Below are 243793 nucleotides of genomic sequence, written 5' to 3' on the forward strand. Positions count from 1 at the left end.
TCAGCTCTGGAAGGGTCTAGAGCCTCCATTTTTGCACTCAGGTGAAAGTCTCACAGCCCTCTATCATAATCCAGAGTTTTGAGAAGATTGGAGAAACTAAATTTTTCGCCCAAAAACGGAAAAAAACGAAAGGGGTAACACTGTCGTTTTTTTTTCGGGTCGAAATTTTGAATTCCGATATCTCAGCTCTGGAAGGGTCTAGAGCCTCCATTTTTGCACTCAGGTGAAAGTCTCACAGCCCTCTATCATAATCCAGAGTTTTGAGAAGATTGGAGAAACTAAATTTTTCGCCCAAAAACGGAAAAAAACGAAAGGGGTAACACTGTCGTTTTTTTTTCGGGTCGAAATTTTGAATTTCGATATCTCAGCTCTGGAAGGGTCTAGAGCCTCCATTTTTGCACTCAGGTGAAAGTCTCACAGCCCTCTATCATAATCCAGAGTTTTGAGAAGATTGGAGAAACTTAATTTTTCGCCCAAAAACGGAAAAAAACGAAAGGGGTAACACTGTCGTTTTTTTTTCGGGTCAAAATTTTGAATTTCGATATCTCAGCTCTGGAAGAGTCTAGAGCCTCCATTTTTGCACTCAGGTCAAAGTCTCGTGGCCCTCTATCATAATCCAGAGTTTTGAGAAGATTGGAGAAACTTAATTTTTCGCCCAAAAACTGAAAAAAACGAAAGGGGTAACACTGTCGTGTTTTTTTTCGGGTCGAAATTTTGAATTCCGATATCTCAGCTCTGGAAGGGTCTAGAGCCTCCATTTTTGCACTCAGGTCAAAGTCTCACAGCCCTCTATCATAATCCAGAGTTTTGAGAAGATTGGAGAAACTTAATTTTTCGCCCAAAAACTGAAAAAAACGAAAGGGGTAACACTGTCGTTTTTTTTTTCGGGTCGAAATTTTGAATTCCGATATCTCAGCTCTGGAAGGGTCTAGAGCCTCCATTTTTGCACTCAGGTGAAAGTCTCAAAGCCCTCTATCATAATCCAGAGTTTTGAGAAGATTGGAGAAACTTAATTTTTCGCCCAAAAACTGAAAAAAACGAAAGGGGTAACACTGTCGTTTTTTTTTCGGGTCGAAATTTTGAATTCCGATATCTCAGCTCTGGAAGGGTCTAGAGCCTCCATTTTTGCACTCAGGTCAAAGTCTCACAGCCCTCTATCATAATCCAGAGTTTTGAGAAGATTGGAGAAACTTAATTTTTCGCCCAAAAACTGAAAAAAACGAAAGGGGTAACACTGTCGTTTTTTTTTTCGGGTCGAAATTTTGAATTCCGATATCTCAGCTCTGGAAGGGTCTAGAGCCTCCATTTTTGCACTCAGGTGAAAGTCTCAAAGCCCTCTATCATAATCCAGAGTTTTGAGAAGATTGGAGAAACTTAATTTTTCGCCCAAAAACGGAAAAAAAACGAAAGGGGTAACACTGTCGTTTTTTTTTCGGGTCGAAATTTTGAATTTCGATATCTCAGCTCTGGAAGGGTCTAGAGCCTCCATTTTTGCACTCAGGTGAAAGTCTCACAGCCCTCTATCATAATCCAGAGTTTTGAGAAGATTGGAGAAACTTAATTTTTCGCCCAAAAACGGAAAAAAACGAAAGGGGTAACACTGTCGTTTTTTTTTCGGGTCGAAATTTTGAATTCCGATATCTCAGCTCTGGAAGGGTCTAGAGCCTCCATTTTTGCACTCAGGTCAAAGTCTCGTGGCCCTCTATCATAATCCAGAGTTTTGAGAAGATTGGAGAAACTTAATTTTTCGCCCAAAAACGGAAAAAAACGAAAGGGGTAACACTGTCGTTTTTTTTTCTGGTCGAAATTTTGAATTCCGATATCTCAGCTCTGGAAGGGTCTAGAGCCTCCATTTTTGCACTCAAGTGAAAGTCTCACAGCCCTCTATCATAATCCAGAGTTTTGAGAAGATTGGAGAAACTTAATTTTTCGCCCAAAAACTGAAAAAAACGAAAGGGGTAACACTGTCGTTTTTTTTTCGGGTCGAAATTTTGAATTCCGATATCTCAGCTCTGGAAGGGTCTAGAGCCTCCATTTTTGCACTCAGGTCAAAGTCTCACAGCCCTCTATCATAATCCAGAGTTTTGAGAAGATTGGAGAAACTTAATTTTTCGCCCAAAAACGAAAAAAAACGAAAGGGGTAACACTGTCGTTTTTTTTTCGGGTCAAAATTTTGAATTTCGATATCTCAGCTCTGGAAGGGTCTAGAGCCTCCATTTTTGCACTCAGGTGAAAGTCTCACAGCCCTCTATCATAATCCAGAGTTTTGAGAAGATTGGAGAAACTTAATTTTTCGCCCAAAAACGGAAAAAAACGAAAGGGGTAACACTGTCGTTTTTTTTTCGGGTCGAAATTTTGAATTCCGATATCTCAGCTCTGGAAGGGTCTAGAGCCTCCATTTTTGCACTCAGGTCAAAGTCTCGTGGCCCTCTATCATAATCCAGAGTTTTGAGAAGATTGGAGAAACTTAATTTTTCGCCCAAAAACGGAAAAAAACGAAAGGGGTAACACTGTCGTTTTTTTTCTGGTCGAAATTTTGAATTCCGATATCTCAGCTCTGGAAGGGTCTAGAGGCTCCATTTTTGCACTCAAGTGAAAGTCTCACAGCCCTCTATCATAATCCAGAGTTTTGAGAAGATTGGAGAAACTTAATTTTTCGCCCAAAAACTGAAAAAAACGAAAGGGGTAACACTGTCGTTTTTTTTTCGGGTCGAAATTTTGAATTCCGATATCTCAGCTCTGGAAGGGTCTAGAGCCTCCATTTTTGCACTCAGGTCAAAGTCTCACAGCCCTCTATCATAATCCAGAGTTTTGAGAAGATTGGAGAAACTTAATTTTTCGCCCAAAAACGAAAAAAAACGAAAGGGGTAACACTGTCGTTTTTTTTTCGGGTCAAAATTTTGAATTTCGATATCTCAGCTCTGGAAGGGTCTAGAGCCTCCATTTTTGCACTCAGGTGAAAGTCTCAAAGCCCTCTATCATAATCCAGAGTTTTGAGAAGATTGGAGAAACTTAATTTTTCGCCCAAAAACGGAAAAAAACGAAAGGGGTAACACTGTCGTTTTTTTTTCGGGTCGAAATTTTGAATTTCGATATCTCAGCTGTGGAAGGGTCTAGAGCCTCCATTTTTGCACTCAGGTGAAAGTCTCACAGCCCTCTATCATAATCCAGAGTTTTGAGAAGATTGGAGAAACTTAATTTTTCGCCCAAAAACGGAAAAAAACGAAAGGGGTAACACTGTCGTTTTTTTTTCGGGTCGAAATTTTGAATTCCGATATCTCAGCTCTGGAAGGGTCTAGAGCCTCCATTTTTGCACTCAGGTGAAAGTCTCACAGCCCTCTATCATAATCCAGAGTTTTGAGAAGATTGGAGAAACTAAATTTTTCGCCCAAAAACGGAAAAAAACGAAAGGGGTAACACTGTCGTTTTTTTTTCGGGTCGAAATTTTGAATTTCGATATCTCAGCTCTGGAAGGGTCTAGAGCCTCCATTTTTGCACTCAGGTGAAAGTCTCACAGCCCTCTATCATAATCCAGAGTTTTGAGAAGATTGGAGAAACTTAATTTTTCGCCCAAAAACGGAAAAAAACGAAAGGGGTAACACTGTCGTTTTTTTTTTCGGGTCAAAATTTTGAATTTCGATATCTCAGCTCTGGAAGGGTCTAGAGCCTCCATTTTTGCACTCAGGTCAAAGTCTCGTGGCCCTCTATCATAATCCAGAGTTTTGAGAAGATTGGAGAAACTTAATTTTTCGCCCAAAAACGGAAAAAAACGAAAGGGGTAACACTGTCGTTTTTTTTTCGGGTCGAAATTTTGAATTCCGATATCTCAGCTCTGGAAGGGTCTAGAGCCTCCATTTTTGCACTCAAGTGAAAGTCTCACAGCCCTCTATCATAATCCAGAGTTTTGAGAAGATTGGAGAAACTTAATTTTTCGCCCAAAAACGGAAAAAAACGAAAGGGGTAACACTGTCGTTTTTTTTTCGGGTCGAAATTTTGAATTCCGATATCTCAGCTCTGGAAGGGTCTAGAGCCTCCATTTTTGCACTCAGGTCAAAGTCTCGTGGCCCTCTATCATAATCCAGAGTTTTGAGAAGATTGGAGAAACTTAATTTTTCGCCCAAAAACTGAAAAAAACGAAAGGGGTAACACTGTCGTTTTTTTTTCGGGTCGAAATGTTGAATTCTGATATCTCAGCTCTGGAAGGGTCTAGAGCCTCCATTTTTGCACTCAGGTCAAAGTCTCGTGGCCCTCTATCATAATCCAGAGTTTTGAGAAGATTGGAGAAACGTAATTTTTCGCCCAAAAACGGAAAAAAACGAAAGGGGTAACACTGTCGTTTTTTTTTCGGGTCAAAATTTTGAATTTCGATATCTCAGCTCTGGAAGGGTCTTGAGCCTCCATTTTTGCACTCAGGTCAAAGTCTCGTGGCCCTCTATCATAATCCAGAGTTTTGAGAAGATTGGAGAAACTTAATTTTTCGCCCAAAAACTGAAAAAAACGAAAGGGGTAACACTGTCGTTTTTTTTTCGGGTCGAAATTTTGAATTCCGATATCTCAGCTCTGGAAGGGTCTAGAGCCTCCATTTTTGCACTCAGGTGAAAGTCTCACAGCCCTCTATCATAATCCAGAGTTTTGAGAAGATTGGAGAAACTAAATTTTTCGCCCAAAAACGGAAAAAAACGAAAGGGGTAACACTGTCGTTTTTTTTTCGGGTCGAAATTTTGAATTTCGATATCTCAGCTCTGGAAGGGTCTAGAGCCTCCATTTTTGCACTCAGGTGAAAGTCTCACAGCCCTCTATCATAATCCAGAGTTTTGAGAAGATTGGAGAAACTTAATTTTTCGCCCAAAAACGGAAAAAAACGAAAGGGGTAACACTGTCGTTTTTTTTTCGGGTCGAAATTTTGAATTCCGATATCTCAGCTCTGGAAGGGTCTAGAGCCTCCATTTTTGCACTCAGGTGAAAGTCTCACAGCCCTCTATCATAATCCAGAGTTTTGAGAAGATTGGAGAAACTTAATTTTTCGCCCAAAAACGGAAAAAAACGAAAGGGGTAACACTGTCGTTTTTTTTTCGGGTCGAAATTTTGAATTCCGATATCTCAGCTCTGGAAGGGTCTAGAGCCTCCATTTTTGCACTCAGGTCAAAGTCTCACAGCCCTCTATCATAATCCAGAGTTTTGAGAAGATTGGAGAAACTTAATTTTTCGCCCAAAAACGGAAAAAAACAAAAGGGGTAACACTGTCGTTTTTTTTTCGGGTCAAAATTTTGAATTTCGATATCTCAGCTCTGGAAGGGTCTAGAGCCTCCATTTTTGCACTCAGGTCAAAGTCTCGTGGCCCTCTATCATAATCCAGAGTTTTGAGAAGATTGGAGAAACTTAATTTTTCGCCCAAAAACGGAAAAAAACGAAAGGGGTAACACTGTCGTTTTTTTTTCTGGTCGAAATTTTGAATTCCGATATCTCAGCTCTGGAAGGGTCTAGAGCCTCCATTTTTGCACTCAAGTGAAAGTCTCACAGCCCTCTATCATAATCCAGAGTTTTGAGAAGATTGGAGAAACTTAATTTTTCGCCCAAAAACTGAAAAAAACGAAAGGGGTAACACTGTCGTTTTTTTTTCGGGTCGAAATTTTGAATTCCGATATCTCAGCTCTGGAAGGGTCTAGAGCCTCCATTTTTGCACTCAGGTCAAAGTCTCACAGCCCTCTATCATAATCCAGAGTTTTGAGAAGATTGGAGAAACTTAATTTTTCGCCCAAAAACGAAAAAAAACGAAAGGGGTAACACTGTCGTTTTTTTTTCGGGTCAAAATTTAGAATTTCGATATCTCAGCTCTGGAAGGGTCTAGAGCCTACATTTTTGCACTCAGGTGAAAGTCTCAAAGCCCTCTATCATAATCCAGAGTTTTGAGAAGATTGGAGAAACTTAATTTTTCGCCCAAAAACGGGAAAAAAACGAAAGGGGTAACACTGTCGTTTTTTTTTCGGGTCGAAATTTTGAATTTCGATATCTCAGCTCTGGAAGGGTCTAGAGCCTCCATTTTTGCAATCAGGTGAAAGTCTCACAGCCCTCTATCATAATCCAGAGTTTTGAGAAGATTGGAGAAACTTAATTTTTCGCCCAAAAACGGAAAAAAACGAAAGGGGTAACACTGTCGTTTTTTTTTCGGGTCGAAATTTTGAATTCCGATATCTCAGCTCTGGAAGGGTCTAGAGCCTCCATTTTTGCACTCAGGTGAAAGTCTCACAGCCCTCTATCATAATCCAGAGTTTTGAGAAGATTGGAGAAACTTAATTTTTCGCCCAAAAACGGAAAAAAACGAAAGGGGTAACACTGTCGTTTTTTTTTCGGGTCGAAATTTTGAATTCCGATATCTCAGCTCTGGAAGGGTCTAGAGCCTCCATTTTTGCACTCAGGTCAAAGTCTCGTGGCCCTCTATCATAATCCAGAGTTTTGAGAAGATTGGAGAAACTTAATTTTTCGCCCAAAAACGGAAAAAAACGAAAGGGGTAACACTGTCGTTTTTTTTTCTGGTCGAAATTTTGAATTCCGATATCTCAGCTCTGGAAGGGTCTAGAGCCTCCATTTTTGCACTCAAGTGAAAGTCTCACAGCCCTCTATCATAATCCAGAGTTTTGAGAAGATTGGAGAAACTTAATTTTTCGCCCAAAAACTGAAAAAAACGAAAGGGGTAACACTGTCGTTTTTTTTTCGGGTCGAAATTTTGAATTCCGATATCTCAGCTCTGGAAGGGTCTAGAGCCTCCATTTTTGCACTCAGGTCAAAGTCTCACAGCCCTCTATCATAATCCAGAGTTTTGAGAAGATTGGAGAAACTTAATTTTTCGCCCAAAAACGGAAAAAAACGAAAGGGGTAACACTGTCGTTTTTTTTTCGGGTCGAAATTTTGAATTCCGATATCTCAGCTCTGGAAGGGTCTAGAGCCTCCATTTTTGCACTCAGGTCAAAGTCTCACAGCCCTCTATCATAATCCAGAGTTTTGAGAAGATTGGAGAAACTTAATTTTTCGCCCAAAAACGGAAAAAAACAAAAGGGGTAACACTGTCGTTTTTTTTTTCGGGTCAAAATTTTGAATTTCGATATCTCAGCTCTGGAAGGGTCTAGAGCCTCCATTTTTGCACTCAGGTCAAAGTCTCGTGGCCCTCTATCATAATCCAGAGTTTTGAGAAGATTGGAGAAACTTAATTTTTCGCCCAAAAACGGAAAAAAACGAAAGGGGTAACACTGTCGTTTTTTTTTCTGGTCGAAATTTTGAATTCCGATATCTCAGCTCTGGAAGGGTCTAGAGCCTCCATTTTTGCACTCAAGTGAAAGTCTCACAGCCCTCTATCATAATCCAGAGTTTTGAGAAGATTGGAGAAACTTAATTTTTCGCCCAAAAACTGAAAAAAACGAAAGGGGTAACACTGTCGTTTTTTTTTCGGGTCGAAATTTTGAATTCCGATATCTCAGCTCTGGAAGGGTCTAGAGCCTCCATTTTTGCACTCAGGTCAAAGTCTCACAGCCCTCTATCATAATCCAGAGTTTTGAGAAGATTGGAGAAACTTAATTTTTCGCCCAAAAACGAAAAAAAACGAAAGGGGTAACACTGTCGTTTTTTTTTCGGGTCAAAATTTTGAATTTCGATATCTCAGCTCTGGAAGGGTCTAGAGCCTACATTTTTGCACTCAGGTGAAAGTCTCAAAGCCCTCTATCATAATCCAGAGTTTTGAGAAGATTGGAGAAACTTAATTTTTCGCCCAAAAACGGAAAAAAACGAAAGGGGTAACACTGTCGTTTTTTTTTCGGGTCGAAATTTTGAATTTCGATATCTCAGCTCTGGAAGGGTCTAGAGCCTCCATTTTTGCACTCAGGTGAAAGTCTCACAGCCCTCTATCATAATCCAGAGTTTTGAGAAGATTGGAGAAACTAAATTTTTCGCCCAAAAACGGAAAAAAATGAAAGGGGTAACACTGTCGTTTTTTTTTCGGGTCGAAATTTTGAATTTCGATATCTCAGCTCTGGAAGGGTCTAGAGCCTCCATTTTTGCACTCAGGTGAAAGTCTCACAGCCCTCTATCATAATCCAGAGTTTTGAGAAGATTGGAGAAACTTAATTTTTCGCCCAAAAACGGAAAAAAACGAAAGGGGTAACACTGTCGGTTTTTTTTCGGGTCGAAATTTTGAATTCCGATATCTCAGCTCTGGAAGGGTCTAGAGCCTCCATTTTTGCACTCAGGTGAAAGTCTCACAGCCCTCTATCATAATCCAGAGTTTTGAGAAGATTGGAGAAACTTAATTTTTCGCCCAAAAACGGAAAAAAACGAAAGGGGTAACACTGTCGTTTTTTTTTTCGGGTCGAAATTTTGAATTCCGATATCTCAGCTCTGGAAGGGTCTAGAGCCTCCATTTTTGCACTCAGGTGAAAGTCTCACAGCCCTCTATCATAATCCAGAGTTTTGAGAAGATTGGAGAAACTTAATTTTTCGCCCAAAAACGGAAAAAAACGAAAGGGGTAACACTGTCGTTTTTTTTTCGGGTCGAAATTTTGAATTCCGATATCTCAGCTCTGGAAGGGTCTAGAGCCTCCATTTTTGCACTCAGGTCAAAGTCTCACAGCCCTCTATCATAATCCAGAGTTTTGAGAAGATTGGAGAAACTTAATTTTTCGCCCAAAAACGGAAAAAAACAAAAGGGGTAACACTGTCGTTTTTTTTTCGGGTCAAAATTTTGAATTTCGATATCTCAGCTCTGGAAGGGTCTAGAGCCTCCATTTTTGCACTCAGGTCAAAGTCTCGTGGCCCTCTATCATAATCCAGAGTTTTGAGAAGATTGGAGAAACTTAATTTTTCGCCCAAAAACGGAAAAAAACGAAAGGGGTAACACTGTCGTTTTTTTTTCTGGTCGAAATTTTGAATTCCGATATCTCAGCTCTGGAAGGGTCTAGAGCCTCCATTTTTGCACTCAAGTGAAAGTCTCACAGCCCTCTATCATAATCCAGAGTTTTGAGAAGATTGGAGAAACTTAATTTTTCGCCCAAAAACTGAAAAAAACGAAAGGGGTAACACTGTCGTTTTTTTTTCGGGTCGAAATTTTGAATTCCGATATCTCAGCTCTGGAAGGGTCTAGAGCCTCCATTTTTGCACTCAGGTCAAAGTCTCACAGCCCTCTATCATAATCCAGAGTTTTGAGAAGATTGGAGAAACTTAATTTTTCGCCCAAAAACGAAAAAAAACGAAAGGGGTAACACTGTCGTTTTTTTTTCGGGTCAAAATTTAGAATTTCGATATCTCAGCTCTGGAAGGGTCTTGAGCCTCCATTTTTGCACTCAGGTCAAAGTCTCGTGGCCCTCTATCATAATCCAGAGTTTTGAGAAGATTGGAGAAACTTAATTTTTCGCCCAAAAACTGAAAAAAACGAAAGGGGTAACACTGTCGTTTTTTTTTCGGGTCGAAATTTTGAATTCCGATATCTCAGCTCTGGAAGGGTCTAGAGCCTCCATTTTTGCACTCAGGTGAAAGTCTCACAGCCCTCTATCATAATCCAGAGTTTTGAGAAGATTGGAGAAACTTAATTTTTCGCCCAAAAACGGAAAAAAACGAAAGGGGTAACACTGTCGTTTTTTTTTCGGGTCGAAATTTTGAATTCCGATATCTCAGCTCTGGAAGGGTCTAGAGCCTCCATTTTTGCACTCAGGTGAAAGTCTCACAGCCCTCTATCATAATCCAGAGTTTTGAGAAGATTGGAGAAACTTAATTTTTCGCCCAAAAACGGAAAAAAACGAAAGGGGTAACACTGTCGTTTTTTTTTCGGGTCGAAATTTTGAATTCCGATATCTCAGCTCTGGAAGGGTCTAGAGCCTCCATTTTTGCACTCAGGTCAAAGTCTCACAGCCCTCTATCATAATCCAGAGTTTTGAGAAGATTGGAGAAACTTAATTTTTCGCCCAAAAACGGAAAAAAACAAAAGGGGTAACACTGTCGTTTTTTTTTCGGGTCAAAATTTTGAATTTCGATATCTCAGCTCTGGAAGGGTCTAGAGCCTCCATTTTTGCACTCAGGTCAAAGTCTTGTGGCCCTCTATCATAATCCAGAGTTTTGAGAAGATTGGAGAAACTTAATTTTTCGCCCAAAAACGGAAAAAAACGAAAGGGGTAACACTGTCGTTTTTTTTTCTGGTCGAAATTTTGAATTCCGATATCTCAGCTCTGGAAGGGTCTAGAGCCTCCATTTTTGCACTCAAGTGAAAGTCTCACAGCCCTCTATCATAATCCAGAGTTTTGAGAAGATTGGAGAAACTTAATTTTTCGCCCAAAAACGAAAAAAAACGAAAGGGGTAACACTGTCGTTTTTTTTTCGGGTCAAAATTTAGAATTTCGATATCTCAGCTCTGGAAGGGTCTAGAGCCTACATTTTTGCACTCAGGTGAAAGTCTCAAAGCCCTCTATCATAATCCAGAGTTTTGAGAAGATTGGAGAAACTTAATTTTTCGCCCAAAAACGGGAAAAAAACGAAAGGGGTAACACTGTCGTTTTTTTTTCGGGTCGAAATTTTGAATTTCGATATCTCAGCTCTGGAAGGGTCTAGAGCCTCCATTTTTGCAATCAGGTGAAAGTCTCACAGCCCTCTATCATAATCCAGAGTTTTGAGAAGATTGGAGAAACTTAATTTTTCGCCCAAAAACGGAAAAAAACGAAAGGGGTAACACTGTCGTTTTTTTTTCGGGTCGAAATTTTGAATTCCGATATCTCAGCTCTGGAAGGGTCTAGAGCCTCCATTTTTGCACTCAGGTGAAAGTCTCACAGCCCTCTATCATAATCCAGAGTTTTGAGAAGATTGGAGAAACTTAATTTTTCGCCCAAAAACGGAAAAAAACGAAAGGGGTAACACTGTCGTTTTTTTTTCGGGTCGAAATTTTGAATTCCGATATCTCAGCTCTGGAAGGGTCTAGAGCCTCCATTTTTGCACTCAGGTCAAAGTCTCGTGGCCCTCTATCATAATCCAGAGTTTTGAGAAGATTGGAGAAACTTAATTTTTCGCCCAAAAACGGAAAAAAACGAAAGGGGTAACACTGTCGTTTTTTTTTCTGGTCGAAATTTTGAATTCCGATATCTCAGCTCTGGAAGGGTCTAGAGCCTCCATTTTTGCACTCAAGTGAAAGTCTCACAGCCCTCTATCATAATCCAGAGTTTTGAGAAGATTGGAGAAACTTAATTTTTCGCCAAAAACTGAAAAAAAACGAAAGGGGTAACACTGTCGTTTTTTTTTCGGGTCGAAATTTTGAATTCCGATATCTCAGCTCTGGAAGGGTCTAGAGCCTCCATTTTTGCACTCAGGTCAAAGTCTCACAGCCCTCTATCATAATCCAGAGTTTTGAGAAGATTGGAGAAACTTAATTTTTCGCCCAAAAACGGAAAAAAACGAAAGGGGTAACACTGTCGTTTTTTTTTCGGGTCGAAATTTTGAATTCCGATATCTCAGCTCTGGAAGGGTCTAGAGCCTCCATTTTTGCACTCAGGTCAAAGTCTCACAGCCCTCTATCATAATCCAGAGTTTTGAGAAGATTGGAGAAACTTAATTTTTCGCCCAAAAACGAAAAAAAACGAAAGGGGTAACACTGTCGTTTTTTTTTCGGGTCAAAATTTTGAATTTCGATATCTCAGCTCTGGAAGGGTCTAGAGCCTCCATTTTTGCACTCAGGTGAAAGTCTCAAAGCCCTCTATCATAATCCAGAGTTTTGAGAAGATTGGAGAAACTTAATTTTTCGCCCAAAAACGGAAAAAAACGAAAGGGGTAACACTGTCGTTTTTTTTTCGGGTCGAAATTTTGAATTTCGATATCTCAGCTGTGGAAGGGTCTAGAGCCTCCATTTTTGCACTCAGGTGAAAGTCTCACAGCCCTCTATCATAATCCAGAGTTTTGAGAAGATTGGAGAAACTTAATTTTTCGCCCAAAAACGGAAAAAAACGAAAGGGGTAACACTGTCGTTTTTTTTTCGGGTCGAAATTTTGAATTCCGATATCTCAGCTCTGGAAGGGTCTAGAGCCTCCATTTTTGCACTCAGGTGAAAGTCTCACAGCCCTCTATCATAATCCAGAGTTTTGAGAAGATTGGAGAAACTAAATTTTTCGCCCAAAAACGGAAAAAAACGAAAGGGGTAACACTGTCGTTTTTTTTTCGGGTCGAAATTTTGAATTTCGATATCTCAGCTCTGGAAGGGTCTAGAGCCTCCATTTTTGCACTCAGGTGAAAGTCTCACAGCCCTCTATCATAATCCAGAGTTTTGAGAAGATTGGAGAAACTTAATTTTTCGCCCAAAAACGGAAAAAAACGAAAGGGGTAACACTGTCGTTTTTTTTTTCGGGTCAAAATTTTGAATTTCGATATCTCAGCTCTGGAAGGGTCTAGAGCCTCCATTTTTGCACTCAGGTCAAAGTCTCGTGGCCCTCTATCATAATCCAGAGTTTTGAGAAGATTGGAGAAACTTAATTTTTCGCCCAAAAACGGAAAAAAACGAAAGGGGTAACACTGTCGTTTTTTTTTCTGGTCGAAATTTTGAATTCCGATATCTCAGCTCTGGAAGGGTCTAGAGCCTCCATTTTTGCACTCAAGTGAAAGTCTCACAGCCCTCTATCATAATCCAGAGTTTTGAGAAGATTGGAGAAACTTAATTTTTCGCCCAAAAACGGAAAAAAACGAAAGGGGTAACACTGTCGTTTTTTTTTCGGGTCGAAATTTTGAATTCCGATATCTCAGCTCTGGAAGGGTCTAGAGCCTCCATTTTTGCACTCAGGTCAAAGTCTCGTGGCCCTCTATCATAATCCAGAGTTTTGAGAAGATTGGAGAAACTTAATTTTTCGCCCAAAAACTGAAAAAAACGAAAGGGGTAACACTGTCGTTTTTTTTTCGGGTCGAAATGTTGAATTCTGATATCTCAGCTCTGGAAGGGTCTAGAGCCTCCATTTTTGCACTCAGGTCAAAGTCTCACAGCCCTCTATCATAATCCAGAGTTTTGAGAAGATTGGAGAAACTTAATTTTTCGCCCAAAAACTGAAAAAAACGAAAGGGGTAACACTGTCGTTTTTTTTTCGGGTCGAAATGTTGAATTCCGATATCTCAGCTCTGGAAGGGTCTAGAGCCTCCATTTTTGCACTCAGGTCAAAGTCTCACAGCCCTCTATCATAATCCAGAGTTTTGAGAAGATTGGAGAAACTTAATTTTTCGCCCAAAAACGGAAAAAAACGAAAGGGGTAACACTGTCGTTTTTTTTTCGGGTCGAAATTTTGAATTCCGATATCTCAGCTCTGGAAGGGTCTAGAGCCTCCATTTTTGCACTCAGGTGAAAGTCTCAAAGCCCTCTATCATAATCCAGAGTTTTGAGAAGATTGGAGAAACTTAATTTTTCGCCCAAAAACGGAAAAAAAACGAAAGGGGTAACACTGTCGTTTTTTTTTCGGGTCGAAATTTTGAATTTCGATATCTCAGCTCTGGAAGGGTCTAGAGCCTCCATTTTTGCACTCAGGTGAAAGTCTCACAGCCCTCTATCATAATCCAGAGTTTTGAGAAGATTGGAGAAACTTAATTTTTCGCCCAAAAACGGAAAAAAACGAAAGGGGTAACACTGTCGTTTTTTTTTCGGGTCGAAATTTTGAATTCCGATATCTCAGCTCTGGAAGGGTCTAGAGCCTCCATTTTTGCACTCAGGTGAAAGTCTCACAGCCCTCTATCATAATCCAGAGTTTTGAGAAGATTGGAGAAACTTAATTTTTCGCCCAAAAACGGAAAAAAACGAAAGGGGTAACACTGTCGTTTTTTTTTCGGGTCGAAATTTTGAATTCCGATATCTCAGCTCTGGAAGGGTCTAGAGCCTCCATTTTTGCACTCAGGTGAAAGTCTCACAGCCCTCTATCATAATCCAGAGTTTTGAGAAGATTGGAGAAACTAAATTTTTCGCCCAAAAACGGAAAAAAACGAAAGGGGTAACACTGTCGTTTTTTTTTTCGGGTCGAAATTTTGAATTTTGATATCTCAGCTCTGGAAGGGTCTAGAGCCTCCATTTTTGCACTCAGGTGAAAGTCTCACAGCCCTCTATCATAATCCAGAGTTTTGAGAAGATTGGAGAAACTTAATTTTTCGCCCAAAAACGGAAAAAAACGAAAGGGGTAACACTGTCGTTTTTTTTTCGGGTCGAAATTTTGAATTCCGATATCTCAGCTCTGGAAGGGTCTAGAGCCTCCATTTTTGCACTCAGGTGAAAGTCTCACAGCCCTCTATCATAATCCAGAGTTTTGAGAAGATTGGAGAAACTTAATTTTTCGCCCAAAAACGGAAAAAAACGAAAGGGGTAACACTGTCGTTTTTTTTTCGGGTCGAAATTTTGAATTCCGATATCTCAGCTCTGGAAGGGTCTAGAGCCTCCATTTTTGCACTCAGGTCAAAGTCTCACAGCCCTCTATCATAATCCAGAGTTTTGAGAAGATTGGAGAAACTTAATTTTTCGCCCAAAAACGGAAAAAAACAAAAGGGGTAACACTGTCGTTTTTTTTTCGGGTCAAAATTTTGAATTTCGATATCTCAGCTCTGGAAGGGTCTAGAGCCTCCATTTTTGCACTCAGGTCAAAGTCTCGTGGCCCTCTATCATAATCCAGAGTTTTGAGAAGATTGGAGAAACTTAATTTTTCGCCCAAAAACGGAAAAAAACGAAAGGGGTAACACTGTCGTTTTTTTTTCTGGTCGAAATTTTGAATTCCGATATCTCAGCTCTGGAAGGGTCTAGAGCCTCCATTTTTGCACTCAAGTGAAAGTCTCACAGCCCTCTATCATAATCCAGAGTTTTGAGAAGATTGGAGAAACTTAATTTTTCGCCCAAAAACGGAAAAAAACGAAAGGGGTAACACTGTCGTTTTTTTTTCGGGTCGAAATTTTGAATTCCGATATCTCAGCTCTGGAAGGGTCTAGAGCCTCCATTTTTGCACTCAGGTCAAAGTCTCACAGCCCTCTATCATAATCCAGAGTTTTGAGAAGATTGGAGAAACTTAATTTTTCGCCCAAAAACTGAAAAAAACGAAAGGGGTAACACTGTCGTTTTTTTTTCGGGTCGAAATTTTGAATTCCGATATCTCAGCTCTGGAAGGGTCTAGAGCCTCCATTTTTGCACTCAGGTGAAAGTCTCACAGCCCTCTATCATAATCCAGAGTTTTGAGAAGATTGGAGAAACTTAATTTTTCGCCCAAAAACGGAAAAAAACGAAAGGGGTAACACTGTCGTTTTTTTTTCGGGTCAAAATTTTGAATTTCGATATCTCAGCTCTGGAAGGGTCTAGAGCCTCCATTTTTGCACTCAGGTCAAAGTCTCGTGGCCCTCTATCATAATCCAGAGTTTTGAGAAGATTGGAGAAACTTAATTTTTCGCCCAAAAACTGAAAAAAACGAAAGGGGTAACACTGTCGTTTTTTTTTCGGGTCGAAATTTTGAATTCCGATATCTCAGCTCTGGAAGGGTCTAGAGCCTCCATTTTTGCACTCAGGTCAAAGTCTCGTGGCCCTCTATCATAATCCAGAGTTTTGAGAAGATTGGAGAAACTTAATTTTTCGCCCAAAAACTGAAAAAAACGAAAGGGGTAACACTGTCGTTTTTTTTTCGGGTCGAAATTTTGAATTCCGATATCTCAGCTCTGGAAGGGTCTAGAGCCTCCATTTTTGCACTCAGGTCAAAGTCTCACAGCCCTCTATCATAATCCAGAGTTTTGAGAAGATTGGAGAAACTTAATTTTTCGCCCAAAAACGGAAAAAAACGAAAGGGGTAACACTGTCGTTTTTTTTTTCGGGTCGAAATTTTGAATTCCGATATCTCAGCTCTGGAAGGGTCTAGAGCCTCCATTTTTGCACTCAGGTGAAAGTCTCAAAGCCCTCTATCATAATCCAGAGTTTTGAGAAGATTGGAGAAACTTAATTTTTCGCCCAAAAACGGAAAAAAAACGAAAGGGGTAACACTGTCGTTTTTTTTTCGGGTCGAAATTTTGAATTCCGATATCTCAGCTCTGGAAGGGTCTAGAGCCTCCATTTTTGCACTCAGGTGAAAGTCTCACAGCCCTCTATCATAATCCAGAGTTTTGAGAAGATTGGAGAAACTAAATTTTTCGCCCAAAAACGGAAAAAAACGAAAGGGGTAACACTGTCGTTTTTTTTTCGGGTCGAAATTTTGAATTTCGATATCTCAGCTCTGGAAGGGTCTAGAGCCTCCATTTTTGCACTCAGGTGAAAGTCTCACAGCCCTCTATCATAATCCAGAGTTTTGAGAAGATTGGAGAAACTTAATTTTTCGCCCAAAAACGGAAAAAAACGAAAGGGGTAACACTGTCGTTTTTTTTTCGGGTCGAAATTTTGAATTCCGATATCTCAGCTCTGGAAGGGTCTAGAGCCTCCATTTTTGCACTCAGGTGAAAGTCTCACAGCCCTCTATCATAATCCAGAGTTTTGAGAAGATTGGAGAAACTTAATTTTTCGCCCAAAAACGGAAAAAAACGAAAGGGGTAACACTGTCGTTTTTTTTTTCGGGTCGAAATTTTGAATTTCGATATCTCAGCTCTGGAAGGGTCTAGAGCCTCCATTTTTGCACTCAGGTGAAAGTCTCACAGCCCTCTATCATAATCCAGAGTTTTGAGAAGATTGGAGAAACTTAATTTTTCGCCCAAAAACGGAAAAAAACGAAAGGGGTAACACTGTCGTTTTTTTTTCGGGTCGAAATTTTGAATTCCGATATCTCAGCTCTGGAAGGGTCTAGAGCCTCCATTTTTGCACTCAGGTGAAAGTCTCACAGCCCTCTATCATAATCCAGAGTTTTGAGAAGATTGGAGAAACTTAATTTTTCGCCCAAAAACGGAAAAAAACGAAAGGGGTAACACTGTCGTTTTTTTTTCGGGTCGAAATTTTGAATTCCGATATCTCAGCTCTGGAAGGGTCTAGAGCCTCCATTTTTGCACTCAGGTCAAAGTCTCACAGCCCTCTATCATAATCCAGAGTTTTGAGAAGATTGGAGAAACTTAATTTTTCGCCCAAAAACTGAAAAAAACGAAAGGGGTAACACTGTCGTTTTTTTTTCGGGTCGAAATTTTGAATTCCGATATCTCAGCTCTGGAAGGGTCTAGAGCCTCCATTTTTGCACTCAGGTGAAAGTCTCACAGCCCTCTATCATAATCCAGAGTTTTGAGAAGATTGGAGAAACTTAATTTTTCGCCCAAAAACGGAAAAAAACGAAAGGGGTAACACTGTCGTTTTTTTTTCGGGTCAAAATTTTGAATTTCGATATCTCAGCTCTGGAAGGGTCTAGAGCCTCCATTTTTGCACTCAGGTCAAAGTCTCGTGGCCCTCTATCATAATCCAGAGTTTTGAGAAGATTGGAGAAACTTAATTTTTCGCCCAAAAACTGAAAAAAACGAAAGGGGTAACACTGTCGTTTTTTTTTCGGGTCGAAATTTTGAATTCCGATATCTCAGCTCTGGAAGGGTCTAGAGCCTCCATTTTTGCACTCAGGTGAAAGTCTCACAGCCCTCTATCATAATCCAGAGTTTTGAGAAGATTGGAGAAACTAAATTTTTCGCCCAAAAACGGAAAAAAACGAAAGGGGTAACACTGTCGTTTTTTTTTCGGGTCGAAATTTTGAATTCCGATATCTCAGCTCTGGAAGGGTCTAGAGCCTCCATTTTTGCACTCAGGTGAAAGTCTCACAGCCCTCTATCATAATCCAGAGTTTTGAGAAGATTGGAGAAACTTAATTTTTCGCCCAAAAACGGAAAAAAACGAAAGGGGTAACACTGTCGTTTTTTTTCGGGTCGAAATTTTGAATTCCGATATCTCAGCTCTGGAAGGGTCTAGAGCCTCCATTTTTGCACTCAGGTGAAAGTCTCACAGCCCTCTATCATAATCCAGAGTTTTGAGAAGATTGGAGAAACTTAATTTTTCGCCCAAAAACGGAAAAAAACGAAAGGGGTAACACTGTCGTTTTTTTTTCGGGTCGAAATTTTGAATTCCGATATCTCAGCTCTGGAAGGGTCTAGAGCCTCCATTTTTGCACTCAGGTCAAAGTCTCACAGCCCTCTATCATAATCCAGAGTTTTGAGAAGATTGGAGAAACTTAATTTTTCGCCCAAAAACGGAAAAAAACAAAAGGGGTAACACTGTCGTTTTTTTTTCGGGTCAAAATTTTGAATTTCGATATCTCAGCTCTGGAAGGGTCTAGAGCCTCCATTTTTGCACTCAGGTCAAAGTCTCGTGGCCCTCTATCATAATCCAGAGTTTTGAGAAGATTGGAGAAACTTAATTTTTCGCCCAAAAACGGAAAAAAACGAAAGGGGTAACACTGTCGTTTTTTTTTCTGGTCGAAATTTTGAATTCCGATATCTCAGCTCTGGAAGGGTCTAGAGCCTCCATTTTTGCACTCAAGTGAAAGTCTCACAGCCCTCTATCATAATCCAGAGTTTTGAGAAGATTGGAGAAACTTAATTTTTCGCCCAAAAACGGAAAAAAACGAAAGGGGTAACACTGTCGTTTTTTTTTCGGGTCGAAATTTTGAATTCCGATATCTCAGCTCTGGAAGGGTCTAGAGCCTCCATTTTTGCACTCAGGTCAAAGTCTCACAGCCCTCTATCATAATCCAGAGTTTTGAGAAGATTGGAGAAACTTAATTTTTCGCCCAAAAACTGAAAAAAACGAAAGGGGTAACACTGTCGTTTTTTTTTCGGGTCGAAATTTTGAATTCCGATATCTCAGCTCTGGAAGGGTCTAGAGCCTCCATTTTTGCACTCAGGTGAAAGTCTCACAGCCCTCTATCATAATCCAGAGTTTTGAGAAGATTGGAGAAACTTAATTTTTCGCCCAAAAACGGAAAAAAACGAAAGGGGTAACACTGTTGTTTTTTTTTCGGGTCAAAATTTTGAATTTCGATATCTCAGCTCTGGAAGGGTCTAGAGCCTCCATTTTTGCACTCAGGTCAAAGTCTCGTGGCCCTCTATCATAATCCAGAGTTTTGAGAAGATTGGAGAAACTTAATTTTTCGCCCAAAAACTGAAAAAAACGAAAGGGGTAACACTGTCGTTTTTTTTTCGGGTCGAAATTTTGAATTCCGATATCTCAGCTCTGGAAGGGTCTAGAGCCTCCATTTTTGCACTCAGGTGAAAGTCTCACAGCCCTCTATCATAATCCAGAGTTTTGAGAAGATTGGAGAAACTAAATTTTTCGCCCAAAAACGGAAAAAAACGAAAGGGGTAACACTGTCGTTTTTTTTTCGGGTCGAAATTTTGAATTCCGATATCTCAGCTCTGGAAGGGTCTAGAGCCTCCATTTTTGCACTCAGGTGAAAGTCTCACAGCCCTCTATCATAATCCAGAGTTTTGAGAAGATTGGAGAAACTAAATTTTTCGCCCAAAAACGGAAAAAAACGAAAGGGGTAACACTGTCGTTTTTTTTTCGGGTCGAAATTTTGAATTTCGATATCTCATCTCTGGAAGGGTCTAGAGCCTCCATTTTTGCACTCAGGTGAAAGTCTCACAGCCCTCTATCATAATCCAGAGTTTTGAGAAGATTGGAGAAACTTAATTTTTCGCCCAAAAACGGAAAAAAACGAAAGGGGTAACACTGTCGTTTTTTTTTCGGGTCAAAATTTTGAATTTCGATATCTCAGCTCTGGAAGAGTCTAGAGCCTCCATTTTTGCACTCAGGTCAAAGTCTCGTGGCCCTCTATCATAATCCAGAGTTTTGAGAAGATTGGAGAAACTTAATTTTTCGCCCAAAAACTGAAAAAAACGAAAGGGGTAACACTGTCGTTTTTTTTTCGGGTCGAAATTTTGAATTCCGATATCTCAGCTCTGGAAGGGTCTAGAGCCTCCATTTTTGCACTCAGGTCAAAGTCTCACAGCCCTCTATCATAATCCAGAGTTTTGAGAAGATTGGAGAAACTTAATTTTTCGCCCAAAAACTGAAAAAAACGAAAGGGGTAACACTGTCGTTTTTTTTTCGGGTCGAAATTTTGAATTCCGATATCTCAGCTCTGGAAGGGTCTAGAGCCTCCATTTTTGCACTCAGGTGAAAGTCTCAAAGCCCTCTATCATAATCCAGAGTTTTGAGAAGATTGGAGAAACTTAATTTTTCGCCCAAAAACTGAAAAAAACGAAAGGGGTAACACTGTCGTTTTTTTTTCGCGTCGAAATTTTGAATTCCGATATCTCAGCTCTGGAAGGGTCTAGAGCCTCCATTTTTGCACTCAGGTCAAAGTCTCACAGCCCTCTATCATAATCCAGAGTTTTGAGAAGATTGGAGAAACTTAATTTTTCGCCCAAAAACTGAAAAAAACGAAAGGGGTAACACTGTCGTTTTTTTTTTCGGGTCGAAATTTTGAATTCCGATATCTCAGCTCTGGAAGGGTCTAGAGCCTCCATTTTTGCACTCAGGTGAAAGTCTCAAAGCCCTCTATCATAATCCAGAGTTTTGAGAAGATTGGAGAAACTTAATTTTTCGCCCAAAAACTGAAAAAAACGAAAGGGGTAACACTGTCGTTTTTTTTTCGGGTCGAAATTTTGAATTCCGATATCTCAGCTCTGGAAGGGTCTAGAGCCTCCATTTTTGCACTCAGGTCAAAGTCTCACAGCCCTCTATCATAATCCAGAGTTTTGAGAAGATTGGAGAAACTTAATTTTTCGCCCAAAAACTGAAAAAAACGAAAGGGGTAACACTGTCGTTTTTTTTTCGGGTCGAAATTTTGAATTCCCATATCTCAGCTCTGGAAGGGTCTAGAGCCTCCATTTTTGCACTCAGGTGAAAGTCTCACAGCCCTCTATCATAATCCAGAGTTTTGAGAAGATTGGAGAAACTTAATTTTTCGCCCAAAAACGGAAAAAAACGAAAGGGGTAACACTGTCGTTTTTTTTTCGGGTCAAAATTTTGAATTTCGATATCTCAGCTCTGGAAGGGTCTAGAGCCTCCATTTTTGCACTCAGGTCAAAGTCTCGTGGCCCTCTATCATAATCCAGAGTTTTGAGAAGATTGGAGAAACTTAATTTTTCGCCCAAAAACTGAAAAAACGAAAGGGGTAACACTGTCGTTTTTTTTTCGGGTCGAAATTTTGAATTCCGATATCTCAGCTCTGGAAGGGTCTAGAGCCTCCATTTTTGCACTCAGGTGAAAGTCTCACAGCCCTCTATCATAATCCAGAGTTTTGAGAAGATTGGAGAAACTAAATTTTTCGCCCAAAAACGGAAAAAAACGAAAGGGGTAACACTGTCGTTTTTTTTTCGGGTCGAAATTTTGAATTCCGATATCTCAGCTCTGGAAGGGTCTAGAGCCTCCATTTTTGCACTCAGGTGAAAGTCTCACAGCCCTCTATCATAATCCAGAGTTTTGAGAAGATTGGAGAAACTAAATTTTTCGCCCAAAAACGGAAAAAAACGAAAGGGGTAACACTGTCGTTTTTTTTTCGGGTCGAAATTTTGAATTTCGATATCTCAGCTCTGGAAGGGTCTAGAGCCTCCATTTTTGCACTCAGGTGAAAGTCTCACAGCCCTCTATCATAATCCAGAGTTTTGAGAAGATTGGAGAAACTTAATTTTTCGCCCAAAAACGGAAAAAAACGAAAGGGGTAACACTGTCGTTTTTTTTTCGGGTCAAAATTTTGAATTTCGATATCTCAGCTCTGGAAGAGTCTAGAGCCTCCATTTTTGCACTCAGGTCAAAGTCTCGTGGCCCTCTATCATAATCCAGAGTTTTGAGAAGATTGGAGAAACTTAATTTTTCGCCCAAAAACTGAAAAAAACGAAAGGGGTAACACTGTCGTGTTTTTTTTCGGGTCGAAATTTTGAATTCCGATATCTCAGCTCTGGAAGGGTCTAGAGCCTCCATTTTTGCACTCAGGTCAAAGTCTCACAGCCCTCTATCATAATCCAGAGTTTTGAGAAGATTGGAGAAACTTAATTTTTCGCCCAAAAACTGAAAAAAACGAAAGGGGTAACACTGTCGTTTTTTTTTTCGGGTCGAAATTTTGAATTCCGATATCTCAGCTCTGGAAGGGTCTAGAGCCTCCATTTTTGCACTCAGGTGAAAGTCTCAAAGCCCTCTATCATAATCCAGAGTTTTGAGAAGATTGGAGAAACTTAATTTTTCGCCCAAAAACTGAAAAAAACGAAAGGGGTAACACTGTCGTTTTTTTTTCGGGTCGAAATTTTGAATTCCGATATCTCAGCTCTGGAAGGGTCTAGAGCCTCCATTTTTGCACTCAGGTCAAAGTCTCACAGCCCTCTATCATAATCCAGAGTTTTGAGAAGATTGGAGAAACTTAATTTTTCGCCCAAAAACTGAAAAAAACGAAAGGGGTAACACTGTCGTTTTTTTTTTCGGGTCGAAATTTTGAATTCCGATATCTCAGCTCTGGAAGGGTCTAGAGCCTCCATTTTTGCACTCAGGTGAAAGTCTCAAAGCCCTCTATCATAATCCAGAGTTTTGAGAAGATTGGAGAAACTTAATTTTTCGCCCAAAAACGGAAAAAAAACGAAAGGGGTAACACTGTCGTTTTTTTTTCGGGTCGAAATTTTGAATTTCGATATCTCAGCTCTGGAAGGGTCTAGAGCCTCCATTTTTGCACTCAGGTGAAAGTCTCACAGCCCTCTATCATAATCCAGAGTTTTGAGAAGATTGGAGAAACTTAATTTTTCGCCCAAAAACGGAAAAAAACGAAAGGGGTAACACTGTCGTTTTTTTTTCGGGTCGAAATTTTGAATTCCGATATCTCAGCTCTGGAAGGGTCTAGAGCCTCCATTTTTGCACTCAGGTCAAAGTCTCGTGGCCCTCTATCATAATCCAGAGTTTTGAGAAGATTGGAGAAACTTAATTTTTCGCCCAAAAACGGAAAAAAACGAAAGGGGTAACACTGTCGTTTTTTTTTCTGGTCGAAATTTTGAATTCCGATATCTCAGCTCTGGAAGGGTCTAGAGCCTCCATTTTTGCACTCAAGTGAAAGTCTCACAGCCCTCTATCATAATCCAGAGTTTTGAGAAGATTGGAGAAACTTAATTTTTCGCCCAAAAACTGAAAAAAACGAAAGGGGTAACACTGTCGTTTTTTTTTCGGGTCGAAATTTTGAATTCCGATATCTCAGCTCTGGAAGGGTCTAGAGCCTCCATTTTTGCACTCAGGTCAAAGTCTCACAGCCCTCTATCATAATCCAGAGTTTTGAGAAGATTGGAGAAACTTAATTTTTCGCCCAAAAACGAAAAAAAACGAAAGGGGTAACACTGTCGTTTTTTTTTCGGGTCAAAATTTTGAATTTCGATATCTCAGCTCTGGAAGGGTCTAGAGCCTCCATTTTTGCACTCAGGTGAAAGTCTCACAGCCCTCTATCATAATCCAGAGTTTTGAGAAGATTGGAGAAACTTAATTTTTCGCCCAAAAACGGAAAAAAACGAAAGGGGTAACACTGTCGTTTTTTTTTCGGGTCGAAATTTTGAATTCCGATATCTCAGCTCTGGAAGGGTCTAGAGCCTCCATTTTTGCACTCAGGTCAAAGTCTCGTGGCCCTCTATCATAATCCAGAGTTTTGAGAAGATTGGAGAAACTTAATTTTTCGCCCAAAAACGGAAAAAAACGAAAGGGGTAACACTGTCGTTTTTTTTCTGGTCGAAATTTTGAATTCCGATATCTCAGCTCTGGAAGGGTCTAGAGGCTCCATTTTTGCACTCAAGTGAAAGTCTCACAGCCCTCTATCATAATCCAGAGTTTTGAGAAGATTGGAGAAACTTAATTTTTCGCCCAAAAACTGAAAAAAACGAAAGGGGTAACACTGTCGTTTTTTTTTCGGGTCGAAATTTTGAATTCCGATATCTCAGCTCTGGAAGGGTCTAGAGCCTCCATTTTTGCACTCAGGTCAAAGTCTCACAGCCCTCTATCATAATCCAGAGTTTTGAGAAGATTGGAGAAACTTAATTTTTCGCCCAAAAACGAAAAAAAACGAAAGGGGTAACACTGTCGTTTTTTTTTCGGGTCAAAATTTTGAATTTCGATATCTCAGCTCTGGAAGGGTCTAGAGCCTCCATTTTTGCACTCAGGTGAAAGTCTCAAAGCCCTCTATCATAATCCAGAGTTTTGAGAAGATTGGAGAAACTTAATTTTTCGCCCAAAAACGGAAAAAAACGAAAGGGGTAACACTGTCGTTTTTTTTTCGGGTCGAAATTTTGAATTTCGATATCTCAGCTGTGGAAGGGTCTAGAGCCTCCATTTTTGCACTCAGGTGAAAGTCTCACAGCCCTCTATCATAATCCAGAGTTTTGAGAAGATTGGAGAAACTTAATTTTTCGCCCAAAAACGGAAAAAAACGAAAGGGGTAACACTGTCGTTTTTTTTTCGGGTCGAAATTTTGAATTCCGATATCTCAGCTCTGGAAGGGTCTAGAGCCTCCATTTTTGCACTCAGGTGAAAGTCTCACAGCCCTCTATCATAATCCAGAGTTTTGAGAAGATTGGAGAAACTAAATTTTTCGCCCAAAAACGGAAAAAAACGAAAGGGGTAACACTGTCGTTTTTTTTTCGGGTCGAAATTTTGAATTTCGATATCTCAGCTCTGGAAGGGTCTAGAGCCTCCATTTTTGCACTCAGGTGAAAGTCTCACAGCCCTCTATCATAATCCAGAGTTTTGAGAAGATTGGAGAAACTTAATTTTTCGCCCAAAAACGGAAAAAAACGAAAGGGGTAACACTGTCGTTTTTTTTTTCGGGTCAAAATTTTGAATTTCGATATCTCAGCTCTGGAAGGGTCTAGAGCCTCCATTTTTGCACTCAGGTCAAAGTCTCGTGGCCCTCTATCATAATCCAGAGTTTTGAGAAGATTGGAGAAACTTAATTTTTCGCCCAAAAACGGAAAAAAACGAAAGGGGTAACACTGTCGTTTTTTTTTCGGGTCGAAATTTTGAATTCCGATATCTCAGCTCTGGAAGGGTCTAGAGCCTCCATTTTTGCACTCAAGTGAAAGTCTCACAGCCCTCTATCATAATCCAGAGTTTTGAGAAGATTGGAGAAACTTAATTTTTCGCCCAAAAACGGAAAAAAACGAAAGGGGTAACACTGTCGTTTTTTTTTCGGGTCGAAATTTTGAATTCCGATATCTCAGCTCTGGAAGGGTCTAGAGCCTCCATTTTTGCACTCAGGTCAAAGTCTCGTGGCCCTCTATCATAATCCAGAGTTTTGAGAAGATTGGAGAAACTTAATTTTTCGCCCAAAAACTGAAAAAAACGAAAGGGGTAACACTGTCGTTTTTTTTTCGGGTCGAAATGTTGAATTCTGATATCTCAGCTCTGGAAGGGTCTAGAGCCTCCATTTTTGCACTCAGGTCAAAGTCTCGTGGCCCTCTATCATAATCCAGAGTTTTGAGAAGATTGGAGAAACGTAATTTTTCGCCCAAAAACGGAAAAAAACGAAAGGGGTAACACTGTCGTTTTTTTTTCGGGTCAAAATTTTGAATTTCGATATCTCAGCTCTGGAAGGGTCTTGAGCCTCCATTTTTGCACTCAGGTCAAAGTCTCGTGGCCCTCTATCATAATCCAGAGTTTTGAGAAGATTGGAGAAACTTAATTTTTCGCCCAAAAACTGAAAAAAACGAAAGGGGTAACACTGTCGTTTTTTTTTCGGGTCGAAATTTTGAATTCCGATATCTCAGCTCTGGAAGGGTCTAGAGCCTCCATTTTTGCACTCAAGTGAAAGTCTCACAGCCCTCTATCATAATCCAGAGTTTTGAGAAGATTGGAGAAACTAAATTTTTCGCCCAAAAACGGAAAAAAACGAAAGGGGTAACACTGTCGTTTTTTTTTCGGGTCGAAATTTTGAATTTCGATATCTCAGCTCTGGAAGGGTCTAGAGCCTCCATTTTTGCACTCAGGTGAAAGTCTCACAGCCCTCTATCATAATCCAGAGTTTTGAGAAGATTGGAGAAACTTAATTTTTCGCCCAAAAACGGAAAAAAACGAAAGGGGTAACACTGTCGTTTTTTTTTCGGGTCGAAATTTTGAATTCCGATATCTCAGCTCTGGAAGGGTCTAGAGCCTCCATTTTTGCACTCAGGTGAAAGTCTCACAGCCCTCTATCATAATCCAGAGTTTTGAGAAGATTGGAGAAACTTAATTTTTCGCCCAAAAACGGAAAAAAACGAAAGGGGTAACACTGTCGTTTTTTTTTCGGGTCGAAATTTTGAATTCCGATATCTCAGCTCTGGAAGGGTCTAGAGCCTCCATTTTTGCACTCAGGTCAAAGTCTCACAGCCCTCTATCATAATCCAGAGTTTTGAGAAGATTGGAGAAACTTAATTTTTCGCCCAAAAACGGAAAAAAACAAAAGGGGTAACACTGTCGTTTTTTTTTCGGGTCAAAATTTTGAATTTCGATATCTCAGCTCTGGAAGGGTCTAGAGCCTCCATTTTTGCACTCAGGTCAAAGTCTCGTGGCCCTCTATCATAATCCAGAGTTTTGAGAAGATTGGAGAAACTTAATTTTTCGCCCAAAAACGGAAAAAAACGAAAGGGGTAACACTGTCGTTTTTTTTTCTGGTCGAAATTTTGAATTCCGATATCTCAGCTCTGGAAGGGTCTAGAGCCTCCATTTTTGCACTCAAGTGAAAGTCTCACAGCCCTCTATCATAATCCAGAGTTTTGAGAAGATTGGAGAAACTTAATTTTTCGCCCAAAAACTGAAAAAAACGAAAGGGGTAACACTGTCGTTTTTTTTTCGGGTCGAAATTTTGAATTCCGATATCTCAGCTCTGGAAGGGTCTAGAGCCTCCATTTTTGCACTCAGGTCAAAGTCTCACAGCCCTCTATCATAATCCAGAGTTTTGAGAAGATTGGAGAAACTTAATTTTTCGCCCAAAAACGAAAAAAAACGAAAGGGGTAACACTGTCGTTTTTTTTTCGGGTCAAAATTTAGAATTTCGATATCTCAGCTCTGGAAGGGTCTAGAGCCTACATTTTTGCACTCAGGTGAAAGTCTCAAAGCCCTCTATCATAATCCAGAGTTTTGAGAAGATTGGAGAAACTTAATTTTTCGCCCAAAAACGGGAAAAAAACGAAAGGGGTAACACTGTCGTTTTTTTTTCGGGTCGAAATTTTGAATTTCGATATCTCAGCTCTGGAAGGGTCTAGAGCCTCCATTTTTGCAATCAGGTGAAAGTCTCACAGCCCTCTATCATAATCCAGAGTTTTGAGAAGATTGGAGAAACTTAATTTTTCGCCCAAAAACGGAAAAAAACGAAAGGGGTAACACTGTCGTTTTTTTTTCGGGTCGAAATTTTGAATTCCGATATCTCAGCTCTGGAAGGGTCTAGAGCCTCCATTTTTGCACTCAGGTGAAAGTCTCACAGCCCTCTATCATAATCCAGAGTTTTGAGAAGATTGGAGAAACTTAATTTTTCGCCCAAAAACGGAAAAAAACGAAAGGGGTAACACTGTCGTTTTTTTTTCGGGTCGAAATTTTGAATTCCGATATCTCAGCTCTGGAAGGGTCTAGAGCCTCCATTTTTGCACTCAGGTCAAAGTCTCGTGGCCCTCTATCATAATCCAGAGTTTTGAGAAGATTGGAGAAACTTAATTTTTCGCCCAAAAACGGAAAAAAACGAAAGGGGTAACACTGTCGTTTTTTTTTCTGGTCGAAATTTTGAATTCCGATATCTCAGCTCTGGAAGGGTCTAGAGCCTCCATTTTTGCACTCAAGTGAAAGTCTCACAGCCCTCTATCATAATCCAGAGTTTTGAGAAGATTGGAGAAACTTAATTTTTCGCCCAAAAACTGAAAAAAACGAAAGGGGTAACACTGTCGTTTTTTTTTCGGGTCGAAATTTTGAATTCCGATATCTCAGCTCTGGAAGGGTCTAGAGCCTCCATTTTTGCACTCAGGTCAAAGTCTCACAGCCCTCTATCATAATCCAGAGTTTTGAGAAGATTGGAGAAACTTAATTTTTCGCCCAAAAACGGAAAAAAACGAAAGGGGTAACACTGTCGTTTTTTTTTCGGGTCGAAATTTTGAATTCCGATATCTCAGCTCTGGAAGGGTCTAGAGCCTCCATTTTTGCACTCAGGTCAAAGTCTCACAGCCCTCTATCATAATCCAGAGTTTTGAGAAGATTGGAGAAACTTAATTTTTCGCCCAAAAACGGAAAAAAACAAAAGGGGTAACACTGTCGTTTTTTTTTTCGGGTCAAAATTTTGAATTTCGATATCTCAGCTCTGGAAGGGTCTAGAGCCTCCATTTTTGCACTCAGGTCAAAGTCTCGTGGCCCTCTATCATAATCCAGAGTTTTGAGAAGATTGGAGAAACTTAATTTTTCGCCCAAAAACGGAAAAAAACGAAAGGGGTAACACTGTCGTTTTTTTTTCTGGTCGAAATTTTGAATTCCGATATCTCAGCTCTGGAAGGGTCTAGAGCCTCCATTTTTGCACTCAAGTGAAAGTCTCACAGCCCTCTATCATAATCCAGAGTTTTGAGAAGATTGGAGAAACTTAATTTTTCGCCCAAAAACTGAAAAAAACGAAAGGGGTAACACTGTCGTTTTTTTTTCGGGTCGAAATTTTGAATTCCGATATCTCAGCTCTGGAAGGGTCTAGAGCCTCCATTTTTGCACTCAGGTCAAAGTCTCACAGCCCTCTATCATAATCCAGAGTTTTGAGAAGATTGGAGAAACTTAATTTTTCGCCCAAAAACGAAAAAAAACGAAAGGGGTAACACTGTCGTTTTTTTTTCGGGTCAAAATTTTGAATTTCGATATCTCAGCTCTGGAAGGGTCTAGAGCCTACATTTTTGCACTCAGGTGAAAGTCTCAAAGCCCTCTATCATAATCCAGAGTTTTGAGAAGATTGGAGAAACTTAATTTTTCGCCCAAAAACGGAAAAAAACGAAAGGGGTAACACTGTCGTTTTTTTTTCGGGTCGAAATTTTGAATTTCGATATCTCAGCTCTGGAAGGGTCTAGAGCCTCCATTTTTGCACTCAGGTGAAAGTCTCACAGCCCTCTATCATAATCCAGAGTTTTGAGAAGATTGGAGAAACTAAATTTTTCGCCCAAAAACGGAAAAAAATGAAAGGGGTAACACTGTCGTTTTTTTTTCGGGTCGAAATTTTGAATTTCGATATCTCAGCTCTGGAAGGGTCTAGAGCCTCCATTTTTGCACTCAGGTGAAAGTCTCACAGCCCTCTATCATAATCCAGAGTTTTGAGAAGATTGGAGAAACTTAATTTTTCGCCCAAAAACGGAAAAAAACGAAAGGGGTAACACTGTCGTTTTTTTTTCGGGTCGAAATTTTGAATTCCGATATCTCAGCTCTGGAAGGGTCTAGAGCCTCCATTTTTGCACTCAGGTGAAAGTCTCACAGCCCTCTATCATAATCCAGAGTTTTGAGAAGATTGGAGAAACTTAATTTTTCGCCCAAAAACGGAAAAAAACGAAAGGGGTAACACTGTCGTTTTTTTTTTCGGGTCGAAATTTTGAATTCCGATATCTCAGCTCTGGAAGGGTCTAGAGCCTCCATTTTTGCACTCAGGTGAAAGTCTCACAGCCCTCTATCATAATCCAGAGTTTTGAGAAGATTGGAGAAACTTAATTTTTCGCCCAAAAACGGAAAAAAACGAAAGGGGTAACACTGTCGTTTTTTTTTCGGGTCGAAATTTTGAATTCCGATATCTCAGCTCTGGAAGGGTCTAGAGCCTCCATTTTTGCACTCAGGTCAAAGTCTCACAGCCCTCTATCATAATCCAGAGTTTTGAGAAGATTGGAGAAACTTAATTTTTCGCCCAAAAACGGAAAAAAACAAAAGGGGTAACACTGTCGTTTTTTTTTCGGGTCAAAATTTTGAATTTCGATATCTCAGCTCTGGAAGGGTCTAGAGCCTCCATTTTTGCACTCAGGTCAAAGTCTCGTGGCCCTCTATCATAATCCAGAGTTTTGAGAAGATTGGAGAAACTTAATTTTTCGCCCAAAAACGGAAAAAAACGAAAGGGGTAACACTGTCGTTTTTTTTTCTGGTCGAAATTTTGAATTCCGATATCTCAGCTCTGGAAGGGTCTAGAGCCTCCATTTTTGCACTCAAGTGAAAGTCTCACAGCCCTCTATCATAATCCAGAGTTTTGAGAAGATTGGAGAAACTTAATTTTTCGCCCAAAAACTGAAAAAAACGAAAGGGGTAACACTGTCGTTTTTTTTTCGGGTCGAAATTTTGAATTCCGATATCTCAGCTCTGGAAGGGTCTAGAGCCTCCATTTTTGCACTCAGGTCAAAGTCTCACAGCCCTCTATCATAATCCAGAGTTTTGAGAAGATTGGAGAAACTTAATTTTTCGCCCAAAAACGAAAAAAAACGAAAGGGGTAACACTGTCGTTTTTTTTTCGGGTCAAAATTTAGAATTTCGATATCTCAGCTCTGGAAGGGTCTTGAGCCTCCATTTTTGCACTCAGGTCAAAGTCTCGTGGCCCTCTATCATAATCCAGAGTTTTGAGAAGATTGGAGAAACTTAATTTTTCGCCCAAAAACTGAAAAAAACGAAAGGGGTAACACTGTCGTTTTTTTTTCGGGTCGAAATTTTGAATTCCGATATCTCAGCTCTGGAAGGGTCTAGAGCCTCCATTTTTGCACTCAGGTGAAAGTCTCACAGCCCTCTATCATAATCCAGAGTTTTGAGAAGATTGGAGAAACTTAATTTTTCGCCCAAAAACGGAAAAAAACGAAAGGGGTAACACTGTCGTTTTTTTTTCGGGTCGAAATTTTGAATTCCGATATCTCAGCTCTGGAAGGGTCTAGAGCCTCCATTTTTGCACTCAGGTGAAAGTCTCACAGCCCTCTATCATAATCCAGAGTTTTGAGAAGATTGGAGAAACTTAATTTTTCGCCCAAAAACGGAAAAAAACGAAAGGGGTAACACTGTCGTTTTTTTTTCGGGTCGAAATTTTGAATTCCGATATCTCAGCTCTGGAAGGGTCTAGAGCCTCCATTTTTGCACTCAGGTCAAAGTCTCACAGCCCTCTATCATAATCCAGAGTTTTGAGAAGATTGGAGAAACTTAATTTTTCGCCCAAAAACGGAAAAAAACAAAAGGGGTAACACTGTCGTTTTTTTTTCGGGTCAAAATTTTGAATTTCGATATCTCAGCTCTGGAAGGGTCTAGAGCCTCCATTTTTGCACTCAGGTCAAAGTCTTGTGGCCCTCTATCATAATCCAGAGTTTTGAGAAGATTGGAGAAACTTAATTTTTCGCCCAAAAACGGAAAAAAACGAAAGGGGTAACACTGTCGTTTTTTTTTCTGGTCGAAATTTTGAATTCCGATATCTCAGCTCTGGAAGGGTCTAGAGCCTCCATTTTTGCACTCAAGTGAAAGTCTCACAGCCCTCTATCATAATCCAGAGTTTTGAGAAGATTGGAGAAACTTAATTTTTCGCCCAAAAACGAAAAAAAACGAAAGGGGTAACACTGTCGTTTTTTTTTCGGGTCAAAATTTAGAATTTCGATATCTCAGCTCTGGAAGGGTCTAGAGCCTACATTTTTGCACTCAGGTGAAAGTCTCAAAGCCCTCTATCATAATCCAGAGTTTTGAGAAGATTGGAGAAACTTAATTTTTCGCCCAAAAACGGGAAAAAAACGAAAGGGGTAACACTGTCGTTTTTTTTTCGGGTCGAAATTTTGAATTTCGATATCTCAGCTCTGGAAGGGTCTAGAGCCTCCATTTTTGCAATCAGGTGAAAGTCTCACAGCCCTCTATCATAATCCAGAGTTTTGAGAAGATTGGAGAAACTTAATTTTTCGCCCAAAAACGGAAAAAAACGAAAGGGGTAACACTGTCGTTTTTTTTTCGGGTCGAAATTTTGAATTCCGATATCTCAGCTCTGGAAGGGTCTAGAGCCTCCATTTTTGCACTCAGGTGAAAGTCTCACAGCCCTCTATCATAATCCAGAGTTTTGAGAAGATTGGAGAAACTTAATTTTTCGCCCAAAAACGGAAAAAAACGAAAGGGGTAACACTGTCGTTTTTTTTTCGGGTCGAAATTTTGAATTCCGATATCTCAGCTCTGGAAGGGTCTAGAGCCTCCATTTTTGCACTCAGGTCAAAGTCTCGTGGCCCTCTATCATAATCCAGAGTTTTGAGAAGATTGGAGAAACTTAATTTTTCGCCCAAAAACGGAAAAAAACGAAAGGGGTAACACTGTCGTTTTTTTTTCTGGTCGAAATTTTGAATTCCGATATCTCAGCTCTGGAAGGGTCTAGAGCCTCCATTTTTGCACTCAAGTGAAAGTCTCACAGCCCTCTATCATAATCCAGAGTTTTGAGAAGATTGGAGAAACTTAATTTTTCGCCAAAAACTGAAAAAAAACGAAAGGGGTAACACTGTCGTTTTTTTTTCGGGTCGAAATTTTGAATTCCGATATCTCAGCTCTGGAAGGGTCTAGAGCCTCCATTTTTGCACTCAGGTCAAAGTCTCACAGCCCTCTATCATAATCCAGAGTTTTGAGAAGATTGGAGAAACTTAATTTTTCGCCCAAAAACGGAAAAAAACGAAAGGGGTAACACTGTCGTTTTTTTTTCGGGTCGAAATTTTGAATTCCGATATCTCAGCTCTGGAAGGGTCTAGAGCCTCCATTTTTGCACTCAGGTCAAAGTCTCACAGCCCTCTATCATAATCCAGAGTTTTGAGAAGATTGGAGAAACTTAATTTTTCGCCCAAAAACGGAAAAAAACAAAAGGGGTAACACTGTCGTTTTTTTTTTCGGGTCAAAATTTTGAATTTCGATATCTCAGCTCTGGAAGGGTCTAGAGCCTCCATTTTTGCACTCAGGTCAAAGTCTCGTGGCCCTCTATCATAATCCAGAGTTTTGAGAAGATTGGAGAAACTTAATTTTTCGCCCAAAAACGGAAAAAAACGAAAGGGGTAACACTGTCGTTTTTTTTTCTGGTCGAAATTTTGAATTCCGATATCTCAGCTCTGGAAGGGTCTAGAGCCTCCATTTTTGCACTCAAGTGAAAGTCTCACAGCCCTCTATCATAATCCAGAGTTTTGAGAAGATTGGAGAAACTTAATTTTTCGCCCAAAAACTGAAAAAAACGAAAGGGGTAACACTGTCGTTTTTTTTTCGGGTCGAAATTTTGAATTCCGATATCTCAGCTCTGGAAGGGTCTAGAGCCTCCATTTTTGCACTCAGGTCAAAGTCTCACAGCCCTCTATCATAATCCAGAGTTTTGAGAAGATTGGAGAAACTTAATTTTTCGCCCAAAAACGAAAAAAAACGAAAGGGGTAACACTGTCGTTTTTTTTTCGGGTCAAAATTTTGAATTTCGATATCTCAGCTCTGGAAGGGTCTAGAGCCTACATTTTTGCACTCAGGTGAAAGTCTCAAAGCCCTCTATCATAATCCAGAGTTTTGAGAAGATTGGAGAAACTTAATTTTTCGCCCAAAAACGGAAAAAAACGAAAGGGGTAACACTGTCGTTTTTTTTTCGGGTCGAAATTTTGAATTTCGATATCTCAGCTCTGGAAGGGTCTAGAGCCTCCATTTTTGCACTCAGGTGAAAGTCTCACAGCCCTCTATCATAATCCAGAGTTTTGAGAAGATTGGAGAAACTAAATTTTTCGCCCAAAAACGGAAAAAAACGAAAGGGGTAACACTGTCGTTTTTTTTTCGGGTCGAAATTTTGAATTTCGATATCTCAGCTCTGGAAGGGTCTAGAGCCTCCATTTTTGCACTCAGGTGAAAGTCTCAAAGCCCTCTATCATAATCCAGAGTTTTGAGAAGATTGGAGAAACTTAATTTTTCGCCCAAAAACGGAAAAAAAACGAAAGGGGTAACACTGTCGTTTTTTTTTCGGGTCGAAATTTTGAATTTCGATATCTCAGCTCTGGAAGGGTCTAGAGCCTCCATTTTTGCACTCAGGTGAAAGTCTCACAGCCCTCTATCATAATCCAGAGTTTTGAGAAGATTGGAGAAACTTAATTTTTCGCCCAAAAACGGAAAAAAACGAAAGGGGTAACACTGTCGTTTTTTTTTCGGGTCAAAATTTTGAATTTCGATATCTCAGCTCTGGAAGGGTCTTGAGCCTCCATTTTTGCACTCAGGTCAAAGTCTCGTGGCCCTCTATCATAATCCAGAGTTTTGAGAAGATTGGAGAAACTTAATTTTTCGCCCAAAAACTGAAAAAAACGAAAGGGGTAACACTGTCGTTTTTTTTTCGGGTCGAAATTTTGAATTCCGATATCTCAGCTCTGGAAGGGTCTAGAGCCTCCATTTTTGCACTCAGGTGAAAGTCTCACAGCCCTCTATCATAATCCAGAGTTTTGAGAAGATTGGAGAAACTAAATTTTTCGCCCAAAAACGGAAAAAAACGAAAGGGGTAACACTGTCGTTTTTTTTTCGGGTCGAAATTTTGAATTTCGATATCTCAGCTCTGGAAGGGTCTAGAGCCTCCATTTTTGCACTCAGGTGAAAGTCTCACAGCCCTCTATCATAATCCAGAGTTTTGAGAAGATTGGAGAAACTTAATTTTTCGCCCAAAAACGGAAAAAAACGAAAGGGGTAACACTGTCGTTTTTTTTTCGGGTCGAAATTTTGAATTCCGATATCTCAGCTCTGGAAGGGTCTAGAGCCTCCATTTTTGCACTCAGGTGAAAGTCTCACAGCCCTCTATCATAATCCAGAGTTTTGAGAAGATTGGAGAAACTTAATTTTTCGCCCAAAAACGGAAAAAAACGAAAGGGGTAACACTGTCGTTTTTTTTTCGGGTCGAAATTTTGAATTCCGATATCTCAGCTCTGGAAGGGTCTAGAGCCTCCATTTTTGCACTCAGGTCAAAGTCTCACAGCCCTCTATCATAATCCAGAGTTTTGAGAAGATTGGAGAAACTTAATTTTTCGCCCAAAAACGGAAAAAAACAAAAGGGGTAACACTGTCGTTTTTTTTTCGGGTCAAAATTTTGAATTTCGATATCTCAGCTCTGGAAGGGTCTAGAGCCTCCATTTTTGCACTCAGGTCAAAGTCTCGTGGCCCTCTATCATAATCCAGAGTTTTGAGAAGATTGGAGAAACTTAATTTTTCGCCCAAAAACGGAAAAAAACGAAAGGGGTAACACTGTCGTTTTTTTTTCTGGTCGAAATTTTGAATTCCGATATCTCAGCTCTGGAAGGGTCTAGAGCCTCCATTTTTGCACTCAGGTCAAAGTCTCGTGGCCCTCTATCATAATCCAGAGTTTTGAGAAGATTGGAGAAACTTAATTTTTCGCCCAAAAACTGAAAAAAACGAAAGGGGTAACACTGTCGTTTTTTTTTTCGGGTCGAAATTTTGAATTCCGATATCTCAGCTCTGGAAGGGTCTAGAGCCTCCATTTTTGCACTCAGGTCAAAGTCTCACAGCCCTCTATCATAATCCAGAGTTTTGAGAAGATTGGAGAAACTTAATTTTTCGCCCAAAAATGGAAAAAAACGAAAGGGGTAACACTGTCGTTTTTTTTTTCTGGTCGAAATTTTGAATTTCGATATCTCAGCTCTGGAAGGGTCTAGAGCCTCCATTTTTGCACTCAGGTCAAAGTCTCACAGCCCTCTATCATAATCCAGAGTTTTGAGAAGATTGGAGAAACTTAATTTTTCGCCCAAAAACTGAAAAAAACGAAAGGGGTAACACTGTCGTTTTTTTTTTCGGGTCAAAATTTTGAATTTCGATATCTCAGCTCTGGAAGGGTCTAGAGCCTCCATTTTTGCACTCAGGTCAAAGTCTCGTGGCCCTCTATCATAATCCAGAGTTTTGAGAAGATTGGAGAAACTTAATTTTTCGCCCAAAAACTGAAAAAAACGAAAGGGGTAACACTGTCGTTTTTTTTTCGGGTCGAAATTTTGAATTCCGATATCTCAGCTCTGGAAGGGTCTAGAGCCTCCATTTTTGCACTCAGGTCAAAGTCTCACAGCCCTCTATCATAATCCAGCGTTTTGAGAAGATTGGAGAAACTTAATTTTTCGCCCAAAAACGGAAAAAAACGAAAGGGGTAACACTGTCGTTTTTTTTTTCGGGTCAAAATTTTGAATTTCGATATCTCAGCTCTGGAAGGGTCTAGAGCCTCCATTTTTGCACTCAGGTCAAAGTCTCGTGGCCCTCTATCATAATCCAGAGTTTTGAGAAGATTGGAGAAACTTAATTTTTCGCCCAAAAACTGAAAAAAACGAAAGGGGTAACACTGTCGTTTTTTTTTCTGGTCGAAATTTTGAATTCCGATATCTCAGCTCTGGAAGGGTCTAGAGCCTCCATTTTTGCACTCAAGTGAAAGTCTCACAGCCCTCTATCATAATCCAGAGTTTTGAGAAGATTGGAGAAACTTAATTTTTCGCCCAAAAACTGAAAAAAACGAAAGGGGTAACACTGTCGTTTTTTTTTCGGGTCGAAATTTTGAATTCCGATATCTCAGCTCTGGAAGGGTCTAGAGCCTCCATTTTTGCACTCAGGTCAAAGTCTCACAGCCCTCTATCATAATCCAGAGTTTTGAGAAGATTGGAGAAACTTAATTTTTCGCCCAAAAACGGAAAAAAACGAAAGGGGTAACACTGTCGTTTTTTTTTCGGGTCGAAATTTTGAATTCCGATATCTCAGCTCTGGAAGGGTCTAGAGCCTCCATTTTTGCACTCAGGTGAAAGTCTCACAGCCCTCTATCATAATCCAGAGTTTTGAGAAGATTGGAGAAACTTAATTTTTCGCCCAAAAACGGAAAAAAACGAAAGGGGTAACACTGTCGTTTTTTTTTCGGGTTGAAATTTTGAATTCCGATATCTCAGCTCTGGAAGGGTCTAGAGCCTCCATTTTTGCACTCAGGTCAAAGTCTCACAGCCCTCTATCATAATCCAGAGTTTTGAGAAGATTGGAGAAACTTAATTTTTCGCCCAAAAACGGAAAAAAACGAAAGGGGTAACACTGACGTTTTTTTTTCGGGTCAAAATTTTGAATTTCGATATCTCAGCTCTGGAAGGGTCTAGAGCCTCCATTTTTGCACTCAGGTGAAAGTCTCACAGCCCTCTATCATAATCCAGAGTTTTGAGAAGATTGGAGAAACTTAATTTTTCGCCCAAAAACGGAAAAAACGAAAGGGGTAACACTGTCGTTTTTTTTTCGGGTCGAAATTTTGAATTCCGATATCTCAGCTCTGGAAGGGTCTAGAGCCTCCATTTTTGCACTCAGGTCAAAGTCTTACAGCCCTCTATCATAATCCAGAGTTTTGAGAAGATTGGAGAAACTTAATTTTTCGCCCAAAAACGGAAAAAAACGAAAGGGGTAACACTGTCGTTTTTTTTTCGGGTCGAAATTTTGAATTCCGATATCTCAGCTCTGGAAGGGTCTAGAGCCTCCATTTTTGCACTCAGGTCAAAGTCTCACAGCCCTCTATCATAATCCAGAGTTTTGAGAAGATTGGAGAAACGTAATTTTTCGCCCAAAAACGGAAAAAAACGAAAGGGGTAACACTGTCGTTTTTTTTTCGGGTCGAAATTTTGAATTCCGATATCTCAGCTCTGGAAGGGTCTAGAGCCTCCATTTTTGCACTCAGGTCAAAGTCTCACAGCCCTCTATCATAATCCAGAGTTTTGAGAAGATTGGAGAAACTTAATTTTTCGCCCAAAAACGGAAAAAAACGAAAGGGGTAACACTGTCGTTTTTTTTTCGGGTCGAAATTTTGAATTCCGATATCTCAGCTCTGGAAGGGTCTAGAGCCTCCATTTTTGCACTCAGGTTTAAGTCTCATGGCCCTCTATCAGAATCCAGAGTTTTGAGAGGATTGGAGAAACTTCATTTTTCGCCCGAAAAAAAAAACGTAAGGGGTACCACTGTCGTTTTTTTTGGGGGTCGAAATTTTGAGTTTCGATATCTCAGGTCTGGAAGGGTCTAGACCCTCAATTTTTGCACTCAGGTTTAAGTCTCATGGCCCTCTATCAGAATCCAGAGTTTTGAGAAGATTGGAGAAACTTAATTTTTCGCCCGAAAAAAAAAAACGTAAGGGGTACCACTGTTTTTTTTGGGGGTCGAAATTTTGAGTTTTGATATCTCAGCTCTGGAAGGGTCTAGAGCCTCCATTTTTGCACTCAGGTTTAAGTCTCATGGCCCTCTATCAGAATCCAGAGTTTTGAGAAGATTGGAGAAACTTAATTTTTCGCCCAGAAAAAAAACGAAAGGGGTACCACTGTCGTTTTTTTTCGGGTTGAAATTTTGAGTTTCGATATCTCAGCTGTCGATATCTCAGCTGTTCGATATCTCAACAGTGGTTTTCGGTTTTTGTCTCTTTTTTGTGCGAAAAAATAAGTTTCTCCAATCTTCTTGAAACTCTGGATTCTGATAGAGGGCCATGGGACTTAGACCTGAGTGCCAAAATGTAAGCTCTAGACCCTTCCAGAGCTGAGATATTGAGATATTTATAATGGCATAAGTGCTACGTGGGATCTCAACCCACGTCCGGTTGCCTCCGGCCCAAGGACAGAATGAACCTTTTTAATGGCCTTGGACTAGCTAGAGGTCACAAGATACTCTCTTGAGGTCATAAGTTGCTATCTTGAAGCCACAAGATACTGTCTTGAGGCCACGAGTTACTATGTTAAGGCCACAAGATACTACCTTGAGGCCACGAGATACTGTCTTGAATCAAAATGCCATGACTCGATCTTTCAGTGAAATGACAGACTTCTCTCTGGTGATGTATTGAGGACTTCAATAATTTCGTCCACTGAATTCCTCCACAACTGACTGCAAGCTCGCATTCAGTTCTGGCTCCATCCATTCAACAAACGATGGATTGTTTCAAGTAACGTCCCAAAATAAAAAGGGTCGCTAATTCTGTGTAGTCTTGATCTATTTACTTCAAATGCTCACTGTCATTTCTATCAAAAGTTCATCAAACACATTCACATACATGCTGTCACTGGTTTAACATAGGGAAGGAATCCCAACAATTTATTAAAAGTTCATTTATCAACACCAATTACAAAAAGAATATGACAATTCAAATAAACACATGCCTGACATACCACTATGATTCATATCAATAATAATCCATTACAAAAAATTTCTATTTAAATAATATACATTTGGACCATACTGCAATATACATCTCGACACAACATCCATTAGAGCAGTATTTAAATTAAGATTTTTGTAATGTCCGTCACTGCTTCTCTGACCCTCGTTGCACTGGAGACAAGATAGTCTCATTTTTTTTTTATAAACAAAATGGCAGTTGCACAGCGGCGAGATGGTAAATTGCATTCAGGGGAACCTGCAAAGTGTCCGTGAACCTTTGTACAATGTGTGACAAATCGAAGAAATTTGAACACAGCATAAAAGAAACAATGGCCAGTTAAGACAACAAATAGCATAATATATCTGTGACATTTCAGTGACCCTTCCTTTTTAAATGGTGAGGCGGAGAGGCTTAAAAAGCTGTCTTATTAAACGTGCCTTTTTACAACACATTATGCAATTCAGTCTGTTTACCAGCCACTGAGTTAACCTTTTAAGTTTATTCTCCCTCAGTCTCTCTCGAAGTGACTCTGATTGCACTGTTTTGCTAAGGGAGAGCAATCAAAAGGGATTGTGGGAAAGTGACCTTAACTCCTGGAGACTGGGCAGTTATCCCCCTCTTCTCTGACAGTCCGAGCAGCTCCCCCTGAAAGTGCTAACTAATCGAAAAGGTGCCCTCATCAAGCGATATGATGTTTTAGACGCGAAGGGAATTGTATCTACAAAGAGATATTTGCTTTTTAACCATTTACTCAAAGCAATCATTTTTCGAAGCTGCTAGATGGTACGTTCAAGGGCTAGTTTTGAAGAAAACGGGCACCCGAAAGAAAGTCGAGGCTTTAGCGATGCCATCAGACAAGCGAGACCAGGTTTCCCTTCAGACGCGCTAGAACAAAAAGCCTCTGCCCAGCGCTGAATGCATTAGCAGACCTTCCGCTTTAGCCTTAAGTCAAAGCGTCTACACGGCCAACTCCAGACCGCACTTACAACCAAATGACTTCTGAGAACTGCTCTCATATCCTTCATGTAGCGAGACAACAGCAATAAACCTGTAGGTCATAAAAGAACTGATTTACATAGATGAGACTGGAAAATGAGAACATTAGATATCAAGATTAAAAATGGATCAGACTTTTGTATTTTGTGGTTAATTTGGCCCGGGAGCTTGTAGATCTGACTGTAGATCTCATCATTTAAAAAGTCTTCTAGCCGGAAGGTGTGTTCACCACAAATGCAACTTCCTTGTAGAGTTCTTCTCAGACTTTACAATCGCAAAGTTATGTCATGGTTCTTGTACAGTGGAAATATAGATCAACGAGTGCATTTTTCATGACTCGAGCCAAATAAAGAGTTAAAAAGTTCAACTCGAGGTCAGCTGAAAAGCCATCCTGTGGCTCGCTTGTGTTTGTAAAGCATCTTTTGGAGGAGTTTTGGGGTCGTTGATGAAATTACTCGAACATTTACGAAAATTTCAGTCCTCTTGGAGTCCGAAAAGTCGAAGCAGACTCTTCTTGCGAATAAAGCCTTCTATTTGTCTGCTAGCGGTTTTTTTTTGTTGTTTTTGTTTTTTGAAAGCAGACTGAGGTGTTCGTGGTCGGTGCAAGACCTGGCTAGTCCAGAGGCTCCTGTTTTATCCGGATGGGCGTGTGGCTGGTCTGACACCGTCTGTCCTCCCGACTCAGGATATACTCGCTGAACTGGGAGGAGTCCACGCCCCCGCCGCATGACGCCACCATGCTGAAGCCTTTCTGGAACAGTCTCTCCAGGACCTAGGAGAAACCAGGGACATATTTAAATGTACTGATATTTCAGTACAATATGAGAACATCAGTACTTCATATAGTTGAATCAAGACACCAAGAGTCTCACCAGGATCTAGAAGAAACCAGGGACTGAACACTCAGTATTCTTAGTAAAGATGTAAACTCCATTTATGCTAGTTTATCAGCACTTTTATTTGCGTCAAAGACAAACTCCATGCTAACATTTTCTGGAAATGTCGTTCTAGGATCCAGGAGAAACCATTTTGTTCAATTTGAGACTCACTATGGGTTTTTGGAATTAGAAATTTATGCTAATCTTAAAGGAGTACTTCATTTTTCAAAAAAACTTTTGCTGATAATTTACTCACCCCCATGTCATCCAAGATGTCCATGTCTTTCTTTCTTCAGTCGAAAACAAATTGAGGTTTTTGATGAAAACATTCCAGGATTTTCTCCATATAATGGACTTCAATGGGAACCAAACAGTTCAAGGTCCAAAAACCTTAATTTCTTTTCGACTGAAGAAAGAAAGACGTAGACATCTTGGATGACATGGGGGTGAGTAAATTACCAGCAAAAGTTTTTTTTAAAAGTGAACTATTCCTTTAAAACAACAGCATAAATCTGGAACCGTCTAAGAAAAAGTATTTTTAGTATTTTGAGATAAACTTTTAAATAAATGAAATGAACTCCTATTTACGCTACTCGTATCAGCGCTTAGTTTAAATGCATCAAAACAGCACCAGATTAAACCCTTTTGTCTCTACAGCAGGAAGTAAACGGAGACAATTATCTGTTTTTTATACAAATATTAGTTTTCAAAGTAAACTCTATCAGTGCTATATAATTGCATCAAGACGCAAACTTTCTGGAACAGTCACTCCAGGACCTAGCAGAAACCAGGGACATTTTTAGTGTCATGAGAAGTTCTTTGTTCAATTTGAGAAACTCACTAAGGGTATTTGGAGTAAGCAGATTATAATACTCTACATAATTGCATCAAGATGGCAACCCTTTTTTGGAACGGTCCAGTACCAAAGAGAAACCAGGGAAGTCTTAGTATTTCGTGATGAAGTTAGTTTTCCATAAAATAAGCTGCATTTCAAGCACTTCACCTAACTGCATCAAGATGGCACCAGACTGAACCATTTTTGCAACAGTCTCTCTAGGACCCAAGAGAAACCAGGGGAATTTTGTGTCTGTTATTTTGAGTTCAAGTCCTCTATAATGAGAATATGAAAAACTCGGTATGACTTTTTTTCAAAGTAAACTCCTATTTATGCCACTCTATCAGCACTTCACAAAGTTGCATCAAGACGTATTTAAAATGTGCAATCTCAGTAACAGCGCTATCAACAACTTCACGCTTGCATTAACCCTCAGACGTTTCTCTCTCCAGACCATGCACCCGGGATGAGAAGGAGCGAGCAGACATCCCCTGGGCTGTTTACAGGGGTTTGATGCCGAGTCAAATGAGAATAGGCTCCCCCACTGACAGCCCACACTGTAGCCGCCCGACTCTTTCATTACAAACCCAGTGCGCACAATCTCAGCTACTGTCAGAGATCCCTCACCGAGAGACGTCTCAGGGCGGCCGCTGTCACTGTCATTCCCACCACCGCAAAAAGCCAACCAAATGTTTTATCTGTTGGAGTGCTTGTAGATTTTTTTGAAATTCAATACATGCAGCCTTGAGTATTCACTTACTCCTGCACTTCTTTCAAGTGTGCTTCACATGAAAATGAAAGTTCTGGCTCGGGGCTACAGAGCCAGATAAAAGTCCCTCCGCAAAAAAAAAAAAAAAGATGATGAAGACGAAGGAATCAGCTGAACTGCACAGGGCCTGAGAAAAAATGTCCATCCTTATCCTCACTTTGGAAGTTGAGGCTGCGGAGAAACTTGTAGAGGAAATGAACGCTTCTTTTGACTTGCGCACAGATGAGAAATGAAAGACATCAGTAGATGATACAAGGGCCTACCGTGCTCAAAGAAAGATTGCGTTTTTGAAGCATTTTTCAAGAACATGTATCGCCATTAAGATCCATGTTAGGTTTTGGTTGCATCAGTGTTACAGGAGCGAGTTTTAAAACACAAATCGTTTGGCTTTGAAGTTTGTTCTTTTTGCATGATTTGAAACCTTTTGGCCACTTGTAGAAGATTAAAGGGATAGTTCACCTTAAAAAAATGTTCATTGTATCATCATTAGAAGAGAAGAATGAGTTGAAAGGTTTTTTTTTTTTCAACATTTTTTGTTTTGGACCCCATTGACTTGCATTGTATTGACAAAGACATTTTCAAAACAAATTGTGTTCCACCACAGGAAAAAAGGGTGAATTCTAGGTGAACTATTCCGTTAATAAAAAAACATCCATATCTAGAGCTGTTCGTGAATACAGAATGAACATATATAGTGTCACAAGCCTCTCAAATATTCACGCATTGATATGTGAAGGCTTATGATTTTGACATTACACTCACTGCGCTGATGGTTGCATCACTTACTAACTTTCTTACAGTAAAGGCTACAATTTCTTGGCAACAAACTCTCTCTCTTACTCTGTCTTTTCCCATATCTCTCGTCCTCTGTCATTCCTCTCTGATCTACTCATATTTCGTAGGTTGGTTTTTGTGAACACCCGAGATGTGACAAAGACGGGGCTTTAAAAAAAATCCACCCGCGCGATTCTGTTGGTTAAGTGCAACTTTTTTTTAGCAGAAAAATACATGTTATCAGAAACACTAATTAGTTATACAGTAAGTCAATTAGGCGTGTGTAAAAAAGTAGCGTAAACCAGTTTAGGTTGTTCAAAGAAACCAAAGTACAGTATTAAAAATGTAGCATGTGTGTTTAAATCGCTTCAGGCACAGAAATGTTGGAGCACTTTTTCAAACGGAGAGATTTGTCTTAAGGACGAGTTAAAAATAAATTATGCATATCATTTCCCTCTCTTCTCCTCTCGGTTTCATGACTACATATTCCCCGCATTAGCATCGCCTCCAGGATTCAGAAGCATGTATGTGGATGTATCCGTGTGTCTGTTTTAGCACCTTTTAAACAGCCAAATACTGGGGCACGACTGCACCTTTGCTGCTGTGGAGCCACACCTGCCTTCTACATCTCACACCCTCTCACATCTCTTCATGTTGGCAGGAAGCAGTCCAATATCCCAGCAATCCAACAAAACTTTTTCCAAGTCCAAGTCAAAACTTTAAAGTTCACCAAAGCCTTTATAATACCAGTAGTTATATTTCATTTAAATGCAATTACTGATTTTATTTTAGGGCTTTTTGAGCATTTTGCATTGACAGGTAGTATAAAGAGTCTGGAAGATGTGGGATCTCATTTTGTCTGGACTACACATTGATTAAAACTAAACAAAAATGGGTAAAACTCAAGAAAAAACATGACTAGTTCACAAAGTACCTCCAAAATGATAATGAAAAAATATTAAATATAACTTGACATAACTTTCTTGACATTTTTCCTCCAAATTCATTAACATTTCACTTTTACACTTTTTTGCTTTTATTTTTATTCAGCAAGGATGAATGCGTATAATATGGAAGCTTGTTTCCGCCACTGAATAAAAATAAATACATAAATAATTGCGACTTTTTATCTCAAAATTGTGAGATATAAAGTCAGAGTTGCGAGATATGAAGTCAGAATTGCGAGATATGAAGTCAGAATTGTGTGATATAAAGTCGCAAATTCTGAGAAAAATAGACAGAATTGCGAGTTTACATCTCACAATTCTGACTTTATAACACATAATTGCGAGTTTATATGTCGAAATTCTGACATCTTTTCTCAGAATTGTGAGATTTAAACTAGCAATTGCGAGTTATCAGGCTAATTCTAAGAGGAAAACAATACCAACTTTTTTCACCCTCAGGATAGTTTAAATTTCACAATTCTGAATTTATATCTCGCAATTGCGACTTTATATCACGCAATTCTGACTTTATATCTCGCAATTCTGACTTTATATCTAGCAATTCTGACTTTATATCTCGCAATTCTGACTTTATTTCTCGCAATTCTGACTTTACATCTCGCAATTCTGACTTTATATCTCGCAATTCTGACTTTACATCTCGCAAATTTGACTTTACATCTCTCAATTCTGAGAAATAATCAGAATTGTGAGATGTAAATTCGCAATTGTGAGAAAAATGTGAGAAAACAATTTCCTTTCTTATTTTTCATTCTGTGGCGGAAACAAGCTTCCATAGTATAATGTTACAAAAGACTGATAATTCAAAACTAAAGTTTCAATTCATCAAAGAACGCATCACGGTTTCCACAAAAATATTAAGCAGCTCAGTTGTCTTCAACACTGATAATAAGAAAAATGTTTCTTGAGCAGCAAATCAGCATGTCCGAATGATTTCTGAAGGATCATGTGACACAGAAGACTGCTGAAAATTCAGTTTCGCATCACACCAATAAATTACACTTTAAAATAGAATGTACTAGAAGGCAGTTCTTTTAAATTGTAACAATATGTTTTTCAAATGATTTTTCAACGGCATAAAAGAAAATCTTCTGATTGGTAGTGTATTAGTAATTGATGACCATCAAATACATGGTATTATTAATAACAGTGCTGTACCTGTACAGAATTGAGCCTGCAGTAGCCATTCAGTGGAAAGCGAATAACATGGGTTGGATCCTGGTTCCAGCCGGCGTTGACAGAATTGCACATGACATCCCCGGTCTCTGGGAAAATCTCTTCTATGAGGGCCTTGTCCCCACTGATGGCAATCCTCTCGCCCAGGTCAGGGGTCACCCGCACCACCAGGCACTCGCAGGGCTGAGCCGTCCGCCGCTGCTCCCGGTCCTGTTTCCAGCGCTCCAGCTCTTTCACCATGGGCGTCAGCTGGTAGAACCGAGCCTCCTCGTACAGCAGCTGGAACTCCTGCAGGGACAACACATGGAAGTCAATGTATGCACAGAAAGATAGACAGAAGGATGAGCGAACAAACAACCCATCCAGCAAAAGATTGAATGAGCAGAAAACAGACCAACCATTGAATGAATGAATGAATGAATGACTAAGCAGACAAAGAATGCATCGGCAAACAAACAAATCATTGTGAAAAAATAAACAACAAATTATTTTCTAGCCCTACTCTGTCATGATCAAATATCATTTCATGATGTTATGAATCCACTAGGTAAGACATGATTGACTTTTTTTTTTTTTACAAAAACAAAAGAAGAAATTCAAACCCATATAATGATTGAGTACTGTGGGTTCCAAAGCACATGTCGTTTAGCATTTAGCATGAACCCAGACCAACACATGGAGCAGTTTTGCCTATCTGACCCGTCTCTAACCGGGACCAGGGCGAGGGGGGGTGGGGGTAAAGCCCCTCCGGCTCTCCCCTCACACACAGACTCTCTGGTCGGACAGCACAGATTGCTGCCTCTGCCCGAGGGCTCCTTCACCCTCGAGCACATTTACCCCACTTACACTCGCCTTTCATTCACCACTAAACCAGATGGCAATGCGCCTCAGTCCAGCCATTATAAACACTACAGAAATGAAAGTATTTCCAATATAAACATGGTGGTATGCATGTGAATAATAAACCAAAGTTAGTGGTGTTACAAACACTGATTTTATGCAGCAATTCAAGTCTGTCTTATCTCTATTTTTATATATTTAACAATACTACAGGTATAATTTGGAGAAAAACATTGAAATATAAGCATCTAAATATTAACCCTCATGTTCTGTTGATGACCACGTTTCTAAAGGTGAAAATAATACTATATTATACATTATAAAGATACTATTTAATGCAATTCATATATATATATAGTTTAAAGTGCAATGTTTAAAGGAGTACTTCACTTCACTGATAATTTACTCACCCCCATGTCATCCAGGAGGATATCCATGTCATTCTTTCTTCAGTCGAAAAGAAATTAAGGCTTTTGATGGAAACATTCCGGGATTTTTCTCCATATAATGGACTTCAATGGGAACCAAACGGTTCAAGGTCCAAAAGACAGTTTCAGTGCAAACTGTTCAAAGGGCTTTAAACGACACCAAGCGATCGCTCATTTAATAAATAAACAACAAAGTTTAAGTTTTATAAGCTCAAATGGTCGCCTTGCTCTGTTCTGTGATGCGTGATCGTAACTCTCCTGTTCGAATTTGTTTATCAAAATGAACAAATCTTTTTTCGTGTCGTGGTTCATTCAATGAACAAATTGACATTTTGATGAACGAGTTTGAACAGGAGAGTCATGGACGCGCATCACAGAACAGAGCAAGGCGACCATTTGAGCTTATAAAACTTAAACTTTGTCATTTATTTATTAAATGAGTGATCGTTTGGTGTCGTTTAAAGCCCTTTGAACAGTTTGCAGTTTGCACTGAAACTGTCTTTTGGACCCGGAACCGTTTGGTTCCCAGTAAAATGCATTATATGGAGAAAAATCCTGGAATGTTTTCATTAAAAACCTTAATTTCTTTTCGACCAAAGAAAGAATGACATGGATATCCTGGATGACATGGGGGTGAGTAAATTATCAGCCAAGGTTTTTTTTTTTAAAGTGAACTACTCCTTTAATAATAGTATATTATATAGTTTTATTGACGCATACACTTTTCAGAAAAGAAAATGTTTTAATTTTCTCAAAAATGTTCAAATTATGTCAAATATACCTATGGACCCCAAACAGTAAGGTAAAATTGATTGTGCAGCATGTTTGATCGAGTTACAATTTTGCCAGTTCTCATTAAGTAAAGTCATGACGCATTAACCTGATAGTGTTTTTGGAGATATTAAAAGGGCCTTGGGGTCTCTCAGACCCCAAACATGAGGGCTAAAGGGCAGTTCTGCTTGAAACGCTGATAGCATTCTTTGGTTGTTGTGCGCCTGGTGGCCTATTCCCTCAGTGGCCGTGAGAGATAGCAGTGATCTCGACCCTGCTGGCTCTTCATCCCCACCCTGTAAGACTACTCATTCCACTGCAGGCTACGCCACGCACAACAATAGCACACACCATCTCAGACACAACGCTCTTTTACAATTACCACAAGAAAAGGAGTTGTTTTCTTACCCACACCCCTCCCTCACCCTCTCTTCTTTCTCTCCCTCTTTATTCCCTATGTTCCTTTCTTTAGCCCATACTGGTGCTGACAACATGGATACAGAGACTTTAGGCCTTCGGGCTCTTGCTAATTCAAAGAAAAACAAGCTCCGCTTCTTTCCCAGGTCTGCAGTGAAGGCTGGGTATGTTTTAACAGGGCTCTTTCTGTGACTCACTTTTGGGAAAGAGAATGTAAAAGCAACGGCCCACAGTAGAGTGAATTTAGTCTTTAGGCCATATCCATATAGACAAATGAAGCTGGATGCGCTACACGGTTTTCAAGAGCAAAATCTTCCAGAACAACAAAAATGCTGGCAATTAAGTCAATAAGTCGAGTCTTGTGAATACGCAAATGTAACAGACATCTGGGAGGAAGCCAAACGTATCCCATCACCTCTCACTGGAGGTTTGTGGATGAAAAAGACTGTTTAATAGGTTTGTAGGTTTCTAGGCCTTACAGACAGACCCAACAATGGCTGAACAGTGACTAGGTCATGTAGTCATTCTCACAGGTCAGGGCATGGTGAGTTTTGATGGCAGAAGTGTGAAAAGTTAAGGGTAATGGGATGTAATGATGTGCCTCTCAGAGCAGTTCCATATTTGATGTGTTGTTATCAAACGGTCTAACACAGTGGAGGAAAGCTAGCCACGGAGCCTGAGGCGGGAATGACTAGTCTCACCCTAATTAATCCCATTGACACAAATACCTTTACCCATCTGATTTTTGACTGAGGCAGGACCGACTTATCTGCCGTCATTGAAGAAAAGACTTACAGCTATGTGTGTTTGAAGTCAGAAATTGGCTTTTGAACCTTGTTTTGTTGTTGTTGTAAATGTCCTTAGTATTTTTTTGTTGTTGCTATAAATGTAGCCTACTTTGTATTTTCAAGTCAATACTGACAGTATATGGGCATATTTCAAAGGAATTGCCAACAAAAATGTTAAAGGCTGCATCCGAAATCGCATACTTCCCTACTTTGCTTTCTACAAAACAGTATGTGACAAAAGAAGTGTCCAAAATCACAGTACTCATTAAAGAGTAGGCAAAAAGTACCCGGATGACCTGCTACTTCAGGCGAAGTCTGCATTCGATGGATACTTTACTATCCCATGAGGCCACGGGAGAGGATTTATGAATGACAGCGAAGCGACGTAACTGACGCTGGTAGGTCACATGATAACGAAAACATGGCGAATGTGTTGTGTCCGGATTATATTCATACTACACACATTCATACTATGTAGAACGTAGTTTTTTTAGCGGTCAAGAAGTAATTACTTAAATAAAATAAGTACCAACTCAAGAGAGTATGCAATTTTGGACACGGCCAAGGTGTTTCTGAGGAACAATGTCATACAGTTGCTCAAATTTGTGATGCCTTATCTCAAGATGATCTGAGGAAATTTTAGTGAAGTCTGGAGGTTTTCGTAGTGATGCCATAGGAGAGCCATTTTTGGTTCGTTAAAGAACCTTTCAGTGAACAATGGAAAAAATAACCATTTTTTCAATTGAAGGGCTTCACAGATGTTAAAGGTTTTTCATGGAACCATCGATGCCAGTAACCAACCTTTATTTTGAAGAGTGTGCCTGATTAATCTTGTAAAATGTTAATCATAGTGTTCAGGAATTTTAGAGATATGAAGCTATGAAGAGATATGAAGGTGGTGAAGATAAGACACATGCCTTTGGTGTGAGAGATCCAGGTTCGAATCCACTGTGAGACACCAATGTGTCCCTGAGCAAGACACTTAACCCCTAGTTGCTCCAGAGGCGTGCGACCTCTGACATATATAGCAATTGCAAGTCGCTTTGGATGAAAGCGTCAGCTAAATGAATAAATGTAAATGTAAATATGAAGAGATAAGGTTGAATTATTCCAAACCCATGGTGTATTGAAACCATTATTTCTCTGTGGCTCTGTCTGGCCTTTGCTTTTCACCTCAAGGCTATTCACGTGATGCTAAGAGAGGAACTAAATGAAAGGTGACACTTTATTTTAAGGTCACATGGTCACAAGTAACTAAGCTTAACCATAACTCTATAGTCGGTAAAGGTAGTTCATTAATATTACTCAGTACTTATTTGAGTAAGTACAATATAACTATGACCTGCTGAAGAGACATTCGGTGTGTGTTCCTTACCCTGAAGTCATCAGGAAGAAGCAGTTTGCTGGTTCTCAGGTAGCTCAGGATGAAGCGGAATATCTCTCCGTCTCTGTCGATAAAATAATGCTGCTTCAGACTGTCCAAAACAATCGGTTCTGTGCCGTTGAACAGGCGGCTGATTCTGGGGGGAGAAAATGAAACTCAATGATACTTTAACTTCAAAAATTGTTATACTATCTGACATAAAGAATGATGAAAAGACATTCTCTAACAAAAACGCTCCTTTTTCTTCACATTCACATTTGAAATAAGTTTACGGGTGAACATACAAGTTGATTATTTTAACCTGATTTAATTGCCGGAATGGGGTCAAGCATTGGGAATTACGCTGTATGCTATATTTCTATTCTTTGGATAATTCGACTTTATCTTTGAAAAATGTTATTATTTCATTCTCTCATCCTATTTCATTCTTCCGTTCTTTCTTTCTTTCTCTCTCTCATTCTGGAAACCGATGCAAAACACTTAATAAGAAAACCAATTCCCTCTTTTGTGCCTCGGGTGGTCCTTTTCTCATATGGTCTTGCCGTTCCCCCAGTTAGAATTTCACCATATAGCTTTAGGCAATCTTAGTTTTTCATCTCAGACTCTTTCTTTTTTTTTTCTCCAAAAAGCAATTAAAATGCTGCCTGCTTTTCACCCTCCCCCCCATTTTCCTCTCCTCCCTCCTTCTCGTTGCTCTCTCTCGCTCCATATCCATTAATAAATCAGAGCGAGCCACGCTCTCTGTTAACCTGAACAGATGTGGCAAAGCTCTCACACTCTCTTCCCATCTTGCACACACACACATCTCTAACAGGTGGCGTCCCTTTACCTCCCTTTATCCGCAATCCTCTGTAGATTACAGTTGGGACGGCATGTAGGAATTGCATGACTCTACAAGTGGCAGTAGTAAAATCATATAATTTTGACACACAAATTAACTTAAAGTCATTTAAAAGAACAGCAACTAAATACATCTTTGACTTATCGCTCTATACACACATTGTAACGTCATTTTGCACTTAAACTTAAAAAAGAAAATTGGACCACAGAATGACAACATAAATGCTCCCAAGAGCTCTGTAAACATGACATAGTTTTACGTCAACATCAGTCTCATCTGTTCCAATAAAGTCAGCGTCAAATCACGACAGGTTGTCTTACCTGGAGTCTGGGTATTTGGTGAGGGTGGCCAGACTGCTGGTGTACATGTGCCCGCCTACGTCAATGTGGACTGGAGCGTTTGCTTTAGTCAGCTGAGCCGGCAGTGGGATTCCCTGAGAGGCCAGAGGAGACACTGGGGACCGGGTCAAAGACAGCCGAGACATGCTCCTTCCCTCCTGTATAAACAGCACAGTATCAAACCAACAGCTCCTGGTTCCCCTCTCCCCTTCAATCTCCGAGATCTAAGGTGCGTTTCTGGCCTGCAAGTACGCAGGAGATCACTTTTACAGCTTCCCTTAAATTGCGTTTTTTACCTTAAGAATTAGCACCACAAGTCTAATTAAGAAAATTTGCCTGCCGTTTTTTCCGCCTCCTTTTTTCATAGAACCGGAGGGGAGAAATGGAGTGATGCTTATTAGCGAGCACGAAAGGGAGAGAGGGAGAGAAGGAGAGAGCGAGAGAGAGAGGGATGGATCCTAGTACTGTAGGTGTCTACCTCCGGGGAAAGAGAGGGAAAAAGTGTAAACTCCTAATTAAAGATATTGGGCAAATGTGTGAGACTCAAAACACCTCATCACCAACAGCTTTCCAGTTCTTTAAAAGTTTCTCAGAGAAAAAAAAAAAAAACATTTTAAATTGAAGCCAAAAACGAGGCTAAATAAGACTCCACAAGGTCAAACATGATAATCGAAATGATGCTGCATCATAATAAAGATTCAGTTGGTGCTGAAGGTCTCATTGTCATCTCCTCTTACAGCTCTTTACATTAAAACCATAGGGACCAAGAGGCATGAATCCACCTATGTTTGGTGTAACAAACAATTCCGCCGAAACAGATGGTTAAAGTCCCATTTCCAAAGGCATAATGCCTGGAGCAATGTGTGCACATGGTTTAACGTCAGGGTCTTATACACTTCTATATAGGAAGATGTATCCCATGTAGTCTTTAGACATTACAATATGAAATGTAAAAAAATGAATTGGGTCCATGTTTTAGCTATAGTTAGCTTTCAAATTGTTTATCATAATTATTTTTAAAAGACAAACTACTTAATAGGAGGAGTATTCAAATATATATATGGATTTATGGCCTGGGAAGGACTGACAGGAGAACTGCCCCACTTTTCACGATATTAAAAAAATCAGCCATTGAATCGAGTGAATGTAGAGAGCCATGACTAAAGACATTTTAGGGCAATGTTACTTCTGAATTGAATTTAAGATTTAAATACAGAGTACCATGACATAATGACAAGAAACCATATTTTTAATAAAATAAAATAAAAAATCCGAAAAAACAAACGGGGCCATTGTCCCATAACAAACAAATGACTCTTATGAGCCGGTTCTTTTAATGAATCGCTCAATAAGACTCATAGCTTGGAATCAGTCTGAGGAATTCTACACTGAATGAACAGTGAATCCGAATCAACATCTCACTCAGTTACTGAACTGCAAATTATAATTAAATTATGTACTGTGTGTGTGTGTGTATAGCTAACGATGATGAGAGCCATCCTCAAAGTCAGAAATAATAGTTTGTGATGTTAAAACTGCGCCAGGTCCCTGGAGTGCGTAAAATAGCCCTACAACTCTCTGTACCGCACTTCCTGTACGCAGTGGGCATACAGTGACCTCTCATTGTACACTCAAATCATCCCTCCCTGATCTAAAACCGCACACCGACACACCGAAAACGAATGCAAAAGAAGCACTGGAGAAAACAAATCGAGAATTTGACAGAATCCACCGTACCGTTTCAAACATTTTAGGATGTCCGACGCAATCTGAGGAAGGATTCTAGCAGACTGTCTCTGATGAAGGTTGCTTGTCCTTTAGAAAGAACTTTTCGTAATATTTTTTCGGCACTCCAAGAGCTCCTCGGTGACAATTCCGTCCTGAATCCAGCGAAATCTAACGCGGCGCTATATAGGTCGCTGTGGCTTTAAAAACTCGTTTAAAACACAGACCACAGTCTCCGCTAAATGACACTTTCCACAAAAGCTACACAGGGGAGTCAGTCAAGGCTGCGTCCTTACCTTGGAAGACATAGCTGTAAATGTATCTTCAGCCCTCTTTAAAACATGAGATCGATCGTGGCGTGTCTTAGCCTCGCTTTTTTTTTTCCTTCTTGCTCCTTTTTTGTTGAAGCGCGAGAGAGCGTTGAAGGCACAGCGTTCCAGCCCGAATAACAGAGGACAGCTGAACAAGAATTCTTGCTTAAGGCTCTCCAAACGCCCCGGGGCAGGATTAGGCTACAATTAGCTCAACCCTGCCTGAGCTGGGGCGAGTTACAAGAACAACATTTGATCTTGCTATTCACATTTGGAAGACTGCGTATATATGTGTTTTAATCGCGTTTATCGTCATTTATTCGTCTGCTTGAACAAAGATATGTGCATGCGCGAGGATAACGGTTTACTAGGTTACCTGTGTGCATGTATTTGGCTTCATCTAGCAAAAGAGAAACAATCTTTTGTTCGAGCCTATTTAAATAGGCTATATACAGTATTACAATTTATGAATCATATTTTTTTCTACTGTCATCTTTTTTGTTTCTGTTCCGGCTATTCTTGCGGGCTTAGAAGAATGTCTTAATTTGGTTTCACAATGTTTCTCTCAGCGTCCTAATAATATTCTGCTGGCCATGAAAACTAAATGACGTATATCGATATGCATTGTGCCTCTGCAAAAGGCGCCCACACAAAAACGCCTCGAGTCAAACGCGCCATTTCAATTTTTGCGCGCGGCTAGATAGAGATGTCTCTGCCTCGATGGCATACAGCTTTCAGGTGGAAGACAGGCTCATTGTGCTGTTAAGAATAAAGATTTTACAAAAATGATATTTGACAGTTTTAGCCCTTTTGTAACAGTGTTCTACTTCTCTTGAAAATGGGGTGTATCTCTACCTTGACATCTGGCGCCAACCAGTGACCAAACTTGAACGCCAATTAAAAACGTTTTTAAAAAAATCCACAATGCTCAAGAAAACGGCAACTAAATCAATACTTAATTAATAAACTAAAACAACACGTTTTAGAAATTGTCTGAAAAATATTTAACGGTTATAAGATGTCACGATTCACGAACATACGTCAATAGGCTATGTTTATGACGAAAACAAAACATACCAAAAGTTTAAGAAAGCGTTTGTCTTAAAATGATTTTTGGGAACAAAGAAAGTGAAAAATACAATGTTGAAACCATGGGTTTACTCCAGGCCTCTAATATATTTAAACCATTAAAACCACAAATGAGCCATATGGTTTTGCTACACTAGAACTATTGTATTTGTAGCAAAACTGTGGTTACAAATAGTATCAATCCGCCAAAAAAAAAAAAAAAAAAAAAAAAAAAAATGGTTACAGTTTTACTATAATAAAACATGGTAAATTTGCGTAAGGAGTAGCATGACCTAAAAACGATTTTTCAAATAATTTAGGCTACAGGCTACTAACAGAGCAAAAAAAGAACAAATTACGAATTAAGATTTCCATAAATAAATAATTACAAATATTGGGCCTATAATTTATTTCAGTTCAGTTTTAGTTTTGCAAAATAACGTGAAAAAAAAATCTTTTCCAATTACCTTCAATAATCTTTTGGCACAGAGCTAATGTTATCACCTTCGACATAATAGCCCACATTCTCGAGTGAAAACATAGCAAAGCAAATCTGTTTGTATACAGGAATATGTTGCAAACTATTTGGACTTAACAGACGATTTTTTTTCTCGCCTTTGGCTGAAATTAGTTTCCCACATCAGACGAGCAGCAGGAAGACAAGATATTTTTGTTCAATTAAAGGAACAAGCCCGGAGTTAGTTCAATTACTTGACGCTGGAGGAAGATGTAAATTTAAAGATTTAAATAGCTTAGAATGTTGCCTCGAGCGCCTGCACTTCATTTCCTTAATTTACAGAGAGATGAGGGGAGTAATGGTTATCCTAATCATGTGCATCACGCCAACAAACTATATATCTGAGTTACATTACTGTCCCTGGTCTTACAGTTGAGCTTGAGACAAAAAACAGCCTGAAGAAAGAAAAACAAAAGCGCACTGAATCAATATAGCATCTAAAGCTAGGCCTAAATCTAAAACTTTCTCAATTCCCATGAACTAATTTAGTCTCAATGATCTGTACATTAATATTAACGTTGTTAATTTATAACCACTAATAGTATTTAAATTATAGAGTTACATTTAAATGAAATTATTTAAATTATGTATCCGCTTATTTTTGATGTATATGCTAATTTCTAATATGCTCAATTATTTGGAGACAACATTTTGCCAAGCGAGACAATTGTATTACCTGTGCAACAAAATCCATAAATGCATAATTTCTCTTGTAAGTCAGATGACGTCTGACAGTGTCCCTCATTGAGCCACAGCGCCATCTGCGGGACACGGCAGAACAACATCATTTGAACATCTCACCTGAAAACAACTTTTAACATTTTTTGATGCTGTTGCATTTTGTCTACTTCTTTTGGTAATTAGATTTTCCATGGTCTTTTTGTAATAACTTAATTTCTAAAAGTTAGTTCACAGCTTATTCGGTTGCCTCCAGCTCCTTCCATTCCAAAACCCAATCATACCGAGAGACTAATTTTTCTCTTTTCAACCCCCCCACACCCTCCTTTTTAAATATGATTTTGGTGCTGAAGAAAGAAAAATGAAGCTTTTCTTTGTTCTGTCTTCCATGTGACAAATGGTAGCTGATTTGATGTGCCCTTTGAGTCTGTAGATTGTGAGAGAACAGGATGTCAAAGCCCCAGGCCCTGGGAGATAAGGAGGGGGTAACGAGGGGGTGGAGCTAAAAAAGCCGCAGTTGCTCCAGGCGGCAGAGGACTTATTGGAGTGGGAGGACAAGATGTAAAGATCAACACCAGTTTTGACTGCTAGCTGCTTTTGTTTCCAGTGCTGGGGTAAAGTAGCAGAAAATATATAAGGCTTCTTATAAAAATATGAACGTCTTATCTATCTAGCAATTGCTAAACTGAAGCTCAGGATGCAGGGTAAAGTGTTCAGCAATGACTTAATAATAAATAACCTATTCATTTGATTTCAAATGATTTCATAACCTACCTGTATATTATTTTCCCCTTCTGCTAAGAAAAAAATAAATAAAAAAAAAATAAAAAAAATCAGCCTAGCAACTAGATGAACATTGCAATAATAGATAACATTATTATTAACAGCAAACATTTTTTTTGAGGTCATAACTTGAGGCACAAGATGACAATGTATAAAAATGCTCCATAACCTTGTAGCTTATGTTATGGCCCCGTAGAAGCAGTTTTTGTTAAAGTAGGCTAACGATTGCGTCATTACCAAGCGACTCTGTCGCACAGTAGAGAGATTACCGTATGGACAGGAGGAGAAGCTTGGGGGCAATCGGTGAAACGTCAAGGCAAAATTACAAAATAATTCATCAGAATACCTAGCAAAAGTTTCTCCTGCTCCTAGCTCATGGACAGCTCGTACACACACTCTCTGCCTCTGCGAGTTTCGGAAGGGAATGATTCATGCCACTCATGCCACAGCCACTAGAAGACAGACGGGTTGCTCACGTCACATCCACGTCGTCAAGCTCTGTTTGAGTTGGTTTGAGTCTGCGCGTCAGGAACGGAAGTGCTAAAATAAAAAATAAAAAACAATAAAAACTTCACTTGTCTCAATTGGCTTTATGCACAGCTGCACTACTTCCTGAACTTAAGCCAGCTTCTTGTTTCCTGTATGTTGCATTCTGGGACGTGGTGGCAATGTTGACACCTTCGCATATGTAGCAAGACGAACGAAGTGAAGCAGCTGAGTTGGGAGAAAGAAAATAAAAAAAGATGTTAAAATCCCTAAAAGGATGCTGAATTTACCAGGATACGTTTAATAGGGAAACCAGGAACCGGTATGTGGATAAAACGCCAATTTTACGGGTTGGATCCATTTGAAATTTCCATCAAAGGTAAACTGCGCTCCACCTAGCGGCTAATTTAGTGACAGTTATGGTGCTAACAACCATTCACACATTTAACGTAGGCTACTTTTAACTGTGTTTCAAAAGTGTAGTTAGTAAGTTAACGTTAGCTGTTTTAAGCAAAACTTAAGCAAAACGATGCTTAAAACAAGAGGGTAGCAACAGGACAACAGAGACTGACAGGTCCGATGGAAGGGCTAATGTTAATGTTAAGAAAATATTAAAATAGGGGATATTTTACAGGAAAATACTAAAACGGGAAGGCTCAAGTACGCGAGAAACCAGGAATAAGCGTGAGAGTTGACAGCTAACGTTACTAACTACACTTTTGAAACACATAGTTAAAAGTACATGAATGTGTGAATAAGTGTTACCACTAACAGTTACTAAACTAACAGCTGAGTGGAGCGCATCTTAACGTTACCTTTGTCCAGATTACTGTGTTCCTACTGTTTGCCGTCTCTTTGTTGGAAATTTCATATGCATCCAAACAGATAAAATAGCCGGTTTAAACCACATACCGGACACTGGCTTCCCTATTTAACATTTAAAAAAAAAAAAAAATTATTAGACTTTATTGTCCACCTTAGTGGAAATTTGTCTTCGACTTCTCCAAACAAAAATACATCAGTGACACCACATTTCAATTTGCATTACAATACACACAATTTAGAGTACAGTACTACCACCATCGACATGCAACAACAGAAAAATGGAAAGCAGTGCAGCAGATTATAAAAAAGGTAGTTTCCAACCTACTCTAACACCCCGGTATTTAATATCCCGGTAAATTCCACAACCTTTTAGGGATTTTAACATATTTTTTATTTTCTTTATCTCAACTCTGCTGCTGCTGCTTCTCCTCGTTCGACTTGCTGGTTTGTTTACATGCGCGAAGCTGCCTGCCAACATGGCCGACACGCCAGTAATGACGTCACGCTCTTCTTCTTCTTCTAGAGTTTAGCTAGCGGATGGCAAACCAACTTAAGGTGCATCTACCGCCACCTACCGGACTGGAGTGTGATCATCGAGAATAGTCAGAGGGATGTACTACATAGTATAAATATTCAAATATTAAATACGGCAAAACAACCCTGTGTTTTTGAGAAATCTCATAACTTGGTTTTTAATACTTTTAGATATATCTCCTAATAAATTAACCAAAGTGAGTGTTTTCCCTTCTTCATGGAGGATTGATGTTAAACAATTACGCTCTTTATGAGATGGCTCTGTCCACTGTCTATGGTTTGTATGGCCACGTCCGAAATAGCATAGGCCAGAGCCATAGGCCATAGAGATGGCTCTAGGCTACACTCTTGAGTAGGTAAGCTACTTATTTCGACTGCTAAAAAGTAGGCTACGTTCTATAAAGTATGTGAAGTATGAATGTTAGCTGGACGAAGCCTACTACTACACTCGCCATGTTGTTGTTGTCATGTGACCTACAAGCGTCAGTTACGCTTCACTGCCATTCACAAATCCTCTCCTGTGGCCTCATGGGATAGTAAAGTGTTGATCGCATGCACACTTCAGAATCTCAGAAGTAGGTCACCCGGGTCAACTTATCAACCTACTCTTTTATTAATACTATAAACTCAGACTGATGCAAGGAGGAGATCCTGTCAGATGATTAAGTCAAATTTTATTTCTTAACAGCAGACAATCAAATAAATAAATGAAGAGCAAAATGAATCCATCCATAATCAAAAAAACATGAACGAACAATTAAAACCACTTCTAATATTTCTAAGTAAAATATAATTTGAACACTCTTGAGTATAATATTCTTGCCTAAAGGCAAGTTGTTTGAAAGTGAAAAGACAGGTTTTCAAAGGAGTAGAGTCTCGTCCAAGTTGAGACGGACCATTACAGAAAATATTCTTCCTCTTATGAAGATGCAGGGCTAAGTTCCTATTTATTATCACACTGAGCAGACACTAACGACAAATACATATCGTTCTTTTGTGGATTCACATCATGGAGGGGGACCGTACACACATTGTCTGGTACCCCAAAGCTGTCAGAAATGTGTTAATATTAATACATTACAATACAGAACAATGTCCCTTCTGCAAGATGATCAGCTAAGATAACATTCGTTTATCACTTTATTCTGAGACATTCACGCATTTGTGGTTTGTCTATTGGAAACTTATAGACTCTTGACCTCATCTAAACACCAAGTTCAAAAGTTCAACTTAAGTCAATCAGCTACATTTGAGGCATAAAGATTTTAGGGATAGTTCACTTTGAAATACAGTTTTTGGTGTGTTTTAGCTTAGCTCAAGGGCATCCAAGATGTAGGTGTCTTTGTTTCCACAGTATTTTCAATTTTGATATTTTTAGACACAAACCGCTCGTTTCATGTCTTAGGCCATCAATGTGTACTTACATTTACGAGTCATTAAATCATGTTTAATTTGGACTTCTCTGTGCATGCTCTTTGAGGTGGTGACCATAGACCTCCATTATATGACTGACAGACAAGAACGGTTTGACCTAAAAATATAAAAATTGAAAATGCTGTGCAAACAAAGACACCTACATCTTGGATGCCCTTGAGGTAAGCTAAAACATCAAAAATTAATTGTTCAAAGTGAACTATCCCTTAATAAAAGAAAAGCATTAAACATACATTTCAAATTATAATAATGAGAAACATCAACATGATAATAATGATTTCCTAAAATGTGATGATTACATTAGATTAAACAATATTTAAGATCTAAATGATGAAATGATAAAATTAAGTAAAGGATAAAACATAAGTAAGATATATATATATATATATATATATATATATATATATACATTTTTATTTTTTTAGAGAGACGTCAGTTAAATGGATGAGCCCTCTCACATACAGCATTGCCATGGATAACAGCAAGCACCCTATTTTAACGATTTACGCACATGGTCTAAAGCGCAAGTGCACTTGGGGCGTGTCTCTTAATGAGTAATGGGTGTGTTTAGGGCGTAACATGCCAAATCAGAGACTCATCTCCCATTCCCTTCAAAAGCCAGTTGCGCTCGTGCCACACCTCAATTTCAGCCCAGCACGCCCATGGATGCAAATTTGCTATTTAAACAACGTGGTGCAGGACAGGAAAATGATAGTTGCGTCGGGCTGAAAGTAGCAAAAAACACTTGTCACGCCGCATTGCGCTGGGTGTATGATAGGGCCCCAAACATTAAGGAACATTAAACCACCAGATGGCGCTATTGACAATACCCCGTATAGTAATGGGCTACATTACTTCCATATCGGCATGATGAAAGTGAAGCTGCCATATTAATAGAGGAACTTAAATAATGGGTGTTCAGACTCTGCAAAGCTTCCAGTCACTAGCAGCACTATGAATCACTATTTTATATGACGTCGTTACAACAATAAAAAAGGCAATAATGCAGAGAGTCATCTAACGTACATTAAAAGATGGTGCTAGCATTTATTGATATAAAGAAAACGTCATTATATGAGAAATGTCAAAGTAAGGCAAATGTGTAGCAGTTCAAATACATGACACACTGTTCTTATACAAATTGCACAAATTGTTCTTATACATTCACAAAAAAAGTATCTTGACATATCAGATGTACCAGACCAAATCCAGCATCAATTTTCAAATGTAATGTTGAAAATGTTTCGGCATGTTGTATTGAGTAAAGTGATACTTAAATCTGGACTAGTGCTAAAACCACTTGCCTGCAACACTTTAATTAATAACATCATGATAAACTTTAGACACTCTTCGTACAGTATATTCTATTCTATACAGTCTGAGAAAACATGACACACTGAGCTAAATCACACACAATATTGTGTTAAAGGGATAGTTCACCCAAAAATTAAAATTTTACTCACTTTGTCATTCCAAATCCCTCTCTTTTTCTACTGGTGAAAAGTGAAGCCGCCAAACTCCTAATATGGCGCGGACATCTTGCGCAGATTTGATCATGTGACCCGGTCTGCGCAGTAGTGAACGCGGGACCGGGGCAGAAACGGTTAGTACAAAGTTTACAAGTTTACTATAAACAGTTATGGACATGTAGAAATTAAAGTTGAAGCTCAAATCTCCTCCCGACAATCCCCCAAAAGGTTTCTTGGTGCCTCGGTGACTACTTTGTTTAGAGAAGCTGTCAATCATAATGTTATCAAATAACAAACTAAGACCAAACTTATTTAAAAAAAAACTAACACTTAAACTTAAATCAACGTCATTAAAGCTACTTAAAATGACAGAAAACATCTTTGGAAAAAGATTATTTGCAGTGTAATTTAATTGTTTAGTTTCCGTCATGCCCCATTAGACTTCATGGGGAGGGCGGGGTTTATGACGTATACTGGGACCAACCACCTGCGGGCGATCGAGACACTTTGGCTTCATTTTTCAGCACTTGATCTATCCCGAGGATACCACAGTCAGCCGGATCTGGACCATATCCGTACTTGAGCTGAACAACTGCTGGAATGGATTATTTTCCTGTTATCACCTGCTTTGAAACAATCTGTATTTTATAAAGTGCCACATAAACAAATGTGACTTATCTTGACTTGAAAACAAAAGAAGATTCTGAAAATTGTCTTTTTTTTTTGGTCCAAACACTGAAAGTCAAAAGAGTCTTTTATTGTATTTACAAAAAAAAGCTGAAATATTCTTTAAAAAATATTTTTCATACGTTTTTGTTTACACAGTTTTGGAATGTCATAAGGCTGAACTATCCCTTTAAAGTGTTTCTTACTGAATAGAATTAAATAAATGCAAGGACCAGCCTGCAGATATAAATATAGAGTGCGATTAATATTTAACATTAAAATTTGTCAACAAATAAACAAGATTTTAAAGTAATAAAATACCCTCACTAAGACGAAATATGAACATCAGGCCAACAGAAATTTCATCAGGTAACTGTAAAAGGCCTCAGTATAAATCTTCAAAAGGTTTGGAGTAGTTGAACATCAGATAATCCATGTAGTAAAAGTCATACGTCCTTTGTCTCTCTGTCACATTTAGCTGTGCAAAATATCTCCTTGTGATTTCCGAAGATGTCCTTTCTGCATTAGGGTTCCTGTCTTTGAAACTAGGGAATGTTAAATTGCTAGGAGCACCAATACTTCTCAAAAGGAAATTGGCTTCTTCCTCCAGAGTCTCAAATTTCCCAATGAAGTCATAGTCCAGCAGGCAGGGGCTGCAGAGATGTCCAACGGGCTCCCAGTGGATGTCCATGCCAACCGGCCGATGCACGTCTAACAAATACTGGATGAACTCCTTGAAGGTCACACCCGCCCCTGTGCGTAAGGCATACTGCGTCGCATTGCTGCGGTATCTTGATATGATGGGCTTCCCAAACACTGGATGGTAGTACGAGTTTGGACTCTCGAACTTGTCCCGAAAAGCAGACACTAACCTTTCGAAAGGTTCCCTCAGGAACAGGACTTTGGTGTAGGTCTTCAGACGCCGGATGATGCCCTTTTGATTGAATGAGTCCAAACGTTTAAGGTGATTCCCATAATGCACCTCGTCATGTTTGATCTCTCCAGTGGATGAAGCGAGGCCTTGAAGCACCATGAGCACCCTCTTCGAGTTGGAGCAGCCCACCTTTGGCACCTCACAGTAGAGGAGTTTGTGCTTGTCTTCCACATAGATACGGGACACGTGCATGCGGGTTACGGTCTGTTTAGCCGTTCCGCTTGTGTATTTGGCACAGACCTCCCTCATAAGCCTCAGACGGGAGCTCTGCACCTGAGTCATTCGCTCGGGACTGTCCCTGATCTCGCCAGGAGGGTCAGCGTTGAGCTGCTGGGCAAGCGGGCCGCTCTTAAGGAGGAGTTTACGGTGGCTCTTTGTGACATGGGAAGCAGTGATGTCTCTGGGATTGATTACAGAAGAACGCTGGACCCCTGGGAAGACTGGAAGTTGGACTGGTTGCACAGGTCTAGGAAAGTTGTCTTCTGTTGGATCAGACTGTCTGTTACTGTCAAGACAATAATGACACTGTTCCTGAAAGTTAGAGAATAAGAGTACTGTCAGTACTCTATATATATATATATATATTAAAAGACTGTATATGGAGATAATATAATATTAATGAATTAAAGGGCCACTTAAATGCTGTTAAATGATTAGAAACTGTTTAATGTCACGACTGTTTCTTTAGACACTTAAGAACACTTTTAAATTGACACTGAAATTACAAGATTTACTCAAAGATGTTTTAAATAATTATGTTTCTTGTGTTTCAGAGAAGCACACTTATTTTGATGAGTTGATTAACAAACTAAAGCACATGTATTAATTATTACGTACATTATTAACTGTAGTGTGTTATTCAATATTACATTTAAAGTTAATATATTTAAATGTACCAAATTGCAACTTCCTCATTACAAATGTGTAAATACATGATACAAAAGTTTTAATTGAAATAACATTATAGTATTTATATGCCATTGATGCTTGTCAGTAAAATTCCATATAGAGATATACATCAGTCCTACTTAAGAGGCTCAAAAATAAACTCTTGAGGTCAGATAACTGCATTTAAAACACAATTTAAACTATAAAACATTTTCATATACTTGCAATTAACATACTATTCTAAGTATATTCTTTTAAAGTATTAAATACTTCCGTGATAATACTCTTTTTAAAAGTAGGCTATGCTAATTTTTATTTATTTGTTTGTTTTGGTTTTTCACAAGGGCATTTATCTGCATTTGTCTGAATTCTCTGCAGGATATTGTTGGTAGACAAATTAAATAAGCAAATAAAAAAAATAAAAAATATCAACAACAAGTTAAGGCAACATAACTTATTTAGTTGAGTAAAAGCAATGTAAAAAACTTAAGTAATTTTAAAATCAAACTTAGATTTAACTAATTTTTTAAAGTCAGTTTAATTTAACTTAAGTTGAAATGACATCCAAGTTGTTTAAGACATCCAAAAATTTAAGCCAGCAACTTTAAGTGTAGTGAGAGTGTGAAGTGTGAGTGAATAAGTGTATTTTAATAAAGTTCACATGGCTAAAAGACAAACTACAGGTCATATTTTAAAATTCATGGGCTTGTGGATTTAAAGTCTTGTCTTTTCAATGGCAACCACCAAGTGGAGCTAGCGCACAATAATTCCAGCAGTCGCACAGCGCATGATGCGAAGCAGGCACTTGTGGACATATTACCTTCCTTATGGCCTGCACTTGGGAGAATGTGACCTTTGCACCTGAGGGAAAAGACAAAGAGGGAACGTTAGGATGACATTTCGGGCTTATCCATTTTTACAATCCACGTACCATGAAAGTGAACTTTAGGGTTCAGGAATTTTCATTGAGCTGCTTAGATTCAAAGTGCAACCAACGAGAAGTTATACTGAAACCGCAGTTATTCCGCCCGAATGTGCTGAAATAAAAGAGCATATGGCTCAATGAAGTGGTGTCCTTGCTTGAGTGTTTGCATAGACGAAGTGAAGAGAAAGGGCGGACGGACAGAGGGAGGTTGACTCCTGTGGCCGACTGCTAATGTTTATGTGCTATTGCTTGCAGCAGCAGCTCCAGATGGTCTCCCAGCAGCCTGACAAACGCCATCTTGACATCAAAGGTTATTGTGTACGAACAGAGGTGTGTGTCGAAAGATATTCCTTAGTATTCACCATGGGAAGAGTTTGCAGGCGAAGTGTATGGGGAATGAGATTGAAAGAGTCATACTGAATCAGACTTTGCAGCTCTGGCAGAGATGTCTCAATGCTTTGACATTGACCTATGGAAGGGCAGAGACTAGCATCGATTAGATGCCAAGGCCATGACACTTTTCGTTGATAGATTCATTGCAGGCGGTGACCTGACTCGGGTTTGAGAGCTACAGCAGGTTATTTACAGGCCAGAGACGGTTTTACTGTACTGTAATACTTTAAATCAAAACTGACTGTATTTGCTTTCTGTCTTACTGTGAACGATTCAATGGTGCATATTAATCCAAAGAATAATTGTCCTTGTAATCTTTTATTCAAAATGTACTGTCCGTCTAGCACGTTTACATAGAAAAACGTTACAAAACTTTTTTTGTTCATGACACTATACTTAATTTTATATCAAATTACTCGTATGAACATAATGAGTCAGTCAAAAATATTCACTTGAATCAGACTCACTAAGATGAATCATTCAGAACCTTTATTGAGTTCTCCACAGCCTGAATGAACAGCGAGTGATTTTTCTGTATCGTTAGTCACAATAGTCTGTTTATTGACTATTTACAACACAATTTAAAAATTGATCAATTCCTGATGGATAAAATCCTGACTTTTTTCTTATTTAAAATTCTGCCTCTTTAGTTTTTGACTGATTTATAAAAAAGTATAACAATGTTAACAAATATTAATAAAGTCTGTTTAGTGTTTAGAATGATTACAAATAAATAAAGTCATATTTTTCTTCACAAAGTTCTGGAAAACAATAGAGTTCATTCATTGCACTGCACATTATACATGTAATCTGATTTGAAATGTATTTTGTCATGAGGACACTGTAAAGGTTGTAATTTCCCATAGATGAGCGACGGTATGAATTTCAAAGAGAATCTGCAAAATATTCATGGTTTTCTTTTATTCATAAATTCACAACATCCTGGTGAGCCTGTTTTATCCTGCACAACTTGTGTCATAATGTATTATTTCACTTACTCTGGCCGCAATGCTGTGTGCTGTGAATGTATACCAGGATAAGGATCAACACATACTGTATATTGTGCTTAATTTGTGACACAAAAATAATCCATTAATAAAAGGAAGGGCCCATCCATGTCTGTAATTGAGATTGCAGACATGGATATTTTTGCATGGATGTTTTTCTATTTTTGCAGTTTTATTTAATGCTCGTCAAAGTAAATTTTCCACTCTACGAGATAAACAAAATATTATCACAGTTTATATGGTGAATCAACCATGTATAAACCCATGTAAATTATTTAATTTAGTCATGAATTATTAAATGAACCATAATTATGTAGGTCGGGGTCCGGGGAAAGTTATAATAATAGTAAGTGATAGTGAGCAATTACCATTACAAATGATGATATTAAAAACACTATTACAAAAGGTTGAATAATGTTTCACTATATTCAAATATTCTGAAAATTAAACCATTTCCTGGCTGGTTCATAAAAATGGAAATAATGAGACATTAGATGTATTATTTTTTCTCATTTATGTTAATATTTTTATTTAAAAAGTAAATTGAATAAATAATCCCCAATGACTGTTTTTTTTTTTTTTTTTTTGCAAAGTCTTATTTATATGGAATTATTTAAAAGATATTTTGAATTTCTGTTGATCTTATTTAACTAAGATTTAACGAGCGCTTACTCTCTTTTCATCTGATCTTTTCATTCTGTGCTGCTTGATATTCATTTTTAGAATTTTACAATAGAACTTTAACACCTCCAAATTGTAGCAAGTTCAGTTATAATTAAGCCGTATTAAGGAATGACTCATTACAGAAATAATAGGTTCATAAACAGTCATTTGTTTGCAAATAGGACATTGTTTTGTGTAGGAAACACTGAGCATTCTTGCTGTAAAAAAAAGACCAAATTTGCCATATAGGGAGTCTATATGCCAAATTACTGGACTTAAATATAATACTAGAACTGAACTTGCTACAATTTGGAGGTGTTAAAGTTCTATTGTAAAGTTCTAAAAATGAATATCAAGCAGCACAGAATGACAAGATAAGATGAAAAGAGAGTAAGCCCTCACACGGATGCACAGCCTTGTGCGTTGACCCGACTGCGTGCAATTCTCTCACGCTCTATGGGTCTGCGAGATCTCTCACTTGAGTGGGAGGAGGTGAGACAGGGAGGAAAGGAGAAGGCAGGAGGGATTGTGTGAAAGATAACAGACGATCCCTGTAAACAGCTAATGTCTTTGCTGTGCGTCTCCCTCCTGCCTGCACCGGCAGATCACTCAGTTCTATTAGATCAGAGATGGCCAACCTAAACGACATGAGGTGAAGCAGAAGAGCGACGCTGCTGCACGGTAGGAGCTGGCAGTAATGGAGCACTGCAGACAGCCTCGCTCCCTATGACTTCACAGCTTATGAATAACTCAAATCCCGGGAAGAGAGCAGGAACATGGAGCAAGGGACTCTCACTGGTCCCACCACCATCTGATCTTCTAGAATGCTCTAGTACCCTAAAGTTACATTTTAATAAAAGAAGCTGAAAGGGGCATTATAACACATTCCTTGTAATATAAACTTGCTTCCATAAACAGACTTTTTGGAAGTAATTCACCTTTGGCTAAGCCCCGCCCCCCTTATTTACTGTTGCTATGTCCGTCAAACTTCATCTGGGTTCTGGTTTGGTATCAACATGGCTTATGCTGTGCCTGTGACAAGCTCTTCCTGCTGAAATGTTATCAAACTTTTATAAAGCAGCGAATAAAGTGTCCGATAGAAGTAGGCAAAAGGGGCTGTAATATGCGTTCGAAGGCTATATTCAAGACAAGACATACATGTGACGCGGAAGAAACAACAAGGCATCCAAAATAGAGGCAAAAGCATAATGTTACCGGTCACAGTCAAAAAATGAACCACCGCATATCCTACTAATCGAGACGGAGGCTGGGACTAACAATATCAGGGAGCATCACTGTTCATGCAAAGCTCTATCTATTCTCACTTGTATAATCGTTATTGCAAAGCAAACGGACTACACGAGTATAACGTTGTATTTATTAGCAGCGTGTGCTAGCGTATCAACAACCGGTATGAGAACCAAAATCATAACGTAAACATTATAAAACTTCACAGTAAGGTTAGAAGCAAAAAAGATGTGCTTGTTGATCTTTGAGGGGTTTAGCTGACTGAGGACGTCCACACAGTTCAATTGTTTTTAATATTTCTATTTAGCTTAATTTTGATTTCAGATTTTTTTAAAATTCATTTTAGTACTTCAACTTATATGGTTGTTCAGTTTATAACTTATTTCACCTTGCATCTCAATTCAATTAATGAAAACTACTTTTTATTTAAAAATAACAACTGTGCAAAACACGGCAAGTTTCACAAAATGTAACGTTACTCTTATAGGAGAAGTGCAATAATATAACATTACTTTTAAAGGCAACATTTCCCAACACTAACAGAAGATGACCATCATATGAAATAATATACCCTCTTGTTGGGTTATTTTATGCCACACGCTATTGATATGGATTAAGATACTTGTTCACTAATGCTTGAGTGCAGTTACATATAAAGTTATATAACAGACGTCTGAAGATGCAGAGAAGAGCAAAAGCAGGCAGAGTGCCTGTCACATCTAATGCAGGAGCTCTTTGTTTACCGCGGTGCAGCTTTCCACAAAATCAAATCAATATGTCATAAACACGGCGACAGTCTCCGGCACGATGAGATCCTACTGATTTGACAGAAACAGAGAAGCAAGGTTTACACTTGAATAGTTTGTATCTATAACTAAAAAGTCCACAAAATAAAACCCAATAAAATGTCATCATTACTGATATTGTATCATTACATAACATAGTTTCTAGCAACAGCATTTGGAAGGCATCGAGGTATCATGTGTCCAACCACCGAGACCACTAATGAGGCTAAATTTGGTGGTAAAATACGCAGCTGTCAACATCTTTATTCGCACACTGTGTGAGATGTCGTGACTGACTATAATAATGGTTTCCTGATATTAGTCCTCTTCATTAGACTGAATGCACTGAGAAAAACTTATTTCTATGCCTGTCTAATCATATTAGATTCAAGCAACAACTAAATCAGGAAGACTTAGTCTATTTCCATAAATGATAGTAAATAAGTCAATTGGTGCATTAGTGATGAGCTAAATTCATTTGAAATATAAACTCAATTTGAGGGCATATGGGATGCTCAGTTTCAACGGCCTATCAGGTATGAATGAAAAAATTGAGATTTTTTATTTGCCAGACAGACAGTGGGCGTATAAATGTGTATACTGTATGTGTGTTTCTTTCAAACAGCTTTAGAATTTCACCTTGCTTTGGAAGTATTTGATGCCTGGCTGCAGGAATATGAATTTAAAAGTTAGTAATATATATATATATATATAAATGTATCACCTTTATGTTGAAGGTTAAAGTAAGTACATTTTATTTATAAAGCACATTTAAACATAGCAGAGCTGTCCAAAGTGCTGAACATAGTAAGGAATAAAAAATAAATAAATAATAATACAGAAATGTAAAATAAAAAATAAAAAAAAAAAAAACTAATTAAATACAAGTTATGCTCTCTATACCAGACTTTATTTTTAAATAGTCCCCGACCAAAAATTGTGTGTTCGAATCAAATTGTTTGATTACAAAAAATGCTGCTTCAGCCATGACAACATTCAGAGGTTAAAAAAAAGCTTGTTGGGCTCGCACGTTAGAATTTTAGGAAGTGGGGGAAGTGATGTATGCCGTAAAGCAGTCAAATTTTGTAGGGTTTTTTTGTGCTCGGGTTCCTACCCGAAACCCGAAGTTGCAGAGTGCCAGTAAAAGCGATAGAGACACCGTCAGGGTATGGCAGACCTGTCATTCAACCTATTGTAAGTCGATGTACCATCACAAGGGTTTTGGAAAAATATTATAAAGGTTGAAAAAGTTACATAGTGCTGCTTTAACATTTCTTATTATTATCAATGTTGAGAACAGTTGAGCGGCTTAATATTTTTTAGAAAAATGTCAACAAAAACAAAATCTGAATTATTTGTAAAAGCATTTACTGTCAACTACTGATCTAATTAAAGCGTCCGTGCTGAATAAAAGTATTCATTTTTTCTAAACAAATAATTTTGCTGACCCCAAATTTTATGAAAGTTATTTAATACTTCCAAGATGAAGTTCAAAGTGTTAATCTAAAATGTAGTGGATTTCTGTCTGAGAAATCTTCAGGCGAGTGTCTGGAACGGACATTTAAAGTTGATCGTTTATCGTTTATTGAACTTTAAGGTGCATAAAGGATCACAACAATGTCTCTCTCTTTCTAATTCTCTCTCTTAAAGGACTGTGACATCTATACGGGCTGTCCACACATCAATATTTATACCTGACAGTCACAGGAAGAGTAAACACCTCTGGCTGCCACCGTCAAGAAGGGGGACGAATGAATGAACTGTGTGAGAGGGAGGGAAAATGAGCAAATCGCAGCAAGATGGAAGGATTTAGTGAGTGATGGGGTGATAGATTTCGTGATTGATCGGACAGAGGAACGGTTAGATGGCTATAAGGATGGATGACCTGATGGATATGGTTGTTAAGAATGTAGTTTGCAATTTGTGTCTGGCCATTTCCCGCTCAAATCCGTCCCATTTTCAGTCAAGTGTCCTTCTGCCGTCTGATGAACACGTCGCAGACTCAACATCCAATTATAGTCCCATGGCGACACAAACACTTGCATGTTTATTTACAAATAGCCTACTTTTTCAATATACGGACTCTTTTCATCAATGCGGTTGTCCTTGACTAACCCAGACATTTTGGAAATGTGTTAAGAGACTCATTTATTGTAAGCTGTTTACTTGTTTACTCCTGTTGTGTACCAGCGGGCCCCATGGTGGCACATCCGTCTGTTGTTAGCTGCGGTGTGTGTGTGATATCTGGCTCTCTCTCCTCTCTCTGCATGAGCCTGCGCTCTCTCCAGAACTTCATTAGCTTGATTAACATTCATATCCCACCTTCCTTCACCTCGTGCTGTCAGCTACCGACTTCTTAACCAACTTGCACCCCCCAGACCTGAGCGCTGAGAGTTTTCATGACATTGGTACCGACTTTCAGCCCACTTCAAGCATTAGATTTCTTAATACAAACTCTCAATTTGATACATATAAAGTACCTTTCAAAAGTTCAGGGGTCTCATTTATATAACCGTGCGTAGGATCCTTACTAAAAGTGTACGTGTGCCCGAAAGCCAAAAATGGCTTATGCCAAAAAATATTCAGATTTATAAAACAGAATTCACTGTATAAATCCCCATGCGCACATGCGTGTCCTCCCCAAAATAACCATATATGGAGCTTACAATGCGTTTAAATATGCATATCCTTATCTGCATATCATTTGCATTTGATTATTCATCCACGCGATAACCTGTTAAGATACAAGACGTTAGGAAAATATGAAATACAGATGTGCCGTGTCACAATAAATTATTATTATTATTTTAGTAGCCATATCCTTGCCTTGTTTTTGAATGAATAAATCAAATGTGTAAAAAACATTTCAGATAAAGATTTTGTCAATCTTTTCCACTGGCCAAATAGTATTTTTAATTAATTTATATTTTTAATGGAAACAGATAGACATGGTTGTGCATTATTAGCATGCAACTATTTTTTCAGACAATCTGCTATTATCATGATTAGCAATTATCTCTAGTTAAAACATTAAAACACAGCATGCCAGAGGGAAAGTGTTCAAAAGCATCGCATCCGCACAAATATATATTTCTGGATGGATATTGGCTTCAAGTGATAGGCTTGGTGAGTGAAATTATATTTGTAGGCTATTATCTTTCTGTAGCCTATAGGCTATAATTTTCTTTAGATTTTCGGTCTAAAAGTGGCCAAAAAGACATTTAACTCCAACTCACCATTTCGCCAATTCCTTTTGTCTCCAGAATAAGTTTGCTTAAAGGTGCGCAAATTCTCCCGTCAAGTTTGTTTTTGATAGTTTACAACCTCTGCGTGGAAACTGGCGTACTTACAATGTTGAACTGTTTTCAACATTGATAATAAAAAAATGTTTCTTGAGCAGCAAATCAACATATTAGAATGATTTCTGAAGGATCATGTGACACTGAAGACTGGAGTATTTTTGATGCTTTGCCTCACAGTCATAAACTTAAAAATGTAAGGAATAACAATATCAATTTAACTAAATCAACTCTTTTTGAATAATTCATTCAAATTATGTTTAATCACACTGAATATTATTGCATAAATGTTTGGTCTGTTCCTCACACTAAGCTATCACATCTATCACATTCTTCAGAAGACTTGAAATACAGCACACAAGTCATATGCACCACTTCTATGATATGATCAGGTTGAGAGCATCATTGGAGCAGGGAAGTCAGATAAAAAAATAAATAAGACCAGATCCAAAACATTCTGGAAACCTCAAAAATATGACAAAAAAACCTGTTTTATGATTTAACTTATTGAGAAACACTGTTTCTTCCCCTTCAGCCCTTCTCATCATGACCTGACTTTTTGGCCTTTTGTTTCTTCCCATAGGTTGACTATGGTGAGAAACTCGCTCATGGAAATATTTTATTAACCAGGCTGTCCATTATTTACACTCAAATCTGTTTACAAACAGCTGTAGGGTTATAGACCATATCCTTCCACTTATCACTTCTCCTATAAAATAAATGCCCAATTTTTTATTTTGGTTACAATAATGAGACAAGATATAAAACTGCTTTTCTATTGTATACATTCTCTTGGCGACTTTCTTTTTTATTATCTGCATCCAGAACACATACAGCATGTATAATTCACAGTGGAGTCACACAAAGGAGGAGCCAGTCAGCACACTGAAACAGAACATTAATTCTGCTGGAGTCCAAACCTACAAGACATCCAGACCATGACCCTATGGAAGCTTGTTTCCGCCACAGAATGAAAAATCAAAAAGGTAATTGCGACTTTTTTTTCTCACAATTGCGAGATATAAAGTCAGAATTAATTGATATAAAGTCAAAATTGCGTGTTGTATTCAGAATTGTATACAGTATGTATATTGTATGAGTGTGAAAACATTTTTTCCCCCTTACAATTGGCATGATAACTTGCAATTGTGAGTTTATATTTCACAATTCTGAGAAAAGATTCTTATAAAGTCAGAATTGCGAGATAAAAAGTCTTTTTTTCTCACAATTGCGACTTTATTTCTCACAATTCTGACTTATCTCGCAAATAAAAAGTCGCAATTAGTTTTTTAGTTTTTTTTATTCAGTGGCGGAAACAAGCTTCCATATGACCCAGACCAAGATACATCTGCAAAACAAATTCACCCTTACAAAACAAAATAAGGAATACACCAAACAACACAAATGTAGAATTTAGGCTTCAGCAAAAAAAAAAAAATATATATATATTCAGTATAATATATTATAGTTTTATTAGTTTAATTGCGCTAACTATAAATTTAAAGTTTACTTACGTTTCTGTTGGGACCTTAAGTGGACTAAGTAAACTGAATTAACTATTAATTTGTTGGATTCATTTGTTTGTTTTTATTTTTGTTAAATTGAGCCAGCAGCAAAATATTTTTTTTGAATGGGATGAAGGATGATGATTTATTTAATGGTTCTCCCACATTATTTGATTCATCAAAGCAACTGAACAATGATTACTTTTTCATCTGCATCCTTTAAAATCCAATACACCTCCACATTTAAGCCCTAGATTTAGATTTTATGAGGCTTGAGAGCTACGATTGCTCCCAGAGGATGACATATCCACACCACCTTTTCTTTGCATGGATCAATTTTAATAAGTAATGAAAATGGATTATTCCATGATTGAAATCCACATTTCGCCACAAATAAGACGAGTCTGAAGACTACTCTTTCCCAGGGTGGAAGGATTGAACATTTCTAAGGCTCAGAAAGGGTCTTGTTTCCTCTGACCTTGAGGCGCTTTGTAAGGAAACAGTGAAATCTGGGCTGCTGCACAGCAAAGGTATTCTATTTTAAAGGCAAAAACCTTTGCCTTCCAACAAAAATGTCATACCAGTAAAATGAAATTTTAAGCAACTTCCCTCTCTCTCGCTCTCTTGTAATGATATTGCACAGGATATTGCTGCATGCAGAGACACAAGGATGATTGTGTCGCAGGTCTGCAGAGAATGTATGCTGTGAATCATGCTGAATATCAAGGGTTTAAAGTTCCTGGTTTCCCAAAACATAAGACCTAAATAATGCAGACATGAGGAATCTCCTGTCAAACACAGTTGTCTGAAAAACAAACAACAATATCTGTTACTTTTCTTTGAACACAACTTTTTTGGGAAACCTCCATGACTTCACAGGTTGTCTAAGCCTATGTCATTTTGGGCGGAAAATCCAAAGGATATGACGGTTACGCATGCTCCTGAGAGTCTCTTTTCCGTTCAACGACACATAAAACGAATGCTTACAATGTTCAGGATAATCTCGAAAGAGTCATCGTGTACTGTACTTTTTTATAACTTTCATAACAAATAACTTGGCTGTGAGTATATCGGGACCTTGAATCGTGTTTTTGGTACGTTACGGGTGTAAGAGTGCGTGCATGAGCAGAAAGTTGCTGGCTGCAGTTCACTTAATGGCCACCGGTGTCGCTAATAACACTGTTTTCTGAATTCTACATTTAGCCTTTAAATATTTAATTTGAGATAATTAAGAAAGAGTACAAATTAAAAATTATACATTGCAAAATGTCAAAAATATCTAAATTAAACAAACAATATATTTTGTTATATTTATGATTTTTACAATTTCTTTTTTAATGTAATGTCTGAAAATATCTCCATCTGGGGTCTTGGGGTCTTTATTCAGCAAATTTTAACATATGCTTTCAATTTTACTAACTAATCAGCATTTCATTTTTAATCAACTGACAGCCCTAATGTTATTCTTTTTACGTTTGCCTTTTTCCCCTTATTTATAGAGGCCTGAATCAGCATCACAACCTGGTTCAGTGTAAGGCCAGTCCAAATTGGGTGCTTATCGGGTGCTCTTTCATTTCCAGCTTTTACAGTTAATTAAAACCTTACCAGACTGATGCAAATGGGGTATTAGATTATGACACACACAAAAAGAATAGTCACTGGGAAGAAATGCAACAGAATGAAATCTTTATGCCATAAATTACGCCTTTATTTCAGCTGTAACAAACATATTCAGTGGGGCGTAATTCAATCTGTGCATTTAAGCAGAACTTTGCTGACTACACGGCCAGCAACTGCTGACCGCTCATATATCATTTGGTTTTAGCAAACAATTCATGTATCTTTATCATTTAGAAGCTCTCGTGATATGTTCTGTACTGAAAATATGTCTGCCTAAACATCAAAATGTGCAGCGGTATGGGCTGATCGAGGCCAAAAAAGCAAGCTGTACTTTGATAAAAACAATTGTATTTTGATTTCTGTGGCAAAACAGTCCAGTGATCTATCTATCTGATCATCACTGAGCCAATTCTGGGAACACAAAAATAAATCATGGAACTGTAATAATTTGGAATAAACTGCATCTTCGGATATATTAAAATATATGAAATATTTCAGACAGTAAGAGAGGCGCTGCATGGTTGTCAAACATCATGAGTGTTACAGAAAAATGAGAGAGATCAAGTCGTAATCTAACACTAATGATCTGCCTACTGTTGTCTTCACTGACACACTCTTCATAAATCAGACATCAGTCTCATAAAACACGCCCGCCCGCCCACACGCTGTTCTGATTGGCTGTGGGTTTTGATTGATTTTGACGCATCTTGTAGTCGCGTTGCGTCTTATGGACAGACAAATTATTGGAATCTTATCGCATCATGCTCGCTTAGGACACGGCGTCAGGGCCATCAATGATCCTAGTTATTTTACAACACATATATGCATAGTTTAATACAAGTTACACTAAATGTTGTGAACAGTAGGCATATAGGCCTAGGTTTCAAAATGATACAGTTATATCTGATTTTCTGTATTTTTGCCAATTTTTACACTGAATGTTGTCAGACCTTCAGACAAAAACTATAAATAAATTAAAGTGATGCGTCATGAACAAAAGCCACAACAATGACACTCCTTCATTCATTTTTTAAAGAAAGTTATAACACACTGGTGCAGTACCCTATTCACACCTCTTGCATAATTGAGACCATTTCAGAAATTCAGACGGGGCAGATACTTTTTCGGCAGTAGGCACACTATATAATACACAATGATCTTCACATTTATTCAGTAATTATTTAATGTTATCCAAGTTTTAAATTATTCAGTTGTTTAGCACCAACTCAAGAGATTTTCTTAAATTTAAAAAGTAAGACTTGTCATTCATTCAACCCCATTCAGCAGCCGATTATCTTTATAATGAAGTTATGTGATTATTATTTTCTGCATCATCAGAAGTGTGAATTGTGAATGGTTTTTAAAGTGGATGTTAACTTGTCACGTAATATCGGATGAAGTCATCTGAACCTGACTTTGGTGAACTGACACACTGGTCACTATGATTGGAAATGAAATGGGGAGGCCACAGATTTCAGAAATGGCTTGACCTCTGACTGTCGCTTCTGTTACCCAGAGGCCTTGAGCAGATCTGCTGAAATTCTGAGCACATGCTGCCCACACAAGGATTAGACATCCCAAGGGGAACAAGCGACAATGAATTCCCAGTAAAGGGATAGAGAGAAAAGAGGATGGAGGAAGGCTGAGCACATCCGCTGGACTCAAGGGGACCGAAAGGACGAATCATGCATATAATAGCAGCACAAGTAAAGAACACCATTGTTACATCACATTATTACATATTTAATGAAATCCCAAAGTAATTTTAGAAGGAACAAAAAAAAAACTCATTTAAAAATAAAAGGTATATCATTTAGACTGACAGAACATTTACATCATATGGGCAGTTACATAAAAAGTGTAATTATGTGTTCTCGTCTAAATAAAGCAGCTGATATTCATCTATCCCAGCAATCTCAAGCTTCAATGTTGGCCAGCTGTTTTCCGAGCCATGGTTGAAACAGGGTCTACACTTGGATGGGTGAAAATAATTAGGTGCTTGTCATGAGAAAGTGTGTTGTGGCATACCACTCTAACACTGGGCCTACAGTAAATTAAATCTGGAAATGCCAAGTATCCAATTTCTTACTGTTGCCATTATGGTCACCCACCCATATCCATTTATCAATTTTACCAGGCGACGCCTCATTGCTGTACATCACACCACCGTCTGCTAGGAATCTGTAAACAGCTTCAGTGCACAAACTTCTCGAAGGGAGATGAACATTGGGGACAGAGTCAGACGTGCAGAGACACACACAAACACACGAATATACGCACCAATGCAGATGGACGAGCAGAGACAGATACAAAGTGATAACACATACACTGTATGAAACTCTACACCTGCAATACAGCAGCCTGTTTAATAAAGGTTTCCTTAGCTTTAACCTTATTTTTAAATTTATTTAAACAAAAATACAGAATATTTATATTTATTTATATAATATTTATATAATATTATAAATTATATTATTATATTTATTATACTATATTATATATATATATATATATATATTATTTAAATTATATATATATAAATTATATATAAATTATAATATATTATATATATATAAATTATAATATAAAATTAAATATAATATTTACAATAAAAAAACAAAAATATTTAAACAAAAAACAAAAAAGTAATATTGTGAAACATTAACACAATTTAAAAGAATTGCCTTCTATTATATTATATTTTAAAGAGTCATTTATTCCTGTGATGCAAAGCTGAATTTTCAGCATCAGTACTTCAGTGTCACATGATCCTTCAGAAATAATTCTAATATGCTGATTTGCTGCTCAAGAAACTAAATTATCAAAGTGGAAAACGGTTGAGCTGCTTAATATTTTTGTCGAAACAATGATACTTTCTCAGGATTCTTCTGTGAATACTGGGTTCAAATGAACAGCATTTATTTCAAATAAAAATCTTTTGTAGAATTATGTCTTTACTGTCACTTTTGGTCAATTTAATGTACAGTATTCTTCCTGAATAAAAGTATTAATATCTTTAAAAAACTTACTAACCCAAAACTTTGAAAACAAGCCTAGACAGGCAATATTACACAAAAGTACAAGTTTACAAGTATATGCTTTTGTTTTGAGGATAATTCGATATTTTTTACTGAACAACGTGATAATAAAGTACAGCACTCGGTACTTTTTACGGAGACAAGGGGACTCATCTTTTTGAGACTGCTTAATTAATTACTGCAATGCATATCTAACATAAAAATAAAATGACATGATTATCATCTATAAAATGACATAATTATAGATTAAAAGGTTGATGTATATCACATTAAGAGTCTTTCTACAGCATCTGAACTGAAATTCTAGTCTACAATAAAATTCTCCTAAGCCATTGCTTTATAGCTCTAATGAATCAGCATTAAAAATAAATAAATGATGACCTTTCAAAGCTACTTTAAGAGTTTTAAGAGTGGAAAAGACAGAGGCATCTTCAAAAAAAAAAACATGACAAAGTCCTTTGCTTTCTTCTCAGAATACTTTCCCTGCATTTAGCGAAGACAAGACAAGTGAAGCGAGGGGATGCTGCTTTCAACTAATCAGAGTAACTACCATTAGTCAGTGAGAAATGACACCAAATTGTCCTGAATATTTGAAAGCATAGCATCTTATTTGAAAGATCTCAAAGGAGTCCGAAAACATGATAATGATGTGGGGGGGGGGGGGGGGATATGTGATGGTCACGTGTTTGCCATCAAATGAGAGCATCCATGTCTTTTTTCCTTCTTCAATTTAATTAGTGAAATCATTGACTGCAACACTCTTCTGCTGGATCCATTTATCCACAGTAATTTAAAATATGACATTTAGCTGACATTTATTTCTGGCTGCTGAGTCTTAAGCGGGTCTGCATGCAACAAATTAATTAACGGTAGGGGACAATATGACAGGATTTCACACATTTAGAGTTGTCGGTGACAAAAAGCCAAAGATCGTACATTGACAGCACTTACAGGCGAATCTTTACCAATTTTGCTCATTATTGCATGTTGTCTGTGTTGTTTTAGCACAGATTCACTAAAGAAAGTAGAATTGTCTTTCTTTTCAGCAATAAGATACCTATTTACTATAAAAAAAAACAATTTATTGGTGTTATCACATTTACATATCATTTGAATGTTTTTGAACAAGATAAGAATAGACTTAGTGTTTATAATTAGAGTTTGGAGTTTGTTCTAATAATAATATATGGATGTGTTTGTGCTGAGAAGAATGAGACCTTGTCCACACTATACGTTTTCGTTTGAAAACTCATCTTTTTCTCTCCGTTTTGGCCTTTCTTCCACATTTAGACAGCGTTTTTGTCACTAAAGACAGCTTTTTGAAAACTCTCCCAAGTGGATAAATTTGTAAAATGTATGTCCTGCGGTAAAACATGATGACAATTGCGTTTTAGATGCGATTTTTACACAACACTTAGTAGTGGGATATTTTGATAAAAAAAAGATTGTGCCAGAAGAATAGAGAGAGAACTTTATTACATCTGCTCTCTCGGCATCATCCTGTGAACGTTTATTATGTTTTACGCATGCGCAGTATGGGGATTTAAGCATTTTCAGATGTTAAAAAAAACTTTTGCTGATAGTTTATTCACCCCCATGTCATCCAAGATGCCCATGTCTTTCTTTCTTCAGTCGAAAAGAAATTAAGTTTTTTGATGAAAACATTCCAAGATTTTCTCCATATAATGGACTTCATTGGGAACCAAATGGTTCAAGGTCCAAATGAGAGTTTCAGTGCAAACTGCAAACTGTTCAAAGGGCTTTAAATGATTCAAGATGATGAATAAGGGTCTTGTCTAGTGAAACGATCGCTCATTTAAAAAATAAATAAAAAAGTTTAAGTTTTATAAGGACAAATGCTCGCCTTGCTCTGTTCTGTGATGAGGGTTCATGACTCTCCTGTTCGAACTCGTTCATCAAAATGAACAAATCTTTTTGCGAGTCATGAATCGAAGGGTCCTTGATAAGACTCTTATTCATCGTCTGGTGTCGTTTAAAGCCCTTTGAAGCTGCACTGAAACTCTCATTTGGACCTTGAACCGTTTGGTTCCCATTGAAGTCCATTATATGGAGAAAATCCTGGAATGTATTCATTAAAAACCTTCATTTCTTTTCGACTGAAGAAAGAAAGACATGGACATCTTGGATGACATGGGGGTAAGTAAATTATCTGCAAAAGTTCTTTTAAAAAACTACTCCTTTGCTAGTGTGGACAGGTTTTCAAAAGTATCCGGATTAATGTAAACATAGCCTCCTGACAATGACTTCATTTAAAACTGTTTTAAGCACAAATAGCATCTGGTCGAACTGAGTTGCAAGTATTTAGTCAATAAGGCGCAGGTTTTTGCACTGAAATACCTCAAATTTGCACAACAGCGCCACAAATCTGTTCGTGTATATGACAGCATGTTCATAAAAATGTCCATAAAAGTATAAAAACCTTGAAACATATGTTCAACAAAATAAATACATGTTTGATCCTACTTGTGCTGCCTTCTGCTGAATTCAAAGATCAAAGAGCCAATTTCAGTTCACACCGAGGCCATCACTGGGAGAAAAACGCCCGTGCCCCTGAACTCTGCCTGAACTACTGTACGTGTTGAGCGATGCTTTCAGTTCTGATGATGCACAATCCTCAAGATAAAAGACTTACACCTGAGCTGGCTTCCTCCTGTCCATTATCATCTCGCTGACCCTGTTAACCCGCTCAACCGTACGAGTGAACTTTTACTAAAGGATTTCTTTACTCAGAAATAAAAATGATAGCTCCGTGTGAGAAAAAGTTACATTTCAGTGTGTTTCTCACACAAATCTCCTGTACGGACAGAGTCATTTCATGAAACTTTCACGGTGCGTTCTGTTTGAAGCTTGAAAGCTTTTGGTCCATGTTCATTGTAATTGAATAGGGGAAAAAAGGACTGGCAAATACATCCTTGTGTGTTCTACTGAAGAAAGAAAGTCATAACAGTTTGGAACGACATGAGAGTGAATACATTTAAATTTTTGTGATGAAAGATTCCTTTAAAATATGTAGCTCATTCATTCCGAATAATGTCTTTGTGTTCATTTTGGCATGACTTGAAATAACCTGTTGTTTTGATGGTGCATTTTAGATGAACACATAATCAGCTTATGCTAGACAACCCTATTGCTTCATGCCTGGAGGTTTGATTTAATCAAAGCCTCGGAGAGACTGTTATTTTGTCCGGTGAAGCTTGTGGGAAAGTTATAGCAAGAGGAGATACTGTCAACACAGGTGTTTTGTTCATTCCCTGACATTGATATTTACATGCGTTGCAGCTAGTCTCTAATATAGAAGCCTGAAGCTTCTCCTACTATGAATAAATGCTTCATCCAACATGCCCGAGGTGCACTTTTACAGCATCAGCAGATTTCAGGCCTGGGAGGATCGCCGCGAGTTAATTTAGGCAAAATCATAATGCAGAAGCTCTCAGCTCAAAATTACACTGCCAGATAGTCATTTCTGTCAAAAGCATGTCTTTAATGTGATAAATACCCACAAGCATTTATATTCTTATTTGATTAAAATCACAAAAACAGTCATTTTAATGGTAGTAATTAATTTAACACTTTTTCATTTCACACTAGTCTCTGGACTAATGGTGGGGATTTTCCACTAATTCTTTCTGCAGTTACTTACATCTCGTTCAAAAATGGTTATTCATTTAGAAAAGAAACAAGTGACTTATGAGTGAGTAAATTAAATATTAGCTCAATTGATTCATTCAAAAATGTTGATTCATCCAGGAACAAAACAAATGACTGTCTTTATGAGTGATATTAAATCGTTAATTTGAACGATTTGTTTATTTGAATATTTGATACACGTTTTGTGAGTGAGTCATTGAATAGTTTTCCCAATAACTTTGAAAAAATGCTGCTATGTTCAATAAGGACACATCACTAATGTGTTGCGATGCGGAACGACAGTGGTTTTGTTTGGAATTATTTTAGTTGACTAAGCAAAAACAGACAAATTAAAGGGTTAGTTCACCCAAAAATTTAAATTATGTCAGTATTTACTCACCCTCATGTTGTTCCAACCCCGTAAGACCTTCGTTCATCTTCGGAACACAAATTAAGATATTTTTGATGAAATCTGAAAGCTGGATCACTCCTCCATACTAGTCCATAGGCTTCTTGAGGGATTGAAACTTGCTGGCCTCGAAAAGTTATTAAAGACATCGTTAAAATACTCCAAGTGACTTCAGTGGCACAATCTTTACTTTATCAAGCGACGAAAACACTTTTTGTGCGCAAAAAAAAGAAAAAAATAATGACTTTATTTCAACTATTCACTTCCTTCTCTAGTGAGCTCACTATTGGCCGACGCTGGTCATGTGTGTGATGCGTGTGACGTACAACAACAGGAGGTCATACGCTGTTAATCTAGTAACCTGACTTGAGGCCCAGAGAGAAGGAAATGAATAGTTGAAAAGTGTTCATCATTTGATAAACTTAAGATTGAGCCACTGTTTTCACTTGGAGTATTTTAACGATATCTTTAATAACTTTTCGTGGCCGGCAAGTTTCAATCCCTCAAGAAGCCTATGGACTAGTATGCAGGAGTGATCCAGCTCTGAGATTTCATCAAAAATATCTTAATTTGTGTTCCGAAGATGAACGAAGGTCTTACGGGGTTGAACAACATGACGGTGAGTAAATACTGACAGAATTTTCATTTTTGGGTGAACTACCCCTTTAATTTGCAATATTAAGCCTAAAATATAAGACATAAATTAACAACTTCGTTTATTGATTTATTTATAGGAATGTGTGGGGATGTGCAGAAGTCTCCCACAAGGGCTACTTTTATTTGATTAAAAATATAGTAAAAGTAATATTATGAAATATTATTACAATTTATTTATTTTTTAATGTATTCCTGTGATGGCAAGCTGAATTTCCAACATTATTACTCCACTGTCATAAAGCCGGATAATGACATGCGTATGGTGTGTACTCCCTCATTTCTCATCTTAATTAAGGAAACACCTGCTGTATGGACAGCAGCCAGTGGCCTAATTGTGTCAAGACTCTGCTTTCAGAGAGCCCTGCACAGGGTGCGACTGCACAGCAGCAACTGTGTGTTTGAACAGAGATCAAATAATGGCAGAGAAAGTTTTGCCCCCTCTCAAAGGAATGCAATAGCCTTGAGTTCAGATACCACAAGTCATATCGCGCGAGAGTCTCTCTGTCGTCTTTCATCTATAAATACCAACCACAAACCGCTGCACCTACACAGCACGGCACTCTCACAGGGCCATTGGAGGGGGTCGAATATCAGGATTTCTATTAATAAACACATTGAAATTGCATTTTTTGCCGCATGAAGTAGTGTATTGAACCCATTTGATTTAACACTGCAATTTATGCATGAAGAATGGGGCTGGGTAAAAGCATATGGCCTTAATCAAAGCCTCCTGGTAATTCACCTCCATTAATTCAGTGCTATATGAATAGAACATCACCCCCCCGCTTACATTGTTATATATAGGCGTCACGTAAAAATGGCCAACATGCACAGTATGTACACTTTTACAAATTACCAACCGGCAAGAACCATAATTTCACAATAAATGTGATACTAATTGACCTTTGTGTCATATGCCTAAACAAACGTAACGAGCAGTATGATTGAATGTTAATGAGCTGCGTATCTTCTACACTGAAAACATCTTTCAAATGTGACGACCTCCATGCCCACTGTTTTGAGTGGGTTTGATAGAACGCTTCACACAACCATTAACAGTCTTTCTTTTTTCTCTTTTTTTCCTCATTGTCTTTACTCGAGGTTAGAAGGACATGCGAATGTAGGAGAGATGAATTGAGTTGTTTTTATGATGTCTTGAGATTGCAGGTATTTTGTTGAAAATAAATAAAAACAGCCCAACACATTTCAGATCTGCTTGTAAAATGGTGCTTCACCTTCTGAGCCACTGAAAGTATTGTTTGTCTGCAGTTTGTGAAATTAAACAAAATTATTTTGTTTGGAGACAAGGTAGTTTGGCTTTGGACTATTTGTCCCTTAAAATCCACATCTGTGGCAACTGTGAGGGAATTTAAAATGACCTGTTAAGCGATATACTGTATATTAGATTTATAACTGTAATATCACATAATTTCAAATAGTATATGAACCATTTCATATGGGTTCAATATGAAAATCTAATGTAATATTAAAAAATGATATGTAATATATTTTGTCCTTTTGACAACAGGATTTGTAGCTCTAGTATTTAATTATTTTTTAAATATAAATTATATATTATGACACTTAGACATAGCAATTTAAAAATAAAGAAATATAAAAAAATTCTAAAGAAATATTTATTTATTTAAAAAAAAAAATGACATCTTTCTTACATATTAGTGAAGAACAGCACAGGTTATTGCCTAAATCACAGAATTTCCCACTAATGAGAAAGTCTTACGATTCGAGAAAAAGTTATCTAATTTTTTCATTTATTTATTTATTTTTTACTCACATTTGGGAGCTTGGCAAGTGTTTATTTTGGACTGGTATCAATTTTTCCCATGATTATTTTATGAATGCACACATATAATTGGATTTCGAATCTCTTAATCAGGTTTATCTAGACATAATCTAATGTTTTGAGAATGTGAGCCATGGGGAGACCTGACAGACAGTTCAGAGCACCATAGGAGCCTAAAGCAAGTATGTATTCATATTCTCAGGCTGCGGGCTCCTCTAAATCTACACTGCGGAGTGGTCCACTCTGCGTGAACTTTAATTAAACTAAGACACTCCGGCAAGACTTCCCATGCAGAGACATGTTTGCGTGTTGATCCCGAATGCTGGAGATTTTCACACACCTCTCACCTCTCTGAGTTTTGAACCTCTGGGAAAAAAATGTAATCTACAGCCTCACACATCTGAAGTAGAAAATAGGAAAATGCTCTCATGTCACATGATATGTCTGACAGTTTCGTCTTGGCTGAAAGGAAAAGTTCACCCAAAAATTTGCTAACCCTCCTGTATGACGTTATACTTTGGCTTAGATATTTCCATGTTATGAATGGATGGAATGAATGTTATGAAAGGAATGTCACCACAATATAATTTTTCAGTAAAAAACTCTTCAATCCAGACCTTCTGAGACATATCAATTAAAGAATCAGAAACTATGTGAATTTAGCAAGTGTCAATAACTTAAATCCACATCCTGTCGTAATTTTTTCCAAATGTATAAGTAGGAGGACTTGAATACAGATTACGTCTCCTTTTGTGTTTCAAAGAGCAAACAAAGATAAAGGTAAAATTTAAGATAAAGGTTTGGAACTACATAAGGCAATCAAACAATGCATATATACAAGAACAAGTTAACAAGCAATAATGCTTGTTATTGCTAGTTATTTACTTGTTATATACATACTTACATATTTGTACAGTATATTTATATAAACTTTGGCACAATTCTTATTATTATCAATGTTGAAAAATGTTGTGCTGCTTAATATATTTGAGGAAATCATGATAACATTTTTTTCAGGATTATTTGATGAATAGGAAGTTCCAAAGAACAGCATTTATTTGAAATGTACATTATGGCATTAATGTTTACTCTCTCTTTTTATCCATCTAATGCACCCTTGTTTAATAAAAGTAATTACTTTTTATTCTTTTTTTGTATCAAGCATATAAACACAGGAACATCAAGAGATTTTAAACTGACATATGGTAAAATGTAATTATTTCTTAAAAAAAAAAAAAAAAACCTCAAACTTATACAACAAAATGGTATTCTTATCTATATGCAATCCACAGTACAACACACTTCTACTGCTAGACTGCTGTGAATTGTTTTTAAAAATATTCGCTTATGATTCACTTCAGGCAGTCGCTGATGGGTCAGAGGGGTTAAGCACTCATCAAATTATTGACAATAATGATATCCTAAATGGAAAGTGTCGAGTTTGTTAATGTTCTGCAGAGGTGGGGTTAAAATTGACTTGAATAATTGCTCCAAATTGTCTTGTAAATCTAGCAGGGCTGTAAACGACTATTGATCTTGTTTAAGTGGTGTGCAAAGTGAGCTCAATGGCAATCAAATTAGACAGGGGGATGGTAGGAAATGCATGTGCTATGATGTAGTTCTTTATAATCCCATTGACTGCAATAGACCGTCTGAAAGCAATACAATTGACTGACCTGTGACTGATCACATCCTTTTTTTGGCAGCTGAGAACTCTTACTTAGGCTCTTTCCATCAGTATCACTGTACTAATTACATCCTAATGGAATGTCCAACACTGAGATAATTGTAAAAAGGGCTAAAAGGTCTAGACTTTACTTTTTTTAAACACAGCATTAAATGTCTGGGTTTGGGAAATCTCAGTTTACTTCCACCATGTTCCTGTCAATGTAAGAAAACACTTTTGTATTTTAATTTCTCTTCGCCTTGTTAAACATATCAGCAAAGTTATTGCAATAATTGCACATTTTTAGGAAAACATCAAATTAGACAATTGTGGAAACATCCACAGCTGCAATTGGATAGTTAAGGCTGAATTCTTATGTGATTCATTCTCTTTCATGCACAAGGAATCAGTCTTAATGAACATAGCCTCTCTAGGGCTCGTCATATTTCTTTTGATTGCTGTTGGCCCACATTCATACAAAAATCCCCACAAGTTTATCACCAAGACTCATTGCGGAAAGTACTGTGGAACGTATCATTGCTGATGTATTAAAGCAAAAATGATAAATAACCATTGACTGTAACTTCTGAAATATTAGTATACAGAACTGGAGAGTCATACAGTTATTATAGTCACAGACTAGAGCCCTCTCAGTCCTCTTTTGAATGGTCGTCAATGACGAAATATGCTCATCTAAATGGCATCTAAAGGTCCAGAAAGGACTAATGGGGTCAAAAGTCTAGTTTTGACTAAAGTTAAATTTAAATTAAAGGGTTAGTTCACCCAAAACTCTGTGCAAAAAATAAATAAATAAATAAATAAAAGACTTTATTTAACAATTTCTTCCCTTTTGTGTCAGTCTCTGATGCTGTTTACGTGAGCACAAAGGAGCCGGCCAATACTGAGACAGCGTTGAAGTCGTTATTTTTGTTGTTTTTTTTGCCACGAAACGTATTCTTCTCACTTCATAACATTAAAGACATGACTACACCACTGTAGTAGTCTGGACTATTTCAGCGATGTCTTTTCTAGCTTTCTGGCCCTTGAAAGAGGTAATAACGTTGCGGTCTAAGAGGGGTCAGAAAGCTCTCAGATTTCATCAAAAATATCTTGATCTGAAGATGAATGAAGGTATTACAGGTTTGGGACGACATGAAGGGGAGTAGTTCATAATAGAAATGTCATTTTTTGGTGAGAACTGACCCTTTAAACTGAAGACAGATTGCATGAACTAGGAATTTTCAAACTGTAGTCCAGGAAGTCTACTGACTATTTGAGAAATACAATAATTACAAAATGTATTTTAACTGTAAGAAATAAAAAGACACTTTTGAATGGTTTTCTGGGGCGGGAAAGATGTACATAAATACTTTTGAACTAAATTCAAAATGTTTCTCTTATAATCTCACATAAAAAAAGATAATACTAACTTAATATTTAAATATGTATTTGGCTTTGGTGAATAATTTAATTTAGGAAATTTTAGATTTTTTATTTTTTTGCCAAGTATCCTCTAAACCCTTAAATATTTAATATTAACCCTTTAATATTTATTTAATGAATGCAGCAAAGTTTAGTAGCAATATTTAAAAACAAAACTATTTTCTTATTTTCTGAAACTGAAATACCCCACAAGCCCTCAACAGTTTGAAATACCTCTGAGCCAAAACTTAGTTTGAACCGCAGCTTCCCTGCCAATGATTCAGGGTCCACAGAGACATCTGTCATTGACTGGGCGGGTTGGATCAGAGGGTATGGAGAGACAGATCAATCAGCACAGGAGAGATGAAACTGAATAGACTCCCTTTTCAGGGCACTATTGAACTGTTATTTAGCTTCCCCCATCAATGACTGCTTACACAATCCCTCAGTCAATAGTAACGCAAGATTCAATCATCTCAGGTTAGTCATTCCCTAATTAGATTCTAATGCGCCAAAGAGCCCTACTTTTTTTTTTTTTTTTTAAACATCGGTCTCAAATGTAATGCATTTAGAGAAGCACATATCTATTGTTTGTGTCTTGTCAAGCATTTAAGCTCTAGGCTCATGTAAATGTTCAATTACTGAGGAAGCCACTAAATTATGTCTCTGTGATCTGACAGGAATGACAACTTGCATGAAAAGGTTACTGTAAAAGTGTGTATTATTTGTATTAAAATGATTTCTATTAAAACTGAACTCGACAATGTCTCTGAGGGAGTTACCACAGTAAACAAAAATGCATGGCTAGCCATAAATGTGTGTAAAAACATTTCTCAGTAAAACAAATTGATTTAACATGACATGTTAAATACTGCATCAACAAACAGCAGTGAGGGCGACAGGCAAATTTCCTTTAAGACTTTCTGTAGAGTTTTTTCATTGACCCACATTTCTGAGAGATAACAAAGCAATATCTCCCCTGCGTATCTCACAATCAGTACAATATCGTCCTCATGAGCTTATGTGTTCAGCTAACAATTTCCCGTGTCGCGAGATGGAAACAGACAATATTAGCTGCTTTGATGGCTCTGCAGGGAAGACACAGTGAGTTTTAAAGCCCACTTCACCGCATGCTAGCACTTCAAATAAACCGAAAAATGCCAGTAATCAAACACAGCGTTAGCTCTAGGAGAGGGCAACTGTACTGTATGCTGGGACATCACCTTGCCAGAAGAGTCCTCTGGTTGTTTTACAGGAGCTGCAAAATTCAATAAATATTTACTGGTACTGTAAAAAAAAAAATGTATGCAGGTTTGTTCTGATGTAGATCTATCTCTCTATCCATCCATCCATCCATCCATCCATCCATCCATCCATCTATCTATACACATTCTTTTAGTACGGTGCACTAGAGCCGAACGCACATCCCTAGACACAAATGACATAATTTATAATATTTTTTTGTCCGATTTAAATTCTAAGGATGTTAATCTTGATAATAGTGTATCATTACTTTCGGAGTAAATTTCATATTCACAAAGCCAGTGTAAGACTGGACAAACTGGTTGAAGGGATAGACCCGAGTCCTGACCACTGGTCAACGAGATGAAGGACTGTGCTGCAAATTAACATTTGAACATCTCACACACACACACTTCTTCCCCACACCCCCCACTCATGAAGAGATCACCCATAAGAATATATATGGTTTTAATTTGAACAACTATCATACAGTTTTATACATGTGTTCAGTATTTTTTTAAATGTCTCACTGCGAATGATACAAGCGTCTTATTTCCAAATAAGTAAAACAAAAGGTAATACGATTTTTAAGAGTTTAGGCATAACTGGCACACAAAGGAATGTGGTCTCTAGGCATGGTCCAACTCCCAAAAAAGCAAATCCCCCCACTGTTCACAAATGGTCAACATCTACCCCCAGTAAGTCTGGGGGGTGAACACAGTAAATTTCCATTGTAAACCCATGTTTACATATGAAATGAGGTCTGGCTATATAATGAAATGCAACAAGATCACGTCCTTTTCTGTATCAGATCCGCCTGTGAATGCTAAGTCGCCGAGACTCAGCATTCATGTATTTGATAATGTCGAGTAAAGGATTTTCCCTTTTGTTCTAGAACATTTGATGGTTTGCATTAATTATCTTTCAATTGATTATGAAATTGTAACAATACATTTACCTGACATAATAAATTGTTATATTTGATTATTCTAACACTTTGACTTTATTTTCATTAGAGTTAAAAGGAATAGTCAAACATTCACGTAGATTTAATGATGCGTAGATATCACTGAAAAACCTTTAGAATAACGACTTAATACATAAGATAAAATGTAATTTAATTAAAAATCCCATTGCCTTGAGAAAAGATGGAACACTCGTGAGACATTTACCTCTAATCGAATAGCGCTATTGGATTTAATTAGTCGGCCTTTCACCAGAAACAATCACTGTAATCCCAATATTAGAATAATGGTCTCTTCTAAACCTTTGAACACAAAGGCTTAGAAAAAAAATTTTTTTTGTAGTTTACACAGAAATGATAAAGGGTGTTTTCGAAAACTTACACTTTAAAACCCGTTTCTGGCCACCAAAACGCCATTGTCGTCTAAATGAAAGGATATTAGTTTTATGAATAAATGAAATGTTGATGAAACTCCTCTGTCTGTTCCTTTGTCTGTTGTTGTAGATACAAATGTTGGCTGTGTGTTATGATTCTGTGTGTTCTGCTTCTCGCATGTTAATTAGGTTAATTATCAGAACATGCTTCTCCCAAACTTTGTTAATCAAACATTAAATGTGTTATTTATTATGCATTTTGATGTGCTGAATTAAAAGATGCATCAATTAAAACAATTGATTGGCTACTGTTTCCAAGATATTTAGGTCTATGAATATTGTGTAGATAGTACCTGTCACATTTCCTGTTTATGTAACACTTAAAAAATAAGCAAAGTGGCTATATAAATCAAATTTATTATGAAACAAAAGGCAAAAAACGATTTTGTACATCCTAATCAGTGTCTACTCGGCGCTTGTCTCTTGTATTCATGGGCTCAACTTACTCCATTTGAAGTTATCTGCAGTTTACACAACTACGAGGCATCTCTGCTCTCTTTGGCAAACACAAATCTGTCCTTTTGCAAAATGACTTTACCACTGACTAATAAGAGAGAGCACGACGGTGTATGATGGGTGCAAAACTCTGTTCCTGGAGGGCAACAGCTTTAACCCTAATTAAACACACCTGATCCAGCTCATCATGTCCTTCAGGCTAATTTAAAAACTACAGGTACAGTCAGTGTGTATTTGAGCAGGGCTGGAAGTAAACTCTGCAGGGTGGTGGCCCTCCAGGAATTGAGTTTTGCACCCCTGCTGTATGATTTCCAGAGCTGATAGAGGGCAATTTGTTCAGCAGAGTGATGTAAGCTTTGTTACGGTTGGATCATCCATGACTTCTAGGAACAACATGATACAATTCATATCCTGTACTGTATGACGCAATACCAGCTTCAGATTGCATTGCATTATTCATAGTTTTGCCTTAAAAGCAAGTACTTTCCAAACTCAGTTATAGATTTATTCATACATCCAGTCAAAGATGCATTTTAGTAATTTCTGGTTTGAATTCAGATCCCCTCCCTTTATAACTCTTTTATTCTCCACCTTTCCCAAATCATGGGTCATAATACTGACTCGATAGCAGATATCAGCAATTTTAAGCATAATTTTTGTTCTCAGTGAACCAGAATTAGTAAAGTTTGACTACATTTATTAAAGAAGCGTTTTGGCTGTAGACCAGTGTATTTAAATGCTTAGCTTTATGATCAAAGCTCTGTAGTTTTCATTGTCGTGGCGAAATATATAATGCAAGGAAATAAAAAAATGATGAACAAATAAATGTTCCTCAAAAGCCTATCATAGTAGATTTTTCTAAAAAGTGGATATGGATAAGTCAGTCTAGTAAGTGTTTGTCGCAATTATTCTTAGTTTCACCCTTATGGACTCTAAGTTTGTTTTTCATTCAGTCTCGTCTCCTTTGTTCATAGTTTCCCGCCACGCCACTTGTTTCTTGTCTCCAAGGTTTCTCATTGCATTCTTGTTTGTTTCAATGGTTATTCATCAGTTACCTCATATCACCTGTGTTAATCCAATCATCTTTGTTTTCACTTAGTATATATTTATGCCTGTTTGGTGTTGTTATCAGTCAGTCAATTAGCTCTGTTCACTTTTATCTTCGTCTTCGCGTCCTGCAAACACCACGCATCTAAAACATTACTAACAATAAAAGTTGTTCTTGTTTTTAAAATCTGTAAAGAATTCATAGACAAACACTTTCTTTGAAAAATAAAACTGAGACACATGTTTTGTCACAGACCTTGGTTTTGTTGCTGGAGTGTCTCTGTGAGGTCCTGTAGATGTAGCAGAAGAAGACCTCCAGCGCCTAACAGCAGCAGAAACCAGAAGGAGCCGGGGATTCTCATGACCATCGAGAGTAGGGACCTCCTTCTGCCTCCACAGACGGCCTCCAGCACCCTACACTCTACCCACATCACGGCCTGTGACGCACGGCCCTGCCGGTGGGACCTACACACACACAAGAGAAGAAAAAAAAACACTTCAACAGTGACTTAGCAACCAAGGCCGTCGTGACTGCTTTACTTCTGCAAGACAAGCCAGTGGTTTTAGAGTTTGGAATTAGAATTGTTTAGAGTTCTTTAGAAGCAAGCGCCTAGCGACAAGCTAGGACACCCTAGCAACCACCCAGAACATTATTGGCAATTTTTTCATTCGCAAGCAGCAATCTTCTTTTTTTTTATATAATGGCAAAAAGAATCAAGTTAAATCTGCTGTTGGGAAATGTTGAAAACTTTGATTAGTTTTAGTAAGTTACAAATTGAAAAGGACAATGGGGCGTTTGCATTTGTGAATGTTTATTTCTGTATCTCACAATGTGCATGCATTTATATTTAGCACGTTGTGTTTTCGCGGATTTATCTGATGAATATTCTGCTGACTGCAAGGTCCCATTTCCCACAAGAGAAGATGCAAGACAGAGAATAAGAAAGAGAGAAAGGGAGGCACAGTTGTTTGTGGAGTGTGTGCGAGGTTTGCTGTTCTCAGCAGGTGAGAGCAGCGCAAGGAATCATGTGCTGAGCCCATAGGGACCTGAAGCCTACACAAAACATCTTGCCCTGCCTGTTCCATGTGTATCTTCTACACACTGTGAGATTAGACAAACCTGACTCACACATACATAAATTCTTATTGCAAACATTCATCATACACTGTGCTTTGTGGAGCTTAACACCAAACAAATCTGGAGCACTGAGGAGGAAGGTATAAACTGATTACTGAATTAATCGACTGAATTAATTTGCTTTTAATATTATTAATAGGACTGTGTATTATAATATGAATTCCACATCAAATGGCACTTTTCCACAAACAGGCTAGGCTAAAAAGGCCAGGCTATAAAATAGCACCTGGAACTCTTTTTCAACAAATAGTCAATGGAAGGAAGTGCTTAACCTTCAGAAAATATCTGAAGTCAACTTCAGGTCTTCTTACTAAATTTTAAATGTTTCATTCACTTCATATGAGGTTTGCAAACCAATTTGGGACATGTCTATGTCTATATATATCAGTTTTAACACAAAATTAAATAATTAAAATCCCTTGGTAATAGAGTGGACCTCAAAATCTCATTTTGAATCAATCATTAAAATTAGCCAACAATTATAATTTTATTTATTGGATAAAGTTCAGAAAGCCCAAAACTCTCTGAAGATGAAGAAGAAAGAAAGAAAGAAAAAAAAAACTCGCAATTTTAACTGGTCAGGTGTCATCAAAATAAATCAAAGCCCAGCAATTACAGAAATTATATGTAGCACTGTGAATGTGGCTTCATTTGCTTTGCAAAGTCATTTTCATTTGCTTGAAAGCATTTTCCATTCAGCACTTAAATGTAAGTGCTGCATTTTTTACTGTAAAACCGAACATCAAACCTTTGCCTGATGGAAACCGGCCTTATCATCTTCCCACATCAAAACACCAAAATTGCAGCTTGATGTGTACAGTCGCATCTTTGCAGGCAATCACAGCTGAGGTGATGGGGTTAGATTTCTTTAACAACAGCTTTGAGTAAAAAAAACACCCCATGCACCTGCTCCTTCATCGACGCCCCATTTCCTTTTATCTGGGCTTGATTGCTTTTCCCTGAATTGGACCACTTCCCCCATTACCCCAGTCCCAGGATATTGCTGATCCCTGACCTGTATGATAGTGGGATTTAAAAAAGGTCTTGAGAAGCACAAGGAAACCTGTGGATGTAATCTAGAGCTGTTCTCCTCAGTAGAGCCAGAGGATCTTCTTCTAATGAAAGGCGCTCTCTCACCAGATGCTACCCTGTCATTTAAGATCTTACTTTTGACATTCACTTGTGATTATACTTAGAATTCAAACCCGGGCCAAAATGACTGTGTTTTCTTCACTTTTTAAGAATTATTACTTCTATTAATTAAGCAAACTCGTATGCAACTGTTGTACTTGCCAAATAGTCAAACTTTAATATTCATGTGAAATATGGAAAGGTGGTGGATCATTATAAACGTATTCTCTAAATAACTTTAAGAAGTCACTTTATAGAAGTTTTATTCTTATAACCACGCAGCCAAGGTCAAAAATTAAATAAATAAATTGAAATGGGAAAAAAAGAGATTGTTTCATTCTGCTTTGTTATGATCATGAGTTTAATACAATTATTTTAATCTTCTTTTAAGGTTTATACATCTTAAAGTAGTGATGATGGGTATAAATACATTGTGAGTAGAAACTAAATATTCTTCTGAATTATATTTCATAAATATTTATAATATATATTTTTTTTCGCAGAATAAATTTTGTTTTTATACATGAATATACATAGCTAATTTGATCATTTGATTAGACTGAATTGATAATTTTGGCATGTCCATAGCATTAAAAAAATGAAAAACTCTGGCCTTAGTGAAAATAAGTCTTTTCAGGGGCAGAGGTTATGATTATGATTTGTTTTTTACGGTTGTGGTAACGTACACAGATAAATTATGTACAGACTAGGAACATGATAGTTTATTTTGATTGTTCAGTCAGGTATGTAGAGGCTTTTTTCAATCATGTGTGATTCCAATATTTGCAAATTTGTAAGATCAAAAAGACCAGATGTGCTCAATTAGCCAAGATAAATTAAATCTCTGTATTTACATAAACCGACTAAATCAATTTTGTCTTGTTTGTTTAGACAGCTGTTAATTACAAAAGACGTGAAGTTACGTAGATGGACTATTTACAGATTTAAAATGAGCTCTGCAAAAGTTTAGTTGCAGTGAAGCTAAGTTAAAACCAGCCTTGAGTCTTAAACTACTGGTTCATGTGATCTGTTGAGCTGCTGTATTTTGTGTAGTGTAATATTAACATTCATTATGGTGACAGATGGAGGACATATTCGCAAATCAATAAGCTTCCCCATCCCCACTGTCTCTCCCTCACTTCGCTCTGTCCTTCCTTGCTGAACACATTCATCACTGCTCTGAATATTATACCTCACTTTTGCAATTACCCTGTTGAATCAGTACTCTGAAATTAGAAATGATTAAAACCATTGATCCAGTTTACCACATTCAAACATAGCAAACCATTGCATTGATTTGTCAACATAATCTCAGTGTAATCTTATTAAAAAAAACAGCATTTATAGCCATTTGCTTTTTTGAGGTCATTAATTCCCTTTCCCAGGTAAAATCATTTTAGTACATGCCATGGCATGCTGACGATTCTCTGTGCATGGGTAGTTTTATTTTGAGAACTGGCTCTGCATTTTAACTGGATTGGGACGTGTCCTGTAACCTAAAAATTGACGACACAGGAAATTGTATATGATCATATTTTTTATTTTTTAATTCTGTAAATTTTCAAATAACTTTTCTCTGTATGCAATTAAAATCAATCCTAACCTACAATATAATAACCTTATTGATCGCCAAAAAGATTCTCTAAAGCCGTCTGGAAGCTGTGGAGGACCCAATGATGTCAAATCCTTTGGGTTAAAGGGATAGTTCACTTTGAAATTAATTTTTGATATGTTTTAGCTTACCTCAAGGGCATCCAAGATGTAGGTGTCTTTGTTACCACAGTATTTTCAATTTTGATATTTTTAGGTCAAACCGTTCATGTACAGTCTGAATCATAGCAATAGCAGACCAGATAAAAAATAGAGGGTGAATCAGAGACTTTTACAATGATTGGCCCTCAAAAAACCCCCTTTTCAAATAAAATGTAATGTGAATGTAAATGAAAAATGAAAAAGCACAAATGACTTGATTTTACGATAACTTTTCCTCCCTAATCATACTGAAATGGTGAAATATCTCTCTCTCGCTGCACAGACAGAAATCAATTGATCTTTATGTCTTTGCATTATTAACTTGTATATCAAAAATCTGCTTTTATGCCCACTTGCACATTTATCTTCCATACATTACATCAAAGGGGAAGATAGCTTATCCTTGAAATATTCTCCAGCCCACTTCCTTAGGTATTACTGGAGAGAATGAAGGATGTCTCATTACAGAGATTCTCTAAGACTGAATAAAAATGATACTGCGGCATGCCTGACTCACGGCTCATGCTTTGCAATCATACAGGGCTTTGGGACAGTGATTCCCATTCCCAACCAGCGGTGTACGTACACCAGGGGGTATTAAAAAAGAAATTAGGACCCTAATACAATACTTAGGTGAACAACTTAGATATATAATTAATAAATACATACAAATTAATAATAATAATTGTTATCATGATTGTTATTAATTCTATATATACTCTCTCTCTCTCTCTCTCTCTCTCTATATATATATATATATATATATATACAGTATATATACATGTGTGTGTGTGTGTGTATGTTGATATTTAATTAAATATTTTAATATTATAAGGACCATAAAAGTTTTATCCAAGTCACAAATTATTTTTTAGAATTATTATTATTATTAATACTTCTACTACTGCTAATAATGTATTATTATTATTTAAAAAATAATACAATGAATAAAAAATAACAAAAAACCAATAAAAATTATAATTAACCACAATTAATCTCGTGACTTTTTTTTGTAATTAATTGCTTAACACTTTCAGTCACTTTTTAAGTTAAAAAAACTGTTAGTTTGTGTGGATGATGGAACATAAAAAGGTGGCCTTGCTAATGGCACGTAGGGTTAGTAAGACAAGAAGGTTGGGAACCTGTATATTTTTCAACATTGATAATTCAGTAAAAAAAAAAAATCCTGAATAAAAACTTTTTGTCCAATCTTTCTCTGTGGAAAGAACCATATTGATTCTTGGGCATGTGTGATATTAACCTACGTGGATTAATGGTTAGAGACCCGCCAAAGCCTTTTCATTTACAGATCACAGCATTTTTTCATTAAGTAAAGCGCTCCTAGAATATGATGGAGGAAGGGCTGTGATTACTTGGGGATCAAAGGAAGGATGGAGAAGAAGGTTAAACCTGGTCCTATGTGTACACAAACCCCTCATCCATCAGCGGCTTTCTGCATGGATATACTGAATAATCTGTAAAAAGGGCATGAATCTGGAAAATCTTCTGAATTTCTTTCTCATCTCGTCTCGAAAATCTATTCCCCCCCCATTTTGGTTTCATTTATCATATATATACTGGCAGTGTATTTTCAGACAGTTCATTATAGGCTATATCTCATAATCCATAGCTGTCACCCGTCAGTAATTACTTGCAGCACGTGATTGTTAAACTGGGATTTAGAGTGATCTGTTTATTTCAAAATCACTTGTGATGAGGTCCAGATGATCTTCATCAGTCATTAGGTTGCTGTGTGGTGTGAATAACACATACAGATTATACATTATGTGGGAACTTTGAGCATTCAATATTACGTGTGGTCATGTACTCAAATCTAAATCATTTTTTTTACATTTTAAGTTTGTTTTTATATCATTTTGGGAAATAAATTGCAATTAATATATAAATATGATTTCACTTAATCATTCATGTCATTTTCAGACTCCATCTGATGTTTTAACGAAACTTGAATCAAATTAAGTGTGGCGTCTAATTGGACTAAGATGCAACCTGCTGAGTAGTATTTCCCTGACGTCCTAAGAGACTCACTTCCATAGTAACCGGCCCCATGCAAGTCTCCAGATGCTGCTGTCTTGCACTGCTCTCCCTCAGGTCCTCTTATCCTTCTACTAACCATGATGCGTACTGTGATTATTCCAAGCAGGACATTTTCACATTCTTGTTGGTCCTAAAAACAATATGATGATATTTAGGGGTAGATATTTGGTTTGATACACAATACTGATCTCACGATACAATACGCTCAGATTTTTTAATTACAACTTATCATGACATATGACATATCAGGGAGAATGTATGATTGATTGAAATAAATTTCTTGCATACAGGTACTTTAAGGGTATTTAATAGTCCCAATGTATTTTTGATGTTGATCCAGTTCTATGTCCTGCTTGGCCAAATCACGGTCGATTCACATGACCGTCCTCTTCTAACGCTACAGGTGCTCGTCTCTTACTGAACTGCCTGCATGACACAAAAACTGATCAGTGCTGACAGGTCAGTCATCACTGTGCCTTGCTCTCCCTCTCTCCCCTGTCATCCCGCGACCAGGCCTTATGTTGTGACAGTGTAAATTACATCAGTCACTTCACTGGGGCGGACACACGCCTGGCCACTCATCCGATACACAACGAAATACACTCTCTGCTTTCTCACAACGTAATACCGACTCTGTTTAAACAGCTTGCGTTCTTTGCCTATCATACGCAGATACACACACAGCTCAGCACCATATGTTGACCTCCCTCACACATGAGGTGTACTGGCCCCAGAGGGAAATAAATTACACAATATTAATGTGCACGCATTGGCACGATTCTCCGAAAGACAGATGTTTACTCAGGATGATCTTTAAACAACAGTTCCAGAAAGACTTTCCACATCTTTCTTTCTCTTTAATGATGGCCAAAGCTCACTGGCCCCTGACCATGATGTGTTTCTAAGAATATTGCCATACATGCTGGTCTAAGATCGGTTACACCCCTAACCCGAGAAAGGAAAAGCTCGAAATTACTAAGGAAAGACCGTTTTTTTTCTGTATTTAGCCTACTCTTTATCTTGGTTGCCATGCCAATAATAAAAAAAATTACATTGATTATGCATGATCTTCAGTCAATTAATTAGCCATGCGATGTGAGTTCTGAATTTACAATAAGGTTTCATTACTTACTTGACTGAACTAGTTAGCATAAACTAAGAATGAACAATACGTCTACAGCATGATAATCTTAGTTAATCTCAGTGTTTACTAATATATTATTTAAATCAATAGTTTAAACACACACACCACTCCCTCCCGATATCATCGTCCATCGCAATGTTTCATTGTAGACATCGTCTGATGCCAAATTGGTAGACATCGCCCAACCCTAAATGAATACTGTAACTCATTTTTAGTTCTTGTTAGTTAAAGGTGCTATATGTATTTTTTTAGCGGCGTCTATCTGTGATGTTTTAGATTGCAACCCATTTTTACAAGAGCGCTCATGCTCTTGCACATGCCTCAAACACAAGAGCAGGGACTCATGGTACACGGCCACACTGAGACTTTCAATGCACCACTGGACCAAGCATCACACAACATGCTGAAAAAAATGTCTGCTTTGCCATACATTGGTATAGTAAATGTACATTTTTTTTTTTTTTTTTGTAAATTTGGAGTGCTGTCAGTACAGAGAACAACGACAAACATCGGTGTTTCCTTCATGGTGTTATCCTCTTTTTAAAATTTGCACCCTGTTGACTTAAATGAGGCAAGTTTTAAACCTGCTTTTAACCTCTTAACATCCTTGATATGTCCATTACAAGTGCACAGCCACGTGAGTGATTTTATTCAGAGAGAACACAGTGAATCTGACTGCAGTAGATGTGAAAGTTATGAATAAAAATGCTAGTATTTTAACAGCTAGTCTTGAGGTTGGATCATGACAGACCCATGTTTTGTGTGCAAGCACATGGCCTTTTGTTTGGGCCATGTGCTTGTGTTGTCTTAGTTTCTCCCTATTTTATCCCCTTGTGTTTGCTGTCCTGTGTCAGTTCATTGTGATTCCTAGCTGAGTGTTATCTTACCTTGTGTATCCTGTCAAGTGTATTTGTCTAGAGAGAGTACTGATTCTTTCTTTGCCGTTTGTTTGTCGTCTAGTTATTTGTGAGGTCATAATCTAGTTCAGTCACTCCTTACTCTGTCCATGTTTTGCCCCCTTATGAGTTGTTTTTCCTGTTTTTGTCCATTAATAAATTGTCAAGCATCCTGTCTGCGTTTGGGTTCATTTTCAAGATCATAACAAAAAGTAGTTTTAAAACTTGCCCAATTTAAACAAGGTGCACATTTTAAAAAGAGTTGTAGGAAACACAGATTTTTGTCATTGTTCTCTGTACTGACAGCACTCCAAATTTACAAAAAAAAAAATTCCTTTTCCTTTAAGTTTTCCTTTAAGAGGAGGTGATTATGAGAAAAAAAATTGTTGCAAAGGGAATGTTTTTGGATTTATACTTTAAATACTTTGTCACCATTAGGACTGAATGGGGATTTTTATATTAAGCATATAGTGATTTTTATATTTTTATATATTAAAGATGTAGTTTTAAAAAAAAATAAAGGTAGCTATTGCTATTTTTATACTGCTTTATAAAATATTACAAATTATGGGAGAGTGGAATTTTAATATCACATTACTGTTGTCTCTACCATTATTGTTTTGTATGCTGATTTAAAGTTTTTATTTTTTTGTCACATAATATGAATTCTCATGTTTTTCAGAGTGAGTCTAATTAAAGGGGATGTATTATTCCTTTTACAAGATGTAATATAAGTCTCAGAATGTGTCTGTAAAGTTTCAGCTCAATACCATGTATACCGCGTTGTCAACTTTTGAGTGGAGGAAAAAACATGCTGTTTTTGTACAAAAGTCATTTGGAGCGGTATTTTCAGTGTGGACACGTTTCCTTTTTCTATTATCATTATTTTGTTGTCCTCCGCCTAAGCCCAATTAGGGTGCGTGGGATGTGCACAGCACACCTTCGTTGTATTTTGGATTCATCAGTGATTTTGGTCGGTCTCAACTCTCAACTATCTTACCTGTAGGCCTATCTAACAATTTAAATGTCATAATTTTGACAATTATGGCATCCATTAGAATCCATTATCCAATATATTATTCCCTAAATGTGACCTGAGAAGTAACAATTTTTACCATTTTAAAGTATGACAATAAGACAAGTAAAAAATCTACAAACTGTTTCGAACACATTACACAACATATTGCAAATAACAAACAAACATGTATTTTAAATTATATAAATACATATTTTTTAAATAGCTAGCAACAGCTTGCTTTTTGTGTCACATTTTCTGGCCTATTACCTGAAAATTCAGTAACTTGCAAATGGCAATGCATTTTGCAATACAATTGTTTTAAATTGCATAAAAATTGCATTACAATATTCACATAAAATGAATAAAAAATATAATAAGCTCATAAAATAAATAGTTTGACCTGGTCAACAATCAAAATTTTCTGAAGGACCTAAGCACCTGTAGTCTGACAATTTGTTGAAAACCTTCTTTTCAGTGAATGTCTTGAGAATACCCCGAAGACATTCACTGACATGCCAGTCTTCATAGCTTTACCCATGCAGTTGGTTCACCCATCTGCCTATATTCCAGTCAGACAGTTTGATGAGTGGATCTTTTGAATGTCAAACCCTCATCCTCTCAGGGCCTGACTAATCATAAAGAGTGAGAACTTGTCTTTTACCTTCTCTTGAAGCTTTCTGATTCTGTCCTTGACATTCAGACAGCAGGCGCTGTCATAAGGCTCACAGAGGAATACTGTGTGGGTGTGAGGTGTGTGAGGTTGAAGAGCTCAAGACTTAAGTTTGTGTGTTTGTGTTTAAATTATTTAATTATTTAACAATAAAAAGCATTTAAAAGAGGTTGTGACTAAACCATTGGCTCCTCAAACTGTATTACTGTCAAACCCCATAACGCTATCACTTTTTTGGAAATCCCTTTTGAAAGCACTAATGCACACTAAAGACCTGCAACATAAGCCGCAAAAGAGAATGCTAATTCAAAAAGTGTGCATCACAAACATATTTACAATGTATGATGAAAAACGACAATAGGATCTTAAAAGTACCGTGCATAGGCTACAGCCAAACCAGATTTCTGTCCTTAAGTGGTCGTTTTAAAATGTTACGGCTCTCTGTGGCCCCCACAAACAGCAAACATCCATTAGTATAATGCTAAAAAATGCATGAGTTGTCCCACAAGTATTATTTCCACAGAATTAAGGAGGCCATTATAGGCCAATTCTATGCCAGCAAATGTAAAAATAACCGTACGTAAAGAACAGGGTGAAACGCAGGCAGAATTGTTACGAGACAAAATTATTTGATGATGAGCGATGACCAAATGTTAGGCACTGGGCAGCCAATCAAATCGATTCCCTTGGGAGGGAAAAGAAGAGCTCTTACATTCATATTTCACTCACTGGGTGAATAGAAAATAGAACAGATTAAAGATTAAACTTAAAATTGTTAAGAGACATGGATTCAGTAGATGTGCCATGTAAAAAGTGAATATTCTTGGTTAAGCTCAATGGACCGCAATGAATGTGAATGGTGCCAATGTGTAAACGATACCCGTTCAACAGAACAGCCACTAGACCTAAAGAATAATGTGTTAACATTATTTTTAAAATGCTCAAATAATAAATTATAAAATGTACAGCTCAAATAATACATGGTTTAACATAAGAATAAAGTGGTTCTATACATTTTTATGTTCAAATTATTTTTAAAGACTTTCAGGATTATCTGTGACACTGCAGATGTAAACTGACTGGCCAAATAATTGTTGCGATATCAACCACTCCTTCATTTATTATTGTCATTTAAGTAGAACGCATGCTAGAAAGTCCTCTGAGCACATCCATTTCTTAACTAGAAGCTGGTAGGGGCATGTCACCCTACTATTTATAGCCTGCCGAGAAATAATTCAAAGGAATCAGAGTGAAGATCTCTTAAATCTTCCCTTTCAGAGTCCTACACAGAATGAAAAAGGAGAATGTCTCTTTCTCCCCCAAAAGCCATCTGTATGAGACAGTGCAGCACACCTCTGAAAAGGTGTGAGTTATATCCTGAACATCACAGTGATGGATGTGACATCTGTTGGAGAGACAGAACAGCACACATGGCACTGTGACGGGCAATAAAAAATTGAAGCTCTATTTCCAAAAGTACTTCGAGTGAATTAAAATGCATGTTGTAATAAGAACTAAATGACCTTAAAGGGACAGTTCACCCAAAAATGAAAACTCCATCATACTATGACTTTTTTCTATTGTGGAGCACATAAGGTAGAGATGTTAAGGAGAATGACAGCCTCTGTCACCATTCACTTTCATTTTATGAGAACACATATCAGAAGATGAATGACTGGTCCCTTTTTTAAGTCATTAAGTCTCCACTTTGAAACCATTTAGACAAACTATCAATAAATAAAAATAATTTTTGCTGACAATTAATCTTTCAAAGTTCAGCTCTGAAAACCGACGTGTTCAACTCATTAAAGTGACATTCATCCTTTCCACTTGAAAACGTTAGAATGAGGCAACTTTAACGTTACTGTCCTTACGACAGGTAATTTCTACCCAAACTGACGATACTGACTGCGTTTCCACTTCTTTACAAACAATTCTGTCTCCTCACTTCTCCTCCGAGGTCCAGACTCGGACACACACTTTATTCCCTCTTTAAGCTCAAATGTCTCGCCTGGGGGGACCTAATTCTACTATTTCCTCTAGGGCTAAACACGAAACAAACCGTTAGCACATGCAACACTTACCTCAACAATCTTCATATGTCTCAAATGTGCCGCTGTAGGCACTCCGTTTGTGCTGGCTGAATTCAACGGTTTAAATTTCAGTGCCGAGTTAGTAACTGAACCATGGCACGTAAATGAAACGTAGCCCGCGATGAAATGACTATCTGGTGTCGGAGTGTAACTTTAAAGCGATTGGCAGCGGTGTTTGGTGAGATGAGAACGGTCGCGACTCACGCGGCGCTCGTGTGTGTGTGTGTTGGGCGTGCGTGCGTGCGCATCCTGTGCTTCTATTCTCGCGCGCTCTCTAGGGACACCGATGCTGCTGCTGATATTGCCAAGCAACAGCTTCTGTAATAACCCGTCAAAGTCTGACGAAGTTCAAGTTTGGTATGCTTCATAACAGACGCTCACGGTTGAACTGTCAGTTAGAATGGAGGATGGAGAGATCTCTATAATATGGTGAGGACATCATATTCCTTATTTGGATATAACTTTCATTAATGCTCGGATTTCGCTACTATGTTTTCATGTTCCCATTATGTATGTTTTACAATACTGGATTTTTTTATAGATAGAAACCATATTAGTTAGTTTCCCCAACCATTTATTTATTTATTTATTTATTTATTTATACATTTATGAGAATTTTAAAATCATTTTTCTATTTGGTTTGACTATGTTGCCATTTTTGGCTACCCTCTAAAATGAAAAAAGTTGGGAATATCAAAATGTTTCAAAATAAAATTTCTTTAGAATATTGTTTTAATTGCTATAACTGTGTCACGTTCCATCTTGTTAATTTTCTTGCCATTGTGTAAGATAATCTAATCAATCATTAACCAGTTCATTATTGACAGTTAATTAATATATTTATAAATGAATATTATAATTTAATATTATGAATAATATAGTATAAAATCCTGCACTTGACTAGAGTATGTCATTGTTATACATAAAATGTATAATTTTTACAGGCTATTTTATGTTTAGTTCAATACAGTAGGCCTATATAATGTATGACCCATATTGTAAAGTTAAGGCAGAGATGAAGCAGAGAGAGAGTCTCCACATGCGAGCACCACTTTAATAACATTACAAGCGCAGGGAATCCAGGGCAAACAAAGAAACTCAGGAACGCAAACAACGACTGACAAACCACAAGAGAAACACAAGGGCAATTTATACACAGACTAACAAGGTAACAATGGGGTGTGGTTGATTTTCATGCAGGAACACACAAGAGTATAAACAAGGGAACTAACGAGTCATACCTGGGGAGACTACATGAAAAAGACACACATTGTGATTAAAATAAAAATGATTTAAAATTTTGGACATTGTATGGCTCTAGTCTATGGGTTTCTTATATTGAGTACCATGTAAATACTACGGTATTGCCTGATGGCATCATGTACCATCCTACAACATTCCTCAGGCACCAGACCAGTCACCGCAGCACACAACATTTCCCATAATCCCATAAACTCATAATCATCACACCTGTTCATATTAATTTCATCATCTCCGTGTATTTTGTTCCTCTGTTTTCAGTCTTTAGTTGTCGGTTGTTGTTTGTGTATAATGTTATGAACATTGTTAAGCCTTTCTGCCTTTTTGTTTTATTAAATCTAATTTATATTTTAAACTTTGTCCTCATCCTGTGACACCTCAGCACGTCTCGTAAGGGTTGTGCTAATAAAGTTTTAATGAACGTAAAATCTAAAATATTGTGTTCTTATGCAGGGGTTCGTAAACTGAAACCATAAATCGTTACAAAAAAAACGTAAACATTGTATAACAGCTAGTTGCCAGCAACATTTTATATAAAAATAAAATCCAATTTAATGATGATATGATATATGATACTAAAATAACACTGTTCTTATCAACTATATTCAATAGTTCTTGCACTACTCTACACTTTTTTTTTTTGGCTGTCTATAAATAAACATACAGTCCATAAATAAATTCAGACTCTGGGGACTGACAGAGATTAAAGGAACATTGTGAACTGACAATGATATCATTGTGTAGCGCTGCTATATTTTACAAAGGGGTGAAAATATGCAGGGGGGGATGAAATATGAAATGTTACTTAAATTTCATTCAAGTATAACACAATGCTGATTAACCTTTCTCTTGTCGATCAAATTTTATTTATGACATTATTTTGTCTATTGACTTCAAAACAATAGACTTCCACCGCCAAATGGATTAAATGATGTACCGAAGGCGGTTGTGCTACTTTATCCTGAAGGCACATATTGATTACTTTATAAATTACTGTCAGTTTCCATCATTTCATTTCTTCACAGTCCCCATAAGATACTGCCTACTTTTCCATACAGCAATACATTTCACCTCGCTGCCCACAAGATAACCAATTGTTTTTTTATTCACTGCAGAAATAGACAAAAGAATATTGATCTGATGATTCAGGTCTCCTTGTTGCTCTATCCCCACAGCCCTGAAATGTCTTCGCCAGTCCAAAATGAAAGGCAATATGGGACATTCTGTTCAAGGTCCTTTACTTAAGCATAACCATTGACATCCAAGATGGTTTGGCTAGTTGTTTTATTTATTTGGAGTTACTGAAACTCCTTAATAAAAGTAAACTTTCACATCACAAAAGTTTTGCGAGTCAATGCAAAGTTTCTCATGGGAATTTAAAGGGGCCACAACATAAAAAATGTAATTTCCCTTGATCTTTTGACATATAAGAGGTCTTTGCACTATTAATATCCTGCAAGTTTTGTAGTTTAAATTGTCCTCCTTATTATAAAAAAGCATTTATTTAAATAAGCTCCAAAAATTTGAAAAAAATACAATAGACAGTTCACACAGTAACTTTTGTTGGAAGATGAATAAGCTAACTCTATTGGATCTGACAACAGCTACGCTACCCGCAAGTAAACAATTAAATAATGGTTTGTCTTTAAATTATATGGATAGTCTTCAAAACACTTACTCGTCGACTCTTTTTGCAATGACGTTGGCCAATCATAACAGATTTAGACCCCTTAAAGGAGCCGCCCCTTAAAAACTGATCATTTGAGACCGAGGGTCAGAATGAAAGTTGAAAATAATTATTTTACAAACATACATTTACATTTTTGTGAGCTCAGTATCAACATTAAATGAACCTTTTAAAAATCCATATCATGACCCCTTTAAATATAATCTTTCCCTCCAGTCATATTATATTAAAGGAAGTAAAATTTGTTACAAATAGTTTCATATGGACTTTAACCCAATCAATAAGGAATCATAGACTTTATTAAAGTTTCAGATTATCTGCTTTGATTTATGATGTTGTTATTCAGTTTTCTGTCTAGTTTCAGGGTGGCAAATTTATCAATGACTAAGTTACACCTGGACTGAATCATTTGCTGCATGCGCTTCTTCCTTGTATGGATTGCCAACCAATACATAATTAGTTCATCTGCAGGGCTAGAAGCTTCTTTTAGCTCACTAATGGAGCTCTTACCAGGAGATCAAATAGCAGTTCAGTCAATGATGAGGTTTGTGGATAAAAGAGATGATGATGTCACCCATAGCCCCGTCTGTGTGATTTCATAAAATTTCAAGCCTGAAGTGCAGAGCACAAACAAACATCAAACCCCCCCTCCAAAATTGTTTTGCAGACCATATTGCATCATATTAACCGAACCCAATAAAACCCAGTACAGTGGCCCATTTGTGGCAAAAGACGCTTTGTTATTGCATGTCTCATGACCTGCTGATCTCTGAAAGCGAAAAACGTTATGTTTCCCAAGACACAAATCCGACCTTCACAGAAGACAGGTGGGAAAGCGAAACTTCTAAAACAAGATAAAACTTTTACCAGGTGCTTCAGACAGACTTATTTATAACACCATGGCAAAATGAATAGATCTTTCTCAAAGGATGGCATTTTCTGTCCTCTAACTAGATTTAGATGGGTTCCTCTGTCTTCTAAATTTAGATGAAGAAAGTGAGTCAGCCCACAGAAAGTCAATATTAATGGTGATTTATTGAAGAGTGAAAAAGAAAATGTATCCTCCCAGGACTCCAGTCGGTGTGAGAGCACCTGGAACACAGGCTCACTGTGGTGGAGGCAGTACAATGAAGCCCGCACACTACTGCCCTCTGCTGGCTGGCTGGACCACTGACTCACCTAGTGCATGGGATTCACCATGTAGGAAATGTTCCAATGCGTGAGCTGGTGGCTAATGAGGACGCGAGACCAGCCATTTTTATCCATACTTTCCTGTCTACACATTATACTTTCTTATAAACGTAAAGGCAAAATAATCATTCTGAAGGGAAATTATATAATGCAAGACTAGCTTGTCTGCAGACGGAGAGCAGGACGTGAAAAGTAGAATGGACGAGATGGGGGAAAGTCCGTAGCCTACTGTGCTGGTTTAGACAGCAGGTATAAACAAAAACATCACAACAAATATTGGACATGAAATGATTATTATGTTGCGAAGAGGAGCGATTTTTCCACTTAAAGGAGTAGTTTGCTTTTTTTGATGAAAACATTCCAGGATTTTCTCCATATAATGGACTTCAATGGGAACCAAACGGTTCAAGGTCCAAATGAGAGTTTCAGTGCAGCTTCAAAGGGCTTTAAACGACACCAGGCGATGAATAAGGGTCTTGTCTAACGAAACGATTGGTCATTTCAAAAATAAATAAAAAAGTTTAAGTTTTATAAGCACAAATGCTCGCCTTGCTCTGTTCTGTGATGAGCGTTCGTGACTCTCCTGTTCAAACTCGTTCATCAAAATGGACATATCCTTTGTTGAGTCATGACTCCTAGATAAGACCCTTATTCATCGTCTGGTGTCGTTTAAAGCCATTGAAGCTGCACTGAAACTCTCATTTGGATGAACCAAATTGAAACTGAAATACTTTAGGGTGGGTGACCATATTTTGATTACCAAAAACCAGGACACTCAGATGCTCAACAGATACAGATACTCAAATGATACTCGAAGTTTACTCAAAGATTGTTAAAGACACAATTCAGATAGGCTTCTCGAAAGTTACTCAACATGTTTTATTTTGCCAGGTTTCAAAAATAATGAAATAATGATAGAAGTATTGTCTCTTCTGTATTAGAAAAATAAATATATAAACTAAAAGAAATTTCTCCAAATTGAACAAAAAATAGCTCTCACCAACTTAAAAAAAACAAACTAAGAAAATATATTTATATCTTTAGTGTTCTTCCTCTTCATCCTCACCCTCCTCGTTTGCCCATCTATATTTTGCTAATAGAGCTGATCTTTCCCAGCAGTTTTTTGAAAACCAGGACATTTTCATCACTTTATGAAAAAACAGCCAGGACAAGACGTGAAAAAAGCACATGTCCTGGGAAAACAGGACTGTTGGTCACCCTAAAATACTTGCCTGTCAACGTGGTGTTAGATATAGAGAATGTTTTGAAAGTACATTAGCAAACGCATCCTGTTTCATTTAAAAGGTTTAGAGGGTAATCAATGTGCAATAAACCTTTAAGGAGACCAGGGAGAGCAACAAAATGCTAAAACATTCAATGTATCAGTAAAAAGGTCTGGTGTCTGTCCTCCCTGATGTCACCGTTCGGTGAATTCCTCCATTTGACTGTTGCAGGAGCTGCTGTTACACAGGCACTCTGACTCTCAACCCACAAAGACAAACTGCCCACTGGCTTCCCACAGCACAGCGACAGTCATTAGACATTATCAGCAGTGTATTTGGCAATTACCCTGAAATGTAATCTATTTCTTGGTACTACGGAGTCCCTTGCCACATTAGCGACTCAAGGTTTGTGTGTGTGTGCAATATTTTTCAATACCTTCCTGCTCCACAACTGTGCCAATATCACAGTTCTCCACATCACTGGGCCGTAAACCCATACTGCATTCCTCATCAGGCACTATTTCACCTGTATTACAACCTCTTGTGACCTTTGACTTGTCCCAGATGGAGTTGAACACTGCGGGAATATAACCAACACCATTAGACTGACCATTGTGCTGATACAACATTTTCATATTTTCCAATATATGCTAGCCTACACACTGGCCCTGATGGCTGGAGTCTAGATCAAGGTCATACATTGTTTGGAACATTATGTAATGAATTTATTAGAGACCAAGGGCCAGATTTACTAAAAATCTACTGTCAGGATTTACTGAAGACACACAGTGAAATAACAGCACTGAAAAGGCATGTAGATAATTATTTCTTTTGGTGACCTTATTGCATATGCATTTGCTGTAGTTTCCCTTTCAGATGCAAAATTTATGGGAGGAGAGTATTTAAATGAATCCTTGCAAGGTGATTTACTACTGGTATTTGTGCCGTTATTTACCGTCACCAAAAATGTCTTAAAGCTACATTGTGTAACTCTTTTAGTTTATTCTTAGCTAAAAACACTTAGTTCTTTCAAAAATATGTGCTCATTAGTGTATATTTACTTCGTTCAATTAATAAAGTATTCTCATGAGTGTATAATATGCCATTGAAAGTACATACGGGTAAGGGGTTCTAATGTCGATCGCCATGTTGCCCCTCCATCTTGAAAGTACATTAGCCAAAGAGGGACATACCCGTTAATTCAAGCTTCGCCTTTCGCGTTTACGTTTAACACTCATGGACGAGGTCGAACTGGAAAGCCATGTTAATCTTGGACTACATTGGCCACCGTAGGAGTTAAAACGAAATTGGAATTGAGAGGAACAGAAACTAATATTCACTGGATGGTCATATACATTTTCACCGATAGTTGGGGGTAAAAATCACACAGTAATTTGAGCTGCTCTTAATAGATTGCGTTGGTCTTTATGGAAATGATCCGGCTGCGTCTCGGTTCTTTAATATTTGCATTGTCAGTATATCACATGCATAACTTTCCACACCCACACTTTTTTGGAATTAGAGTCTCTCGCTAATTAGCCGTTTGGTAAATCTTGCTCTACATATTGGCCAACAGTCATTCACAGCACAATCTGCAGATATAGCCATGTATTGTGTGGTGTGAAACCATGTACACTGTAAAAACCAATGAGTTCAGTTTGCATAATAAAATTACCTTATTACGTTGCCTTAATTTCATTAAGTTACTATAACTTAATTGCATAAAGTTATCCCTTACTTAATCCATTTAAGTTTAGTCAACTTAATTCTATCTGTGATCCGAGGAAGTGTACTCCCAGAGTGCATTGCGGCATGAATAAATTAATTGCTTTGTTTTACTATTTTTGGCTTTATTTTGCCATTACAATTTTATTTGCTATCATTATTTGTTTTGGGGGAAAATGGTACTCAATGTTTTTCTGCGTAACGAAAGCATAGCATGCAAACAGTACAGATTACTAAGAAATTTTAAGTAAGTTCAACAAATTATTGGACATTAAGTAAAGTTAACAAAAAAATTCTTAGTAAGAACAATGTTAGATTTTACAGTGGTGGATTTAACTAAACTATAGTGAGCATGAAGCATTGAGTAGATATTGGAAAGTGTATTTACCTGCTGAAACAACCCCTACCTCCTTTAAAAAAAAAGTTAGGCTACTGTAAGAATATGAATAAAAAAAGTACTGTCACCACTCTATGTCCGACAAGTCTATATCTGTCACCTCAGGCAGTAAATAGGTCCATGGTAAATCCTGTATAATTGACAGACGTCATCAGCTTGTGTCCAGTCACTGGGAATCTGCCACTTGCTTCATATCTTGAGCTGACAGGTGGCAGCAGTTTAAGGGACTGGGAGACGTCGGCAGAACTTTGGAGACACTGTCATTGTTTTTCAGCTGGCATTTGCTGAGACCATAAACCATACTACTTTCAGATGGCTCATCAACAGCCTTTTTAAAGATAGTAGAGAGACAGAGTGAGCGAGAGAGAGAGATAGAGATGGATGGAACAGATAGATAGATAGATAGATAGATAGATAGATAGATAGATAGATAGATAGATAGATAGATAGATAGATAGATAGATAGATAGATAGATAGATAGATAGAAGAACGTTAAACAGACAGATGGACGGAACAATGGACAGACGGACAGATGGATGGATCGATATATAGATTGCTCAAACGATCTACACCTGAGATTTTTTCCTAGCAACAAGTATTTTCCACTGTTCATACCACTGGGTCAATTTCCAGGGTGAAAACTGGATTGTTATTGAACACAAAATTGCACAGCCTTTATTAAGAGGCATCTATTACTGTTGAAAACCCAGTTTGCACCAATACATTCTATCATCCAATTCTCTTTCGCTGGCACTCCTGCCACAATTACATGCTACAGCGACTTTAAGGAGCCTGAAAGGGCAGCCAAGGCGTTCTCAAGACACCTCTGCATGGTGCTCATTTCGCAAGGTTGTTTCAAAACAAATCATCACCCTGGGCAACTCAGGAGTGACGGAAAAGCGTGGGTAGAGTTGCAACTTGTAATTGTAAAATAATAATCTTCCAATCCAGCAGGAAAACAGCACAATGAATGCAGTATCTGTGATCTATGATTACACAGTATGCTGTCCAGCAAAACTGCCATTCATTTTCTTTAGTCTTCTTTAACATCTGTTGTGAAATGAAAACAAACAACCAATCACAAACTTATCAGCACTTACCTCCTTAAATAGAGGAGGGTAACAGATTTCGGTAACCTGTTAACCTTGTCGGATTTGGTGACTCTGCTTTATATGTTTGCATCAGAGAAAAATGCCAACTAGTTTTCAAAGTATGAGATTAGACATCAGCAGTGACTTTTGGGAAGCCATTTTGTGAGACGTAGAACCAATTTCAGAAAACTGAAATCAGAAGATCTCAAGATCTCAAAAAAAGGTCTGCTTTTACAGACAAGCTCTTGCTAACAAAACAAATGCATCTGGGTATTGTTGAGGTAATATCAGCAAGACAAGCTTTGCAGTTTGTCTGTCTGGCATCATCACCCGCTTGTCAAATATGCTTTCCAAACACAAGCAACATTACAGAGGCCTTGTGAAGAAGACACATCTCTGTGGAATATCTCACTGGACAGCTGCCAGCGTCATGTGGCTGTTTTAGCCAAGCAAAGGAAATTATCACATCTAAAAACCTCTCACAGGTTTCCCAATGAGTATTAAACCAATAAAGTAGACAAAACCCATGATAAAGTCATTATAAAACAACATAAATGAGCAACACAGCAAGCAATGATTGAAGAGGAAGGAAATTGCTGGAGGTCACCATCCATAAACACATTAGGTCATTAACATTTTATCTGTCTTATAATATGAATCAACAAAGATGCATTGATAAAAAGCTACTAAACATTTGTCTCGAGCTGAACTTAATACTTAATACAAGTGTTGTTCCTACAACAGATGCATAATTATGTGCTAAACGTGGAGGAGTCATCATCGAAGATGAAGTTTTGTTGGGTGGTATAGAGACATTGACGGTATTGACTGGATTGTTTGACCTCCGCCCTTTACATTTACTGGGCACAGAGGCCCTAAAGCTACGACTGAATAAATTACAAATGTGACTTGTTAAAAGAGACAATAGGAGGCCCACTCTTTAAACAAAAAGATACAATCGCAAAAACCGCAACCAAAAAGGTCATTTGCAAACTGGCTGTGGGTAAGACAATGGATGTTCGGGGTCAGTAGGCTACAGTTTTTTTAAATGTTAATGAAAGATGTCTCTTATGTTCATCATAAGTATTATTACAATTTAAATAGTACTTTATTCCTTTGATGGTAAAGCTACATTTTCATCATCATAACTCCAGTCTTCAGTGTCACATGATGCTTCAGAAATCATTCTAATATGCTGATTTCTTATTATCATGAGTTTTTTTTTGTGGATTCTTTGATGAACAGAAAATTCAAACGAACAGCGTTTACTTGAAATATAATTATTTTATAACCATGTAAATGTCTTCACTGTCACTTTTGGTCAATTTAATTCATCCTTGCGTAATAATCTCTTTACAAAAAATAAAAAAAACTTACAGACCCCAAACTTTTGAATAGTTGCAGACTGAAAAGTGTGACAAGTAGCCCCGGTCTCTCTTGTAATTTGGCACCACCTATGGAGCTGAAAACGTATTTTGGAATTGATTTTACCCAGTATGAAACACAAAAAAGGCCTACTATTTAGGAATTTAATTAAATGCTTTTCCAAAAAATGAGAAAGAAAATACAAGGTATTAAAACTGTATGAACTTGTCTGAATTAGGTAACATATGCTTCCATTTCAGTTTCCACAAATCCCTTCACTCAATTGGGATGTTCTCTTGTGTTCTGGGCAGCAAGTGCAGTAACTGTACCATCGGGCATATTTTGTTAGCCTGGCTAACACCAGACCCAATTCTTGTTGAGACTTGGGTCTGGGAACCACATGTTCATTTTCCAGTATTTCCAGTAGCACCTCAATGCAGAACATGAGATCCACGGGGAGGAGTCGGATCAAGATCCAAGGGGTGGAGATGGGTAGGATTAGGGTTGGGTTTAGGGTTCAGGGGGTGGGGTAGGGTAGATTAGGTGTATGTAAGGTGGGAGGAGTTGGATCTGGATCCGACTCCTCCCCGTGGATTTCATGTTCCGCAGTGAGAACCATCTCCGTATTTGAGGCGTGGTTTACGAATGCCCAGCGCCGTTTATTGGGTGCTAAGAATGTCTATCAAATGCGCCTGTACAGCATAGCCAATCGTTTCATTTAGAAAAACACAAGTATTAAGTACAGTTTAACATAGATGTTGAAGTTGTTATTTGCATTGGAAATTCTTTGTGCTTGTACCTCACAAGTTTAAAAAAATTAAAAAATAAACTTAATGATTAAAGTGTCAACAACTTTAATCGGGTACGTGTGCACAGCTGAAAGTTATGCTACTAAAGCGGTAGCTGTATATTAAGCAACACAACTTAGTGGCACTGTGACAACCACAGTAGGTAGTCTACAGGCATAATGACAATATGATATTAATAAATAGCACTCACCATTTATAAGTTAAATGGACTTCGTCGACGACGACGATGTCTAGCAGGTTGGTACTTCCAAGTGTTAGGCGAACCCTGTAAACGCTCGGTCACAGTACTATACAACTCCGTGGCTAACATGTCTTGCCCCACTTTGCGCTCATCCAGGCCTCGGGAGTCGGGACTGCCGAACAGAAGTTGGTATCGACAATTCTTTATCGCATTTTCTTTCTCGGGAAACAGCTGAGCGGCAGATATTCCAAAGTTGCCCGCCTCCTGTACCTGGTCCTCCATTAGGGTGATTAATGGCGAGACAACAATAACGACTAGGGTCTCGCGAAGTTTAACGCCAAAAGCTGCTCCTTTTTTCAAAATAAACTTGCATTCTAAACTACTTAGAACAATATCTAAGGCTGCATCAAAAGGTAGCTTCGCGTCTGCTGTCGGCCATATTGAATCCATAGATATAAACAAACTGCTTCGGTGTGTCGCATAGATGTCGTCATCGTCTTGCTGCTCCCTCCCCGTTCTGTGATTGGTTCCCTAAATGAGGGTAGCCATGGTGGTATCCAGACTGACTTGCGCTGAAGGCAGCAGGGGGCAACCCAGACTAATATTTTGTGGTATTAAACACATTGGCTATTTATAGCGACTTCATCAGGCTCAGACAATTCTTCACAAAGAATGGCCTTCTCACCTGCCATAGTTGCAACTCTTGCGTCATCAGAACAGTGTGTTCAACTTTGGTTCAATGGTTTTAAACACGTGCAACGTTTTGTGCTGAACGCAGCCCAGGGTTAGTGGGTTAAAAAAATGTAGGGTCGGACTTGATTTCGTCCATGGGGAATTGATTGGATGACTAGACGGTTGAGGTTTGTTTTTAGTCGATGTGAGTGACTGTGACAGATTGTGCCGCCCTTCCTCACGCCAATAATCATGTCATCAAAAAAGATGATGCTGCAAGAGGGAGTGGGAGTTATTTTGATTAAAGATTATGAGAGCACATGACTAAAATAAAATAGAGGCATGCAAGGAGAAATCATTTATAATTAATAGGCTAAGGCAATATTCCTTTAAAAAAATGAAACAAGATTTGAACATTTTTATTTTACAGTGACTTTAACTGTATGCTATCAGAAGCACTTTTTATTTTAGTTCTGGCACTAGAGGGGACAGAAGATATTTGAGGAGATAACCAAACCGAGATCTGAGTTGTGTGCCGTGATTCATCAGAGAACCCAGAATCACTTTGCAGTTTGTGACATTTATAATGAATTGCTGCCCTCTAATGGTAAAAACTTTTGTTGTTTTATAATGAATTGCTGCCCTCTAATGGTATAAACCTTTTGGTTGTTTACAGTACACAGCTGTGCAACTACTGTGTTTTTTTTTGTTTATTATTTAATTTCATGCAAAAATGCAACATCAACTGTTTTATCCTCTAAGAATGTAAAAATAAATCACATTGTATGAGTTTCTTTCTTCTGCTGAACACAAAAGAAGATATTTAGAATAATGTTGATAACCAGGCAGTTGACAGCTATTGACTTCCATAGGGAAAAAAACTATGGAAGTCAATGGGGCTCATTTGGGTTACCAACATTTGGGTGAACTAACCCTTTAACTGGAGCAAAAACACACCAAAACGTTGCATGAGCCCATGAGCAAGAGAATTAAACAAATTTTCTAGTTCTGTTTTTATCCAACCAGATACTGACTGCGCAACATATGCAAATGAGAATGATTTATTAAGAAACAACATTGTATTGAAAAATGTTAAATAAAATAGACCACTTTCATAGAAGCTGTGTAATTAATAAACATTTATTATTTTTGTATTAATATCCAATATTAAAAATAACAATATTTATATAGTCTCTGATAAATATTAAAATCAATTTCAAATCATTTTCACACAACATAGGTATTTTTGATATTAGTTCAGATATTAATGCAGCATGTGCTTTGAAATTGAGGAAAGCGACATTAGCTGCAACAATGTGCAGCTTCGTTTTATGAAAAGCCGCCGTTTCGGCTGTCTGAGGTAGGACTGTTGGAGTGGTGAAGTTTACAGCAGTCATTCCTCATTTGAGAATCTGCTGTTTGAGCTCCGCCCATTTCTTCTCCAGCCTATGTTTGATTGGCTCAGGGGCGAAGGTGTATCCAATGGCCTGCTGGGAGAGATTCCACACGGCCTCCTGAGTCAAACCAAAGGTGGAGGCAGCCAGCTGGTACTCCTGAGAGAGATCCGTGCAGAACACACCCTTATCATCCGTCTGATGGGACAGGAGGAGCAACAGGCGTTATTAGCAATAGCGTTATTTTCTAATACAATTTATAATCACCTTTAAAAAAAAGTTCCTTTGCATTAATTTAAAAAGTGTCTGAACTGCATAATAGCGTGTACAGTATGTGTGTGTGTGTTGGGGGGAACTCACGCAGAGAACACATGGGTGTCCTCGCTTATACCAGTACTGGAAGTGATGCTTCTCATATGAAGGCACTGTTTGACCTTTGACATTAGAGGTCAAACACAGCTCTGTAAAACAAGAACGTGAATTATAATAGAACACTATATATATATATATATATATATATATATATATATATATATATATGTGTGTGTGTGTATTATAAAGCAAGTAATTGTGGAATTATAATGGAAAATCTAATTAAATAAAAAATTGTAAAATAAAAGTTTAAAAAATATTTATTTAAAGTTTATAATAGATTTAAAATATTTATAGATTTATATACAATTTATGACATTAGTGTTCAATTTACAACAATACACTTAAAATACACTTTAATGACATAGTTAATAACATAAAATAATAAATAATTTAAGTAAATAATTTAAAAATGTCATCTGAAGTTCAGAAATAAAAATAAAATATTAAACTATTTCAAAATATTCTTTAAAGTTTCTTTCAAGTATTTTGTTTTGGAATTTCGATGGAAAACTTGTCCAAAAAGTTTTTTTTTTTTAAATTCTTTAAAGTTTAAGTATACAATTTCGAAAATACTATAGAACACTATATAAAAATCCTAAAAAAAATAAAATAAAATAGTAAAAGAGTTTTTAAAAGAATTCTTTAAAGTTTGAGTATGCAATTTTGGAATTAAGATGGAAAACTCGTACCAATAGGAATATTTTGTTTGCAAACTTTCTCCACAAGAGTGTCCGATCCACCGACCTCAGGATGTAGAAAGGTTCCGTGGCCGATTCTATCAGGAGGCAAGTTCAACAACAGCTCGGACTCATCTCTCTGAGAAGGAATCTGTAATACACACAAACTCTGGCGTTAACCACCAAAACATTTGTTTCATACCAAAACAAACTTACGATATGGAGATGTTTCCATGTGCTCTGACCTCTGAGAGGTGTAGAGCCAACTTCAGGCCGCAGTTCTTGGCTTTCTGAAGTGCAGAGAGCAAGTCTTTTCCATGACCGACCTGTATGATCAAAGATATGGAGACAGCAGCCCAGAAACAAGTGGAGTATGATGTTATTGAAATCTAAACTCACGTTCGGATCTCCACTGAGGTCAAGTCCGACTACTATTCCATCACTGGAGAGCATGAAGTCTTCTGCCAGCTTCACGGTCTCCATTGCAACGTCAGGCCCGTGTCTGCGGTCCACAGCCACGAGAAACCTGTTTCAAACATTCAAGCATGCAGTAGGTGACCACGAAAACATCTATAAAATATAGAATTAATATTGAAACATTACCTGACTTCAATGTCAACTTCCTCTTGTTTACACTGCCGGATGGCTTCCAGCACAGTTTCAATGTATCTTTGTTTAGTGAGACCTTTTGGTGACAAAAATAAATGTCAACAATAAGCAGAAATGAGCTGCTAATAATTGTTTAGACATATGAACTGCTTCCAGTACCTGTTTCAGTCACTTCCCGTGGCGTGCTACGCAACTCCAAGTATCTTACGCCATCTGCCGCAAACTCTTGAATGACTGCTTTAGCAACCTATTTAATAAGAATAATTTCACTTTTTTAATTTATTCTTATACATGTAAAAGAATGAAACTTTGAGCAAATGTTGCTTTACCATTAGGATGTCCTCTTCTGAATCAACCAGCTGATGAATCACTTTAAACACTTGAAAACACCTAATGGAGAGATACACTCATTTAAAAGCTCCCTTAGGATTTAGACTAGTACACTATGCCCCGGTTTCACATTCAATTAGAATGTTTACGTAGCTTTTATAAATGTGCCTTAGAAAAAACATCACTGGTGTGTTTCTTGAGACAGAACAAGGGCACTGGCATATTTAAAGTTAAAACAGCTCAAACATGCAGTTTTAGTCTGGGACTAAGCTTAAGCCGTGTCTGTGAAACCGGGGATTGTGTCTACACACAACCAATGTCTTCATCCAAATATGTATACATTTCTACTCTTTATTAGTTAGGAAAAAACAGTGATTCAAGAAGTAGGCCTATGTACTTTTCACAGTATTCATTAAACGGTAGTCAAAAAATTACCCAAATGAACTACTTCTGGCAAATGGACAATTTACTATCCCATGAGACATCAGGGAGGAGTTGTGAATGTCAGTGAAGCGATACAACTGAAGGTCACAAATGCCCGACCTTTAATGGTAACTCCTTCTTTGATAAATAATTCTCCACGTAAATCAAAATGGCTTTAACCGTACCATATCATAGCACAGCATCTGGACATTACCTTATAAAAATGTATTTCTAAAATAAATAAAATACAAAATTATTAATCAATATTATACTGTAAATGCACTGCAGCACTCCGTGAGTGTGTGTGTGTGTGTGTGTGTGTGTGTACCTATAACCTTACTATTTTACTGAAAACAAAATCACCTCATTAATACTTGAATTATTTTAGCAAAAATGTTACATTCCCAAGTCAAGAATGACTAACCAACTAAAAAAAAAAAGCTTACATAACATTTTAAAGACCTTTTGGAACACGAGAACCAAAATAAGAAACTTAATATGATATTAATTAATGTATTATGTATCTGTATTATTGTTGTTGTTGTTTTGTACTTTATCTCACATTCTCTGGACGATTAAGTATTGTACTTTTTTTGTTCTGTATTTGACTGTTATTACAGAACTAAATAATAAATAAATGACGTTGACAACTTGACGGATGTAGTAACGTTAAGTATGGAATAAATGAATTCTAAGTTACACACATTGATACTATACTATAGGACTTCTTTGACTGTCGAGAACTAGATTTTTATGTTTTTCAAAAGTGCCTACTCAGAGAGTATACTATTTCAAACGTACTTCAGATTTATTTTCAGCACTACATGTTTGTAATTGTCAAAACATTATAAACCCGAGTCTGTTCATCTGAAGTGTGCAGGTGTTTGATACGGACTCGTCCAGTGTTCGGCGCTGTCCGCGGCGGATGGCGGTCATGCTGTGCTCAATGTTCAGATGCGGCTTGCGCTGAATCAGCGTCTCCATAATCTCAAAACTGACTGATCCGTTGAGATGCGCGTGCAGCTCCTGAATGAAAAATAAACACCGTATTTGACTTCATGATCTATTTTATTAATGTAACTCTGTTTTATTAACAATCTATTTTTGTGTTTCCTACCACTTTGGGCAGCTGACGATAAAAGAGATCCGCTTCGGTGTCCATCGACGTTTCCGTCACGCGTGTGTGTAAATTCCAAACATCGATTGAATCAGGATTGAATGACAGATAGAGGGGGAATGTTTTTCCTGGTGCACCACAGTTCAGTTGCGTTACACAAACGAGTCTAAGAAAACATCGACTTTTTACAGTGGTTCCCTTATTAGTTCAAATTAGACGATTTGAATTGTAAACGTTTTTACTTGTAGACTATTTTTATTTTATAAAAAATATCTAACGTTACATAGTTTTTATTTAAGTTTTATTTATTTTAGTGCTTTAATTTATTTTAGAACAGCTAAATAACAAATGTAGCAAATGAGCAACAAGTAAGCTGAAATAAAATAAGTTTTTTTATTTCTAATATTTTATTTCAGTTGACATTTATTATAGTTAACAAATGTAAGTCAACCCTGACTGACATTAAATAAATAAATAAAATGTATACATAAAGAAATGTAAAAATACTGTTTATAAGTTTATATTTAGGTTCTGTTTCACCTAAAAAAAATAACAATTCATGTTTTACCTACACACTTCACGTAAATACATCAATACACACCTTTTATACATATGTTCAAATACATAAATACTATAGTTTAATAGTATAATTTAAGTAATTGCAAATTTTCAAATTTTTATTAATATGACAGTAATACTGTACTCTAATATTTTATGGCTAATTTAAAGTAGATATAGAATAGCCAATCACATAAACAAATCTAACATTTTAAGCACTAAAGAACAACAAGTAGAAAGATGTTAACTGATAATTATTACCTTAAGACAATGTCTACAGTGTGGCAAACATTATTATATATGATTGCTTGGCTTCGGGTAGGGGCTTGTCTTTCACAAAGCATCTCATTTTAGGCATGCTGTTTATGGATCTGATTTATTCCCTTTATTCTCCCTAAAGTCATCGGAGCCGACGAAACACCTGATCCTCAATTAGCAGTCCAACTCCGGGGTGCTCGAGTGCCTGGCTGGATTACATGACATCACACTTTTCAGCCGACTGTCTAATGTCTTCGAGGGTGGACTGGGCCTTCTCTTTTAACTGATCAATATCTACGTTCTGAATGTTGGTCAGCTGACCCAGGACAGACTGCTTGTTCTCCTCCTCCTGGTTGTCTTCAGCGATCATCTTGGCCAGTTCTGTGGGCAACTCCACGTCATCTGCCGCAGCCTGAATTTGTGTGTCGTCCAGTTCACTCTGTAAATAAAAAGTGCAAGTTAATAATGAAATAACAATGGTTCATACAGTGCGTTTTATTAAAGCGATGTTTACTTTTGGAAGACGATATTTTTCCCTGAAGTGGCTCCTGACTGTGGCCCGTTCAGCCTTCTTCTGGGCAAAGCTGGTATCCCGCTCCAACCTGCATGATAGAAGCTAGATAATAGACCTGAATAGAAGCTAGTTTGAAACCTAAAACTTTTTTTTTTATTTTTATAAAAAGATATTAGCTTAAACATGATTCCCTGAAATGTGTAATTGATCTGAAATTGTGTTCAGTGTACATTTGAACGTTTTTATGTCTAGGACAATGTAATACGATGCCATTCAAAAATGCACACAATAGACAAAAAACAGCTGCATGTGCATTTCTGTAGAGGAGTCACTGTCCTCAAGGCCAAACTAGAGAAACACGGATCTGGAGAGCAAGGTGACAGGCACTATTGATTAAACCACAGATATACAGGAAGCTGGAGATAAACATTGACCTTCTTGGCATCTCCTTGTATTACATTTGAACAAGTGACTGTGCAGCTTGTGTATTAAATTCAAACAGGAGGGAAAGGGTCTATATATATGTATATATAATGTCTGAAAATGTATCTAAAGATAAAATTAAAACCAATTATTTATAATAAATATTTATACAATTATTAAAAAAATGCATTAAATTACTGTTTATATATTTTTTTTAATTAACATCATATTCATTTGCTATTACCAAACTAAATAAAAATGGAGGGGTAAATTATGAATATATTATAGAGATCAAATAAAATACATTTTATTGATCATGTTAAAAAATATCAAAGTTTTAAAATCACATTCTTTGATCATGATGATATTAAGTGCAGAGTCTTACTTCTCCTCCGCCAACTGTTCTTGATATTGTTCAAACTCTTCGTGTGTCATTCCTTTTGCTGCTGCCTCGGTCTTTTCTCCTTCTGGCTTTTCTTCTCCAAGACCCCCGGTAAGATCCTTCAGCTGCCCACCTATCATGTGTTTAAACATAAAAGCCATTGTTTTTCTACTGAATACAGATATAAAACGTTCCTGTTTCTTTGGATAATGTGTCAGTCGCTTGAGAAAGTCTAGTTAACTCGTCACTCGTGTGAGAGGAAAACAAAAACGCGACAACAAAAGTAGCCGTGATGTCTTCCTTTCTTCCGCTCAATTCAAGTTCTAACACCAAATATTCATAACCTGTAAGCTACAACGCGGATGAATTCTCTCTCTCTCTCTCTCTCTCTCTCTCTCTCTCTCTCTCTCTCTCTCTCTCTCTCTCTGTGTGTGTGTGTGTATAAAGTAACGCGCGACTTCTTCTGCATACATGATTAAAGGTGATGCTCAGAAACATTGCAAAAGTCACCAAAGGCTAAAAAAAATCGTTTGTTCATGATGTAGCAGGCACATTTCTTCTTTCATAAAATTAAGAGCACACATGGCCTAGTGCACATATTAGCTAATGTGTAGTTGTGGACACTAGTGCATATTAGCTTTCTAATATGTGTTTTTTGTAAAATGGGACACATTCAGAATGGAAATACTATATTTATTAATTCTCACTCTAAAAAGTTGTTGCCTTACATTTTTAAGTACAATCAACTTTGATGTTTAAGTCATTTAAACTTAAAACCAGTGGAGACATGAAAATGTATTGGAAGTGGGTCATATATGTAGTAGAATAGTATCATAAATTTCTAATTTGGGTCCTTCTTGGCCGATAAAAGGCAGAAAATGACTTTTTAGTGGTTGTGGATTGTAGACAACAATCCCCATAGTGCATTGCAATGCACAGCTCCACAGGCCACTCCCACTACTCCAGCCATTAATGTAGACTAGAGTTGAGCTCCACTCTACGCTACCACCTGGAAATCATTTTGCACAATGAAATCAGATAATGCGCGCTAATATAATATGACGATGTAAGAGCGTCAAGGCGGCGCCTGTGCCATCAGCCAATGGATTGGCGTGATTCAATATGGGCTTCAGGCAATCGGCACACTTACTCTGACACGTAATTTTACACATGAAATGCAGTCAAACCTTGGAGCATTTTGTTTTCGGCATCTTTATAAATCCGCTTGCTATCATACGCTCCGTAAGTCTCTCGCATATTGATAATGGCTCCCTGATGTCCCCAAATTAGTTTAAATCCGGAATCTATAGCGAGCGAGCAAGAGCGCGCATGCGAGACAGAACAGACTGTGCTCCAAACCGTAAAGTGCGCGCACGAGCGACTTTGCGTATGTGCGCTTCGTGACACAAAGACTCACGCACCGAAATTTTCGTCAGAATTTTCGTCATTTACGTCAGAAGCGGTTCCCTATTGGCACTGCGTTTCGGTATACCCAACCCTATCCATAATGCATCCATCTGCGGATTCAGTACCTTCGTCCATATTTTCAAAAAGTTTCTGCCGGTGAAATCAAATGCACTGGCACCGATCTGTGATTGGTCTGTTAGCGCATTAGGCCCAACCCCCTATGGGCAGGTTTGAAAGGGTGGGATCTAGTGCTTGTAGTCTTTACAGAAATCCCCCCCCCCCTTACACTTCCTCCTACACAGACGTAAAATGACGATTTTTGCGTCATTGTAGGAGGAAGTGAAAAAGGTAAATAGGCCGATTTTTCTCGTCTCAGGGGAAAACGAGAGAGTGTCGCACGACCATTAAATAGTTTAACTGGGTTTCTAACAATGGAAAGCTTAATGCAAATGGGTGGAGTGTCCCTTAAAATGACATAACCTGACTTTAAAAAAACGAAGTATAACATGAAAAAATTGAAAATTGCTGAAGTTATTTTGATGAGTTAAAGCAATGTAAATGTTGTCATAACTTGTTGAGCATATATTTTTAACAGTGTACTGTATATCAGGTGTGTTTTGAGGAAATAAATACCTTTTATAAATAAAGACACTACACCAAAACTGCTTACTCACAATCAAATACTTTAAATTTGATTTGTTAAGAGACAGGAAATACTTTCATTGGTTTAATGAAGTTTTTTTTTGCGCTCCGTTAATGACAGCCTGTGGGCTTGTTGTTGAGTCAGAATGAGTAATGATGAGCTGCCACTGTCACTTCTGTCCTGTGTTGAGCAAATCACAAGTGAAACACCTCATCTGTGCCCACTATTGAAACACATTACAGCGTAAGGGACCGTGATTTACACTTTTATGCTAAAAGGGTTGTCTACAGTCTTACAGCTGTGGGAAAATGTATAATAAATACTTCTATATTTGCATATATTGATGCTTTAGGCTAAAGTTTAGCTTTAAGCTTGCCTGCCTGTTTTAAAATGAATTAAATATGTATTTAATTTAAGTTGTTAGAGTTTAATATATGACATTTTAAGGTATAATATTAATATAAACAACATATATTGGTCAAAATTATATTCATTTTGATTTTGACCTCTAATCTACACACACACAGGCCAAAAAGTCACTGTTTGGATTTAAATATGCAAATTCTTAAGAGTCAATCATTGTATAATTAAAGCTTTGTTAGTCAAAGCTTTGTACCATTTGGGGGAATTTTAACAATTACATTTGCTTTGAACATTCATTTTGCTGAATCCAACTGCTTTCAGATGTAGATCTCATATAATATGAGAGTTTATTCAGGGACGGTACACTGAATTCATTATCATACATGCATTAAACATGACCAGCTGCAGTCTGATTTGTCCTCATTTGTCCAGTGAAGAACAAGAGGCTATAGTGAATTACATTTATTCTCCAAACAAGCAGACTAGACTCTTTGCCAAACCTTTTCCAGCAGCACTTGTTGTCTATAAGGGTCAATGATTCCTCAGGTAAATGCCAGGGCATTGAGAAGGTTTTTCACTCTTGCCTGAAGCAGTGCCCTAGCGAGTCTCTCGAACCCTTCATGAGCACATTTCTGGCCCAAATGCAAATAGCAGAGGGATGCGTTTTGCATGAGAGAAGACTGTCATGAATGTAAGCATCGTGAGGACTCCACTTCTAGCGTTGATTGGGATGTACACTGGCATGCGAGCTCCCTTAGGCTGGGCGTGGGTGAAGGCCGGTTCCGGGCCTGAGCCCTAATGTCATTGGAGAGATATAAATGGGGGCTGACGAGCACTGCGGAGCATATCTAAACCCACAGCTGGAGGAACTTTGGTATTTTACAGAATCAAACAAAGCGTGTCACTTAATGTTGCTCTCTTCAGGCGAACGCATGAACTCTGCATCTCACGGAGATAAAAACTGAAGAACGTATAAACCACTGCTATTTATTGCTAAGGCAGGGATGGTTTCGACATTTCTGTTCATCCCTCATAACATGAGATCATAAACGATACGGTTGAATTAAACTCTTCTTACTGTCCCTTGGCAATGTCTTCCAAATAGGCCACAAAACAGAGCAAATCGTGACACATGCACGGTGACATCCACAGTCAAGCGTTCTGGCGTGAAGCACACAGGACGCCCGAGGGGGAAGCTGAAGTCCTGTCTCCCAAACTTACCTCATCCTTTCTTGTAAGGCAGGGAAGCTCGCTTGCTTGAAGTTTTTTACGCTTTTTCGGATCTCACTTTTAAGGGGAAGTACTACAGGTTGTTTCCTTCCCATTTCTTTTAAAATAAAAATGAAACCATTAAATCAACATAAATTAGCATAATATTCAATTATGCATTATTTTATATGCAGTGAGTTGCGCATCGTCTATCACCTAATGCATTTAATATACACACACACACACTTATATATATATATATATATACACACACACATTTAATATATATATATATAAATATTAAATACACATATATATACACATATATACGCAAATATATGGATATATACACATAAATATACATATATATATATATGTATATTTATGTGTATATATACATATATGTGTGCGTGTATGTATATATAATAAATAATTGTTTTAATTCATTGAACTTTTTAGTGGCATGCAAATATGCATGTATGTGTGTGAATATATATATATGTGTATATATTTATATATATATATATATATTCACACACATACATGCACATTTGCATGCCACTATAAAGTTCAATGAATAAAAACAATAAAACAATTATATATATATATATATATATATATACACACTAAAAAAAGACAAGACCAAAAAAATATGTATTCTCTCTCACCTCCGTCCCACGACAGCATCCCTCCACCACTCCAACTCCTCGCTCTCGACGGGTTCCTATCCCAGTCAGGGTTATCAGGGGAAGGTAGGCTACTCTGGATTTGGGCTTAATTCCAAGCCCTGAGCAGCCCTCCAAAATATCTAATTCTATGTGTGATCTCGTGAAAAGAGTTTCAAAATATTGTGAAAAAAATAGCATTTTTCCAAAATCATAATTTACACATAATTTAAAAATGAATTCAAATATTTTTATCTATAAAAGAGAGAAATGCAAAACATTTCCCTGTGTTGTTGTTTTCGTTCAAAGATTTTGTTGTACATCAGAGGTGGATTCACCTTCACTGAAAACCACAAACAGCATTTCAGTGGTTTAGGTTTCATTCTAGCTCTGCGCTCATGAATCTTCCTCTAGCAGAAATACAGCGTCCTATAGATAGACCAGAGAACAAACCGTTCACATTCTGGTGGAGGCATGATGTGATTTTAAAGGCGTGACATACGTCAAACAGATCTGGCATCGGTACGTCTGTCAAAATTTTATGGTGAAAATCTGTCACGAGTCTGTATGGGTCGCTGCTAAACATGCAGAAGTTTGTATAAATGACATGTTTCCTCTCTGGGTGCGTTTAGAGTTTCTTTGCATAAACTTTAAAACGTTTGGTCACATTTAAGGGCACATAAACACACATTCAAAGCTTTTAGGCAGCCTTTTTATTTTTTGTCATTTCTCTTTTGTTTTTATCAAACTGTTAAGGTGGAATGATTTTATCTGAAATATGGCAGCAAAAAAAGAAAAGAGAAAAGCACTGCAAAGTCAAGTCCTTTGCAATAAACAGCATATAATATATAACAAATATTTAACAAATCTGTATTTGTGGCTTTTTTTTGTATAATTTCTCTTATATTTTTTAATATATCTTTTTTTTTATTTTTAACGAAAGGTATAGTTCGCCCAAAAACGAAAATTCTGCCATTTACTCACCTTCAAGTTGTTCCAAACCTGTATGAGTTTCTTTCTTCTGCTGAACACAAAAGATATTTTGAAGAATGTTGGTAACCAAACAGTTTCTGATTCCCATTGACTTTCATAGTATTTTTTTTTTCATACTATGCAAGTAAATGGGGACTAGAAACATTCTTCAAAATATTGAGGGTGAGTAAATGATGACAATGTTCATTTTTGGGTGAACTATCCCTTTAAAGCATTTCAGCTTCCACCCAAGCCACACTTTTGAAAGGCCTACAATGTGTATATTCATCCTTTCTGGTTAAGAGGCTCAGACTGACATGTTTGGAAAGATGAGAACGACAACAGGAAATCAAAGCGCTTTTACACACCATATTTAAAATAAAATAAAAAACAAGCTCTGTGGTGAGACAGACTTCTGCCGTTAAAGGCACTGTGAAATGGAAGAAAGATTCTCTTGTGTATTCCATTGGCTACTGGAACTGAGAACAGTTTGGGATGGACATACAGCTTCCCTAAGTGCCAATTATTGTTTTTGGGTACACGATTTAGCAAAAAAACCTGCCTTATTGGTGCCAAATGTCATTTCTCATGAAAATTTTATTTTGCTTTGTTTTATGGACAGATTTAGTAATAAAATTCTTTTTTTGGCAGAAAGCACTATATGCTAATCAAACGTCCGCAATGAGGGAGTGTATGAGGATGAATCAGAGGAGGCTGAAGATCTTATGATTCAAAAAAAGATGAGTTGGTGTAGAGAAGGCCAGCCTCCCCAAAATTAAGAAAATCAAGCTATGAAAACAATGCAAAGAAAAAACAAGTATGCGCTCGCAAAAGAAATTTCTGCTGAAGTTTTTAAAGTCCACTGCTTTAGGAGTAGATTTTGGTCAGATTGTATGAGAATGGTCCCATGGAGGTCTTCCTCCTGTGTTTTTCCTTTAGTTTTTGTCTTTTATCGGTACAGCTCATTGGTTATGATATCTTGAAGTTTCTCTTTCAGTTCTCTGAAGCTGGGCCGCACCACAGGGTCCAGAGTCCAGCACTGCTTCATGAGGTCATACACCACGACCGGGCAGACGTCGGGGGCGTCCATCTTATAACCCTTCTCTACACGCGGGACAACTTCCTTCAGAGGCTGTGAGAAGACAGGACGAAGGACACCATGACATAGGGAGATTGTGCTTAAGTAGAAAACAGTGTCCTCTACTGGTAGAATTTACCTGGACACTAAAATAATCAGATAAACATTTTGTAAAGTATTAAAATATATAAATAGATTACTAAATTATGATAGCATTGATAATATCTAAAATATAAAAAATATGAACATTTAGATCTTTTTTTTATTAAAACTACATTTAAAAAATAAAATAATATATAATTAAATAATATTATGAAAATTGTATTTTTATTGGTCATGTTTCTGATTATTATAATGTATATTGATATAATACTAATAGTATTATATTAATAATATCATCTGTTTGTTTTTTTAATGGTCATGTTTCTGTTTTGAAGTGACCAATTATAGCTGTAGATTAAACAAGTATTGATTTTTATATCCCAAGTTATTTTATTTTAAATTATTATTATTATTATTATATATTAATATAATACTAATAGGATTCGAATTCTAGTATAGTAATAGTATTTAAAAAAAATTGTATTTTCATTGGTCATGTTTCTGCTATGAAGTGACTTGAAATAAATAGGGTATTATAATTAATATTTAACTTAAATTAGATAATTAAAACTATAATAATGATAAAAAAACAGAAATAAATACTAAAATAAAAATGTGAAAATGTATTGATAATAATAAATCCTATTTATTTCAGTAGTTTTAATGCAAATTAGATCAATAATAATAACAATAATACATTGATTTATCAATAAAATAAATAAAAACTACAAATATATTCTTTATTTTTTCGTGTTTCTGGTTTGAAGTGACTTACAATTCTTGGATATGGTACCCTGCCAAAGGAATAGATCTCCCACAGTAAGATGCCATAGCTCCATACATCTGACTTAGTGGAAAACTTCTGTTTCCGACAGAAAGGTAGAAAATAAACAGATTAGAGAACGTGACCTCTTGCATGTCTCCATTTAAACATCCTTAAACCAAAAGCAGACAACACACCTTCTCTCGTAAGGCCTCAGGTGAAGTCCACTTAACCGGGAGTTTGGCTGTATCTTGAGATGAGGACGCTTCCTTGGTGAGGCCGAAGTCGCTGACTTTTGCTATGTTGTCTTCTGACACTAGAACATTACGAGCCGCCAGATCCCTGTGCACAAAGTTACTGGCCTCGAGATATTCCATCGCCTTGCAGACATCCCTAAAATATTAAATCAACAAGAAAAATTTGTAAAAAAATGAAGATATACTCAATTCATTTCATAAAGTTGGATGAGTACAGAAGTGATAAAAAGAAACTTGCATTGAGAAGTTGATCAATCGATCTCCACCAATAACAGTACGTCCTCGGGAACGCAGATAGTCCACTAGACTACCCTGAAGAAAGAAATGAAGACATCAATAATAACACTTTAAGAACGTTATTTCTCAAAATATACTTTTCTATGGCTAAACGACAAGATTAAATGCATCAGTCCAGTTGTTCTCAGTGATAACAGGTTGGAGTCACTGACCTTGGCCATGTACTCAGTGACGATGAAGAGGCTGCCCTTCTCTTCCACAATCACTCCCAGCAGCTGTACCAAGTTATTATGCCGTAACTGCCTGTAACAGTCAACATCAATATGGATATTTAAATAGATATATTGATATACAAAGCCGTATTATTTTTATTGTCTGGAACATTTGATTCCGATTGGTCAATCGGGGGGGACATACGTCATGACTGAAGCCTCGGCAACAAAGGCCTGCGCTGTTGCGTCATTTTTGATACATTTCACAGCTACTTTCTTGCCTCGGTAGTCTCCAACCATCACATCTAAAAATCAAAGAGCATATTTTTGTAGTATTATTGACGTTCATCATGGTACTGTTATTATATTTATGTTTATTTTCATAAGCAGTGTTGTGGGTAACGCATTACAAGTAACGTGACTTATGTAATCAGATTACTTTTAATCAGTAAACTCATCACTTTTTAAATTTTCAACAAAATATCTGAGTTACTTTTTTAAGTAATGCGGATTACGTTGTTTTCACATTTATTGACTGAGCTCTCCTGTTCCCTGAAGGTCCAGATTTGTTGTGTGCGCTGTGTGAACATGATGGTTATTGTGGTTCTAGACTAAACCTGAGCATGCATTTACTCATCACACTTGGGAAAAAAAAAAAAAAAACTACAACAACAACAGTGAAATGCAAACTCAGAATGCAAACCTGCAATAAATGTTAAATAATGCAAAAATACTTTATGCATTTAATCTCACTTTATTAACCAAATTAATTTAGATCCACTGAACTAGATGTGGTTTCTAATCACAAAAAAGCATCCCATTAGCACATTCGTACCTCCAAACTCTCCCTTTCCAATGGTCTGATTAAGCTTCAGTTCTTTTCTATTCAGAGCCCAGCCACCTGTGGGGAAGGAAGATTAATTAACTTAAAAATACCTTTCATACAACAAACTTTGAAGCCATGCAGCAATTTAAACCTGTACAAATGTGGCAAATGCAGGTGTGAAAATGAATAGTCAAGAAATCGCTTACTCCTAGAAAACTCATCCTGGGCCGCCACAGTCCCCTCCATGAGTTTAGGTTTGATAAGTCTGGTACAGAGTCCATCTGCATCTTTAGTGTAGTGCTGTCACACACATACACACACATCTCATTTACAACAAAGTAACAAGGCAGTATAATGATAAAATATGCATATTAGCATAATATGCATAATACCATGCTACATTACATTTAAACAAATGAACACTTTACTGAATTATGCAAAACTATATGCAAACAAATGGACATTATATACAACTGAAAAAGTAAAATGAGCCTCGAATGTGCTGTTTAAATGGACAATGACTCCTGAAATACGTAACGTTTTACAAATGTTTTCTTTCTTCCAATAAGCACATGCAACGCAGTAAATTTGGATGGCCAGCAGAGCGCGCTGTTGTACATGTATGCGCTATTGAGTGGGACTCGTTTCCTTTTCCTCTCCTCAGAGAAACAAGTCCACACAGGCGAGAACATTCTTATCATTTTAGTGCTGAAATGCGTGTTTGTGATTCCATAAGTCTGGACGCTATAATTGTGTGGCCAGACGACGAGATAATCTTGTTACATGAATGAAACTGCATCGATTGAGCGGTTGAAATGATCTGGAACCCGCGCTCGTTTCCTCTTTGTCACTTCCTCGTTATCAACTGTTCCAGGAACTGGAGCGAGCGGGCGGGCGTGCGCGCGCCGTTCTTATGCACCCATGCACGCGCTCAAAATAACAACACATTTGAATGACTAGACTGTTAACGAACACTTCAGTGATTCTCGGAATAACCGTTTACCATTTTAGAAAATCCTTCAGAAATCATTACAATAAGCTGATGAATAAGCTCAAGAAACATTTCCTATCATCAATGTTGAAAAAATGTTAATATTTATGTGGAAACCAGGATGGATTTCTTTTTTCAGGATACGTTTAAGTTCAAAAGAACAGTATTTATGTGAAATGGATATCTTTTGCAACATTATAAATCTATGTAATGTCACTTTTGATTAATTTAAGGCATCCTTTTTGAATAGAAGTATAAACATAATAAAGTTAACTGGTCAGAACCAGAGCAGTAATGTGATGTAATGTGACTCTAATGGACAAACAACAGTGGACACAGTATCATCAGTTTGAGGCTTTTATTAGCTATATCTCCACTGGTTTATGAGGAATGTTATCGAGTGGATTGTGGGAGGAACCTTCTCTAGTAGTCTAATCACTATGGATATAAAGCCTTTTTGTATACTCTGTTTAAGCAAAACTGTTCAGCTGAGGCTATAAGGGTGGGAGAAAGAGAGAGTGACTGTAGCCAAAATTACACTAAAGAATGCGTGGAATTCCGTAATAGAAAGGGCGAGGAAAGACTTGAGGAACCATAGAGCGTCTGCTCTGACCACTAAAGCCACCCAGACCCCAATCTAGCTAACCAGAGCAGAACCATTATCAACACTTAACTGAGAACGGATGAATGGTAACTCACACAGACAGACTCTAATAAAGCCAATGACCAGTGGAATTAAAAAAAGATATGTAAAATTATACAAATTACATTATGTAAATCAGCCCTTTTTAAGGCTTTCTTTTCATTAGTGGTGCTTGCTAACTAAGGCTTTTTGCTACAGATTTGCATGTTACATCAAATGATGAAGCTAGTTTGAGAAGACGTGTGCAATTGCTATTTAAAGCAAACAGATAATGGCCACAAAATTCCTACAACTTTTTTCTTTCGACTAGTGGCAATAAGCATCTCAAACAATCTATGATATACAAAAAAACACTAAAACCACTCCGAACATCTTAGCAAGCACACAGCAACCACCAGTAACAAGCTGGCATCCAAATATCCCTAGTAGTAATTGATTAAGAAAGTACTATGGTTTGATTAATTTATCAAAGTAACATTGTATTACATCTGATGATACCATCACTATGCTATAGCACTGCTTCTGCTTTGTTAAACTTTAACATACAACTAGAATAAACCCCTTTCCATTAAGACACTCGTTAAGCGGTGTCACTTTCTTCAATACAACCTAGACTGAACCTTTGACCTCAAAGCACAAGGTGTGCGTGTAAAAAAATTGTTTCCTGGAGTCTATCGTAAATGCTTGCTTCATCTCTGTGCCCAGTGCGTCTGATGTGGACTGACTTCCTGTTAGGGCTATTTTTGGCTTTGTGTGTGTGGCGATCAATTTGAAAATGTTGACAGAGGCGATGAAAGGACTCACAGGAAGAAGCTTGATAGTTTCACAACCCACTGGGATGACAGTGGAATGTGTTTTGCTCTTTAATTTATACATACATTATATATATATATATATATATATATATATATATATATATACATTATATATATATATATATATATATATATATATATATATATATAGGGAAAGATTTATGAGACCGTTATATATATATTATTATATAATAATTATATATATATATATATATATATATATATATCTGTTACTGTTATTACTGTTACTGTTACTGACCGTTATTATATATATATATATATATATATATATATATATATATAAGCACAAAACACATTCCAGAGTCATCCCAGTGGGTTGTGAAACTATCAGGACAGCACATTTATATATGAATATACACTCACCATACTAATACTGTGTTTGACCCCCTTTCACCTTCAGAACTGCCTTAATTTTACGTGGCATTGATTCAACAAGGTGCTGAAAGCATTCTTTAGAAATGTTGGCCCATATTGATAGGATAGCATCTTGCAGTTGATGGAGATTTGTGGGATGTAAATATACACACAAATGCATCACATTTTGCCAAATATCCATAAGACCCTAAATTAGTTATGTCAGTTATCTGTAAATATACAACCAGAGACTCTTTAAGGGAAGTCATTTCACTCAGCGGCCATCTTTGAAATGCCTCACTGGCAGCCGTTTCAGTCATGCAAGTACAACTCATAAGTCTTCAAATTCTCCAAACCTGTTCACCAACCTTGCGATTACATTTCACATTTGAAACAACTAATGAAATCTGACAACGGTCTCATAAATTGTGTTTCTAAACGTTTCAAACTCATCATGACAGAAAAAAAACAAACAAACAGCATTTTTCAGGCAGGGCTAGCCAATGCACATGCAGTCCTAAGCGTATGTCTCAGAACAGAGTGTGTTTTTATTGCAAACGGAGCTGTAGTGACACAATGACTTGCCAATTAGCCATTGATTATTTATTTAGAAGGCATGACTTATGCCTCCACCATGTTCCCATTGCGCTTTCTCCTATCCAAAGTAATATGAGTGGACTAGGTTTGTATATCTAAATGGTTTTTGATAAAACTTTCTTTAGGCTGATCTGAAGCTTAAATCAAGCCAGCAACCCTCACCTCCATGAGCTGCATGAGGTTTTCAAAGTACTCCTCCTCGTCGATGGACAGTTTGCCGTTGTGGTAGATGATGCGGTAATGCTCCACCTTGCCGTCGCAGCTGACACACAGGGTGTAGTCGCCGGGGTAGTTGGTGCTCTCGCGCACCAGGAAGAGGCCTGTCTCTGGGGGGTAGAGAAGCCCCTCGGCCTGCTCACGCGTGATCTTTCCATGGAACCATCTGAGTGACCACAGATAAAGGACATGTGTTTGTTATCAATATATATTTTGTGTTGTCTGACAAAGAATTGCTTTTCTTTTTAGTCAGTTAATAAAGTTTATAAAGTCTAAAGCGCAGAAATCGCAGCACTACTAAATTCCATATTTGCAAATGAATGACTCCAGTCTGATCTTTTAATGGATCATTCAAAAAGGTTCATGAACCCAAACGTCGTTTTGAATCGGTCTTGCACTTTGTTAATCTGTTTAAAAAAAGAGCTTTGTTGTATTAAATAGTATTTTACTGTATTTAAAAAAATAGGTTTAGAAGTCATTTTTTTAAAGAAGTGGTATAATGCCCCTTTTTACAATATGTAAAATATCTCTGTTGTCCCCAGAAGTGAAGTTTTAGCTCAAAATATCCCACCGATAATTTTGTACAGCATGTTGAAATTGTCCCTTTTGGAGGGTCAGTAAAAACACGTTGCTTCGTTTGTGTCCCTTTAAATGCAAATTAACTACTGCTCCCAGCACAGAGGGCGGAGCTTCAACAGCTTGTGTGTGAGTGAGTACTGAATATGATAAAAAATAAAAATAATAATAAATTGAAATTATGACCGATTGGTTGTGATATTCCTAATTTGAAAGTCACTTTAAATAAAAACATTTGCTAAATGAATTAAGGAAGTCCAATTCACAAAATAATGACTCTTAGGAGTTGGTTCTTTAATGAATTGGTCAAGAATAACTCAAACATGCGAGTTAACACTTGTATGTGATGTACTGGTTTTTTACTTTAAAAAAAAAACACTAAAATGTGTCACAAAAATAGTATTGTTTTGCATGTACTTAGGACCAACTATGGAGAGAATTCAGTAAGAAACACTGATTCAGATACACAATATTGTGCAGAGGACTGAGAAAAGGAAGCTAAATTACAGGCTTCCAAAAGCAGCGCTGGCCTTGCCTGGCCCTTCTGTGGCTTTCCTGGCATGACAAACATCCAATCTGTATCTCACAATTACCCACACATACATACACACCATCAAAAATAAACCAAAGCTGTGCACTTACCAAAGACTAGACAACCCAAAAAAAAAATCTGCCACCATCACAATCAGCTAAAGCTAAACTCATCCAAATCTAAACCTCCCATTACACATGGTTAAAAGCAGACATCCAGCTCCTATACATCAGGTTAAGATTCAATTGATGCTGCAAGCAGTTTTGTCTTGCTATCGTAAATAAAATTGAGACATCTACATCATTATATCCATTGTTCTCTCTCTCAAAGCAGTCAGTAATTGAAGAATATCACATGCTCTCTTACAACCGAACTCTTATCATGATGCATGTCTCTGGCTTTTGCATATCAGATGCCAAGAGATGGACTTTTTCCATTGGCCTGAGTGGCGCCATTTGTATAACTTTCTGATTTCTCCTTCTATTTTAAACAGCTGGCCGATTCAAATGAGTCTTTGGGTTATTGTGGCGGACCGGAAAGCAGGAAGAAATTTGTGTATAATTACAGATATAGTAGGTGATCTGTGATGATATCAGTGATACATGCTAAATATAGCGTGCTAGTGTTTGTATGCATGAAACTCACACAAACACTCTTTCTAATTTGTATACATCAATGAGAATCAGTGCTGACAAAACAATCTCATAAAATAAAAAAAAAACACGCGAATGAACCGCGTACTTACGGCATTAGGCTCAGTTTACCGCCAGACTTCACTCCTTCTCTCTTCTGAACATAGTTTGCTGGTATGGTACCCTCTCGTCCCGCCGAGTTTTTTGCTTTGTACCAGTTTGGATCCTGGAATGAAGCAACAACAAAGTCATTTCTGTAAATCCAGTGATCAAATGCTGTGGGTCTGTTTTTAGTGACAGGCTCCACAAACCTGGAAGACTTTCTAAACTTATAGAAGCAATAGATTTTTATAGAAAGGAAATATTTAAATATAACAAGGAAGATTAAAAATGACCATATATAGGCCAATACCACTATGGTGGCAGAAATATCGTGCATCCCAACTGAGACATTTTTTTTTCTTGCTCTCTAAAGAAGACATAAAGTCATACAGTTCTGAAACAACATGACGCGAGTAAATGATGAACTCTTTAAATACATTTTATTCTAACATTCCTTTTGAGAACTTTACCTTAGTTACTCCAATTATAGTAAGGACATCTCCTTTGCTCATAGGCAAGTCCTGGTCTGCCGTTCCAGGGAAGTTGTACCTGGCCACACACTCGGTGCCCGGAGGCCAGATTGTCTAATAAAAAAAAAAAGAAAATTACAAGTAAATGAAAAATATCAGGACAAGCCCTTGATGTCCAAACTACAACAAAATAAACCCCAGCCCTAATTCACATTAGATCCTAAGGTTTGTGTTACCTCAAAGGTAGACATATCCGAGGGAAATCGTCCTCTCACAGTCAACCCGTTTCAGCCGGTAACATCAGAGCTGAGCCTGAGGCGTACAGCTGTAGCCAGAACTGGCCAAAAACCTGGTGAGAAAGCACATTGATTCATTATTGGAAATAAGAAAAACACATCGCTATTTCCAAACAATGAAACAATCACTGAACAAACAGATCACCTCAATGCTAAATCCTGAAGAGCTGTTTTTAGGAAGATACACGTAGAGAAAATTAACTCAAATTTAAACAATGCCTCAAAATTAAATTAGACCTACCGAGCATGTCAGCAAACACAGTTTAGCAGCAAATACAGTTCAAGCACACACACTTTCAAAGGGGAAGTGGCGGCTGAAGATTTTCCGATGCCTCAGACAGGAAGAAGAGCTGAGCAGCAAGCAGGCTTGCAAAAAGCCTGTCCAAGCGTTACTTTTACGTTTTCTGCTATTTTCCTGGGTTATTCATTACATACACTTTTGGACACCTTTGCTGTTATTTACATTTATAAAATATGAAATCAAAATTTAAAACTAAATTACAGTATTTTTGTGGTACATCCCATTTCAAATAAAGCTGCTCCTAAAAATAAATCATGTCAGTCAGATTCTTCTAGGCCACAATGTGGATCAGACCGTTTACTCAAAGATCTGTGTATCTTGACGTTAACATCAGGTTAAATAAAGCAGTGCTGTTCCACAAATAAAAAGTTAATAACTCACGCCCCACAGCTTGAGAATTGAGAGCACCAGAAAACAGAAATGAGAAGTAAAAAAAAAAAAAAAAAAAAAACTTTTCACTTTCGTAGTGATGATGAGCAACACGTATCTCAAAGTTGTTGCTGCTCTTTTTCCACTATAACAAGTGTAGGGAGAAGAAACTTCTGAACTGAACTCGATGACACATGCAAGTCTGGATTCGTCATTTAAAACTCTCATGGGAACAAATTAGCAGGCAGTTAGGGAAATAAACTGCATCTGGAAACAGAAACCAAATGTACCTGATGTATTTCTGCTCTACATTAAAAGTGAACAACTGAACAGTTGGTTGGAGGCAGAAATCTAACCAGTTTAGGCCTACTCTAAAACAGAAAAGCAGACAGAGATTTAAAAGTCGAGACGAAACAGCATTCACAACACGTTTTACTTATGTAATGTATTGTATTTCTGAGCGAAACAGCGTATTCAAATAAAAAAAAAAAGGGAGGGCCTTCATTTCATTCATCGGTCCATTGGAATGATTAAGAAAGTCAAATAAGAAAGTAACCCCATTAGTGGGTCACAAGTTCGTTATTGCGAGTCACACAGTGTGTAGTCAAAAAAACGACAACCATAACAAAAACATTTCACATGCGAGTGTGCGTACAACAACACGTGCGAGTGACTTGAGTGCTTGAAAACGAAGTCCACTAGACAGTGCGCACGCGTTGAGCGCGTCTTTCCACGCTCGCGGCCTAAAGAGTATACTTGCACTCAACTTGTTCATGAGATGGAGGGAAATGTGGAAAATAAACTATAACAGAGCATAAAGCAATTTGGTAAAATTTTTCTAACATTATTTTCAATACTAAATAATAAGTATCTCACCCCAGAAAAATAAACTTTCCAGTACAGTCAGATGTTAAAGACTACTGTGTTCGTAGCGTGCCGTTCGAACATATTCTTGCGGGGGCCGCATTTTTTCAAATACGCCGCATAAATTGACGATTTCCGTGCAAAACATGCGGGGTTTGCATGATTTCATAATCCTCGCATTTGTTGCAAAAAAAGTCACATATATCTTAGCAGAAAGTTGAAAAATGTTGCGTTTGCTTCACACAAGAGCAGCCATTTCCCTCTGTTTCCATGGGAACGTTATGAAGTGAATAAATATCCCGCATATTCCATCGCATTTTTAAAAAAAACGGGCCGCATAATCAAGGATTTTTGCCCGAAAAAAAATCACAAAACAACAGCGTTTGTTTTTCTGTAAGGACTGCTTTGTGCTATTTTTGATGACAGGGGCTCATATCAATTTACTAATTTTAATGTATTTTAAAAAAAAAAATAGTTTAGCACTAGGCTACTTTTTAATAGCCTAACCTTATATTCTTTACACCATGTTAGTGATATTCTTACAATGTACTGTAAGCGTGTGTTACATAAAGTGAGTGTGTGATTGTAACCATTTTTGAGACTGCTTTAAATACATTTAAGGTAGTGCATGTTTTGTTTTGATGCTGTTGGCAGTTACTCATGACAGTTTCCTATAATTCTTTGTGTGTAACAGTAAATTCACACTGGTTCAATCCTCCCACCTTATTTTCACAAGAAAAGAAGTGCAGTGCATGCGGCACATTTGTGAACCAGATATGATTATGACACTGAGCGCCCTGACCTCATTAATACATCAACCAACACTGAATGCCACTCTGTTCAATGCAAAGTAGCTCTGGCATGAAAGCTGCAGCAAGCCCCATGCACAACATGAAGTCACTTCCTGTCTGAGCTGCAGAGACTGAAACGGTCTTCCTGTATTGGCACACAGGCATTGGTGTGTGATGAGCACTGTGGGTTGAAGAGAGCTGGCTAGAGCAGGAGACGGCAAAAGGGGCGCCAACAGCAGCGCAATCCACAGAAGCCCTTACAGTGAGGATATAACACACTTCCCTCTAAAAACACTGTCTTCCCCTGCTGCTCTGACTACCTAATTTTATACTCTCCGCTAACAGGAATAACATGAATTATGTAAAGACAGGAAACTGATTGTCGTTGTCGTGGCTCGACATTTCAAACATGTCCAATTTTGTCTTTATGGTTATTTTTCAAATACAACAATGCACTGGACTGTGCAATAAAAAAATACCACTAATAAAATGCCACAAGTGGTCTGCAATATACACAGCAGGAAGACGTTTTGTTTCAATTTTACAAACCACCGCTCTTTACCACACCACACTTGTCGAGTAAAGCAACGAGCTATTAATATCACACTCTCACAATGCCACTTGTTTGTTTGGCACTTGAAGCAAACTGTAAGAACCTGTACTTGAGACACTTTTTTATTAGTGTGGTTTGCCAAGGCATGCATCACTATTACTATCAGATTTACTTGTTAAACATTTGAACAACCCCCTTAACCTCAAGTAACTGGTGCATAAATCAACCTTAAATCATACTTAAATCAATCATGCCTGATGGATGATCCCAAAACACACAAGCAGTACTAGCAACCCTATAGAAATATAAATGATATAGGCTACTAACCCGGCCTGTGAACAGGCTCTGAGAAAGAATGTGATTGTGAAGTGATGAATATCTCCGGCTTGCAATTTAAAATTTGACTACTGCACTGACACCAAGTAAGTTCACATTCACCCAAAACAACCTTAAGCCTAGTTCACACTACATGATTTTAAAACGTCGGGCTGAACTGTGAGGTTCACGCTACATGACGTGCTCTCTGTGAAATCAGGAGTGTTCGAGTTGTTGAACTGTTCACACCACACAACACAACGTGATTGATCCGCAACAGGAGGTAACGCACTACACGAGCTGACAACAACTCCGTCACCCAACGATTCAATCTTGTCTACGAACCACAGTATGTCACGAAAAATCACGCGATAAAACAAACCGGAAATGGCGCGAAAAAGCACGCGCACCAATACCCAGCGAAGAAGACGACGCGTGAATGTGGACGTCAGACAGAAACTAATGCTGCAAACTGTTTACGCGATGATTTGCCCTGAGAAAAACGAAGGAAAAATAAGATTTATAGGGCCCTATGAAATCCATTTTATTTTTTCCCAAATTCAGTTTAAATTTTTGGGAATTAGGTTTTTTTACCCTCGACTGTTATTTTAGTCGTAAAAAGAGTGTGCTTTTAAAGTTAATGATTAAAATGTTTTAAACTCAGATGCCTTTTCAGGACAAATACTGCACGATGCAACATAACACTGCACTCTTCAAGTAACAACAAAATATGGTTATGAGCTTTAAACTGTCCAGTAATATAAATTATATTAGTTAGGCCTAAAGTCACAATCAGTCACAATCTCTCTCGCTGTGCCGCTCACGGAATTCGCTTCACTTTTGTCCTGTCGGGTGAGAGAGACGCGCGAGTGAGACGGGGAAATACAACTGAAATAATATGCTGCGCGTTTTAAATAGTGTTAAAAAATGCAGTATGTGGCGGCGAATTAGTCCATGTGTGGGAAACACTGCATAAGTCACGTGCGAACTTCTCGGCTCGGCACTGACGGCTTATAGCGTCGAGTTTCGTAACTTTTTGCCGACGAAAGGAGAGCCATGGAGAGCCGCGTCGTCATGCTTTCATTGTTTCGATTTTATCATTGTAGCTGAAATGACGGGTTGGGGGGTTTGTGTCGCCCAGATTTGCTTCCCCCGGTCTTTTTCACCAGACATCTGTTCTTCTTCCACACAAAAAACAGAATTTCAAACCAAATATGTAAAATTCCACGAAATTTCGCGTTAACACTAGATTCCGCGTTTGGCCAATTCCGTCCGCGATTCCGTGATCGCGGAAATCATAGGGCCCTAGATTTACCCGGTGACCTCAACCCATGCATTGCTCTGATTTGCTGTAGCTCATGACATCACGTGAGGCTGAGTATGCTAGATATTTTTCTGGGCTCGGCGTTGTTGACTCTTTCATACCAACAGATTGGCGAGCGTTCATCGCCCGCTAATCCCCCACGATTGACCTGTCGGCAAGCTCAACGATTTACAAATCGGACTTAAAATTCTTGTAGTGTGAACTAGGCTTTAATGGCAGGAACAAAAAGCACCAAAAGATGATGCAGAAAGACAGATAGAATATGCAACATCAGAAAGCAGGATACTGCCAATTCTAAACTATCCAACCACAAAAATGGCTCATCTAGAAAACAAGAAGCTGACATTCAAAGAGGAATGCATTCACCAATCAAAATCAATGAGGCTTTTCTGTGATCAGCAAAAATTTCGGGGTGTGCTTTGGCAAATCCCGTGTTACAAATGATATCATTGTTTGGGGATTGCATCAGCAGGGCTACGCCTTGCACAAGAGAACTTTTCATTCCTCGAGTATCTAAAAACTTGCAGCAGACATTTGGAGGCCAGCAGACAGCTTGAGTTGCTACCATTGAATACAGTCAACTCTGGTGGCACAAATAGGACAGGGACTGCAGAAGTTTCCAGAGGGTAAGATGGACAACCAAAGCCTTTCCTTTTATTCACAGACTTCAACAAAAGCATCTTTGTATGCCAGAAGTGGATACTTCACCCTGGTTCCATCCAGACTTGGTCTAATGGACATTGACTTTTTAAGGGCAACACAAGTATCCTTAAGAATCTTACACAAGTATCTGATGAAGATGATGAGTGACTTGAAATAGACTCTGACAAACCAAGAAATTCGACACCAAGTATTTTCATTGGTTTTCAGGACTCACTTTTTTAACGATCAAGCCAAACTCTTTTGAACATGACAGCATAAATCAAATTCAAAGTAAAGCACGTGCGAGACTAGTAGTGAGACTCAGTAGGGGAGGTATGACAGTTGCCTCCAGGCGACACGAGGAACCAGGAAACCAGCTTCAATGAGAGAGAACAGAGACGTGATGTGCCCTGAGATAGAGTGGATTCCAGCGTCGCAGCCTTTCATCCCTTAAATCCATCTACTTCACATCATCTAACAAAACATCTGATCACTTACAACCATGCACAAATAACACTACGGTTCAGCGAATTACCTTACTGGAACGTTTGGATGCTCTTCGATTCTCCCCTTTTAACCTCAAATAGGGCATCTTTCAACATGTTAATTTAATGAGTACAGTCAGTGTGTTTCAGAAGGGCCACTGAGATATGCGCTCTATTTTTAGATCCGTTATGAAGTGCTAATGTGTCAGTGTGTGTGTTACCATGAACATTTCAGTGGGAAATGCTCAATATCAAGCATTCATTTGCATTTCGTCTTCATGTACGCTTGCTCTTCAAGGTTCTTCAGAAAGTCTTTGCTCAAAGGCTTTAGTCTGTACTGTAGTTATATGGATAAGGGGCAGTTAAATACAGTGCTAGCACAAACAAACAAAAAAAGCAGTATTTGAACTCTTGTTTCTTTTATTGAACACAAAGGAAGATATTTTGAAGAATGTTGGAAACCAAACAGTTGATGGTAGCCATTGTGTTCCATAGTATGGGGGGTAACACTCTTACTTTGTACACTCTTTACACAAAGTAACACTCTTACTTTGTGTTCAGCAGAAGAAACAAAGGACATCATTTTCAGTTTTGGGTGAACTATCCCTTTAATCCTAACTAAAGTTACAAAAGCTATTAAATCAAGAGTAGGGAGCCATTTTTGTCTTTTGTTGTTTGGTTAACATTAAAACACAGACAGCAGCAGGAATAATAGGCTGTCATTTTATTAGCTGCATGAATATTGTTACACTAGCGTATTATGTCAACGTTATACGTTCATTTAAGATATAACAGACTATGTAACAAGGATAACCTCCAAGACTGGGTATTTTTGATAGTGTATGAATAAGTCGTCTCTAAAAATCAGTATTTGTGTTCGTTCTACAATGCAGCTTTTGGTGTGTGCGCACATGAAACTTCTCACACAGCAAGTTCTCAATTGAGACTTCTTGCACTTGAATATTTAAAAACAAGTGCAAAGGATAAACTTTCATGAAGATGCAGCACTGGCCTGTTTGGGACAGTGAAAGTTCCGCCAATTGTCCCGAGCGTCGTTCACACTGGGTCTGGGCAGTATTGTCGAAACCCTGTTGTATGTTGTACAGATTTCATTTTATTTTAGCAAGTATTTAATCATTTTACCCAGAGAAAAACATTGGATTATGCAACAGACTAGGAATGCACAATATATCGGCCACCATATTGTTTTTGATTATTTTGAAATTATTTCCTTCAGCTGAGACACATCGGATACGCACTATTCGCCATGATGGTTTTGAATTGCTTGAAGTATTAATGGAATCATTTCAAAAAAAGGGAAATACATTTAAGTACAACATGTACAGTGCAAGTCAAAGGATGCATAAAATCATGATGAGAACATTATAATTGTGTGCTTGGGTCATGACTTTAATGGTGAGACATATTTTTGTAACCAGGCTCTCAAATTATCCACAAATTTTGATTTCGGTTATCGGTTTTCAAATATAAGGAATTGTCGGTTATTGGCCAAAATTGTCATATCGGAGCATACCTACAAAAGACATTTCCTTCACACAGTTAATTAATAAACCAACATTTTGTTATATCTACCTTTTTCAGATTATAACAACCAATATCAATATGCAGATGGTTTTAAATTGAAAATAAATAAAATAAATAAATAAATAAATAAATTCAGCCAATAAACATCAGCTGCTGATACATTGGTGCATATCCAAGGCTCCACCATCTTGGTACTTATTTGTCAAGGCATTTATTGTTATTGTACTGCTGAATGTATGTGGGAAGATGAAGAAAAGCAGCATTATGGAATGTGAATTTCTTAACTTTTACTATCAGTGCACTGGGGCAAGATTCAACAGGTTGAGAGATTCTGAACTCAGGTATTCTGCTCACCACACCCCCCACGAATATATTAAGCACATAACCTAACAATACATATGTTGTAATATTCTTTTAGAAGCTGATAAGAGTACACACACACACACACACACACACACACACACTTTTGTCTCATCTAAATTTAAAAAAGATTGAACTTTAGTTGTATAGATACCTTCATATTAGAGCCCACGTCACATTTAAATAATTTATGCTTAGTTGAAATAACCAGGGACATGCACAGGGGTGCCCTCATTATTACTTATTCTAGTACATGCTATTTTAGTTATAATCATCACTTCCACATCCGATTACACAGTAACAACAACACTAAGATGTTATGGGAGGTTCTTCATACTTCATCACCAAAAAATGCATATCATTAATATGCATGTGCAAAATTCCTCTGCAATGGAAGATAAAGCCTTCCTATGAAAGTCTCAGGGAAACACAGTGTAGGGGCTGATGCAGAGAGAATAATCCTTTTCCTTCTGAAATATGAAACATGATAGAACATGAATTTTGCTTTAGGTTAAAAAAACTAAAATTATTTCCTAAAATATATAAATATTATTTTTTATTCCTTAAACCTTAAAATTATATAACTTAGAAAAGTGAGAGCACACTCAAATGGAAAGTTTTGGTGAATTGGTGGCTAATTTTGTACGATCCAATTTGTATCTTTTCGTATGATCTGCTGACGCCCCATTGACAGGTTTAGAGGTGGACCTTCATGCCTAATTTTTTTTAAAAATCTTCAGTGCAGTAAAATGAGCGTCACACTGGGTGTATATCATTAGCCTTCATCATAATCATTCCCAGTTATTTCCTTCTGTTCTTTTAACCACAAGGCCTTTTAAGTTCCACACCAGCCAGCGTCATGGCAGGGAGCGTCTCACACCAGCTTGACCCTGCTAACTATCTCCCCTCTGGGCAGAGCTGCTCAACAGCTCCCTTTGATGCTTAATTACATCTACCGACAAGCCACTGTGACAGTATAAGCTCTACTACCAAACACATCTATAATGACTTCAATTTAGGTTGGATAGTCAAACAGAAGACTTGGAAGTTATATGGACTACATTTATAGTCAGTTGCAGCTGGACAGTGTTTGGCCCCAGCAAAGAAATTTGACAGATCAGGACAGTAATGAGCGATATCAGTATCACGTTTCCAACTCTGTAAGGAAGTGCTGAGATGTATATTAGAATGATTAAATAGCATATGTCTGTAAAAACGAATGCTGTTGGCAAAATGTGCAGAAAAGCAATGTTCTCGCACACAAGTCAAGCTGTTACACAGGCAAGTGAAAAGCACTGCAGTTTTGCAGCAGGGAAAACCCCATTGTAAATGACAGAGCCGTTGTTCAGAAATACAGAAAAGACCTTAAGTCTGACTACAAGATGCAGTGAAGCCTGACTTAGGAGCTATAGCAGATGTGAATTAAAGGAACTAAACAGGAAGTGCAGTTGAAGCTCTTCAAAGAGGGGTTCTGCATTTAACATCCTTGATGTGATTTTAAACACTGAAGAATTATCCAATGAGGGCAGAAACAGTGTACAATATACACACAGACTGACATATGATGATGGTAAGAGCGACATGCTACGACTGCACAGTTAAAAGAACAGTTCTGTCAAAAAAACAAACAACAAAAAAAAAAACTGTTATTTATTAAAACATGTAAATGTAATGTAAAATGGTCACTGGGGCTGTCAAGACACAAAAAGGATACAAAAGCACCATAGAATAGTCTATATTCAGTACTATATTCGCAGTCTTATGCACTGAAATCTGAGTCATCAATTACTTAAAATATTCCCATCCGATCCGCTGTCATGCATATATGCATAATTTGCATATATGTAGGATTTCATATATATTTATTTATAGTTAAAAACAAACAAACTATTAGACATACTGTTAGTAAAAAAAGTTGTTATTTTAGTATAAAAATTGAGATTCTATTTTAGTTTCATTAATATTTTGTTTTGCAGTAGTTTTTATGTTTTCTATTTTCATTTCAGTTAAAGTTTTAGTAATTTCATTGTGTGTTCTTGTATATATATATATATCTCGTTTTTTAATTATTTTAGTACATCCAAGTAAACCAAACTGAAAATGAGACATTTTGCCTTGGCAACTACCTGAAGATAAAATAAAAAATTTCAAGTTTTGAAAATGTTTTTACTGGGTTTCTTTCAACCCATGTTTAAGTCAAATATGGACAAACCAAAAAAAAAAATTAAACCAATGGTTAGGGTTGCCCATATTTGGCAAAAACATGGGTTGAACACCCCAGCATTTCTTAGAGTGTAGTTTTAGTTTCAGACAGTTAGCTAACCCTGGTAAATAAGGCACACACAACTACCAATATAAACACACCTTTTTTTTTAAGTATGAATCATTTTTCAAGCCCATTTCAGAGCTTCATCGGTGACCACTGGATATTGTGCAGAGCATGTATGAACTGTTCATATGACACTCTTACTTGTCATAACTTCGACATAGCCAGTCCTCATTCACTTTCACTATGGGAGAAATTAAATATTTTTATTTTTTATTTAATTAACAAAGAGAAATGAAAGTTTAAGAAAAAAAAAACACATGAGAGATCATTTCATTATTTGGGGAACTGTTCCTTTAAAATCTGCACTTTAGAGGGAGGAAGTGACCTTTGGATTTCGCCCTTTATAAATCCAACTCATTAATATTAATGAAGGCAAAACACACTGAAGCCTTTCTGCTATGATTTGAATAACTGCCCTTTTACCATGGGAATTTTTTTTTGTCTCGTTTAAATATCATGTAAACATTCTAGGTTTTGGTTCCAAACAGCTCAAAAATGATGAGCGTCCGCAACCAAAACCCCAGTTCAATTATTTACAGACCAGACCCACATTCAGATGTTGCTATTAAACATTCAAAGAACCATGACAACATCACAATCCCAGAATGATGCTGATGGGGAACAGCACTGCTGGTCCAATCAGGACTGGAAAGGAGACAATGCATCTCAAACTGGGATTAGTCCATTATGCCATCCTGCACCCAATGCATTCAGGCGACCAAACTAGGCTGTATATTGCCTCTTCCACACATGATTTAAGATGATTAAATAAACACGATGTACCATCAAAGACACGTTGTCTCATGCAGCAGCCTCAAGTGGCTCTTATTTAGACAGCTGTGAAACAGACCCATCGCATTCAGATTCAATAACACAATGCGCCCATTCTTAGACATGCAGAGGGCTGCAAGAAAAACGGCAAGCAGAAAGGTGTCAAGATCAAGCCATTACACGGGCGTGATAAAACACATAACTGAAACGTTAACTTACCTATGCGTTCCCTAGATGATGATCCGCCCTTGGTGTCCAAATGCCTTAAAGTTAGAGATGTTTTAGGCTTGTCCACTTAGTCCATGTGTGGGTCAACTTCTGATCAACAGAAGATACAGACGTGGTCATTCACACATTCGGCGAAGCAGATCTTCCAGAGAGCTTTCCTCAACATCAATGCAGGGCAGACAAAAGATGATCGGCTCGTCTGTGCATACAAATACACCCCCAAAAACCGTTAAGAGACAGCGGCGGTTGTGTGCGCTTCAAACAGCGCGTGTAAGTAAACAAACGGTTAAGCCAAAAAGGCACAAATGAGGCGGCGTACTACTGACCAGAGTAGTCGATAAACGGAAAGCCGCCTGAAGCGAGCAGTTTTTAAGCGTTACGGAAGCGCAGCACACCCAAGGGCTACAGCTGTCTTCAACACACAGGCCCTAGAAAAGGAAACGCACTTCTTCAGACAGCCCCGGGAACAGTGCGCATGCGCCGCACCGCTGCGCGAATTCTACTACGGTGAAGACTTGCCTCGTGAATATTAATCACGTGACAAGACGTGATTGGCTGAAAGGTAGACGTTGGTAGCCCGCTAGCGAATTAACGAGCGGCACTAAGATAATCGTTAATATTAATGAGGTTGCATAACTAGAAGGTTGCCAAGACCGTCAGCATGACCTAATTAATATTCATAATGTAGGCCCTTTCCGTGGTAGGATTCGTATTTTCGCATTCGGAGACAGGAGCGACAGCACGCGCTTTTAAAGAGAATTGCAGCCATAAAACATTCACTTGTGATAATTATTTTACCCAAGTAAGTAGGTCGTATTGTAATTTTCATGGTGTTCTGTAAGGTGGAAAATGCAAATAATACAACGAGAGCCATACAGCGTTTTTTCTCCATTCTCTTTATTTATTCAGTCCTTAAACTTCAAAGTTGACAGTATTAAGCATGTAAGGTTTCCAGTGATATCAGAATTATGCCCAACAGTCACTAATTCACAATTATTGGTAATGATGTTGTTGTCTAAACCAGTTTACTGAATTGTTGCCTTATACAACAGGTGCAGATATAAATGATAAAATTATGCAATGCTAACAACCTTGATATCATGCTTTTGTAAAGAAAAAGGCATAAGAATGGAAAAAAGGAATGGAAAGTTGCTTTCAACTTTTGATACTGAACAAAACCTCTCGGAACCTTCAGAAACGTATTCAATTATGTCATTGTGACAAATGTGGGGGAGCCAGCCACAAAAATGAGCATCACAAAACGTTTTCAAAATCGCTCAACAGAATTTGGTCACAGTTTTTAGAAGCAAACTCCTACAGAGGAATGATTTATATCAAACTGCATTTTAACATACATCTAAGGCATCAAATATTCAATTGAATAAAAAAAAACCTGTACAGCAGTAATACTTTTTAAGCTCAAGTAACCAGCAAGTGATTTTTGCCACAAATTTAAGCTTGTCGTGCTGGATTTGATCAGTAACTGCTGTATAATTAAACATATGTTCTCTCATCTGCATTCATCCACTATAAGATTTACCTTTCCTTTCCTGTGTTCTCAAAACATGGACAGTGCAATCTTTTTAACATCATTAACGTGTTAATGCTTTCAACAATTGCCTTTTTTCATCCAGTTTTTGCTTTTAAGCTCAAAAGCTACTTTCAGTGAGCCCAGTGGCTCTCCATCAGAGGCCACACCAATAACCTTACAGACACAAACATCAACAGAAAATCTAATAGGAAAGCCAAAATTCACATTTTTCAATTTTCTCAAGAATGAGAATAGCTGATGAGTAAGGTTTCTTGTTTACCTAAACACTTATGACAAGAAAATTAGACATCTGGAGTGTTCAACTTTAAAGATTTCACCCCTAGATTGTACATAGCTTCAATAACAGAAAACAAAAATAAAGTCATGCAGCAGAGAAAAAAAAAATCCTCTAAATTAAACGTGGGAGAAGGAAGAAACAAAAATATTCAAATCCAATAAAGCTTAAACAGATGAAAAAAAGAAATAAGTCTTATGAAAGCAGTACGTTATTACTGGCGTCAATTGTGAAACAATTTTAAGTTCATTATTGTTACATATGGATCCTGAATAGTAAGTGCCTCTTATTTTAACTTTGAAGGCATACGGTAATCTGCAGGTACACACAAAAATCTCTTTGTCTTTATCAGTGCTTTCATAATTCATTTACCCATTTACCTTTCTGCTCTGTATGGGTTTGTGCACACAATAATATAACCTATTATAGAATCACAAATCGATTTCAGCAAGCAGGTTTATTGCGACACATTGAGCCTCTCTCTTAATAAAAGACCCTGGTTTGATATAACCAAACAAGCAATACCGACTCCATCTGAAACCCATTTAAAACAGGATCTAAAGAGCTGCCAGCAATGAATATAAGCATAAGAAAATTGGTGACATTGGCCAATGACTGCTTAAAATGGTCAGCAATGGTCCAAAGTCAACCAATTTGACAAACAGTTTTTTAGTACACTTACCTTACCATTCAAGTGTGCAACATTTTATCACTGATAAGAACCCAGTCAATCTGACATATTTACAGCACACTGGGCTTGGTCAACAAAGCAAATAACGCTTTGAAACGAGATTTTTGCAAGCAAATAAACTGCCTCAATCTCAGTGCCTTAACACTGACTTTAATCAATCTGGCACAAAAAGAAAAAAAGGGAGGGAAAAAAAAAAGCAAAACCCTCATCTAATGCACATTTTTCGCTGAAAATATGAAAGCGGTCGAAATCAGCACATCCGACTGTAAACTAAAAAGCAAATTCTTCTATTTGAGATGCTGAAAGTAACAAAATAAGATTCAAACATGCCATAAGACCAATTAAGTTGTATTAAGTTTGAGCCAGTTTTGATGTTTTTTTTTGTGTGTGAAAAATCTGCATAATTTATTAATGGTTTATGAAAGTGTTTTCATCTAAAAAGATCAGCCTTGCATATTAAAGCGGCTGTGTGGAAGATTACTGTAAGAATATGAAGCAGACGGTGGTGAGTATACTGATATTGGTTCCACTTTTATCATATCAGGTTTGTCATAAGAGCTGGTATCGTTTTCCATCACTTCCCTTTGATGGGAATCATCACAGAAATTGAGAAAAAAGAGAGACTGAGAAGTTCCAGTTCTGCTGCAACATTCAAACCGACATCTGTTCATTCTTTAAATCTTTAAGGCAGGTTCAGTGAGCCTTAACCGTGAAGGTCAATGGCTTATTCGGAGTGCAGCGGGATGACGAATTTACATCCAAAGGGGGAGTGGTATTTGATCCCCACCTCTTGGAATACCTGTCGGGGAATGCCGATGTCACATAAGTAGACTCGGCCGGCGCCCTCGGATAGAGGAAGTGGGAGACCCAAAGAAAGTGACCATTTGGCTTCTACGGCGTGCGCCTGTCCACTTACTGGAGGGTCGATGCTCAGGACGGGGGCTCTGTTCTGGTTGGCCCAGTCGGCGGCGGCCTTGTACCAGGGCTGGTCCCTCAAGAATCCGTTTTCGTGCGAGTCCAGGCAGTTTATGACCAGGTCAACTGGCGTCTCAGGCAAGTCTGAGGGCGAAATGACATTTGTTTTAAATGAGTGGATGATTAGACCAAAGTAGTTTAACTCTAAATCTAAATAACATCTTCATTGACTTTCATAGGTGTTCTGGTATATTATGTAAGGAGGGTGGGTGGATGCAAAGTAAATGTGTTTTTGCAATTCAGTATGGAAGTTTCCAAGACCTCCAAGCCCATCTAAACAAAGCATTCATGTGGGTGTGTTAGGAACGTATGTGAGATACAGAAACCATGCTAAAGGTTTCATGCACCAAATGGGTGTTGATGGAAACAGATCTTTGAGTAAAAAAAAAAAACTGGTGATCCAATCACAAATGCTCAGATCTGGTATAAATGAGGGGAGGGTTTTGGGTCTCTGATTTAGTTGATAAAGCCCAATGCTGCTCTTTAATGTGATTACGGATGCCTAAAATTAAAAGTCTGGATACAATACATTAAGCTAAATATTATTTCCATTGTACAGCTGACAACCATTAAATAGACTACTTCGATTCTATACTATTTTGAATGGATGCAACGATACCACTTTTTCCAGAACAATACTTCCATTTTTAGTACTCACCAATACCTGCATTTTCATTGCAGTCATATTTTTTAAAAATATAATTTGAATATAATATTTAAAATAAATAATTATTATATTTAAATAATATATATATATATATATATCTAATTCCAATATGAATCATATTAGCTGGCTTAATTTGTGGAGTTATTTTTATGCTTAATTATGCCTGTTAAAATATAACATTATAAGCTAATAGAGCCCCCTGCCTCGGATTTAAGAGGTTAAGATTAACCGATTAATTGTTCATTAATTTAAACAACGCTCGATTAGGGGAATGTATGTAAAATGACATCCCTAATATACACCTACATGTTATACCATGCATGATTATTAAATGTAGATGCAACAGTGCAACACCTTTCACATTAGAAACCACTTTGCCTCCCGTCTTCCCAAAAAGTGCAAGCTCACTGGTGATGGCCTCCAACATCTTGACAAAATTTGGCAGGAAAAGGATGACCTCCACTTCATGGTTGGCCAAGTGACGGCCACAGCTGATGCCCTGAGCGCCCTGGACATGTGGTCCACACAGCAGGGCCACTGTGGGCCGTTGATGCACATTTTTTGGAGTAAGTCTACGAGAAGAACCAGACCAATGATAAACACTCTCTGGAGATATTTCTGACAATGCAATTCCTGTTTAAGCCCCACAAACCTGTTCGGGCCTCCAAGTAACGTGAGGGCCATCTGACTCGCACATACGCCCGTCATCTCAAGCCTGCGCTCCAGTGAGAGACCGTGACTTTCTGCTGCAGCTAACAAACGCTTGTGCAACTCGAAAGAGATGCTGGGTACCACCAGCCCTGAGTCTGAGAGAAATAGCATGAATTAGGATAAAGGACCAGTAAGCTAAATTATTTAATAGTTCATGAGGTTAGATTCGTACCAGTGCTATACTCTTTCGTTCCATTCTGTGGAACTGTGATCTGTCTGTAGACGACAGGTTTGGCCTCCAGGATGTTCTCGTCATGCCGGTATCGTGATGGTGTTTGCTCTCCAGGTGTCCCTCGAGATCTCGCACCATTGCCTCGCCGTTCTGACGAATCGATCTGCGAGAACACCGCAGCCTTGTCGAACAGCGCTAGGTTCCCCTCAAAATCAAAGTCCTCATCGAGAACATCGTCTATACCGTCTCCAAAACATTCATCGTCTTTGTTTTTCATATGCCCTCCGTTCTTCAGGCCGTTCTTTTTTGGTGTGACCTGATTTGGACCTTTGCCACTAGATGACCCTAGAAACAAAGAAGTTAAAGTGGGAATTAGTCATTTTCATTCATACATACATGCATGTATACATATATTTATATATATATATATATATATATATATATATATATATATATATATATATAAAATTAGTATTGTAATTTTAAATTTGAAAATGTAAAAATTGTATTATAAAGGAAATATATTTTGCTTAATATTTTAACTAAATACTTTACAATAAAATATTACAATAGTAAAATCCCTGTTTTGTTATTGTTTTATTTAATTACCAATCTTTATTTTGTAATAACAAAAATATCAATATGTTAAAAATGTTACTATTATACATCAATACGGTTATTTAATACAATAGTTTTGCTTTTCAGGGTCCAGGTACCCTGAAAAGTCCAGGTACACTTGCAGATAGTTTTTTAAGTGTCTTTGCAAGAAGGTTTCTCCAAGCATCTTAGAGACTTTGTCACAGTTCTTCTGGATTTAGTCTTTTTTTCTGTTTCTTCATGTAATCACAGACAGACTCGATGATGGTGAGATCAGATCTCCGTGTGGAGTATATAAAAATCTTACTTTATTATAATTAACAGCAAAAAGGAAATGTAAACTGATATTTTCTACTGACACACTACAGTAAAAGATATAACTGGCTTAAACCTTTTTAAGATCTGAAGTATTTGTTTCAAAACCCAATGACAGATGAGACTCACAGGAATTGTGTCTTCGTCTAAAGCCTTTACTTTGGCCAGCCACGTCCATGTGACGTTCACCGTAACTCTTGGAGTAGTGTGGCACTGGGGACAGCCCTCCTTCCTGCAATTTGGGTTCAGTTTTATTAGGTACCGTCACAGGAGCGCTGTTGACTAGGGCGCCACCACCCTTGTCCTTGCGTCCGCTATGCGGCGTCAATGTGGAATTGGAGTCTGGACCATTCTGCTTCGGGACTTCAGCAAAGCTCTTACGGATCTCAAGGATTTTGAGATCTTTAATGTCCATGGCACTACAGATTAGAAAGGTGTGCTCGTTTAATACAGTTATAAATTGTGTCCACTGAGAAAAGGCTGCCTGCCCTAGAAACAGCTTTGAACTTCATAAAGGATCAAAAACAGAAAAATACAATGTCAGGCAAAGCATAGGATTTATTATTTACCTGAAAGTGACCTCAGGAACAGTGCACTTGACTCCATTGTGGAAGGGATGTCTGAGAGAGATGGTCTGGCTGGTCTGATCTACTGAAGATACTTCTCCTTGATACACTCCTAGTGTTGCTCCACAGTGGACTGAAACAAGACAACCAATCCAGTCTGATGCCATTCCGACCAGCTGAAATTAGATTAAAAAGACGTTTGTTATTCTTTATGATTTTTTATTTTATTTAAACATAATCCTTAAAATTGGGAATGTGTGAATACATTAAAATGGGTGGATAAATTAAGTATCGAATGTTAGATGAGAAGATGCTAATGTTAGCCAGCTAGATGTACAAGACGCAAATGCTTTAAGCTACTTTTTTTCCGTCGTCGGCTTTAAAACTAGTAAAATGACTTCATCACCTGTTGTCAGGAGCAAATCCTTTAAATAATACGGGTAACTGTTAAATCGTGATAGATTTTTGATGAACTCTTGTAAAGAGCTCGACTGCGCTAACGGCTTCTTCTTTGACGATTCACTGTAATCGAGGATCAGTTTTGAATCTGTGTTTACTGCCACTTACCGGACAACCGCCAAAGTACATTGAGTTGATAAACTTAAAAATCTTACAAAAAGCAATTATTATTATTCATTCATATTCATTCGTATTATTTGATTTAATTACTGTTAATTTATCATTAAATAATAGTATTTTATGAATTGTAAAAAATAACGACAATTATTAATTATATTGTTTATATTTTAAGGGAAGAAGGAAAAAAAAATATTTAAGCCTTTTTTTTTCTTCCCTTAAAATATAAACAAAAGCACCTGACGGCGAATATTGCTTAATTTAATAATAGTATTAATGTAATTATAATTGACAATTGTCGTTATTTATTACAATTTATAAAATGCTATTATTTAATGATAATATATATATATATATATATATATATATATATATATATATATATATCCAACATCTGATATTTTTAGATAAGCCTTTGACAGCCTTAAATGGGTGAAATCAAATACACCCATTTTAGCCTTAACTATTAATTATTTTACAAATTCCTACACACACTCCACAAAAGTGACTGTGAAAACTGTGACAATTTTACTTGAAATATATACATATTTTGTCATTATAGACCAGTAAAATTATGAATGAAATATGAATAAACGCTTTATAATATTTCATGACAGATACAAATTTCATGGAATTTTAATTAGACCACAGACATAATTTTGACAGAAATAATGTTGAAAAATAACAAATTAGTGTGTTAAACAGTGTTTTTATTGTTGTTTAATAAATAATATGAAACAAAATTATTCCTGGTTTTAATAAAAATCAAACACGGCGCTCTTTCTGGAGAGCCAATCAACGCTTAGAAATCATCCGTGATCCCGCCTCCCAAATTACCTCACTATCATGTGATCATGTGACAATATCACAACAAAAATGTCTGCCTGCTTTTCGCTGCGGTAAATTCTTTAATCGTTTCACAAATATATCAAAAGAGCGTGTGCATTTGCGTCAAAACTACTGCGAAGCTGGCATCAAATGAAGACTTATTTTAAACCAACTGAGTCAGATAGTGAATATATTTCCTCGTAGACGACTGTACTTCTACTGTACTCTACTAATTTGATTAATTAGTAACGTTAATATCTTGTGTTTCTGTGAAAAGCGTCATCATGGAGCCCACCGCATCGGGAATATTCTGTAACAGGATGCTCAGCATGGTGAACTCTGAGGATGTGAACGCCATCATTCAAGCTCAGAGACATATGTGGGTTTCCCTATCTAGTGAGTGACCTACCTAGGCAGCATTTTGTACTTGGTTTTTAATCTGATTTTGTTGCATGTCTTCCAGGCTGGACCGGTTTGAGAAGACCAATGAGATGCTGATCAACTTCAATGGGCTCTCCAATGTGCGCTTACAGCAGATGAATGAACACTTTCTAATGCACACCCGTACATTAATAGAGATGAAGAAAGATTTGGACAGCATCTTCAGACGAATAAGGTATTACATCCACTAACAATACGTTGAATTAGGGTAATGTTGGACAACTAAGATCTGATGTGCACATTTCTGTACATCCATTACAGGCAAGCTTTTGCTTATGATAACATTAATACATTCTAGCTGGGTTGTCCTGGCCAAATTGTTGAAGTAGAAAGTGCAAATAATATCTGAAATATATTATTTAACATATGTTTAATAATAATATTACAACGTATGGTGTAACAATCAATTTCCTTACATGATTTTGTGTTTCCTCAGGACTTTAAAAGGCAAGGTTGCGAAACAATATCCAGAGGCCTTTAGCAGTAAGTTAATGTGCATTATTTTATATTGTGATACACTACGATTAACACTGTGGCAATGATTATTTTCTTGATAATTATGTAATGGAATTTAACCGACACATATATGATATTAAAGAAGTAAAACACAACTTAAGTCAATAGATTTTTGGCCATGTTAAAATAAGTTCAATCTTATAATGAGTTAGTTAATTACTTAGTTAGAATTAATCTAGTGTTCTTTCTTTAATTCACAGCTAAATGATGACAAAATAATCTTAAAAAGTACAGAAATGTATATTCACAATTCAATATCAAATAAAAAAAAATAATATCAGTTATTAGTTAAAAAATTTGGTTTAATAAGACTTCTATAAAGACATTAATACTTTTATTCAGCAAGTACGAATTTACTGTATTTTGAATCTTTTTAACACTTTGTTTCCAAAAGACATCAATGAATGTTCCAACCTGGAGGATGATGATGATGAGTTTGACCCCATCCCCCCCAGTGTGGCCACCACCATCACCACCACTGCAACGTCCGAGCAGAGCACAGAGTCATGTGACACAAGCCCTGATGTGATATCACCCACCATTAGCTGCTGTTCCGAAGACCCCTCTCAAGAGAACACCGGCACACCAACCTCTGACAGTCACGAACCGGCAGTGTTACGGGACGAAGGTCCAGATTCAGCTGACATTTAAATTTCATCCAGATGCCACTTAATGATGCAAGTCTACAATTTAATGTTTACTGTGTAAAATTGTGCTACTAATTTGGTGTTATTTTCAGTTTTCTGTGACATATATTTAAATGACTGCTGTGGTAATAACCTTGAAAATTAATTTGAACTATTTTGTGCAGATAAAACAATTCCAAAGATGATTATGATACAATTAAATACAGACATGTTTACCTGGTGTTGTGTAATATTTCATGTTCAAAACCGCAATAGTTATTATCTAGTATTATTATTTTTTGACTCAGAAATGCTTGTCATGAATAAAAGCTTTGTAACTGTGACTGTCAGATTTTTATTTTAATTAGACTCTGTTTACTTGGATTTTACTCTAAATTCTGAACTGTCTACTAATCTTACTATTTATTTACTAAGACATAACAATAGAAATGGTACTAGTAGTACGCTAGTATTCTATTCCTAATCCACCCACTTTTCCACGTATTTTTGATACAGTAAAATAACTACATTTCCCATAATTCACCGGACCGGAAGCTCGCGACTTCAGCTCATCAGCGTCGCGTACCACTACTTAGCCCTCTACGTGTCTGTCCGTTATTTCACAAAACGCTCAATGTAAAGAATTATTTAGTTAAACAATGTATTTTTAAAGCAATGAGCCACTTTAAATAGCATTTCGAGGTAAGTAGAGAACGGATTAATGAAAATGGCAAGCCAGACAAGTGCACGGCTAGCAGTGGCTAACACAGTAACCATAGACAACTGAAATAAACGAGCCTTCACAAACAAATTGTTGAAATAAATTCACTTTGAAAAATGTTTAAAATCTTATATGTATTTAAACGTTTCGTATATTTAGCATTGTATGCTAATAACATAGAAAGTTATTGTAATTACTGCTCATAAATGTGCAATTCTTGACGTACAAATGATGAATTGCAGCCTAAATTCATGAGGAAGATTACAGCTAACTGCTGTGACGATGAGGAGGCTGAACAAGAAGAAAGCCCTGAACTTTGTGAAGGAGTTGGATGCTTTTCCCAAGGTTCCTGAGAGTTATGTGGAGACAACAGCCAGTGGAGGAACCGGTTAGATGAGCTGAGATTTCATTTATCAACAGGGTGGTTGGTTTAAAGAGACTAACTTACATAAATACACGCGTTATTTATTTGTTTGTATAAGTAGTAATATGGTATAGTTAGTACAGTAGTAGTTGAGATACTGTTAGTTTTATTTTTGAATAAAATAAACATTTTGAATGAGTTCTTAATATTCTTGAGTTCTTAACGTATTTTAAAAGTAAATATATTTTTAATGACTTTTTATTTTATTATTATTATTGTTTTAGTTCATCAAGTTATACTAAATGAAAATGAGAAATGTTTCACTGTGAAATTGCTGAAAAAAAATGTTTATTTAACTTTAGTTAATGATTATAGATAAATAGATCTATTGAAACATCTTAAATTTTTCTTTCTCAGTGTCTGTGTTGGCCTTCACGGCGATGGCACTCTTGGCCTTCTTTGAGTTCTTTGTGTATAGGGACACATGGATGAAGTACGAGTATGAAGTGGATAAAGATTTTACTAGGTGACTCTTTAACATAGCAGTAAATTGTTATTTTGTATCTGCATATAATATAGATGTGCATTAAAAACACTAACATTTTATTTCATCTTGCAGCAAACTACGAATTAATATTGATATTACAGTTGCCATGAGGTGCCAATGTAAGTAAATCTTTCTATAGTCATGTGTTGTATGATTATTGACAACATAAATTTGTCAATAATCTTTAAACATTTTTGTTTCAGTTGTTGGTGCAGATGTGTTGGATCTCGCTGAGACGATGGTGGCATCTGACGGCCTGCTGTATGAACCCGTGAGTATTTGAATGTTACTTATTTCCAAGTATATTTTAATAGCAGTGCCGTAACATATTTATGACTCTTTCACAGGTTGTTTTTGACCTTTCTCCTCAGCAGAGAATCTGGCACAGGTACATTTATTTTTACTTGTTGATACCAACTACATTTTCAACCTCCAAAGTGGTTCCTGTCACATGTGACCTTAGGACACATTTGTAATGTCATATATTTGTCAATATAAACATGTAATTATTAAAAGGAAAATCCTTTTCCTGTCCCTCAGAACACTTTTGCTCATTCAGGAACATCTGCGTGAGGAACATTCACTCCAAGATGTTCTGTTCAAGAATGTCATGAAAGGCGCCCCCACTGCTCTCCCACCCAGGTCAGAACATACGACACCTGTACGAGAACGTATTACACCACGTCAAACGTAAAGTCGGCATGAAATGGAAGTTTTGATAGTCTTTTATTTCCAATTGTGACATGTATGTCAGCCGGGGCTTGATTTTGTCCATCGGGAATTGATTGGATGGTTGTGGTTTGCTATTGGTCAATCTTATGTGACAGGTTGTAGACATAATGTGACACATAAGGTGGGACCCTTTTTCCAGTAAACGCATCATCGGAGAAGAGATGGCACTGCAAGAGGGAGGGGAAGTTATTTTAAATAAAGAAGGGACATGAATAATAAAATGTGCACAGATAAATAATTTATAATAAATACTGCAAAATTCATTTTGATTTCATAGTGACTTAAAGGAGTATGTGATTTTTTGTTGACCGTGTAGGGAAGATAACCCCACACAGCCTCTAAATTCCTGCCGGATTCATGGACACCTCTATGTTAATAAAGTAGCGGGAAATTTCCACATCACTGTTGGCAAGTATGTTTCGTTTCATTCTGTTTTTTTGCATCCAATCACATTTTGGCTCCAGTAAAAGTTGTTTTTAAGTACTGCAAACTTGCTTTTAGTTTGAATGTCAGTTGAAGAGCCCATTCGATCGAATAAGACTGAAATGTATTTATTCTTTTTGTTTATTTCAGGGCCATCCCCCACCCTCGAGGTCATGCTCATCTAGCGGCCCTGGTCAGCCATGAGAGTAAGCTGAAGAGCTTTTTCAGACCGTAACTTAGTCTGTTCATATGCATGTTCTGGAAGTGGGTTTTGGTGCTCCAGATATTTTCTGAATGGCTCATTCTATGCTAAACGTATCCAGTGCTTTTGCATCTAGAGTAGAAGGCAACATCTGTTCCACTAAAAAAAGGAAAAGGTATCTTAAGATTCATGTCCAAAAGGTCAGTTCGCTAATAAGTAGGACTGTTTAATTTTTCAGCATACAACTTCTCCCATCGGATAGACCATCTGTCATTTGGAGAGGAAATACCAGGCATATTAAATCCACTAGATGGCACAGAAAAAGTGTCTGCAGATCGTAAGTGATTTTAACATTTATCAAAAATTTCAGGGAAAAAAATTTAAAAAATATAAATTTAAAATATATATTTTTGCATTTTTCTAATTCAATTAAATTTGTACTCAAATTATATTATCAACTTTTGCATGATATTCTAATTTTTTTGAGTTTCACCTATATATATATACACACACACACACACACACATATATATATAGGTGAAACTCGAAAAATTTGAATATCATGCAAACGTTCCTTTATTTCATTAATTCAACTTAAAAGGTGAAACTAATAAAGGCTTGAAATCTCACTTTGCATGTAATGAGTCTATACAGTATAATATATTAGTTTTACCTTTTAAGTTGAATTACTGAAATACATGAACTTTTGCACGATATTCTAATTTTTTCGAGTTTCACCTCTTTGTGTGTGTGTGTGTGTATATATATATATATATATATATATATAAACTTATTGGATTAGCATAAATACAGTATAAACAATTATTTATCCAAAATTCAAAACATTTAAAGGAGTCCAAAATTCAGAACATTTTAGAAATGTTCAAATTCATTATATTTTTTCCTTTAATTAAGTAGTCAGATTGACAATATAATCGAAAGTAAAATTTTTGATTACCCTGTCTTATTTTTTTGCTAGATAATCAGATGTTCCAGTACTTTATTACCATTGTGCCCACAAAACTGCAGACGTACAAGTTGTCAGCGGACACACACCAGTATTCAGTCACTGAACGGGTACAGACGGCTTCAAAATACATTTTCATAACCATCTGTTGTTTTAATTAAAGTTACAAATCAAACTGACACGATTTGCAATATTTTACAAAGTTGAATTTTAAAAAGTACATAGCATTGCTCTCATAGCAGGACTCTCTTTTCTTTAGGAGCGAGTGATAAACCACGCAGCGGGGAGTCATGGGGTTTCGGGGATCTTTATGAAGTATGACATCAGCTCTCTGATGGTAAAGGTGACAGAGCAGCACATGCCCCTATGGCAGTTCCTCGTGCGCCTTTGTGGCATCATAGGAGGCATTTTCTCAACAACAGGTAAATGGAAAGATATCTGCTAATCAAACATATGTCATTTGAAATGATTCCATAATTGTGATTTGTTTCTGCAGGCATGCTACATGGTCTGGTTGGCTTCTGCGTAGACGTGGTCTGCTGTCGTTTTAAACTAGGCGTTTACAAGCCAAAGACTGTAAGTAGGAGCTGGGGTTTTTTACGCAGAATTTTTTTTAATGTTTTGGAACTGAGCATTGACTTTTGTTGTCTTTTGTCTTTAGATGAGTGTTTTTGATGGCCACATGAACAGCCTGACGCCACTTCTTTCTGAGAACGCCGAACAATAGCCGGGCTCTTCTACTCACCACGTTTTTTAAGATTGATTCAGTTAATTCATGATATTGAGTTTGACTGTCATTTGTGTTACTGTAAAGACCCAACTGCACTGACAATAAACATTACACAGAAAATTTAGATTGGTGCAAAAATCGATGAATTTAAATGATTGGACAGCTTTTTTTTTCTTTCTTGCAAAAAGATTCTTGCATAAAAGCTTGTTAATGTTACTGCATTCATGAAAACATCTTATATTTTTATTAAAATATTTCTAAATACAGGCATTTAAATTATAATTTGATCGTCTTCGTTTGCATGAAATACTCTCTTTAAAAAGTGCAGATCTGACTATCTGACAATTTAGTCTCGGGCGAAGTGGCTTTTCATACAATCTTAAAATATGCACATTTCAGACACGACCCATTCACGACAGTATTAGCATCTGGCTGGGATGTTTGTAATGATTGTTCCCAGTCAGAGCTGAGATCTCCACCTCAGGAAAGATCGATTATTTTCTATTCATATGCATTTTAAGAGATTGTGTGAAATAATTCATTTAAAGTATGTTTTGCATAAAGCATAAGCATTTGTTCTGATGTACTAAATCATTTCCCGCATTATATTTACATGATTATAGATCACACTGTTGATGCAGACTCTTGAGCTAAAGCCTAGTTTGATTAGTGTTCCTGCTGTAATTAAATCAGAAAAGGCAAATCATAAATTACAGTCACGTCCAGTCCTGTTGGTGTATTTTGCTTAGTTTATAAATTTCAACATGACATTCCCCAGGATTGGGACGTTTTCTTCCCTATTATTCAGCGTGTCTTCTGAGAGTCCAAATAAAAACACTTTCTTGTACACCTGCACACCTGTGATTTTGTTTTTGAGTGTCACCCTGTCTGTTCTTGTCTCCTGAGCAGCAAAATAAAATCTTGACTTTATAGTTTGTCCTCGTAACCTTACATTAGGCTCCTCTTGAAGGATGTAAACCTGAGGTTAGTCGGCTCGGGTTTAATTCAAACGAATACATATACAATTTATTCTTGCATGTAATTAAACATTCTCATTTTCTTTCTTTCCCAAAAGACCCAAGAAAGTGCATGTGTGCAAATACCAAAAATTGGTTTAGAAATGACCTTTGTTCAAACATCAACCTTGTTACCAGCACATCACAAACAGACCATACAAATCATAACTGGATTACAATAACAATGTGAAAAGAGATAATAATAAAAATGTAATGTACTCACTTTCATGTCATTCCCATCCCATTAATGACTTCCTTTGTTCTAGGCAACACAAAAGAGAACTTTTGAAGAATGTTCAACTGTTTCCTACACGATAATACTTTGTTAGTTTATCATAATTCATTAGAAAGCTGTCAAGCTCCAAAAAGACTAAAAATGGATTATAAAAGTGGTTATGGCGACTCACTTGTCACTTTTTGAAAGTTGAAAGCTCCAAGTCCCCGATTGCTTGAACTATGGAAAAGAGCAACTGGGATATTCTTCAAATTATCTTCTTTTTTTAGTCCCACATAAGAAAGTAAGCCAGACATGAGGGTTAGAAAATGATTAATTAGCCTATCTCTTAAAATAGTTGGTCAAATTATCTGTAACAAAACTTTTGTGTACTTTAGGCTTAAATTATGTGAAAAAAATCTCTCGAACTAGCTCAAGAGCCTCATCATCCACGCCAGGATTCTCTGGAGTTCCTGAAGCATCAGGAGAAGGTTTTAAATGGCAGTCTGGTTTTGTACTGGTACTTTCTTCCATGCAGTGTCCATATGGTACAGTCTCTTGCTCGGCAATGTTTGAAACGTCCTGTACATCCGAGTCACCAGTGTCTTCATCTGTCTCTGGAATGAGCATTACCTCCTCCGGGGCCTGCATTGCATCTCTAGCACATGATGACTGATTCATAAGAGAAATATTAATAGGTCTGTGTCATGTGCCATAAATAATTCATTTATTATGAGTCAAAATCCTTTTACCTTATCATCCTTCAAAATGCTGAGCGCTGTTTCCACGAGCTCCCTCTCGTTCATCCAGTACGTGACGACACTGAGAAAGACATTGGGCGAAAACAATTTTTCATGAAACGTCCGTTCGCATTATTATTAATAAATCATAGTTCTTAAAGGTGTTTCTACCTCCGTCGCTTCCTCGTTCTCTTTGTTGAGGTTTTATGTGATTTCTTCTTTTCCACTTCTTTATCTTTACTGCATTCAACGTCAGATTTCACCATCCATAGTGGAAGGTGTCGGTGCTTTTCGGACATTATGTTGTTTACGATTCATTTGTACCGAACCAGCCAAGAAATATTATTTTTAAATTCTTCTTTGGCTGTTTTTAAGATAATGAATGTTGTGTGTGTGCCACCTTGTGGTCTGGAGAACAATATGGTTATCATTTCACAAGAAAACATTTCTAAACAATGCTTTCAGCACCTTGTTGAATCAATAGGTCAAACACACTTGTATAGGAACATCATACTAGTGTGTTTGACTAAATATAAACATACACACACACACATACATATCATACATAAATATTCAAGTGTCAAGTACGTTGTAATTATTTTTCAGTACGATCAATAACTGCTCACACAACCAGAGTATAACCAGAACTATAAAAAGAACTTTAGACCTTGTCAGAGTTTATTTAACAGTATATCAGAATATCATACAGGTAAACAAGATTTTAGCAAAATTTATTATATCCGTACTGTTGCATTTCATAAAAATATTTGATCACTTAGTCTTTGAAACTATCAATAATACATTAAACCATATTTATAGGAGTACAGCTGTACAAGGTAAATACACATCTAACACTAGACAGTGATATTGATCTGAATGGGCAGCGGTACGTGCCATCTTTCCCAGATTCAATATTTTCTTCCGTAATATAAAATGCTTTTTTTTTTCACAGCAGGCAGGATACAGCTTCAAACAGTAAAAGCTATGAGCTGTGCAATAAATGCATCTACCTTTTCCTTCAGCGTTTCTCGCAGTCTGTCTCTCCATGTAAACAGCAGTTTGTTTATTCTAGCACACTGCACCCGATGATGGAATCAATGAGACTACAGATATTACGTGCTAGCTACAAAAATCATCAGGGAGATATGAACAGGGAGCATTTTATTGTGGCACACATTACTAATATACACTATCTTGTTTCCACTGCAAAAAAAAAAAACCCCAAAAAACTTTTGATTCATAATTTCACTCTTGTTTTCCATCAAACATCTAAACATCCTTAAAACAAGATGAATCTACTTGATCTTGAAATAGGCTTATTTTTCTTACACCACTAGCAAATAGTTTTGTTTCTTATTTTAAGCATAAAAGTAACCAAATTTAGTGAGGTTTGTACTCAAGTTATTATTTTTTTTAAATTTATTTACGCATTTCGACGGTATTTACCCAAAACGGTAACACTTTACTTGAAGGGGTGTGCATAAGACAGACATGACACCTTCATAATCATGACATGACATATGTTATGAATATGAAGTAAGGTTTATGTCTGTTTATGACAACTGTCATTAAGTGTAATTCGCTCAATAATGACATTTTGAATGCAAATATGACATTGTTTAAGAAGTCTTTGTTATGACATCTTGACAAAAACCATAACATAATAACCTGTCAGTGTCTTTGTCATGACAACTTGACATAAAATGAAGTTAAATTGTCATGTGGTGCTAATTGAATTTGTCATTAAAAAGTTATAATGGCCTCATGACAGCCAATGTCAAAACCAACCACATGACAGTTTATGTAATGTTAACCAATAAAGCTAAGTGGTTTCTTAAGTTTGATAATTAATCTGCTATGTCATGTTTATGACAGGTTGTGTTGTCTTAGTAATGTCAAGTTATCATGTCAAAGACACTGACAGGTTATGATGTATTGGTTTATGTCAAGGTGTCATAACAATGACATCTCAAAAAGTCATAACTGAGCAAATGACACTTAATGACAGTTGTCACAAACACGCATAAAACTTCATTCATATTCATAACATATGTCATGATTATGAAGGTGTCATGTTATTCTTATGCACACCCCTTCAAGTAAAGTGTTACTGATTTTTTTTTTCTTCAGAAGGCCTTTATTAACCCCTGGAGCCATGTGGATTACTTTTATGATGGATGGATGCGCTTTTTTGGGCTTCAAAATCTCAGTTACCATTCACTCCTTCAAAGCTTGGAAGAGCCAGGGTATTTTTTTTAAATAACTCAGATTGTGTTTGGCTGAAAGAAGAAAGTTATATACAGCTAGGGTGGCTTTATGGTAAATTATAGGATTATAATTTTCATTTTTAGGTGAACTATTCCTTAAACTTGTTTTAAGGATGTTTAGAAAATGTTACAGGAAAACAAGACAAAATTATTATTATTTTTTTTTTGCAGTGTTGAGAAGTAGGAATGTGATAAGCTTAAATTGATATGCAATATTTTTAATACATCTCTGGATGCAGTTTCAGGATATCCTATAGTTCAAGAAACCGCTTGAAAATCCGGAAATACATTCCACATACCTCAAAAACAATTGAATTGGCACAGTTATCAGCCTGCGATCAGAATGACAGGTGCTGAGCAGCATAAGACAATTTCACAATTAAATGAATACAAAAAGAGGTGAAACACTGCATGGCATCGAACCCTCCCTCCATACTGAGATTCAATCACTGTAAATGTTTCTGTTGATCACTATCACCGTATGAAACGCATTAACACACAGTCTCTTCCCTCTATTGAAAAGGTCAGAATGACAGAGGTTTGGATAAAACAGTGTTTGCCAGAACAAACACAAAATCTTGATATATTATCTCCTTATTTTCTCATAACGCTGTCCACATGTGCCGGATCAGAATTTTTGATCTTTATACATTTTCACTAACAAAATATTTTCACGAGATCAGAAAAAAATCGGAAAATTTGTCACCGTGAAATCAAAGGTGAAAACAAAAGATCAGCTCTTAAAGGGATAGTTCACCCCAAAATGAAAATTAAGTCATTAATTACTCACCCCCATGTTTTACCAACCCCGTAAGACCTTCGTTCGTCTTCGAAGATATTTTTGATTAAATTTGAGAGCTGGATCACAGCCACATAGGCTCCTAAAGGATTGAAACTTGACGGCCCAGAAAGTCATTGAAGAAAATGTTTATGCATCAGTGATCCACCTCTCAAATTTAATAAAAAAATATCTTCATTTGTGTTCCAAAGACGAACTAAGGTCTCACGGGGTTGGTACAGCATGGGGGTGAGTAATTAATGACGTAATTTTCATTTTTGGGTGAACTAACCCTTTAAGATGTTTCTATTTTTTTTATGTAAAATGCATAATTCATACTGCTCTTTTTCCTGCCAGTAAGGCACTCTGCCCCATACAACTGGGTCCCACCCATTCATGCTAGAGAGACCCTGATCATGCCCATATCATTTAAAAACACCCCTTTTCCTCACCTCCCAGCTGAACCTTAACCGTGTCTTAACCAGGTTTGAGTGTCGAACGATAAACCAAAAGTGACCAGAATTTAAAGTTCACGTTACATGCGATCACCATTACATTTACTTTAAATAAATAAAAAAATAAAACACTTAAAAAATAAAAAAATAAAAAAAGTGAATTTAGGCATCACAATATTAGAATGTATAGTATGAAAAAATCATATTCATTGTGAGGTTAGCCAAAGATCACATTTAATAGTGTTATTAAATTATTTAAGATTAACTTTGAGTGAGTTAGATGACAGCAAGAGAAATCTAAAAAGATAAACAGGCAAATACCCAATATCAAAATCGGCGAATAACCGAAATCTTGCACCAGGAATGTGCGTCAAAAAAGTAAATGAAAAAAATGCCAGGTAGCCCCGCCCATAATTACATCTTATTGGTCCAAAATCCACATTTACATATATATACTGTATATATATATATATATATATATATAGCCCCCTCCATAAGTATATCTCATTGGTCTAAAATTTACATTGACATGTATGTAGCCCCACCCATAATTACATCTAATTAATCCCAAATCCACATTTACGGGTAGGCTACTTAGCCCCACTTATAGTTACATGTTAATGGTCCAAAAACCCACATTGCTGTTTATTACACATCTAATACATTCTGACTAGATGTGTTTTTCGCGCTACGTAGCGTTTTCGCATTTGGAGCGAATAGGAAAATTTGTCGCACTTGGTTAAGACACGGTAAAAGACTACATGTCTCCTGGTCTCAGACCAAACTGAACTCCCTCCTTTTTAATTAGCTCGGCTAATTAGATCCCATGAACTACAGAGCCATCAGAGACATGGGAATGAAGCTTGTGAGGTGTAAGATGGCACCCCAAATCCACAGTGGTGGCACACGGAATGACGCACTGAGGCTTCAGAAACATCTGCGGTCCTTCTTCGGTTCAGTTGGCGATGCAACCGAACGTTTGTCTGGGTGGGGTTCATCGAGAGACTAAACCATACTAATGCAACACATTGTCTTGGGTTCTAAAGGGATACGTCCATGCGGCAGATTTGGCGATTGATATGCATTTACCTCCCATAATTCAGCCCGAATGGGTCGGCGTGATACTTTACCTTGTATCTCCATCATGGCGGCCTTCTTTTATATTTACTGTCAGTGTTTTACGATGTCTATGGTGACGTTTTTTTTCTTCTTCCCATCAGACATATGATGAAACTCAATACTAAAACGTTGAAGTTCTCAACACTGAAGTTTGTGTGTTTCTTCGGGAATCTCTTTTCATGCTACACATATATTTGCGATATTTGACCCCCAGCATCGCTAGGGGCTCGTTCTCAACATCTTGAAATGATACAAAAAATAAACAACCTCTACAAGATAAACAAATAGAGAGAGCTCGGGTCCACAGAACGGAAGAACGAGGTGTTGAAAGTTTGCCTCGTTCCCCGGCGAGAAGCTTCCGCTCTGGATCCAGAATTAAACAGCGAGAGGGCGAGCCACGCGTCTTTGGCTGCCGTTCATCTGGATTGTTCAGAAAAACTCTTGGATCAGCGACTATATGAAAAGCAAGTTGAATGCGACAATCCATTTGAGGTCGATGCGTCTCCATCTGTTCTTAATATTTCGACTTTTATGATCCATCCTCTCTGTTTTATAGGCTGTTCAAATCACAGCTCTTACAGGTGGACCTGCCACCCTTCGTTGCGCAGGCGAAGCCCCACAAAACGGACCATGAGGGGGTGCTGTGATTGGTCCAGACTGTCACAGAATGCCACTGAAAGTCCAGGGTTTGAGGCTGGATGAGATGACAGGTGACGGCGAAGGGCAATGTCACGCTAGCGGGGTGAGACTACTTCCGACAAGGCAGGGGCGGCTGGAGAGACAGCACTCCGGGAGGCGGCACTGTCTACCAGGAAACATAAAGATCCTGTAAATGACCCGATACACCTGCCTGCACATCAAGGTTACTGCCAACGGACAAAACGGAAGCGTTGAGGAGCAATGGACTAAATCTTTTTAGTAGAATTTCCAGTAACAAGCTAATTTAGCATTAGCATAACATGTAACGTAACACAATGATACCGTCCCTCATAACATTGGTAAGTTTGATTCATATTAGTGAATTGGTTCGTTTGAATGGTTTATGTAAATTAACTACTCTGTGTGGCCTTTTATATCTTTTGCATAGTCAGATATTTTATGAAATACAGCATTCATTACTATATTTTGAACTTAGCACATTTGTATATATATACATACGAATACATACGAATTACGAAGGGCCTAACAGGAAATCATTCTATGAGATCTGAATTTATATTTGTAGATCCTAAAGGAAGTTATGAAAATATGAACATATAGCTATAATGCTAATATATAAATGCAAATAAAAATCTACATGTTAATCCAAATATTTACTTATAAATCTGAATACATACAGTATACCTAAATATATAGAATATAAATTTAAATAGTGTATTTGTAGTCATAACTCAAAATCCTAGAAATATAAAAGTAAATCTAAATATATAGTTATAATTCTAAATATATAAATGCAAATGATCAATATATCTATGTAAATCTGAATATACATATATAAATATAAATGAAAATTCTGAATGTATATTTTTGAATCTTGAATTATATAAATGCAAATCCTGTAAATATAATTTAAATATATAGTTTAAATATGTAATAATGACTTAATTTTAAACAGAATTTAATAAAAAATAAATATTACCCCCCTATTTTTAATCCCTATAGTTTTGTCAGATTATTTTGTTAATAAATAATCTTATTGTCATATATTTAAAATATTACCCCTTGAATAACAATGTTTTTTGATACTTTTTGTTAGTAATGGGAAGCTTGATTGTAATTTAACTACTAATGCACACACACACATTCACAGTGACACAAAACTATACACAAACACACTTTGTGACCAATCACAGTCCCAGACATGCAGCGTATGCTAGCATGCCAATGCAAACAGAAACAGAACAGAAGCAGAATGAAAATCGACAGTTATAGAAGAACGCAAGCAGAAAGACATGCAGGATGCCACGAACCGTGTCTTTAGAGTGTCCCATTATGAAGAAATAGGGTGAGGCTAGAGTGTCGCTTTTCATGCACATGGAAAGGTTGGTAGAGACCATTCCTAAAGGACAGGAAGTAAAAGACTGAACTATTGCATTGCACAGAAGAGTTAGAAAAACAGAGCAGCTAATAGAAGAGAGGAGTTAAGACAACACTGGTTACAGCCTACCAGACGTTACATCACTGAATGAAAGTTCACTGAAGGTTCAATTGATATAGTAAGTTATCAAAGGCTTTTAAGCTCTTAACAGAAGGCTTTCAGCAAAAGCAAACCATCAAGATCACAGTGTAGCGCTTGAGCGATTGTCCCCCGTTGGACTCCAATAAGTGCATCTAAGAGCATTCGCTCTATTATTTTGGCCAAAATCAGCAGGTTTATAGTTTTAAATCATGATTATCAATTCTATGTCCATCTGAAAAGTCGCTATATAATCTTTTCTTTTGGCTGTGTGTATTGCGATACTCACCATATTCCGGCACCTGTCCCGTGCCCCTCTTCAACAGCAGACGCACTCGACGACCACCGGCCTTGATGAGCTCGATGGCGCGAGCGTGACTCATGTCTCTCGTGCTCTCACCGTTAATTTCAATAATCTGATCTCCAACCTGCGGACATGAGGAAAAACCGGAGGGGAGATTCCGGAGTCAGGATCTTGTATCACACTGAAGGTGTTTATTGTATGATAACTGACCAATCAGAATCAAGTATTCTAGAATCTAGAGAGTCGTGTAATAAGTGCAAATACACTACTATTCAAAAGTTTGGGGTCTGTACCATTTTTTTTTTGTCTCTTAGTCTCTTGATCAAGATTTATTTACAGTAAAAACAGTAATACTGTGAAATAATATTAAAATTAAAAATAACTGCTTGAATTTGAAAATGTAATTCATTAATTTTCAGCATCGTTACAATAAACAATTCTTATTATTATCGATGTCGAAAACGGATGTGCTGCTTAATATGCTATATATTTTTGCTATATATAAAAAAAAGAAAATTGTCATTGCTTTTGTATTCTCTCGCAAATGTTTTACGTTCCCCAAATAAACTTTACATTCCCTCTCAATAACTTTTGCAAGAAGACACAAAAGCAATGACTTTGCTTTCTATATAATATTTTTTCCCCACCACCATGTCCCTTTACGGGGTCTGTAAATTCACGCATCCTTGTTGAATAAGTGTAAATTTCTTTAAACAAGAAAAACTAAACTTTTGAACAGCAGTATATGCTGCAAGCCAGATATAATTTTACATAAATAAAATGTGGGGTTTTTTTTTCTACACAGGGTGAAATGTTCAAAATAGATCTTAACAGTTTGAGAGTGAGACTCTTATTTGTAAAAGTGCAATTATCGAAACCCTTTTCCATTTAACAGTTTGAACTGACTATCTCAGAATGCACGTGTCTGAGTTTTCTCACCCTCATTCTGCCGTTGCGGATCGCAGGTCCGTCCTCAGCCAGTCTCAGCACAAACAGGTCCATTTTATATTCCCGTCCCCCGCGGATACTAAAGCCAAATCCCTTCACACTTTTCTCCAGTTCCACAGTGAAATAGTCATAGTCCTAGAAATTAAAAAAAAAAAAAAAAAAAAAAATCGAAGTCTGGCACGCTGACAACCCCCACACTTGACTTTTATTGAGCTTTTATCCAATTTAATGAGAATTTATATATATTTACTTATTACTAAAACGACCAAAAAATCATTATATGAGATAAATATTTGTAAACATATTCTGTGTATATACTGCGGTGCAAACGTTTTTGATTAAGCTGTTATCAGTCTCTTCTGCTTTTTTGTTATCAATACTTTCATTCATCAAGGATAAATTATAATTGATCAAAAGTTACAGTATAATGTCATTTATAGTGTAAATAATGTTTCTATTCATCAAAGAAACTGTTTTCAGCATTGATAATAATAATGAATGTTTTTTGAGCAGCAAATCATCATGAATATATGATTTCTAAAGGATCATGTGACACTGAAGACTGAAGTAATAATGCTAAAAATTCACTTTGATCACATGAATAAAATACATTTGAAAATATATTAAAATAGAAAACATAATATTTTAAATTGTCAAAATATTTCACAATATTATTATTTTTTTATCAAATAAATGCAGCCTTGGTGAGCAGAAGAGCCTTCTTTTAAAAACATTAAAAATCTTACCGATCAAAAACTTTTGAACTGCAGTGTATGTAACATATATAACATCTATACAAATGCTCTATATCTTTTAAGCAAAAACAAATGAAGAGATAAAATCTGGTGATTTAAATGGAGATTTTCCAGTCTTCTGGATATCAAATATAAGGTAACATTTTATTTTACAGTGTCCTTGTTACATATGTTACATATATGTAGGTTATGCATAATCTAACCTTCAACCAAACCCAAATCCTACCCTAACCCAACAGTAAGTACATGTAGTTGCTTAAAAGTTGTTAAAATAAAGTGTAACCAAATATAATCACCTGTGGTCTGTAATCGGCGATGGAGTGTTGTCTGTAGTCTATTAGAGCAGGAGGGTGTCTGTACTCCATGCTGGGCGGCTGTCTGTAGTCTGCTACAGGTGGATGTCTGTAGTCCACCGGGGGCTGTCTGTAGTCTGTGTATGCAGCTTGGCAGATATCTGGTTTAACATCCTGCCTGGCTTTTACTTCCGACCTGCAGTTACCAACAAGATCAAATGAAGCCATCTTGTCCCACAATTCACCACACGTTTCCCACAGAATTCAACTTCAAACCACTCTAACTCTCTGAGAATGTTGCTTTGAATGCTATTACGTTTTATGTACAATATAAACAACATATCCTGAATATATTTTACGCCTAGCGATGACCTTTTCTTCTCTCGGACCATGTGACCAGCTCTTTGCTCATAGGCCCTATTTATCAAGTCTCAGTTCCCATCTTTCATAATGCATAAATCAGAGAAGTCTTGAGCCAACCCTGGGAAAAAGAAAACCTGCTTGAGAGGAAAAGCATGTATTATTGAAGAGGTAAATAATTTATCTTGAAGTGTTAAGTGATGTTACTCGGGCTGGTGCGAGTGAAAGACAGAAGATGCTTGAAGAGTTTTGTGAGATTGCCCAAGGCTATCTCAAGGAATGGGTTGAGCCCGAAGACTACCAGAGAGAAACCTTGGACACATGGGGAGAAAAAAAAACAACAAACAAAAACAAGAATAAAAATGAAGAGATTTAGATGGGTCAATCTCATGAAGCATGTCAAGAACATGCCTGACTCATTTCAACCCTAAAATTCAAAAGTGGAATATCAAATTATACATATTATCATTTAATTTTTTTTGTATTTACAATTTAATTTAAAAATCATTTTAATAAAAAAACTCTATTAATTTATGTTTTATATTTTGCAAACAATGGAACCTGACTTTGTACCAGGGAACCAGTGATTTCTTGCATTGAAAGTACAATGAAAAACAACATTATGCAGTTTAAATTGTAAACTAAATTGTAACTAAATTTTTAAAAATCAATGTCATTTTTATTGTAATACATGAGAATTTCCTTTTAGAATTGATCATTACATAACATCCGGATAAATTAAAGTAATGCAAATTTTTTGGGGAAATGTGCTTTATGAATATGTTATAATAGGGGGAAAATAAATCTCAGCATAAAATGGTATAATTAGTACAGTCTTCATTTTCTTTATGCAATATACATGTGCTTAACTGTGATGAAAAATAATGTCAAGGCAAAAAACATTTACAATATAAAAACAGTCAGATGAATAAATGGATGGATTGATAGACACAGCCAGCCAGCCAGACAGACAGACAGACAGACAGACAGATAGATAGAACGATAGAACGATAGATAGATAGAACGATAGATAGATAGAACGATAGATAGATAGAACGATAGAACGATAGATAGATAGATAGATAGATAGATAGATAGATAGATAGATAGATAGATAGATAGATAGATAGATAGATAGATAGATAGATAGATAGATAGATAGATAGATAGATAGATAGATAGATAGATAGATAGATAGAGGCCAACCAGTACCTGGTGTCATGCAGGTACAGCTGTGGTGGCACCGGCACTGATCCGACTGAGGTAGGTTGAACCCCCGGGATGCCAGGATCCACAACAGGAGCAGCCTGAGTCCCCACTGAGCCCGACTGCATGGCCTCCAGGCCGGGCTGACTCACAGGGAGACTGCTTTGAGTCACCGGTGGGCTGCTGTGGGGAGCTCCAGGGCCCGGCTCCATCAGCAGAGGGCTGGGCTGTGTGGTGGCCGGGCTGGGGTGGGGCGCTGGTGGGCTGGGGTGAGCCATGCTCGGGCTCTGCTGGGCTGCTGGGCTGGACTGAGTCTGAGGGCTGTGCTTCTGGGCCACCATGGGACTCTGCTTCTCCGATGTAGGGGCCGAATGAGCACCGTTTACATCTAGGGCACAAAACGATTGTGTTTTCAAAAGGAAAAAGACGGAAATCTTTCTTTATTGCAACATACTCTGACCATACCTTCCTCTGGGATGATGTGCAAGGTGACAGTGAGTCCAGCGTCTTTGATCAGCTTGACAATGTCAGCGTGAGGCATGTTGATGATAGACTGACAGTTGACGGCCATGATACGATCACCAACTTTCAGCTTCCCACAGCGATCGGCCGGACTGCCCTCAATGATGCGGCCGATCTTATGTGGCACAGCTACAAAACATCAAAGGTGAATTTGATGAAAACTGCATGGAAAATATTTTGGTCAGATTTCAGAAACTATAATAAGACATTCATATTTCCCTGCGATTTTCCTTAAAAAATAATTAAGTACAGCTTGTGGACTGATCCCAGACTTTCAATACATCTTCACTTTAAAACATTACCATGTGTGCTTTATTGTCCTGTCTTCTTATCTATCCTCCTCTATCATGGCTCCCACAAAGTGGTTAAATATATAATTTGTATACTTTGTAATGCACAACTTTATCTCTCCCTATTTGTTCAAAGTATATATATGTACTGTTCTAAAAAAACAACAGCAAATGTAAAGTTCTTCATCATCACTTTTATTCTGTAATTATTTCTTGCTGAATATAAATAAAGAATTTAAAAAAAAAAAAAAAAACATTACCATGTGTAAAAGAATGCAATGGTGTTCACCAGAGCATCAGGGTAACAGCTGTGTGAAGAGAAGAGGGGACTTACTTATTGTGTTTGTGGTCTCTGGACGGTTGAGGGAGCTGATGATGACAAAACCAAAGCCTTCGCTTTCCTTGCGGTGTATGACTACATCAGTGGTGGGGGGTAAGTTGACCGGACACACTGCATGAGCGTGGGGAGAACTGCTTTGATTGGCCGCTGCACCGTTTTCCTCGCACGGCTGGCCTGCAGGTGGCAGCACACACAGTCTCAGCCAATGCAAACACAAACCACAGCAATGTGACTCAAGCTATTACACAGAAATACTTCTTGATAATGTAATTAACACCGTAAAGCCTGACGTATGAAAAATATTCAGAAAAATCACACTTATTTAAATTGAACAGCTTGATTGAACCTTTCAAAAAAATATATATAAATTAAAAATGGTTTGTATAGGAGTTTTTTGTTAAGTGTATTTGATACATGAGGCTTTTATGGCTCATATAATATGATATAGTGAGGATATGGAGCTCATACTTTAGATGGAAAAAACTAACAGAGCAAAAAAATGCAGATGCTGATATTTATATGGCCTGAAAGTAAGATTCTGACAGCTTGAAATGTAAATCTTTATTACAGTAAGAGAATACTTAAATAAAGTGCATAAATATCAGTTCTCTATATCTCCCAATAATATGTCTTATTAAAATTACATTTAATTGCTTAGTTTTATGATCCAAGCTCTATAGAATTCATTGTGGCAAAATATATAACGAGATGAACAAATAAATGTCCCTGATGTTTCATATTTCAAGCTTGCATATTAACAATTTAATCAATTTAACCTAAGTTGCCTCAGTCCAGTAAGGGTTCATATCTCAAAATATTGCAAACAATATAAAAGTTATTCTGATACTTACTTAACCCTAAAACCGCATTCTGGACAAATGTGGGCAAAATAGTTGATTTATTTTTAAAAAATACTTCCCCTGATCTGAGCGGTACAAGACTTGGCTACTTTTCCTAAGTTTGTCTCCTGAACACACAATTTTTTTTGACTCAATTCTACAATGTTAAGTAGGGGAAAAAACCTCCTTAATCTTGTATTTGGGTCAAAAATGGGCACCCATAGAAATGAATGGGAAAAACTGTAATTTAGAGCATTCTAAAATAAGCCAAAATAAGACACCAGGTGACAGCAAAGTCACTTCATCTTTAGGTTTTAGTTCTACGAACTTATTGGAATGATTAAAAATATTAAATATTAAAAATAAAACTACATAGTAATTAATTTACATATAAATAATTTACATAGAAAATATGGTACTTTTGAAGTAAAGAAATTCAAAAATACCCCCAAAATAAAAAAAAAACACCATAAATGGATAGACAAAACTTTATCGAAGACAAAGTTATAATAAATAAAAATTAGGATCACATCTGAGTCCTCTGTGCCCACATTTGTCCACAATTACAGGATTAAGGGCTATAAAGTGAATACGGTTTGAGGGCTACTAAAAGTAAAGACACATATTTTAAGAATGATACTAAAAGGCCTTTTACTTGCTGAAAAGTATAAACTATCAATCAGACTGTGATTGTGCACAATAGGGTTTTCAGCAAAGTTTGAATCATGTTGATAATTTGCCAATCAAATATGATACAGTAGACTTTATAGGGCTATTAAAAAGACAAAACAATGTATTTGTCTTTCGGAATTAGTTGTTTAATAAACCCTGACTGTGTATTTCCAGACTGGATTTGATGATATAATAGGTGTTTATGTGTCACTGGAGAGTTTTGCTCACCCTGCTGCAGCAGAACCCTCCTCCTGACGGTCAAGGTGACCTGTCCGTTTCGTGCAGCCGCGTGCATGAGGTCGATGACGTAGCGGTGTGGTCTCCCCGCCACGGGCATCCTGTCAACCGAGACCAGCTCATCTCCTGGACGCAGTCTGCCATCGCGCTCCGCGGGGCTGTTCTCTATGATTGCTCCGATCACAATCTGTGGAGAAAAATCGGTCAGCATAATTAATATGAAGCGACATAGTCACAGTCGGTCTTATTATAACACTGTCACCAGTTTTACATTACGTTTAAGTAGTTTTCTTGACTAGCTGATGGGTTTATACACATCTAGCTTGACAGAAAGTCGCTTTACTGCTGGTATTTATTTAAGAAAAGTAAATTAGAATGTCAGAGATTACCAAAGACAACTAACTAAGAGACAGCCGTTAATAAACTCAAATTTGAAATCCATGACAAATTGGCTTTTAACAACCACAACTCTGCTCAGAATCGTAAAATAAAGCAGCACACCTTAATATTTGCTCTTATAGATGCTAATATTTTATATATTCTTTGGTACTGAACAAGGTTAGAGTTATTGCTAACTATTACGAGGAAGAAAAAAGCAACGTATTCGGTCAAAACAACACGTCAACAACCAATCACAGTGCTGTGTCTCTCGTCACAGGCAGATGGAACGATTTTTGATGGAATGAAATGGATGAAAACACTGAAATTAAAAGGAATTTATAAAAAAATTAACTATTTATGGAAAATCCCAGATCAAAACAATTAAAGCTGGGCATTATAGTGAAAATATCTCCTTATGAGAAAGTAGTATTATTGTAGTATTGTACATCTCAAAATATAATTTTACTGGAAATTCATCCCCACAATATGTTGAATGCTGAAAATGCAGCTTTGAATCACAGGGATATATCACATTTTAAAAATATATTCAAATACAAAACAGTTATTCTGAATTGCAATATTAATTCACAATATTAATGTTTTGTATTGTATTTTTTGATGATTTCAACAAACAATTCATCTGACCATAATCATAATCTTACTGACTATAAACCTTCGAATGGTAATGTATATCACTATACAGCCCAGCTCTAATAATTACAGTCAAATTTTCAAAACTATAATAACCACTATAATCATATACCATCATATTGTCATGGTATATGCATAAAAAAACCCACAATACTGCTAATGTCATATAAGTAGCTGAAGGACATGAATTTGTCAGGTGTGTTTCCATCTGCTGCTCGTGGAGCTGTACAGATATGAGCCAGTATCTGTTTATCCTGCCCCATACGAGCCTTGTCACGGGCCTCCGGACTCACAGCCTGCACCGCCTCGTCTCCGCCCAGGATCCTGAAGCCGAAGCCGGTCTTCTCACGCAGCAGGTGCACTTCCACTTCCTGGTACTCCACACCTGAGGAACAAGAATAACAGATTAGATCAAGCGCACCCAATTCATGCTGCTTCCTCTGTATGTTTGACATAAAAGTAGAGATCAGGGAATCTTAAGAAACATCAAAACCATCCCTAAACCGAACCACAAGCTGAGGAATCAGAGAACGCCACACGTTATGTAGGTCGGCTCACCAACTGGGGTGCTGAACCTTCTGATGTACTGGAGAATAAGAGTATGGTGGTAGACAGAGAGCTAAATATAGAGCCCTAAAGTCACATGGGTTACATAAATTAGCCATTGAAATGTGACTAACGGCATATGCGCTCTGTGGCTTAAATAAAGGGGAAGCAGCACAAAAGACTTGCCTGTACAGTCTGTCAGAGTCCGAGGTGGGATTGGCTCTGTGCGAATGAGAAATGAAAGCTTCAAACTATTTATTCAAATAATTGAAAAATACTTTGAACTATCGACTGACTTTATGCTTTATTGAGGCTCATGTGTGGGAGGAATCTCAAGGAACCTGTCAAGAATTTTATAGGCTCATATTTCAACCCAAATTAAAAGAAATGAGCTAGAAATTGTCATTGGATTGAAGAAAATTAAGTCTTTTTTTCTAATTGTGAAATGATTTATGAAAATAAAGCCTTTACATTGTCATTAAATATAATGTGAAATGTGAAATAAATAATATAGCATAGCATAACATAACAGTAAATAATTATATACCAGTAATTAGAATTTGTGTGTATTCAAAATGAATTACAAAAACAAAAGCAATACAGTCATGAAAAGTTTGCTCACAGGAAACTTCTGTATCTTCTGTAAACTTCTAGCAGTTGTATCATACAAATAAATAGTTAAAAAAATCATATATTGTGATTTCTTAGATTATGTCTCTCGCAGTGAACTTGCAAAATAGCAGGGTGTTCAAATACTTTTCCTCACTGTATATAAATGATTTGAATACAAGGACTTACGTCTGCTTTCGTAAATGGCACGTGACTTCTCATAGAGGTCGTAGGGGTCAGGCTTGCCCAGGTGGAAGCCCTCTGTGTCCGGAACGGAGGAGCGATGGAGCGTCTGTCCGGGATGTGGAGCGCCGTGGGGGTGCAAAGCGGCCGACAAGCTGGTCTGGGGGCTTCCTTGAGGGTCCCACTGCAAGGACAATACAGACATAGACCGGTTTGAGTGGATAATACACATACATACACTAACAAGCTCCGAATCTCCTATGTAGATCCTTTAAAACATCGAGCAGAGAAGATTGGGGGTATCATCATTCATACCCCTGTCATTACTCCTGTCCTCTTTCTGAGAGGAGAGAGTTTAGCAGTCCAATCGCTCTCTGGAGGTTCAGCGAAGGAGACGAATTAAGCCCTAAGTGTGAGACTAAAGTGTGAAGCGAAGTGTCTGTGCTACAGTCCATGCGCCCCGGGGGCTAATGGATCCTATTTCCTGTGAGCTGTTCATTTCACCTGCAGCTTTCTGCTTAACCTGCCAATTCCATTACGAGGCCTGAATCCAGGCGAACTGGACGGCTTCCTGAAAATTATGTACCTCACACTGGAATGAAAGTGAACTCACATGAAATTTGATATCAAGGCTAGCTCTAGAAATACCTAAATGAGCTTAATGAAATGTTCTGTTACTTTACAAGGCTACGGAGAAACTTAACCTGAGATGAGTGGTCTGTTTAGTTTCTCAAACAGCATTTGTAGACTTGCGATGTAATTAAGGCATATAAAACTAAGGAAAATTATACCCGGCAACTAAAAACCCGAAGAATTTGTTTGTTGTGGGATAGTGACGAGAGCAGCCTTCGTGTTCTGTTAAAGGGATAGTTCACCCAAAAATGAAAATTCTGTCAGTAATTACTCACTCTCATGTATTCAACAATTCATTTTGTTGTGTGAGTTCATGTAGTGTACTGGGTTGTACGTCAGAATGTAGCCTCACTATTGGCCGATGCTGGTCATGTGTGTGATGCTGGCCAATAGTGAGGCTACATTCTGACGTGCAACCCAGAAGCGCTGCACTGTTAAACTTAAGATTGAGCCACTGCAGTCACTTGGACTATTTTAACGATGTCTTTAATAACTTTCTGGGCCGTCAAGTTTTCAATCCCTTAGAAGCCAATGGAGGAGTGATTCAGCTCTCAGATTTAATAATAAAATATCAAAATTTGTGTTCTGAAGATGAATGAAAGACTTGCTGGGGTGAGTAATTACAGACAGAATTTTCATTTTTGGGTGAACTAACCCTTTAAATATCTCCTCTCGGTGGAATACTTTATTCTGATTGGCCAGTTACAATTAGCCAATCCTGCAGGTAAATATTTTTTTTATAAAGGCAACTCAGCTAATTTTTATTTTCTTATATATATATGACATCTAAAAAAGTGATTTATAACATTTTCGTGGCCTTCTTAAATACATTTTCTCAATTTACTCACCATTGGCCAGAGTGGGAAAAAAAGTGGTTTATTTTGTGAAATAAATAACCTGTGAATAAAATACATAAGAAAATCCCACAGATTTGGAGTGACACTAGGGTGAGTAAATGATGACAGAATTTTCATTTTTGCGTGAACCCTCTTAAATATTTTCAACCGAAACGAGGAGTTTTGTTTTGAAATCCGCCACAGCTATAAATCACACGGCAGCATGATTGAGTCCGCGGGTCTCCAGGACAGAGGAGGAGGAATATCAATTGAGTATCACCTGCATAATCTTTGCTCGGAATAATTTCTCTTCGTGATAAACACATTCAAGCGCGTACCTCTCTCACTCACACACACACATTAATAAGACACACTTTGCTGTCAGTTAAAGCTTTTTGTTTGCTAATGCAGCAGCACAAGAGTCATTCTGATTAAGTACGCCACCCATGGCGGCTGCTTTAATGCATCTGTCACCCGGGACACCTCCATGTCGGGTTTCATCACAGTGTTATCCAGCTGAACACGTGCTGAGACTGAGAACTCGTGGCTGCGGTTTGTCTTTAACAGCGATTGGAGATTGATGCTGCAGCCGTCCTGAGCTGATGAGAAATTTCGGCCATCAAACACTAGCCCAAGATGTTTGCTGAAGAACAGCGGGTAGCCAGAGGTGTGCAGGTGGTCAAATCCTCTTACGTTACATGAAAACATGATTTGATCATTTCTCCAGCAAACACTGATGCAGAATGTCAAAATACCATCCGCATACCTGCCGAAATTATCTATCCATTCAAAAGTAAATATTGGCAGATATATGAACTTATTCTACTTTACATATGTGTATGGGCAAACATGCAATCCAATGATTAGCTCTAACTATCCATAAAATAGTATACTACTGATAAAACACACTTTGTCATATGAACAGGATCTGTATTTGTTTGACTCACTTCAAAGAACCGACTAAGTCATTTGTTTGGGAATCTGACTATACTATTACAATATGTATGTGTGTTTGATTCATTACAAAGAACAATTTATTAGAGTTCTGGAATCAGACCATGTGTTTATTTCACTAAAAGATCCATCTGGTAAGAGTCATTTGTTTAAAGGGACACTCCACTTTTTTGGGAAATAGGCTCATTTGACAACTCCCTCAGGGTTAAACGTTTGAGTTTTACCATTTTCGAATCCATTCAGCTGATTTTCTGATATTTAAAAGAATATCAGTAACCAGACAGTTTCTGGTCTCATTGACTTCCATAGTAGGAAAAAAATATATTATGGAAGTCAATGAGACCAGAAACTGTCTGCTTACTGATATTCTTTTAAATATCAGAAAATCGGCTGGATGGATTCGAAAACAGTCAAGCTCAACTGTTTAACTCTGGGGGAGTTATAAAATGAGCCTATTTCCAAAAAAAGTGGAGTATTCCTTTAAGGTTTGGGAAACACTGGTTGCTATATATGTATTTGAGTCAATAAAAAGGGCAATTCGTACATACAATACTTTATGTTGTGTCGAATTGTTGGCCAATTCGCCTACATTTTCATGCGATCTGCTTACGCCTCACTGACCTTATCTGCAGGGGTGGACCTTCATGCTGGATTTAAAATAAAAAAAAGTTTCTGTACAAATCCCATTGCACAAATTCATATGAAATTGCAACCTCATAAGAGTTTTCTCAGGTTGGTTCAGAAGAATCATTCGTTCAGGAATTGAACTTGGTATTTTAATGTCAAGGTCGGTTCTCGCACATGCAAAACAAGAAAGAAACTAAATATTTAAAATCCATTTACCTGTTTTGTGGGATCCCAGGGTGAAAAGAGGCCTGAGAGAAAAAGAAAGAGAAAGATTATTAGATATTCCTTTAAGAGTAATGAACACATTTTTCATATTAGTTAGATATTATATATCAGTTATTTGCCCCCTTTTCTCTTCACTTCATTGTCCTGTAGGCTCTTAAGTGAGGAAAGTTTATTGCATTTATTTGTGAGGTAATTACATCATTAGCTTTGATTAGCTCTGAGCAGAAGCCAAACTCATTGAACTAGATTTTTAAAACTCTTGCAACTTTCAGTCAGTTCTGAATCATCATAATGAAATCACAATGGCCAGCAATGCGTTTAGCTTATGTGTTGTATCTAGATCACTGTATAGCAGGTCAAATCATTATTTTTGTCATAAAAACTACTTTTATTATTGAAATTTTTTTGATACATCAACGCATTTATAAAAATGTATTTATCGACATACTACATATATTTACTTGAGAAGAAAATGGGGATTAGATATTTTTTCTGACTTTAGAGACATTTTTTTTTCTTTTCTTGCTCTATGAAAAAAATAAGTGCTAAAAGTTTTCAAAATATATTAGTATATTAAATATATTTCACACAATTTTGAAAAATAATTCAAATGATTTTGAATTTATTTTAAAGAATAAATTCAAATAAATATAAATTTAATAATTTAATTCATCTAATAAGAAAAAATATAAAGTATCTTACAGACTACATTAGGTTACAAAAATGGAAAGCCATTGTTAAGGGTCAGATCTGGTAGTTTTAAACTGCACATTTTTACAGTGAGTAAAATACTACCATAATACTGTTTTCAGTATTAAGTTCTCCATATAATAAAATTCATGATGTGCATTTGTGATATGACTATGATAAGAAGAAGGTTGTTTAAGATTCATCTGCAGTGTGATTATACCATGGCCAGAGGTGCTGGAAGAATAATGAGTTATGACTTTTCATTTCTCAGTCTCTTACATGTTTCTTTCAATAACATGGATTATATATATAGTCTTTGCGCATTCACACAGACATACGCGCGAGCACGTATATGTGCCTGTACGTATGGGTGTGTGTATGTGAGTATTTGTAGCACAAGGCAGGGGGGCAATGTGTTTTTATGCCTACTTAAACTAACAGGATTACATCAAACGCTATATGACCAGGACACGACTTGGCAGCGAAGAGCTAAACATAAAGCCTCGGGCGAACATGATTCGTCAAGTCGTGCCACTCCATAAGTCCTCATCCTCCCCCAATACATCACAAAAGATGCCATATTATGGACAACAAAAACCAAAGAACTTCAGTATAACTTGAAGCAAAACCTCAAAAAAAAAAGTTCCTTATTGATTGATTGCTTTAAATCTGATTTGATCACTGAAACAACCTTTAAAAAAGTAAAAGATTTGTTGAATGCCATGTTATGGCATTGGCATCAGTCGCCTCATGCTTCCTTGGGTTTTGTTCATGTCACGAGTCTCTCTCAGGTGAGGGATTCGGGGTGACTGTTGTCTCTGTGTACTGTCTGCGAGACCCAGATGGAATAGAGCCAAGAGGATGTAAGAGATCTGCTGAAATGCCACGGCCCTGATGATATTTCCGACAGTCCGGGATATCAGAAGACTATAGTCATCACCTCGCACCTGCCTGTCCAGTCCTACTCGAGATGTCAATAACCCTGACAAAAGAACTGCGGAGAGGAAGACTGACAGTGATATTGTGCTCTGACTGCGGCACTAATAAGGTAGAGAAATGCTTGAAGAATTCGAAATGAAAGCATTTCTTATTGCATTTACTTGCCAAATTAGATCATTTCAGATTTTAACAGAAATAAATGTCAAAAGTTACATTTATACAGGGTGTTTATATGAGTGCAAATGCAATTCAATAACTGGTATTAACTAGGGCTGGACGAAATATTGAATTTTTGCAATATATATTTGTGAAGCTTTTTCTGGCAGAATACATGCAAGTAAATATTGTTATTTATTTCTATGTATTAATAAAAATTAATAATAATAATAATAATTCTTTTATTTAGTGAAAAACAAGCCCTCGTTCATTTTTTAATTCGATTTTTTAATGTATTTTACTTTTATCTTTTTTGAATCATCAACCATGGTTGGTTGAAATAATGGTCCAGTGTTATTTTAGTATTATTTATATTAATTTTAGTATTTATCTTAATTTTTGTATTATTTGTATTCATATTTCAAATTATTTCGAATTTATTAATTGTATGCTGTTTTAGTCATTTTATTTCCATTGCTCTTTTGTCCTTTATTATTACACCTTTTATTATTACTATTATTTTACACCTAGCTTTACTTTATTATTTTTTTCCACCAAGATTTATTTTATTTCAATTATTGAAAACTATTTAATAGTTAAACTTTACAATAACAACACTGCTTTGATAATAAAACATTTTTACACAGTAATACCTTTACATAAATATGATATTTATAAGATATTCATATGATATTTATAAAAATATTATAAGATTTTTTTAAAAAAAATATCAAAATATACTCAATATGACAAAATGTTGAGTTTTATTTTTATAGCTACAATCACCCATTTCCTTATCCTAACTAAACCCTATTAAATAAAAATACTAAATATATATATATTTTTATACACATTTTTATACACAAGATTTAGTGAAAAGTATTTCAACCCCAGTCAGAATTCTGGATATTTGCTCTTGCTCTTGTCCTGGTGTGAAATTATGCTTGTCTTGACATTTATTTGCCCATTCATCTTGTTGCTTTAAATAGATAATTCCATGTAAATTTATGTAAATTATGATAATATAAACTCTTCACGTCACTAAGAATAAATTATGTCTCCTCAATCAGCATCTATTTCAGTGTATTCCCTCAGTGCTACCTGCAGGGAAATAACAGGCTCTGATTGGTCCATTTGCTAACCGCCCCGCTCCCCTTCAGCCACTCTGCATTCTGATTGGTCTGCCTGTTTATCTCCACCAGCTCAGTGTGGGAGGTGTGCTTTAATTAGACGACTGGGGAAAAGAGCTGTGAACATGGCCGCCGCAGGCCGTGCTCTTGGCAGAGCGCCGGCAGGAAACTGAATGGTCTCGCACTCAGCCAGTGAGTCACGTGGGACGTCTCTCGCTCCGTTACAAGAGGCCTTGGAGTGTTTGCCGAGCGGTCCTTTAAGACCGTAGCCTTCGATATAGTCAACGAAACACGCCGAGGAGGTGAGAACAGACACACAGTGTAATTGGCAGAATGCATTGGTGTAATTACTTGATTGATAGAAATGGGAATTCAGAGAAATGGACAAGCATCTTAAGAACTCATATCAGGCTTACTTAGTATACACATGGAAGGAGACTTTAGCACTCTTCAAGATCGTTTCTATTAATTGCCTCATTAATTTTCATTCTAAGAATATCCTAATTATAAAGTGTGATAAAATATTACACTCTGCGTGGACATTTTAATGAAAGTAAGCACTCCGATAAGTGGACTCGCATGGAATTAGTAGATTAGCTTGGCTTCAGTCTGAAATATGCTAATAACTGTCACCGGCTCTTGCCAAGAGATGATACAGTGCGCAATATTGCGGAGGCTTTGCTAAAATTTCCCCAAAACAGCTCACCAGCTTCAGTTATTCTGAAAGAAAACAGTTTGAGTCTGTAAAATTGAGATGCACTGGCAATGTACATTTAGGACTCTATAAAAGGAGTATTTCTCTCCTCTTATTTCAAAATCTTGACGAATCAAAGCTTAAGGCAAATTAAGCTGAAGTTCAGAGAGCTAGAAATGACTAAAAACTGAAGCACTTTTTCATTTGGCTTATACATACGTGAACATTTCACTTTGCCAAAGTCCAGAATAGATTGCAGGCAACCTTCAGTACCTTTCGGGTGAACTTTCTGAGTGTAAATGTGCGCACCTGCTGCTGCTCCTCTCTGAATGACAAGCGTAGCCTCTGTTCCCACTGGACAGTCCTTGAGCAGCTGCACCACCTGTGTGTGGTTGAGTCCCTGGAGACCCTTCTGATTAATCTCCACCATCAAGTCTCCTTCACATAACCCTGGACAACCCTGCGGCTCCAGAACCTGATCACAACGTATAGAAACAGTTATATAAAATATATTTATTAATTATATACATATTCTACATCTATATTATGTGTGTGTTTATCTATTTTCTAAAAAAACAATAAATAAATATAAATAAATGTATATATATTTAATAATATTTTATATTGGTTTATATATAAGTACATGTATGTGTTTATTTATTTATCTACAATAATAAATATATTTGTTATTATTATTATTAAATTAAATTATTATTAAATTATTAAATATATTATTATTATATACAGTGTCACTCAGAATTATTTGCCCCCTTGGTAAATATGAACAAAGATGGCTGTAAAAAAAGAAATCTGCATTATTTATCCTTTTGAAATTTTATTTAAAGAAAAAAAAAGGAAAAATCTATTTTTTGGGGCCTAATTTTCTGTAATAATCACTTTGCAAGAAATAATCCCCCAAACCATTACACCACCACCAGCCTGCACGGTGGTAACAAGGTATGTTGGATCCATGTTCTCATTCTGTTTACGCCAAATTCTGACTCTACCATCTGAATGTCTCAGCAGAAATCGAGACTCATCAGACCAGGCAACATTTTTCCAGTCTTCAACTGTCCAATTTTGGTGAGCTCTTGCTAATTATAGCCTCTTTTTCCTATTTGTAGTGGAGATGAGTGGTACCCGGTGGGGTCTTCTGCTGTTGTAGCCCATCCGCCTCAAGGTTGAGCGTGTTGTGGCTTCACAAATGCTTTGCTGGATACCTCGGTTGTAACGAGCTCTTCTATCAGCTTGAATCAGTCGGCCCATACAAAAACATACTGGATGTTTTTCCCTTTTCACAGCATTTTTTGTAAACCCTAGAAATGGTTGTGCGTGAAAATCCCAGTAGCTGAGCAGATTGTGAAATACTCAGACCGGCTCGTCTGGCACCAACAACCATGCCACCCTCAAAATTGCTTAAATCAACTTTCTTTCCCATTCTGATATTCAGTTTGGAGTTCAGGAGATTGACTTGACCAGGACCACACCCCTAAATGCATTGAAGCAACTGTCATGTGATTGGTTGATTAGATAAATGCATTAATGAGAAATTGAACAGGTGTTCCTAATAATCCTTTAGGGGAGTGTATATATATTTATAATTTAATTAGAGTTTGAGACCACTTCAATAAAATGTTTGTTAATGGAATCAGCGTACCTGTTTGACTCTCTGGCCTGTGGGACTGTCTGCTATGGTGAATCCGAAACCCTCTGCACCTTTGGTTATAGTGAGACTCAGAAGCTCAGGGACCATTTGAGCCCCTGTGGTTGCTCCCGAGGATGACGCCATGGAGACGCTGTCATCAGGTGGGGGTCCCGGTGTGGTCAGGGATGGAGGTTGCGAGCCGTCCAGGTGGGTGTCTCCAGGGTGGGGATGCGGGGGAAGGCCCTCGCCGTGCTCAGGTACTAAGCGACCAGTCAAAGACATGTACTCCATGTAATTTTCATAGCTGTTCCTTCCATTGAGCAGCAACGGATGGTCCACTAGGCCCAAAGGGGGCATGGAAGAGCTAGCGGAGGGGTCCTCTGGGTCGTAAGGGAGGGGGTATCCCCGACACAGCACCAGGGTAACGCTCTGGCCAATGGGGACTGACTGGAAGAGCTTCACCACATCGGCATGGGTGGTGCCCAAGACACAGATGTCATTGATGTAGACGATCACATCACCTGATGAAGAAATGACAAAAATATGAGAGTAGTAGACACGCATATTTAAACAAAATATGAAGCACCATACTCCCAAGAGAATTATGTCATCGCTGTCACATCTACCACTTGCTCAGAGTGCGTATGCACATAAATTAGCTTCATCATGTGGCTCTTACAAAACATAATTATGCTGCCTTCTGAACGGGTGTTCACACTCAGAGGTTTACAATGAAAAGGCAACTACAAGTCATTCATTTTCAATGAAACTAGTTTAATTCTAATGGCATGACCAACCAATGTTTTATAATGAAGTAGAGAACACTGCAAACGAGCAATGCGATGACAACCAATAAGACAGAGTGATAGTTATCGAGCAAGCAGAATAAAAATTGATCGACACTATAAAAAAGGCATCCTAGAATGCACTGCGAATCTTTTGAAAAAAAATCTAGAAATATATTTATTTAACACAATACTGTAAAGTATGATATTCTTACTCAATATTTGTGTATTGTATGTATTTGTGCTTATTAGCATATCACGCGGTTAGCTTAGCAACATGCTAACATAAAATTCAACTTTCCATTCCATTTAAGATTCCATTCCATTGAAGTCTAGTCTTCGGTGTATTTCACACGAGTGATGTGCAAAGTTGTCCTCTTAAGACTCAATCACATCAAGAACATTAACTAGGGGTGTAACAATATATTGTCTCACAATCGCAATACAAAAATGCAACAATATGTATCGTGGATAGTTCCCCCAACTCCCTCTACTCCCTTTTCTAGTCACATATCAGATCGGAAAGGCATTTATTTTCAATAAACATTAAGAAAATATTCAAAAAGTTGAAAAAGTGTCTAACGTGCGTTTAATAATTAAGTGTTTATCGGTTAGGGTTAGGTGTATGGAGGGCTTTATTGTCCCAATAAGGTGGCATCCATTTAAAAAATTTAATAAATATATTAATCATCTACACCCTGTTATTATTATATCGTTTAATGCACGACAACACTGAGGTGCAAATAGTATCTGACACTATTTATAAGTATAAATATCATCTAACTACTATTTACACGTGCAAATAGCCGCTGTCTAATAAAATAGCCGTTGTTTGACCCACATATTTACTAAATCCTATCACTTTGCATTAAAGTCATCTCCACGCACACACACAGAAAGTCAGTTGCATAAGTGCAGACAGCTGTAGATACCGACTGAGCGATGTATCAGCAAAGCTTGCCAATAATGAGACGACTCTGTAAGAAAGGCAACCTAAGGCCTATTGAAACTGCACAAGCCGACTGTGTATGTTTGTACAGAATAGAGTAGGACTTCTATAAAAGGACCCTGTTCCCCTATCAAAAGCGGATAAAACACACAAGATCCCACCAAAGCCCAAATTGCAATGTTAGCTGGAGGCATATGCAAATTAAGCCACTGCCAGCATCATTATCTGTGAGGGCCTTGGGAAGTGATGTCATCTTCACAGCTCACAGTTGTGATACACTTCTAAAGTTAAAACATGATCAAGGAAACGAACAAGCCATCCAGAAAGGTAGAATCGCAGAGAGGACACAGGATTTCTTTACTAGGTTATGAGATCCTCTAAGAGAACAGAAAAACTTATGAAGAAGCTGCAAATAAGCCTACGGTGTCCGTCTGTGATGATGACTCACTCAAATACACTCTTTCATCAGAGAAAAACACAATGCGACAACCGTGACCTTGCGCTAGCTCTGTGCAAGCTATTAGAGACTGTTGTCAAGCGGTGGCTACTGAGATAATGATGTTTCCTAGTCCATGAACTGAAGGTTTTCTCCTGAGATGGGAGGTCACTGCTCAGCCCTGCTTATATATTGATAAGTGTTAGCATATTGAAAGGGGGCATATTGTAATTCTAAACAGTCCACTGAAGCAGGGAAATTAGGCTTTGCTGGCATTGTTTGTCTTTCTTAGCAACAGTAACTATGGTTGGGGTGACAACAGGGGCGCAACTACCCAGTTTCAGAGGGGTATGCAGCAACAATTTTAGAGATATAGATAGCCTACATGCCTGGATGTCACATTTTAAATCCTACCTGTTGGCTTTCAGCAATGCATGCAGTTATTTCAATTTACATGCCATCTCCTTTTCTCTCTTTCTTTTTCTATTTGTAGCCCCACAGCATTTTGTTTTATCCATCTTTTTCGACGACAACTCACTACTACCCCCGCCCGCTCGCGACATTACCCGCCCCCCTTCTCCATGAGGGCGCCTACTCTAGCCTGGCTGTTAGTCCTCTAAAATTTTATATAACATTGAAGGAATGCAGAAATGGCACAACGGCAGCTACATATAGAAATACAAAATAGCATATATATAATTTTTTTTTTTTTTTTTTTTACCATCGCTTTGGCGCCCCCCATTGTGCTGCGCCCCTATGCGCCGCATATAGCGCATACCCACTTTTTGCGCCACTGGGTGACAATCATTGGTAATAAAACTGAAAGGTGTCACTGAATTGATCTGAATAGGAAGGAAGATTAACATTTTCCCTTGTGTAGGCAGCATGCATCTTTCATAAAGAAGTCAATCCCAGAATGCACTGCGACAGGGGAGTAACATCATCCAAGATGATGGACAAAACAAGAAAAATATTGATCACATTACACAAAATTACATATATACACACACACACACACACACACATACATATATATATATATATATATATATATATGTGTATGTATATAATTTTTTTACAAAAAAAAAAACGTGATATTTTTTCAGGATTCTTTGATAGATAAAAGTTAAAAAGAAAAGCATTTATTTAAAATTAAACCTTTTGTAACAATATAATTTTTTTTAAAGAATTCAATACTTTTATTCAACAAGGATATGTTAAATTGATCAAAAGCGACAGTAAAAATATACTGTATATCAGTCAGCTCGACATTGATAACATTGATAATAAATCGGCACTAGAAGTTCATGTGAAACTGAAGATTGAAGTAATGAAGCTTTGATCACAGGAATAAGTTACATTTTAAAGTATATCAAAATAGAAAACCATTACTTTAAATTGTAACAATATTTTAAAATATTACAGTTTTTATCTATTTTTGATCAAATAAATGCCGGCTTGGTGAGCCTTTTTTTCAAAAACATTAAAACTTTCCAAACTTTTGACCAAATATATATATATATTTTTCTTTTCATAGTTGTGCTGTTTTCTCATATAATTAGAGTGATTATTAAAAATGTATTTAATAACAATCTTTATTGTTATAGTTATTGTCCTTTGTGTGAGTGGGCCTTTAAGGCACGGTCACATTTACCGATATTGAGCGAATATTTGCAGGTACATTTTATTATTATATTGTATTTTTAACAGTTATTATCTTCATAAATAAATTACAAAAATGATTATACTATAAAGATATTCAATACCTATATAATAGAAATATTATTTTAGTTTCATAGATTCATAACCCAATTCACCCTTCTGCTAGAATATAGCAAACTTTTAAAGAGGCCCTGACTTCCTTGACCTTCTCACCTGTGTCCATCTTGCCATCTTGGGCAGCAGGTCCTTCAGGTATAACGCTCTTGACCTGTAGGAACTCATCCGGCTCGTCCCCACCAATGATGGTGAATCCGAATCCCATGTTACTCTTCTGCAGCGCCGTGGTGAGGAACGTCCCTTTGAGTTGCGTGGCGTCCCTGGTGAATGGAGGCTTTTCTGTGAAGACAAACACACATGAACAATCAGAGCAATGCGCTGCACACTGCACAACCACCTCTACTGCATGGTCTTTGGTGCTTCGGTAACTGAGCTAAAGTGACATGAAAGTAGGGCACACCTGAGCAACCCAAAACCGAGGAACACCAACAAACCAATTGGGTGAAGATGGCAAATATGGGCCACAGAGAAAAGAAGTACCTCTATATATCGTGGGCAATGGCAGCGCCGATAGACCTTGACTTTGCATTTGATGCTGCTGTTGGATCCTTCGTTTGGCCTCTAGGACTGGGTTCTCAAACTGTGTCCTTCTGTTAATGTGGCTGCGGGGCAGAACGAGCAGATATTTAAATCACGCTGGGACCCTCCCTCCCCCGGCGAACTTATTGAAGAGAATGGCGCGGATGATTCGGGGTCGGATTCTGCAAATACTTGGTGCTTGATAAAAGAAATTTCATCAACTTACTCAACATAGTAACTGCCATAAATAGGGTCGTCTATTTTCTCCCAGCCATATGGAAGTTCTGTAGAAAGAAAAAAATAAGATGGTCGGCACCTCGTTGCAAACGTTTTCTATCCCCGTTGCATGTGAACCCGTATTTAATGTAGTCTGGGTTGTTTTTGTTTTTTTCTGTTTCTTTGCATAGTTCTGTTTATGTTTTTTGAGGATTTTATATATAAATCGATCAATCCTGATTAATCACATTGAATATATATATATATATATATATATATATATATACACGCATGTATGTGTGCAGTATCTGTGTGTGTGTCTAATAAATATATATACAATGTATAATGTGTATATATATATATATATATATATATATATACACATATATAAAATATAAAAAAAACTTCAAATGTCAGATGAGAGATACGTCAAGATTAATTTATGACAAGATTAATCGATTTGCCCGTATTTGCCGGTATTAATATATATTGTTCTTAAATAAAGCGGGAAAAAAAATATTACATTACAACAATTCTAAAAATTTTAAGTTTAATTTCTACTATTACTAAAATTAACACTGAAATAAAAATAGATTAAATTCACTAGTAAAATTCACTTATTGTTACTGGAATAAAGCTGAAATAAAGCGAAAAAAAAATATTACATTAAACAATTCTAAAAATGTTAAGTTAAAAATAAGTTAAAACTAAACATAAATAAAAACAAAATCTAACAATGACAATAAACAAATTACATAAAATGAAGCAAAAAATAAAAGCTATATCAAATAAATATGTGTAATTTTGTTTTTAAATATTTTTTATTCTGATAAACTTTTAGTCGCTTTTTGAAAAAAAAAAAATGTTGTTATTCCAAGCACATGGAATTCGCATTGTTTATGAAATGAGTTATATACATGAGATTTCCTTGCCTCGGCTTGATGCTGCATTATTTAATCAGGCTTCAAATTAAGTATTACCATTCACTTTTATATTCATAAACAGTTACAATGACATTGAAAGCTGAGCCTGAATGTTTAAAACCTTCAGATGCAAGAAGCTTAAAATGAGCTATTTAATGCATGGCACGAAGCATGCGAGTCATGAAAACATTTCTCACAGTTTTCATTATAGTGAAGCCCAGTCCAGTAAATCAATAACCCCAGGGATGCCTGCAGCGTATGATAATACACGACGCAAATCAGTCTAGACGTCTTTTAAAAACACACATTCCCTGCACGCGCCAGAATTTCGATTGCGTATCCTCAACAATCCAGCCGGCCGTTCACGCTGGCAGTCAATGTGTAAAACAAAGCTTAATTAGGACACACAGCGGTAAGTGAGGGGAGGTCTGGCAGCCCGAAGGTTAGAGCCAACATACTTTCATGCAATTCAATCCGCCCGAGAGACACAAAACAAATTAAAGAGCTGGCGAGATCACCATGACAACAAAGGGCTGTCATCACACAGCGTTCAGGATGCTTTTTCCTATCCGTTTTTTTTTTTTCCAGCCAAATTTGACATGATTGAAACATCAAGAAAAAAAATGGGGTACATGCACAAACTCAAACTGTAATTATCAAAAACATCGCCAGTGGGACGTGCTGCAGTTTTTGCCGGCGTTCTTCAGAAACACGCACGCGTACACACATGCAGATGAAGTCATGCATGTGTGAATAAACAGTGTGCAGCAAACATGCAAATAAAGCTCATGTACACAAACACCAGGCTAACATAACTCATATCTCTTCAGACATCACCCTTCTCCAGTAATTAACCTCAAACGTGCCATTTTCGCTCTGTCAGAGCTCGTCAGTTATCCACATTATTTGTGCTTCGGACATGAATTATATCTCAAAACGTATAGTTTGTTGACAGGAGGCATGTTATGACTTTCCTAAAAAATTATATTATATTATAGGCCTATTATAAACAACAGTACGCATCCACCTAGCAATGACCCGGAACACCCTAGCAACCACCAAACAATGTTCAACAAACTACCTAGAAACCACTCTAAACACCTAGTTAACATTCATAGAGACCGACCTGAAATGCCCTTACAAATATTCAGAATACCCTTGAAACTACTTAGCAACAACCTAGCAACCACTTTGAAAACATGGCATCTACACTCTACACCCTAGCAACCAGCAAAACAATGCTTGAGGAACTACTAGAAACCTTTCAGAACAGCCTAGAAACCATCAAACAGTTAGAGCACCCTAAACACTTAGAACACCCTAAACAAACACCAAACAATGCCCTAGCAACAATACAGAACTCCCTAGTAACCACCAAACAATGTCCTGGCAACCACTCAGTACACCTTGGCATCACAGCGGTCAGATTTCATTGATAAACATTACTGCAAATTGGAGCTGCGTGATTCTGGATAAATTGAAAAATTCAGATTATTTTGTTTCAAAAAGAGATTCTCTCACATGATTCTGATCTAAATAATCTAGCAGATTATCTGGCACTCATATTCATTCACTCCTTCAAGTCGGACTATGTTAGTGGAGTAATGTAGGGAATGTTTTTTTTATATTATTATGTACATTAAGAGAATGTAATATTTCATTTTTCCAGACACACAAAAAAAATAAAATCATAAAGGCATGCTGTGTTCAGATAGACATTAGTTGAATGAATGGATGCTGAGCTGAACAGAACGCTGGGTTGGACGAGGTGGGAGAGGAGCAGGTGTGACGACCGACGAGGTTTTCGCACCTCCCTAGGAGGGTTAGAGCAATCAAATCCCTCCTACACACACACACACACACACACACAGACAGACCAAAAGGCTGCACCACGTCCGCTAATGCTAGCTTGACCCTCTGTCTCGCAAACAGAAACCAGTCTCATATTTAGGGTTTGCATTAAGAAGAAGAGCGGACGAGACGCTTATATGTGTCGCAAAAGACGAGTAACACACCAGATGGCGACACTTTCTTAATAGAAAAAAGTGAGAAGTGTGACATAACCTTGGCTGGATTTACTGGAGCTTTCTTTTAAAGATTATAGCTTGGTATGGAGCCAAATGAATCAAAATGTATCCAAGCAGAGTTATGTTGACTATGTTAAATATTTAATCTAACTTATCACTTCTCTTGATAACACCTATATGGCACTTATACGGAGGTTCAAAACAACATATTTTCAGTGTTTTTAATAAATAATAAATCATATAATCTAGAAAATGTTAACTACTCAACGTTCCCGCACAGCAAAAAATATTGCAGATTAAAAATGTAAACATTTGAATTACTTATGAGTACATTGAATATGGACAATGGGATATGATGTCATGCTCTTGGGATTCTGTTTTAAAAAAAATAACGAATTATAAACAACAAATAATATTCAAAATGTTTAAATACATTAAATGCTCCCATAATACTGTGAATACGTATGAAATAATAGCTTCTGTAATGCTTAACAGATCATTAATATTCAATAAGTTCAAATATATTACGGTAACTACTCAACGTGTGCATGATATTGCAATTTAATTTTAATAAATATAATGCTTAACAGATTAAAAATGCACCACTTTTAGAGAAAATCCAACCTATTTTTACTTTTTTTTTTCTTTATGCGGGACCCTTCATGGTTTAAACACAATGATCTAACCCAGACCACCTTAAATATATTTTCTCAAGCCTCCTTAAATCAATGGTCCTCCATTGGCAGTTTCCATGGCAACTATGGGAGAAGTCTCTTTTTCAGGCTCTTTCATTCACTGAGTGGCTTATGTATATTTGAGTGCATTGGATGCACAAGTGTAAATATGAGCGTGTGCCGGATGCGTCTTCAAATGTCCTGTGAAATGTGTGCTATCAAAACCAACCGGCAGGGCTCATTAACTAGCAAGCAGACAGCAGAGTACATTTTGGAGCGTTAGAACAATGGAAATATGATTCCATTGTTGCTAAATTAAGCAGACACGCCTCTGAAATTACACAAAGATGTTTAAGAGTTTGTGACTAACATTGGTTTTGAAGGCAAAATTAGTTTGGCTTTTATCTAGCCTCTGATGGGAATTTATGATGAATCTGTGCAGCCCCATGCCATGAGGATCATAATCTAACAGACATCGGAGTTCAATTCTGAATAATGTACATGTCTGAGCTTTGAAGTGAGATGTGGATCAAATTTGCAATACACAAAGTGATTTTTACGCAGCAGATAGTATTGAACACAATAGAAATCAATCATGATTATGTGTATGAGCTTACATTGTTGCACAGACCTGCCCAAAAATAGATCTATGTTGTACTACGGAGAGGTATATTAGTAGTCATGTCACAGAAAGGCATTAAAAGGCCTGTGGAAAGAGATATTGATTTCTCTGGCCCCATTAAATTGCATTTTAATTCAACAGAAGGTTTCAAAGATGGTAGATTTGGGTACATAAAATCACCATTCATAATGAACAGATGAATGAATGAATGAACAAACAAATAGATGAATGATCGAATGAATGAATTAACAAATTAATGAATATTAATGAATTAACAAATGAATGAATGAACAAAAAACGAATGAATGAATGAACAATAAACAAACAAACAAACAAACAAACGAATGAAGGAATGAACGAATGGCTTTATGGATAAATGTAAGAACAAATAAACGAATGGAAAGGAGGATGAACGGCTTTATAGATTAATGAAAAACGGATCAATCACTTTCTCATCAAATAAATGAATGAATGAACAAACAAATCAATGGGGGACAGATAATTAAAGGATGGGTGAATGAAAGAACAAAAACAAAAAGGATGGATGACTGAAAAAAAAACAATCAAACAAATGAATAACCAAACAAATTATTAAATGAGCATGAATTGTTGAAATGAATGAATTGAGGACGCATGGACGGATGGAAGGATTAACAAATAAACAAATATAGAATTTATAAACAAAAAATTAATGATTAATGGCAAACGAAGGAATGAATAGAGGATAGATGGCTTAGTGGATGAGTGAATGAAAAAACAAACAAATAAACGGTTGGATGGATGGATGGATGGATGGATGGATAGATAGATAGATAGATGGATGAACAAACACATAAATTAATCAACAAGCAAATTAATAAATTAATAGAGGATAATTGGCTTAATGGATGAATAAACTATCAAAAGGTTGGATGGATGGATGGATGGATGGATGAATGGATGAATGGATAGATGGATGGATAGATAGATGGATGAACAAATCCATAAATTAATCAACAAGCAAATGAATAAATTAATAGAGGATAATTGGCTTAATGGATGAATAAACTATCAAAAGGTTGGATGGATGGATGGATGGATGGAGAAACGAACAACTGATTCAGTAAGCAATCGAATGCATGAATAAATTAATGGAGGATAGATGCTTAATGGACTAATGGATAAACAAATGAATGGCTATAAAGATGGATGGCTTTACAGAATGAAAAAAAATGGTTGGTTTAGCGAAAAAAAAAAAAAGAAAGATTAGAGATTAACTGATGCATCAATGCTGGATGAACTTTCTTTGTATCCAATCCATCCATTCATAAAAACAGTAAATGAATATGTAAACATCATGAGCTAGCAGAGTTTGTCTTTCTGGATGTCCTGACATCGTGAACAAAATGGAAATACATGTTACACTCTCACACGCGCATGTCTCCGGGGGAGGGGGGGTACAAGTAGAGGTCACGACATCAAATTTCTCCAAGCGTAAAAAGGAGAAACATACTCACACACACGTTAAAACACCAGTGCACTCACCATCTTCCTCACATTCCTCCGGAGGCTTGGCTTTCTTCGCTAGTCGAGGGTCGAGCCATGACGTTGTTTTGGTATTGTGACTGAAAAAAAAGAATTTTGTAACAATTAATAGTACATTATGATAGAGTTTAGTTATTATCTGAATCAGAAGCATTTTTGTGTGTTATGTCAGCCAAATGTTGGTACAAGCCTCACTTTGAAATGCAAAACATTCTAGACTAGATATCCCAGAAGGCCTCAGTCACAGTGGTTGGGGGTTTCCAGTTAAAACAATGACAATCAATAGTTTTAATAAGTCCCTCGTTTCTCATTAAGGACAGATGGAGCGAGGGGAACAGCTTTCTCTCACTCTTAAGACCGTTCTTCCCTCTGCTACTCTGGCAGATTCAGTTTTATGGTGATCCATTCACCATCATAATGATTCATGACAGTAACTGAAGATGGTAACTTAAGATTCAATGACTGGTTGGCATCATCACAAAAAATTGCATGGGAGGCAATGTGCAGCATTTTATATCTATAAAAAAACTAGACTAATTATTTATTAATTATTAATATTTATATAAATGTAAACAATATATTTTTGTAATATCTTCCATGTAAACATTCATCATTTTAAACAGAATCGTCTATGGTTGTTTATTTAAAATAATACAAAATATTAATTTATAATTATAATTTATAATAAAATGAATTTATTCAATATTTTTAATTAATTAATAAAAAAAATTGATTTATTTTTAGGCAAGACCTTAAATTGAATTCCTTCAAAAGACGCAGTTAACATAACATCACATTAATATAGATATTTAAATTAATATAATTTTAGTCTGGACCGCCTGCTGGATTTCATCTGAGGATAAGCTTTTTTTTTGTTGTTGTTAAAAATTCAACTCTGAGAGAAGTGTTAATTTTCTAGTATATTTAGCATTCGTGTAACTTTCTATGGATAAGTTCACCCTAGAGAGAAAAAAAAAACATATACTAAAATGTATTTGTGGCTCAGTGGTTCATGTAGGTTCTCTACAAACCAGAAGGTTGGCGGTTCAATCCCCAATTCCACCTGACCAAGTGTTGAGGCGTCCGTGAACGAGGAATCCGTTTTAGTCCGACTGCTCTGATCGTATTTTGCGTAGTTTATGTGACTTTCTCACGCCACATAAAACGTAAACGTCAGATGCTGTTATGGGAAACATGCTGAAAGTGTTGCAAAGTGCCGAGCGAGCAGAGAATGACAATATAGGAGACAAAACTTTGGATGTGAAAATGGCCACTAATTGACATGACACAGCAGTGGCTAAATTTACCTCTCAAAAGTAGCCCTTTTTCCACTTAAAAATATCCACTTCATCCAGCACTGTTTGTTCTCAGTGTTCTTAAAGGGATACTCCACTTTTTTTTGGAAATAGGCTCATTTTACCACTCCCTCAGAGTTAAACAGTTGGGTTTTACCGTTTTCGGATGTATTCAGTCAATTTTTTGATATTTAGAAGAATATCAGTAACCACCAGACAGTTTCTGGTCTCATTGACTTCCATAGTAGGAAAAAATATATACTATGGAAGTCAATGAGACCAGAAACTGACTGTTACTGATATTCTTCTAAATATCAGAAAAGCGGCTGAATGGATTTGAAAACGGTAAAACTGTTTAACCCTGAGGGAGTTGTCAAATGAGCCTATTTCCAAAAAAAGGGGGGAGTATCCCTTTAAGAAGCCTATCTTGGTGTTGTCTCTTTGTTTTACTGACTGAAGATGATTCAGTGAGAGAGCAGTCCAATGTAACTTGTTTCGGATCGTTTTGCAAACACGTTTAGCCAAATCACAGAAAAGAAAGAACCGACGGAAAAGAATGATTAACTCACGAATGATTGGCATCGCTGGTTCAGTCGACAGAAATAAGGGAGACGCATAATAACTGCTGAAATATCCTCAGGGAAAGTGTTTCACCCCAGCAAGCAATTGAGCATTAAAAGACGTCTAATCGCCATCCAAACACAGCCCTGATGGCTAGGCTAAAGCAAAGCAAAATTTGAAGATTTAAAAGAAGTTTAACCATAACCCAAGAATAGATGCACTGATGATCACTGATGACTGGAATATCATACATCACTTAAGTTATTTTGGCTAAAAGTGGGTTACAAATAGCCGGACTTAGATGGTTAAATTACGGCTATTGCTTGCTGGGTCTGTCGGAGCACTCATGGTACGCAAAGTGCGTACAGCTGTAGGCGCCGCTGATTTCTGCTACATTTCCAACCCTACTGTGTATAAAGTCCTGCAAATCATTTCCGAAATGCAGTCGACTGAGCTGTGAGCTCAATACGGCACACATAAATAATTCAGACATTCGTAACAGTCTGTAAAAGAGGACTGTGCAACAGGTAGCGCTCCATATGTTCACACCTCTTTCATTATGAAGTGTGCTTTGAAGTGCACTTCACTCACTCTATGAAGTAAACTTCTCCTTTTTCAGTGTAGGCCATCTCCCAGTTGTCTGGCAAAGGGCCAAGGTCGTCATTCTCCTGGGAGTCTTGTGGGGACTTGGGGGCGTCTACTTCTTCCTCCTGGGCATCTGTGGCGGTGAGGGTGGGGGTCTCAGGTGGGCATGGCTGGACGGGCACGTCTCCAGAAGCGTCGGTGCTCTTGTCCTCATGTTCGCTCGATTCTTTGAGGTAAACAAAAGGAATCAGTGTCAATCCTGACCTTCTAACTGAGACTTATTTGACTGAAAGAGACACTGTGACATAAATCAAACAAGTAAGGATTAGGACTGTCAAAGTCAACTCGTATTAACAGATATTTAATTTTTTGACCCCACCAACGAGTAAATAATGAGTCTGAATGCAAAAATTGTATAGAATAATCAAACCTTTGTGAAAAAGAAGTGTGCTTAATTTTATTGAATGTGCACTTGTGTACTTCAAACCTTAAAAGTGTATATATAAAAAACCTTGCAGATAACATATTAATAAAAATAAAAGGCCATTTGCACTTTCATGATTGTGTTTGTTAAAACAAGTTAAAAAGTTCACTTTGTAATAATGTCAAATTAAAAGTTAAACTGTCATGTCAAGTTGTTGTTCTATTAATCTTTTGTGCACTTATTTTGATGTGCTGACCAAGCCAACATGTATTCCTAACATTTTAAAAGTATCAAACTGCAACTTAATCATTACAAATGTTTCATTTCAAATACATTTAAATAGATGACATAAAAGTTTGATGACATGACATATATGTATATATTTCCATAATAATATTTTCCATATTAAAATGTTCTAATGAAAATAATAGCAACAGAAAAACGCCACCAGCCCAATAATTAAAAGCCTTGTTTGCTCAGTATATTTTGAAACCTCATCTTTGAGTTACGAACAACAGAAGAGTTTAAATAATGCTCCAGACTCTCATCCGAAATGCCTTTCATTAGAAATGAGTCTCACAACTATGAAGACCGCATTCATAATTGACCCAGTTGGGTCATTCTAAACTATCTGGGTAACAGTGGTAGGTTGTAACCTGGTGTGATGGCGATGCCGTTGCCATTGACGACGGGGCTCTCTTCCTCCTCCTCTTCTGGTGGCTCAATGCTGTCCTTCTCCATGTTGCTGACGGACTTGTTTCTCTTCCTTTTTCCCTCTGCACTGGGTCGGGCACCGGGCAAGAGTTGGTCCGTCACATTAAACAGCATCTGCGTGGGTTCGGCAGGAGGCTTTGGCGTGCCATAGAAGTTATCTAGAGACAACAACAACAACAAAAAACATGTTAGAAAATGCTTCCACAGCTACTTGGCATGCAAAAAAAGGTGAAGTCAGACTTTTCTAGTAGCTTTTCAATCATGTTTTGTCATGAACTTTGCTGGAGTTTATTTTTTTTCTGTGATGTTTGCCATTACGGCACCCTTGTGCACTGGCGACTCAATAATTTCATTCAAGATTGAAAAGAAATCATGTGTATCCAGGGAAATCTGTTTAATGATTAAAAACTGAGCTCCTGTGCGGGTACGGAACAGGCTTTATGAATTCATTTGCAAGACTTCAGGGACAGAAACAGAAGAGGTGAAGTTCATAGATTCATTTACATTACAGCCAGTGACCCAGAATCATTGATTTAAAGGGTTAGTTCACCCAAAAAATGTATTTATTAATTAATCACCGTCATGTCGTTCCAAACCTGTGAGACTTTCGTTGATCTTTGGAACACAAAAGAAGATCTTTTTTTAATGAATTCTGAGAGCTTTCTGTCCCTACATTGACAGTCTAAGCAACTACCACTTCCCAGAAAGTTAGTAAAGACATCATTAAATAATCCATGTGACCTCAGTGGTTTAACCTCAGTTTTATGAAGTGACGTGAGTGCTTTGATTGCACAAAAAAAAAAACATAACTTCCACTTACCTCCATTTACAAAATATTAGTCAGCAACATTCACTCTCGTGTCAAAACAACATGTATGCGTCGTGGTGCTCTCAGATTTCATTAAAAAGATCTTCATTTGTGTTCCGAAGATTTGAAATGACATGTTAAGTTTTAATTTTTGGGTGAACTAACCCTTTAAAGTTACCTGAAATCACCTCAAACAAGACTATATGTAGCCTATAAAATTAATATACTCAGTCATTTTTATTGTGTTGACATGCACCATGATTTGATAATAACTATTGCAAGTCAGAGGAAGATGGTGTTGTCTCATTCTAGAGAGCATTTGATTGGACAAATATATGGATATACAAAATTTTGTTCAATTTTCCCAGAAGTCAAAGGTTATTTTTTTCCACCTAAGTCTCTTATGCTCACCAAGCTGCATTTATTTGATCATAATACATTAAACATAACTCATATATTAAAATGATGTCCAGTAAGAGATAAACTGCTAATGAACTCTTAAAAAATGCGGCATCAAAACATTATAAATGTGAAGCATGAAAAATCTATATTAATTGAGTCTGGCTAAAGATTACATTTAACTGTGTCATTAAATTAATAGGGTTTAATTAATAATATTTTTAATCAATATCTGCTCATATCAATATATCAATAAAATATCAATATCCCCCAATATCTGCTGATAATCAAAATGATCCCTATTAAATGTAATTTGTCGAAGCTATAAAATAAAAATAAAAAAATGTAAAATTTGCATTTCTCTGCAGTTTTAGAGTGTAAAGTTATTCTCAAAGTGCCTGTCTGAAGCTGTTATGATGCTGTGCCTCACAGAATCATGGGAAGGATCACCTTTCCTCATAAAGGGAAAAGAAACCTGTGTCTGAAAGTAGTCCACACACCTCAGACGGTCCTCAAGAGACCCAACTGCACTAGATCTGATTTCCTCTGCTCAATGTCAAAGACTTTTGCGGTAAAATCAAGCAAATTTGAAGAAAATTCATAATCCAGGCTGTTATGGTGGGTTTGTTTTTATTTCAAGAGGTAATGATTTATCGAGATGGGGGAGGTTTAACGGTGAATTTCACTTACCTTCGTACGTTCCACTTTCTAACAAGGCCCCACTTTTCTCTAATTCCATAAACCGCTCAACGCTCACAAAGTTGTAGTCCACACCTGGGACCTCGCCCTCTTTGGGCTGTCTCGTCGTGCCTGCAGACAAAACAACACATACTTTATCACATCTGTCAGAAGACAATCATAATCCTATAGCATGGTATTCAACCAAGTAGATTTGAAATGTATTTTATTTTAATTATTGGTTTATTTGAATGGACAGTACAAAAAAGCATGAATCCTGCACTTAAGGAATATAATAAATGCTATTTGCATATTTTTTATGCAAGGTGTAAAATACAATAAAAATGAAGTTAAATTTAAGAATATTTTACACTTCCGATAAATAATTATTCTAAGATACAAAGTAATAAACGGCTTTATTTATCTGTACATTTTTACTGAAATATTTTAATATAGAAAAACTGCAACAAAAATTGCAACAGTTTGAGCTTAGTCACAGAAATGAATCAGATTTGTTATCTTCTGAAGTTTAAATAAAGTTAATGGACAAATAAAATGTGCAAACCTAAAGGGAACAAAAATTCAAAATATTGCTTCTTTTTATATTGCAGGAATCTGTGAATTGTTAGTGTATCTTTTATATTCAGCGTGTCAGTAAGACATTTTTTGACAACAAAAAAAAAGTTTTATTCATGGAAGCGTTAAATTGATCAAAAGTTTATTTTACAAACCATTTTTAACACTTTTGATTCATCAAAGAAACCAGAAATCCCTGAAAAAAATATTAATAAGAAATGTTTCTTGAGCAGCAAATCAGCATATTAGAATGATTTCTATAAAGAGTCAATAAATAAACACACACACACACACATATACAGTATATATATATATATATATATATATATATATATATATGAAGAGTTCAGATGCAAAAGCATCTAAATGCCATTTGAAATTTTCTTCTTTAATTATAATTTTTATCAAACTTGTATATTTAAGTTCAGTAATTTCACTTAAATGGCAATGATAATTACCTATTAATTGTTATTTAAGTGAAATTACTGAACTTAAATATACAAGTTTGATAAAAATCATCATTAAAGAAGAAAATTTCAAATAGCATTTAGAGGCTTTTGCATTTGTACTCTTCATATATATATATATATATATATATATATATATATACTTTTGAACAAATAAATGCTAAATGTAAACCTATACAACTTCTTTAAAAAAAAAAAATCAAAAATAAAAATTCACAAATATATAGGTCCTCCAAAATCGTTCTAGTACTTTTTTGAACGCATCTGCATTAATAATGCATTCATACAATTAGCAGAACTAATAATGACAAACAGTCAGGTCAAAAAAGCAACAAAGTCAAAAACTCAATTATCGTTTCCAAGTTCCATATTGACTGTTTATGTAAACTCGCCACATAATTAATGCATTAACTGAGTCTGAGTCTTCTGAGGGCAATCAAACATTCTTAAGAAATCAGGAACTAAGGATTTGCAAGACACATACTTGGCAACTATATCATAATCCAGTCCCTTCGAGATCTAAATCAAATCGTCTCTGATTTCCAAAAAAAAAAAAAAAAAAAAAAAAAAAAAAATCTCACTCTGAAGGGGAAAAAAATCCTTTTGGCTTGTGAACTTCACCATGAGAGAAACAGTTCATCCCTGCTGTTTGCTTTTACATTTTGCCTTTAATGACCTTCCCATCCTGCCAAAGCAATGACCAATGATCAGCTGAAACATTTTTTACATTGATTACTCAATGCCAAGGGAAAAACCCATTCAAATATGAAGCCGACTCATTCAGAAAAGCCATTTCATGTTTCTATGAAAACTTAGGGTAGCCATAATTAATTTAGCATTCTTATTAATTCTGTCAATTCAAATGACAATTTAAGATTGATCATGTGGATAACAAGATCTGATTTTACTTGGAACAGATGTAACAGATAGGTCATCAGATCAGGCTAACGATCCTAATCAATAACAGTCAGCTCGTAACCAAGGAGATGTGAAATTATGCGGAGAGAATCATCAGCTTTATGTCAACCTATATATAACATTTCAGCTCAGAATGTTGTTGGCTGTATTCATTATTCGCTATTCTTGTTATCTGTCATCTTACAATTCTATCTGTGGGTTAGTATTTCTTTAATGAGCAGAATTAAATGATTCATATTTATCAACAACTATCAACATGTTGATAGTTCCATCAATAAAATTCATCATAAACCCTATGCGATACCTGTCACAACAGTTCTTTACCAAATTAGCAGATAAACAGATGACAAACTTTATCTTTAAATGATCAACCATAGAGCTTAATCAGGACCTTGACAGGAATGAAAACAATACTGTGAGGGATAGAAGTATCAGTTTAGTGTCAAGTCCGATTGTTCAGATGACAAAACAACTTTCAGTTGACAAAAACTCCTTGTTCTGGAAACAAAACAGGGTTCACAACCTGTCTAAATAAGTTCACTATGGCCCATTTCTGTACATAATAAAAGAGAATAAACTATACCAAAAAAAACATTCGAAATGATGGATGGAGTCCCAAGAGATTTTTAGCTTCTATGTATTTGCTTATATAACATGGAAAGCTTTCAAGCCAGTGCTGATAAAACCATTTGCCTATATCTGTCTGATTCTGCAGGCACACTTAACACATTTCCACCATGAAGAAAAGAAAGCTAATTTCAGATTCAGAAGAAAGATACGCATTACCTTGTTTCGGGAAATCAAAGGCTACTGGAGTGTATTTCCCAGCTAGTGTGAACTCTTTAAACCAGAAAAGTCCATTTTCATTTTGGGCTAAAATGACAGCCCATATGTGCTTGTTGAAGAGGCCAAGGCACCACTGAATTATGAAAGTAAGACTAAACTAATATATTTTTAAGTGAGAGAGAGAGAGATTGGGAAATGAGAGACAAGTACATCACGCATCTTATGTAATGCAGACAGGAATGGCACATTGTGGTCTAGAAAATTTAAATATTCAAGGATATTCACCTGAACATCATTTCACCAGCGATAATCCTAAATATAGTACCTGTGAATCCTTTTACAGATTCAGTGGCTCCCCTGAGATGACGGACTAATGCTGAAGATATTTTGTGTGTGTAATCTGTACACACCAAAGGGGCATTTTTTTCACTATTTTTTTTGTGTGTGTGTGGGGGGGGGGGTAGATGGAGGGATAGATGGATGGATGGATGGATGGATGGGTGGGTGGGTGAGTGGGTGGGTGGGAGGGTGTGGATGCATGGATGGATGGGTGGGTGGGTGTATGGATTGGTGGAGGGATGGATGGGTGGGTGAATGGGTGGATAAATGGATGGATGGGTGGGAGGGTGTGGATGGTTGGATGTGTGGGTGGGTGGGTGTATGGATGGAGGGAGAGATGGGCAGTTTGGAGGGATGGATGGATGGGCAGGTGGGAGGGATGGATGTAGTGAAGGAGGGAGGGATGAACGGATACATGGGTGGGTGTATGGATGGAGGGAGAGATGGATGGAGAGACGGAGGGATGGATGGGTGGGTGGGTGGGAGGGATGGATGGAGAGATGGATGGATGTGTGGCTGGATGGATACATGGGTGGATGGATGAATGGGTTGATGGGTGGGTGGATGGGTGAATGGATAGATGCTTATTAAAGCTCATACTTGAGTTTCTCTTGTTTTTAACATTAAATCCTAACAGCTAACTCCTGTTTAGTTCATGGATCAAAACTTTTGACAACAAAAAAAGAATTTAGAATTTGCCTAACATCGATTTACCACCATATCTAAATTCACCAGTTCCTGTACCTATCCATCTGTGACATTACAAATATGTGAATCATCTCAAAAACGTAGAGGCCTCCATGGAGTTATGATCTCAGGGTTCTGACAATGCAATTTTTTATGTCCAGGGAATATAATCGCTGACCGAGTCAATTCAAATGTGTGCGCTCAACGCAAATACTTGTGTCTGTGTGCTGACAAAGGTCTGAACATGACACTGAGGAATTTAAACAGAAGCATTGCTGATTTTCATGTGCATCATTAATATACATAGCTTATTAATCAGATAGAATTAATGTACAGTCCTCGTCTTGGAATTAAACATGTTGGGGTACAGGTTTCCTTTCTTTTGGAGCAAAAATCTTGTGATCTAAAAATCAATGTCTGCAGACAGTATGAATATATGCTAAAACAACAAAGTGTAAACACTGGGCATGTGCATATTTGATATATTGAATATATATATATATATATATATTAATATTGAATATAATTGGTAAAATATATATAATTGGTATATTGTTATATATTTAGTACAATCAACTTGGATGTTTACGTCATTTCAACTTAAATTACATAAAACTGAAAAATTTGTTGAATCTTATTTTGAGTTAAAGCAATGTAAAAATATATAATATATAGTATTGATCATATATTTTTTTACAATAATACATACGTATATATATATATATATATATATATACATACATTTAAATCTAGTTGATTAGTGATAAAGAACCTGTTCGAAAACTATAAATATCTTTCACTTATTTCGTTTGGTTCTGCTGATCTGTCCCAGCTAATACATCGGTTCAGATGACTACCTGAAGAGCCCTGATTAAACCCATCCATGGGGTAAATCTGATTATAACAGGGCATAGAAACTGGCTTAGTATCTCTCTCTCTCTCCGCTCGCTCTCATGCGATTACGGTTGATGTGATTGTGAGAGATGATGAGAGAAAATTGTGTCCAGCCTTACCTGTTTTCATTTGTCTGCTTGATTACCTCTTTATATCATCTTCATCTTCCCATGAAACCATCTCCAAGTGAAACAATCTTTCAGGTGCGAGCGCTTCACACTTACTGAGACACCGCCGTCCTGTTCGAATACACTGTCAAAGCCAATCAACTGCAAGCATACAAAAAGCATCTCTGCCTCCCAGAGCGCTGCTATGGCTTTACTCTACAGTCCTCAGCCACGGCACCTCATTCTCTCAGCCTCTTGCTGTCTCGACTCATCTCCTCAGGAATTCTCCGCTTTCAAGTCGTCAGCGGCATCTCTTTGGATCGCTTGGATTGCTAATGACATTCCCACCTGCTAAACAAAGCCCTGACAACAACTGATGCTCCAGACATACTTAGACAAGCCTTAGACAAGAATCATATCAACAACAGCATGCAAAAACCATATTCACACCAATGATTTTGGATGCAGCAACAACAAATCTAAACCAAACACTCTTTCCCCAAACATCTATTTGCCATTAAGAGAATACTTGCACAACAACTATTAGCCATGAAAGTGCACACGCTATAGTTAATTATTCAGAGTAAATGAGTGTTCTGTGGCAACCACTGTTATTATGTAAAAAAAAATAAGAAAAGAAAACCAATACTGATATCCAAAGAAATATATATATATATATATATATATATATATATATATATATAAAATAGATTTATAGATATACATATAGATATATAAATGTGTGTATATAAGAAACATTATAAATCTAATATCATTGAAATATATTTTTAACTATTAATTTATTATATTTTTTTTTTCAGCAATTTATATAATATAAATACTTTGTTAATTATATATCTAATATTCTACTAAAATAATAATATAATACAATAATATTATAATTAATAATACAAACACTAATACAATAATATAAATAATTCAACAAAATAATATACTACTATGTGGTATTATGACACATATTTATATTAATTTATTATTATTATTATATGCATATTTTATATATATATATATATATGCATTGTGTGTGTGGTTTAACAAATAATTCAATATGAATAATTAAATAGTACTAGGTATTACTATTATATTACAACAATTATTATTGTATTATTGTTTATAATAATTTGATATTACTTACGTACAGATTATTTGAATACATTTACATATTATTTTAACTAATCGTATATTTTATATAAATGCTCAGTAAAATAATTTGTAATAATTAAATCTCTATCATCACCTGTTAAATAATAAAGATGGTATTTTCAAAAATTCTGAACATTTTAGAACTGAATTCTGAAAGGTACTAATAATTGAAAATTTAATGAAGTGTGTTTAATGTGCGATTAAAATATCACTGTGTAAATATACAAACATGTTAAACTGCAGCCACTAAAACGCATTTATTATTTTACTATTTATAAAATTGTATTTATTTATTTATTTATTTATGTCTTTATTTGACATGGACATACAATTACATTGGATGAACCATATGCATTTGTTTGTTTTTTTTTACTTTGTTTTTTTTAGTGATTATAGCATACATGCTAGTTTTCAACACCTGTCCACTGGAGGCTTTTAAAAATAAAATAAAATAACAAAAAGAACTTTTGTCATAATATATATCTACACTATGTACAAGATTGACTCAACCAATGCCGTGAGTTTGGGAGGGCGGGGCTAAAATGTCACTTCCTTGCAAATAAATGTGTTTTGAATGAACAACAGACCAAACATCAAAGGATCAAAATGCACTGCCGCACCAAACAGCAGAGAGATCTGAAAAGGTGTAAAAGGTAATCCGGCAAACTAATGAAAGCCTCAAGTGTTCAAATATATTTTTCAGTCATCACAAATGACTCTCTGGGGGTTGAAGTTGGATGAAGGCTGACACCGAGGCCCTGCCCTTATATACCATCTGTGAATGCATTTGAGGGGTTGATGAGTGCCGGGGCTGAAGGGCTGAAATTTGCCTGTAATGGCCTGCAGCCTCACTGACACTCGTGACGGGGGGATCGTGTTCCCTCTAATCTGCGGTCAGTCCAACCTTGAAGCCCAGTGCTGCTCTGTGCGCTGAATCGCTAATGTTTCAATGGAGGTAAACAGCTCTCACCTCTCAGAGTGAGTAGAGGTGAAGGGATATGTGAGATACGGGTGCCCTGCAGTGAACGAGCCTATATCGGACGACCCAGGGGATACGATACGGCCAGAAAACATGAGGCATTGCGTTTTTGAACATGATGCAGGAAACGGCCCTTCAATCGTGGCTATACGGTGCTTCTTCTCAGTGATTAAATCAATGATTCATCACATCGTAGGTGAACCGTAATGGATTGAGTGCCATTAAATGTCTTCGGAAACCAGGGCAAATAAGGTGAACCTTCACTTGAAGGAGGAAAATTTGACTGAAAAAAGCCACAAAAATATTATATTTATTATTAAATTATATTTTACATTGCTTTAACTCTTCCACTTTAGTGGAATTATACAAGATTCAACTTTTTCAACAATTCAAGTTGAAATGACTTAAAAATGCAAGTTAAATTTAAGGGAGCAACTTTTTTTATGGTATTATACATATTAATTGTGGTATTTAATGGCATATAATGCAAGGCATCCAAAAAATGTATCCTCAGATTTTAAGATTCAATTGAATCAAGCGAAAATAATGAATCGGAAAATCAATACATTTACTGGACCCCACAAACCAGAGTTAAATGTCCTTTTTATTAGCTTTCACGACACGTCCATCAGCACCGTCTTGTATAACTGATCTTCTCATGTCTCATGTGCTGAGTCTGACCTGTGAGAGAAGCAGTTGAAGGGGGCAGGAAACAGAGAACGCTTTAGGAATATATTTGCGTCAGAGAAACAGCTCAACCTAGGGCTTTAAAACGGAGGGTCAGATGAGGCGGCGAGCTACTAACCGTGACTAATACTGTCGCACTTTAAAGAATTTCAGGCTGATAATGCTAGTCCTGTTCATAATCAGTTTCTGTCTTGGTCTCCATTGGGAATCACAGTAAGACTTAAAGGGATACTTCACCTCTGGAAAGATGAATGTGTATTTAATATTGGTCATTTATATAGTAGAAATGTGAAATTATTTTTGAAATAGAAGCATTCTAGACTGAGAAAAGGCAGAAAATGTGTTTTTTACTCATGTGGCTGAAAGACAACAACTCCCAGAATGCACTTGCTTTGCTGCCCTTACGAGGCCACTCCAAAACCATGCCTACTGTACTGGTTACAGGCGGCAGAATCCAAAAAAATGGACACAACTAGGCTTGCTTTGATACATTGTTTGTTATTTGATAAATTTCCATCAAAATGTGCTAAATTGCATACCGGGATGTACTAGCCTAATGTACAGTATAACACGACTTAAGACTTTCACATTAAAAATATTATGCAAGGCAGGACCATGTCAACACAGTGGCTTAGTAGCTCTGCTTATGAACGGTTTTCCTCCAATTGAAATCACTATACGAATACGAAAAAACGCATATGACAATTTCGGACTCAGTGTGCAATGGCCATAAGTGCTGCCAAACAGCACATTTTGTATTTAGAAGGAGGGGCTTCATCGAAACCAGAACTAAATGATTCGTTCGAGACAGACTGGGGAGAAGGGATATGTAACCAATGTAAAATATGTGAAAAAGTTATGTTTTTTTTTTTAATCAATCAAGCATGAAAACAATAATGCATATTCTAGTACACCCCAAGAATTCGTAAAATGATATAATAGGACCCCTTTAAAGCAAAGTTGAAGAGCGACATTTCAAATAAAAATAATACTATTTATAAAAAAAATGTAATTTTTTTCAATGACGTAATGTTTATTTGAAATATCATTCTTCGATTTCACAGTAAGATTTTAATTTGTTTAAAAAAAAGATGTTAAAAGTTAAGATTGTGTATATATACATAATGCATACTGCAAACTTATGTTTTAACAAATAAATCCTAAATAATGTTTCTTGAGCACAAATCAGCACATCAGAATGATTTCTGAAGGATCATGTGCCACTGAAATGATGCTAAAAATTTAGCTTTGCATCACAGTAATAAATTACATTTTAAAATATTTTAAAAATTAATTGTAAAAATATTTCAAAATTGTAATGTTTTTATCTGGAATATAATATGTGAATAAACCTATTCTCTCTCGCTTTCTCTCTCACGCTCTCTCTCTCGCTCTCTCTCTCGCAACTGACTGCCATAGTTTAGATATTTTTACAAGAGAAAAAAAAAGAGATGTGACTCAATGGCTTGTATTTGTCAGTAACAAGCTACACTGACATCAAACTAGTACACACACACAAAAATACTCAGATTCCTTTCAAAACCCATTCCATTTCACCTTTTATTCACCTCTTGTGCAACACAATAATTTATAGTCTCTATCTCATATACAATCGAAAAAGCGTAAATAATCCCAAACCTCGATGCCTTCATTTTGATTTATGCCTCGGCTGACCAGATCCAGCACCAGTGTCTATTGGCTGTATCGCAGAGTCCCATCACTAACTGAGTGCACTGCCTGCCTGCCATGAAGGATGAGGAGACTCATACATCAGGATGACGTCGGAGAGACAGAGAGTCCCTGGTGGATTGAAAGAACATTTAAGACTTTCATTCCGTCACCCAACACAGCCACCAGAAGCCAGCGCGGTTCTGACGGCCTCGCTCGAGTTTGCATCGAAGAGCACTTGCATGGACTCGGATATCATTCTTTCAATGTTTAGGATGTCGCACCGAAACGCGATGCTTTATTACCTTGATTTCCCACATATGTATAAAGCGGCTGCAGTGACGACAGCTCAAAATGCTCTCAGTGTCTCAACAGTGAGTCATCTCATCTGTAAACAGCACGGATGTTGTGCAATCGACTTTTGCCGGAAGCTGGAATCTCTGCAAACTTGAAAGTGGGCAAACAGGGCTTTTTTTGTTGTTGTTGTTGTTAAGAAAATCTAACAAACTCCAGAAGTAAAGTGGTAGGGTTTCCGTTAAACCCGTTTGAGCGTCACAGTAGCAGAACTACAACAGCAGGCTCACGACACAAACTGTGTCACAACTGTGAGTCTGTACAGAGAATAAAGTGATTTCCCGATTTCTACATTGAGTATTTTTTATTTCAAAATGCCAATAAAGCATTTATCTAGAGTCACCATTAAGAACTATTATACACTATTACACACCTGGGTGGTCATGAAATGTAATTTACATGATGAGAGGAATCACATTGGCATCCAAATTATAATTATTCTACATATACAGAATACATGGAGAAGATGCCACTTCAACATAAAACAAAAGAATAAATTAATTCAAACTTAAAAAGGTAAATACATAAATGGGCACATTAATAGACATTTTAAAAAAAGTTTATAGTTTTAAATGTAGTTAAATATAACAATAAAAAAGTCATAACTACAAACTATTTAATTAATGTTTTATTTGTTTTGTTTAAAAAAAAGTATTTATTAGACATTTTAAAAACAAAAAACTATTTAATTATATATGGATTATTTGCAAAAACAAGGGATTTGTTTACTAATATTTTTTTTTCAATTTTGTTGATTAAATCATATTTTAAAATCTAGTTAATATAACCATACAAACTTATTGTTTAACTACAATTTATAAAATAATAGAATTATTCATTTTCTATTAAAATTGACAAAGTAAAAAATATATTTCATGCTTTATTCACTTCACATTTTAAAAATGATTTATTCAATATTACTTTTTTAATTAACATAACTATTTTTTTATTTAACAACAGATTAGACACATTTTACAGTATTTAATTCATGTTTTATTTGTTAATTTAAAATGATTCACAAACTTTGTGTTTTAAAATGTCTTTAAACATAATAAAATAACAGAAAATTTGGCAAATAAATAGATATTTTTCATGTTTTAGTTGTAAATTTAAAAATTATTTATTAATTTATGGCTAAAATTAAGTACATTTTAAATTAAATAAATAGTTTTAAATGTCTATTAATTTGTGAGAGATATATATATTTATTTACATGTCTGTTTGAATTATATCCCAAAAGTATTAAAATTTAAATTTGCATATTTAAATCATTATTTAAAAAAAACGGTTAAACAGTCTTCATTTGTGAAAAAGTATTTAAAAGTGAGCATTTATTTAGAATTTTTATTTAAATTGGTGACATTTGCTTGAATTCACTATTTCATATTGCATAAAAGCCATTACAGCAAAATATACTGTGTGTACAACATTTTTATTTTTTTCTAGTTCAGCGCAGATGTCTTCAATTTTCATTTTGCAATGTGTACAGCGAAGAATAATGATTGATTATTTGATTGGTCCACTCCCTCAAACATCAAAGGACATCAGGCAGTAATGATACTGTTTGCTACAATCTCTCTTCCAGGATTAGCGGTGCAAACCAGACTGTCAATCAAACAGCTGGAGTCTATAAGCACATCAAAGCCGATCTGAAGAAACCAGAAAACTGCCTAAGATGCTCTGTCATCCATTTTTTAGTACATCACATTAAATAAACTCAGGCATGAACAGAATAATCAATGACACACCAACACAAGATCTCTCCCATATTGGGATGATGTCTATGCATAATCTGATGCTGTGGCACTTCAGGAAAACCTGGACTGGATAGAATCAAGTCCAGGATTCATGATTCAATATTGCATTTTGTTATCGAGATAACACCCCCGCACCCGTGCCGCAGTACATTTCATACAGTTGATTGGTGACGAACATGAGGCAGGGCAACAACTCACTGCTTGATGTCTACACACTCACAATATTGTCCGTTTTAAACTTTTTGCTTAATTTTGTCAATGAAAATATTACTTATAAAGCCACAGCAGAACTGTTGAGCGCGTTTCATTACTGAATAAATCCACATTTTGAACGAAAAGAAAGCCATTTACTTAATTACTGAATGAATTCACCATTTGAACAAATCTAATGAATCAATGACTCAATGAATCAATGACATACCCAATTAGACATTTACCGCCACTGGACCATGTTGTTTACAGTCTAGCCTAAAAAAAACTCAAACGTTCTTTACTCAAACGCTACTGTTTAAAAAGCTACGAACATTTCCACAATCTGCAATTCAGACTAATTATCGTATAAAAACACTGTTTTCAAGAAATCAAATCAATGATCTGGAGCAGTGTACACTAAAGAGTGCGGTTGTTTTGGTTTATTAAGAGAAGAAGCTTGTGTGAAGGTCTAAGCAGATCCACAATCCACAATTCAAGTCCCAGATGAAAATATTGATCGGTTGATATTCTTTCGCCACACTTATCTTTAAATCCGCCTCTGACGTTCAATAAGAAACGTCCACTTATGCTCGGAATGAGGCCAGTTGATGGTAAAAGCATGATTTAAAAGCATTTAGACAGTAGAAATTGACGCAATGATTCAGGAATGGATGACTCAGATGTCCTGCTCGTTCATTTTATAAAGCTTTGAAGACGCAAGGAAAAATCTGAGGCTCACGGTTGGATAGAGCAAACCTCACTGTTTCACTCAGTGGTCTGGTGAGTGTGCAGTTGTCTGCGCAATTACCTGTGTGTGCAAGCACATGAAGCTGTGCCTTGAGGTGCAACAGTGATCCCATTATCATCTTCAGTTCACAAACTACAGTTTTTAAAAAGTTCAAAACGCAGTTTGAACTTGCAACGTCCATTTCCCTCCCATCGCTGATTAAACAACAGGTTTGTCTCTGCGATCATTTTTTTTTTTGGTCTCAAGTGTCTCCCAGTGGGCTCTACACGCCCATATTTTGTTCACTTGACAGTTCAGCAATGAACACCAGCAGAATGTATAATGAGTCTCTGTGCACTGCTAACTCCTAAAGAGTCGACACCTTTCCAGCACTTTGAAATCAAAATGTTCACTTTTTTTAGGAAAGTTAGTGTAAACAGAGTCCAAAAACGGAGGCTGAACTTTGAGCATTGCATTACGACAGTTGAAAACAATGTCACAATGCATGTGAAAGAGCCCTTTAGAAGCATGTAGGAAATATAGAAACCCATCAAAATAACCTGTTACATTCACACAAATGTCTGTTCGTCTTCCGTCGATGCACTTCACAAAAAGCTAACTGTCTAAAATGATTATATATCATTGGTTGATTGCTGACAGATACTAATGGGGTTTTGCTAAGCAGTAGGCGTGCGCTACCAGCAGTACGCAACAATTGCATTTGGCTGGACGTAGAAGAAACGAGGTGGGGGATAGAGAACGAAACGAATATGAAAGTCTAATTGTACAATACAGGGCTTCGACTGCCCTGCGGACGGACAGGCCCTTTCGTGATGCGTTCTGTCGTCCGCTCATCAAAGTGACAGACGTGATCCGACAGTGCCACAGCCTCGAGTGAGACTAAAGCATGATTTTGCACTGTCACTGTTTGGTTGGTGGAAATAACAGCTGATGCGGAAGAGAAAAAGTGAAATACTAGAGAATCAGAGAGCGGAGGGGGGGTCGTTGAGTATTGTCATATGTTGTGTGAAATTACAAGTGAAGTGGTGTTGTAAGAAACCAAACCAGCAATCCCTTGAGCTCTAATATAAGGGTTTTCAATTTCCCATTGACTTCAATTTTTTGATTAATCCAAAAGGGCATAAATCAGAGGAAAAAAGAGTGTGTTCTGACAAATATTTACTGAATAGCCTGCAGTTTACACTGTATAGCACCTGTAGTGCTACACTGTTGTCACATGACTTCCTCAGGATGCATGCGAGTGGCTTCTAGTCCTCACTTTGGAAATAAAATTGGTTATTTCACGTTTTTTATTCAATTTTGTTTAAAGGGATACTTAAGCTCTGGAAAGATGAATGTGTTTTTAAAATGGGTCATTTATGTAGAAGAAATGTTTGAATTTGGAGTTTTCTAGACTGAGGATGAAAGACAACATCTCCCAGAATGCACTTGCTTCGCTGCCCTAGGAGGCCACGCCTACCGGTAACAGAGCGCAGTAGTTAAACAACAAGTCTAGGCTACTAGTGAGTCTCTGTGATGAGTCTGCCCGAAAATGTTTTTCAAGATCGCCCAAATTGTCCGGTATTCGCTTTTGCGTTCTACATTCACCATTCAGTTTACTGTGGCGAGCAGTAGAGGGTGATACGGGAGTGTATTTTCAAACCTCTCCTGTCCCACTCCCAGAAGAATGACTCCTATTCCCACCCACTCCCGTCCCGTGTTGTGTTTTTTAGACCAGAATCTGTCAAAAAAAAACTGTAAAACTGGGTGGTTTGGATGACACGCACACTCGCAATGTCTCTCGCTCGCTTTCCCTCTGCCGTGTGTGCGCTAGGTGGTTTGAAGCACAACCTCTGTCTCGCATGCACGCTTACTCTAGATTCCGGGAGAATTTAACAAATTTGCGGCATAACTACTCGATCACGAGTGGATCAACAGGTAAATATATAGGTAGATATATAGAAAAATTTATCAGGCATTTAACCAACGAGGTTGACACTTCAGCGTGAGAATCGGGGGTGTGGCGTGTGAGCGTGTGAAACCAATCAAATGCGGGTATGACAGTTGGAAGCTATGTATATTACAGCCACCAACTGGTATGGGTGTGTGGAGCACGTCATTCACTTTACCAGCATTACCAAAGCAAACAGGAGAGCATAAAGAGACAGAGCAAATAGAATTTAGTTCAAAGTTTTATTATGATTCCCGGTCCCGCCCAATCCCACTGATATTTTTTCCTTTCCCGTCCCAATCCCGTGATACATAGTGATTTTGTTTCCCATTGCGCGGGATTCCCGTGACCTGCGGGATTCCCGAAAAAATGTCGGACTCTAGCGAGCGGGACGAGGCTGAGGGCTGTGGGAGAACGGCGCGAGGCCGGTGGCGTGATTACCGATGAGCTACACCTGTGAGACGCACCAGTCTCGTATCTCTCACAGAGGAGCGGGAATTTTCTTAGCAATGTTAAAACGCACATTAACAAATCACTTGTTTAGCATGCGTGTGAACACTACATTCAGATTCACCAATCGGAATAAATTCAGTTAGATTGAAAGAAAAGGTGTGCATGTAAACAATGAATGGCGACTGCAGAAAGCAAAAGCTAAATCCCGGACATCGACGCCCGGACATGTCTGGGAAAAAGAGAATGGTAACCCCTACGACTCAGCTTTCTCCACAGAACAAGAGCCTGCTAGCTTAGCTCCAAAAAAAAATAAGATGGCTGACACTATGTGTACATTCTGTGAGTGAGATCCCACTCTCTGTGGTCGGGTTGAAAACATGTGGAACAGCCTCTACTAAAATCCTCAGATGACGCAAAATAACGATTTTTGCATCATCGGAGGATGTTTTCCAGACAAAACATACATATATCTCTCGTCTCAGGGGGATGTGAGGGTGGAAAGCATGGTAATTTGAAAATACTATACATTACAGGCTTTATACTAATACAAAGCTTAATGCGAAATCCTGAAGTATCATGGTCAACGCACAAATAAAAAGCAAAATATTTTGGTGGATGGATGGATGGATGTCTTAGGGGACGTTTACATAATACACACTGCTACATTTTTAAAAGTTGGTTTATTTTTAGCATCTTAATAAAATGTTTAAAATAACTGCGCAAAACGTGATACAACATCCAAAAGCAGTTGTTCAAAATACAGTCTAGGATCTAAATTAAAAACATATTTAAAAATTTAGCAGACATAATTTCACCCAGACAAGCACACTTGTCATGAATAGTAAACGGCAAAGACTGTTCTATAAACCCAGTTATGAAATTGAGCGTGTGTGTGGCTACTAATAGTGACAGTGAAGAGACTTGTGAAATGAGCCATGTCAATGCAGTGATCTCCAGCTGAGAGTGAAGTTACACATCAGATATCTAATGTACTGTAGTTACACCTTGTGTGGCATGACCAGCGGGATTCGATTCTGAACAGCCCGAAACAAGCATTTGAACACAAACGCTTCTAGCAACACAAACCCAAACTGATGCATCATTTCATCACCAAAATCAGTCCACAAATTCAGTGCACAACACAAATGCATGTTGTATTCTCAGAGTCAGCACTATAGTAGTGGGCATTGGCACATCCGGTTCAATTGTATAGTGTGAAAAATGAAGGTCAGTTAATACAAATCACAAGTGAATGATTCCTAAAGAGCTGGACAACTAACCATGAAGAACACTTTTCTGCACCGAAATGGAGGAAAACAAAAATCTATACCAATTTTAAAACCCCTGTGTAGTCTAATAACATCCAGACAGCACCCATTTCTTACTTCTACAATCAAACTCTATGTGGCATGTTTTTAATAAAGCAACGCTATCACATTCAGTTACCCAGGTCATGTTCTAACTCTCCTCCTCTGTTTTAACATTCACAAGACAAATGAACAGTTTAACATTGCTTTATCACGTCGTGTCTCTTCCAATTCAGCCTCCAAAACATCTCAGAAAGCTGTTCAGTTACACTAATGACTCTCAGTATGGGAGAAATAGCTCCAGAAATACACGCTCATGACTACGCTGCACAGGCATAAATCAAAGGCATCATTTCATCCAGCCGGTTGGTGATTGTGATGTGTTTGTGCACCACTATGAAGGGGGAGGGGGAAACATCAGCAGGCTAGCCTGGAGAGGAAATGGTGGTTGCCTTGGAAACCCTAGGCTGAGGAAGAGAGGGAGCGAGAGAGAGAGAGAAAGAAAAAGAGAGAGACAGGAAGGAAAGGAAGAACAAGTGAAGTGGGTGAAGAGAGTTGACCGAAGCATCGTCGTTGTTTCGCAATTTGTTTTTGTTTTGATTTGAGGAAAAGACGATGAGCTATGTGGAAATCTGTATCTCTCTCTACACACACACACACACACACATATATATATATATATATAAATGGTGACTGCTAACTTTTCCAGCATCATGGTATACACATGACAATGACAAGCTAGCCATAATAACTAAAAAACTGACATTAGCAACAAGCTAACATTAGCTTGCCTCCACTAGCCGGCAGGAATCACAACCTTGCCTGTCGCAATATCTTGATATCTATCAAAATTTGGGACTGACCGCATCAATCCAGTTCAAATATGTGGACTAATAAGAGACTTTTTGTAAGCATTGTACATTTACACCACAGACGTCTCAGTGCATTACTGTCAACACATTTCTGTATGTTTTTACAAACTGAGGTACAAGTGAAATTTGTTATATGATTTCAAAACACTGCTAACATTCCTGTCATTTACCTCAAACTGGAGACTGGTGCTTTCCACAAAATTACATTTTTTTCTCATTACGTCAAAATAAGCCATATTGGTTCTTTCTATCTGGTTGCATCATGCATTGAGATGGTACCCAGACATATCAGGGGGGGGTTGTCTCCATGTCTCTCCTATAAAACCCCACACAACAATAACAACTTCCTCAATATTGCAGGTTGGCTCATTTTAGCTGCAAGTACCCCACTAAAAAAAGCTCCATTAATATATAATCAGACGTAAAATATCCCCAAAAACACTAAAATACACAAAAGGACACTTCCTATGTCCTGACTAGGCACAATGTGACAAGCATTTTTCCTTTCCACACTAAATACTAAACTGCATAGAAGAAAGTTGATGTTTAATCCATAGTCATAAAGTCCAGAATTTTGGAGATTTCAAAGTGGGTGTCAAAAACAGAAACCAAAAGATCATCAAAACGCCCTGCCGCTTGTCGACTGTTGCGGTCCGATGGCAAAGACAGTTTTTTGGGTTGTAACTAGAGCCAGGCCGATATTATCGGCCGATATTAGGCATTTTCAAAACTATCAGTATCGGCAGTTATAATGGCCGATAAATGAATATTTAAAAAAAAAAAACGTTACAGTGTAGTAGGACTGACTGTCCTTTTAACTTTTGACAATGTGACTGAAGCATTTCTTTAATTGCACATGACCATTATAGCAATGAGACATATCATCTCTCCTTGGCCTGTTATATTGAAAACGTATATTTTACAATTTGCAGTATGACGTTATCCATTGCTAAATTATGGCTCATCATAGACTAGCTAACCACAAAGCTAGCTAATACCACTATCATCAGTGTAAGACCGCTAACGTTAACATTAATGAGCTTTGGTTCCTCTGTTCTATTGCGACAATAAAAGAAATAAGTTTCTTTTTAAAATGCATTATCATATTATTTTAGTTAAAACTCATACATAAATACAAATAACTAATGTTAGGGAAATCTGTTAATGTTTTGTTGCGTGTTTCTGGGAAAAAAAAACACACATATATATATATATATATATATCGGCCGATATATCGGAATATCGGTATTTTAAAACCAACAAATATTTGTATCGTTATCGGCCTTCAAAATCCTTTATCGGTCAGGCTCTAGTTTTAACTTACTATTTATAAGGGGTATATCTTACTATGATTGCATCACACCTGGTACGGACATTCTGGAATGGGATCCTCATCAGGTTCAGCAGGACGTCACCGTATTATTTTATGGATATGAAAAAGACCTACGCTAAGAAACCCAGTCTTTTTGGCAAGAGTAAAAAATGTATGTATGGATCACTCACACGGCACAGTCCGGAGGTAGAGGTTGTCACGTATGATTTGCTGAAGCTCGTGGTCCACTGAACCTTTCTGGAACCGTAGGTTGAGATAATGGCGGAGATCTTTATCTACAACACCTCCTGTAAAAGGTAAATAAAAAAACACAAGGTAAATTAACTGGTAAACGCAGAACCTGAGATAGCCCTAAAATTATGTTAATTTAAAGTATGTAGCTCCCCCTCATCATTTTCTGGAGTTTGCCTTACAGGATGCACAGGCATGTTGGTAAGGGAGGGTTAGGTAGCAAACCACAAATAACACTATATAGACAAAGTTTTTTTTTTTTTTTATGTAAACTGGTATGTTTGAATGAGCGAAGTTCCACAAGGTTCACTCTTAGGTCCTAGCAAATTCTGTTTGTTTTCAAGCCGTTCAGACACTTCATGAAATCCCATATAGAGCATGTGTCACTTAGCATTAGCACTTCCCATTTGTTTAGCCTGAAGTTATCACATTCATGCAGCTGACTTTTGTAGTTGGCTTCAATGGTTCAGTGACATTTAATATGCATAAACGTATTTAGCACAAAATGATTCCCTAAAGATACACTTTATGTTGTCTGACTTGGTTTATCACATAGCTAGCCATCCAGGTACCCTAACAACATCTTAAGCAAGAAGCACTGAGAGACACCAAGGCAAATCCTGAAAATAAAAGGTAGCTTGACAACTTTCTACCATTTCTCTAAGGTGAACAAAGGACAGAAAAGTGACAAATCATGTCGCACTACTGTGACTCAAGAGAGCCAGGCAGATTTTTTCTGTTCCAATCATAACCTTGACCATGGATACATTGGGATGCATGCTTGGAAATGCAAAAATCCAGCACACATTTGTGAGTGTGAGAAGATCCTTTGAAAAAATAAGCATCTGGCATGAGCCTGCACACCATTTCACAAGTTCAGAATACATTACATCTCATTGTCACCGGTTGACAAAGGCAAAAACCTGGTACTCCAAAATCCATTCATGGAAGATGTCTTAACCAGTTTTTCTTTCTAACATCACCATAATTCACATAATAGCTATAAGAATCATTATTGTCAAAAATTTCTAATAACAAATCTCTGCATGACATTGCGTGAGTGGAAAAGGGGGGAGAAAAATGCAACAATCAAGCTTGCACAGCTGTTGCGGCGGAAAGGACACACCGGAATGCCGTCACACCGTTCCAGGGAAATGACAAAAAAGGAACATCTCACAAGTAACATCTCTCCAGTCAGCAATCCTAAATAAAAAAATCTCACTTGTCATCATCCATAACAATAATGGCTCTCTCCTCCCCCTCTTTCCAAAAAAAACTACTGTATCCCAATCACAATTCCAGCGGTCCAGATGATGTGCTCCTCTGTCACTAGCTTGGATCTACTCACCCCTTCCAAAATCCTCTTTGCTATTCCCCTTTATGCATTCAATCCCATATTTTAACTAGTCCTTAATATAATCAATGGATGCAGCAGTGATGGAGTCTCCCGTTCTGCAGCTAGTTTATTCCAGAGGAGAGAGGGAACGCAGGAGGAGGAGAAGCGACGGAGTCGTCGACAGTCGGGAGACAACAGAGAGGGAAAAAAGGTTCTGCAAGAAGAGAGCCTATCACAATGAAGCCAGTATTCTCATTTGCTGGGTAGATAGGGAGGTCTGATATCGCCCCCTGACTGCAAACAACGGTACTGCAGTGGTTGAGGGTGAGTGTGCGTGATACAGATGCTTTTGGACACACCACCAAAAAGGCCAGCTTGTTCACACCAGATGCTTCCTGCTAGTTGGCATCGTGTGAACTTGTTGACCTTGTGAACACATCAGTGTCAAGAGCGAAGCAAGCAAGTAGCAGCGCGCACTCGGAGCGCATAATGACCAGCCAAATACTAGCTGGGAATGAATAGGCTAATTAAAAATTACTCATGTCAGGGTCTCACAATATCATTACCCTAAATAGATAAACTATTCACTTTGCCTACAAAAGTAACACGTTAAGGAGTTATATTAAGATCATATATTTAATTATGGTAAAATAATATATTTAAAGTAATAGAACTTCCGTTATAAACAAAGTTATATTGCTTAACTAAAAAATTAATTATTAAAACAAATTAATATATTTATATACAGTAGACATAAAGCAAGCATAGCCTATATACACACACACACACACATCATATATATATATATATATATATATATATATATATATATATATGAAGAGTTCAGATGCAAAAGCCTCTAAATGCCATTTGAAATTTTCTTCTTTAATGATGATTTTTATCAAACTTGTATATTTAAGTTCAGTAATTTCTCTTAAATAACAATTAATAGGTAATTATCATTGCCATTTAAGTGAAATCACTGAACTTAAATATACAAGCTTGATAAAAATGATCATTCTAGAAGAAAATTTCAAATGGCACTTAGAGGCTTTTGCATCTGAACTCTTCATACATATATATACATACAGTATATATGTACGTGTATATGTAGGCGTGTTCTGGAATCTGGAGTCAAGCTAAAACTTGATTTTAAGTCATATATAGTAGGTCCTAAATGATATTTAGTAGGTTTTCGTTAGTTTAAAATTGACACAGTTAAACTAATATAAAAACAAATGAATTAATAACAAAAATGATCATTAGTAGCATAAAAACGCAATGGAATTTTACTGGACTCAAGACTTTTTGGACTGCATTTGTTAATGTACAATAAATTAAAAATATTAAAAAATTAACAATATTTATTATTTTACTGCCTCTTAAGTGGTATTTCATGAAAATATCTTTTACATACAGGCATGGAAATGAATGCTCTCTTTTAAACACTTACTAGCAAGACGACTAGCAATGGCAAGAGGTAAACAGTGTTGGGTAAGTTACTCTAAAAAAGTAATTAATTAAAAGCTGCTAATTACATCTTCAACAGATTAATTAGATCACTGTACCAATTAATTGTACCAATACAATTACTGTATTATATTTCCTATTTTAAAAAGACAATAAAAGCATTTGCTAACTATTTACTTTTTAGGTATGAATATGTAAAACTATATTCTTTAAAAATGGCACATTTGAAATGGCAACAGTGATAGGTTGACAAGCTCACTATAGTCGTACACACTGGAGAACATCGATGGTAAACAAAGTGTCTACGGAAAGATTTGATGAGTTTGTTTTAAATGCATTCTGGTCGTTGAGAAGCTTGACATTCTGATTGTTTGGAATGCGAGGATGAAAATTATACAGCAGACAGGAGTAACAATAACCCATAGTTAGTGAAGCAGCAGAAGTGACCTTGCTATAACCCTTTAGAAATGAAATTCGTGTGGGTGAATGAAAAAAAAAAAACAGCAGCATCCAAGATGGTATAAGAAAAATCTGCGTGCAGAAAATTATTAAGTGCTGAAATTGGGTTGGGGAATGCAGGAGGTGTTTCAACTGATCTCAGATCGCTTATCTTGTTGCTCGGCCGGTGAAAAATAGGCATATCTGCTGAGAATACATGACTCTGAGGAGAAAGTCTGAGGTCACAGGTGAGATTTTGTGGAGGACAAACCTTTGACTCATGAGAGAACGTGGTCGCTTCATTTGTCAGCACGATGGATGACACAATGGGCAAAGGCATGACGTGAGGGTGAGAGAGAGTCGGACAGCTGTTAAAAAAAAAAACACTCTCTCTTTCTCACGCTCTCACTTTCTCTTGATCCCAGAGGACGCCGTGTGCCATCTCTCAGCCACTTCTCCACAAGTGATGACAGATGCTTGTTTATTAACCAGTCAATAAATCCAAAGACACACGTACATGAACAAGCACAGAGATGAGATGGGACATGGTGATTGTGTGCGATCGGGTTTTTAAAAAAAAAACTGAGTCACATTTTGAGATACAAAGTCTCACAATTACTAGGGGAAGTACTTAATTATGAGATATAGATATAAAGATATAGTCAAAATTACAAGATTTGGTCACACAGAGATATACCGTTACGGTCACCGTGATTTTGCCAAGTTCGACATAATTTGTTGAACCTGGAACAATATGTCTGTGTGAAATTATTCTTGAACCCTACCCTAAGTTATCAGAAGGAAACAGGTGAAAAACACTGATGTAGAAACACCTAACTCTGGTTATGAGCTTAAATCTCAACGTAAACTGTAAACTTGTCCCTAAAACCTGATTGGTTGATTGGAATGTTGTTTCAGGATCAACAAAGATGTTGTATTTGGTGAAATGTTTAAATCCGTCTCTGTTGTCCACTTTCAACAACTGCTGTCCTGATTTCGTCGAGGGGAGGGTCTGTGGGTGGTAAATTTGGATTTTTTCAGATCTTTCGATCTAATGGACAAAATAAGCTTGCACCATTTACATACGAACTCGACTGGAGACGACGGAAAAACAAGGAGAGCATCAGCAGCTTTCATTTCTGCTCTGACAGCCACAACATCACACCGTACACTGTGTGTGTGTGTGTTAGAAATTAGGAATGGTGAGAGAACATTGTGCTTGGTAGTTTGTTTGTCGACAAAGTTTAAATCCAGAGTCACAATCCCGAAATATAAAGTCACATATTGACATTTACAGTCACAATTACGAGAAAAAGTCTCAACTGTGGGATATAGTTGTGTTGCGAGATATAGGCACATTCTGAGGTAAAAAATTTACAATTACGAGAAACTAAGTCATCATTTAAAAAAATAAAGTCACAATGTGAGACAAACTGTCACAATTACGATATAAAGTCATACATTGAGATTCAAAGTCTGAATTATGAGAAGCAAAGCAATTGGCTTTATGCACAGCTACACTACTTACTGAACTTCAGCCAGCTCCTTGTTTCCTGTCTGTCATTATTGGACAAACCGATTAATCCAGGCGTGTCTGATTATTGTTGCCGTGACTTCTGAGGTCAGACACACCTGAATTAATCAGTTTGTCCAATAATGGCAGACAGGAAGCTGAAGTTCAGGAAGTAGTGCAGCTGTGCATAAAGCCAATTGTAAGAAACAAATGATGCTTCTCATTTCTTATTTGTGCATCCTCATTTCCTTTCCATGCGTCTTAGCTCGACCTCCTTATGCGAGGGAAGGATACACCTGTGTTTCCTCACTCGCGACTCCTCAGGAAGCTTCCTCGCCAACTCATAGTGCAATTATAAAATTGAGATGCCCTTCAAGATGGCTGAATTGAAACGACGAGGAGGGAGGAAAAAAAATCAAAGCATCAATTTGAGTATTGAAAAGCACCCAATGTCTCATATATTGTTTTGTTGCAAAATATAGTCACAATTACAATCATCTAAGTCATAATTATGAGATATAGTCACGTAGTGAGATATAAAGTTTCAATTACAAGAAATGAATTCACAGCTCCCTTTATTTTAACTCCACTGAGGTGGAAACAGGCTTCCACAGGTCTGACCCACAATATCTTCCGTACGATATGGTTAATATTCTCTGATAAGGTGGGAATAAGTCCCCATATTGATTTGTTTTCACTGGAGAGGAGGTTAATGATTCCAATGAGTTTCAGCGGTTTCTTTTTGACAGCATAATCACAGCTGACACCACTGCCCTCGCTGAGGACAGCTGAGCAGCGTATCGATCGCCTGAAAGTTTTCCTCCATTGGAAAGTTGTTTGGTGCTAGAGGCCTTCAGCTCAAGTAGACTAAGGGGGAGAGCCGTGATAAAGCTTTGGACACAGAGAGGGAAACCATGTGTGATGGCAGCCAAGAATCAATATCTCCTATTCGCTACAACCGACTCCTACGAGAGGTCAGATTCTACATCTACTTTGAGTAGAAACAAACACACAATATTCCTCTCTCAACTCTTTATTTCTTTCTTCAGAGGCAGAGATTTCCAATCCCTGTGCTCCTTACCTCTGTTTATTTCACTTTCGAAAGCTGGACAATCGGAGCGGTGGCCTAGTAGCCTGGCATATTAAGCCATGGTGCTTATGTGGGAGACATGGGTTTGAATCTGGCTCTTTTCTGAATATTGCTTTATCCAAGTCGTCTACAGTATAGGTGCAGTTATTTTTCATGAATTAGTTTTTTTCCCCCATTGATTAAAATAAAAGAATGCTTGGTAATATTTTTCTTTAATATTAGAGAAAGCATTGCCTACCACTGCCAGTGCAGTTCTTTCTTTTTTTTCCCCCCAAAACATTGTCCCCTCTGTTTGTGTGCTCTGGCATCGACCCTTGAAAGCCTACAATCAGTAAAAGGAAAGAAAAATGACCCAGACACCTGCATTTGAACTCTACATGAGGCATGACACCCTTTTGTCTGTTTAACTCAAACAATCGACATTTACAACTAGGCGTAAATCCAAAACGCATAACCGCCGCTATCAATCTCTTCCCTTTGTTAAATGAAGAAAAGAGAGGACTGCTAATTATGGTTCAGAGATCTCCATCTGACTCACTTTGTTTGTCCTGTGATGATGATTCACTGTGATGATCACTCACACCTCTAACTCTCACAACCCAAAGGCAGCAAAATTATGTTTAAGTGATGACATGGCAATAGAGTGCCGAAGTTATGACGTCACTCTGTAGGCCAAAACGCGGAAGTGAGTTAGCATTTTAGCATCTCCGGTTCCCTCGCCCTAAAGTCTATGGGTTTTTTGAATGGGTTTTTGCTAAATTGCCTGAAATAAGGTTTGTGGTTAACAAAGCCTCTAAATATTTTCACGTTTTGATCTATGATATTAAAACACATCAGTTATAACCTGCTTGTGCTTTTTTAAAAACTTTATATAGGCTTCAAAATGTATACATTGTGGATTAACTTGTAAAGATTATCTTGATAGACGAAACGTGTCTATCACAGGGTCACAACTCTTTGTTGAACACAGATTTCCAAAAATGGAAAATGCATATCTTTTCGATCGAGGGAACCCATGTGCTAACTTCCGAGTTGTCCTACAAAGTGATGTCATAACTCCGACACTCTATATACAACAATTTGAAGTGTATAAAGTGCTGGCACCAGCAAACTAAAAGCTGACAGCTATTTTCATGTTCTGAAAAAAAAAAAAAAAAAAATCAACTATTGCCATTCAGTCAGTCATGTTCGATGTTACGTCGGACTGACGTCACTGGGTCTCGCCTGGGAGCCTAATAACCCCCAAGTCGTAACAAAATGAGCCAATGGATATTGCCCAATCAGATTTTCATGCCGAGTCACACCTTGCCATTTCTTTTCTCGGTGTGGACTGTGGAGTTGGACTCTGTCAAAATGAACTCATTGCTAAACCACTGAACCAATTTCAGAGGCTCATGGGGCACATGGCATCCTCAGCAAAACATGAATGAAGTGAGTAATGCCGGTCATATTTAAACCCGTATGTATGGGTAGGTGTGCAAATCTCACTGGCCAATGTCAATTGGCTCGTTTTGTTACCCCTTGGAGGTGATTGGGCTCCCAGGCGAGACCCATTACACCAGCCTGACGTAACGTCTTCGTTCCCACCTTCAAGTTACAGGGGTTACATTAGAAGGACGTTTTAAATACTGCACCTTTAAATGAGCGTTAGATGGAGGTAATCTAAAAAAAAATGTTTAATTGAATGAGGGACCCAAATCATATTTAGGAATCAAAATATCTTATTGAATCAGAGGTGGATTCTGTTGACTAAGGCAAGCAAGCAACCTTCAGTTTTAGTACTCAAGAAACAAACTCTACAGGATGATTTAATTTATGTCATCTTGAAAAGTGTATATCATGTAATAAGTGAAAAAGTTAAAATGTCTAGGATATCTGTATCCCATAAATAGTAAAGTCTTTTTGCAAATGAATGAGCCTTTCCACTGACTCCACAAAAGATCTTGATGAGCTCAGGTTGCTTAATCTAAATATAGAAATCAAACCTTTGTGCGTCACTTCAAGGTTTCCATTCCTAAAATTACAACAATGAGAAATTGGGCCTGAACTTTAAGTGGTTAAAATAGAGAAGGACAGGAACTATGGCAACCAACCCATTTTTGGAAAGTGAATGACATTTTTTGTGTTGATTTTCTGACACTTGAACAAAACAAATGTATTAAAGCTTGAGACGATATATGCCATTGAGCAATGCTTGACAAACAAAAGCGGTGAACAGATATCTGGCCACCGAAGCATAAAATCAGACCCAGAATTTAAAGGCAATGATGTCATGTCAAATATGCGTCTTTGTCATGCAGAATCATCTGGGACCCTGTCCCACCCAAAAGATATTTTTCCTCGAAAACTATCTTGAATTTGCATGTTGCAATATATGACTTCTCTATGACCAACAATACTGGCCTAATTTCAAGCCATTGACACAATTCTCCCTTCTCCAAAAGCATCTCTAGTTTATGGTGTATTTTTACTGTGTCTGTATCTTTCACTGGTGAGGTGTAAAATAGATACTTTGGAATCGAGTTTAATACAAGTTAAAGGGTTAATTCACCCAAAAGTGAATTCTGTCATTAATTACCCCCTCATGCCGTTCTTTTACTGAAATCTGAGAGCTTTCTGTCCCTCCATTGACAGCCTACACAACTACCACTTTCATGCCCCTGAAAGGTAGAAAAGACATCTTAAAAGTAATCCATGTGACTCCAGTGGTTTTATGAAGTGACGCAAATAAACATAATTACCACTTTATCTGCAAAATAATAATCTTCAACACCCATTCATGCAACAATGTCTATTCTCTTACACCAAATCATTCCGCCCGGTCTAAAATATAAATATAAACGCTTGAAAAAGGTTTACAATTGGAAGAAGGTTAGATGATGTCTGATGACTAAAAAACAAACAAAAAAAAGTTACACCATGTCCCTTTAAATGGCTTAATAAAAAAAAAAATAATTAAAAAGCAGTGTGTAACTGACCTGTTTTTACTGACTGAATGCATTTTCCACCTCAATCCTGTCCAACATAACCAAAGTCAAAAACAACAACAGTTTGAATTTCAAGTAAATACATCTTGACGCTCTGAGGGTCAATTCTGGATCTCTGTGACAAAAGCACACGCTCTGGGGCATTGAACAAGGCATGACAGCCTACAGCAACATAGTGATTACTGCACAAAAAGACCTTTCTCTGCCAGCCTCTATGACTCCAGGCCCTTAAAGCACCGTCTTTGTTTTGTATCCCGCTGTTGAGTAATTCCACACAAGCGGTCTACATCTCTTTAATTTGCCTATGCATCTCTAATCCCAAAACAAACATTTTGTTCATCTTCAAGTTCTTCACAGCTAGAATACGGAAACTGTGGGCTGCAGAGCAAACATCGAATGCAAACAGTTCGTAACAATGTATAACAGTGACATGCTTTTATACAGCGCTACACAGTATGCTAAAATTAAAGCTGATTTCGAAAGTCTAGCATTTGTAGTAGGCCGTGAACATTATTTATTTTGCTGTATTTTAGATCCTGAAGCTAATTCTGTGATAAAACACATAGCTGTGTTGACTCTCTTGACTAAGAATATTTCTCATTTAAAGGGATACTTCACCTCTGGAAAGATGAATGTGTATTTAAAATTGTTTTTTATGTAGAAATGTGAAATTACTTTTGAATTTGGAGCTTTCAAGTCTGAGAAAAGCCAGAAAATGTATTAAGTGGATGAAAGACAACAACTCCCAGAATGTACTTGCTTCGCTGCCCTTGGAGGCCACGCCTACCGGTAACAGAGCGCAGTAGTTAAACAACAAGTCTAGGCTACTAGTGAGTCTCCGTGATGAGTCTGCCCGTGATTTCGAGATCACCCGATCGGCTTTTGCGTTCTACAGTCGCCATTCATTATGTTTACTGTGGCGAGCAGGACGAGGCTGAGGGCCGCGGGAGAACGGCGCGAGGCCGGTGGCGTGATTACTGATGAGCGACACCTGTGAGACACACCAGTCTTGTATCTCTCATGAAGGAGTGTGAATTTTCTTAGCAATGTTAAAACACACATCAACCGATCACTTGTTTACCGTTCATGTAAACACATTCAGATTCACCAATCGGAATGAATTCAGTTAGATTGAAACAAAAGGTGTGCATGTAAACAATGAATGGCGACTGCAGAAAGCAAAAGCTGAACCCCGGACATCGACGGCCGGACATGTCCGGGAAAAAGAGGATGGTAACCCCTACTACTTAGCTTTCTCCACAGAACAAGAGCCTGCTAGCTTTTTTTTCCCAAAAAATAAGATGGCTGACACTATGTGTACATTCTGTGAGTGAGAGCTCACTCTCTGTGGTCGGTTGAAAACATGTGGAACAGCCCCTACTACTGACTGTAGTCTTTAGCCTCTGGTCAAAAAATCCTCAGATGACGCAAAATGACGATTTTTGCGTCATCGGAGGATTTTTTAAAGACAAAACAATACATAAATCTCTCGTCTCAGGGGGATATGAGGGTGGAAAGCACGGTAATTCGAAAATACCACAGGCTTTCTACTAATACAAAGCTTAATGCTAAATGCTAAAATTTTAAACAAGTTGTCCAAATTTACACTCCTCCATAAAACAAATGACTGAAGGCATATACATGATGCATAACATCAGCATTTTTGTTACAATATTAAAAGTGAAAAAGTCCTTGGCCTGTATTCAGCTGGATTAATGTAAAATGGAGCCACAAAAATGCATGTGCTCGGTAATAATGTGTGCATCTCAGGGTAATGAACACAATAGAAGAAAGAAAGAATAGAGAATGAGAAACTTGTGCATTAAAGAAAATTAAATCTGCTCTTTTATAAGTCTATCCGGCAAAGCGAGATCTCCGTTTCCTGCAGTGTAGAGAGCACAGAGCCGAAATGAACTGCCGTTCACTTCATGACAGATGGCCAAGTGTTTTTATGCACAGATCTAAAGGATAAGAACCCATATCATGATTAATTATTTACTAAATATGTTTTTCTCATGCGGATAATCAAAGTAAGGCAGCCAGTTTGAGAAACAGTTTCATAAAAATGAAAATCTCCCATCCCGCGTTTGTCATGTTAACATTCAAGGCGGCTGTCTTTGACATCTCGTGCGCTTGTACTCGTGACTTAATAATGGATCAAAGGTGCTTCTGTGCACTGATTGGTCGAGGGTGTAACCACTTCAAAATGGCAATCACAACATCAACATAAAGTATATCATTCTGTCTGATGGGAACCTTGCAGTTCTGTCCGGTTGATTGCAATCAGTCACTTTGGTAAGCATATTAAAAACCATCATAATCCCAAATAGCAGCCTAGAGGGATTCCAGATGGATCTGCTTTACAAATTAGGCGGCACTTGTGCTCCACTTGCTTAGTGAGTGGAAGACTGCAGAATATAATGCTCTGTGCTGCTAGTGGCTTTATGGAGCATTTCCTATTTTCGTGATTAATCGGATGCGGTGGCGAAAGGTGCGTTTCATCCTTTAGGTCTAGACCAAATTGCCAAAACAGCTGGAATGTTACATTGCATAATGTGCTGAAGCTAAAGAACATTCACAGCTCTCTTAGGGAATTGTTTCCAGATTTGCAACCAGCCAAAAGACAGACTGCATCTAATAAATATGTAGTGTTATTACAACGAAGAGGACAAATGCCAGATTCCTCTTCTGTTGAACACAAGAGATGTTTAGCAGTTTGTTCACGCTGCTCCTTTCCATACAATAAAAGCCAATTCAGGACAAACCATTCAGGTGACCAAAAATATGACTGCAACACCATGTTTCAGAATTGCATGCAATTGACCCTTCGCTAAGCCCCGCCCTCCCTAGTTACTGTTGCTACGCCTGTCAAGCTTTCGCGGCTGGCCCATCTATTATAGTGTGGATGCACCCGGTATCAGACATTTCAATGAGATAATTAGTAATTTTTGGCGAACAAGTGAAATATCTGAGAGAGAAAGACAAAATGGACTACAGTATGCATTTGAGGGATATATTCACGACATTATATGCAACCGATCAGAGAATAATTTCCTAAAAATTGAAGTTAAAGCCTAACGTTATAGTCCCAGCGCAAGCAGCAGCGCTTCATACGCTGACCGTTCAAATGGGAAACACAAATTGAGGAACAGCTATGTTCATACACAGCAGGGTATGTGAAAATAATCGTAATAATTATAAATCAAACAGCTTATCAATAAATCTTGTGGAATAACACTAATACCGGGAGAGCCGCGATCGGATTGGGTTAAGTTACTTAGTAAGGGGTAACGTTAGTAGGACGTCGATTAACAAAATGCTGAAATATATTTTAAAGTATGTCAGTGAGCCTTTGTCTTGTCTCTTTAATCGTCTTATTTTACGTTATCATTATGACCAAAGAACCGTCAATATTTCCAAGCAATGGGTGTTTTTGTTAAGCATGTCGACATTTACCAGTGAATGGGTCTCGCGCATAGATGCTAGATCACGGCAATCATTTTCCCCTTGGCTTTTAGATTTTCTGGAAGGAAAATAATTCCTCTCCCCCGTGCAAACTTTTAGTATACCGGTATCAGATTTGCACAATCCATACGCACAATGCTTCAGCATGTTCCCTCGTTCGAAAGCTTGCCAGACCTCCCGCGCATAGTTATGCCGAGTTCAGACTGCATGATTTTAGCCACGATTTTGGCTCGCCGACAGGTTTTGAGAAATCGCCGACAAATGCCCGAAATCACAGGCAAATCGGCGCTCGTTCACGCGAGTGACAATCACGCAGTGTGAATGAACAAAGACGCAAACTGAGAGAATCACCGACGAGTCGCCGACGCCCGTGAGATATTTGGCATGCTAAATATCTGGACCTGTCGGCGATTCAAAATCCTGCTGTGTGAAAAGTGTTTTGACTGAAAACTACATCGGCGATCACCGGCAGCCAGTGAGAGAGCAAGATACAGAGCAGCAGGGAGTTCGGGGAGGAGTTATAGATCACATATCAACATGATATGGCATTGTTTCAACAAAAAAAGCTTCTTCTCGGTCTATTTGGACACAATAAATGGAAGAAAAATTAGTCGAAATTTGGCAGGAGCACTCGTGTCTGTTTCACCAGCTGTACCACAACCGGGTCGAAAAAAAAAGTCTCACGTGAGAACTCCGGTCTTGCACGTGTGGTGTCGCGCGTTGTTTCCTTTTCATATCTCACGCGTGTTTGTTGTGAAATGTAGTTTGCGTGCAGCGTGCTAGACAGAGTCCGTCGGCGATTTTTCTAAAGTCATGCAGTGTGAAACCTTCTGTCACCGATCAATCGTCCAGTGTGAACACAGCAGCGACTGAATGCTGGCCAAGATAGTCATGCAGTGTGAAAAGAGCAGCGACCTGACTACTTTGAAAATCGTGCAGTCTGAAAGAGCCATTACGGTTGCTAAGACATGATTGGCCAGTGGCGGTTTTCGGGCGTGGCTTAGCGAAGGGTCAATTGGTTCTTGTTTGTTTCGTAACCAATCACAACATGCCAAATAGTATCGAATCACTTCCGAAAACACGTTTGGGTCGTGATTGGACTACCTTTATGGAGGTTTTTTTTTTTTTTTTAGTGGAGAGTGGGGTAAGATGAGCTTTTTTTATTTACTTAAACTGTCCTCTAGGCAATCATTACTAATTATTATCGTTAAAAATAAAAACACCTTAATATTAGAGCCCGACCGATAAAGGACTTTGAAGGCCGATACCGACCCAAATATTTGTTTTTAAAATCCGATAGTCCGATATATCGGCCGATATTTTTTTCTTTCAGAAACGCGCAACAAAACATTAACAGTTTTCCCTAACATTAGTTATTTTTAGTTATTTATGAGTTTTAACTAAAATAATGATGCATTTTAAAAAGAAACTCGTTTCTTTTATTGTCACAACAGAACAGAGGAACATCAAAATATATTAAAGTTCTGATATTAGTCCCTACATTGCCTTATAAGCTAGATCCAGGTTGCAGGATATGTGGCGCGTTATACACGAGTGTTGCCAACAGGGAAGGTGTAGAGTGCCCTCTGGTGGACAAACTACAACTCCAACCCTCATGACATGGTAGAAGCGTGTTTCGTCCGTTTTTATTTTTGAAATATTCATTTATCGGCCATTATAACTGCCGATACTTTGGAAAATGCCTAATGTCGGCCGATAATATCGGCCTGCCGATATATCGGTCTGGGTCTACTTAATATGTTGTCTGACATCACCGGACCATGTATATCTAAATAATCCTATCAATCATGTAGAAAATGTTCATTCGTAGCATAACACGTTTTGCTTTTCTCATGTGCATCTCTCAGTCTGGCTGTAGGTGACAGGTTCTTTCTAAATATATGATCAACATTCTGCACAGTTTGCTAAAATAAGGGGCGACACATCTTACCCCACTCTTATGTGTACTCTTTAGAGATGCAAAGGAAAGTGAGATCATAAGAGTACAGATGAAAGAAGATGACTTATTTAAAAATGACTAAATGTGAGATGAAATACCAAATCTATCCCCATCTCTAAGGAAAATGCCGAACATTATGACAGAATAATGACTGTCATGGATAAACTACACTTCAAAGCAAAATAAGTTAAACCCCCGAGGCTGCAGAAATCTGCTCAGAGTCATGTTCGTGTTAATCAGTTTCCAAATCCATTTGTGCACACTGAATATGTTATATAACCAATTATTGCACTTCACAACTGAAAAATAATGAGATTATACTGCTGATATTTAAAAACTGACAGCACATCATAAGAGGCTGGGAAACCTGGAGGTCGCAGCACCGATCCGGATCGTTCGATGAGCTGAGAGCAAAGTAGTGGTGGCACAGGATTACGAGACCACTAAACCAAATATCTGGCCCAGAAGATTAAATGGAAACATGAAAGACGACTTCTAAAATAAGACCGCAATAGACGTGCTTTATTCCAAATGAAACGTGGTGCTTCGCAGAAATGTGATGTATGAAGGCAGCCTAGTTGACTATTTAGCTTGATATTTATATAACTGTCAGAATTGGGTCATTATGACAAGTTGGGCATCAAAGTCCCTGTAACCACCAAGCCACAAAAGTGAGTCCTGGACATGCACCAAGGCACACCAATACAAACACACCATCTTCTCCATCACATCAAAGTAGGATGGACTGACTGAGACAAAAATAACATATGCTGTGGCAGTCGGCCCATCAAATCCCACAGGAAAGCATATAATACAAACTATTACCTACTGTATCTTGTTTTTGTACATATGTCTTAAAGGGACAGCTCACCCTTAAACGAAAAGTCATTATTTACTCACCCTGGTGTTGTTCTAATGGCATCTGCCCTTCTTTCTTTTATGGACCACAAAAGTAGGTTGTTTTTTTTTTTACTAATGTCCCACTCGTCCTCGTCCATATAATGGCAGTGACTAGCGACCAGCACCAAGCTTTTTTATAAAGATGCGAACCTATCTTAGAATGATCCCATGTGACATGTCATATCCAAGTGTTCTGGGGGTATATGATACAAATTGACTGTATTATTTAGCAAAAGTCATGATCTTGGCCATTGTTCTCATTCGTTTGACTCTGTTAGCGCCACAGTTCACGCTGTCTCGCCCATAAAAAGCACACAAGTTTTGAGAAATCAATATTAACAAAAATACAACACAAAATAAAATCCCTGAACCTTCTTCTCTGAGGTGAATATATCCGTTTTGTTCGTTGTAACAAAAAATGTTAACACTCACATCTGTCAACTGTCATCAGTGTGATAGCCTAATTAACTCAATTTAAAATTATACTAATAATAAATTATAATAAGTTGATTCACATTTTTGTTAATCTTGATTTATCCCAGAGATGTTGCGTGTGAATTGAATTGTGGCGAATGAACGTTATTCAAAATACCTTCTTTTGTGTTACAAAGAAGAAAGAAACTCGTACAGATTTGGAACAACCTGAGGTTGAGTAAATGACAGAACTTTCCTTTTTGGGTGAACTATCCCTTTAAATACCTGTTTTTTTTTTTAGCTTAGTGGGAGAATCAAATTACACAACTATTAGAAAAAACACCACCGGAATAAGATGTTTAGAGAATCTTCTAATTGAATCCAGGTTTAAATCCCAAATTCGGATATTCGCAAGAAGTGTTTCGCTACAATGACAAATCATGGTGCATCTATGGCCAGTCCATTCCTGCATTCAAATGCCTTACTGTACCAGATATCAATCATTAAATCAATTTATTCAGCTAGCCTCTGTTCTTACTGTCTTTACAATATACGCACACTATAAAATGCCTTTCGGAGAAGTTCCCCAAGCTCTGAACTTCAGCAGCCAGTCAATATTTACTCACTCTGTCCACTGATCTGGATCTCCCTAGACACAACCATTGCTTGCATGAAGATATTTTTTGCTTTCACTTGGGAACTGGGGATGCTCTCCAAAGCGCTGGCCCGGGGGCTGAAGTTCGCTTTAAACAAGAGCGAAAAACACTGCAAATGTACTATAAGCATTGTTGGAAACTCAGCACTGTAGACGTAAAGACAAGATGCATGCCTTCAAATCCCATCACTGTAAGTCAACATCTATGCGAGAGATAGCATCACTCTTCCCATTTACACAGCAAGTACCCTCTCCTTTTCTCCACCGAATACCATTGTTTTTTTAAGAGCTGCCACCTTATGGCAAGCCATTTTAACATTCATCCCTGAACACTACTGGACTAGGATCTTTTTCAATATCCCAGATGTTACTAGTATTTATTCCAACTTTTCATGGTACATATTTACACATAATACATAACATTAGTGTTTATCCCTACTATTATTATTATCATTACAAATTTGAAAAATCGATTTGCATTACAGCCTGAGGCACTCTCACCAGAAAAATAAGAAACAAACATGACTATCAGCCTGCAGACATGGGATAGCTATCCTGATCGATTATTTTGTTTGTCTAATCATGTATTATTTACTTGCAAGAATGTAGCCCCTACCAAACTCAGTAAGCGCCCTCAAAAGAAAGCAACGCAGTCTACACTGGATGCGGCAAGGTGTGAAGCTACACAACACAATACCAAAAGTAGTAATCGCCCGCGCGCTCTGTTTCCTGACGCACTTCACATTTGGTTTCACTCGCTGCTTCAGCCATGACAACATACAGAGGTAAAAAAAAAAAACGCCCGTTGGGCGTGTGGGAAGTGACGGGAAGTGACGTATGCCGTAAAGCAGTCGAATTTTGTCATTCTTTTTGTGCTCGGGTTCCTACTCGCTCCCCGAAGTTAGAGTGCCAGTAAAAGCAATACAGACACCGTCAGGCTATGGCAGACCTGTCATTCAACCTATTGTAAGTCGATGTACCATCTCAAGGGTTTTGGAAAAATATTATAAAGGTTGAAAAAAACGACACAGTGCTGCTTTAATGGTCAATGATCAGGTTGTTTTAATTGTCACTACTGGATCACCACCTACTAGTCTCTAATAAAGCAACTGAGATTTTAAAATAATTTAGGTCAACACTGGATTAGCTACTCACTGCTCAATTAATAATAGGCTTAGCCTACTAGTAAAATCCTGATAATTTATTCTACTAATTTAAGAACTAGTAACCATAGCTACTACTTACGTAAACGGAACGGAATAAATGTTTAAAAGGCTTGCCACAGCCGCCGTGCAATTTACGAGATCAATGAAATTGCCTTCAAATATTCGCCCAGTTCGCCCATGGCGGACCCTCGGGCCAAAATATCTCCGACACGGGGAGGAACAACCTCTGTCCCCACGCGCATGATTCCACGGTGCTTAAAAACCAAACAAATCTCTAATTATATTGAAACGTGTGTGTGACAATCCGCTACATTGTAACTTCAGTTGCCACAAGCGAAGACGTTCGCGGCTACAATCGAATCGATAACCACACCGATCGCGCGCCGTATCCAAATGCACCTTTGTGTGTACAAACAGGATTTCTGCTGAAATCATGTGCAGACAGACAGCAGTCCCAGACAGCGGAGGGGTCGCTCCCTCGCTCTCACCCAGAGATGTTTATCCTCACCTTGCTTCACGCACTTCAGCCGGAACGGGTCTTTGCAGTGCTTGATCACGGCCAGCACATCCCTGATGGTGAGCCCTGCCACCGGTGTATCGTTGACCTCCAAGAGCAGCTCGTCCTGGGACAGCTTGCCGCTCTGGACGGCCACCTTACCCTGCTTCACCTCCCCAAAATAAGGGAAATTGCCATTCTCGGCGCCCCCTTTCAAGTCAAACCCCAGCTCGCCCTCCTTATTCCTGGTGAGCACCGCTTCGTGGACTTTGTTCGTCCAGTGGTTCTTCTTCTTCAGACTCTTTGACATCGCTGACAATTGACGACTCGCCTACCAGTGTGCGTCTGCTGGATGGCACCTCATCCCTGCCCCAGTGTGGCGTGTCCCGAGGCGGGCTCAGATCCTCCGCGGCTGGCCGCTGCTCGTAGTATCCATGTTGCATGCGGTGGAGTTGCGCTGAGAGCTGCAGCAGCAGTACGCAACTGGATGGAGGAGCACGCTCGCTTACACGCTGACTGCCGAGTGACCCGGATGTGATGTCTACGAGGAGGCAGGAATGCTAGTGCATTCCTTAGAGCGGGATTCACGCAAAAGTGTCTTGGAGGAAAAGAGAAGGGAGATGTGCAATGGAAGGTGGCTTAAACACGACGTTATGTTGTATGATTGTAAAGTTTATGGAACAGATCGAGTCTATTACCAATATCTGATTCAAGAACAAATATTTCGATTCATAAGAGGGAAAAAACTGAATGTGATTTTTTTTCTTCTTCATAAAATTGGCAGGAAAAATCTTTACATTTTCTATTCTTCTGTTTTTTGTTTTGTTTTTTAATCTGTTGGGTTATTAACTCCAACTCAAATATAAAAAGTATAACAATAAAAAAAAAACTAGACATGTACATTTTCTTGTGCGTGATTGCTAGAAAGCTAACTCCCAGGTCTGTGCAATGTTGCGATACTGAGAAATCACTGTATAAGATATGACACTGTTTATGTTCCCATATGGCTACTAGGGTGTTCTTAATGGTTGCTAGGGTGTGGCTACAGAGTTACCAGGTTGAAACTAATAGACTGGATGTCTGCCTGAATCAAGAGTCGAACCCTGTGTCTGGTTCTGAGATATGGCGTACTCATGGTGTCATACGGTTGCTAGGGTGCGCTAAATGGTTGCTAGGGTGTGGCTACAGAGTTACCAGGTTGAAACTAATAGACTGGATGTCTGCCCGAAACAAGAGTCGAACCCTGTGTCTGGTTCTGAGATATGGCGTACTCATGGTGTCATACGGTTGCTAGGGTGCGCTAAATGGTTGCTAGGGTGTGGCTACACAGTTACCAGGTTGAAACTAAAAGACTGGCACTGGATGTCTGCCCAAATCAAGAGTTAAACCCTGTGTCTTTGTGATGTTTTGGTGTTGAGATATGGCTTATTCATATCATACAGTTGCTAGGGTGCTCTAAATGGTTGCTAGGGTGTGGCTACACAGTTACCAGGTTGAAACTAAAAGACTTGGTCTGCCCAAATCAATATTCAAACCCTGTGTCTCTGTGATGTTCAGGTGCTGAGATATGGTTTATTCATATCATACAGTTGCTAGGGTGCTCTAAATGGTTGCTAGGGTGTGGCTACACAGTTATTAAACTAAAAGACTGGATGTCTACCCGAATCAAGAGTCAAACCCTGTGTCTTTGTGATGTTCTGGTGCTGAGATATGGCCTTCTTGATACGATTGCTAGGGTGCTCTTAATGGTTGCTAGGGTGTGGCCAGACAGTGTCCAAGGGTAGCATGCATGCACTCAATATAATGAGTATACATTAGATTATTCTTTAAAAGTTCCCTAATGTGACATACATCTGTGTGAAAACGTTATGTAGGCTACACAGATAAATAATTTATGATACATAGCTACTGTACCATTTTTAAATAAGAATGGTCCGTTTTGATTTCATGGTAACTTTAACGAAACCAGTTAAGAGACTCACTCACCTGTAAATAATACTCCAAGAGACATTCACTGGTCGCCACTTTCTGGTGTGTAGGCCTAACTGTACCGTCACAGTATGTGTAACCTGCAGAAAGAGTCAACGAAGGAATCAGTGAACAAATATTTTTGGTAAATGGATTTAAAATATTCAAGTTATTTGGAAGAATCAAAATACCCACTTGTAATCTTCTATTTATAATGAGTAGTTGGTTAACAGGTATTAAACACAGTCACGCCCGGTGTTCTGTCGAATTTCGCTGCGTTGAACTATCTTTGAGGAATCGACTCTCAATTCCCACCCCAACGTCGCAGGAAAAAGAATCGGTTCTGTGAAGGATCGACTCATAACATTAGTAAAAGCTCACTTAGAACCGTTTAAGTGCAGTTAGAAAATTTTTTTAAACTCATATAATAGAATACGAGTCTACCTAGACAGCAATTTTGGCCAAAAATGCTATCTAGGTAGGAAGCTTTGACAAGAATCAAGACAACAACGAAAAACCTTTTGTTTACATTGCAACTAACGTTACTTTTCATTCAATATTAAAAGGATAGCTCACCCAAAAATGAAGATTTTGGCATCATTTACTCACCCTCATGTTGTTTCTTTCTTCTGCTGAACACAAAACATCTTTTAAGAGAATTTTGGTAATCAAACGGTTGATGAGCCCCATTGACTTCCTAGTAGGAAAAAAAAAAATACTATGGAAGTCAATGGATACCGTTAAATGCATCCAT

At 37.4% G+C, this 243793-nt stretch overlaps 10 protein-coding genes across 22 annotated transcripts; 2 read left to right on the plus strand and 8 right to left on the minus strand.

The window, feature by feature from the left end:
* Positions 1 to 38921: 38921 nt before the first annotated feature.
* Positions 38922 to 56743, minus strand: kctd15a (potassium channel tetramerization domain containing 15a). Of its 3 annotated transcripts, none has more exons than XM_089127687.1 (5): positions 56652 to 56743; positions 51206 to 51381; positions 50036 to 50180; positions 45399 to 45704; positions 38922 to 40788 (listed from the first exon to the last, which is right to left on the minus strand). In XM_089127687.1, exons 2-5 carry the CDS (start codon positions 51367 to 51369, stop codon positions 40630 to 40632), a joined length of 774 nt encoding a protein of 257 aa, XP_088983813.1. In that variant the 5' UTR covers positions 51370 to 51381; positions 56652 to 56743; the 3' UTR covers positions 38922 to 40629. The 3 variants fall into 3 exon arrangements, with proteins under 3 accessions (XP_088983813.1, XP_039513833.1, XP_039513834.1); XM_039657899.2 differs by lacking the exon at positions 56652 to 56743 and adding an exon at positions 53245 to 53846; XM_039657900.2 differs by lacking the exon at positions 56652 to 56743 and adding an exon at positions 52961 to 53232.
* Positions 56744 to 58807: 2064 nt separating this feature from the next.
* On the minus strand, positions 58808 to 103922 carry LOC120469129 (carbohydrate sulfotransferase 8). The gene is made up of 4 exons (XM_039657890.2): positions 103665 to 103922; positions 92030 to 92238; positions 64362 to 64402; positions 58808 to 63184 (listed from the first exon to the last, which is right to left on the minus strand). The coding sequence occupies exons 2-4, from the start codon at positions 92202 to 92204 to the stop codon at positions 62105 to 62107; spliced, it is 1296 nt and encodes a 431-aa protein (XP_039513824.2). The 5' UTR covers positions 92205 to 92238; positions 103665 to 103922; the 3' UTR covers positions 58808 to 62104.
* Positions 103923 to 116324: 12402 nt separating this feature from the next.
* Positions 116325 to 120356, minus strand: mapda (N6-Methyl-AMP deaminase). 2 transcript variants are annotated; one of them, XM_089127792.1, is made up of 10 exons: positions 120201 to 120356; positions 119937 to 120109; positions 118660 to 118720; positions 118490 to 118577; positions 118325 to 118406; positions 118121 to 118247; positions 117967 to 118047; positions 117734 to 117872; positions 117030 to 117130; positions 116325 to 116867 (listed from the first exon to the last, which is right to left on the minus strand). In XM_089127792.1, exons 1-10 carry the CDS (start codon positions 120243 to 120245, stop codon positions 116676 to 116678), a joined length of 1089 nt encoding a protein of 362 aa, XP_088983918.1. In that variant the 5' UTR covers positions 120246 to 120356; the 3' UTR covers positions 116325 to 116675. The 2 variants fall into 2 exon arrangements, with proteins under 2 accessions (XP_088983918.1, XP_039513828.2); XM_039657894.2 differs by having other exon boundaries at positions 119979 to 120109; positions 120201 to 120260.
* A 246-nt stretch (positions 120357 to 120602) lies between these two features.
* cplx3a (complexin 3a) lies at positions 120603 to 126096 on the minus strand. 2 transcript variants are annotated; one of them, XM_089127814.1, is made up of 4 exons: positions 125970 to 126096; positions 122339 to 122468; positions 121531 to 121618; positions 120603 to 121455 (listed from the first exon to the last, which is right to left on the minus strand). In XM_089127814.1, exons 2-4 carry the CDS (start codon positions 122386 to 122388, stop codon positions 121231 to 121233), a joined length of 363 nt encoding a protein of 120 aa, XP_088983940.1. In that variant the 5' UTR covers positions 122389 to 122468; positions 125970 to 126096; the 3' UTR covers positions 120603 to 121230. The 2 variants fall into 2 exon arrangements, with proteins under 2 accessions (XP_088983940.1, XP_039513854.1); XM_039657920.2 differs by lacking the exon at positions 125970 to 126096 and having other exon boundaries at positions 122339 to 122725.
* A 2021-nt stretch (positions 126097 to 128117) lies between these two features.
* csk (C-terminal Src kinase) lies at positions 128118 to 148679 on the minus strand. 3 transcript variants are annotated; one of them, XM_039657888.2, is made up of 14 exons: positions 148518 to 148674; positions 148183 to 148390; positions 137255 to 137367; positions 137019 to 137132; positions 136560 to 136672; positions 134653 to 134872; positions 131276 to 131369; positions 131079 to 131144; positions 130449 to 130548; positions 130244 to 130334; positions 130033 to 130106; positions 129735 to 129930; positions 129550 to 129636; positions 128118 to 128726 (listed from the first exon to the last, which is right to left on the minus strand). In XM_039657888.2, exons 3-14 carry the CDS (start codon positions 137267 to 137269, stop codon positions 128544 to 128546), a joined length of 1353 nt encoding a protein of 450 aa, XP_039513822.1. In that variant the 5' UTR covers positions 137270 to 137367; positions 148183 to 148390; positions 148518 to 148674; the 3' UTR covers positions 128118 to 128543. The 3 variants fall into 3 exon arrangements, with proteins under 3 accessions (XP_039513822.1, XP_088983673.1, XP_039513823.1); XM_089127547.1 differs by having other exon boundaries at positions 148183 to 148679; XM_039657889.2 differs by lacking the exons at positions 148183 to 148390; positions 148518 to 148674 and adding an exon at positions 137556 to 137641.
* Positions 148680 to 149068: 389 nt separating this feature from the next.
* edc3 (enhancer of mRNA decapping 3 homolog (S. cerevisiae)) lies at positions 149069 to 163985 on the minus strand. 2 transcript variants are annotated; one of them, XM_089127409.1, is made up of 8 exons: positions 163808 to 163985; positions 163624 to 163662; positions 154715 to 154887; positions 154275 to 154564; positions 153234 to 153578; positions 153003 to 153156; positions 152705 to 152922; positions 149069 to 151767 (listed from the first exon to the last, which is right to left on the minus strand). In XM_089127409.1, the coding sequence occupies exons 2-8, from the start codon at positions 163627 to 163629 to the stop codon at positions 151433 to 151435; spliced, it is 1521 nt and encodes a 506-aa protein (XP_088983535.1). In that variant the 5' UTR covers positions 163630 to 163662; positions 163808 to 163985; the 3' UTR covers positions 149069 to 151432. The 2 variants fall into 2 exon arrangements, with proteins under 2 accessions (XP_088983535.1, XP_039514004.1); XM_039658070.2 differs by lacking the exons at positions 163624 to 163662; positions 163808 to 163985 and adding an exon at positions 155118 to 155268.
* On the plus strand, positions 156125 to 158042 carry kxd1 (KxDL motif containing 1). The gene is made up of 5 exons (XM_039658012.2): positions 156125 to 156186; positions 156393 to 156494; positions 156579 to 156731; positions 156993 to 157039; positions 157467 to 158042. The coding sequence occupies exons 1-5, from the start codon at positions 156164 to 156166 to the stop codon at positions 157721 to 157723; spliced, it is 582 nt and encodes a 193-aa protein (XP_039513946.2). The 5' UTR covers positions 156125 to 156163; the 3' UTR covers positions 157724 to 158042.
* Positions 158234 to 163239, plus strand: ergic2 (ERGIC and golgi 2). The gene is made up of 14 exons (XM_039658010.2): positions 158234 to 158400; positions 158662 to 158807; positions 159201 to 159309; positions 159403 to 159449; positions 159534 to 159601; positions 159678 to 159718; positions 159871 to 159972; positions 160379 to 160474; positions 160636 to 160691; positions 160926 to 161024; positions 161667 to 161764; positions 161914 to 162076; positions 162151 to 162230; positions 162316 to 163239. The coding sequence occupies exons 2-14, from the start codon at positions 158702 to 158704 to the stop codon at positions 162379 to 162381; spliced, it is 1131 nt and encodes a 376-aa protein (XP_039513944.2). The 5' UTR covers positions 158234 to 158400; positions 158662 to 158701; the 3' UTR covers positions 162382 to 163239.
* LOC120469188 (uncharacterized) lies at positions 163808 to 164729 on the minus strand. Of its 2 annotated transcripts, XM_039658015.2 has the most exons (4): positions 164526 to 164729; positions 164367 to 164436; positions 164008 to 164286; positions 163808 to 163894 (listed from the first exon to the last, which is right to left on the minus strand). In XM_039658015.2, the coding sequence occupies exons 1-3, from the start codon at positions 164651 to 164653 to the stop codon at positions 164020 to 164022; spliced, it is 465 nt and encodes a 154-aa protein (XP_039513949.2). In that variant the 5' UTR covers positions 164654 to 164729; the 3' UTR covers positions 163808 to 163894; positions 164008 to 164019. The 2 variants fall into 2 exon arrangements, with proteins under 2 accessions (XP_039513949.2, XP_039513948.2); XM_039658014.2 differs by having other exon boundaries at positions 163808 to 164286.
* A 265-nt stretch (positions 164730 to 164994) lies between these two features.
* magi2b (membrane associated guanylate kinase, WW and PDZ domain containing 2b) lies at positions 164995 to 241676 on the minus strand. 5 transcript variants are annotated; one of them, XM_039658119.2, is made up of 23 exons: positions 241084 to 241676; positions 223121 to 223237; positions 204745 to 204864; positions 202790 to 203005; positions 201716 to 201935; positions 199269 to 199348; positions 193509 to 193566; positions 193244 to 193365; positions 192860 to 193042; positions 188827 to 189335; positions 187479 to 187644; positions 183552 to 183583; positions 180292 to 180469; positions 179217 to 179332; positions 177907 to 178102; positions 176162 to 176341; positions 175481 to 175666; positions 175022 to 175403; positions 173453 to 173645; positions 172393 to 172536; positions 171439 to 171577; positions 170944 to 171032; positions 164995 to 169778 (listed from the first exon to the last, which is right to left on the minus strand). In XM_039658119.2, exons 1-23 carry the CDS (start codon positions 241379 to 241381, stop codon positions 169722 to 169724), a joined length of 3981 nt encoding a protein of 1326 aa, XP_039514053.2. In that variant the 5' UTR covers positions 241382 to 241676; the 3' UTR covers positions 164995 to 169721. The 5 variants fall into 5 exon arrangements, with proteins under 5 accessions (XP_039514053.2, XP_088983528.1, XP_088983530.1 ...); XM_089127402.1 differs by having other exon boundaries at positions 179241 to 179332; positions 241084 to 241675; XM_089127404.1 differs by lacking the exon at positions 241084 to 241676 and adding an exon at positions 224530 to 224718.
* Between the last annotated feature and the right edge of the window lie 2117 nt (positions 241677 to 243793).

This window comes from Pimephales promelas, chromosome 25 (genome assembly GCF_988280905.1).
Source record: "Pimephales promelas chromosome 25, fPimPro1.hap1.1, whole genome shotgun sequence".
Taxonomy (NCBI): domain Eukaryota; kingdom Metazoa; phylum Chordata; class Actinopteri; order Cypriniformes; family Leuciscidae; genus Pimephales; species Pimephales promelas.

What these genes read in the sequence shown, in the direction of transcription:
- magi2b (XM_039658119.2), bottom strand. Translation starts at nt 241,381, where the DNA reads ATGTCAAAGAGTCTGAAGAAGAAGAACCACTGGACGAACAAAGTCCAC. An exon ending in CTGTACCTGCATGACACCAG is followed by an intron (nt 173,646 to 175,021) that starts GTACTGGTTGGC and finishes TGGTAACTGCAG; the next exon opens with GTCGGAAGTAAAAGCCAGGC. An exon ending in TCCGCAACGGCAGAATGAGG is followed by an intron (nt 171,578 to 172,392) that starts GTGAGAAAACTC and finishes TCATGTCCGCAG; the next exon opens with GTTGGAGATCAGATTATTGA.
- kxd1 (XM_039658012.2), top strand. Translation starts at nt 156,164, where the DNA reads ATGTCTGCCTGCTTTTCGCTGCG. An exon ending in TCTGCCTGCTTTTCGCTGCG is followed by an intron (nt 156,187 to 156,392) that starts GTAAATTCTTTA and finishes TTCTGTGAAAAG; the next exon opens with CGTCATCATGGAGCCCACCG. An exon ending in ATATCCAGAGGCCTTTAGCA is followed by an intron (nt 157,040 to 157,466) that starts GTAAGTTAATGT and finishes TGTTTCCAAAAG; the next exon opens with ACATCAATGAATGTTCCAAC.
- LOC120469188 (XM_039658015.2), bottom strand. Translation starts at nt 164,653, where the DNA reads ATGTCCGAAAAGCACCGACACCTTCCACTATGGATGGTGAAATCTGAC. An exon ending in AGAACGAGGAAGCGACGGAG is followed by an intron (nt 164,437 to 164,525) that starts GTAGAAACACCT and finishes TGTCTTTCTCAG; the next exon opens with TGTCGTCACGTACTGGATGA. An exon ending in GCATTTTGAAGGATGATAAG is followed by an intron (nt 164,287 to 164,366) that starts GTAAAAGGATTT and finishes CTTATGAATCAG; the next exon opens with TCATCATGTGCTAGAGATGC.
- edc3 (XM_089127409.1), bottom strand. An exon ending in AACGAAAGAGTATAGCACTG is followed by an intron (nt 153,157 to 153,233) that starts GTACGAATCTAA and finishes TATTTCTCTCAG; the next exon opens with ACTCAGGGCTGGTGGTACCC. An exon ending in AGTGGTTTCTAATGTGAAAG is followed by an intron (nt 151,768 to 152,704) that starts GTGTTGCACTGT and finishes TTTCGCCCTCAG; the next exon opens with ACTTGCCTGAGACGCCAGTT.
- cplx3a (XM_039657920.2), bottom strand. Translation starts at nt 122,496, where the DNA reads ATGGCTTTTATGTTTAAACACATGATAGGTGGGCAGCTGAAGGATCTT. An exon ending in GAACAGTTGGCGGAGGAGAA is followed by an intron (nt 121,619 to 122,338) that starts GTAAGACTCTGC and finishes TCTATCATGCAG; the next exon opens with GTTGGAGCGGGATACCAGCT. An exon ending in AAAAATATCGTCTTCCAAAA is followed by an intron (nt 121,456 to 121,530) that starts GTAAACATCGCT and finishes TTTTATTTACAG; the next exon opens with AGTGAACTGGACGACACACA.
- kctd15a (XM_039657899.2), bottom strand. An exon ending in ACCAAATACCCAGACTCCAG is followed by an intron (nt 50,181 to 51,205) that starts GTAAGACAACCT and finishes TTCTCCCCCCAG; the next exon opens with AATCAGCCGCCTGTTCAACG. An exon ending in GCAGGCTCAATTCTGTACAG is followed by an intron (nt 40,789 to 45,398) that starts GTACAGCACTGT and finishes GGTTTCTCCTAG; the next exon opens with GTCCTGGAGAGACTGTTCCA.
- ergic2 (XM_039658010.2), top strand. Translation starts at nt 158,702, where the DNA reads ATGAGGAGGCTGAACAAGAAGAAAGCCCTGAACTTTGTGAAGGAGTTG. An exon ending in AACAGCCAGTGGAGGAACCG is followed by an intron (nt 158,808 to 159,200) that starts GTTAGATGAGCT and finishes TTTCTTTCTCAG; the next exon opens with TGTCTGTGTTGGCCTTCACG. An exon ending in AGAAAAAGTGTCTGCAGATC is followed by an intron (nt 161,025 to 161,666) that starts GTAAGTGATTTT and finishes TTTTTTTGCTAG; the next exon opens with ATAATCAGATGTTCCAGTAC.
- mapda (XM_089127792.1), bottom strand. Translation starts at nt 120,245, where the DNA reads ATGGACACCGAAGCGGATCTCTTTTATCGTCAGCTGCCCAAAGTG. An exon ending in ATCGTCAGCTGCCCAAAGTG is followed by an intron (nt 120,110 to 120,200) that starts GTAGGAAACACA and finishes TTTTTCATTCAG; the next exon opens with GAGCTGCACGCGCATCTCAA. An exon ending in TGGCTCTACACCTCTCAGAG is followed by an intron (nt 117,873 to 117,966) that starts GTCAGAGCACAT and finishes TGTGTATTACAG; the next exon opens with ATTCCTTCTCAGAGAGATGA.
- csk (XM_089127547.1), bottom strand. An exon ending in GGTAAACTGAGCCTAATGCC is followed by an intron (nt 134,873 to 136,559) that starts GTAAGTACGCGG and finishes GTGGTCACTCAG; the next exon opens with ATGGTTCCATGGAAAGATCA. An exon ending in CTGAGGCCTTACGAGAGAAG is followed by an intron (nt 129,637 to 129,734) that starts GTGTGTTGTCTG and finishes TGTCGGAAACAG; the next exon opens with AAGTTTTCCACTAAGTCAGA.
- LOC120469129 (XM_039657890.2), bottom strand. Translation starts at nt 92,204, where the DNA reads ATGTGGGTAGAGTGTAGGGTGCTGGAGGCCGTCTGTGGAGGCAGAAGG. An exon ending in ACTCCAGCAACAAAACCAAG is followed by an intron (nt 64,403 to 92,029) that starts GTCTGTGACAAA and finishes CTTTTCCCTCAG; the next exon opens with GTGCAAAGGTCACATTCTCC. An exon ending in AAGTGCAGGCCATAAGGAAG is followed by an intron (nt 63,185 to 64,361) that starts GTAATATGTCCA and finishes TCTAACTTTCAG; the next exon opens with GAACAGTGTCATTATTGTCT.